At 42.5% G+C, this 288,358-nt stretch overlaps 1 protein-coding gene across 1 annotated transcript; it reads right to left on the reverse strand.

Moving 5' to 3' along the window:
* Positions 1-16,359: 16,359 nt before the first annotated feature.
* Positions 16,360-161,755, reverse strand: LOC124620035 (proline-rich protein HaeIII subfamily 1-like). The gene is made up of 3 exons (XM_047146701.1): positions 161,551-161,755; positions 61,908-62,307; positions 16,360-16,459 (listed from the first exon to the last, which is right to left on the reverse strand). Exons 1-3 carry the CDS (start codon positions 161,753-161,755, stop codon positions 16,360-16,362), a joined length of 705 nt encoding a protein of 234 aa, XP_047002657.1.
* Between the last annotated feature and the right edge of the window lie 126,603 nt (positions 161,756-288,358).

The following is a 288,358-nucleotide window of genomic DNA, read 5'->3' on the forward strand; positions in this document are numbered from 1 at the left end:
TACGGCTGGCGTAGAAAGCCTGTAGCGTTACTGAGTGCTCTGTACAAGCGCTAACGGCTTTGTAAGTACACAAAAATAGAAAGCAACTGTCATTTACTTTTACGCTTTGTAACAGATCTGAAAATGGACGACACTTCCCGAAACCGTTAATTTTGAGATAATCGATCGGCAGACAAAAATAACTGTATTTTCTAGAAATAAGATTTGTAAATCATCCACTGCTGACAAGTATGTCTTGTTTTAATTCGCTACATTCTTTCAATGTCGTGCGTATTAATGCGCGAGCACGCCTGTGAGGGTGTGAGTGTGTGTGTGTGTGTGTGTGTGTGTGTGTGTGTGTGTGTGTGTAATACACTTACAGTCGCTGTTATCCCAGAATGAATCCTTTACACCGCTTGAGAGCTTCTGTGAAGCGTGGAATCTATGAGAGAGGTACTGACTTGGGGGTGAAGCTGTAAGGGCGGGCCGTGAGTTGTGGTGGGTGGAGTATTGCCCTCGAAAGGCAAATGTCCCAGGTTCGACACACAGTTTTAATTTGCCAGTCAGGTACTTATGGGAGATGGTACTGTCCAATCTTTTGCCTGAAATCAAGAAACACGGTGAGACAGAGGCATTCTGTCGTATGCTAACGTATCTGTCATCTGATCATGTAAAGATTAGTTTCTATCTTTTGTTGCTTACACGTCATTCGTCCTTCTGTCTCAATGACTCTCAAGCTCCTGGTTGTCATCGGTATGACAATTTGCAGGATTAAAGCGTTCTTGTAGTGTGTGCCCTTTGTCAATTGGTGTGGGATATTCCCAGAGAGGAAAAAGAGAAAAATACTGAGGAATAGAGTAAGAATAATTCAGGGTAAACGCTCCGAGTCTTCGCCTGCCAATTCATTGCTCGTTAAATACCTGGGTTGGACGCTGTTGTATGAGGCGTAACAGAGCCACGTTCGTTCTGCTAGTGTAGCGTTTTTTCAATGGCGCTGTCCATTTATAGCGCAGACACGGTTGATAAAGTAAATCTGATTATGTGTGCAGCCATACGTTTCCGTCATCCATAACTCCTGCCCACAAACTGATATCAAAGCAAATTTTTACTGTAATTTTCGAGGATTTGCACTTGAATACGCGATACCACTTTCTCCCGGTCTCACTTCATCCGTAAGCAAGTGAAGGCAGTGAGCCGCAGCTACGCAGCTACACTATGTGATCAAAAGTATCCGGACATCTCCAAAAACATACGTTTCTCGTATTAAGTGCATTGTGCTGCTACCTACTGCCAGGTACTCATATCAGCGACCTCAGTAGTCATTAGACATCGTGAGAGAGCAGAATAGGGCGCTCCGCGGAACTCAAGGTCTTCGAACGTGGTCAGGTCGTCACTTGTGTCACACCTCTGTAGGTGAGATTTCCACACTCCTAAACATCCCTGGGTCCACTGTTTCCGATGTGATAGTGAAGTGGAAAAGTGAAGGGACACGTATAGCACAAAAACTTACAGGCTGACCTCGTCTGTTGACTGACAGAGACCGCCGACAATTGAAGAGGGTCGTAATGTGTAATAGGCAGACATCTATCCAGACCATAACACAGGAATTTCGAACTGCATCAGGATCCACTGCAAGTACTATGACAGGCGGGAGGTGAAAAAACTTGGATTTCATGGTCGAGCGGCTGCTCATAAGCCACACATCATGCCGGTAAATGCCAAACGACGCCTCGCTTGGTGTAATGAGCGTAAAGATTGGACGATTGAACACTGGAAAAACATTGTGTGGAGTGATGAATCAAGTTACACAATGTGGCGATCCGATGGCAGGTGTGGGTATGGCGAATGCCCCGTGAACGTCATCAGCCAGCGTGTGTAGTGCCAACAGTAAAATTCGGAGGCGGTGGTGTTATGGTGTGGTCGTGTTTTACATGGAAGGGGCTTGCACCCCTTGTTATTTTGCGTGGCACTATCACAGCACAGGTCTACACCGATGTTTTAAGCACCTTCTTGCTTCCCACTCTTGAAGAGCAATTTGGGGATGGCGATTGAATCTTTCAACATGATTCAGGACCTGTTCATAATGCACGGCCTGTGGCGAAGTGGTTACACGACAATAACATCCCTGTAATGGACTGGCCTGCACAGAGTCCTGACTTGAAACACCTTTGGGATGTTTTCGGAGGCCGACTTCCTGCCAGGCCTCACCGACCGACATCGATACCTCTCGACAGTGCATCACTCCGTGAAGAATGGCTGCCATTCCCCAGGAAAGATTCCCGCACCTGACTGAACGTATGCCTGTGAGAGTGGAAGCTGTCATCAAGGCTAAGGGTGGGCCAACACCATATTGAATTTAGGATTACCGATGGAGGGCGCCACGAACTTGTAAGTCATTTTCAGCCAGGTGCCAGGATACTTTTGATCACATAGTGAATATGTCTTCGAATACAATAGCAGGACAGTAATTCTGGGACTGGGAGGACACTGCAGTCTCATTAGAACGTCGGGCCAAACCCCCACCTGACCGTAACCTCGAATTCTGCGATTTCCCCATTGAGCTTGAAATGACGGGCAATTTTTCGCACTTACCCTACGTGAATCCAAGCTAGTGTTCCGTCCCTAAACATCTCGTCGGCGAAGTGACCTTAAACGGTAAGCTTCCTTTATGTTGCAAGAGATGTATATAAAATGACTAATAATGCTGAAATGGGTAAATAAGAGCACGGGTGATGCATTGAGAAACTGTAACTCCTCGCACATATATTTCAAAATCAAAATTCTGCCTGTTGCTACAAATGCCCTTCATCGTACATGTACAATGTGTTGTCTATGGGTTGCACATTCACTTTTGATGGTATGATGACCAGAATTCGCAGCGGGGTCCTCATAGTACTGGATGCACAGCACTCAGTCATAGGTAGTAAGGAATGACAAGAGAACATGCAAAGGAATATTGTGCTCCAAATTGAAGGTAAATAAAGACAAATCTGTGGGTGAAACAAGAGGTAGCAGACAAGAACATACGCATACTCCTCTAAATTTGCAAGTCATAATCGGTAACAACTTTTACAATCAGAATCATTTTATCCCGCGCCGACAGTTTAATTTGTTCGAGCAAATTGTTTATTCCCAGATTTATTTGGCATGACTAGCTTGTTTAGTTCCGTGGCCTTTTTCAAAGACAGATAAAACATACAACGCTAATAAGCGAATAAAATTTCAGGAAGTTACATTGTTATAACATGTAAGTGCTTACACGTAAAACGATGATGTATGTGCAGCGATACAATAATCAGTTCCTTTAACGTAGGATAGAATTTTGTTCCTACAGACCAGATTTTTACTTTTTTTTTATTCATTATTAACATTCCTCCAGCATTCATGTGGGCTCGTAATAACACACATCACACATCATCGATGAATCTGTCAGTAGTTATGACAGACATTGGCGTTCTCTGAAGTTTTATTAGCTTTTTGACGCTGGATGTTTTGGCTGCATTTGAAAATTTTCACTGGCGGAAAAAGCCTCTGTTTTTAATAACTTTTAAAGATTTTTGGCCACAGAATTGTTTTGCAATTTAGAAAACGCCTTGAAGCTGCGGGAACCGAATTCGAGGTGAGCGGTCTACGAAAATATTGGAGCTAGCAACGAGTTACTTGCGTACGGACAGCGAAGAGGAGATTTCACTAATTACAATGCGCACTTTAAGGACTCGTTCGTTAAGCACTGGAATGGGAAGAAGCTACAATGCACTGTTTGATCAAAAGTATCCAGACATCCCTATGCAGTGCGAAATTGACCACTAGATGTCATGAGAGGCATGATAAAAAGAGACGAGGGTTATCCTGTTGTCAGTAGAGAATTAGTAACAGCACAATGGCGGAATCAGGAGAGCTCAGTGACTTGGAACGAAATCACTGGGTGTGACACGAGTAGGAAATCCGTCAGGGACATTTCAACTTTCAAAAGCCGCTCACAGCAGTAAAGGAAACAGAAGAAAAATTTGGAGTAGTCATTAAAATCCACGGAGAATAAATACAAACTTTGAGGTTTGTCGATGACATTGTAATTCTGTCAGAGACAACAAAAGACCTGGAAAAGCAGTTGAACGGAATGGACAGTGTCTGGAAAGGAGGACAAAAAATGAACAACAACAAAAGCTAAACGAGGATAATTGAATCTAGTTGAATTTAATTGGGTGATGCTGAGGAAATTAGATTAGGAGATGAGACACTTAAAGAAGTAGATGAGTTTTGTCATTTGAGGAGCAAAATAACTGATGGTGGTCGAAGTAGAGACGATATAATATGTAGATTGCCAATGGCAAGGAAAGCGTTTCTGAAGAAGAGAAATTTGTTAACGTCTAATATAGATTTAAGTGTTAGGAAGTCTTTTCTGAAAGTATTTGTATAGAGTGTAGCCATGTATGGAAGTGAAACATGGACCATAAATGGTTTAGACAAGAGGAGAATAGAAGCTTTCGGAATGTGGTGCTACAGATTAATCTGAAGTTTACATGGGTTGTGACGGCACGTCACATAAATATTGACATTTTTAGCGGTTGTAAATCGTAGTTTACATATTTTATGAATATAATTAGTGTAAAAGATATAGTTAATGTTCTTGAAACAACTGATATGCAGCGATAGCATCTTTATTTAGTGTCTATGAAAATAAAAAAGGATCGAAAGAGACGCGATTGTACGGCCGAGGAGGAAGGACGTATTTTGTGGTACACACATTGTTTTGTTTCGCTATACGGAAGGCAGCCATTGAGCGGCTACACATATTTTATGTAAGTTATTCGTATTTCTGATTAAATAAACTTGTTATTATTGTTACAAAGTGAATTTCTTTGTAATAGTTGTCACCTCAAATGCTCGCAGTGGCTAATTATTTTTAATAAGCATTTTTTCAGTAATTTGCGCTGCGAGAAGCTCATCTTCCGATGCAGCCTCTGGTCGGCCATTACGCGCCGAAGTATTAATTTATTTTTCAGTGTTTAACAGTAACTGTAAATGCGAGAGATTTCGTTATAAGAACCTTTTTAAATTGCAACAGATAATTAATTTACGTTAAAGTTCATGTTTTTAAACTATAGAGATTCCATGAGTTCAGTAAGCTTTATCTTGGCCGCTCCACGGCAACAATCGAAATTCTCTCAAGCCTTGCTTTGCAGTCAATAAATAGAAATTAACAAAATTCCATTCAATTCAGTTAACGGCAACTATATTTTAGTCATCACGTTCAAAATCTAAAGTTGGTATATGAATAACTGAGGCCCTTCAAGAACCCGTTTCATATTTACTTATGCACGTAAGTAAAAGTGATAAGAAAAGACAATATCCCTGAGAGAAAGAAGCATGCTGATAAAATAAAAATATAAAATATATATGTAATATTTTTTTTGTATGTGACGTAACGAATCCCAACCGACGTCACAGGGTATATCACAAAACTAATGAGGAGACACTGAAAAGAATTGGGGTGAAGAGGAATTTGTAGCACAGCTTTACTACAAGAAGGTATCGGTTGGTAGGAAACGTTCTGACGCATCAAGGGATCACCAAGTTAGTATTGGAGGGAAGCGTAGAAGGTAAAAATCGTAGAGGGAGACCAAGGCATGAATACACTAAACAGATTCTGAAGGATGTAGGTTGCAGTAGTTAGTCGGAGATTAAGAGTCTTGCACAGGATAGAGTAGCATGGAGAGATGTGTCAAGCCAGTCTCTGGACTGAATATCACAACAACAACAACAAAAAAGCCGCTCAAGTCGACTGTTGGTGATGTGACTGTGAAGGAACAATCAAAGGTAAACCATGAGTAGGTAGACCTTATATACTGATGTATCGCTACCGTGGAGCAATGCTCAGGTGATTGTGAAAAATAGCATGAAATCAGCGGACGGAATTAAAAAATGGTTCAAATGACTCTGAGCACTATGGGACTTAACATCTGTGGTCATCAGTCCCCTAGAACTTAGAACTACTTAAACCTAACTAACCTAAGGACATCACACACATCCATGCCCAAGGCAGGATTCGAACCTGCGACCGTAGCGGTCACGCGGTTCCAGACTGAAGCGCCTAGAACCGCACGGCCACACCACGGACGGAATTACTGGTAAGTTTCAAAAGTGGTACCAATAGTCCAGCTAGCACAACCACTGTGCGTAAGGTGTTAAAATAAATCGGCTACAGTGGTTGAGCAGTTCCTCAAAGGCCACACATTTCTGTAGTCACTGCTAAGCGACGCTCGAGGTGGTGTAAAGGAACGACGCCACTGGTCAGTGGACAAATCGAAACAAATGATTTGGAGTGATCAGTCAAGCTATACACTGTGTCAGTCCGATGGTAGGCTTTGGGTATGGTGAACACTACATGCCATCAACTTGTACTGCCAACAGTGAAGAGCTCGTACAGAGTAGATGGTCTCATATGTAGAGGGGTGTTTTCGTGGTTAGGGTGGGGTCCCGTGGTTTCACTTTAAAAAGAAAAGAAAAAAAGATAAATGTGGAAAGATATGAACACGTGTTACAGGGTTGTGTACTGTGTGCAGCACAGCAACACTTCAGAAATTGTGACGTGTCACCATGACAATGCACCCTGCCACAACCGAGCATCTGTGAGGCAATGGTTTACGGTCAATAGCATTCGCGAAATAGACTGGGCTGCCCAAAGTCCCAACCTGAACCCAATGGAACACATTTGGGACGCGTTAGTATGTGGAGTTCGCTCCAGACTCCAGTGCCAGCCGGAGTGGCCGAGCGGTTCTAGGCGGTACAGTCTGGAACCTCACGACCGCTACGGTCGCAAGTTCGAATCTTGCCTAGGGCATGGATGTGTGTGACGTCCTTAAGTTAGTTAGGTTTAAGTAGTTCTAAGTTCTAGGGGCTGATGACCTCAGAAGTTAAGTCCCATAGTGCTCAGAGCCATTTGAACCAGACGCCAGTGGTCAACATCACAACTTTCTCCAGTTTTGGCTCTTGAGGGAGAATGGGGGCTGCCACTCCTCCACAGACATTCAGTCCCCAGAAGAGTGTTAGACGAAGGCTGGGCACACCCCACATTAATGTTCACTTATTGGATACTTTTGATCAGATAGTGTAAGTGGTATAATATGAAGCACCATCTGTCATCCATTTCACAGCCATTTGCAAGATGAACCTGTAAATGACGATGAATAAATGAGTCCATCTGGATAGTCACATTCAATTGCACATGCTGGTGGTGTGCTCCATGAGTGGATGAGAACTTCATGCAAGAAAATACGCCGTAGTGCAATTCTGGAAGTTTCTGCGAATGAACAAAAGAACACAAGCGAATCTCTGCACAGTTCTGCACTCCTCGAACTCCCAGAATCACAACCCATCTATGTGGGACAGGCAAATGAAAACGGAACAACCACCGCAACAAGAGTCCGTAATGGTGACATTTAAAAGTAATCACCGCAAGTGTTAAGCCATTTATCCCACTATGAGGCGACACAATCAGTTCCTGTTTCATACAGTGCGGTTGATCGCTGACGGATCCACAACTACACCCACCCTTGCGCTTCCTCGCTCGTCCAACCAAAACCGACGTCCATGCAAGTCTTTCTTCAGGTAACCAAGCATGTGAAAATCACACTGTTGAAGATCTGGGCTATATGGAAGTTGCTGTGTTTCCCAACCAAATCGCTGAAGTGTAGCCTCCGTCCGATTGGCAGTGTGACGTTCTAAGTTATCGTCCAACAGCATTCCTGGGCGTTTTGACTTCATGGTGCATGATAGTTTCTGCAAGGTTTCTTCATAGCTCTGTGCACTGATGTGGTTCCTTGCTCGAAGAACTCAACGAGCAGAGGGCCCTGCAGTCGAACAGAAAAGCATCGTGACCTTGCTAAAACTTGTCTGAAGAGCTATGGATTTCTTAAGAGGGGGCGATGTAGGATGGTTCTACTGTAGGCTTCACCGTTTCCCCTTCAGCTGTCGGAATTGTGTCGGACTGTCTCATACTGTTGCACAAGAACGCCCACCCCTACACTGTCAATCAGACAAAAGCGATGCTTCAGTGAGAAACACTGCAGCAACCTCTGTACTGGTTGGATTTTTCAGAGTGTGATTTTCACATCGTTGGCGACCTGAAGAAAGACATGCACGGACGTCAGATTCAGTCCCACGAGGAAGTGCAAGAGTGGGTACCGTTGTAGGTCCGCTGGTTGGTTGGTTGCTTGCTTGCTTGGTTTGTGGGACTGAAGGGTCCAGACTGCTAGGGCCATCGGCCCCTTTCTCCAAAAACTTCGTACACCCACAAAGAATAAAAACGAACAATGGAGATGACAAGAGACGACACAGGACAAGAAAGACTCAGAGACCAGACAAAAGGAAGTAAAAACACACAGAGCATGACAGTGGTTGGCCTACCATAGAGACAAAAACAGAAAAGCCAACCATCTAGAAACACACTAAAAAACCCAGTCTACAATCGTAAGCCAAAGGCCAGACTCAACACAAAAAAAACGACAAACACTTAGATCAAGTGATAAAAGCCCCCTGGCCGAATAAAACGCAAAGCTAAGTCTGCCATGGCAGTGTCATCTGTTAAAAGGGCAGGGAGCATATCAGGTAGCGCAAACGTCTGCCTGAGCACAGTTAAAAGGGGACAGGCCAATAAAATGTGGACCACCGTCAAAGCCGACCCGCAGCGACATAGAGGCGGGTCGTCACGGGGCAGTAAATAGCTGTGTGTCATTCGGGTGTGGCCAGTGCGGAGCCGACAAAGGACAACTGACTCCCTGTGAGTGGCTCGCATGGATGACCGCCACACGTTCGTCGTCTCCTTGATAGCACTGAGATTGTTAGGTGTGGTCAGGTTGCGCCATTCAGTGTTCTAAATCGTGAAGACTTTGCGGCTGAAGACTGCTCGCAAATCGGTCTCGGGGAGGCCAATGTCCAGAGAAGGTTTACTGGTGGCCTGTTTGGCCAGGCGGTCAACATGTTCATTGCCCGGTATCCCAACATGGCCTGGGGTCCAAATGAAGGTCACTGAGCGTCCACTCCTGTAGAGGGCATAAAGAGACTGCTGGATTAACAATACCAAAGGATGCCTTGGGAAGCACTGGTCGAGGGCTTGTAGGCTGCTTAAGAAGTCACTACAAAGGATGTAGGACTCACCAGAGCAGGAGCGGATATGGTCAAGAGCGCGATAAATGGCAACCAGCTCTGCAGTGAAGACGCTGCAGCCAGCCATTAATGAGCGTTGTTCTGTATGGGCTACGTGAGCGTAAGCAAAGCCAACAAGACCGTCGACCAGCGAGCCATCAATGTAGATGATGTCTGAGCCCCCAAACTCGCCAAGACCAGAGAGAAAGTTCCGACGGAGGACCTCAGGTGGGACTGAGCCTTTGGGGTGTAGGTCCGTCAGGGGCCGACCGCTTTCTACGAATCAGGAACTGATCGTCTCGTCCTCTGGTGGATTCAACGTCTTAATGCGTGTTGTCATTACTTTTCAATGGAACTATTCCATGGTCATGTTGTGGAAGGTCTCCAGTTTTCATTTGACTGTTCCTCATAAAACCACCGTTTTTGGTGTGGCAAATGGTGGTGTGTCTGTATACTAAAGACTAGCAACAAAATGGTCGACGGAGCGCTACAGAGCGCAGCCTACGCGATCTGACTTTCAAAAATCCCTACAAAAGAATGGCCCTGAATAACATTAACCTATACGTTTCACAAATCACTTACCTCACAAAAATCTTGGTTACTCGAGCTACTGCAATAAAACTAGCGCCACTACTGCCAGCTAAATAAAAGATTCAAACTACAAAAGGCACTAACTACTGATAGGCATAGTTAGCAAATGAAAGAATTTAATACAGAACAAACACTGTATTTACCTTTATAGTCATAATACACTCCTGGAAATGGAAAAAAGAACACATTGACACCGGTGTGTCAGACCCACCATACTTGCTCCGGACACTGCGAGAGGGCTGTACAAGCAACGATCACACGCACGGCACAGCGGACACACCAGGAACCGCGGTGTTGGCCGTCGAATGGCGCTAGCTGCGCAGCATTTGTGCACCGCCGCCGTCAGTGTCAGCCAGTTTGCCGTGGCATACGGAGCTCCATCGCAGTCTTTAACACTGGTAGCATGCCGCGACAGCGTGGACGTGAATCGTATGTGCAGTTGACGGACTTTGAGCGAGGGCGTATAATGGGCATGCGGGAGGCCGGGTGGACGTACCGCCGAATTGCTCAACACGAGGGGCGTCAGGTCTCCACAGTACATCGATGTTGTCGCCAGTGGTCGGCGGAAGGTGCACGTGCCCGTCGACCTGGGACCGGACCGCAGCGACGCACGGATGCACGCCAAGACCGTAGGATCCTACGCAGTGCCGTAGGGGACCGCACCGCCACTTCCCAGCAAATTAGGGACACTGTTGTTCCTGGGGTATCGGCGAGGACCATTCGCAACCGTCTCCATGAAGCTGGGCTACGGTCCCGCACACCGTTAGGCCGTCTTCCGCTCACGCCTCAACATCGTGCAGCCCGCCTCCAGTGGTGTCGCGACAGGTGTGAATGGAGGGACGAATGGAGACGTGTCGTCTTCAGCGATGAGAGTCGCTTCTGCCTTGGTGCCAATGATGGTCGTATGCGTGTTTGGCGCCGTGCAGGTGAGCGCCACAATCAGGACTGCATACGACCGAGGCACACAGGGCCAACACCCGGCATCATGGTGTGGGGAGCGATCTCCTACACTGGCTGTACACCACTGGTGATCGTCGAGGGGACACTGAATAGTGCACGGTACATCCAAACCGTCATCGAACCCATCGTTCTACCATTCCTAGACCGGCAAGGGAACTTGCTGTTCCAACAGGACAATGCACGTTCGCATGTATCCCGTGCCACCCAACGTGCTCTAGAAGGTGTAAGTCAACTACCCTGGCCAGCAAGATCTCCGGATCTGTCCCCCATTGAGCATGTTTGGGACTGGATGAAGCGTCGTCTCACGCGGTCTGCACGTCCAGCACGAACGCTGGTCCAACTGAGGCGCCAGGTGGAAATGGCATGGCAAGCCGTTCCACAGGACTACATACAGCATCTCTACGATCGTCTCCATGGGAGAATAGCGGCCTGCATTGCTGCGAAAGGTGGATATACACTGTACTAGTGCCGACATTGTGCATGCTCTGTTGCCTGTGTGTATGTGCCTGTGGTTCTGTCAGTGTGATCATGTGATGTATCTGACCCCAGGAATGTGTCAATAAAGTTTCCCCTTCCTGGGACAATGAATTCACGGTGTTCTTATTTCAATTTCCAGGAGTGTATATATAGCAGTTCATGACAGTCTTACAAATTTCAAAACTCCGCCATCTCTCTCCCCACATCCATCACTGCTGGCGGCTCACCTCCAACTGCGCAACGCTACGCGCTGTTAACATCCAGCTGCCGCTGCCCAACACTGCAATGGCAGACAACAATGCAAACTAGCCACAGACTGCACACAGCACAGCCAGTGATTTTCATACAGAGCGCTACGTAACGTTTCCAATAAGAAAACATAAACAGCCTACTTACATAGATTTTTAAAGTACGTTTGAGGTAGATGACACTATTGAAGTGGCAGAGACTTTTTTTAGGTTTTGAAATTATTGGAGGAAGCTACGACGATTTCAAGATTTGACTGAGGTGTTATGATGTTATTATTATGACGATGATGTGTATTATGCTATTGAGGTATGTTTATGATCAATAAGATGATGCTACCATATATGAGTTATTTGATTATGCTACGTATCTGTTATGATGAAATATTGAAGAAGTGTCGACGAATAAGGTAAGGAATAATGAGTAGTGGCTAGGGACTCTGGTTTGTGAAAAAGGTTGTTGGAAACCAAGAATCGTACTTTAAGAGTTATGCAATGTATTTAAATGCGTGAATGTATTACAATGCCGACGAAAATTTTTTTGGACACTGTTATATCAATAGGATTTTGTTTCTACAGATTTGTAACGCAAATTCTTGACCTGTGAAATATTTTTATATGAGACTGTCACTGTAGCGGAAACTTCTGTCGTAAATATTTCAGTAAGAAAGGTAAGTGACCTCGACGTAATGAGTTTTGGGCGCCCAGCTAAGAGGTTGTCGCCTGACAAAAGAAAGCCATTAGGTGGAGAAAAAAATAAGGAGGCCATTATCCTCGCTATTGACATTCCTTTGTAGAAAGCATCGCAAATACGACACGCTCAAACTTGAAAAGATATGATTACACTGTGGAGCTCGTAATTTATGATGTTTACTAAAATGCCTAATGAAATGATGAGAAACATTTCACATCTATTGCCTTGCTAGTTGAAAGACTGTTTACTGCATTATGAAATGCCATATGGCTAATGAATGATGTTTCATGCCTTCCGGTGTACATATTTGCTCATTTTGTTTAATATTTATTTTCTAGCTGCACTGCAGCATTGGTTAAAACAAAATTTTATAGATGTACTAATATAAATATTTTATGCCTAAGGATCCAGTAAATAATAAAATTTATGATCTACTTAAAAAAAACCGAAGGAGCACAAAAAGACATTTCCCGTCACAGGACTTGCATATATAATTTTCTTTTCAAGTACTTGGTAATTTATTTTGTAGCATAAGTTGTGGTGCACCACTTTAATGACATAGATATTAAGATGTGAATAGACATTTCCCTTTTTCTGCATTGTTGTCTTTAGTGTAATATTTTTTTTGCTTGAACTTTGCCATGCTTAGGTATTAGTTATAGCATTTGCTGCTGCTGTTTGCCAGGCATAGTGCTACTGAATTTGACTTTGTATTACTCTGTTAAGCCAGTTTTACTACTGATTTATTTTTATTGTTTGCTGTACATTGCCTTATATTAGTTGTAATATTGCAATTGCTCTGACAATTTATGCTGCTTGCTTTGGCATTTGTATTTTTTATCATTACTGTTTGTGTTAATTTGTTATGTGCTGCTGCATTGCCTCGTACCTTGGTATATATATCTGAGCTCAGTAGATTTAAGTTAGCTTAAGAGGGGGTAGACTATATAAGAAACTAACTATGATGAATGGGAAGAAATGCATTGAGAAGCTATAAGAAAATGGTTTGGCCAAAAAAGTAGTGTACAGTGGAGAAAAACTATTTTTGAAAGAGGATGTGAACAGAATACAGAAAGTATGCTTGGATAGGATTTTTTTTTGGCTGGAGCAAATGTTGAAATAAGAGGGACAATCTATGGAATGAAGTTTTGGGTTGGACTGCAGTACCAAATGTTACACTGAAAACAAACCCTGTCCTTTCCTTTTGTGTTATCCCACTATGTGTTTGTGTACTCTTGTATATTTGTGTTTTTCCTGTCTTTATGTGTTTAGCTAATAAGAGTTATGTTGTAGAATTTTTCTAATAATTTGTTATTTACTTTGTAAAGATGTTTAGACATTATTTATCTGTTCTGTTCTGTTGCTCATATGTGAAGTTGATGTTTCTAAAGTTATTCTGATCTTTTATGTATGTACTTATGTCATAATTCTTGTAACACTGATGTACATGTTTATTTCTATTCTTATGTAAAGCCTGCATTACCACAAATGTTATCTGTATTGTTATATTCTTTAATGATGTATTTTGTACCTTTGTTATTGTATTCTTATGTTATAAAATTGTAATTGAAACCAGTTCATCAAATTAAGTAACTTGTAAGTTACGTTTCACTGCACACGTTTCTGTTGGTCATAGTATATGGACAATATGTGAGAAGTAGGGACTGTTAGTGTTTGCACGTGTGTTGATAATTCAGCAAGGGACTGGATAACAGCATTGCTGGTTCTAAGGACATTCCAAAAAGTTTTGTGAGTACACAAGTGGTGGTTTATGGACTTGCTATATTGTCCACAAGACTCTTTGATGGTGATTGTGCACCTGCACAGTCGCAACAGATGGCTGCTGGCCGTCTCTACATGGACTACAGTGGGTCTGCATCTTTGATGGCCCACCAATACCATTATCTCTACAAGAGCTATAGTAGGTCTGCATCTTTGGTGGCCCACCAATACCATAATCTCTACCAGGACTGCTGTGGGTCTACTCTGTGATGACCTACCTACCAATATTCTTCAAAACTTCGACTGACTGTGCTGTGGGTTTGCTCTGTTGTGGACCATTACCTGTCTGCATATCAAGAGTCAGCACTGTCTTTCTGTTGGATGGAAAACACTACTTCTTCAAGACTGCATGGAAATCCACTACTTCCGTGTGCATTTTCTTGTCATTGCTCAGACTTTGAGAAAAACACTGCTATTTTACTGGGATGAACGATCAGGACTGCCTTTATGGAGTGGGAGAAAATTTTAGCTTTGGCCAACATTGTATCAATAAGTGTGTGCATTTGATTTCTTTGTTACTGTAATTATGAAAAATTTTATCAAATCATTATTGGCCACTGCCCAAAACAATTTGTAAAATTTTTTGTGGGGAGCATGGGGGCTATGTAAGTAGGCTGTTTATGTTTTCTTATTGGAAACGTTACGTAGCGCTCTGTATGAAAATCACTGGCTGTGCTGTGTGCAGTCTGTGGCTAGTTTGCATTGTTGTCTGCCATTGTAGTGTTGGGCAGCGGCAGCTGGATGTTAACAGCGCGTAGCGTTGCGCAGTTGGAGGTGAGCCGCCAGCAGTGATGGATGTGGGGAGAGAGATGGCGGAGTTTTGAAATTTGTAAGACTGTCATGAACTGCTACATATATTATGACTATAAAGGTAAATACAGTGTTTGTTCTGTATTAAATTCTTTCATTTGCTAACTGTGCCTATCAGTAGTTAGTGCCTTCTGTAGTTTGAATCTTGTATTTAGCTGGCAGTAGAGGCGCTCGTTTTATTGCAGTAGCTCGAGTAACCAAGATTTTTGTGAGGTAAGTGATTTGTGAAACGTATAGGTTAATGTTAGTCAGGGCCATTCTTTTGTAGGGATTTTTGAAAGTTAGATTGCGTTGCGCTAAAAATATTGTGTGTCAGTTTAAGCACAGTCATGTATAATTCTTCAAAAAGGGGACGTTTCAGAGCCGCCAGTATGCAGTATGTCGCTACCATCGACTCTCACAAGGGAACCTCCCCATCGCACCCCCCTCAGATTTAGTTATAAGTTGGCCTTGAAAAACTGAACACAGATCAATCGAGAAAACAGGAAGAAGGTGTGTGGAACTACGAAAAAAATAAGCAAAATATACAAACTGAGAAGTCCATGCGCAAGATAAGCAACATCAAGGAGAGTGTCAGCTCAGGAGCGCCGTGGTCCCGTGGATAGCGTGAGCAGCTGCGGAATGAGAGGTCCTTGGTTTATGTCTTCCTCGAGTGAAAAGTTTAATTTTTTTTATTTTCAGACAATTATCAAAGTTCAGGCACTCACACATAATCAACTTCGCTCTCCAACATTCCAGGTCATGTTCAGATTTGCTTGGACATATGCAGGATTTGACGGTCTACACACTGACAAATTTGAAAACTTTAAAAACATATGTTTTGACAGAGTTTTTGGGAGTGATTATCACATCCACAAGAAACCCTAAATCGGGCCAGGTAGAAGGATCTTTTAACCCATTCGCCAAGTGTACAAGTTAGGTGGGTCGACAACATATTTCTGTCATGTGAAACACATGGCGTCAGCAGTGTCGTATAGAATATATCAGACGTGTTTCCCTGTGGAAGAATCGGTTGGTAGGCCGCGGTGGCCGAGCGGCTCTAGGCGCTTCAGTCCGGAGCCGCGCGACTGCTACGGTCGCAGGTTCGAATCGTGCCTCGGGCATGGATGTGTGTGATGTCCTTGGGTTGGTTAGGTTTAAGTAGTTCTAGGTTCTATGGGACTGATGACCTCCGATGTTAAGTCCCACAGTGCCCAGAGCCATTTGAACCATTTGAAGAATCGGTTGACCTATGACCTTGCGATCAAATGTTTTCGGTTCCCATTGGAGAGGCACGTCCTCTCGTCCACTAATCTCAGGTTTTGCGGTGCGGTCACAAAACACAGACACTAAACATATTACAGTGAACAGAGACGTCAATGAACGAGACAGATCATAATTTTGCGAAAATAAAGAAAGTAAAAATTTTCACTCGACGGAAGACTTGAACCTAGGAGCTCTCAGTCTACAGCTGCCCACGCTAACCACAGGACCACGGCGCTCGTGAGCTGAAAGTATTCTTCATGTTGCCTATCTTGCGCATGGACTACTCAGTTTGTATATTTTGCTTATTTTTTTCATAGTTCCACATAACTTTTTCCGTTTTTCTCGATTGATCTGTGTTCAGTTTTTCAAGGCCTGTCCACTGTGCCAGCTTACAACTAAATCTGAGGGGGGTGCGATGGGGAGGTTCCCCCGTCAGTTGAACGCGGCCACAGCCATGTCTGCGGATGCACCCAGCGTCCCGCCGGCCACGCTCGCTCGCTCGCGGTGTGGGACAAGCAGCGGCGGCTGCAGGCTGCGTCACGAGCGGAAACCCCCGCGGGGCCGCTTGACTAACGACAAAGTAATTGCGCGCCGGCCGGCCGGCGGCCTCATCTGCATACAAAGAACGCGTCTTAATTGCCTGCCGAGCTTTTCAATTAAAAGCTCCCGGTGCGCGCCTTGGGTGGTCGAGGCGCTCCCCACAAAACGCGTTCCGCATAGCGACCTCTATTCGGGATGGTGTAAATGTCCAAACAACTGCTACCAGCATTGCTACAAAATCGTTTCTTAGTAGCACCCTCTCCTGTGTAACTGATCTGATTGGATCACATTACCTAATTTTTCAATATGTTCATCCGTTTTTGATGTTGAACGGCATCCCGGGTATGAGTCATCTTCAGCGTTTTCTCGGCCATCTTGGAAACACTTGAATCACTGAAGAACTCGCGAAGGTGATGAACGGTCTTTGCCATACACTTCTTTCATTAACAGATAGGTTTCAGTATGCATGTATGGAAGTGAAACATAGGCGATAAATAGTTTAGACAAGAAGAGAATTGAAGCTTTCGAAATGTGGTGCTACAGAAGAATGCTGATGATTAGATGGGTAGATCACATAACTAATGAAGAGGTATTGAATAATATTGGGGTGAAGAGGTGTTTGTGGCACAACTTGACTAGAAGAAGGGATCGGTTGGTAGGACATGTTCTGAGGCATCAAGGGATCACCAATTTAGTATTGGAGGGCAGCGTGGAGGGTAAAAATCGTAGAGGGAGACCAAGAGATGAATACACAAAGCAGATTCAGAAGGATGTAGGTTGCAGTAGGTACTGGGAGATGAAGAAGGTTGCACAGGATAGAGTAGCATGGCGAGCTGCATAAAACCAGTCTCAGGACTGAAGACCACAACATCAACAACAACAACAACAGTTTTTTAAAGTTACATGTGAAACTCCACGACATTTAGTTGGTGCATTACTACATTTTCATTTATCCAACAAAACAATGTAACAGGTTTTACTCAAACGAATGTCATGGCTGAAATAATTGTCTCTAGACACCAGAGATCCCACATTAGATTGAGAAAGTTTAACACTTTACAGGATATGGTCGTTCATTTTAGGCGTGTGTGTACTTATTCTGTGATGGCATCAGTCCCATTATTTTATCACCACATGTACTTAACACAATATTAAATTCATAATTGTACGTTAACTAGCCTTTTCCCCTTGGTTTTGCACATCTGTGTGTTCATCACATATACTCGTATTTAACCACCTCCTCCTCCCCCTCCTTTGTGTTCACCGCTCCCCCTTCTGTCTATCCACCTCATCATCCATCCCCATCTGTTTCCTTCTCCCTATTCTTCATATCCTCCTCTCCTTTTTGTCCATTTCATGAACCCCCTCTCTCTGACCAAATCTTCCTCCTCCAGCCCTTTAACCATATCATCCTCCCCTCTTTCATTCCACCTCTGCCTCCTCCTCTTCCTTTCCCACTTCACTATTACCCTTCTACACCTTTTACCTGCCTTTCACATCAGGGGCTTGAAAATTATTTATTGGCCACTGACGAACAGGCCACCATGCAAACCAGGTCGATAAAGCTGGACAATACTGCTCCAAAACACCTGCCAAGCAGGACAGCGTACATCTCAAGGCCTAGAAAAGGGTGTCTTGATGCTGACATGTAGGCTTTCCTGCAAAGCAGGTTGATTTAAAGGCCAATAATATTGTCACACAACATGTCTGTCAGCAGGACAGCCTGTACGGTAGGGGCTGGGAAGAAACGCATTTTTGCCCATCTTTCCTTTTCTATTGGAGCTAGGAAGTTATATACCCCACAGTGCTCATATTCGTGAGGCCTCTTGTTTCTATGCCCTGTATAAATATACATGGATGTACAAAACACATTAAATTTACAATATTTACAAAGCACAAAAGATTGAAAACATGTATCCAGCTGCTGAGTAGATTCAATCGACGTCTTTGTTGCTATAAGGAACCCCTCCAGACCGCCAGGAAACGATCATTTTGGGCATGCACATAAGATTAGCTGAACAATTTGTCGTTCTGCTCCACAATCACGACTGCACAATGTTGTTGATCCCCATTTATACATTGAGTCAGCACATTTCCCACGATTTGTCCTAATCCTCTTGAGTGCAGATCTGATCTCGTGATTTTGATCCTGTGGTGGTCTAGACGAGGCAGAGCGTCTTAAGCTGTTCTGTGGTACCACTGTTCTCTTGTATTTATGCCTATCGCTAAGAGTTGGGTGATGGGAATGAAGATTACTTTTAATGAGTATGAGAATGTCCTCCTGTACAGGAATATAAGGGTTACTAGCTATTTTTGTAAACTAAGGCCCTCTGCAAAAATGGGGAATCTATATGGCCGAGAACAGGCAAAAAGGAAGTTGGAGAGTTAATAACTGTTCCCGAATTGATGCACATAGTCTGAGTCTGGCGTATCAGCTGTTGATCCAGACTGCAGCGCAATATTGTGCCAAAGAGTACACCACTCCAAGACCTACGACGCTTTTATGAACCGTCTGCTCAGAAAATTTGGTCTCAATGTTAAAACGTGGCAACCGAACTTTGAAGGTCACAGTGAAGTGACATACCAAATTCTACACAAGATCGTAGATGAGAACAAAATCAATTTGGTAGCCATATAGGAAATTGAAGTAACCGGAATCAACGTATGACATCTAAATACCTCGATAATATTCAGCTGTCGAAATGATATAGTAGAAATTATATCATGTAACACCTTAAGCTGTTCTTCAAAATATTTTGTATTGTGGACCTGTTTTGGTCAAAGACCATTATCCAGCGCCTCTTGCACACAGATCACGGAAACTGAAATATTTCAGCTGAAAGGGATGACTCTAGTAAAAATACAAGTAATACAGGCACTTACAGATTTTTGTGACCTGTTGCCAACGTCTGACATTTACAAATCATTTCCACAATAAACAATAACATACTTTTCACACATATGTACTTTAAAATTAGTAAATAATTCAGATTTATAAATAATATCTAGAATTAAGGTTAAAAGAGGTACCTTGCAGATTCCAAATCGCCATCAGAATGTCACTGTCATATCCCTCCTACTTCTGCTACTTACTTTTCTGTCTGTAGCCAGCACGTAATTGGCGAATTTTCAGCAAACGTTTTTTCTTACCTTCATCACCGATGCCATTTTCATAATCATGCTCCAACAACTTAACCATTTTATTCGCTGGGGATGAAAAATACTGCTTATCTTATGATTCAAAATTGGCTCTGAGCACTATGGGACTTAACATCTGAGGTCATCAGTCCCCTAGAACTTAGAACTACTCAAACCTAACCAACCTAAGGACATCACATACATCCATGCCCGAGGCAGGATTCGAACCTGCGACCGTAGCGGTCGCGCGGTTCCAGACTGAAGCGCCTACAACCGCTCGGCCACAGCGGCCGGCCTCTTATGTTTCATTCTGACTCCGATAGTTTTTATTCGAATTCCGCACTTCTTCTTAACCTCTTCAGCACTAAATCCAGAACTGAACAAACGACATTACATCAACACAGGATGACAAAAGTAGTGCCTTCTAGGAAAGTATTTTAAAACATGACCGCGTAAGACTTTTATTTTATTCCGTGGCTCTTAACATTCACATGTAGGACGAATTCAATAATAATATACAGGTCGACATGGCAGTCTCGTTTCGAATAGGCTGTGAGATTGGTTGCCATGAAACCTAAAAGGAACAGCAACATACCATCTACAAAAGCGCAAGATACAGACGAAATCTTATATCATTACCTGCTTTTGGCAGTAATGTCACTAATGAATGATTTTTCTATCTTTTAATACAAATAAAACGCAGCTTTTTTCCTCTCTGAGTATTCAGAAAGTTAAATGTGGCCCACCACCAAGTGTACCCCCAGAAATTCAGCAATGAATTTAGACCTAGAAAAACAGAATATCAGAAATATAGTATTTATCAATTAAGTTAAGTCAAGCAGAGGTAGACTCTTTTTTTTTTTTTTTTTTTTTTTTTTTTTTTTTTTTTTTTTTTTTTTTTTTTTTTTTGGCCATCAGTCTACTGACTGGTTTGATGGGGCCCGCCACGAATTCCTTTCCTGTGCTAACCTCTTCATCTCAGAGTAGCACTTGCTACCTATGTCCTCAATTATTTGCTTGATGTATTCCAATCTCTGTCTACACTTTGTGCCCTCTACCGCTCCCTACAGTACCATGGAAGTCATTCCCTCATGTCTTAGCAGATGTCCTATCATCCTGTCCCGTCTCCTTACCAGTGTTTTCCAAATATTCCTTTCCTCTCCGATTCTGCGTAGAACCTCCTCATTCCTTACCTTATCAGTCCACCTAATTTTCAACATTCGTCTGTAGCACCACATCTCAAATGCTTCGATTCTCTTCTGTTCCGGTTTTCCCACAGTCCATGTTCCACTACCATACAATGCTGTACTCCAGACGTACATCCTCAGAAATTTCTTCCTCAAATTAAGGCCGGTATTTGATATTAGTAGACTTCTCTTGGCCAGAAATGCCTTTTTTTGCCATAGCGAGTCTGCTCTTGATATCCTCCTTGCTCCGTCCTTCATTGGTTATTTTACTGCCTAGGTAGCAGAATTCCTTAACTTCATTGACTTCGTGACCATCAATCCTGATGTTAAGTTTCTCGCTGTTCTCATTTCTACTACTTCTCATTACCTTCGTCTTTCTCCAATTTACGCTCAAACCATACTGTGTACTCATTAGACTGTTCATTCCTTTCAGCAGATCATTTAATTCTTCTTCACTTTCGCTCAGGATAGCAATGTCATCAGCGAATCGTATCATTGATATTCTTTCACCTTGTATTTTAATTTCGCTCCTGAACCTTTCTTTTATTTCCATCATTGCTTCCTCGATGTACAGATTGAAGAGTAGGGGCAAAAGGCTACAGCCTTGTCTTACACCCTTCTTAATACGAGCACTTCATTCTTGATCGTCCACTCTTATTATTCCCTCTTGGTTGTTGTACATATTGTATATGACCCGTCTCTCCCTATAGCTTACCCCTACTTTTTTCAGAATCTCGAACAGCTTGCACCATTTGTAAGTAGGCTGTTTAGGTTTTTTTATTGGTAACGCCACCTCTGTATAAAAATCACTGGCTGTGCTGTGTGCAGTCTGTGGCTGCTTTGCATTGTTGTAATACTCGCCATTGTAGTGTTGGGCAGCTGGGCTGTTAACAGCGCGTAGCGTTGCCCAGTTGGAGGTGAGCCGCCAGCAGTGGTGGATGTGGGGAGAGAGATGGCGGAGTTTTGTAATTTGTCATGAACTGCTATATATATTATGACTATTAAGGTAAATACATTGTTTGTTCTCTATTAATATCTTTCATTTGCTAACTATCCCTATCAGTAGTTAGTGCCTTCAGTAGTTTGAATCTTTTATTTAGCTGGCAGTAGTGGCGCTCGCTGTATTGCAGTAGTTCGAGTAACCAAGATTTTTGTGAGGTAAACGATTTGTGAAAGGTATAGTTTAATGTTACTCAGGGCCATTCTTTTGCAGGGATTTTTGAAAGTCAGATTGCGTTGCGCTAAAAATATTGTATGTCAGTTTAAGCACAGTCATATATAAATTGTTCTAAGGGGACGTTTCACATTTTATATTGTCGAACGCTTTTTCCAGGTCGACAGATCCTATGAAAGTGTCTTGATTTTTCTTTAGCCTTGCTTCCATTATTAGCCGTAATGTCAGAATTGCCTCTCTCGTCCCTTTACTTTTCCTAAAGCCAAACTGATCGTCACCTAGCGCATTCTCAATTTTCTTTTCTATTCTTCTGTATATTATTTTTGTAAGCAGCTTCGATGCATAGCTGTTAAGCTGATTGTGCGATAATTCTCGCACTTGTCAGTTCTTGCCGTCTTCGGAATTGTGTGGATGATGCTTTTCCGAAAGTCAGATGGTATATCGTCAGACTCATATATTCTACACACCAACGTGAATAGTCGTTTTGTTGCCACTTCCCCCAACGATTTTAGAAATTCTGATGGAATGTTATCTATCCCTTCTGCCTTATTTGACCGTAAGTCCTCCAAAGCTCTTTTAAATTCCGATTCTAATACTGGATCCCCTATCTCTTCTAAATCGACTCCTGTTTCTTCTTCTATCACATCAGACAAATCTTTACCCTCATAGAGGCTTTCAACGTATTCTTTCCACCTATCTGCTCTCTCCTCTGCATTTAACAGTGGAATTCCCGTTGCACTCTTAAGGTTACCACCGTTGCTTTTAATGTCACCAAAGGTTGTTTTCACTTTCCTGTATGCTAAGTCTGTCCTTCCGAGAATCATATCTTTTTCGATGTCTTCACATATTTCCTGCAGCCATTTCGTCTTAGCTTCCCTGCACTTCCTATTTACTTCATTCCTCAGCGACTTGTATTTCCGTATTCCTGATTTTCCCGGAACGTGTTTGTACTTCTTCCATTCATCAATCAACTGAAGTATTTCTTCTGTTACCCATGGTTTCTTCGCAGCTACCTTCTTTGTACCTATGTTTTCCTTCCCAACTTCTGTGACGGCTCTTTTTAGAGCTGTCCATTCCTCTTCAACTGTACTGCCTACTGCGCTATTCCTTATTGCTGTATCTATAGCGTTAGAGAACTTCAAACGTATCTCGTCATTCCTTAGTACTTCCGTATCCCACTTCTTTGCGTGTTGATTCTCCCTGACCAATGTCTTGAACTTCAGCCTACTCTTCATCACTACTATATTGTAATCTGAGTCAATATCTGCTCCTGGGTACGCCTTACAATCCAGTATCTAATTTCGGAATCTCTTTCTGACCATGATGTAATCTAATTGAAATCTTCCCGTATCTCCCGGCCTTTTCCAAGTATACCTCCTCCTCTTGTGATTCTTGAACAGGGTATTCGCTATTACCAGCTGAAACTTGTTACAGAACTCAATTAGTCTTTCTCCTCTTTCATTCCTTGTCCCAAGCCCATATTCTCCTGTAACCTTTTCTTCTACTCCTTCCCCTACAACTGCATTCCAGTCGCCCATGACTATTAGATTTTCGTCCCCCTTTACATACTGCATTACCTTTTCAATATCCTCATACACTTTCTCTATCTGTTCATCTTCAGCTTCCGACGTCAGCATGTATACCTGAACTATTGTTGTCGGCGTTGGTCTGCTGTCGATTCTGATTAGAACAACCCGGTCACTGAACTGTTCACAGTAACACACCCTCTGCCCTACCTTCCTATTCATAACGAATCCTACACCTGTTATACCATTTTCTGCTGCTGTTGATATTACCCGATACTCATCTGACCAGAAATCCTTGTTCTTCCTTCCACTTCACTTCACTGACCCCAACTATATCTATATTGAGCCTTTGCATTTCCCTTTTCAGATTTTCTAGTTTCCGTACCACGTTCAAGCTTCTGACATTCCACGCCCCGACTCGTAGAACGTTATCCTTTCGTTGATTATTCAATCTTTTTCTCATGGTAACCTCCCCCTTGACAGTCCCCTCCCGGAGATCCGAATGGGGGACTATTACGGAATCTTTTGCCAATGAAGAGATCATCATGACACTTCTTCAATTACAGGCCACATGTCCTGTGGATACACGTTACGTGTCTTTAATGCGGTGGTTTCCATTGGCTTCTGCGTCCTCATGTCGTTGATCATTGCCGATTCTTCAGCCTTTAGGGGCAATTTGCCACCCCTAGGACAAGAGAGTGCCCTGATCCTCTATCCGCTCCTCCGCCCTCTTTGACACGGCCGTTGGCAGAATGAGGCTGATTTCTTACGCCGGAAGTCTTCGGCCGCCAATGCTGATTATTTATCAAAAATTAGGCAGTGGCGGGGATCGAACCCAGGACGGAAGACGTTTTGAGTGTGAATCAAAGACGCTACCCCCTTTTTTTTTTTTTTTTTAAATCTCGTTGTGTTCACTTTTGCTCGTTGCATCTGCTCCGGGCGGACGTCGTAAGACGTCCGTACAAGTTCATTGTTGACCCATTAAGTCAGTTTTTTTATTACTGAGGGCTGCTAACCCTCTGACCGAGCACGCGGAGCTACCGTGCCGGCGCCCCCTAGACCACGGGTAGACTCAAGGAATGTCAATTACAGACCACTATCCAAAGGAAGACACAAGGTAAAACGGCAAAGAATCATGACCAGCCGTTTGCATACAACGTTGCTAGCCTGTAAATGTCTTAGATTTATTTCTAATTAGCTAGCCTGCATGACTAGCATTACTTTTGTAAGAAGATATCACGAAAATTTTCAAAATATTTTCTTGTTTTTAAGTTTGATTAGCTCATTTAAAATGGAAGTTGCTTCTTTAACAAAATGTGAAAAAGCTTATAATTCCTCCATCAGATCTATGAGACCCTTTCCCTACTTTATGTAAAATAATAAAACTAATTTTAATTTTATGTTCTGTATGCTTTTCATGTCCGGAATGTTTAACAATGGCTCGAAGCACTACGGGACTTGACATCTGAGGTCATCAGTCCCGTAGACTTAGAACTACGTAAACCTAATTAACCTAAGGACGTTACACACACCATGCCCGAGGCAGGATTCGAACCTGGGACCGTAGCAGCCCCGAGGTTCCGGACTGAAGCGCCTAGAACCGCTCGGTCACAGCGGCCGGCATGTTACCAAATGTCGATGCATTACCTTAGTCGGTGATACGTTTTCTTGTATCGTGTGTACATATAATGACGAAAAAACCACAACAGCAAGAAGAAGTTATGCGACATAAACGAAAGTTGGTAAGCGTGTTTCTACATCTGAAATATGATGTACACTCCTGGAAATGGAAAAAAGAACACATTGACACCGGTGTGTCAGACCCACCATACTTGCTCCTGACACTGCGAGAGGGCTGTACAAGCAATGATCACACGCACGGCACAGCGGACACACCAGGAACCGCGCTGTTGGCCGTCGAATGGCGCTAGCTGCGCAGCATTTGTGCACCGCCGCCGTCAGTGTCAGCCAGTTTGCTGTGGCATACGGAGCTCCATCGCAGTCTTTAACACTGGTAGCATGCCGCGACAGCGTGGACGTGAACCGTATGTGCAGTTGACGGACTTTGAGCGAGGGCGTATAGTGGGCATGCGGGAGGCCGGGTGGACGTACCGCCGAATTGCTCAACACGTGGGGCGTCAGGTCTCCACAGTACATCGATGTTGTCGCCAGTGGTCGGCTGAAGGTGCACGTGCCCGTCGACCTGGGACAGGACCGCAGCGACGCACGGATGCACGCCAAGACCGTAGGATCCTACGCAGTGCCGTAGGGGACCGCACCGCCACTTCCCAGCAAATTAGGGACACTGTTGCTCCTGGGGTATCGGCGAGGACCATTCGCAACCGTCTCCATGAAGCTGGGCTACGGTCCCGCACACCGTTAGGCCGTCTTCCGCTCACGCCCCAACATCGTGCAGCCCGCCTCCAGTGGTGTCGCGACAGGCGTGAATGGAGGGACGAATGGAGACGTGTCGTCTTCAGCGATTAGAGTCGCTTCTGCCTTGGTGCCAATGATGGTCGTATGCGTGTTTGGCGCCGTGCAGGTGAGCGCCACAATCAGGGCTGCATACGACCGAGGCACACAGGGCCAACACCCGGCATCATGGTGTGGGGAGCGATCTCCTACACTGGCCGTACACCACTGGTGATCGTCGAGGGGACACTGAATAGTGCACGGTACATCCAAACCGTCATCGAACCCATCGTTCTACCATTCCTAGACCGGCAAGGGAACTTGCTGTTCCAACAGGACAATGCACGTTCGCATGTATCCCGTGCCACCCAACGTGCTCTAGAAGGTGTACGTCAACTACCCTGGCCAGCAAGATCTGCAGATCTGTCCCCCATTGAGCATGTTTGGGACTGGATGAAGCGTCGTCTCACGCGGTCTGCACGTCCAGCACGAACGCTGGTCCAACTGAGGCGCCAGGTGGAAATGGCATGGCAAGCCGTTCCACAGGACTACATCCAGCATCTCTACGATCGTCTCCATGGGAGAATAGTAGCCTGCATTGCCGCGAAAGGTGGATATACACTGTACTAGTGCCGACATTGTGCATGCTCTGTTGCCTGTGTCTATGTGCCTGTGGTTCTGTCAGTGTGATCATGTGATGTATCTGACCCCAGGAATGTGTCAATAAAGTTTCCCCTTCCTGGGACAATGAATTCACGGTGTTCTTATTTCAGTTTCCAGGAGTGTATATTAAAATTTCGCGACATGCTCATAAGAACATGAGGCTGCAAATCAGGTTTCCTTCAAATGCCGGCCGAGGTGGCCGAGCGGTTCTTGGCGCTACAGTCTGGAACCGCGTGACCTCTACGGTCGCAGGTTCGAATCCTGCCCGGGCATGGGTGTGTGTGATGTCCTTAGGTTAGATAGGTTTAAGTAGTTCTACGTTTTAGGGGACTGATGGCCTCAGATATTAAGTCACATAGTGCTCGGAGGCATTTGAACCATTCCTTCAAATATACGCGAAAAGTGTTGTGAGCGTTAGTTACCTCTGAGGCCGGACGCGGTGAGTTGATGTTAATCAAGAATCCCTTTAAGCGACAAAGACGCCATTACCAATATCTCACTGCTTTCGAACGAGGTTGTGTAATAGACCATGAGAAGTCGGATGTTCCTTCTGCGATTTTGAAGGAAGATTTGGCAGTACTGTACATGACTGCTGGACGCGGTGATCACGAGGATGTACGGCCTCAAGAAGGCCGGATTCTGGACGGCCACATGGCACGACGGAGAGGGAAGACCATTGTGCTCGACGTATGGCTCTGGCCCAACGTACAACATATGCAGCAGCAATCTGAGCAGCAGCTGGCACCATAGTCATACAACAAACTGTCAGAAATGAGTTACTTCAAGGATAGCAGCTGTCCCGTAGCACACATTCCATTGACCCCAAACATCAGCCATTTACGACTTCAGACCTCACTTACGAGCAAGATGGAGATCTGTTGTGCTTTCTGATGAAACCTCATTCTGCCTCCGTGATGGCTGTGATGGCCGTGTGCTGGTTAGGAGGCCAGTTTAGGGCCTGCAGCTAACCCATCTGCGTTCTAGACACACTGGACCTATGCCTGGAGTTACGGTTTGGGGTGCGATTTTTTATGACAACAGGAGCACTCTCGTGGTTATAGCACGCGTCCTGACTGCAAATTCGTACGTCAGTCCGGTAATTCGACCTGCTGTGCTGCCTTTCGTGAACAGCATTCCAGGGGGTGTTTTTCAGCATAATAACTCTCGTCCACACAGCGCTGTTGTAACATAATGTGCTCTACAGAGTGTCGACATGTTGTCCGATCACCAAATATGACTCGAATCGAACACTTGTGATACATCATCGGACGATAGCTCCATCGTCATCCGTGAAAAGCATTAACCATCCATGTATCGACAGATCGAGTGCAACAGGCATGAAACTCCATCCCACAAACTGAGCTCTGGCACCTGCACAACATCATGCATGCACATTTGCATGCTTGCAGTCAACATTCTGCCGGTTACATCAGTTATTAGTACGCAAGCATTTCACGTTTGCTATGGCTTATCTCACACTTACATTAACCTGTGATATTGCGATGTTAATCGTGTAAGTATGTTAGCTATATCGTTGACGTCGGTTTGCGGTAGGGTTTTGGAGAATATACTGTATTCAAACATTATGAATCACCTCGAAGGGAACGATCTATTGATACGTAATCAGCACGGTTTCAGAAAACGTCCCTCTTGTGTAACGCAGCTAGCTCTTTATTCGCACCAAGTAATGGCCGCTATTGACAGGGGATCTCAAGTTGATTCCGTATTTCTAGATTTCCGGAAAGCTTTTGACACCGTTCCTCACAAGCGACTTCTAATCAAGCTGCGGGACTGTGGGGTATCGTCTCAGTTTTGCGACTGGATTCGTGATTTCCTACATCATGTAGATGTAGACAAATGTATTGTCGAAATTTCGTCACTCCACATTAATTATATTTTTATTGTTGCGACTTTTTCATCACTGTATTTATCTGTCGGTTGATCAATTTTAATGTTTATCAGAATCTTAATGCTTCATTTTACGCGATTTATATAGATTGGTGGTAGTGGGGTTATGCCTCATACTGAAATGAATTGTATTTTCAATGTTAAATAATGGTGTATGAGCGAAACTAGTCGCAAATTGAAGAGCAAAAAATACGTTAAATGGCAAAGTGAGGTGTTGCGTGATGACTTTACATCGTAGTCAACGGTGGGAACACAACTGTGTGATCACTGTCAGTTGTAAATACAAAAAAATGGTTCATATGGCTCTGAGCACTATGGGACTTAACATCTGTGGTCATCAGTCCCCTAGAACTTAGAACTACTTAAACCCAACCAACCTAAGGACACCACACACATCCATGCCCGAGGCAGGATTCGAACCTGCGACCGTAGCAGTCGCGCGGTTCCGGACTGAGCGCCTTAACCGCTAGACCACCGCGGCCGGGTGTAAATACACACATGCTCATAAATTAAGGGTAATGCTGATACGTGGTGTAACAACACTCTGGTGGGCGGTATCTGGGTTTAAATCACCTCGGGGTATGACCATGCAGTGCATTTGACCTGCGGTCGTCGCACTGTGGTGCTGGCAGCAGTCCACATACACAGAGGTGTGTTGGTCTATGTCTGAGTACGGTGCAGCGAGTAAGTGTGCAGACGTTTTCGGACGTGCTAATCGTGACTGTGTGTTGAAAATGGCTCAAAGAACACATATTGATGACGTTATGAGGGGTAGAATATTAGGGCGACTGGAGGCTGGTCAAACACAGCAGATCGTAGCATGGGCCCTCCGTGTCCCACAAAGTATGATCTCAAGATTATGGAAACGATTCCAGCAGACAGGAAACGTGTCCAGGAGCTACAGCACGGGACGTCCACAGTGTACAACACAACAAGAAGACCGATATCTCACCATCAGTGCCCACAGAAGGCCACGGAGTACGGCAGGTAGCCTTGCTCGGGAGATTACCGCAGACACTAGAACAGTTGTCTCCAGACACACAGTCTACAGACGACTGAACAGACTTGGTTTATTTGCCCACAGACCTGCAAGGTGCATTCCACTGACCCCTGGTCAAGGAGAGCCCGTAAAGCCTGCTGTCAAGAACACAGTACATGGTCATTGGAACAGTGGTCCCAGGTTATGTTCACGGACGAGTCCAGGTATAGTCTGAACAGTGATTCTCGCCGGGTTTTCATCTGGCGTGAACCAGAAACCAGATACCAACCCCTTAATGTCCTTGAAAGGGGCCTATATGGAGGTCATGGTTTGATGGTGTGGAGTGGGATTATGATTGGTGCACGTACATCCCTGCATATCTTTCACAGAGGAACTGTAAGAGGTCAGGTGTACCGGGACGTCATTTTGCACCAGTATGTCCGCCTTTTCAGGGGTGCAGTGGGTCCCACCTTTCTCCTGATGCACGATAACGCACGACCCCACCGAGCTGCCATCGTGGAGGAGTACCTTGAAACAGAAGATATCAGGCGAATGGAGTGGTCTGCCTGTTCTCCAGACCTAAACCCTATCGAGTACATCTGGGATGCTCTCGGTCGACCAATCGCTGCACGTCTTCAAACCCCTACGACACTTCAGGAGCTCTGACAGGCACTGGTGCAAGAATGGGAGGCTATACCCCAGCAGCTGCTCGACCACGTGATCCAGAGTATGCCAACCCATAGTACGGCCTGTGTACGTGTGCATGGTGATCATATCCCATACTGATGTAGGGGTACATGCGCAGGAAACAGTGGCGTTTTGTAGCACATGTGTTTGTGGACGTTTTTCTCAACTTATCACCGATACCGTGGACTTACAGATCTGTGGCGTGTGTGTTCCCTATGTGCCTATGCTATTTGCGCAAGTTTTGAGTAGTGTCACGTTGTATGGCACCACATTCTGAAATTATCCTTAATTTATAAGCATGACTGTAAATTTGCCTCGAGTTGAAAGATGGCTTTTAATTCCTTTAATGCGAAATCAATTTCGGGACTGCTGGCGCCATCTCCATATGCACCTATAAATATTCATCTAATCTATGTGTGTTTTTTTTTCTTTTTTGGATGGCAGCTGACTGACATCACTGATCAGCAAACGCACAAGACTCGAGTCCACGACAGTACACAAAACGACACCTCAGCAGTCGACTGCCGACACGAGCGACTTTAACAAAGGGCACATTGTTTATGGCTCGATACTTTAAGGAACCATTTGCACTCGAGCACAGACGATATTTAATTTACTTAACTTAGATTATATGTATCGATTTTTTAAGACAAGAGAAAGCAAAATAAAACAATTAACACCGCTCTCTTGTCACAGCCCGTAGGCATCAGCACACTCTTATGTCATTCGTTGTCCTAGAAGGATGTAATATTTTGTGTGGCTCCACAGTTAGCCATATTGATACTTATGTGAAGATAAGAGGCGCAGAATTGATAAGTCACTCTCATTTGTGAATTATTTGCAGTTATTTACCTATAATTTTACGTACGTGTCATTCATAGTGTAATGTATATGTTGTAATGAATATATGTTTTATTTAATCGTATGCTTTTCTCTGTTTTAGTAGTTTTAGTCACCCCATTGTCATATTGAAGCTGAGGTCAGATATCAGACTTCGCCTACAAAAAATATATAATGAGTCCTGGCTACGTTCTGTACATCTTCGGGCGTACGAAGCTCGATAAATTCACGGCGTGAATTTTAATCTCTCAATTACTTATCCAAACAACAATAATTATTATTATTACAAATTATTATTATTATATTTTTTATTTTTATTTGTTAAAGTACCTGAGTACGAGCGTCTGGCAAACGGCGGAGCTAGTCCGCTCCGCTGTTGGCGTGCTGTTGCGGAAAGCAGTCGAAGAACAGCGTAGGCGACGCGAGTAGACGACGAGGTGTCTGTCCTGCCCTCAGGTGTCATTCCAGAAGCTGCAGGTCGGGAACTTTGCCCCCTCTGTGAAGCAGGATAGGCGGCGATCTGTGGCAGGTCGACGACAGAGTACAGTGCTTGCGCAGACAGAAGTATTTTGCAGCACGTCGTTCAGCGTATATTGTTGTAAATGGGTACAGCTATGGAGTACGTGAACATCATTGCGGACCACCCCATTATCCCATCATAGCTGATGTCTTTCCCCACGGCGGTGGCACCTCCAGCACAATAACGACATGCCAGAATCTCACAACAGTGGTTTGAGGAGCATGATAACGAATCGTAGTTGATACCTTTCATCACAATATTCGCCTGATCTGAACCTGATGAAACAATCTGGTACGCTACCGGACGCTAGCACCGCGCACACAAACAAACGGTAGGTAATTTACAGGAATTTCGTGACCAGTGCGTAGACATCTCGTTCTACATACCTCTATCAAGGACTTTTCTAGTCCATGACACATACAATCGTTACTGCAATTCGTAACCGTGTGTGTGTTGGGGTTTACGGGCGCTCAACATCGAGGTCATCAGCGCCCTAAAATTCGTAACCAAAAGGATTTCCAGTAGCTTGTCTTAATGTTTTTTTTCGTTCATCAGCAAAGCAATTGTAAACATTCCCGTCTGACTGGTGCACTTCAAAAGTAAGACGAAGCTGGTGAACATGGCTGTAACGTCCACCTACTGATGTTAATACGTTGAATCTAGTTGCTTAATAAACAAAATCATAATGCGGCTTTTAGGCCGTGGACCACCACCTGCATAAACATGTTTAGTCATCCATGTGCTGCTCCTGCAGGAAGCCTAAGGAGAAAATTAGACCAATAGGATCGATAATACCATGCAAGCACTCACTATGCCCACAAAGCGCCCATCCATAGAATTGAATAGCACCTCAGTCCATGTTGCAGTTTGTCTGCATCAGTCACTTTCTACTCATTTGCAGGGTGATGATTTAGATGTTGAATTTTAGATTGCGTAGTTGTTTTTTTTTCTCTTATTTTCAATGCCTTTTATATCGTAACGCTATTTAGCTATTGTGGTCAGTCGAACGTACAAATAACAATACCAAGAAATGTACGGAATTGTAAGTAACTTGTGTAAAGAGCTCTATCTTCGAATGATGCCCTAATTCGGGACAGATGGATAGTTACTCCACGGTGCGGAAACTAGCTGAATTGCTAGCGCTTCCTTGCGGTCTTGCTAAGCGCCCATTGCTCGCAGCTGATTATTCCTTAACATCTTGCATTCTAATGCAATATTTTGTAGACACAACATAAGCACCACAGCTGCGTGGTAAGTGGTTTAGTACTTTAGTGTTATTTATTAACGATATATCTTGTTTAAAGGAACTTGTGAATCGATTTTAAACACTGTAATTCATTACATGCCTCTATAGTTCAGCCATGTTTGCCAAGTGGTACAGGCACCTAATTTCAGAGACTAATGTTTTTGTTGTGGTCTTCAGTCCAGAGACCGGTTTGATGCAGCTCCACATCCTTCCCAATCTGCTTAGTGTATTCATCTCTTGGTGTCCCTCTACGACTTTTACCCTCCACGATACCCTCCAATACTAAATCGGCGATCCCTTGATGCCTCAGAACATGTCCTACCAACCCAACCCTTCTTCTAGTCAAGTTGTGCCACAAGCTCCTCTTCTCCCCAATTCTGTTCAGTACCTCTTCATTGGGTTTGTGATTTACCCATATAATCTTCAGCATTATTCTGTAGCACCACATTTCAAAGGCTTCTATTCTCTTCTTGTCTAAACTGTTTATGATTCATGTTTCACTTAAATACATGGCTACACTCCACACAAGTACTTTCAGAAAATACTTCCTGACAAATCCATACTCGATGTTAACAAATTTCTCTTCTTCAGAAAAGCTTTTCTTGCCATTGCCAGTCTACATTTTATACCCTCTCTATTTCGATCGTCATCAGCTATTTTGCTTCCCAAACAGAAAAACTCATTTACCACTTTAAGTGTCTCATTTCCTAGTCTAACTCCCTCAGCAACACCTGATTTAATCTGACTACACCCCATTATCCTCGTTTTGTTTTTGTTGATGTTCGTCTTATACCCTCCTTTCAAGTCACTGCCCATTCCGTTCAACTGCTCTTCTACGTTCTTTGCTGTCTCCGACAGATTTACAATGTCGTCGGCAAACCTCGAAATTTTTATTTCTTCTCCATGGATTTTAATTCCTACTCCATTTTTTTCTTTTGTTTCCATTACTGCTTGCTCAATATAAAGATTGAATAACGTGTGGGATAGGCTGCTAACCTGTCTCACTCTCTTCCCAATCACTGCTTCTCTTTCATGTCCCTCGACTCTTATAACTGCCATCTGGTTTCTGCACAAATTGTAAATAGCCTTTCGTTCCCTGTGTTTTACCCCTGCCACCTTAAGAATTTGAATAAGAGTATTCCAGTCAACATGGTCAGAAGCTTTCTCTAAGTCTATAAATCCTACAAACATAGGCTTGCCTTTACTTAATCTATCTTCTAAGATAATTCGTAGGATCAGTCTGGATGTTGTTCTTCACAGTTAGCACAACTACGATACGTAATTTCGACCATACGAAAAGTGGTCCCCGTTAAAGATGACGCTTTTTATTTCCTTTTAGGATATGCCTTGAACAAAAGGAAGTGTTGGGCAGAGGAAAATACGAAGAAGGCAGTGGAAGCCGTTAGAAACATCGTTGGCACAAGTGGCTTGTAAATGTGAATACTGCAAACAATGGCTTCAGTGTAGTTGCAAATATGTATCATTATTACAACCAGATTTGGATTTTCCCACCGTTATTTTTCGTAATAAAACAATGTTGTCATAGGTACGCCATCTTGTATTTTCCTTAGAAATAATCCTATCCATAATCAGGAACCACAGTAATCGAAACTGCGAACCCTTATAGTACACTCTCCAAAATACATTAGCTTCTTTGACATAAATCACGAAATATAATCTATTGACTTTCTCTGATGAAGGTTATTTATCACCAAAGTGGGTTATCTGTTACCTACATCAGTCGTCACTTGCTCATTTTCAACCAACCGTACCGTTATTTTTCCCTTAACAATCCTAAAATGGGGCACCTTACGCTACCTTGTCTTTTTGTTCTATTTATTTACAAAATATTGTAATTTTCTCTTCAAAGTAGAAAAATTATCATTGGGACTATAGCACTCGTACAGTTATTTGCGACTGTAACAAACAAAGTGTCATTCGGGACTATAGCACCCACACAAATGGAGTTAGAGCGTCCCGCAAACACTCCTGTAGCTGCAGAGCCATTGACATGAAGCGGAAAGACACAGGGCCTGATTCGCGCCGCTCCTCTTAGTCCAATAATTATCTTAGTCCAAGTGTGGCGTGAAATTGGCTCCGGAGCACACAATGTGGAGAACCTCTGGGCGCCTTTTGAAGCGGGGCTCTGCACTTCTGGAAGCGGCCTGAGGTGGGAATCGGCTGAAAGGCGTGCCAGTCAGATGAGAGAACATCGTCACAGAGCGCAGTCAGCGACTGGAAGCGGATCACCGGAGGTAATTAAACGGGAAGGGCGGCGCGCGGCGGGTGGCGATAGGTGGAAGCTGCGCCCGAGGGATAAGACCTTGACGCGCCACGCCGAGCAGAGGCGGGGGGTTCCCCGCCACGCAGAGAGTATCAGCGGCCGCAGTCAAGGGTGCCGCCGAGCCCTGTTGTTGACGTCATCGCCTGAACCCGCAAGCTCCGCTGCAGAGTGAGGGGTGCGCCACCATGCTGATAGCCCCTCACACTGCTCCAAGATACGTGAATTATATGCACTAAAGCAAGATACATGAATTTTCTGTGGCACCTGGTCTACAGTTGCTGCGATTTTTCGCATGATTACGTGATGCCTGTAGCTGTTCATTTACTATTACAGTTATTACACTACTGGGCATTAAAATGGCTACACCACGAAGATGACGTGCGACAGACGCGAGACTTAACCGACAGGAAGAAGATGCTGTGATATGCAAATGATTAGCATTTCAGAGCATTCACACAAGGTTGGCGCCGGTGGCGACACCTACAACGTGGTGACATGAGGAAAGTTTCCAACCAATTTCTCATACACAAACAGCAGTTGACCGGCGTTGCCTGGTGAGACGTTGTTGTGATGCCTCGTGTAGAGAGGCTTACCATCACGTTTCTGACTTTGATAAAGGTCGGATTGTAGCCTATCGCGATTGCAGTTTATCGTATCGCGGCATTGCAGCTCGCGTTGGTCGAGATCCAATGACTGTTAGCAGAATATGTAATCGGTGAGTTCCGGAGGGTAATACAGAACGCCGTGCTAGATCCCAACGGCCTCGAGTCACTAGCAGTCGAGATGACAGGCATCTTATCCGCATGGCTGTAACGGATTCTGCAGCCACGCCTCGATCCCTGAGTCAACAGATGGGGACGTTTGCAAGACAACGACCATCTGCACGAATAGTTTGACGATGTTTCCAGCAGCACGGACTGTCAGCTCGGAGACCATGGCTACGATAATCCTTGATGCTGCATCACAGACAGGAGTGCCTGCGATGGTGTACTCAACAACGAACCTGGGTGCACGAATGACAAAACTTCATTTTTCGGATGAATCCAGTTTCTGTTTACAGCATCATCATGGTCGCATCCGTGTTTGGCGACATCGCGGTGAACGCACATTGGAAGCGTGTATTCGTCATCGCCATATTTGCGTATCACCCAGCGTGATGGTATGGGGTGCCATTGGTTACACGACTCGGTCACCTCTTGTTTGCACTGACGGCACTGTTAACAGTGGACGTTACATTTCAGATGTGTTACGACCTGTGGCTCTACCCTTCATTCGATCCCTGCGAAAACCTACATTTCAGCAGGATACTGCACGACCGCATGTTGCAGGTCCTGTACGGGTCTTTCTGGATACAGAAAATGTTCGACTGCTACCCTGGCCAGCACATTCTCCGGGTCTCTCTGCAATTGAAAACGTCTGGTCAATGGTGGCTGAGTAACTGGCTCGTCACTACTCTTGATGAACTGTGGTATCGTGTTAAAGCTGCATGGGCAGCTGTACCTGTACACGCCATCCAAGCTCTGTTTGACTCAAGTTCTAGTATAATATATTTGTCCAATGAATACCCGTTTATCATCTGCATTTCTTCTTAATAGCCAGTAGTGTACTTGGTCCACAGTTGCTGCGATTTTTCGCATGTTTGCGTGATGCATGTAGCTGTTCAATTACTATTATATTTATTATTGTTATTATTATTTTCACCATCATTACACATTTTTGCACTGAAAAAGGATTTAAACATGAGCCTTATGTGATGATGCAACTCTTTTCTTGATTCCTCCTCCTGTTTCTCTTACCAACATTTCTGCGTCCTTCGACTGTGTTGGGGTTGCTTTTGTTCTGTTGTGCCACAACCTAGCCTGGAGCACTGAACTGCCTGCTGCAAATGCAGCAACATGGCGTCACAGGGAACGAGGTGCTGTCATTATGGCGACCATACACTATGAAGTAAGAAGACATACTGGGAGTACACTGACACTGGTAAATACACCCACCAATGCTTCTGAAAAGCGAAGTTTATACACCATTTAGCTAAAAAAGGGCGTTCAGAAAAGGGGACCAAAGAAACAAAGCAGGCCAAGCGAGGTCACTATTGTTTCAAGGTGGCCAGCGAGCATGCTAACTTCTTCTGGGTCTGGGATAAGGCAAACTAACCAGCGTGGTTCTCATAAATAGCACTTGACTCAAACTCTTCCTTTCATTGTGCTCAGATGTTCTCAGACCGTATCCAAGTGTATACGGGATGCCGAACTATGCCACCACTGCCAGCCTCTAACTTCGAGACGAAGACCGTTCAAAGTACGCAATGATGCAGCAGGTCACCTACCCTCGACCTAGGCTCCAGTAGCTGTAGGCACCAGCGGACTGTGAGCTGATGACTCCATGCAGACTACCTGGTGTCTTCACACCACCCAGCCGCTTACGCTTGACTATCTCATTTGAGCGGCCACCTCCCTGGTGGAATGTATGCTCGTAGCTGGACTGGCTACTCTCTCGCTGCTCAAATGGCTCTGAGCACTATGGGACTTAACATCTTAGGTCATCAGTCCCCTAGAACTTAGAATTACTTAAACCTAACTAACCTAAGGACATCACACACATCCATGCCCGAGGCAGGATTCGAACCTGCGACCGTAGCAGTCCCGCGGTTCCGGACTGCAGAGCCTAGAACCACACGATTACCGCGACCGGCTTCTCTCGCTGCCCTCAGTACCTTGTGGACCATCTTGTCACTGACCATTGCCCAGGCCAGGCACCTACATTCGACATCAACCGCACAGGGAGCTGCACTTTGAGTACCATCCTTCCTTGTGCTGTATCCCATGGCCCAAGGTTGTCAAGCAATCTGGACATGGCTCTGATTCATTGACCATGATGTCCTGCTGACCTTAGCGGATGACGCAACCTATACACGCCCCTGTAGTCACACATGCGGATGGCGTCTTGTTGAGCTTTGGCAGCTCACTGTGTCATCCCGGGACCGAATGACTCCACTCCAAAGGGGTCCATACCTCTGTACGTCACATGAATAAAAGCGTAATTCATTCGGGGATGCCTTACTAGTGGTGCTCCATCGTGACCTTTTACAGCCATTTCCTCCATTACTGTTGGGTTCACTGAGGTGTCACCGCCAGACACCACACTTGCTAGGTGGTAGCCTTTAAATCGGCCGCGGTCCGTTAGTATACGTCGGACCCGCGTGTCGCCACAATCAGTGATTGCAGACCGAGCTCCGCCACACGGCGGGTCTAGTCTAGAGAGACTCCCTAGCACTCGCCCCAGTTGTATAGCCGACTTTGCTAGCGATGGTTCACTGTCTACATACGTTCTCATTTGCAGAGACGACAGTTTAGCATAGCCTACAGCTACGTCATTTGCTACGACCTAGCAAGGAGCCATATTCTTCAAGAATGTATTCTGAACGGATAATATTGTGAATCATGTACCGTTAAGAGCGACGTTCATCATTAATGGATTAAAGTTAAGTATCAAACTAATTACGTCCGCTTTCTGAATTTTAATTCCTTGTCATGTTCCAGACCTCACGTCAGTATAGCTCTTCCCTCCTCACGCCAGCCTGCGTGAGCTAAAACGCGTGAATTTCGGCCTCCTCTAGTAACACGGTGTTGGCTCTTCTGGAAACACAACATTCACCTCCTAGCCTCAACATTTCTCTCCACATTTTCCATGTTTTCTTCAATTCTTTTACTTGAGATTTTGCTGTCATAATTTTGTTTTTCAGTTTGCCTCTTTCACTCATTACACTTATTACTTCCCAATTGATTCCTGCTTGCTTCGGTCTTCTTCTGTTTCTTGGAGGCAAGTAGTTTTTCTTTCATTGAGTAGCTTACTGCAACAGAAATCCTTTTTGTTAGTCTGTTGTTGTTAATTCTATGTATGTGCACATAATATGTTTGTCGATGTTTCATGGTCATGTCTCCACGTGTGTCTGTGTGTCTGCACAATTCTTTGGTTGGTCTCTATATCATCTCTGAGTAGTTCTCCAAAAAATTTTCTGGTAATCTTACTTTTTTTCTTGTCTCTGTGGTGCCCGATGCTCCGATCATAGTCGTTCCTACTGCGGAGAGTACTTCTGGTAGTACAACTCTCTTGTAGTGCAAAACTTTGGCCTGTCTCATATTCCTTTTATTACAGTCTGTCCATCTTAGTTTGTGAGATTCCTGAAGTCTTTCTCTTCTTTCTATGTTGTCTACCTTATTTGATCCTCCAGTTTGTATATATTGCCCAAAAAACATGAGTTTTTCACTCTTCTAGCCCTTCCGCATTTTATGTGTAGGGCTTGGGTCTTGTCCTTTCTGTCCATGTTTTGCGTTTTCTCATTGACATACCTGAAGACCTGTTTTCATGTAAGCGTTCTGATGTTGCTTGTGCTTCTTCTCTGTTGTTTCTGAGTACTGCCAGTTCACCTGTACATAACAGGCATTTTATGATTTTTTTGTTTCCACTTGTTCTTCCTAACCGTATTCCTTTTGCGTAGTCTTACAATTATTCTATAATTTTATTCTTGCCTAAAAGCGGTGAGAACCCATCTCCTTACTGACCCCTGTGTGTTTCTACAATTCATCTGAGATACCTTACACAAATTTTATTTTGAATATGGTGTCTATGAGTGTCTGCTGCACTAGTGCACTAGTTTTTATGTCTATTCCATACTCTACTAGTGCTCTCCAAGTCCATAAATGTGACTGCAGTCTAACTTTCGATAGTGTTCGCCAATTTCAAATCTGTTCAATATGTGATCTTCCTTTTCTGAAACCTGTCTGATATTCTCCTATCCTTGTATCACCTTGTGCTTCTAGTCTGTTGAATAATGCCTTGGATAGAGTTTTGCAAGTCACCAGTAATAATGAGATAGCCCTGCAGTTTTTAGGGTCTGTCCTGTCGACATTATTGCACTGTGGGAGGCTCGGCGTGCATTTATTTTAATTTTAGAACTGTTACAAAATTTCAGACTAGTAACGTTTAAAATACCCTGTTTAATGGTATATTATCGAAAATTATTAGAACCTCAGTACACCATTATCGTTTAAAATACCCTGTTTAACGGTATATTATCGAAAATTATTAGAACCTCAGTACACCATTATTTAGTTAAAGTTAAAGCAATGACCAAGCAGATGTAATTAATTGCTCAATATATTCGTTATCTATTTGATGATAAAATACCTGCAGTTACAAATGTTCCAATTTAGCGGAAGTGGTGTTAAGTAGAACGTATACCAACAATACACTCCATTTCTAGAATGATGATACACTCATGTGTCATAGTTTTTCTGTATCTAATAGCGTCCATACAGGGCTGGGAACAGCGAATAACCTTTCAGCTATTGTAATGTATGACGTGGGCCTATGGGAAACAATTTTTTGTGCCTAGGATTTTATAACTGATTTTAGCATTATTTGGGGCGCTGAAACTAAATATAAAATTAGTTTTCTTTCTGCCTGCCCTACTTTTTTAGAGCTGTTATTTTAATGTGCAGTTCTACATTAAACATCCAATCCGAATTCTGTTTTCAGCAGCTCTAAATGACGCACACAAGAATGGGTTCCTGCGTATTTGTCAGAGCGCGAGCCAGTTAGTTACAAGGAAATCCATCAGATAGAGTAGGCATCTGGTAACTTCATTAACCTTCAACGTCCTTTTTTGAGCTCTCACCCTACAGGGTAAAGGAAGTTGGCCTCGTACGATATTTGTGCTTAGGAAAAAGTCGTTCCAAAGTCAACCTAAAATGTACCGTGCTGTAGTTTGTTTTATTTGTGTTGTTGAACAGAAATAAAATGAGATCAAGTAGAAGAAGTTGCGTAAATGATTCTGATGTGTTTTGTTACATATGCGGAGATGACACGTTGAAATAAAACGGAGAAACTGTTACAAAGCTTATCTTGAATACTTTGGTGTTAGGTTTGGTGATCAGGATAAAATGTGGGCACCGCATCAGGTCTGTTAAACATGCACAGAACGTTTAAGACTGTGGACTACCGGGAAAAGCAAAAGCCTGAAATTCGGTGTGGTGAATTAAAATAAACACAATGGAAACAAAAGTATTGGCACTAGGAGGAAATAAAGAAATAAAAAAATATGGTGAATGGAGAAATATTAGAATAGGTCGAAAATTTTAAATATCTTGGAAGCAGGATAGACACCGACTGGAAGTGCACCACAGAAATTAAAACAAGGATAGCAATGGCAAAAGAGGCATTTTATAAGAAAAGGAGAATTTTCTGCAGCCGTCTGGACAGAGAACTCGGGAAGAGACTCATAAAATGCCTTGTATGGAGTGACCTTCTGTAAGGCGCAGAAACATGGACTTTGAGGAAGAAAGACAGAGAAAGGCTGGAGGCCTTTGAGATATGGACATGACGGAGGATGGAAAGAATAAGTTGGATGGCCAGAGTAAAAAATGAAGAGGCACCGAAAAGAGTGGGAGGGAAAAGACAGTTACTAGATGTAATAAAAAGAAGAAAAAGAAATTGGATTGGGCATATATTAAGAAAGAATGACGGACTGATATAAACAGTTTTAGAAGGTTGTGTAGAAGGGAAATGGAAGCGAGGAAGGAAGAGATTTCAAATACTGGCTGACATGATGGACGGTACAACATACAGAAGAAGGAAGCAATGGATCGCAGAAAATGGAGAGGAAAAGGACTTACTAATATAGCAGAGCAGAAAACTGATGATGATGATGGTGATGATGATGATGACTTGGATAGAATCCAAAAACCACTTCGATAAATGATATTTCTGCTCAGTAAATATTACGCTAATCAATCAAAACAATCGCAGCAATTTTCCTTAGTTTCTGCAACACGCACGGTCCCTCACTGAGTGAGAGGAAGGGCCGATCACAGCGTTTCATCTGCTGCCAGAGTTCCGTGGTGACTAGTATCATCTCTCTGATACCAGTGAAGGCGACATTGATTTTACCATCAGTCCCTGAGAGCTTCTACCAGGATAAGTTAAATAACCTCACCAGAGCTGTCGATCCATGAAAACAAGCTTCTGAATTAATGGCTATCAGACTGAACGATAAAAAGCTACTGATACAAGGGATCAAAATTACCTTCCACCATATAAGAGAAATGGGTCTGCTACCCTTCTTCTAACAAGAAGACAGTCTTGTGTGTTATCACTATATTAGAGACTCCTGGAAAAAATGCGTTTTCCAGAACATTTTCCAGGTGATTTACGCCTCTTTATTGACAGCTCCAAGCAAAGTTTGAAATGTGTCCTATACAGTGGGAAAAAATTGGTTAGTACCAGTTGCTCATTCAGTTGGTTTGATCTCTGAGAAGACGAAGGGTCACAAACATCAATGGTTGATTTGTGTGGACTTAAAAATGGTAAACTTTCTCTTTGTACAGCAAAGTGACCACTCCAAACATCCTTGCTTCTTGTGCCTCTGAGATAGCTGAGACAAAATACACCCATGGATTAGAACGCGGCAACCTAAGAGAGAAAACATGGATGTTGAGTAAAAGAATGTCATTAGTGACGCCCCAGCTGAACGCATATCAAGCTGGCCCTAATGAAACAGTTTGTAAAGTGCGCATCATGATTTGCATATACCAGGAGAAGACGCTTCAGCTGAGTGCAAAAAAAAAGAAAAAAGAAAAAAAAAGCACTAATATTTATATTTGACGGATCAGAAATGAGATAAAAAGAAAAAAGGGATCCTGCCTTCGTACATTCGATAGATGAAGCTGAGCAAGTAGTCTGGACTTATACTGTCGGAAGTTTTCTGGACAAACGCAAACCTAAAAATTATGTTGAACTGGTAAACTAGTTACTTAACAGTCGCACATCTCCTGGGTATAATATAAGTATTAAGGTGAACTACTTGACCTCCTTCTTGTAAATGTATGGTACAACATCGAGGAACGAGGTGAAAGATTTCATTACCATATTAAAACTGTAGAGAACAGCTACCGATGAAGATTGGATACACACATAACGGCAGACCATTGCTGGAGCTTAAAACATGACTTTTCCAAAACACATTCAAGAACGTCACGGAAAAGAAGTTTCCGAAATGTTCAGTGACTAGTTGGTTTCATCGATGGCTTTTAACATTATGATCGTATGTAAAAATATTTGTGTAGCATAGTATAATAAAAATTCCATATTTTTTGTTTCACCCTTAGCTTTAACTTTAAATAGTGTAATTTATATTTTACTAAAATGTTAAATCTAATAAATCGGAGCTCTCAGGCAAAACTGATGCCATGTTTGAATTCATGGTCTCGAATTCATCCCAAATATCGGAACCAAACGACGGTTGGCTTACGTAATCTACCATTTACAAGGAAATAACAGTGACTACAGGGCTTGGATAAGGAAACACCACGAGAAACACATGCTTGAACATAAACACAGATGCTAGCCAATCCTGCAGGCTATTCTGTGGTATTTGACCACGAAAGGCGCCTGGGCAACGGCCTCAATTCGTTGCAAGTGTTTGTCGTGTTCAGAACAATATTCTGTGTAGTTTTGAATGCATGATATCAGAGCGAAGTGAATTGGAATGTGGGGAAATTGTTGGTGCTTGTATGTGGGTGCATTTGCGGACAAGGTAGGTGACGTGTACCCCATAGCCGAGATTTATACGTCACACAAGGAAAAAGGAAAAACATCATCCGCTAAGTCACAATGCGAACGGAAGTGTGTGCTAAGTGCTCGAGATAGACGGTCACTTATGAGGATTGTGAGGCAAAATAAGACGGCGACAGCTACAAAAACCTCTGCCCAAATGGATGTCGCACTTGCTAATCCTGCCAGCACCAAAACAGCACGAAAGTAACTCCGCAAGTAGGAAGGAATCTACAGGGCGAGTGGGAATTTCAGAACCATTCTACAGTGATTCCAACACCCTTAATGGGACAACTTGGAGCAAAAGCCGTAAATCTTGGGCTACGGAAGAACGGGAGAAAGTCATTTGGGCCGATGAGTCTTGTTTCATACTATTTCCAAGTTTTGGCCTTGTTTACGTCCCAGGAGTAAAACGTGCCGGGTGCTCAGTGATGAATTGGGCATCCATATCGTGCTGTTCCATGGGCCCCATGGATACTTTGCGAGGTGGTATTACTGCCAGGGATTATGTGCCGATACTGGCTGATCAGGTCCATTCCATGGAACAATGTTTGTTCCCCGATGATGATGCTGTGTTCCAATACGACAGAACAGGTGTTCACACCTCTCTCTACGTCCAGGACTGGTTTTGTAAGCGCGAGGATGAACTGGCGCATTTTCCCTGGTCACCACAGAAGCCAGACATTAGTATTTTAGGGTTTTCAGCTCTCGTTTCCAAACGTTAAGTAAATCGTTCTTTTTGTATCCCGCCTGGATAGGCGGTGCCTAATACAGGCCGGGAGTGAAGGAAGCGAGTGGGAGCAGGACAGATGAAGCACTCCGGTACTGCATGTAACTTTAACACTTTTAATAGAGTCAAAAACACAAGTAAATATCAAATGCATACATAACTTTGGCTAGGATGAGCACGTAGGTGTGAAGCCGTAGTCCATATCTAATCCTGTGAAGTTAGGATGACTGATCTGTATAATCTCAAAACTAACAAATACTCGTTGCTGTCCAAACTTTAACTGAACGTAACTAATACAAAAAAATGGTTCAGATGGCTCTGAGCACTGTGGGACTTAACATCTGTGGTCATCAATCCCCTAGAACTTAGAACTACTTAAACCTAACTAACCTAAGGACATCACACACATCCATGATCGAGGCAGGATTCGAACCTGCGACCGTAGCGGTCACGCGGTTCCAAACTGGAGCGCCTAGGACCGCACGGCCACACCGGCCGGCTAACTAATACAAAGTCTCAATAGCAAGCTAGCCCACTTCGTAGTAAAAGCGATATTCCCAGGCCGTCCGCTCTTGATGAGAAAGGGCTGAAATCAAGACGGCACCCGCTGAGCTCCACAGCGTCGGCCAGAGGGCGCTGTGGTCGGCGTAGTAAGTCTTCTCTCGTAGTGCCAACTTACGAGAGCGTGCATCTACGTTGTGGCATACGCCACAGTTCTATTGCAACTGCTTAAGTTTTGCACAGCCTTATCAGTACACTTTTCATCACTTAAAATCGCTACGCGCACCCAATGTGTAATGGACGTAAAAGTAAACCAGCACCTACATCTACATAAATGCTCTGCAAGCCACCATACGGTCCATGGTGAAGGGTACCTTGTACTACTACTAGTCATTCCCTTTCCTGTCCCACTCGGGAATGAAGCGAAGGAGAAACCATTCTCTGAATGCCTCCGCATCAGCCTTGCTACCTCTTACTTCGTCTTCACGGTCCTCACATGATATCTTCGGTGGCGGCAGTAGAATCGTTCTGCAGTCACCTGTAAATGCCGGCAGTTTTCCGCGAGAAGAACGTCGCCTACCCTCCAGCGATTCCAATTACAGGTCATGGATCGTTTCGATAATACTCCTATGTTCTAGCACACTGCCTGTATCAAATCCAGCAGCACACATGTGAACTGCTTTGATGACTTCCTTTAATCCCATCTAGTCGGAGTCCCAACCCTTTTAGCGGCACCCAGCAATGGGTCACATCGGTGTTCTCAAATGTTCAAACGTGTGTGAATTCCTAAAGGACCAAACTGCTGAGGTCATCGGTCCCTAGACTTACACGCTACTTAAACTAACTCATTCTAAGAACAACACACACACACACACACACACACACACACACACACACAAACACACACACAGAAACACACACACACACACACACACACACACACACACACACACACACACATGACCGAGGGAAGACTCGAACCTCCGGCAGGAGAGGTCGCGCAATCAGTGACATACTCCGGTGTTCTATACGCGCTATTCTACACTACTGGCAATTAAAATTGCTACATCAGGAAGAAATGCAGATGATAAACGGGTATTCGTTGGACAAATATATTATACTAGAACTGACATGTGATCACATTTTCATGCAGTTTGGGTGCATAGATCCTGAGAAATCACTACCCAAAACAACCACCTCTGGCCGTAATAACGGCCTTGATACGCCTGTGCATTAAATCAAACAGAGCATGAATGGCGTGTACAGGTACAGCTACCTATGCAAATTCAACACGATACCACAGTTCATCAAGAATTTGGAAGGTAGGAGACGAGATACTGGCAGAAGTAAAGCTGTGAGGACCGGGCGTGAATCGTGCTTCGGTAGCTCAGATGGTAGAGCACTTGCCCGCGAAAGGCAAAGGTCCCGAGTTCGAGTCTCCTTCGGGCACACAGTTTTAATCTGCCAGGAAGTTTCATCAAGAATAGTGACTGGCGTATTGTGACGAGCCAGTTGCTCGGCCACCACTGACCAGACGTTTTCAAATGGTGAGAGATCTAGAGAATGTGCTGGCCAGGGCAGCAGTCGAACATTTTCTGCATCCACAAAGGCCCGTACAGGACCTGCAACATGCGGTCGTGCGTTATCCTGCTGAAATGTAGGGTTTCGCAGGGATCGAATGAAGGGTAGAGCAGCGGGTCGTAAGACATCTGAAATTTAACGTCCACAGTTCAAAGTGCCGTCAATGCGAACAAGAGGTATGAAATGAAATGTCGTGTGACTAGGGCCTCCCGTCGGGTAGACCGTTCGCCTGGTGCAAGTCTTTCAAGTTGACGCCACTTCGGCGATGAAATGATGATGATTAGGACAACACAACACCCAGTCCCTGAGCGGAGAAAATTTCCGGTTCTGCCGGGAATCGAACCCGGGACCTTAAGATTGACATTCTGTCACGCTGACCACTCAGCTACTGGAGCCGGACCGAACAAGAGGTGACGGAGACATGTAACCAATGGCACCCCATACCATCACGCCGGGTCATACGCCAGTATAGCAATGACGAATACACGCTTCCAATGTGCGTTCACCGCGATGTCGCCAAACACTGATGTGTCCATTATGATGCTGTAAACAGAACATGGATTCATCCGAAAAAATGACGTTTTGCAATTCGTGCACCCAGGTTCGTCGTTGAGTACACCATCGCAGGCGCTCCTGTCTGTGATGCTGCGCCAAGGGTAACCGCAGCCATGGTCTCCGAGCTGATAGTCCATGCTGCTGCAAACGTAGTCGAACTGTTCGTGCAGATGGTTGTTGTCTTGCAAACGTCCCCTTCTGTGGACTCAGGAATCGAGATGTGGCTGCACCATCCGTCACAGCCTTGCGGATAATATGCCTGTCATCTTTACTGCTAGTGATACGAGGCCGTTGGGATCGAGCACGGAGTTCCGTATTACCCTCCTGAACGCACAGATTCCATATTCTGCTAACAGTCATTGGATCTCGACAAACGCGAGCGGCAATGCCGCGATACGATAAACCGCAATCGCGATAGGCTACAATCCGACCTCTATCAAAGTCCCAAACGTGATGGTACGCATTTCTCCTCCTTACACGAGGCATTGCAACAACTTTTCACCAGGCAACGTTGGTAAACTGCTGTTTGTGTATGAGAAATCGGTTGGAAACTTTCTTAATGTCAGCACGGTGTAGGTGTCGCCATCGGCGCCAACCTTGCGTGAATGCTCTGAAAAGCTATTCATTTGCATATCACAGTATCTTCTTCCTGTCGGTTAAATTTAGCGTCTGTAGCACGTCATCTTCGTGGTGTAGCAAATTTAATGGCCAGTAGTGTATGTAGATGAGCTACATTTTAGCGCTGCTCAGTAAGGCGTTCCGTGACTCCAACCGTGAAGGGGATACTGCGGCATGTGAGAAGTGTTCGGTTTGTCGGCAAGCCTTGAAGGTCATTTGAAACTTAGACCGCTGTGCAATGTCGCTGTAGTTTTCGCAGTGAGCGGTGCAGGAGTCATTCAAGTGAAATAATAGTTTCGTGTATCTTACCGAAAACAAAGTGCGCACTCAGCGCTGTGTGTTTAAGAAGTACATTTCGCTTACGTAACACTTTAGTTCATGGAAAACGGCTTGTAGTTTGAAATACTAACTTTAATATTGCCATTACGATGAATGAACCAACATTTACATGGCTCGTATGTTGTGTTTGCTGGAAGAGATAATTAATACATCGTTGCAACTCATTATCAAAGGCAATGAATTAGGGTAATTAATTAGTTATGCAAGGAAAGTGAGTACCGTAATTTGAAAAGCACAGTGTTCATACTGTACGTCTGTTTCCAGGATTTATCAAGAAATTACTGAAATATATTCGTGGGAGTGTGGTGGATTGTGGAGTGAAGAGAGTGAAAGGACGACGGCTGACGGTCTCCCGAATAAACCCAACTGTCATCTGCTGGCAGGTGTCATGCCTCTTTGTTGTTACGTTTAAATACTCAGTATCAGCCAGGTCTACCACAGAACGTATATCGGCATATTCTTTCAGAACCCCAGCTTATAAACACACAAACACGAATGCGGACTAACTGCTACGTTAGAATTATTATTAGAGTTAGAATCTCTAATTTGTCAGTAATATGTAATTCGCTATTATGCGTATCTTGTAATCAGTGCTCTTCTATATACAATAAATACACAGGTCTGCAAAAACATATTTATTGAAAGTTGTTTCAAATCTGATAACTGACTTTTATGTACTTTACAGCGCTGATTTCAAAAATGCAATCCATTTTTTTCTATCACGTTTTCTCACAAAAAGGGAAGTATTTTTGGGTGTAATAACAAACTTTAAGCAATTTATCACATTTTTTCCAATGTTATAAAATTTTATTTTATTTATAAATCATGTTCTAAACTACATTTACAGTACACTTCCATTTCTCTTTAAGCTCGTAATTACTTATAATAACGCTTTTGCTTTCTGTCGAAGCTTCTTTTATTGCTTTTCCGGCTGTGGACTCGTTGAGGATCATCTCTTTTTATCTTCCAGCAGTAGTCCGCTATCATGTTGACGTTCCATCTTCCTTGATGCCGACCGAAGTGGCCGTGCGGTTAAAGGCGCTGCAGTCTGGAACCGCAAGACCGCTACGGTCGCAGGTTCGAATCCTGTCTCGGGCATGGATGTTTGTGGTGTCCTTAGGTTCGTTAGGTTTAACTAGTTCTAAGTTCTAGGGGACTAATGACCTCAGCAGTTGAGTCCCATAGTGCTCAGAGCCATTTCTTCCTTGATATCTTCTTCCACTACTTTCGCCCTACTCTTCACTTACATCAACAAGGTTTGCAGGGGAGAAGTCAAGATGTGAGTGGAGAAAATGAACTTTAATGCTCTTGTTACAGCCCAGCTTCTTAATGTTGTCGAGCATGTCTGCGGCGATTGTCTTGTGGTTTGGATCTCTTTTGTTTCCTAGGAAACCGGTAACAACTAATTTAAAAGATGTCCATGCTGCCTTTTCTTTTTTGTTTCCATTTTGTCCACAAAGTTGGGATCTGTCTGTCTGGTCCGACAAAAATTCTTTCCTTTAGCTTTGCCTCGGGTAAACCAGGAAACTCTCCAAAAAATATCTGAAACACTCCCCTTCTTTTGGCAATGCCTTCACAAATTGTTTCATCAGCACCAACTTAATGTGGAGTGGTGGAAGTAACACTTTTTGGGATCCACAAGGCTTTTGCCCTCATTATCTTTAACCCCTACCTGTAAGGTTTTTATCAGGGGCCAAGCTTTTTTTATGTAGTGTTGCTTTCTGTCTCTACTGTCCCATTCACAGAGATAGGAAGGGAACTTTGTATAGTCACTTGTTGACCAAGCAGCATTGAAATCACTTTTAAACCGGCACTTAGTGTCCGTTTGTGGCCTGAATAGCAGAGTTTGCTTAAAACCAGTTCACGGTTTCCGTAACATTCTTTTAAGTGAACAGAGTGTCTAACTGATATAGAAGCATACTTATTGCCATTGTGTAGACGTACTGCTTTAAGGCTTCTTTTTGAAGAATCAATAAAAAGTCTTCACTCATCGGGAGTATATTCTATTTTGAAATTTTCTATAAGTCCAGGAACATCACTGCAAAACACCAGGTCACCTTCCTGAGAGAAGAAAGAGACAAACTCCTTTTCCCTCGATCGATACCAAGAAAAGGATATACCCGGAGCCAACATATGTTTATCTTTCAATATAGATCCTAAAACCTCTGCCGATTCTTTAGAATGACCTAGGTCTCTAACTAAATCGTTCGGTTCTGATTGTGAGAATGGAATGGGACCGGTTGTGCCAGGATCATAGCAATCTCTGTCTTCTTCACTATCACCTTGCTGAGCCAATGGCTCGTGATCATCTATATCATCCAAAGAATCTGGAGGAGAGGCTATTGGTACTTCAGATCCATGAGGAACAGGGCGAATGACTGATTGAATGTTAGGGTAAGAAATACCCTTTCCGTTTTTCAAATTAAAACCTCGTACGTTGCAAGAACAAAAATAGCAGTCATCACCATGATTTTTGAGCTCCTCCAAACCATTGGTATTCCAAAACGTAAGGACTGCTTTTTACGTTGAAACCATTGCCTCAGTTCTTCAACATACACTGAACAAACATTGTGTGGGGCCCAAGGCTTATCTTGATTGCCTAACTTTATACCAAAATAGGCGAAAAATACTTTTTCAACAAAATCGGAAATGTTTGTTGCTTTTTAACGGTATGGTTACCACAAATGTAGCAGAAGCAATCTGGTGAGTTTATACATCCTCTGGTAGCCATTGTCCATTGTCCATAAAACAACTTCACAACACAAGAAAACAGTCATTACTTTAAAGCACTATACAACACGTGAACAGCATAGAGTGAAGAGGTACCGTGAACTGAAGGACAGTAGTAGAAGCGCACTGCTTCGTGATGGCGAGAGAAGGGGTAGCGCGACAGACAGGCACTGACATCAAAATACTGCTGGTTTCTCCTAATTACTTTTACGCATATCTAGTATAAAAACGGCTAAATAATAGTTTATGGAGATCCTAAAAACCAAAATGCAAACTCACTAGAGAGCTGAAATATCGATAAAAGCTAAAACTAGACAAGCAGTTTGTGAAATAACTGTACGTGATGGAATTTTTTCACTATTTTCCCGAAATCAGCGTTGAAAACACTATAAAAATCACTTAATAAATCTGAAATAATTTTTACGTCGCAGACCTGTGATATTACGACTGTGGCAGTACTCGTACGTGCAGTTCAGTATTAATATCGAAATTCAAGGCAACTACCAAATTCTTGGAGCTAACTCAAAAATAAATAGTGTCGGAAGTTCCATGCGGCTTTTCGCGGATGATACTGTAGTATACAGAGAAGTTGCAGCATTAGAAAATTGCAGCGAAATGCAGGAAGATCTGCAGCGGATAGGCACTTGGTGCAGGGAGTGGCAACTGACCCTTAACGTAGACAAATGTAATGTATTGCGAATACATAGAAAGAAGGATCCTTTATTGTATGATTATATATTAGCGGAACAAACACTGGTAACAGTTACTTCTGTAAAATATCTGCGAGTATGCGTACGGAACGATTTGAAGTGGAATGATCATATAAAGTTAATTGTTGGTAAGGGGGGTACCAGGTTGAGATTCATTGGGAGAGTCCTTAGAAAATGTAGTCCATCAACAAAGGAGGTGGCTTGCAAAACACTCGTTCGACCTATAGTTGAGTATTGCTCATCAATGTGGGATACGTACCAGGTTGGGATGACGGAGGAGATACAGAAGATCCAAAGAAGAGCGGTGCGTTTCATCACAGGGTTATTTGGTAAGCGTGATAGCGTTACGGAGATGTTTAGCAAACTCAAGTGGCAGACTCTGCAAGAGAGGCGCTGTGCATCGCGGTGTAGCTTGCTGTCCAGGTTTCGAGAGGGTGCGTTTCTGGATGAGGTATCGAATACATTGCTTCCCCCTACTTATACCTACCGAGGAGATCACGAATGTAAAATTAGACAGATTCGAGACTGTAACAGGAATAGGAGGTAATGACAGTGGCACGTAAAGTGCCCTCCGCCACAAACCGTTGGGTGGCTTGCGGAGTATAAATGTAGATGTAGATACAATAGAAGATAATATTTATCGCTTTACAACCTCAGTGAAATACTTAATAGGTGAAATTATAAAAAATAAAAAAACTTCACACCAGCCAACACCAGGTGGGTACACAATGGTAAGCATCGAAACCACGGAACACTGTGCCCTGCCCGATATGTAGTCCTGAAGACGCCTGCAAACGCTATGTCGCCGGCATGTGTGGCCGAGCGGTTTTAGGCGCTACAGTCTGGAACCACGCGGCCGCTACGGTCGCAGGTTCGAATCCTGCCTCGACCATGGACGTGTGTGATGTCCTTGGGTTAGTTAAGTTTAAGTAGTTCTAAGTTCTAGGGGACTGATGACCTCAGAAATTGAGTCCCATAGTGCTCAGAGCCATTTGAACCAAACGCTATGTCCGGCACAGCTCGGGAGCGAAGCGACCTTGCGATGTATGAGTTCCAGGGTGGCAATGTCTCTGCTATGTCAGGTGTGGGCACGACAGTCTGGCATGACTATACTGCTAGCAAGCCGACCTGGGAACCAACCCAGCCACCTCGAGTAACCTTGTCGTGGACGTGTGGGGTGCGAACCGCGGCCTCGACGCTTGGCTGGCAAGAGCTTTCGTCAGTGGACACCTCAAGGGAGTTAAGATTAACACTTCTCCAGCAGGTTGCACAGACTTTCTGTGATGTCTGGTTATACCTCTCATTGTTCTCTAGCAGTCATGCTAGTTAAATTAACAGGAAAGGTCGAATTAAACAAGTGATTTTTTAATTTTGGGCATACCTCAGGGGAATCAAGAAAAACACTTCTCCAGCAGGTCGCACAGAATTTCTGTGATGTCTGATTCTATCTCTCATTGTTCTCTACCAGTCATGAGAGTTAAATTATCAGGAAACGTAGAAATAAAGGAGTGGTTTTTTAATTTGGGGCATACCTCAGGGGAGTCAAGAACAACTCTATTGCAGCACGTCGCACAGAATTTATGTGATGTCCTGACTAAATGAATAGTTATTCATTTCTGAAGACATACTGATATGTTATTTGCTTTTGAATTATGAGTGAAAACAAATTCAGTGGACTTTGTGTTAGCCTTTATTTTATTTTCATGAGCTCTGAACTGCAACCCACCCATACCTACACACGTTCTCCTGATAGTACTTGATAAAACGGACTCATTCAACTGCCACAATCACTCAATGAACACTAAACGGAATATCAATCTGCAATTCGATATCACTTCTTTAGACATTTTACAATGTACACTAGTCATCAAGTCCCAACTTCAGTAGGCTTTCGAAGACAAAATTTTGACTGTCACAACCCTTAATTTTCAAAAATAAAATGAGTCTTCTTTTCTGCTCATTCTTTATATTATTTATAGGAATTCCTTAAAGTAGCTTAAGGCCTTACAGGTATTATTTATTGCATATACTACTCAAAATTTCTTTTATGTTCTTTTCTAAATTATTATAGCCTGCTTTTTGTTTTGTTATTTTAGTTTTCTCATCAACTTTCTGGAATTATATAATGAATCATTCCACCAACAAGCAGTCTTAGCTCACATAACCCCCACTGCACCTAATGAATTAAACTGAACTGTGCAGGCAGCGACAGAGGTAGCGTTGATGATATTAGTTAATGGGAACAGTGTCAGAGGCAAGCAGTCTCCAGCCGCTATTTCCGCCGTGCCTGCGGCGACCTTTTCACATTCATATTTAAAAATACATTCCTCTCTTCTACCGCATTATAACAAAGAGAAATTACCACTTATGCATAGTACAATAGGAATTAGTCTCTGTCCCTTCACAAACTGGCAAAAACGTGTGCGTGCTCTGTCAACGTGTGTATTATGGAAGCCACTGTAGAGTGAGTGCTGTGGGTACAATTAGCACGCGCTCGAGATGAGGTATTTGCTCTCTGTACAGCTTCGGTCCCAATGCCACATACACAGTGGCAGTAGCACAGTTTCTTTTATCTCAGAAGCAACTCCTCGTTGTCGTTATTTTGGTAGGTACTCAAAATATTAGTAACGAAACATAGCTTAATGTGGCAGGTTTAACATAAATTATAACTTTTCAGTGCTTTTAATATGTAACCAGCCTCACCATTTCTTTTTATGTCTGATTTAGTGCAGTGCCATGTGCCGTAATGGCGACAAGTACTGTGAAGAGGTTAGCACCTGTGTTCTGTACGAGGCATACACCCACAGTGTGTCGATTATGGCTGGTTAAACGACACTCGCGTCTGAAAAGGCCAGAGATTTCACGATAGGTGGTGGGGATCGGTACGGTATCAAACGCTGCTCCAACAATCATGTAACATTGAGTAGCGCTGCGAGAGTACGAGCGACTCGTGAGAAACTAGGAACTGTACAGCCACAACAACAATCTGTAGCTTGTGAAGAAAAAGGTTCCTGGAGATTTACTATGACAGTGAATCAGCAATCAGACAATGTTTAAAGGAAAACTGCATGAAGTAAATCAATATTGTGTAAGTCCCACGAACTCGTTTTACTTCCGGAAACTTCAAATGCACACGTATATATGAGAAGTTTCCCAATCCTGTTAAAATCCTGATAATAAAATCCTTTGATAGTGGAAAACAGTAAAACACTCTGAAACTAATATGATAAATAATGACGCAGTATACTCTAATCTTGCTTACCAGTAACAGTTAAACCCAGATAAATTTGCAAGCAAACATGAATGAATGGGAATATGACATTAAGTAGTATGTAAAAAAAGTTCGCGTACTTTGACATGTGTCAGATTCAAAGTTCCCTATAATTCTCTAAATTGAACCAATGGCGTATAAGCTACTTCTTTGTAATTGGTCGGTGTAAATACACTCCTGGAAATGGAAAAAAGAACACATTGACACCGGTGTGTCAGACCCACCATACTTGCTCCGGACACTGCGAGAGGGCTGTACAAGCAATGATCACACGCACGGCACAGCGGACACACCAGGAACCGCGGTGTTGGCCGTCGAATGGCGCTAGCTGCGCAGCATTTGTGCACCGCCGCCGTCAGTGTCAGCCAGTTTGCCGTGGCATACGGAGCTCCATCGCAGTCTTTAACACTGGTAGCATGCCGCGACAGCGTGGACGTGAACCGTATGTGCAGTTGACGGACTTCGAGCGAGGGCGTATAGTGGGCATGCGGGAGGCCGGGTGGACGTACCGCCGAATTGCTCAACACGTGGGACGTGAGGTCTCCACAGTACATCGATGTTGTCGCCAGTGGTCGGCGGAAGGTGCACGTGCCCGTCGACCTGGGACCGGACCGCAGCGACGCACGGATGCACGCCAAGACCGTAGGATCCTACGCAGTGCCGTAGGGGACCGCACCGTCACTTCCCAGAAAATTAGGGACACTGTTGCTCCTGGGGTATCGGCGAGGACCATTCGCAACCGTCTCCATGAATCTGGGCTACGGTCCCGCACACCGTTAGGCCGTCTTCCGCTCACGACCCAACATCGTGCAGCCCGCCTCCAGTGGTGTCGCGACAGGCGTGAATGGAGGGACGAATGGAGACGTGTCGTCTTCAGCGATGAGAGTCGCTTCTGCCTTGGTGCCAATGATGGTCGTATGCGTGTTTGGCGCCGTGCAGGTGAGCGCCACAATCAGGACTGCATACGACCGAGGCACACAGGGCCAACACCCGGCATCATGGTGTGGGGAGCGATCTCCTACACTGGCCGTACACCACTGGTGATCGTCGAGGGGACACTGAATAGTGCACGGTACATCCAAACCGTCATCGAACCCATCGTTCTACCATTCCTAGACCGGCAAGGGAACTTGCTGTTCCAACAGGACAATGCACGTCCGCATGTATCCCGTGCCACCCAACGTGCTCTAGAAGGTGTAAGTCAACTACCCTGGCCAGCAAGATCTCCGGATCTGTCCCCCATTGAGCATGTTTGGGACTGGATGAAGCGTCGTCTCACGCGGTCTGCACGTCCAGCACGAACGCTGGTCCAACTGAGGCGCCAGGTGGAAATGGCATGGCAAGCCGTTCCACAGGACTACATCCAGCATCTCTACGATCGTCTCCATGGGAGAATAGCAGCCTGCATTGCTGCGAAAGGTGGATATACACTGTACTAGTGCCGACATTGTGCATGCTCTGTTGCCTGTGTCTATGTGCCTGTGGTTCTGTCAGTGTGATCATGTGATGTATCTGACCCCAGGAATGTGTCAATAAAGTTTCCCCTTCCTGGGACAATGAATTCACGGTGTTCTTATTTCAATTTCCAGGAGTGTAACTTCAATGGCAGATGCCTCATCTTACACGTTTGGCCACATTTCGCAGTGCAACATAAATTCTCCCATCTAAATTACTGTATGTACAAATCGAACCACACCTATCCAAAAGACACATACAACCCATGCAACGACTAGTACAAATACACTGAAAAGCAAAATCAACAAATGGTGACAATAACTGCTGTTAGTGGTGGGATCAACAATCACTGAAGCTGAACAGTCTTTACAGTACACTACCTTTATTTACAGAGATAAACATTAAGAGATAGTCTATTATGGAGCAATAAGCAATTAAATTGGTCAGAATTTTGTTTCTCGAAAAGAGGATTGGTTTTGAGTCTTATCTGTTCTGGGTCGGCGTGATGTGGCGACGGCGGTAGAAGCAGTTTGAAGTTGCTGATATGAATCCTGTACGTTCATACAGTCATGTCCTTGGCATTAAGATATTCTCTTCCCTTTCATTCTGTTTCCGCTGATGATGGTAATAAATTGAGTAGCATCCATTTGTCGTAGGCCGGAACAAAATAACTGCTTATGCCGCACCTAAAGGTCGTATTAGTTCAACTGAAACTTTTACTTTGGCACTCTCCATAGATTGTGTTTACATTAACATTTCATTTGCTATACTTTGCCAATTGCGAAGCTGGACGGTCCATCTACAGTTCATGGTTCACAATAACACGGTTCCTGCGAAAACAGTCACTTACGTATCAACACAGTTCACAGCTTCCACATTGGCAGTTACTGTTCTAGCACACGTCATATATCGCACGCAAGAAATTGAGCAATATTAAAGTGACAGTTAATGTAATGCAGCTCAATTCTAAATAATATCTGTTCACGAGTGCATTGTCACTGCCACAAGCATCATTCTGGAAAAAACAACAGCGTCTGCGTAATACGACGTCCGTTTAGAATACTCATCATTACGTCAAATTTCTAACTGGTCTAACATAAGAAAGTCCGGTATTAATATCGCGTTAAACGCACACCATTACTATACACAGGACTTGCTTCTGTACCGCCATGCTTACGCGCCATCTGCGACTGTCTGCTCACTGTTCGACCCGACAACTATCGATACCTCTCTCGCTCCACAGTTCTTACAACACTTCTGCCTATTGCATTCCGTTTCACACAGTACATTTAATACAACTATCTGGAAGATAATCAGAAAAAAATCCAAGTCTTTACACAACGAACTCGTATAGTAATGTAATGGCTCTGAGCACTATGGGACTCAACTGCTGAGGTCATTAGTCCCCTAGAACTTAGAACTAGTTAAAACTAACTAACCTAAGGACATCACAAACATCCATGCCCGAGGCAGGATTCGAACCTGCGACCGTAGCGGTCTTGCGGTTCCAGACTGCAGCGCCTTTAACCGCACGGCCACTTCGGCCGGCAACTCGTATAGTAAATAGCACAGTAAACATAGTCACACACTTCGTGTTCTACACTATATAACCAAATGAAAAATATTGTATGTCATCAGAAATATATCTATGGAGTTGAAGGTAGTAAAAGAAAGGAAAAAAATTATATCTGTTATTAGCCATGGCATCACAAGCTCAGCTTAAAATTTGACAGTTTAGTGCTACACAGGAGGGAATACCATTAAATCCTATGGCCAAACACACTCGAGCCAGTTTACAACAGAAGTTCACATCGGTTGTTATTTCTGTGGTCTTCAGTCGGATATTGCCATATTGTTCTTGAACCATTTTTGTAGCCAAGTAGCAAAACTCATTTACAACTTTTAATGTCTCGTTTTGCAATCAAATTCCCTCGATATCGCGTTATTTAATTCCCCTACATACCGTTACCCTTGTTTTATTTTTGTTCATGGTTATCTGATAACCTGTTTGCAAGGTACTTCGCATTCATTTGCACAACTGTTTACTGTCTCCGACAGAATTGCAATATCATCTGCAGGCCTCTGAATTTTTAGTTCTTCTCTACGAACTACAATTCCCCCTCCATTGTTTCTTTGGTTTCTCTCACTTTGTGCTCAACGCACACTTTTAATAGCACCGGGCATAGCCTGACACCCTGTTTCACTCCATTCTGAACTATGTTTCCATTTTATGTCCTTAGGCTCCTTTAACTGTAGTCTCGTTTCTGTATAAGCTCTGTATAAGATTTAGCTGATGTACTTTATCCTTGCTACCCTCATACTTTCAAAAAAATATTTTCCAGTTGCCACTGCCAAAAGGTTTTTTTAACTCTAAAAATGCTCTCATGTGCTATTTGTGGTGGATATGTAAATATTTGTGGTGTTTTTAAGTTAAGATAAGAATGAAACGGAAATGTTTTGTACATCTGAAAATATATTTAACATTGAATACAGAGTAAGAAAAAGTAATGTTTCATGTAGTAATTAGAGAGTACACCGATTTACCAAGTGGACTGTAAATGATCATTTACGTCCCTGTTCATAAACAACATTAGAATAACAGGCAAATGTGTTACCATATTTTAATCAGCTTGAAAACAAGACTGTAACATTCAGATGAAACAAGGATGAAATTTAATTAGTAGTTACAGGCATAATAAACGATCAAACACTATTAAACTGACTGATTGTGGCGGCGAGAATAAATTACGACGGCGAGTCTTTTGGAGACTTGTAGTACGAAGAGACGCCACTGGATCGCGGGACGAGCGAATGTCTGAGAACAAGCCCGAATCGTGACTGACATCTGCTGTTCATTTATTAATTGCTCATTTTGTATGTGACCTGTACCCCGGAAGATACTGTGGTCCACGCTGCACAGTGATATTACCAAGACCCATCGCATATCAACAAAATTGTTTCCTTCTTTTATAAGTAGTTTACTGGACTATTAAAAAGTATAAAGAAGAGTTTGAGCAGAAAGAAACATGCTGAAAGTCATCAGAAAGAGAAAACGGAACTGGATTGGACACTGTTTGAGGAGAGATTGTTTATTGAAGGAAGGAATAGAAGGAATGGTGGAGGGAAAAAGGGGAAGAGGAAAAAGAAGATATCAAATGCTGGACAATATAAAAGGAGGCAAATATTCAGAAATGAAGAGACTGGCTATGGGCAGACTGAAGTGGAAGAGGCTTAACCCATGACAAGACCTGCCGTAAGGCAGAATACCGTACTACTACTACTGGACAGGACTGCGACCAACTGCAAAAGCGACTGTGTGTCACAGTGCTAAGAAACGTTGTGGGGGCAGTGTCAACAGAAGTCGCTAGATTGCGGGACGACCGCAAGCTAGAACAGAGGCTGAGTTTTACTGACAGGGGCACCTTACGAATTTCCCCTCACCACTTGGATACGTATTTACAAAATCCGCGGGCCACGACTTGGACTTCAACAAACGTAAACAGGAAAATGCAGTTCTCAACGTTTCCGAGAAAATCGAGTTTCAAACTTTTAGGCCTGTTTATATTCTTTGTTTGGTGTCTGACATTCAAGCAGCGAGAAAGCGGTTACTTTTCATAAGCGCTAGGGCCCTGCACCGAATCCATCCCACGTTATTCTGCCAACGTACGGTGTCAAAATAGTCCCTCCCAAATGTACTCCACTGTGCGTGCAGGCGAAGAATCTTATAAAACGACTACAAAATAGCGCGTACATCGCCGAAGAGAATAGAGATAGCTTCTAGAGAAGACTGTATAAAAGTGCAACCAATTGTACACCCTCAGTCGTCTGTACTATATGAATATGCGTGGCAGGCCACTAAATTCTGTGATGACCAAAGACTGTTTATGAATGTAAACGAAGCTTTTTTTGCAACTGACACTTTGAAGAATTATGTACATACAAATGTTTGGCTTTCATCACATATTGTTTTATATCGCAATAATCATTACAACAAACATTCTCACAGATTTATCGTTCGGCTATTTATTGAATCATACTTCGTTCTCTCGCATAGCGACGTGGCGTTATTCAGTCACGTTGCTCTTAATTGGCATTTTCCGAGGAAGTCTGTCTCAGAAGCAAGCACCAGTACGTTTTGAAATGAGCACGCCTGCAGTCTTTCGTAACGTTTTTCATCATTCAGTGAAGGACGCCGTGACACAGATTCAGAGATGCAGCTTGTAATGAGGTTCGCTACAGCCCATTTCTCAGTAATTTTTAAGTGATAGCTGTCACAAACTGCAAGCACTTTTGCCCATCACGAATCGAGCCTAAAAGGCAAGAAAGCACACTTTTTGGCATTTGATTACGCACCAAGAGTGCATAATATTCAATGGGTGCTTGCTGGAAATGCATTCCTAAAATCAAACCTTTTGTTTTTACGAAAGGTCTATCAGAGGGCCTATCACTTTTTGGTGATGCGTGTAAGATATGCGTAATACAGGTTTATATAGTTAAAACAGATAAATTGCCGGGTGAAACTCCTTCAAAATTTGTATGAAGTTACATTAAGCTTTTAGATAGAGATGGTAGGCTTTCATGTTTCTTTCTTTTATAAATTTCAAGATGGCGGACGATGCAGAGACGACAGAATTTGCACGCACGCTGCAGCTCTGTGCTCAGTGACCAGAGATCTACAACCAAGTACTACAGTAATTACCGGCCTTGATGTACATTGCTCGGTCATCGTTTGTCCACCAGATTTTTTTCGCGGACAAGTGAATTGACCCGCAGCAAAGATCTAAACACTTAGGAAGGTATCGCAGGCAGAGGTGGAAATCGGTGACGTTACATTGCTGCGCGACTGCGTAGAGAAAATTCCTTTCGGTAAGAGACGTGGAGTAAATACAAACTTTGACAGTTTGCGTCAAATGCATGTTCCCTATCGGTATCCATCTGGCTGTCGGGGCGACTGTCTTGACTTTTCACCAAAAGCCCCCATTTCAGTTCTCATTACACATCCGTTTGGGCTAAATCAACATTTGACAGTTCTTGTGGCCTATGAGTTTTGTGGCGGCGTTCGTAGCGACAAACAATTCGCTGTAGAAACGGCTTACGAAGTCACCGCCACACTTTTAATAGCGGGCCGACCGGTCCGCTGGAATAGTGAACAGAAAGATGAAAACCCAAACACTCTGATTAAATAAAAGTCGGTACTTATCTTTATTAACGAAGATACAGAAACACAGTAGTGAACTCCGTGTCTACAGAAATCTGTCTAGTTCGAGTCGGAGCGGCTAGGTCAACGTCGGCTGACGACAAACAACAACTCTGCTGCGATGAACACACAACTGACTAGCAAGTACACAATTCGGTGGCGAGTATACAACTGAGCGGCGAATACAGAACTGTCCTAGCGCTCGCGACTCCAGCGCTTAAGAAACCAGAAGCCAGCGATGGCGCGCGCAGACTTGCGGCGATTTCCTGTCTCGCTGGCGCTGCTTATGCGGACGGAGTCCGGACTTTGATGCTGCCAACCTTTTGGCAGCGGGCTCGGGTAGCATTACTGGCTAGGATATAACACTCCTCCCCCCCAAATCGCCGCACCGTCGTTGAATAATGACGTGGCGAGCGTCGACGGCGGGGGAGGGGTCTGGCTGCAGGCGTAGCAGAAGAGACCGGGGCGGAGACTGTTATCGGTGGCAGTCCCCGGTCCGCACCCCAGCATTGGCTGCGCGGGGCCTCGGGAAACAACGACTGAAAACCGAAGTCAGGGTGCACGCCTGTGACCACGGGCGCAGCTTCTGGTACTGGACGCGACGGGGAGTCGGGACCCACGAAGAGAGGCAGCGTCTCCTGACGCTGCGTCGACGGCTGCTGAGTGTGCGCTGGACAAGGCGCTGCGGTGTCAGACTCCTTGGGGGTGCCCAAGGAAAGCGGCTGCAGGACAGGCTGCACAGCCACCGCTTGGGAAGGCGGCCCGGCTGAGGGGTCGACGTCCATCAGCTCCGAAGGCGGTGGCGACTGAAGAGGGACCGCAGGCGCCGGAGCGACCACCTGGGGCGCTCCCGGATGAAGCTGCGCGGGAGGCATCAACGGGACGGGCTGTCGGCGTGGTAGCGGCGACGGCTGCTGCTGCTGCCCTGGGGGCGGCAGCGAAGTCGGAAGGCGCGGCTGGAACCCGCCGCGGACCAAATCTGTGGACAAAGAACGAGCGGCAGAATCCGGGCGGCCAGCGCGGCGCAACTGGTTCTGATGCCTCCTGTGCACCCCAGTAGCACCTTGAACAGTATAAAAACCGCGACCCTGGACTCTTATCACGGTACCACGTTCCCAACGACGGCGACCGTCATAAACTCTGGAAAAAAAACAGCGTCGTCGCGCTGAAAACGCGTGCGATGCTCAGAAGCGGCAGGTCGATCCGGGGGGTGCAACAACCGTAGTAGGGTGCGATGACGACGGCCGTGGAGAAGCTCCGCAGGCGAAGGGCCGTCGCGTGGCGTGGTCCGGTACGACGACAGGAACGTGATGAGGGCCTGCTGACGAGAGTGCGTAGCACGAAGGCGGTCCATATGATCCTTGAATGTGCGTACAAAACGTTCCGCTGCACCATTCGATTGAGGGTGGAACGGCGGAGTAAGAACATGGCGAATGCCATTGGCAGAACAAAAACTTTCAAATTCAGCAGAGGTAAATTGTGGACCATTGTCAGACACTAAAACTTCTGGAAGACCCTCATTACAAAAAATTGAAGTCAACGCCTGTATAGTCTGTGCAGACGTTGTAGACTGCATGGGCACAACAAACGGAAAATTACTAAATGCATCTATCACGATGAGCCAACGAGAATTCCAATATGGACCAGCAAAATCAATATGTACCCGCTGCCAGGGACCGGCAGGGCGTGCCCACTCAAAATAGCGTTGAGGCGGAGCAGCTTGGTGTTCGGCACACGTCGAACAATCTGTAGACATCTGCGTAATCTGCTTATCAATGCCGATCCATGTACAATGACGGCGGGCAAGCTGCTTGGTGCGGACCACTCCCCAATGAACTTGATGCAACAAGTCGAGGACCTTGGATTGGAGCACTTGGGGAACCACTACACTAAGCTGGTCATTCTCGGTGCGTAACAGCAAAACTCCGTGCGAAACAGACAACAGATGACGTTGCGGATAATAGCGACGAACCACAGGATCCGATATATCCTTTGCCTTGGACGGCCAACCACGTTGAACAAAACGTAATAGTAAACTCAGATGAGGATCCGTAGCTGTCTCACGTGCCACCTGACGATAATCAATGGAAAAATCCCGGAGGGATTGATGCTCATCGGCGTCAATCTGATGGCAAGAGTCGTCAGAGGAATCGAAGACATCATCCGCAGCAATCGGCAATCTAGAAAGCGCGTCAGCGTTTGCATGCTGAGCTGTAGGGCGATACAGTATCTCATACTGGTATTGTGATAACAAAAGAGCCCAACGTTGTAGTCTCTGAGCTGTCCGCTGAGGAACTGGTTTAGACGGATGAAACAGTGACGTCAGGGGCTTGTGATCTGTTACTAAATAGAATGGTCTACCATAGAGGTAGTGATGGAATTTTGTGACACCGAACACAATAGCCAACGCTTCCTTGTCAAATTGGCTATAATTACACTGAGCTTTGTTTAGCAATTTAGATGCGAACGCAATAGGACGTTCGGTGTTACCGACTCGGTGAGACAACACAGCACCGAGGCCGAAAGAAGAGGCATCACAAGCTAACACCAGAGGCTTGTTAGGGTCGTAATGGACCAGACAACGATCATTCAATAAAGCCTCTTTAAGCTGCTGAAAGGCTGATTGGCAATCAGCTGACCACACAAACGGAACATTCTTACGGCGGAGACGATGCAACGGTGCAGCAATCTGTGATGCATTAGGTATAAACCTAATATAATATGTCAATTTGCCAAGAACTGCTTGCAATTCCTGCAGATTGCGAGGGGCGGGCAAATCACGAATAGCTGCTAAATGTGACTGGGAGGGATGAATGCCTTGAGCATTAATAACATGTCCCAGATACTCCAGCTCCGTAAGGAAAAATGAACATTTATCGATGTTGCAACGTAGGCCTGCCTGAGACAACACTGTAAACAAACACTCCAAATTACGGAAATGTTCAGCAGGCGTCCGACCGGACACAACAATATCGTCTAAATAGTTGCAACACGATGGCACATTAGCCAGAAGTTGTGACAAAAAACGCTGAAAAACAGCTGAAGCTGACGCACAACCAAAAGGCAAACGCAGAAAACGGAACAACCCCAACGACGTGTTTATGACAAAATACTGTTGTGATTGCTCGTCGAGGGGCAATTGCAAATATGCTTCACGGAGATCAATTTTGGAAAAGAAACGAGCTTCCCCTAACTTATCCATCAGCTCGTCCGGTCTAGGCAAAGGAAAAGAATCAATGACAGTCTGAGGATTAACTGTCGACTTAAAATCAGCACACAAACGTAACTTGCCAGACGGTTTCTTTATAATAACTAAGGGAGAAGCCCACTGGCTCGCTGAAACGGGTTGAATAACACCGTTGTTTTGCCAACGACGAAGTTCATCTGCTACAGGTGCCCGGAGGGCGTGAGGCACTGGACGAGCACGAAAAAATCGAGGCTGAGCATTATCTTTTAACGTAATATGAGCGGCAAAGTTCGCAGCACAACCTAGTTCGTCTTTAAATATGTCACTGTATTGTTTACACAAATCGGTTATGCTGTCTTGAGGAACAACAACAGAATTAATTTGCAACACATTGTCTTGGATAGACAGGCCAAACAAGTCAAAACAGTCTAATCCAAAAATGTTTACACTGTCTGTAGCGCGGAGCACTGTGAATGAAACTGTTTTTGTATTGCCACGGAATGTGGCTGGCACGCTACATACACCTAACACAGGAATGTGTTCGCCACTATAAGTAGCCAAAGAATGTTTTGCCGCTGAAAGTTTAGGGCGGCCGATAGCCGCATACGTAGCACTATTTATGAGAGTCACAGACGCACCAGTGTCTAATTGAAAATTGAAGGTCTTATCCTGGGTGCGTAGCTTCACAAATAGTTTATTACACTGTCTCTGGATCGGTGCAGTGGAGGCGGAAGACACAAAATCAGCGCGTTTAGCGCGTGTTCGCTGCTTACGACAACTCGTGGGTTGGGCGGGTGGAACAACAACTCCCGCTTCACTTGCAGTCTGTACATTACTTTTTACAGCGTTTGAATTACGCTTGGGTCGCATAGCAGAGGGCTGGGTGGGTGGCTTATTGCGAACAAGTTTATTACCCACACGAACCGTGGAAGAGTCTTTAAACGCGACCTTCTGGGCGGGCTGGCTTTGAAGAACATGAATATCCATGGGCTGGGCAGCACTAGAATTGTTCTTGCGTTTACGCAAACAAACAGTCTGGATGTGTCCTTTCCTTTGACAAAAGTGACAAACCGCGTTTCTTAACGGGCAACGTTCGCGAGGATGAGCAAGAACACACTTAGGGCAAGACTTAACTCTATCATTTTGCACACGCGGCTGACGAATGTGTTTAACACGACGCGGCCGGCTAGTGTTTACAGTCTGACTCTGCCGGTGGGGCCGCGGGCGTGACATAACTTGCTTAGCACAGGCAATTTGAGAAATACATGGCTGATCTAACTCACACTCAGCATAGTCAAAAGTATCTTGGGCTTCAAAGATGTTCATCACAGTCTCTAATGACGGGTCAGGCAACTTTAAGATAGCAGCACGAATACGAGAATCTGCAATGTTTTGACTAATAGCGTCTCGTAACATGACATCACTGTAGGAAGCTCCACACACACAATTAAATCGGACTGACGGGTGAGGCCCCGTAAATCTGTTAACCACTGTTTATTAGATTGATGTGGCAGTTTCTTTAATATGAAGAACTTGAATCTGGCTGCTGCCACATGAACTCGCGACTCGAAATACTCAGCAAGCTTGTTAACAACAACGTCATAGTCTAAAGCTTCTGGCTTGGATTCCGGGAACAACTTACAAAGCAGTCGATAGACTTCAACGCCTGCAGTGGAAATTAAATAAAGCTGCCGCTCAGTACCCGTGATTTTGTAGACTGTCATGTGCGCCTGCAACTGCGCGAAATATTCTCTCCATTCTTCTCTTGATGCATCAAAAGCACGGAAAGGTGGTGCTGCCTGTGCTTGTTCCTTTTGCGTTGGAGGATTATCCGCTTGTTTGGCGATTGCTTCCACCAGACTTTGTATTTGCTGACTCTGTAACAAGATCAACTGTTGTAATTCGGCAGACATAGTGAACACAAATTAAACCAGCCCCCAAAATTTTATCGCTATAATTAGTATAACCAGAAACAAGTTGAACCAGCCCTGCACACGAGTTCGGAAGCCCTCGTCGCCAGTTTTGTGGCGGCGTTCGTAGCGACAAACAATTCGCAGTAGAAACGGCTTACGAAGTCACCGCCACACTTTTAATAGCGGGCCGACCGGTCTGCTGGAACAGTGAACAGAAAGATGAAAACCCAAACACTCTGATTAAATAAAAGTCGGTACTTATCTTTATTAACGAAGATACAGAAACACAGTAGTGAACTCCGTGTCTACAGAAATCTGTCTAGTTCGAGTCGGAGCGGCTAGGTCAACGTCGGCTGACGACAAACAACAACTCTGCTGCGATGAACACACAACTGACTAGCAAGTACACAATTCGGTGGCGAGTATACAACTGAGCGGCGAATACAGAACGGTCCTAGCGCTCGCGACTCCAGCGCTTAAGAAACCAGAAGCCAGCGGTGGCGCGCGCAGACTTGCGGCGATTTCCTGCCGCGCAGGATTAGCCGAGGGGTCTAAAGCGGTGCAGCCGTGGACTGCGAGGCTGGTCCCGGCGGAGGTTCGAGTCCTCCCTCGGGCATGGGTGTGTGTGTTTGTCCCTAGGATAATTTAGGTTAAGTAGTGTGTAAGCTTAGGGACTGATGACCTTAGCAGTTAAGTCCCATAAGATTTCCCACACATTTTGGACATTTTTTGGCGATTTACTGTCTCGCTGGCGCTGCTTATGCGGACGGCGTCCGGACTTTGATGCTGCCAACCTTTTGGCAGCGGGCTCGGGTGGCATTACTGGCTAGGATATAACAATGAGCATCTACGATTAAACTTGCTTGATAAAGATATTTAACAAATGTGTGTAACGCTACCGCCCCGCTCGGACGTACGTTAGCTCTATAAAGCCTGTACTGCAATAAGTTCACGGGCTTCACCTTATAAACAATGATTTTAGTACATTAGTTGACCGCGTGTACCTAATAGAAGCAAGATCGGACTTATACTCAGTCAATAACTACAGTGATGCATCAAGCAAATGTAAAGTATAATTACTCTTTCGCATGGACAAGAAGTACACACAGTAGATGCTACCTATAATTAATAATTCGGTCGCCAGCCTACTTAGGCAATGAGTGAGTTTTTCCTTGTACAAGTGGGTGCATGTACAAGCATAACTACACGTAGTAACGTTGCCTTATATGGCAAAGTTTGGAACCAAAAAAAATCCACTGAACTAAAGTTTTCTCCTTTTTGTATTAATTTGGACGAGCTAAAATTACACAACACCACACAGTAATGATTACTACGAACTGCATTTTGTATGTTGAGCAGACTGAAATCGGGCATAGATTGCCCTAGCATCGACAATCTTGAAAGTACACACACAATATCACTATTAATGATGGAAAAAACACTAATACACTTAGGATTAATATAGACTTAGCTTTACTTGTCAAATCTGATCAACACATTTCAAGGTTTGAAAGAATGGACAAGAGAAGGGGGGGGGGGGAGGGGGGACCCTGAAACTGTTATGGTCGTTAAACTGAAACTATTAAGTACTGAACGCAAATTAACACTCAAAATTATCAATCTATGGATAACTACTCTTTTGTCTTACTTCTGAATAATTTAACTGTCATTATTTCTGTCTCAAATTAATTAAATAACATCGCTAACTCAATTCAAAAAACTCTCTTCCAATTTAGTCATGCTATTTTTCTTTACCAACATTTGCAATAACACACAGAACTTTAGACTCCTTTATGGCATAGATTAATCTGCTGATAATTTTCATTGACACTAACATTAAACTTTCAGTTCAGGATACTCGGGTTGCACAATACGAGGTAAGGACCCTGTCTAGGTCAGTGATCAGGATAAGTCACGGCTAAGGCAATGCTGGTAAAAGTCACGTTATTATTGAACAGTCAGAAACATTTTCGACACTGGTCCACACAGATACACTTCTAAAGATGAAATAAATGTTTGACCTGTGCAAGTCGGTGCGGCGGATGGCGGGCAGCGAGATAGCGAGAAGCACAGCACACATGCAAGCACGGCTAAGGCTCTCACTGCAGCGGCACTTTCCTTCTTCTTAGCGTCGTTATCTTTCCAACTTTGTGCCTCAGAATATAGCCATGCTAAGTAGTCGTCGGAATCGGTTCATCCGAGGCTCAATGGAATCCACTTTTCCTGGGTAGCCTCCTCGGTACAGTACGTGTACTTCCGACTGTTGCTCGCCTCCGACTGTTATACTGAGCCCGTTGTGCCGAACCGCGCCAGTGTGCGTTTTCCCGCCTCGCCTGCCTCCACCTTTTCCCGCTCCCCTACAGGTAGGGTATTCACCACAGGTTTTCTACTACACATATCCTAATGCATTACCTACGTATGGACCAAGTGTATAAATTACAATTTTCACATCTTGCAATAGTTTTAGCATTAAATACACTTTCCTTTGATTACCACATTATTTGAAATATAACATAAATAATAATTTTCATTTCAAAAGTTGCTCACAGTCTCTTTAACATAACGATACGAACCGAAAAAAAAGTTCAAACCATTGCTTACATTAATTTATCTAAATTCATAAAGAACAAAATTATTATATGTACAGTTGTCGTTACACATGCCCCTGTTTCCAGAAAATTTTCTTAAGTCCAAATTTTATGGGAACACTAAATCTTACAATTATACAGTGGTTCCGAATCTTTACTTAATTGTCCAAAAAGATTTACACTACATATTTCCTTTTACTCACTGTATATAGGTTTACACTTTTTTAACACATCAAGAATAATTACTTGTCATTTACTCAAGTGCCTTTTGCACAGTCCAACTTCCCATCATAACATCACTAAATTAGCAATTTAATCATTTTTTTCTAAATTTCTCAAAGAAATAATTTAAAATTCTGGAATACAAACATTTAACTACAAAAACAATTGCATATTTTGTATACACTATAAGATAATTTGTCGCTGCTTGCTTTGAATAGCAGTCCATTTTCTTACTTACTAAACAAAACACACACACATATATTCAGAAAATTAACTACACATATTTGCTGCCTATTATGCGGATTTGGGCAGTCCTTTTCACTTCATATTGTCACACCCCCTGGATCACATTTACAATTTTCCATCGATTATTTATCTGCCCTCATTGGTATTTGGCAGTCCTTCATATTATGGTTCATACACTGCCCATTTTCATTTTTGACAGTCCCATCTTTTATCTGGCTGATAGCATTTATCCTTTCTTTTCAGTCCTTTTCTCCATACATTTTTACAGTTACAGAACAATTGGTAATCTGAAACTCACATAACTACATTAGCACACTTTCAAGGGTATACAGACATTTACAAAGATTAGATACATTTAGAATAACTTGGGTTCAGCATAAGATACAGCACATTTACTCGTTCCTAGGAACATACAGTTTCAGGTCCACAATATTTCTTACACCTAAAGGTCTTTTGGATTTTGGGTAGATCAGGTAGTAAGCATTGTCGTGTGGAATATTCTGTATTATATATAGTCCATTATAAATATATTTAAATTTTGAAATTTCATGGTTTAGTTCACTAGACTTTTCGTGGGTTTTTAAAAGAACATAATTTCCAATTTTAAATTTTGAAACTTTTAAATTTTTATTGTGTCTTTTAGATCTAGATTCAGCTTTTTGCTTTGCCCTTTTATCACCAATTCTTTCTTTTGATCCAATCCCAAACTTGTACAAGGTGGAAACTAGTTTTTCTTCAATTAAACTTTAACTACTGCTGCCTAACAAAATTTCTTCCGGTGGGAACCCAATAGATTCATGATGTAGGGTGTTCATGACAGTCTCAAAATCCGATATAAACCTGCCCCAGGCTCTAAATCATGCCCCTTCCTGTCTTTTTCCGCAACGCACCTTGGTCGACTGTGACATCGTCCCAAGATACGTTCCTGACCTGTGAACCATTTATATCTGGCGGCTTTTTCGGTTTCTGGAGTTCAAAGTCTTTGCTTACTTGAACTCTTTGCAAAATAAACACTGAGTCGTCCGGTGGCTCTTTCTTTCTTTGTTCTGTTTCAACGTCTGGATTTTGTTTTGATACGTCGTCATCGTTAGGTACAATATCGCAATTAACTGCATCCCCTTTATTTTCACTGGTTTTCTCATACCCTCTTTCAGTAAAAGTATATTCATTTTCCTTTACACCTGAAAATTCATCTTCACTAGAATCACCACTACTCTCTTCCTCAACATCAGATTCACTTAAGTACGCTACTTTTGCACAATAGGGAGATATAGTACATTCATTTTCGTCTGTATTTGTATATCTTTCATCATCCGAACTATCGTCGGAATCCGATCATTCCGGATCGCTTTCAGGTTCTAACATAAAAGCTTTTCTGAGACAGGCACTAAGTTCTTCCTCTGTATTGTCGTCAGGCTTGGATTTTAATTCAATCTCCTCTTTTGGCAAGACGGCCTCATCATCAGCTTTATTTACATCTACTGTGACTTCATATTTAGTGTAATCCTCGTGGACTTTAATTACTTTCAGGTAATCATCTACCCCTTCTCCACGGTGCCTCTCGGTAGCAGCTTGTACTATTGGCGGACTGTTAGCAGAAGTTATTTCTTCGTCAATGCTGAGGATTTCATCCTCCAAATCCTTCCTATCATTAACCTTCCTCCTATCGGCAGCACGCGTACTTTGCGCGGCGCTATTTATTCTCCCCTATTCAAATTTGGGCCACGTCACTTTATGGACGTCCCTACTATCTCTCTTTCCACCAACTAATTTCTTCGCCTCATACTCCCTTTTAAAATCCTCCCACTCACATTGCTTTAGGCCCTTGTACAGATCATCGATCTGCACACGCCAATCAGTTACTTCTGCTAATTCATCCTCGCCTTTTATCTCATTGCAAACACTGCTAACCGCACCTCTCTGTGTATTCACAGTTTCATTTATTGTTTCCTTTGCCACGGAATTATCACTCGTAAAATTTTCCTCAGCTCTTACGGCTACGTTCGTACCTACTGCTGCCGTATTGCTAGCGGCTTCTTTCCGAAAAGATGTTCTGCTAGGCTGGGCCGTTGCCCTCTGATACTCCACTCGCCTGTTAACATGTAGCGCTCTGTGCGGCAGAGATGACTCATTCTGGCTCGCACCTGACGCTTGTTTCGCCACAACACGTCGCGGCGTTCCATGACTGTCCCTATCCTGTCTCATTACATTACGGTCGGTCCGATATCTTTTCTTAAATCGGGGCCTGTATGTGTTGTCCGCTTCCGTTTGGCCCGCAACGTTCGCGGTAATTAGTTTCCCGCGTCGTTATTATTTTGCGCGGTATACTCTCGACCGCGACCTGGATAATTTCCTCTGCCTCTTCCTCTGCCTCTTCCTCTCTGTATTATATAGACGCGAAACCCTTCGCCGTCATTTCTCTCGTCATAGTGTCGGTTATTACGGTTACCAAAATTTTGATAATTGGCACGACTTTCACGCCAATGATCTTCGTCTTCGACTCTTTCGAGAAATGCTTGGAAGCTGCGATGATTGCTTCCTACATACCTCTTTGAATCTTCTGGAAGCTTTTTATATAACTCCCAGATAATTTCTGAATCTGATCTTCGGCCTCTTAAATGCGTCAATTTCCGGTACCAATGCACGCAGAAATCTTTCAAAGAATTCCTGCCCCTGTTATCATGCTGTTTGGCCATGATGAACTCCCGCCATAAATGGTCCTGCTTTCGTTCGGACCAATATTCTTCCGTAAATCTCTGCCTAAATTCTTCGAACGTCATTCGTTCGGTATTTAAATTTATCCCCCAGCGCTTAGCGTCACCTGCTAAGGCGCTAATTACTACATTTATCTTTTCCTGATCAGACAAGTGCTCAGGAAATACTCTCTCGCAATTTTTGATAAAATCTAACGGATGCCACCCGTTATGTTTCTTGGCTGGATCGAAGCGTTCCTCGCCTTCTAACAGCTTCGTAATTGGTGTGCCATTACAGACAACACCAGGCCTATCTTTAATTTTGCTCTCCAGATCGAAAATTCTGCCTTGAATTTTCGTAGTATTTTGTTCACAATTTTGAACACATCCGGATACTTTTTTACTTAAATCCCTTTCAGTGTCTAAAACTACCTTTTTCAATTGCGATATCCCGTGTTGACATTCGTTTACGATCTCAGTTTTAAGACCGAAAACTTTTTCGTCTACCTTAGTTTCAACCAGAGGTTCTACTTTCTCTTGGATGTTGAGAATTTCAACATCGAATCTACTATTAATGTTTCCAATTTCCTCCTGCATAGTATCCATATTTTTGTTAATGGTATCAATTTCAAGTTTCAGTGTATTTACCACAGATCTTAAATTACCCACTTTTTGTTCTACCTGTTCTATTTGTTTACTAATTTTAATTCCCTGTCCTTCGACCTGTGCTTTAATTTGATCCACCTGTGTTTTGAGCTGCTCGTCAACGAGCGTTTTAAGCTGCTCGTTCTGTATTTTGAGCTGCTCACTCTGTCCTGCAATTTGTTTGGTTAATTGTTCAAATAAATCGTTCATGTTTAAAATTTTCACACTGTTTTGTTCTACGGAATCGGTGTGTTCCGATCCTACTTCAAAAGTTTCTTTCGGTTCTTTCTTTATCTGTGGTGAATCAAATATGTCAGTGGATTCGTTCACGTACCCACTATCATCTACAAAGTCACCCTCTTCTTTCTGTTTTGTCCCTTGCTGTATTCGAGACGATCTCGACATTTCAATCTGTTCGTTGACGTGTTCGTGGTATTGTACGCACGCCAATTGTCTTCCGCTAACGCCATCTGTTATCTGGCCGCGTAAACTCCGGCTACTGCCAGCCGCATTCTCCATTTCACTTGGCGCATCTACCCTGCCTACGTTCCTGTCCATATTGAATGCCAACTATACCACACTATTATACTTGACTCACACTGCAGTTTATTTTACTGACTTTTATTGCAATTCGTGCCACTGAACATCCACTGTTCGGTATTTACATTAATTTGTAACCAACAAAAGCTGGATGTCCTGTCACCGGGAAGCCACTTGTAACGCTACCGCCCCGCTCGGACGTACGTTAGCTCTATAAAGCCTGTACTGCAATAAGTTCACGGGCTTCACCTTATAAACAATGATTTTAGTACATTAGTTGACCGCGTGTACCTAATAGAAGCAAGATCGGACTTATACTCAGCCAATAACTACAGTGATGCATCAAGCAAATGTAAAGTATAATTACTCTTTCGCATGGACAAGAAGTACACACAGTAGATGCTACCTATAATTAATAATTCGGTCGCCAGCCTACTTAGGCAATGAGTGAGTTTTTCCTTGTACAAGTGGGTGCATGTACAAGCATAACTACACGTAGTAACGTTGCCTTATATGGCAAAGTTTGGAACCAAAAAAAAATCCACTGTACTAAAGTTTTCTCCTTTTTGTATTAATTTGGACGAGCTACAATTACACAACACCACACAGTAATGATTACTACGAACTGCATTTTGTACGTTGAGCAGACTGAAATCGGGCATAGATTGCCCTAGCATCGACAATCTTGAAAGTACACACACAATATCACTATTAATGATGGAAAAAACACTAATACACTTAGGATTAATATAGACTTAGCTTTACTTGTCAAATCTGATCAACACATTTCAAGGTTTGAAAGAATGGACAAGAGAAGGGGGGGGGGGGGGGGGGGGGGGACCCTGAAACTGTTATGGTCGTTAAACTGAAACTATTAAGTACTGAAGGCAAATTAACACTCAAAATTATCGATCTATGGATAACTACTCTTTTGTCTTACTTCTGAATAATTTAACTGTCATTATTTCTGTCTCAAATTAATTAAATAACATCGCTAACTCAATTCAAAAAACTCTCTTCCAATTTAGTCATGCTTTTGTTCTTTACCAACATTTGCAATAACACACAGAACTTTAGACTCCTTTATGGCATAGATTAATCTGCTGATAATTTTCATTGACACTAACATTAAACTTTCAGTTCAGGATACTCGGGTTGCACAATACGAGGTAAGGACCCTGTCTAGGTCAGTGATCAGGATAAGTCACGGCTAAGGCAATGCTGGTAAAAGTCACGTTATTATTGAACAGTCAGAAACATTTTCGACACTGGTCCACACAGATACACTTCTAAAGATGAAATAAATGTTTGACCTGTGCAAGTCGGTGCGGCGGATGGCGGGCAGCGAGATAGCGAGAAGCACAGCACACATGCAAGCACGGCTAAGGCTCTCACTGCATCGGCACTTTCCTTCTTCTTAGCGTCGTTATCTTTCCAACTTTGTGCCTCAGAATATAGCCATGCTAAGTAGTCGTCGGAATCGGTTCATCCGAGGCTCAATGGAAACAATTTTTCCTGGGTAGCCCCCTCGGTACAGTACGTGTACTTCCGAACGATGCTCAACTCCGACTGTTGCTCGCCTCCGACTATAATACTGTGTCCGTTGTGCCGAACCGCGCCAGTGTGCGTTTTCCCGCCTCGCCTGCCTCCACCTTTTCCCGCTCCCCTACAGGTAGGGTATTCACCACAGGTTTTCTACTACACATATCCTAATGCATTACCTACGTATGGACCAAGTGTATAAATTACAATTTTCACATCTTGCAATAGTTTTAACATTAAATACACTTTACTTTAATTACCACATTATTTGAAATTTAACATAAATAATAATTTTCATTTCAAAAGTTGCTCACAGTCTCTTTAACATAACGATACGAACCGAAAAAAAAAGTTCAAACCATTGCTTACATTAATTTATCTAAATTCATAAAGAAAAAAATTATTATATGTACAGTTGTCGTTACATGTGCAGCACTGTATCAAAAGATAGAACAACAGAATGCTATTTTGTTTCCTTTACAGATGCAGCATATCTTCTCAGTAACCTCCAAACAAATTTGAGTCTACAATTAGAATTCCCCACAACTGATTTCATGCGTTTCTTCTACCGCATATCGTTTTTGTATTGTGACCCGAAATGATGAATCATTAGGATCCACATGTTTCCCGGTGATCTTTTGATCGGATGTCAGCTTCTCTCATGTCAAAAGTGAATTTTACTTATCAAGTTTCATATATATCGTAATCGTATACAACTAGAAAGAAAAATATTATCATTTCTGACTGAGAAATAATGTCTGATATCGGACTGACAGTTACACAGTGTGTCAGTCACAACAGTGCAGTGTTCTCTTATAATAGATCAGAGACACAAGGCTTTACTGGAACTGGTAACAGAGAAAAAGGCGCTTGCTTATATTACTATTAGGCTACTTTTCTAATCTGCTAATTTTGAAGCTGAAAGCGTTTTATGTAGTGAACGGTAATTGGTCTTACATAACAGCAGAATTGCCCACTGATTTTAAATGCTTCCATACACGTTTCACAAAACCCCATGATTGTGAAAACACCACCATTCAGAAAGAGAAAACGTACATGAAAGTTCTACCATTGGTTTGCCGTGACGTAGCGACTTGAAGAGATTATTACACTGGTCTGCAAAACTTGACGATATACAGGGTGAGTCACTAACTGTTGCCACCTAGAATAACTCCGAAAGTATGACAGTAGCTGAAACGTTTTTGCGACAAATTTTGCATGGGAAAACGAGGGCCGTAATATGACTTTTTTGTTGTTGTCAGCTGGGGTCATGTTAGATACATGAAGGTCAACTTTGATTCTTTATGAATGGGATGCTATAGTTTTCTACTTATTTTCTGATAGCGGCTACCGAGATAAATCTAATGATGTGTAACAGTAAGGTCTTTGAAGGTCAACGAAGGTCAAAAAGGTGGCATCAACGTCCATTTACAGGTGTTCGAAGTGATGACCATTGGTATCAAGGTAGTGCTGCAATCTTCTTATCATGGATTGAATCGTATTCCTTATCACTTCGGCACTTATCGAAGCACATGCTCTGACAATTCTCTCTCGTATATCGTGCAAATAGTAAATATTCGCCGAATACTGCGTAGCCATCTAACGTGCCATTCACATGTAAACACCATTCTATGGTTTCGCAATATACACTAATAGGAACGGTAAGACTAGTATCATCGAATCAATCTAATGTGAATGATGTATTCCTTCGAAGAACAAATCGATATGCTTTTCATTTACGGAGAATGGCAACGAAATTCAATGAGAGCTAGAGACTTATACGCAGAAAGATATCCTCAACGTACTCACCTTACATGTCGTACATTTAAATATGTGTATGATAAATTGAGAACAACTGAATCTTTAACGCATCGGAAACATATCCGGCAAAGGAAAGTTACTAAAGGGGGAAACGGAAATTGGTGCTCTTGCCACTTTGGTTCGAGGTCCTTGTGTTAGTTCACGTCAAATCGCAAGAGAATGTGGCATGAGCCAGAGTAGTGTTGTTCGTGTTCTGCATCGCCATAAATATCATCCTTACCACATCAGTCTCCACCAAGAATTAACTGGTACGGATTGTATGCTTCGCATTGAATTCTGCCGGTGGGCCTAGCTTCAGATTCGAAGGAATGACACATTTTTTAATTTGATTTTATTTACTGACAAGGCTACATTCACAAACCATGGAAATGTTAATTTGCGTAACATGCATTATTGGGCAACTGAAAATCCATGTTTGTTGCGGCAAGTTGCACACCAAAAACCGTGGTCGATGAAAGTATGGTGTGGAATTCTGGAGGACAGAATTATAGGCCCGTATTTCATCGAAGGAAATCTTAATGGAAGGAAGTACACCACATTCCTTCAGGAAACATAAGATATGTTATCGGAAGAAATGTCTTTAGGGACAAGGAACAGAGTGTGGTGTCAACACGATGGGTGTCCGACGCATTTTTCGCTGATGGCTAGAAATGAGTTGCAGAGACAATTCCCAAATCGTTGGATTCGACGCGGAGGAGATGTGACGTGGACGGCTCGTTCGCCAGACTTGACGCCTCTGGATTTTTTCTTGTGGGGATTCGTCAAATATATTGTTCATAAAGAAGTTCCAACTACACCTGAAGATATGCGAGAGAGAATTGTCAGAGCCGGTGGTTCGATAACTGCCAGAGTGATAAGGAATACCACTCAGTCCGTGAGTCCGTTATAAGAAGATTGCAACACTGTATTGATACCAATGGTCATCACTTCGAACACCTTCTGTAAATGGACATTCATGCCACCTTTGTGACCTTCGTTGACCTTCAAAGAATTAAGTGTTACACATCACTGGATTCGCCTTGATAGCCGCTATCAGAAATTATGTACCAAACTATAGCATCCCACTTAAAGAACAAAGCTGATCTCGAATGAGATTTTCACTCTGCAGCAGAGTGTGCGCTGATATGAAACTTCCTGGCAGATTAAAACTGTGTGCCCGACCGAGACTCGAACTCGGGACCTTTGCCTTTCGCGGGCAAGTGCTCTACCATCTGAGCTACCGAAGCACGACTCACGGCCGGTACTCACAGCTTTACTTCTGCCAGTACCTCGTCTCCTACCTTCCAAACTTTACAGAAGCTCTCCTGCGAACCTTGCAGAACTAGCACTCCTGAAAGAAAGGATATTGCGGAGACATGGCTTAGCCACAGCCTGGGGGATGTTTCCAGAATGAGATTTTCACTCTGCAGCGGAGAGAAATCATTCAACGGATGTCTTGTAGACATGTTGCAGTACCACACAGAATGTCGCCCTATACAGTTCCGTAAAAGACTTCGTCACACACACTACTGCACGAACAACTGACAAGTGTCAGCTGTTCCTCAGCAAGGGTTATGCGTTTGTAGTTGAGTAAGAGGTGCGACAGTCATTTTTCTCAGTAAATCTACATTTTCACTGCTTGTTCCGCTATAATCAGAAATCGATTGCCTGTCTTCCGAACTGTTAGGCTTTCGATTATATCATCTTCGTGATTTAACCGCTCGTGGTGTGCTGACGAGCCTGCTTAGCTATGTTCTGACTTTCTTTCTTTCTTTTTTTTTTTTTAATGATCTTGCTTTTGTCTTACTGTCGACAAGTGGCGGAAGTTTCTCATTCCAGATGTGCTCAGACTCCAGCATATGGCTGTCAGTACACCATCAGCTTACGGTTTGCTTTTCACGAGAATCTGTAATCTTGGCTTCCGTTCAATATTTTGTGTCTCTTTAGAATTGTTAAGGCTGGATGATGATTGACATGAATCAAACTTGAAAGTTACCTGTTTGTTACATAGTTGTATGCTGAATTTCTTGATAACAATCTGAAAACTGTTGGGCTTCTAAATTCCTATTACAGAATCAGATCCAAAGTCGGCCTAGTTACCCTGTTTGTGAACATCAACTAATTTATGCAAATTAATTTTCAGGAATATGATTCTAATTAATTTGAAATGCATCTGACCGTCTGTAAATTAGATTACATGAAAGAATGATTGTCAATAATACTCAGAATAACTAACTGTTACGTAACTTTCATGTGCCCATAACAAAAACTCATCTGTTGAATTTATATGAAATTTTACTAATTCGAAACTGTTCCTTAAATTCTATTAAAATCTTCCTTCAGATCCTGCACCCAATTCTTACCTTGCAGCGGATAAAATGACTCTACGCTGGCTGCACTGCAAATGACGATATGAGACAAATCACTGCCAGGCAGTTTGCCTTCGTATTGTTATTTGTTTCAAGTTGATACTTCAGAAAATTAGTTTCTGATTTTTTTCTCAAATCATTAAATAATGTTCACGCTAAAGTGCAGGACGTGACAAGGCAAATTTTACCGAGCACATTGGTTTGAACAGTGGGGTTATGCTTTGTGAAATAGCTATAGATGACGAAAAGAAATACATCTAAATTCTTTTAATGACACAAAAGTGAACTCCAACTAACACAAACAATCAGCATTCTCTCTCTCAGCATTGTCATACTCGATAATGTCTTTTTCTACAAAATATTTCTACTACAAAAGTTTGTTTTCTTGAACTCCAACATACAATATTATTTAGCTAATTTAAATAGGGAAGGGCTAATTAGAATACTGAACACCTAATAGATAGCTCTCTGTGATTACCAAAACGTAATATTCTAGGAGACAATGAAATCCTTGCTCAGCACTAATTACTGAATTCGTGCTTCTCATCATCATTTAACTGTTCCAGATTCCCAGGTACTGGTAGTGAGCCTCTCCCATTTCGTCCTGTCCAAATGCACCTGCCCATGGAGAACATCATCCACTGTCCATCCTCTGGTCAATAGATCAGCCTTAATCAAGTCCATCCATAGGGTTCGAGGTCTTCCTTGAGGTCTTTTCCAATCCACCTGTCTTTCCAAATTTATTTTGGCTGTTTCAGTTGGCCCCATTCTGATCACATGCCCGTACCATTGAAGTCTAGACGCGCCATTTCGATCTAATAGCGATGTCTTTATCCCAGCTTCTTTCCTCACCTCCTCGTTCCTTAACTTGTCCATCTTGGTCTTCTGGATGTTGGATCTAAGAAATCTCATCTCTGATGCTTGCAGCCTTGATGTTTCTCTTTTTGTGAAGGTACATGTTTCAATACCATAGGTCAATATTGGTATGAAATAGCTATTAAACATCATAAGTTTAGCCAGTTCTGGAATCAAGTCATCCCATAAAAGTGATCTTACTTGTTGGTAGAATTCAGATCTTTTTTGCACTCTGTTGGTGATATCATTTCTGACAAAATTATCACTGTAGATTACGCTTCCAAGGTAAGGGAAACCGTCCACACACTCTAGTTGGTGGTCTCCTAGTTTTACACTTGCTGGTTATCCATCTCTATTGACTGCCATCACCACTGTCTTGCTCTTGCTAATGTTGAGATTATATTTCTGGAACTGAGATTTTCATTCATCGAGTCAATTCTGTAGTTCCTCTTCAGTTTCACCCCATATCACGATGTCATCAGCAAAGACAAATGCATTCAGATCACCTGACTTCTCCTTGACGTTTTCATGACAGTATCCATTACAGTGATGAAAAGTAGTGGGGACAGTGCACTTCATTGCTCCACTCTTCGTCTCAAAACATGATGATCGTCCTTCCCAAATTTGTAAACAACTAGTACAGTCTTCGTACAACATCTGAATTTTTCTTCAAAATAGTTCAAATGGCCCTAAGGGCTATGGGACTTAACATCTGAGGTCATCAGTCCCCTAGACTTTGAACTACTTAAACCTAACTAACCTAAGGACATCACACACATCCATGCCTGAAGCAGGATTCGGACCTGCGACCATAGCAGCAGCGCGGTTCCGGACTGAAGTGCCTAGAACCGCTAGTCCACAGCGGCCGGCGAATTTTTCTTATTAATCCTTCAGGCACATTCTTTTTCCTCAGGCATTCGCAGATCTTATCTCTTATAACACTATCATAGGCTTTTCCTATATCTGGGAATACAATGACCAGGTTCTTGCCTTTGCTTTTCCAATGCTTTTCCAACAACATGTGGATGCTAAAAGTTAGGTCAATTGTTGATCTGTCACTTCTAAAGCCATTTTGTTCCTCCTCCAGCTGTGGTTCTATGACAGTTTCAGTCTCTTTTCTATGATTCTCTCAAGTATTTGCAGCCCATGAGACAATAGGGTTATTCCTCTATAGTTGGTGGGTTTCCGCCTGCTACCTCTCTTAAACGGGGGAATTATTACACCCTTGCTCCAGTTCTCAGGTATTTTGTTATCTGCCAATATGTCACTGAGTACTCGGCGCAGCCAGTGTATGGCTTGGATACGTGCTGCCTTTATCATGTCTGCATTCACTTCATCTGCACCTGAAGACTTTCTCTTAGGCATGGATTTTAAGGCTGCCTCTGTTTCTGTCCGGGTGATTGGAGTATCCTCATTGTAAGTGTTTATTTCCAGTTCTGTATTTGGTTCTTCAACTGATCTATTTAATAGGTGGTCAAAATGGTTTTTCAGGACTTCTATCATCTCACTTTTTGTCCTAACTAGATTACATTTTCATCTTCAAGCGCTTTTATGGTATTCGTTGGTTTCCTTTTACTTCTGATAACCCTATACAACAGTTTCATATTGCCTCTACTCTTCTCCACCAATTTCTGAGTGAATGTCTTCCACGCCTTGGGCTTTTCTTCTGCAACTCTTCTTTTAACTTCCAGTTTCTTGATGTGATACATTTGTTCCAGGTTTCTGTTCTTTACCTCATCTCTAATACGTTCCAGTGTATTTTTCTACTGATCCAGGAAAGATCTTGAAGAAATTTGTTTCCCTGATTACTGCTCTCACTCATTCCACTAAGGTGTTTCCTGCTCTCTTGTCATCATACTTGCCTTTCCACAATCTTTGGTAGCTTCCTTTACCAATGTATACCTTAGTCTAGCCCATTCTGCCTCTCAATTTTTCCTTTCGTCTATTGGTAACAGGGATTTTATCTGGTTCTGATATTCAGCTCTCTTCTCTGGTTTCTGGGATTCCCATACTTTGATTTTTGGCATTTTCCTGTTCTGTACTTTTCGCACACAGAAGTTCCTCAGGTCCGCTACTAATAGTCGATGATCACTGTCAAGGTTCTCACTAGGGATTACTCTGACATTAGTTCCCACTCTACTCCTCTCTTCATCTGTGATAACATAATCAATTACAGAGTTTTGTAATCAATCCCATCTCTATCGTGTCATCTTACGGCTCTGTCTCTTCTCAAACCAGCTGTTTTTCACCACCAACCCATTCCTCATTCAGAAGTCAAAGAGATGCTCACCTTCTATATTTCTTCTAACATATCCATGGGGTCCCATAACATTCTCATATCCTGTTCTATCTGTCCCAGTCTGTGCACTTAGGTCTCCTATAATGATCACTCTCCCTTTACTAATAAGATTTTCCAAATCCTCAAGAAACTGGTTCTTATCCTCTTGACAACATCCAGTGTGAGGTGCATGCACCTGTATTAAAGTTAGTTTTTCTTTCCCTAAATGTACAGTCATCTTTATTATTCTCTCATTAATGTACTGTCCAAATGTTCAAATGTGTGTGAAATCCTATTCGACTTAACTGCTAAGGTCATCAGTCCCCAAGCTTACACACTACTTAACCTAAATTATCCGAAGGACAAACACACACACCCATGCCCGAGGGAGGACTCGAACCTCCGCCAGGACCAGCCGAACAGTCCACGACTTCAGCGCCTAAGACCGCTCGGATTAATGAACTGAAAGTCAGTGACTCCTTCTAGAACTTTATTCATGATGAAACCGGCACCACTCTTCATCTCTTTGTTATTTCCATCCAACACAGTTTTACTGTTTCCTCAATTTCTTCATGCCTTTCCCTTTCCATTAGGTTTCACTCATCACCACTATCATTAATTTTCTCCTTTCTATAAGGTCCACAAGCTATTCACATTTTCCTGTGAGGCTGAGTAAGTTGATGGTCCCAATCCGTTCTCTGTCTATCATCAGGCCTTAAACCATCATCCCTGACATGAGTCTGCTCATGCTGGTGTCTTAATCGAGTTGATCGCGTTCCGAGGCTCTTATGTGTCTTGAATGCAACTACAAATAAGCTCTTTTATTGGCTTTCTAGGCCTAACGTAACTGAGAATTTTCTTACAGGGTTAACTGCCTCATCCTTTGCTAAGCCAATATCATACTACAAGGCAGCAGATGCTGGTTTTGGTTCACCCCAGGTATTTTATTTCCCCAGAACCCACCAAATATGGTGAGCATTCCCCTATCCGCCAGCTGGGGAGGCGCCCGATGGGAGACCAGCAAACTCGTGCTTGCAGATGACAAATCAAAATAAGTTCCTTTTTTCTGGAGTGCTCACTCTTTAAGCAATCACCTTAAAAATCACCCTTCATCCTCACGTTACACATCAAGGAACACCTCAAATAGAAACCTCCATAGGGAACATCCGCTATCCAAGTTGCTCACACCGCCATGATCCAATATGGTCTTTCCACGACTCCGCCACTACCTACCACCCCACAATGCTGCAACTGGACTCGACCATTACCCACTAGCTTGCCTGCACTTTTATTAATAATATAACCTTTGCGGACCAGAGACTGTGTATCGCTGAAGTGTTCAGCACGCAAAGGTATTTGAAGTGACAATATACTGAATAAACAGATGTTGTTGCTGTGGTCTTCAGTCCAGAGACTGGTTTGTTGCAGCTCTCCATGCTACTCTATCTTGCGCAAGCTTCTTCATTTCCAAGTAACTACTGCACCTTACATCATTCTGAATCGTTTTAGTGTGTTCATCTCTTGGTCTCCCTCTACGATTTTTACCCTCCACGCTGCCCTCCAATACTAAAGTGGTGATCCCTTGGGGCCTCAGAACACGTCCTACCAACCGATCCCTTCTTCTAATCAAGTTGTGCCACAAATTTCTCTTCTCCCTTATTCAGTACCTCCACGTTACTTACGCAATCTACCCATCTAATCTTCAGCATTCTCCTGTAGCACCAAATTTCAAAAGCTTCTATTCTCTTCTTGTATAAACTATTTATCGTCCACGTTTCACATCCATACATGGCGACCTTCCATACAAACACTTTGAGAAAAGACTTCTGACACTTATATCTATGCTCGATGATAACAAATTACTCTTCTTCACAAACGCTTTTCTTGCCATTGCGAGTCTACATTTTATATTCTCTCTACTTCGACCATCATCAGTTATTTTTCTCCCCAAATAGCAAAACACATTTACTACTTTAAGTGTGTCATTTCCTAATCTAAATCCCTCAGCATCACCTGTTTTAATTCGACTACGTTCCATTATCCTCGTTTTGATTTCTTGATATTCATCTTATAGCCTCCTTTCAAGACATTGTCCACTCCGCTGAACTGCTCTTCCACGTCCTTTGCTGTCTCTGACAGAATTACAATGTCATCAGCAAACATCAAGGATTTTAATTCCTACTCCAAATTTTTCTTTCGTTTACTGTAGGCCTACTGCTTGTCCATGGTACAGATTGAATAACATCGGGGATAGGTTACAACCTTGTCTCACTCCCTTCTCAACAATTGCTTCCCTTTCATGCCGCTCGACTCTTATAACTGCCATCTGGTTTCTGTAAAAATTGTAAACAGCGTTTCGCTCCCTGTATTTTACCCCTGCCAGCTTTAGACTAAGCCTAAGAATGCTAGAAATGTAGATTTGCCTTTCCTTAATCGATTTTCTAATATAAGTCGGAGGATCAGTTTTGCCTTGCGTGTTCCTACATTTCTACGGAATCCAAACTGATCTACCACTAGGTCGGCTTCTACCGGTTATTTCATTCTTCTGCAAAGAATTCCTGTCTGGATTTTTCAGCCGTGACTTATTAAACTGATAGTTCGGTAATTTTCACACCTGTCACCACCTGCTGTCTTTGGGATTGGAATTATTATATTATTCTTGAAATCTGAGGGTATTTCACCTGTCTCATATATGTTACTCACCAGTTGGTAAAGTTTCGTCAGCGCTGGCTCTCCCAAGGCTATCAGTAGTTCTAATGGAATGTTGTCTACTCCCAGGACCTTGTTTCGACTTAGGTCTTCCAGTGCTCTTTCAGATTCTTCACTCAGTATCATATCTCCCATTTCATCTTCACCTACGTCCTCTTCCTTTTCTATAATATTGCCCTCAAGTTCATCGCCCTTGTATAGACCCTCTATATACTCTTTCCACCTTTCTGCTTTAACTGCTTTGGAACTGGTTTTCCATCTGCACTCTTGATATTCATACAAGTGATTCTCTTTTCTCCAAAGGTCTCTTTAATTATCCTGTAGGCAGCAACTATCTTACCCCTAGTGATATATGCCTCTACATCCTTACATTTGTCCTCTATCCATCCTTGCTTAACCATTTTGCACTTCCTGTCGATCTCATTTTTGAGACGTTTGTATTCCTTTTTGCCTATTTCATTTACTGCATTTTTATATTTTCTCCTTTCGTCAGTTAAATTCAATATCTCTTCTGTTACCCTCGTCTTTTTACCTATTTTATCCTCTGCTGTCTTCACTACTGCATCTCTCAAAACCACCCATTCTTCTTCTGCTGAATTTCTTTCCCCCGTTCTTGTCAATCGTTCCCTAATGCTCTCTCTGAAACTCTCTGCAACCTCTGGTTCTTTCAGTTTATCCAGGTCCTATCTCCTTAAATTCCCACCTTTTTGCAGTTTCTTCAGTTTTAATCTACAGTTCATAACCAACAGATTGTGGTCAGAATCCACATCTGCCCCTGGAAATGTCTTACAATTTAAAACCCGGTTCCTAAACATCTGTCTTACCATTATATAACCTATCTGAAACCTTCCAGTGTCTCCAGGCCTATTCCACGTACACAACCTTCTTTCATGATTTTAAACCAGGTGTTGGCTATGATTAAGTTATGCAGAATAGTACCAGGCGGCTTCCTCTTTCATTCATTACTTCCATTCCATATTCAGTATTTTCCTTCTCTTCCTTTTCCTACCATCGAATTTCAGTCCCCCTTGACTATTAAATATTCGCCTCCCTTCACTATCTGCATAATTTCTTTTATCTCATCATACATTTCTTCAAACTCTTCTTCGTCTGCGGAGCTAGTTGGCATATAAACTTGTACTACTGTGGTAGGCGTGGGCTTTGTGTCTATTTTTGCTACAATTATGCGTTCACTATGCTGTTCGTAGCAGCTCACCAGCGCTCCTATTTTTTTTTATTCGTTATTAAACGTACTCCTGCATTACCCCTATTTGATTTGGTATTGATAACCCTCTATTCACCAAACCAAAGTCTTGTTCCTCCTGTCACCGCAATTCACGAATTCACACGATATCTAACTTCAACCTATTCATTTCCCTTTTCAAGTTTTCTAACCTACCCGCCCAATTAAGTGGCCTAACATTCCACGCTCCGATCCGTAGAACGCCAGTTTTGTTTCTCCTCATAACGGACGGCAGCTGTAGCCGAGCGGTTCTAGGCGCTTCAGTCCGGAACCGCGCTGCTGCTACGGTCGCAGGTTCGAATCCTGCCTCGGGCATGGATGTGTGTGATGTCCTTAGGTTAGTTGGATTTAAGTAGTTCTAAGTCTAGGGGCTGATGACCTCAGATGTTAAGTCCCACGGTGCTCAGAGCCATCTGAACCATCCTGATAACGACGTACTCCTGAGTAGTCCCTGCCCGGAGATCCTAATAGGTTACTATTTAACCTCCGAAATATTTTACCCAAGAGAACGCCATCATCATTTAACCATACAGTAAAGCTGCGTGCGCTTGGGAAAAATTATGGCTGTACTTTCCCTTGCCTTCAGCCGTTCGCAGCACTAGCACAACAAGGCCCTTTTGGTTAATGTTACAAGCCAAGATCAATCATCCAGACTGTTTCCCTGCAACTACTGAAAAGGCTGCTGCCCCTCTTCATGAACCACAAGCTTCTCTGGCCTCCACTGGCGTTGCATCTACGGTACGGCTACCTGTATTGCTGAAGCACGCAAGCATCCCCACCAACGACAAGGTGCACATAGTAGCAACATTATCCGAATCCTCATGATAGTCCAGAATATGACTTTATAACACCAATATTACGTAATTACGTAACATAGTAGAAATAAGTGAATAATAAAATTTACGTGCCTAAAACCAAAGATATCGTCTCAGAATTCTCATCAGAATGATATGAGATAATGCTTGGACCAAGAGACAATGGAAAGGTCCAGAATTCTGCCTGAGTCTGTTTCATACATCTAAAAAGTAGGTATTGACTGCTAGATGAAAAACGTCGACCATGTATGTGCAACACTCATCGTCACAAAGGCAGAACTGAGCTGTGACACTTCTTATGTTTATTCTATCTGTGACACTGTGAGATACAGTTATAACTGTTTAACATGCACGGCTTAAAAAGAAAAAAGAACGCACAGAAAAGTAGGCTATGGGCTACCTGTATGTAGATAACGTCTACTGAAATACTATTTAATAAATTTCTCGCCGGCCGAAGTGGCCGTGCGGTTAAAGGCGCTGCAGTCTGGAACCGCAAGACCGCTGCGGTCGCAGGTTCGAATCCTGCCTCGGGCATGGATGTTTGTGATGTCCTTAGGTTAGTTAGGTTTAACTAGTTCTAAGTTCTAGGGGACTAATGACCTCAGCAGTTGAGTCCCATAGTGCTCAGAGCCATTTGAACCATTTTTTTAATAAATTTCTCCATTGCAAAACAGGAGAAATTAGAGAAGTGGGCTCAGTGAGTAGTAAGCGAATCCAAATGACGTCAAAATGGATCATAATGTCTACTCCTTGATGGGAGAAAAATAGAAAAATGTAGGACGTAAAAGAATGGTCATGAAAGATTCAAAACTGCTGAACCGCAAAAGTGACCAATAGTTAGAAAGAACAAACACAAGTCGACTAAAATCAGAGTTTTCTGGAAGATAGATATGAACTCGTGGTTCTTAACCAGACAATATCGTCCGATACGAACCATTAGAAAATATCTCAAGGAGGCATTATCATGAAATTATTCGCGACTTACACTCTAAGCCGAAAAGAGGCTCACCACCAAGGAATTATCCGAATTTCAGAAAAATTGGGTGATTTATTCAAGAGACAGAGCTTCAGGAATTGAGCAAGTAAATAACGCGTTAGTCCGCGTCTGGCCCTCAAGCAAGTAGTTATTCGGCTTGGCATTGATTGATAGTGTAGTGGCACCACCGTTTAGGATAGGGAAAGTTAGTTTAGTGCAATATTCTGAGCACAAGTTACAACCATGTGTGGGCTGGACTGCAGTGAGTTACGCATACCAACAGTTACAAGGTAGAATAGAGGCCACAGGGTCATCAAATTGCTGAAAGAGTATACGTAGTGGTTTTGCATGTCTCAAATCAAAGACAGAAGGGGCCCACCTAGCGTGTTATGAGTACGCGACGCGAAGCGGCGCATAGGGCAAAACAGAGGCACACAACCACGTAAAATAGGTGTGGGTTTCTAACGAGATTCATTCAAGTGTGGCAGCTGTCCTGGACGGCGCGGTGTGACCCACCACCAGCTACACACAACAGCAGATGGGGCGCCAGCATCCCAGTCCACGGCAGGTCGTTGGTTCGACCCTCTGAGACCGACGCGGGGTCCGTAGGTAGCCAGCCAGAGGCAGGCCATTCTTCGGCTCACTACCATGGGCAGTGTTCTGGGCTCCAACACGCACCGGTGACATCTGTGGTGAGGGTCGCAGATTCGGCTGCGGATCGCGGGAGCTTGTCGTCACCGCGTCCTATGCCACACCGGCGAGGGAACGTGGTGAGGACCATCTTGCAGTTGTCAGCGGGCCGGCGGCTCCTTGGAGCATCCGTCACTGAGGCAACTAGAATGGGGACAGCTGAGTGGGCAGCCGGCTCATATTGACGCCATCAGAACCCCGCGGCTGGCCAAGGCCTGCTCGACACAGCATTGCATCGCATGGGCCGCTGGAGTACTTCCTCAACATTGGGGGACCCTGTGACACTGACCGAGGTGTACGAGGGCGCTGTGGTTGGAAACAATAAATCATTTGGTAAGCTTGGACGACGCTTAATACAGTGCCTTCTACCTCTTCCAGCTACATTTGGTCATCCTGATACATTCGGTGGTAGAAGTTGCCACTACAATAGCCTTCTTGAATGTCCTCCTGAGAGATATCGTGCCAGGCAACGTGCAACTGCCGGCCGGTGCGGTTGAAGAGTTCTAGGCGCTTCAGTCTGGAACCGCGCGACTGCTATGGTCGCAGGTTCGAATCCTGCCGCGGGCATGGATGTTTATGATGTCCTTAGGTTAGTTAGGTTTAAGTAGTTTCAAGTTCTAGGGGACTAATGACCTTAGACGTTAAGTCCCATAGTTGTCAGAGCCATTTGAACCATTTTTATGTATAACTGGCGCAAATTATATCGTCAAAATCCGCATAATGCTTCAAAAGTTCTCAGTTACAGAGAGGTCCGCCGACTTCGCTGGCCAAGGTAGGGTTTGGCAAGAATGAACACAAGCAGTAGAAACACTCGCCGTGTGCGGGCGGACATTATCTTGCTGAAATGTAAGCCCTGAATGGCTTACCATTGGGGTCACAAAGCGGGGTATAGGATATCGCCGACGTAACGATGTGCCTCAAGGGTGCCGCAGATGACAACTAAAGGACAAAAGATGTCCTGCTGTGAAATGAAATGGCACCCCGGACAACAATACGCGGCTGTCGGGCCGTCGGGTTGCCGCTGTCCAGGGCATCTCCAGACACGCCTTTGGCCTGAGATGTCACTGACTGTAGTAGAACTGTCTTCAGAGACGAGCACCGCTTCAAACTGAGCCCCCGTGACCAGGTAAGTATGCGAAGTTGCGTAAGGCTGTTCACTCATGGTGTTGTTGTACGAGGCATGTCCAACAACTAAAAGTAGTGACTTTTAAACAATTGAGTACTCTTAATTTCAGCGCATGCCTCGTATATTGGAAAATTGTAGTGCTGAAAAAGTGTAGTGAAACCCAGGCAGTCCTATAGAAGGATTTGGCAGTTCACCTTGTAGTGACAGATTTATCAGACATCGCGTTGTGAAGATAATTAATTTTAATCATATTCATCAATCAAAAAAAATTTCACTTTTACCCAAGTTTCATGGGTCTCTGTCTTTCTTTTGCACCATTTCTAGTTTGAAATGTCCCATGATGTCATCTAGTTGGATACTCTCAGTACCTTTGGCTTTAGTGACTTCTTCATATAACCATTCAGCCTCATCTTCATCAGAACTGCTGACTGGAGCGTAGATCTGAACGATTTGTGTAGAAAACCTGCTGGTCAGTTTGAGAACAATATTCATCACTCTATGAGAAACGCAAATCAACTTGTGTTTGAATTATTTGATACTCTGGTTGACTAGAATAGCATCTCCTTGTACGGAAGCATCTCTATTATTTCGAAAGATAGCGTGATGTTTTTACTCTTCCAGTTGAGTCTCACAGATATCCACGCTATTACATGTAATTCCTTGCAGTTCTTTTTCCAGTCTTCAGATTGTCTCATGCTCCTCGTGTTGTATGTGGCCACTCATTTCTTTAATTTTTTTCTCGAATTTTTCTTGCCTAGAATCCTTGAGGTAGACAGAAGAATCATCAATGACAGATTTTGAGCATTTCACTCTACGCGCTTGGGGTAGTTTCATTTGGAAATTAGAAGTCTTTATTTAAGTTTATGGAAGGTGATTGGCATTGAAAACGCAGTACTTCCAGGCATACTGGTGAGTTAATATTCAGTCGCCCCTAACATGGGCAACAGACTCAACAGACTCTGTTGATAACCGTCCCTGACGTGGAGAACAAACGCTACTTCCCCAAGTCCCTTTCATATCACCCCTAAAAGCAGGACTGTCTATTACGCAGTAGCGGAGATCTTCGTCTTCACTTCCGTCTAGGCCTTCACGTCACCTTCGTAAGGAGCCCTCACCAGCTGTTTTCATCCGGGTCAGGTGAACAAAGGCTTTCTTACAAAAGTGTTACTCCATCCCCTCCTCCTTTCTCATCAGGGCCTTGGACCGGCTATGTGGAGTTAATGCTTTGATTATCATACGTTAAAGAAGCTTATACGACTTTAACAGTCAGCCTAGTCATGTCCCGAAAATGAAAATCAAACTCGCGCCAGTCTGCACAATCGATACAGTGAAATATATGAAGTCTTCACACACAAATGATAAACATATGTCCTTGTGAATATCAGTACTATATAACCATAAGTGAGCATATGAACAATCACAGAATAAAAAAGTGTATTCGAATGAAATAAAATTTTCACAAAATGATTTGAAAATTGTAAGTGACTTAGAAATGGGTTACGTCTACTAAATATCATGTAATTTCCATTGGTTCACTCGCTACGCAGTAGAATGATTGTTCTTCGTTACTTTGTTTTCTAAGAACATCACTTTTGGACGAAGTAAATTTAACTACACGTCACTGAGAAGAAAGAAGTAGAATAATTCCGCATCGCCCTTAGTTGGACCACGGCTGACACAACGTTCGCAAATCGTGAATGCAATGTTGTGCTATAAAAGAGGGATTCCCTTACGAGCAGTTATATTTGGTCAAAACAAAACACAAATATTCCCGAAGTCCATCTCTGTACTTGTTGATTGTGGGCTGACTAATCAGTCAGAAGTGCGGAAGACCTTTAATATAAAACTTCAAGTAAATAGATGCTAAGTGTTGAATCGCTATCAAGATAATGAAAGTTTATTCTTCAATAGCTCAGTCACATAGAGACTGAAGCTAATTAGCTGAATAAAAATGCATTGATGCTCGCTGTCACGAAAGTTTATTGCTTTTCATTATTCATCGTTGCTCATTATTCATTTTTTTATCATGATGCATTATTGATCACCGTGCAGCTTATGGTACATTTTTGAAGTTATAAAATTGGCATAGTAGCTTACATTCGTAATCGTCTTCGCGCAAATATCCAGGTCACCTTTGTCCATTTTTCAATTAAAACTTCTAAACATTGTAACTTTTTTTTTTTGCTTGAGTCTTAGTTACTGATTGCTCAGTCGCACCATCACCTTCAGTAATTCCTTTTAGATAGCCGATACACACGTACACCGTGTTCCATTGCTCCGTAGTTTCCTACATCCCCAACAACAACAGCTGTCAATAATTAACCCAGACTTACACATCAGTACACAAATGTTATTTACATTTCCAGTGTTCTTGGGCTTCGTAAATAATACTCTGGTTAATTCCTTAACACTAACGCACAAAACATAATTACGAAATAGAAAATAATGTATCATTAACAACAATCAGTACTTATATAAGACACTTCGATATTCGTCAGTATCCATAATAAATCTTGCATATCGATGTTTTTGCTTGACTTCCTTCTTGATCAATCTCTAGCGTCTACGCAGTATGTCGATACGTCCTTCTATGCTACTCGTGCAAACCACTCTTATTAAGACGAACATACTAGCTTCTATTTCAAGTCACAGCATTGCGCTAACACCACAGCTGTTGATATGCCAATGGAAGACTGCAGGTTCAGGGCAAGTTAAACGCAATGAAAAATTATAATCCGGTTTTTTTTTTCATTTTTATTGTTGATGTTTCTTTATTATACACCAATCGTTGGCTTAGGATTTAGCTGCAAAGACGCTTGTGTATGAAATGACGAGAGATTGTTGATACATAGACAGCTTCCAATAGCTCCACAGGTATTTGTATTATTCTTTAAACACCCTAATGCGCTGATCATCATCAACATTTCATCGCTGTCTTACTCAAAACTATACTGCAAGATGCCTAGAACAAAGGCATTTCCAAACAGTACTCCGTTTGCAACAAGAACTAGTAGTCATGTACAACTTGCTAAATGTAGATTTAATACACCACAGATAGGGTCACGCGATAGTGTGTAAGAAACGAATTCAGTACTTTGTTAGAATTATTCACTCTGAATTGAGTCCGTGTTACCGTAGTTGATTACACAGGACTGACGGTGAGGGGTGAGGAGGGGGTACTTATTTCATGCACCAACCAAATCTGAATGGTTTCGAATTCTGCTGACGAGTTGTGTAAAGACTATTGTACGTGAAACAATCATATCGAGTTTAGTCTAATGTTGTCTGTTGTTATGGTATCGAAATTGTGTTTATAAATCGGGATCATATCAACGAAATTTCTATATCGGCGATGCACAATCAGAAACAAAAGTATTTTCTGCCTGCGAGCCAATGGAGGTCATTTCCTTCTTTTCCTGTAATCGCTGCTGCGAATTTTACAATATCCCGCGTGTGAAAAATGAACAGAGTTTTTTCATCTCCCTGTTATTCCCTTTCAGACCCATCCAGTGGCCACTGCATCGATTTCCCCCTCTGGGTATATATATTACAGACCGTTTTATTTTTTTCTGCAGTCTGTTGGCGTTCCTGACCGAATACACCAAAAATATGCTGAACGTCTTACGAACAAACTGTAGCTGCTGTTTGATGCACGTATAGTACAATACGCAGAATATTCAACATGTCTGATAAACACGGCGTCTCTTGGAATTCGCATGGCTACATATTACTGCTTTAATACTTCATAAAACTGCCTCAGAGTTTGTCTATTGGGAGCTTCGCCACAACTAGTATGCCATCATACATCTGTCCTACAGAGCATTAAAACATTTTCACGTCAATCCCAGGACTACGAATTATGTGGCTGCAAATTGGATTTGTTATACACCAAACATAACTACTTGTTACAGAGGATACCACATAACTGAAAACATTAGTCAACGAGAATACCGTCATAAAGAAATTTTATATCCTTTTGGAGTACTATAGCACAAAAATAGATAGACAGACTAAAGCATATAATAATGTTCACTTCAACATTGATTACCACCCGTAAGAATACGCAACACAGCTCAATCAACTCACTTCAAAAACAGAATGCGAAAGAAATAAATTCATTCACTCGAGCATTTCCGGTTGCGCAATGACGCAGTATTCATACAGACTCACAAATGCAAATCTCAGAATATGATAACAGCAACTGTTGCTACTATTAAACGGTGGTTGATCAGCTGATTTTGTGTAGTGAACCTGTTTCAAGTTCGTTATCACTTTTAAATAAGGTGCTTAGTGCAATGCAGAATGGAACAACAATCAAGTAGTTGCAAAGCATCAGCGCAAGAATAGTATTGGAACATATTCCAATATTAACGTTTACGTAATTCCATTTACTATAAATAGTATAGGTATCACAGTTACTCTCTACAAGGAAACTACTTTCCCGGAACGTAGAAAAACAATATGCACGAACATAGCCATTTACGTTGAATGTCCACATCAGATATATTCTCCTGGAAGTTCACCCAATGGCTAAATCCACAATCTGAGTGGGCTTTGGCTGGAACAATAGAACACTGACGATGCGTTGCCGTTTGTAGAAGTGATGTGGCAAATGTTGGAAGCTGCAGGTCCAGCAAATGAGGAGTCAATGCGCATTTCACTTTTACGCCAATACCTTTGTACATGTTCCGATATGCTTCACGTATCAATGAGTCGCTTCAGTACGTTCTCTAAACACTACAGCCTGTACCATTGTGCTGAAAGAAATATGTCTTTTGTTTCGTCCATAATTTATGAGTCGCACTAGATATCCAATCTCAGCAGGCGTAGCATTCCATCTTGGAGAAACAAGTGCGTTACGAAATGACGCGTAATTCGCAATACCGTCGGTAGGAGACTAGTGTTTATTAAAACACAGCAGCCATCGGAAGTTACATTACTTTACCACGAAACGGGAAGTCCTGTTGCGACTCAGAGGTGGCTTCGGCAATAGTTTAAGGCACGGTGGTCTCCTCGCAAGAGAACCATCCACAGGCAGTATGATCAATTTGTGTGGGAATAATCAATATCGGAAGCGGAGCGACCTCGATCGAAGCCCGTTCGTTCGTCGGAGGATACTGAAGCTGTACGAGTTGTTCTACAGAGAAGCCCCGGAAAATTGTGCAGAAAGGAAGTAGTGTAACTGGGCATGTCCAGACGCTCCGTTCAACTGATTCTGAAAATCGACCTCCGGGTGTACCCGCACAAGATGACTTTTGTTCAGAAGCTTACTGCAGAACAAAAGCGGCGAAGACTACTGTCTGATCGCTGGTCCGAGGGAACAACGTTTGGTTGTCAGACCCATTTTCATGTGGTGAACAAGTAAAATGTACGTATTTGCGATACTGAAAGTCAGCAAGAGCTTCATGAACGACAACGTCGTGGTCAGAGTATTACAGTGTGTGTCGCAGTTTCCAGTCAGGCACTTATTGGACCTTTTTTCCTTGAAGAAACTGTGAACAGTGAGCGTTATTTGATCATTCTTCATAATATATTTGTTTCACGGCTTCGTGCTACTGCGTTGCCCTTCAACACGCAGTAGCTCATGCAGGACGGAGCAAGTCCGCATATAGCAGACACTATGTGGGATTATTTACAAGAGCTTTCTTTCAACATTGAGGTCATTTGAGTCAGATTTCCAAGTCGTTTCAATGCCGGACAATTTTGGCCCTGCAATAGGTCAGACCTCAACCCATGTAACTTCTTTCTTCGGGCGCACCTAAAGGAAACTATTTTCCCGAAATGTTCACATGGTTTAATGGAACTCACACGCCTCCTTCTTCAAGCTCACAATGAAATCGTAGGAGACTTGTGCCATAGGGCTATAGGTAAAACCAGTGTTCGTGTGAAGTAAGTACTGAGTTAGAAAACCTCTCCACAGAGTTTGGTAGTATATGTCCCTTCGAGTTTGTCATGTCAGTAAAGTGTTTGTTTTAAAAACAAAATGGTGACGCATTTCGTGCGCCATCTAGTATATGTCGGTTTCGACGGAAAGTTGACCTGCGACTTTCTCTGTATTTCTCGCACCATTGCGCATCTCGGATACAAACACTTGGTAATTTCAACGACAAACGACAGTTCCTCGACTGCCCCTCATCGCCCCCCCCCCCCCCGCCCGACCATTTGTTAAGCAAACACCCTGTTCCAACACTCCATTAGAAAACTCAGTTAACTAAAATCTCAATGACGCATCAAGCTGCAAAATGATGACATTAGCTCTAAATTTAAATAACTATAGTTCTTCCGCTTGATAGTAGTGTGAATTTTTGGTACTATGCATCTTTATCCAGAAGTACATACATACATACATTAATACTTGTTCCATAGGTCATGAATACATTTCGTAATGATATGGAACGTGTCACTTTAACATAAGATTTCTTTACACAAATTAATTATTTAATTTTTTTCCATTTACTGCTTCACAGATAAGAATTCATCTCTTGAGTAGAAGGAGTTGTCATTTGGGAATTCTTTTAATTTTCTTTCGATTATTGATTGCCTGTCTGTCAGACTTTTAATGCTATTTCGCAGATGACCAAGATTTTTGTGGCAGCATATTTCACCCTTTTCCGTGCCAATGTCAGATTTAAACCAGAATAGTGAAGATCATCCTTTTTTCTAGTGTTGTAGCTGTGGAGTCAGCGCAAGGCACCACACTGGCTAGGTTATAGGCTTCAAATCTGCCGCGGTCCGTCAGTACACATCGGACCCGTGAGTCGCCACTGTCGACGCTAGTAGATCGAGCGCCGCCACTCGGCTGGCCTTACGAGACAAGCTAGCGCACTGGCCAGTTCTACAGCCGAATGTAATAGGAATGGTTCACTTGTTATAGCTTCAGAGATCTCATTTGCAGAGACGCTAGTTAGCATAGCCTTCAGATAAGTCAGTAGCTACGACCTAGCTAGGCGCCACATACAGTTTATGCATTGACAATTGATCTGTATGTGTGAAGCAATCAGAATTGTAAAGAAGTATTCGCAGTTTAGTCTATAATTGCACTTGTGAGTCAAGATCGGCGTTCGCCGCTGATGCTGAATTAAAGCTAACTTTCTAATCACCTAAGATGTTCCAGATACATCCCGGCAAGTATACTTCATTGACTCTCACTTAAACCTACGTACAATTAATGGCCACCTCTCGTGATCAGACTAAGAGTCAAATTGCGTGACTCAGCCGGGTCACCCTTTTTCCATGAGGCCCATAGTTCCGCCTCATTCATGACGTGGCGTGCGGACGTGTTTGGCGAGCTCTCCGTTTGTTTTCGCGTTTGTGGGGGGAAAAGTGGTCGGAGTGCAGTGCAAGTTTCTGCTTGGATAGCTAAAGGCGTAGGCTGTCACGTTAAGGGAGGTAGGACGTCAAACGGGCCGACTTGGAGCAGGAGAGGCACCACAGAACATTTTAGTTTCCACTGTCTATACTTTTACAAATAAATTCATAAAACTTTGTCAGTATGGCCAGGAAGGATTCAGAATTCACCCCCATAGCAGTCGAAGTTCGAAGACATAACGAAATAATTTGTTTTCCATGTGAAATTTCATCATTTTTTTTCACTTATTAGTGGCTGCATTTGTTGCTATAGGTACACTTTTCTTCATAAGTAAGAGAGATTCTTCGATAAATTTTGCACAGCATACAAGCCATACTTAAAGGTGTATGAAACACTAGAATTTTCCATATCTATTACAACCTGTGGTAAAAATTGAGGTAATTAACTAAAAAATTTGTGTTTTTTCTAAACATGAAGTTTAAAATATAACAGTTCATTAGTTTTTTCATAAATTTATTTAAATTCTAGAGTTTCATACACGATTGAGTATGGTATGTATGCTGTGAAAAATTCATCGAAGAATCTCTCTAACCTATGAAGAAAAGTGTACCTATAGCAACAAATGCAGCCATTAGTAAGTGAAAAAAATGATGAAATTTCGCACGTAAAAAAATTTATTCTGCTATGTTTTCGAACTTCCACTGCAATGAGTGTGAATCCTGATTCCTTCCTGAAGATGCTGACAAGGTTTTACGAATTTATTTGTAAAAGTATAGACACTGGAAATTAAAATGTCCTGTGATGCCTCACCTGCTCCAAGTCGACCCTTTTGGCGTCCTACCCCCCTTTAGCATTAAAGTCTGGTTCTGAGACGGTAGTTTGGCCCTGAAAGCTCTTTTTTCCGTGATAGTGAATGTATTTTTGCGTGGCGTGTGACAAGTTTCGTCGACGGACTGGCAGGCCATTGTCCTCTCTGTCGCCTGCGACGTGTTGCGCTTTCTGCTGACGGCGCGGAGTGCAGCGGGCTGAGGTGACGTCGGCCGCAGATTGCGGAGGGCTGTCTGAGCGAGCCACAGCTGTTAGTTGCGTCGGGCGTCCCAGGCAGCAGCGGTGGCTCAGCGGGCGCCGTCTATAGAAAGCTGACTGGAGGTATCGTCAACCGGCCTGTGGCTCTTACTTTCTGCCGCTACCGAGCAACAACATGGCAAACTGCGGAACAAATCACAGAGCGTGCTGCGCTTCACGGAACTGGTTGTACTCGGTTTAGAGACGAAATACCTGCGCAACGGATCCAGAATTTGGGAATCGGCCGCCGAACAGCAAATTTCGTCCGGTGCGCTCTCTCTTTGCCTTACTTTGTCAAGCGTTTGGGACGTGTGCACCGCCTTTTGACTAAGTTAAGCTCCACGTCCGCCAGTATACGCGGACACTGGAGCATACAACCTGATCCACGCTGGTGGCAGCCGCTGCTACTTTCCAAAATGGGGAACGTTCTCCCGGAATCAGTGTGAGCTACACATCAGTCTGAGGACGTCGGAACAGTGACGCAACTCCGACGGGCAGGAGTAAGGGGGGCAGTAGGACGAGTGGTATCCAGCGAAGAGTTAATTCCCAAAAGAAAGAAAATGGAAACCAAAATGATAAACGCTGGAGATGAGGTCTTAGGGGAGTTCCAGATTGAATCAAAACAAAAAAGCGCGTGAACCACAATTACTTCGCAGGTTAGAGACAAACTTTCGGCATTCACACTAGGTCAAGCAAGGCTTTACAGAGCTCAGAACTGAAAACGCCAGGCTCAGAAAAGAACTAGCGGTTGCAAAGGCACCAGATACCCAGGAACGCATTCAGCGCGTGGAACAACAAATAGCGGTACTCAAATCCGAAAATCAGCGACTAAAGTCAGAAAATAAACCCCTCTCACTTTCATTTGCAGTAGTTGCGGCTGTCAGTCAGGCCGCAAAACTTAAAAGCAAAGCACAAGAACGCCATCAACGAACAAAAGCTAAACATTTCAGCACATTTTTCTTTAAATCAAAAACCAACCAAGATGCGAGAACCATTAGAGAAACCGTCACTAAAACAATTAACCCCAAGCAAGACAAATTAAAAATAAAATCAATCAGGTCAACAGCAAACACTATAATATTTGAAACAGATTACAAGTAGACAAGAGAAATATGACAGAGAAAACAGCACAGCTTAAGGACATTAGGTGTGAAGAACCCAAAAAGTTCAGACCCTTGCTGGCAGTGCACCATGTCTCAACATATTTAACTGACCAGGAATTCTTAGAAAAACTCTACGAAATAAACCTGAGTGAACACAATACTAAAGACGAGTTAGATAGAGAGGATAAAATAAAATTTAAAGCAGGACGAAAGAGCAAAAGGACAGTAAACAATATTTTAGAAGTGTCGCCAAGACTACGGTTACTGCTGCTTCAAAAAGAAAGGGTTTTCATTCAGTTTGAATCTTTGTGTATCAATGTCTTTATTGCTGTACAAAAATGTTTTAACTGTTGGGGCTTCAGTCACCCATCGAAGCATTACGACTAGGACCCATTATGCGGTAGATGCGCAAAACCGGAACACAAAATGTCAGAATGGAGGCACGAGAATGCTACAGGCAGTATATCAGGGAAACACAGAAACAGAACATGCGATAAGGCAGACTGTCCCACATATAAACACCTCTACGAAAGACAAATATGGCGCACAAACACAATGTTCTGGACAACGTCCATTAGTAAGGAGTGCTATCATAACTGTCAGATACCCACCATCCTAACACACACACAGGCAGGGGCAGACGTAACTAATAACACAAACAGCCAAAGGTACAAATCGCCGTCGACAAGGATGAGAGGCTGGAGGCGATCCGTTGCCTGGCGGCAACACATGGGGATAAAAAAAAATGGCTCTGAGCACTATGGGACTTAACTTCTGAGGTCATCAGTCTCCTAGAACTTAGAACTACTTAAACCTAACTAACCTAAGGACATCACACACATCCATGCCCGAGGCAGGATTCGAACCTGCGATCGTAGCGGGCGCGCGGTTCCGGACTGAAGCGCCTACAGCCGCTCGGCCATACCGGCCGGCACATGGGGATATTACAACCCCCAAATGCAGATACTAATACTAATGCAGAGCCTCAATTCTGGGAGACAATACAATTTAGGTACTTCAGCATAGATGAAATTTGCATGCAGGGAGCAATTGAATATGAAGTGTCCAGGCACCTAAAACAACATATGTTTGATTGGGCCATCCTCCAGGCTGGTCTCCTTTTGCGAGTTGATGAACTGGAAGACGAAATACTACGAGATAATTCTCAGAAACGTAGCGACGCCCTTAAACATCATGAGAATGAAGATGTCACGGAGTTCACAAGAAAACCAACACCACAGGCAACACAGACAAAGACAACTGTACACTACCAGAACAACAAATAATAAATGATACAACCAAATGTAGACCCTACATTACACCAGTTTGTTTTGTCTACGGGGGTGGCACACACAGTAACTACGAAAAACAAAACAGTAAGGTAGCTGAACAGAAAGACACATCCTGCATCGGCACAACACCAGACACAACCACCCCAGAAACGGACATACAACAGTCACATTTCACAAACAAGTCCCCGGAAGACATTAAAAACAACAAATCACTATCAGGAGAAATGCTCAGCGAAAACACACTACCAGAAACAATAAAGCAGGAAAAACATGCTACACTGCAAAATTACTCGAAATCGGAGCAGCAAACAAACAGTCGACAACACCAACCAGACACAGCCAAGGACCCCCAGCTGAATACCGTTAATCACATAAACTATTGAAACTTAGAAGCTAACCTACAGCTTAACAGACTAGAAAACAAGGATATATTTCAAACAGCTCTTTGCTATGAAATACGAACTAAGCATGAAAACGGGGATAAAATCTGCTTCCCAACTGCAGAACAAACTGACAGGATGATCGTAAGAGTTGAAAATCGGCCAACGAACCCCAAAGAACTATACAAGCTTTTAGCGGAGGCATGTGCGCGAAGGGGAGAGGGTCTAAACCTAGGAGAAGTATACAAGGACTTCGTGAAAGCAGATGGACGCATGTTTCTGGATTTTAAAGAAACCACACCCAAGCGTTTTTCCTTCACTATATATCCCCTATGACGGTAATACAACTAAACTGCGAGGGCAGTACCCTAGTAAACATAAAAATAGGTAGGCTCTTAGAAGAAACAAAAGCAGACATCGCCTACGTTCATGAACCTTTTCTGCGAGACGGGAAAATTTCAGGACTCCCCTTACATTATATCACAATAGCAGGTTTACCAGACGCGAAAACCGCGATAGTAGTAGTTAATAAAATCCTCATAGTAACACAGATCAACCAGTTTTGTTCTGAACACAACGCGACAGCAGAAATAACATACGGACAGGATGTATGGCTCATGTCGTCTATTTACGCTCAGTACTCAGTACCTCATTAGTTGTGTGAGAGAGCTAATGAGGTAGGACATGTTCTGATCCATCAAGAGAGCCGGCCGTTGTGGCCGAGCGGTTCTAGGCGCTTTAGTCCGGAACCGCGCTGCTGCTACGGTCGCAGGTTCGAATCCTGCCTCGGGCATGGATGTGTGTGATGTTCTTTAGTTAGGTTTAAGTATTTCCAAGTCTAGGGGACTGATGACCTCAGACGTTAAGTCCCATAGTGCTTAGAGCCATTTGAACCTTTTTTTTTCTTTTTTTTTAGCACCAAGGGATCACCAGTTTAGTATTAGAGGGCAGCATGGAGGGTAAAAATCGTAGAGGGAGACCAAGAGATGACTACACTAAGAAGATTCAGAAGGATGTAGGCTGCAGTACGTACTGGCAGATGAAGAAGCTTGGACAGGATAGAGTAGCATGGAGAGCTGCATCAAACCAGTCTCAGGACTGAAGACCACAACAACTCAGTACCTTTCTTAGACAAAATAAAAGACATTCGACCAAACTCAGAAAGTAAAAGGCTTCTTATTCTAACCGATATCAAACAAAATCCCCCTTATGGAACTCAGATAGAACGGACGACACAGGACAACTAGTGGTTGACGTGGTAAATGAATATGGTTCAAATGGATCTGAGCACTAAGGGACTTCACTTCTAAGGTCATCAGTCCCCTAGAACTTAGAATTACGTAAACCTAACTAATCTAAGGACATCACACACATCCATGCCCGAGGCAGGATTCGAACCTGCGACCGTAGTGGTCGCGCGGTTCCAGACTGTAGCGCCTAGAGCTGCTAGCCCACTCCGGCCGGCGGTAAATGAATACAACCTCTTCATACTGAATAGGAAGGGTCAGCCACCTACCTACCGAGGAGACGTTGGTGGTGTAAGTAGCATAGACCTTTCGCTAGGGAACGCAAAATCTCTTCCACTAGTCAACACATGAAGGGTATAGGATAGAGCAACACACAGCGACCACAATGCAGTCGTCATAACCACAGACATATATGTCAATACACATAACATGGACCATGAGCAGCAGCATTTACTCACAGGAAGAGCCGATTGGCAAAAAGTTCGAGATACTGTTGAGGCGTCGTCACTACACATTGCTCAAGGCAGTATAGATTACAAAACTACTGACAGAGGTCCAACAAAGAGCACAGGAAGCAGCTATGCCACGGTCAAAAACTGGGTGGGGACAGAAATAACCGTGGTCGACAGAACTGGCAATATTAAGGAAGGATTGAAGGGACAGAAGGAAGAACTACCAACAAGCAAAGACAGATAAGACTTGACCTGTATCGTGACGCTAAACAGAAATACCAAAAACAACTAAAGACAACAAGGCAAGACTACTGGACCAATTTCGTCAAAACCCAGCTACAGAACGACACCTGGGGACAGCCTTTCAAAATAGAAACAGAACGAGTTAAGACACCGACAGTTCTGTCAGCACTAAATCAAGCTGACGCCACAGTGACCAGAGGATGGAGAAGCACAGCAGAATATTTCCTGCACACGCTCCTCCCAGATGACGAACGCACGCAAGACGAGCGACACCACGCTGACCTAAGAGAGAGCGTGAGGCAACCATACATCAGTGACTGTGTAACCAAACCATTCTCAGAAGAAGAAGTTGCGATGGCAATCAATAGGCTTAAAAACCGAAATGCACCCGGCTCAGACAAAATACTTTCAGAAACATAAAACAAATAGTAAGACAAATCACACCTTGAACAACATGTTGAACAAGGCACTACTAACAGGCAGAATTCCAAACCTCTGGAAAACTGCTAATGTAGTGAAACGTCCCCTTTGAAAAATTATACAGGACTGTGCTTAACCTGACACACAATATTTTGTTAGCGCAACGCAATCTGACTTTCAATAATCCCTACAAAAGAAGGGGCCCTGACTAACATTAAACTATACCTTTCACAAATCACTTACCTCACAAAAATCTTCGCTACTCAAGCTACTGCAATACAGCGAGCGCCACTACTGCCAGCTAAATAAAAGATTCAAAGTACTGAAGGCACTAACTACTGATAGGCATAGTTAGCAAATGAAAGATATTAATAGAGAACAAACAATTTATTTACCTTAATATCATATATATATATATATATATATATATGTATATATATAGCAGTTCATGACAAATTTCAAAACTCCGCCATCTCTCTCCCCACATCCACCACTGCTGGTGGCTCACCTCCAACTGCGCAACGCTACGCGCTGTTCACATCCAGCTGCCGCTGCCCAACACTACAATGGCAGACAACAATGCAAACTAGCCACAGACTGCACACAGCACAGCCAGTGATTCTCACACAGATCGCTACGTAACGTTGCCAATAAGAAAACATAAACAGCCTACTTACAGTAGTAATAATCAGGAAACCACAAGACAAAGAGCCAACAGACCACAAAACGTACCGACCGATCTGCCTCTTAAACGCCCTCGCCAAGATACAGGAAAGGCTCCTGTGTGACCACTTACAATCGCACAGAAGCCTCCTCGGGCTAACACCCCATCAATTCGGCTTCAGAGAAGCCAAGCACTGACAGTTACAAATAGCATCAGCGACAAATACGCGGCCGCCATTGCAATCGACATAGTCGGGGCTTTTGACAACATGTGGTGGCCGTCCCTCTTCGCCAGGTTAATGGAAATGAGGCTATCAGCTTCCCTCTACAATAGCCTCCTTGACTACTGCAGAGGCAGAGTGGCAGAGTGGAGGGCTGGTACATGGAAGGTTGTCAAGAGAATAACAAAGGGATGTACATAGGGCTCGATCTGCGGACCAATTTTCTGGGATATCGCAATCGAGCCGTTGCTGAACACACTGGACGGTGACAATAGGGTAAGAGGTGTGGTGGCTTACGCAGATGACCTGCGGGTAGTGGTGTCAGCTAACTCGAGAGCAGCACTGGAGACAAAAGACACGCAACTGCTTCAGAAAATTAACAATTGGTGCAAAGAAAATAAATTAAAAATCGCTCACAAGAAAACTGTATATTTACTACTTGGAGGGACACTACAGAGGAATACAATTCTAAAATTAGACAATATAAGCATACAGAGGAAGTTACCTAGGACTGTATGTTGACGAAAGACAGACTTTAATCTATCATATCAAATTGACAATTGACAAAGCCTCCAAAATTATGCACAAACTAGCAAGACTCAACACAACTCAGTACAAATTACCTATTAAGACGATAAGGACCTACCACATTGCGATATTTGAATCCATCGCATGCTTCGCCGAAGTGCGTGGGCTCACAGACTGAACATACAGACTAACAAGACAATTGCAAGACGAGGTCAACGTATTGTACTCCTGAGAATGAGCGGAACTTTCAACACCACATCACTAGTTGCACTTTGCGTTCTGATGGGAACTTGTCCTATAAATATAACAATATGGTATAGAGCTGCACTTTACTGGCTTAAAAGGGACCGGCTTGATAAGGTCACTGAAATTACAGGAACCAACATTATGAACAAAACAGAAGTAAAACAATGGCGGATTCAAACAAGGCAGAGAGGGTAGGACGCATCCGACAAAGGTCGCCAAGTACACTCTTTCTTTCCTGACGTACGCGAAGGATTACAACTGAAATATGTCAACCCAAGCTGGGGCATGGTCTATTACCTGACAGGCCATGGGCCGTATACGGTACATTTAAACCGCGTGGGACTAACGATGAAATATGCGTTCGCGGAAAAACTGGGACACCAGAACATGTCACACTAGTATGCAACATGCTTGCACAAGTGAGACCTATACAGAACGACAATCACCAAAATAATACGTAATCCCGATGATTGGAACAAAATAAATATAGTAGCCGATATTGTATCGAACACACTGCATGAAGAATACAAGACCCAAAACCTATATGGAAAGAGGCGTAGACAAGCACAAACAACACAACAAACCACATGGGAGGACACTAGCACGACGACAGATTACGAAACCGACGAAGGAACCAACACACGAAGAGAACATCACTCAGAAGGGATCAACACATAAGGGAACGTAAGGGACCCAAACCAACAATGCAGGACACTGCATGCCACAACGCAGTCACAAACAACACAACAGGCAGCGACAATCAAAAAACAAACAAACACCGATACCACATATAAGACTCTAGTAATAACGTAACGTCGCTTGGTAAGAGAAGGCTTGAAGAACTTTTATTCCGAGGCTCGTACTCCCCAACAACATATTGCATAGTGTTTAAAGTATACTGCACACAAGCAGTAAAGTATTGTTAGTCTTATTATGTGTAGACAGACGTATATTCTCTTCTGTATTTAAAGCTACAATGAATTAATCTTCTACATCAAATGTATTTTCTATATAAAGTAAGATAAGCCTAAAAATGTAATGTATTAAATTATCTAGGGAATAATGCACTTTCCTAGCAATGAACTACATTCTTTTTCTACTAACAAATTTACAAACGTAAGTGTATTTCTGATGTAAAGCTAAAATTCATGTATTCCATGTATCAAATGCCCAGTCAGTATTTAATCTGTATAATAGCAGGTATATGTATCTAAGGTATCACGTAGAATATACCTCAACTACCAACAATAGGACAAAGAAACAGCTTCTGAATATCATGTAGTGTCCTGACTTGCAACACTCCCAGTTTTATACCAATACACGCAAACACACAAACATACATAAGCACAAACCATTTAAGATGAGAATAGTTCGAAGTTCTACCGAGACCTTCTCACCTGAAATAGGTAGAAATAGGCCATTACCAACCAACATGCTACATAGGCTATATTACACATCCAGATACAGTATATCACTTCCCTATACATACGGCAAATTATTTCCATCACACTCATTATATTGCATTTTTCTTTTTCTTTTTCCTTGACATTTGCAAGTATAAATTATATTCTCACCAGCTAGGCGGAAACAAATTGTACAGAACCATTTTAACAACTATTAAGCACTAAATTCGCTTTAACCTTAGAGAAATTTTTATAATATGTTCTTTATATTATTAAAAAAAGCATGCCAATAACATTGTAATACTGGAAGTGTTTGCTGTTGGATTCAGAAGCATCTGACCTACCTCACATTTCAAGGGGGTGGGTTACTCTGTACTGTTAATGAAATAAATAAATAAATAAATAAAATACTTCGGTGTTATTTTTGAATTATGATGGGTTATTAGCAACAAATTTCATAAGTGAATATATGTATTGTGAAGGTACTGTGAATATCCATAGTTCCTTAAATAAACGTCTGCAAGGTGATCTTGGGTGGGCTCCAGCTGTTATTCCGGTTACATGCTTTTGTGCAATGAATACTTTCTCTCTTAATGACAAATTGCCCCAAAATGTGAGGCCCTATGAAACCAGTGAATGAAGACAGTCATAGCAGGCTAATTTACTGATACGTTTATCACCAAAATTTGCAATAACCCTAATAGCATAAGTAGCTGAACCTAACCGTTTCAGCAGATCATCGATACGTTTATTACAAACTGGGTTGTTTTGGAAATCATGCTTATGCAAACAATTAGTTTACTTTTACATTTCCTCAGACATGTTTCGACACCAATGTGTCATTTTCTGTGGGTTAAATTTTTATTTTCTGTAAAGTGCAACATCACATTTGTAATAATTTGACTACTGTAGGCCTAAGAAATAAAATATTTGCAATTTGCTTCTTTTGTTTGGACACTCACCCTAAAATTACATCGTTAACAGAACTACATTATTATACATCGAATTTAGTGCTCGTTTTCGTTTTTTTTTCTTTTTTTCCACATGTCATCTGCAAACTAGCCATGAAGGAACCTCGAAACATCTCTGCACAAATACGCGATAATTTTCTTCGTGGCTAGTTTGTAGATGACATGCTGTCAAAAAAGAAAGACGAAAACGAGCACTAAAATCGATGTATAATAATACAGTTCAATTAAGGATATAATTTTAAGGTGAAACGAAGCAAATTGCAAATATTGTATTTCTTAGGCCTACAGTAGTTAAATTATTATAAATGTGATATTGTACTTTACAGAAAATAAAAATTTAACAAACAGAAGATGACACGTTTGTGTCGAAACATGTCTGAGGAAATATAATAATAAACTAATTGTGTTTGCATAAGGCTGATTTCCAAAACAACCCAGTTTTTAAATTGTAAACATGGAAGAACGAAAAGAGGAGCTTCAAACCTTAGTAAAATGAGTGTGTTTCTTCCAATTCAATTTCTCATCAATGCACAAACCCAGAAATTTTAAATATTATGCCTTTGTTACAGACTTCTGTTCATAGTCTACATTTATCAATGGTGTTATGCCATTTACTGTACAGAATTGTATAAACTGTGTTTTCTCCAAATTTAGTGGGAGTCCATTTACAGAGATTCACTTAATAATTTTCTGAAAGACATTATTTATAGTTTCCTTAGGTGATTCCCGTTTGTTGGGTGTGATTATTGTACTTGTATCACCGGAAAAAAGAACTAGCTTTGCATCTTCATGGATGTAGAGTGACACTTCATTAACATATATTAAGAACAATAATGGACCCAAGACTGAACTCTGTGGGACACCATTCTTGATACCTCCCCAGTTAGAGGACTCAGCTGATTTTTGCAGACTATCTGTACTGTTAATTTCGACCTTCTGCATTCTTCCAGTTATATATGAATTAAACAATTTGTTAAATGTCCCACTCATACCACTATATGTAAGCTTATCTAAGAGAATTTCATGATTCACACATTCAAAAGCCTTTGAGAGATCACAGAATATCCCAGTAGGTTATGTTTGTTTATTCAGTGCATTTAATATTTGATCAGTGAAAGTATGTATAGCATTTTCTGTTGAAATGTCTTCCTGAAAAGCGAACTGACGTTGTGTTAGTACTTCATTTTTACAAATATGTGATGCTGCTCTTGAATACATTACTTTTTCAAGAATTTTGGATAAAGCTCTCAGAAGTGAGATTGGGCGGTAGTTGTTAGCATCAGGCCAATCCCCTTTTTTATGCAATGGTGTAACAATAGCGCATTTCAGTCCATCCAGAACAATGATCTGTTTCATTGAGCTACTACGTTTGTGGTGTGAGAAGCCAACTTATTTATTGGGAACAAGCTTTCAGTACTCTGTTGGAAATGCAATCATTTCCATCGGAGGTTTCAATAGACGGCTGCGTGAAAACCCGAGATTTGCAGAAAACAGACAAACATAGCCTTGGCTAAAGCGTCTCTCCAAAGCTTCTAATTGTCATTACAGGCGCTCATTGTTGAGACCCTTTGTGACGCGCACAAGGTCAACACGGTAGTCAGACTCTTGCCAAATAACTCTTACAACGACATTGTCCGTGCCAGCGTCCTTATAGTTATCCTACCTTGCAACTAGTCCAATTTAAGTAAAGTGGAGGCAGTAATACATGATCTTTGGCATAACAACATAAGAAGAAATCACATAGTGTCATGCCAGATAAATGTGGGGGCCACTGAAGAGAAAAGTCACGAGGGGAGCCACAGACAGTCCAAAGCTGAGCCGATTCAGCACTGAGGTAGTCAAGAAGATCTGAAAGCAAGTGTGATGGAGCACGGTCTTGTCACAAAACGAAGTCTCCACTGTCCTGGTGTAATCACGGCAGAAGCCATTTTGACGTATGGCCAGGTACACGAATCCAGTCACACTTTCCCCCTCAAACAAACTTAGTTCATAAACTTTTGAAGAGGACATGGCACAAAAGACTTTAAGTTCAAGTAAGTCAGGAACGTTTTTTACAGTCTCGTGTGGATGTTCCATGTCCCACACCTACACGTTATGAAAATTCACCTTTGCAGACTCATGAGACGTGGCTTCGTCACTGAAAACCAGCTTGTGTGAAAAACTGTCTTCCATTAGTATCTGCTACAAGTAATTTCAAAAGTCGGAACAAAACTTATTGCTCTGAATAGTTATTGTAAGTAACCAATTCAGCTGGTATGGTTTTACACACCGATGGTTGTGCAGAATCTCCCAGATAGTTACTGTCGCATCTATAGCTCTCTTCTCATTCTGTTACACGACGTTTGATTCCGGAAACAGACGTATAGCGTACACAAATCCACTATGAAAGTCCCATTTTATCGAAATACTTTCAATTGGCGCCATGGAATATGAGAAACAGCAGTACCAGTGCTTCTCGGTAACTAACTAATGCCACCTTACTCCTCTTGAACCCTTGATTCGAATTTGCATTCTGAGTGGTGGAAAACCCACATGGATCGGCAGGGGCAGTGGAGTTGGCCGCCACCCCTACAGCCAATTTACAGACGACCTGCCAACGGAGAGGTGAGCGTCAATAGCTCACAGGCCATCGACCATGCTTTTGTAGTACCACGCCCGAACGTCCAGTTTTGCTCTGAATGAACATAGATAGGACTTCCCATGTCGCAGACTACAGCCGAAAGTGTTTTACAACCTGGGAGTGGGATGAGGACGTTCGTTTTTTTATCAGAGGGCACTATTGTCCCCACATGCAGAAAGCACCAGATGCCAAAGATAAATATCTCGAAGACGGATTGGGGTCCCGAAGTTTTTTGCTTTTGAACACACGAGACACCGTTGGACATATTGACTCTGCAAATAATAAATTTTTACACGTTGCAAGAACAACCACCACCGACTAAAGTAAATAAACTACATGTTAGAGACAGAAATGGGATGGTGATTACTAAGACCGCTTCACTGATCACAGAGAGAGACAGAGAGAGAGACTGAAGCGACTGTTTTCTGTGCATGATGGTAGGACGAACATTTTTGGTTAACCAGATAGAGGAATGGGACTACTGTTTTCTAAGGAGCATTTTTATCATATAGCGCTCGGAAGATCGGGAGCGTAGGCAATCGGAATTTAGTAAGAGACGCAGAATGAGGCAATTCAAGGTTTCCTTTCTATCAACATTCGATCAGAAATCACTCAGTCTTTGGGAGCCTTCATCACATAGTAGTTTTGGAGATTAGCGTGTTCAAACAGACATGCAGACAGACACGATGGTTTTAGATCAAACTTTACGTTTGTAACCTCCCAACAGAAAAAATAATAATAATATTCACATTTAGTGTAACCTCCCAACAGAAAAATCTCATTTAAGTTCCATATAGAAAAATTTCTTTCCAATAATAAAATTTCATGTTTTAATGTGACCTTCCACATTAAAGACTGACTGCATATCGAGATTGATAAGTTTTGACGTCAGCAGCGCTGCGTCATGGACCTGTCAAATCATCCTGAATAAAATTAAAAATTCTTACCTCACAATAATGTCGCCGGATAACGCTGTCTATATATCTGTTCCTATAAGAAATTTTTGGCACGGCCCAGTGCAATGCTGGCCACTAGATTTTCATTTGTAGGAAAACAACTGATTTTCTTTTGCTTAAACAACATGAGTATGGACAAGAAAAATTCGTAAAATCTTTAAACTCAGATAAATGACTGGCAAAAGTTTTCTTCAGAACATAAGTTATTATTGAAACATTTCTGCAAGGACTTACATGGGACTTTAACATTATAAATGTGGTTAAATCAGTTGTGGCAATTAACATATGCGCGTTGTAACAAACAACAATAATTTTTTTTTTTACGTTATACTACATCGCTCAGGCACTGCCATCGTTCTATACGACCGGCTCAACACAAGTCAACCGCTGGACTGCCCTGTCCGAACTCCAGAACTCAAGTGCTCTGTGCGAGCTAGAAAACACGACTGCTCTCTGCGAGCTACTAAACTCTACTTTACTGCTAACGCTGCTCTGACCTACGCAGGCAGCGCGTGAGCAATCCATCGAAATTACATCTGCTCAAGTGCTCCAGCGAATAGTAATGAACCCCTAATGAACCACTTACAAGTTATCTTCCTTTTTTTATGTGATCCGATTTTGATGAAACAGAGCCTATACTTTGCCCCAAGCTACGCCCGAGTCACGTGTGATCACTCCATGAACACCATTCAACTAGTTTTGTAGAGTGGTGTGTTCAAACAGACGACGGTTTTACAGTTTTATTGCTAGTATAGATGTTGATTAATTTCGGATTGTTGTCAGTCTACACCAATACAAGTAAATAATACATGACGAGATGGGCACAATACGATAGCAAGCGTCTGGATTACTCATAGTGTCATTCTCACTGGTGCGAGAGTACAAAACAAAGTTGCGAGCTTGAAGTGATGAATGTCGGGATCTATGATATAGGGATGTAGGCAGTATGACTTGTGGAGGTTTGGAACAGTCCAAGAGGGATGCATGGAAAGCTGTAGTGGCTGAGGTGACCATACAGATAAGTGATATATGTGGTGTGGTAGAAATTTTCGTATGTCACTACTAGGTATGACACCTACGCCCACCACAGCTGATGCCAAGGTATTTGCATTCAACAAATTTATTTCAAAATAATTTCATACAGGTGAAAATAGTAATTAATGTTAATTTATCGAGACACGAAAGTAAACAGATCATTTTAGGTTCTGATAAGTGAGCTTGCGAGTACCAAAATGTGTCACATAAGTAAGTGTATCTTATGACTGCACTCACCTAGAAGCTTAAATTTTTTACACCGCCAAGGTGTAAAAAAATTTAGCTTGATGCCTACACCCGTTTCTGAGACGAAGATGTGTGAAAAGGACGCTACCCTCGACTGATCTCTTAGAAAACAAGTAACACTCCCTAGTTCATTGGAATGCCCTGCATCTAACAGAATAATAGTTCGTTTTGCTTCCATTGCATTGCTGTCACAGAAGTGTGCTGTTTGTACAGCAAAAGCATTGGGCACAAATAAATTATCTGATCGTAAGTATCGGGACACCTATTAACAGACATTAGTATGGGGTGTGTCCACCATCCAACTTGAGGACGTCTTGAACTATGCTGCGGAGGTGTCTGAAAGGCCGTCGAGGAATGGCAGCCCGTCTGCCTCGAGGGCTGAAACCAGAGAAGGTAATGGTGACAGAAGCTGGTGTCTGAAGAGAACTCGACGTTCTGACTCATCCAAATGGTGTTCCACTGGTTGCGGGTCAGGACTCTAGGAAGGCCAGTACATTTGGCGAATGCTACTGTCCACAACCACCGCCAAGCAAATGCTGTTTTATGAGAGGGTACATTGTAATACTGAGACAAACAATCATCATGTCCGAAATCTTCCACTACTGTCAGGACAACACAATGTTGTAGTATGTTCCCACATCCTCTATTATTTAGCGTTTTCTTCTACGTATTGAGAGGATCATACCCTAACCACGAAAGACACCCGCATACCGTTTGCACTTCAGTGCTGCCAATAAACATGACAGCAGGCAACTTTCTCCAGGCATTCGAGGAACCGAAACCTTGTCTTCAGATTGGCGCAGGGTACAGCGTGATTCATCGTTCCAAATCACTTCTTTCGGTCCATGGTCTGTGCAGTGGTCTCGCTCTTTACGCCACCTCAAGTTTCCTATGAGGAGATGCTGCACAACTGTACCCTATTCTTTTTAACTCCTTCATTCTGCTATTTGGGTTACTCGTAGCACTTTGGAACTCTCAAGTGATTCTTTCCGATGATTACACGCGATTATTTATACCAGCCTCTGAAATGCCTTACGGTTCTTGCCTGTCGGTACATGTGCTCTGTCTGTGGTTGTTCCTTCCCGATTCTACTTGAAAATCGCATCGTAAACAGTTGACTTTTGAAGCTTTAGAAAGGTTGAAACGTCCCTCAGGGATTTGTTACTCAGGTAGCATTTAGTGATTAGATCACATCTGAGGTCACTCAGTTCTCCCTGCCGACCCATTCTGCTGTCACTGCTTCTCCGCTGACAACACAATGGAATCCGCCACTTGTATATAATCGGGTGTGGCACTCGTGACATCTAGTGCTCAGTTCCTCATTAATATGGGTATCCGATACCTTTCATCAGACTGTGTAAATGCTTGGTCAAAATTCTCAAAAAACGCGTCCTCCCTCCGTCAGTTCCCAAAACGGAATAGATAACTGCATGAACGACGATTATCGCCATTACAGTGTTGTTGTAACCGCTGTGAGTCATCGTTCTTGACTTCAAGAAGAAACTCTCGTTTATCTTCCGCGAATGCATTGGCTCATGTGTACTAATACGTCTTCAGCCTGGAATCTCATTGACTGGCGTAGAATAAATCGTCTTCAGTGATAACACCCGCTTCGAATGGAGCCCAGATGACCAGCGAAGAGGTGTCTAGAGACGCGCCGGACAACGGCGGAATACCAACCCGACTGTTGCCTGACATACGTCCTGACAACCGTGAGTGATGGTCTGAAGCGCCATTTCATTTCACAGTTGGATTCCTTTGGTTGTCATGCACTGCACTCTTGCAACACAGCGGTACGTCTAGGACATCATGGGCTCACACCCTAAGAAGATACTGCCCTCTAATACACGGTGAGAGTTTCTACGGCTTGTCGTTGTGCTTGCCAAACCCTACCTTGGCCCGCATTGTCGCCAGATCTCTCACCAATTAAGGACATTTGGATTGTTATGAACAGGGATCTCCCACCACCTCGGGATTTTGACGATCTAACGCGCAAATTGGACAGAATCTGGCACGATAGCCCTCAGCAGGACATCCAAGAATTCTATCAATCAGTGCTAACTCAAATAACTGTTTTCATAAGGGCCGGAGGCGGACCATCGCGTTAGTGACTTGCTCAGTTTCTGAAGATTTTTCTCTTGAGTAAATCATCGAATGTTTCTGAAATTGTAATCATTTTTTGTCTGTACTAGAGTATCGCATATGTCGATTTCTGTTCCATTGGGATTACTCCCTAGCAGTGCGTCGTTTTATCCGTCGTAGAGTGTAAACTCCGAAGTTTATATCAGTGGTCGAATTAGGCGCTGCAGTCTTAGTACAAATACAAACCAACACTGTACTGAATGCACGGATTTACTAATTTTTCGCTTTGTGTATTAAAAGTGTAACGACACTGCTTTGCTTTTTTCGTTAGGTCTTATTTACATTATTTGGTAGAAAAAAAACGAATTTATTATGTTTTCTTTGTGATTTCGGTCCTTAGCCATTCCGTCTTGATTTCTTTTTCTTTTTCTTTTTTTTTCTTGACGAATAAAGACGCCTGGAAAACGGTCGAGTCTTTCTGAATATACCAGAAAAGCTAGAAGATTGTGGACCATCTGGTACAGAGCGCCGCGGGTTTCGAATCAGCGCCAGACGGCATGAACCTCGATTACCACTAGAGGTCTCTGCAGCCGTCGCGCCGTGAGTCATGGCTGCGCGCGCTCGTGGCCCGCGTATATTGTTAAGGCGCCACCGTGGTGCACGTCGTCCCAGCGGCCAATAGCGACGTACCGTATCATGTATTTAAGCGTCTGCCTCTCACTCAATGAGGCCTTCACACCTACAAATCCATGATCCGCCCCATCCTTTGTTATGCCAGCATCACTTGGATTTCCGCCCCTCCCCGGTTCTATAAAGCCCTCCAAATCCTCGAACACCATGCACTCCGCCTCGCCTTCCGCATCCGCCTTCCGTCCCCCACGCGCATCCTCTATGACCTCATCCCCTTCCCCCACCTTCTCCTTTTCCTTGAACACATCCGCACACTATATATTGTCCGCCGCCTTGATCCCCCTCACCCCCAGGTGTCTCCCTTCCTCTCCACTCCCAACCAGTTGCCGCGCCTTTACCGTTGTGTCCCTCCCTCTCTCCATCTCCACACCCTCCATCTCCTTTTCCAACACAACTTCCACCGTCTCCCTCTCCCGGATGATGAGCTTCGCCCTGACATCTACCCTTCCTACCAACTCTAACCCCCTCTTCCTGCCTCCTCCTCCGGGCTCCCTCTCCTCCCCCTCCCTCCTTCTGAGCGGATTTCCCCTCCTACTCCCCGTCCATCTCTTGTGCCTTCTTTCAGTGTCTCTGCGCTCCCTCCTGCCCTGTCTTCCCTTTTCCTCTCTCGCCCCATGTGTCTCCTGCCTCTTCATGAACCCACGGTTGCTACTCCTCTCTTCATCCCGCCGCTTCCCCAGCTGCCCCATGCTCTCCCCTCCTTTTCCATCCTCTCTGACCTTTCCCTCGGCAGGTCCCGCCTGGTAGTTTTATTCTTCGTCGTGTGTACTCCAAGTGGGTTTTACGTGTGTTGTTTCGGAGTGTTCGTAATACTGTGGCCAACTTTTAACCTGTGCATGCGCATCCAGTGTCTTCTCTGTGTTTTAAGAATCGCCAACTGTTTTTTTTTTTAACTTTCTGGTGACTTTTTTTAACTGTCCCCAATGAACGTCTCCATGTCAGTGTATTTTTACCTCCATTTTCTCCCCTTACTCTGTTTTATGTTCACCTTTTTACCTCCTTATGTATGTATTATTTTATTCTTGTTTTAGTTGTCATGAAGTGCGGCGGATTGTGCTGTTGACACCCCTCCCCTGCCCATATGGGGCTGGGGCATGAAATCACAATAAAGAAAAAAAAAAAAAAACTCAACGAGGCAGTCTGATATTCGCGTGAGTCTCTCGATATCTCGCTTACAGACATCCTGTTTACTTTGCTTATTTCCGTGTACTAGTGGACGTTGTTGATTTCGTGAGTTTTTCGCTTGTGACCCCGTTGCTTCTTGCATGTTGTTGTTCTTGATGTCTTGCTCGGTCGTCTGTCGTCGTGCATGTCCATCCTTTCCCGCTCGTCCGTCTTTGTTCGTGGGCCGCTCCCGTTCAGTCCCGCCGCGCCTTCGTTCACGGCCACCCCGTGACCGTTCTGGTCGCAGTTACGACAGACTATATGGGCTACGAATCCAATGAAGATCGTGATCCGAGACTTGCTGCAGCTAGAAAACATCAGGATTTAAGTTGCACTTTGGAGTTTCCATCCGAAAGGGAGGCAGGACATAACTGTGATCTAGAGTGTCATGCATTATCTCGCTCCTCCGAAACCATCACTCACAGATGCTTAGAGTTACTTCTCTCCAACATAACATGATTGAAGCGGTAATTTTGGTGGAAAGTGGTACGGGTGAGCGGCTTTCTGTACGCCAAACTCCGTTTATTCCCAACAGTTTATAATTTCGGTTTGAATGTGTGTGGTTCCCGGTGAGTTTATCTTGCGCTATGACCACAAACAGAGCTCAGGGCTGGAGGGTGCATGTTGTAGGTGTGGACATTAGTGTCAGTATCTTTTTGCGTGGCCAGATGTTAGCGGTTCCCGACCGTGCGAGTGAAGCAAAAATGCTTTTCGTTCATATCACCAGTCATACTACTTGAAACTGTTAGGTGACCAGTTTTCTCTGAAACTGTCACCCAACATACTTCAGTAAATGTTTATGCTCATTTCCCTTGATCGAGATGTAGTTGACTGATGCTGTATAATTCATATGCAAGACCTCAAGTGATTGTTCCTTTTTATTACTTTCTGTTGGCTTCGCCTTCAAGTACGGTGAAGGGACTGCACAGATGGGAACCAACGAGCTGCTTTAAAGAGGAGTTGGCTGCCATAAAAATGTTCAGAGCTGGAGGCAAACTCACAGCCTCAGGTAGACAGACCGGCATTCACTTCCTTCATTCCACTCTCTCATGGCAGGACACATGGTGTCTCTTTCTGCCGTAAAACCGCAGCACTGTTCGCAGCAGCCTGTTGGAAAGCTAAGTAATCTCTAGCTAGATCTCGCTCTCCAGAGGCTAGCTTGTGGATTGTCGTTACCTGAGGAACAATGCCACAAAATAAAGTTCCGTTTAAATTTTCAGAACCCGTGGTTTTGGTTGGTTCTTACTATTATTTTAATCGGGAACACAGTCTCTCGGCCGTGTCTATTTGTCAGCTGTCTCATAGGTCTGTTTTCAAAATGTGTCATATAGTGGGAGAGATTTTCTGCCTACCTCGCCAACCCAGATCACTATTGGTTCGAAATCTAAAATAGTAGAATTTTGTCAAACATCTTTACTTGAGTTTTAGTGGACGGAACTTGCAATGTCTGCTACCACTGGCCGGCGAGGTACTGCTCTGGAGAAACAGAATGAAGCTACAGAGCATCCAGAAAGGGGACACTTCACGTTAGGACTTTGAAGAGTAACGACAGAGGCTGTTGGACGACTGATGAAGGTGGCCTTGTAGTCATACACGAGGGCGTCCTACTCGAGTACTGGGGATAGAAAGAGAGCTGAACTCAGACTATCCAGCTATTGCTGCTACTGCCATCCGCATTACGCTACAGTTATGTAATTTACTAACCATGGCCGTATTTGTGTATTATTAGCATAACTTTGCATTTATCGCGCTCACCCACCTGTTCCAAGATTACAGTTCCCATTAGAACCTTCTTGTTCAAGTATTTAATGTTCAGTTGCTTATCTCCGTGGGTAACGGAGGTATTTCACTTCTCGATAATAAACCTAATTATGTTTCAACAAAATTCAGTCGTCAGTTGCAATTATATTTTTATTATGCTTTATCGGTTTCGACAAATTAATGTGTTATGCTCAAGCGCCAAAAACATAAGGATAATAAATCATCAGACGTTGGTTGTACATTTATGTCAAGTATAAAAATAGACCTGACGGACGGCAAATCACTTAGTTTGTCACTGACTGTTTCCATCTTAAATTGATATTTGCATATGAATTACAAAATCAACATAACGAACTGAGTTTTTTGGACCTGAAACTATGTTTAGTAGATGGCGAAATTAACTTTGATATTTAAAGGAAACCTACGACGAAAAGATAACATAGTTCATGCCTCTGTGATCGACAGTATCATTGCGGTACCCCTAACCCCTTTTGCTATTGCTACACAACTTATAACTTAACGTATATAGCGGTCAGAAACGCTTATCATACAAATCTTGTACAAAAACTTTATAGTAATAAAACAGGGAAGAATACAAATTCCTGTAAATTTAATAGAAATGGCCTTAGTATTGACAAATACACTACAATACCATTTCTAGGTGAAATTTAATATCTTATAGCTGATTAATTTAAAAAATATGATATTAGTGTGTCTTTTACCACCAATACTGCCAGCAAGTTTCTCTTTATACGTAATCAGAAACACCTCAACCGTCATACAAAAATTTGTGCCGGTTTGAGATTCAACCACAGATTCCTCATTTATTGTTAGTAGTCGCCTGAACCACTTCTCCGTCCACGCCTATTGAACCTACTAAAATCTCCGTAAGTCACACTGTCTACATCCCTATATAATAGTCCCCTACATTCCATCACTTAATGTTCGCAATAACCGAGAAATCTGAGCTCGTGTACCAAATCGGAAAAAATTTTCGGATACTGATAGGTACTGCATCTACGCTAATGAGCTTACATTGTGACCACTTCCTTAATAGCTTATTTGTCCGTCTATGGAACGAAATACATAACTGATTCTGCGTATCAGGGATACGAAAGTTTGTTGGTAGACTTATCTACGCACAGGTCATCTAATTCGGCTAAACAAAGAGCCGCTGATTTGCGTACGAGGTGATGGAGCAAGATAGCGACCCAAAAGTGTGCTATAGGATTTACATCAGACGAATTTGGTCTCCGAGTCCTCAACGTGAGTTCACTGTAATGCTCCTCAAACCACTGTAACACGGTTATGGCTCCGAGACACGAACGATTATACTGCTGAAAGATGACATCGCTATCGAGGAAGACATCAAGAATGAAGGGATGCAGGTGGTTCGTAGCTGTCAGTGTCTCTTCGATCATTACCACAGTACCCATGCAAGAGCAGGGGAATGTCTACCACAGCATAATACTGCTCCCATCAGGCTGCGTCCATGGCGCGCTGCACGTATCTACTAGCCGTTCATCTCGATGTCGAGGTTTATGGAGACGACTTTTTTTTTTTGGTCATCAGTCTACTGACTGGTTTGATGCGGCCCGCCACGAATTCGTTTCCTGTGCTAACCTCTTCATCTCAGAGTAGCTCTTACAACCTACGTCCTCAATTATTTTCTTGACGTATTCCAATCTCTGTCTTCCTCTACAGTTTTTGCCCTCTACAGCTCCCTCTAGTACCATGGAAGTCATTCCCTCATGTCTTAGCAGATGTCCTATCATCCTGTCCCTTCTCCTTATCAGTGTTTTCCACATATTCCTTTCCTCTCCGATTCTGCGTAGAACCTCCTCATTCCTTACCTTATCAGTCCACCTAATTTTCAACATTCGTCTATAGCACCACATCTCAAATGCTTCGATTTTCTTCTGTTCCGGTTTTCCCACAGTCCATGTTTCACTACCATACAATGCTGTACTCCAGACGTACATCCTCAGAAATTTCTTCCTCAAATTAAGGCCGGTATTTGATATTAGTAGACTTCTCTTGGCCACAAATGCCTTTTTTCCGATAGCGAGTCTGCTTTTGATGTCCTCCTTGCTCCGTCCGCCATTGGTTATTTTACTGCCTAGGTAGCAGAATTCCTGAACTTCATTGACTTCGTGACCATCAATGCAGATATTAAGTTTCTCGCTGTTCTCATTTCTACTACTTCTCATTACCTTCGTCTTTCTCCGATTTACTCTCAGACCATACTGTGTACTCATTAGACTGTTCATTCCATTCAGCATATCATTTAATTCTTCTTCACTTTCACTCAGGATAGCAATGTCATCAGCGAATCGTATCATTGATATCCTTTCACCTTTTATTTTAATTCCACTCCTGAACCTTTCTTTTGTTTCCATCATTGCTTCCTCGATGTACAGATTGAAGAGTAGGGGCGAAAGGCTACAGCCTTGTCTTACACCCTTCTTAATACGAGCACTTCGTTCTTGATCGTCCACTCTTATTATTTCCTCTTGGTTGTTGTACATATTGTATATGACCCGTCTCTCCCTATAGCTTACCCCTACTTTTTTCAGAATATCGAACAGCTTGCACCATTTTATATTGTCGAACGCTTTTTCCAGGTCGACAAATCCTATGAACGTGTCTTGATTTTTCTTTAGCCTTGCTTCCATTATTAGCCGTAACGTCAGAATTGCCTCTCTCGTCCCTTTACTTTTCCTAAAGCCAAACTGGTCGTCACCTAGCGCATTCTCAATTTTCTTTTCCATTCTTCTGTATATTATTCTTGTAAGCAGCTTCGATTCATGAGCTGTTAAGCTGATTGTGCGATAATTCTCGCACTTGTCAGCTCTTGCCGTCTTCGGAATTGTGTGGATGATGCTTTTCCGAAAGTCTGATGGTATGTCGCCAGACTCATATATTCTACACACCAACGTGAATAGTCGTTTTGTTGCCACTTCCTCCAATGATTTTAGAAATTCTGATGGAATGTTATCTATCCCTTCTGCCTTATTTGACCGTAAGTCCTCCAAAGCTCTTTTAAATTCCGATTCTAATACTGGATCCTCTATCTCTTCTAAATCGACTCCTGTTTCTTCTTCTATCGCATCAGAAAAATCTTCACCCTCACAGAGGCTTTCAATGTATTCTTTCCACCTATCTGCTCTCTCCTCTGCATTTAACAGTGGAATTCCCGTTGCAATCTTAATGTTACCACCGTTGCTTTTAATGTCACCAAAGGTTGTTTTGACTTTCCTGTATGCTGAGTCTGTCCTTCCGACAATCATATCTTTTTTTATGTCTTCACATTTTTCCTGCAGCCATTTCGTCTTAGCTTCCCTGCTCTTCCTATTTATTTCATTCCTCAGCGACTTGTATTTCTGTATTCCTGATTTTCCCAGAACATGTTTGTACTTCCTCCTTTCATCAATCAACTGAAGTATTTCTTCTGTTACCCATGGTTTCTTCGCAGCTACCTTCTTTGTATCTATGTTTTCCTTCCCAACTTCTGTGATGGCCCTTTTAAGAGATATCCTTTCCTCTTCAACTGTACTGCCTACTGCGCTATTCCTTATTGCTGTATCTATAGCGTTAGAGAACTTCAAACGTATCTCGTCATTCCTTAATACTTCCGTATCCCACTTCTTTGCGTAATGATTCTTCCTGACTAATGTCTTGAACTTCAGCCTACTCTTCATCACTACTATATTGTGATCTGAGTCTATATCTGCTCCTGGGTACGCCTTACAATCAAGTATCTGATTTCGGAATCTTTGTCTGACCATGATGTAATCTAAGTGAAATCTTCCCGTATCTCCCGGCCTTTTCCATGTATACCTCCTCCTCTTCTGATTCTTGGACAGGGTATTCGCTATTACTAGCTCAAACTTGTTACAGAACTCAATTAGTCTTTCTCCTCTTTCATTCCTTGTCCCAAGCCCATATTCTCTTGTAAACTTTTCTTTTACTCCTTCCCCTACAACTGCATTCCAGTCGCCCATGACTATTAGATTTTCGTTCCCCTTTACATACTGCATTACCCTTTCATTATCCTCATACACTTTCTCCATCTGTTCATCTTCAGCTTGCGACGTCGGCATGTATACCTGAACTATCGTTGACGGTGTTGGTCTGCTGCCGATTCTGATTAGAACAACCCGGTCACTGAACTGTTCACAGTAACACACCCTCTGCCCTACCTTCCTATTCATAACGAATCCTACATCTGTTATACCATTTTCTGCTGCTGTTGATATTACCCGATACTCATCTGACCAGAAATCCTTGTCTTCCCTCCACTTCACTTCACTGACCCCTACTATATCTAGATTGAGCCATTTCATTTCCCTTTTCAGATTTTCTAGTTTCCCTACCATGTTCAAGCTTCTGACATTCCACGCCCCGACTCGTAGAACGTCATCCTTTCGTTGATTATTCAATCTTTTTCTCATGGTAACCTCCCCCTTGGCAGTCCCCTCCCGGAGATCCGAATGGGGGACTATTCCAGAATCTTTTGCCAATTGAGAGATCATCATGACACTTCTTCAATTACAGGCCACATGTCCTGTGGATACACGTTACGTGTCTTTAATGCAGTCGTTTCCATTGCCTTCCACATCCTCATGGAGACGACTAGCGACCTAATGTAGCAAATATGTGATTCACCCAAAGATCCGACACGTTTCTACTGATCGACGGTCGAATCCTGATGGTGCCGTACCAACTGCAATCCTAATTGACGATGTCGTTGGGAAAATAAATGAACAAGCATAGGTAATATGCTGCGGAGCTCCATGTTCAACAATGTACGATGAAAGGTGTGCTCCGAAACACCAGCATTGTGTTCTTTCGGCAGAGATGCCACACATCACCATCTATCCTACTTTACAGGTCAGACAGGCCTCCGAACCTCACTTTACATGAAAAGTCGTGGACGCCCAACCATTTAGAGCCTAGTGGTAGTTTCACTGTTCTTCTCCATCTTTCCGTAGATGCTCACAACAGTTGCACGTGAATAATTCGACCACCTTCGCCATTTTCGAGATACTCGTTCACAGGCTCTGCGTAATACTAATCTACCATTTGTCGAAGTCGATTATGTCCATGGATTTCACCATCTGCAACCAACACTGCAGTGGGTAATGGTCATAGCGTTTTGCCTAACCGGTGTACATCCAACACAGCTGACGCCAAGGTTTTCGCATTAACCGAAACTACTTCGTGTGGCTGTAAATCGCTGTCGGTCGTCATTAATGTCTGTTCATCCAGACATACAAGTAGATAAAACATGCCGAAGTGGGCGCAAGGCAATAAGTTCATGCGTCTCGATCCCTCGTTCTCACTGGTGTGGGAATACGGAATAAATCTGCAAGCATTGTGAGGAATTTAGGGGACTATGGTATAGGGATGTAGGCTGTGTGACTTATGGAGATTTGGGACTGCCCGGGAGGCGTCTACGGATAGGCGAAATTATAGGCGACCGCTCGCTATAAGTGGGAAATACAGTTTCGAGTCGAGGTTCGCCAAAAATTTTCGTAAGTCATTAACACGTAGTACATATATACCTTACACCGCTATTGCCTAGATATTCGAATTCAGCGAATTTATATCGAATTATACATGAATTACCTATATGCTTATCGGGTCTGGTATCAACTTTTGCACAACATTGTAATACATGCTATGTTACTTGAATAAAAGATTTAGTAAAAAAGATCCTGACTTCAGAGAAAGTCGCGGATTCGAATCTCATTATATGCTTCGAAATTTTTTATATCTAAATATTATCGAAATTACTTCGCTTATTAATTTTATTCAGTGCTGTTGTTGTTGTTGTGGTCTTCAGTCCAGAGACTGGTTTGAAGCAGCTCTCCGTGCTACTCTATCCTGTGAAAGCCTCTTGATCTCCGAGTATCTACTGCAACCTACATCCTTTTGAATCTGCTTAGTGTATTCATCTCTTGGTCTCGATCTATGATTTCTACCCTCCACGCTTCCCTCCAGTACTAAATGGGTGATCCCTTTATGTCTCAGAACGTGTCCTACCAACCCATCCCTTCTTCTAGTCAAGCTGTGGCACAAATTTCTGTTCTCCCCAATTCTATTCAGTACCTCCTCATTAGTTACGTGATCTACCCACCTATCTTCAACATTCTCCTGTAGCGTCACATTTCAAAAGCTTCTATTCTCTTCCTGTCCAAACTGTTTACCATCCATGTTTCACATTCATACATGGCTCCACTCCATATAAATATCTTCAGGAAAGACTTCCTCACACTTAAATCTATACTCGATCTTAACAAATTTCTCTTCTTCAGGAACGCTTTCTTTGCCATCACCAGTTTACGTTTTATATCCTTTGTACTTCGACCATCCTCAGTTATGTTATTGCCCAAATAGCAAAACTCATCTACTACTTTAAGTGTCTCATTTCCTAATTTAATTCCCTCAGCATCACCTGATTTAAGTCGACTACATTCCATTATCCTCTTTCTGCTTTTGTTTATGTTCATCTGATATCCAACTTTGAAGACACTGTCCATTCCGTGCAACTGTCCTCTTAGGTCCTTTGCTGTCTCTGACAGAATTACTATGTCATCGGCAAAGCTCAAGATTCATACTGCTTCTCCTTGGATTTTAATTCCTACTCCAAATTTTTCTTTCATTTCCTTTACTCCTTCTTCATTGTACAGATTGAATAACATCGGGGATAGGCTACAACCCTGTCTCGACCCCCCCCCCCCCCCCCCCTTCTCAACAATTTTCGTGCCCCTAGATTCGTATAACTGTCATCTGGTCTCTGTACAAATTGTATATAGCCTTTCGCTCCTTTGTTTTATCCCTGCCACGCTCAGAATTAGGAAGAGAGTGTTCCAGTCAACATAGTGAAAAGCTTTCTCTAAATCTACAAATGCTATAAACGTAGGTTTGCCTTTCCTTAACCTAACTTCCAAGACAAGTCGCAGGGTCAGTATTGCCTCGCGTGTTCCTGCGTTTCTACGAAATCCAAACTAATCTTATCCGAGGCCGGCTTCTGCCAGTTTTTCCATTCTTCTGTAAGGAATATTTTGCAACAGTGACAAACTGATATTCGGTAATTTTCAAACCTGTCAGCATCTGTTTTCTCTGTAATTGGAATTATTACTAATATATTCTTCTTGAAGTTTGTGGTTATTTGGGCTATCTTGTATATCTTGCCCACCAGATGGAAGAGTTCGGTCATGGCTGGCTCTTCCAAGGCTATCAGTAATTCTAACGGAATGTTGTCTACTACCGGGGCCTTGTTTATACTTAGATTTTTCAGTGCTCTGTCAAATTCTTCACGCAGTATCATATCTTCCATATATCTTAATCTATGTTCTCTTCCATTTCCATAAAATTGTCCTCAAGTACATTGCCCTTGTATAGACCCTGTCTGTATTTCTTCCACCTTTTGGCTTTCCCTTCTTTGCTTAGGACTGGTTTATCATCTGAGCTCTTGATCTTCATACATGTGGTTCTCTTGTCTGCAAAGTTCTTTTTCATTTTTTTATAGGCGGCATCTACCTTACCCCTAGTGATGTATGCTTCTAAATCCTTACATTTGTCCTGTAGCATTCCCGCTTAGCGGTTTTGCACTACCTGTCGATCTCATTTTTGAGACGTTTGTATTAGTTTTCGACTGCTTCATTTACTGTATTTTTGCATTTTCTCCTTTCACCAATTAAATTCGGTAGCTCTTGTGTTATCCAAGAATTTTTACTAGCACTCGTATTTTTACCTACTTTATCCTCTGCTGCCGTCACTATTTCATCTCTCAAAGCTATCCATTGTTCTTCTACTGTATTACTTTCCCCTATTCTTGTCAATCGTTCCCTAATGCTCCCTATGAAACTCTCTACAACTTCTAGTTCTTTCAGTTTATCCAGGTCCCATCTCCTTAAATTCCTACCCTTCTGCAGTTTCTTCATTTTTAATTTACAGTTCATAATCAATTAATTGCGTTCTGAGTCCACACTGGCACCTGGAAATGTCTTACAATTGAAAAGCTGGTTCCTAAATCTCCGTCTTACCCTTATACAGGGTTATTCTAAATTCTTATGTATTCAAGAACAAATCCAAAATTAACAAGCTTAATATCAATGAAAAGAGGAAGTTTCAAAGTTTTTGGCGGGTAGTGGCGGGCGGGTGGTGATGGTTTCAGAAGCGACCGCTAGAATTCTTAAGGCAGTAGGACCGTCATTCCGTTTCGCTGTCAGTTCTAAGTAAGATGGAGACTGTGGAGCGCAGGGTTTTCTGTGTTCTTGAGTTCGCGAAAAGTGAGTCGCAGATTGCAATGCAGTGGGCATTTCGTACCAAATTCGATATTCAACCACCAACTCGCAAAACCATTAGCCGTTGGTTTAAGCAATTTAAATAGACTGGGAATGTGTGCAAAGGAAAAAGAATAGGCCGACCGCGTGTTTATTACAAATATTAAATTTATTAAATTGATACCAAACATTACGAAAAAAACTTTGAAACTTCTTCTTTTCATTGATATAAATCTTGTTCATTTTGGATTTGTACTTGAATAAATACGAAGTTTTGAAAATTTGTCCATTGTTTAGAATAACCCAGTACAATCAATCTGAAACTTTCCGGTGTCTCCAGGTCTGTTCCACGTACACAATGTTCTTTCGTGATTCTTAAGCCAAGTGTTAGCAATGGTTAAGTTATGGTCTGTGCAAAACTGTACAAGCGGTTTCTTCTTTTATTCAATAAATTGGCTTAAATGTTTAAAAAAGCAGTCTAGCGGTAAAGTATGTGCCTGGACACCAAGAGGTCACGGGATCGGATTTCGATCGGGTTGCTGATTTTTCAGCCTTCTGTTTAAATCTATCCTTCACGTCTCAACGATGCGAGAAGTCGCCAGAAACTACACAGTATTCGGATTCTACGTTAAAAAACTGGGGTACAGTAGTGACTCGCAAGACGCTGAAGAGGCCTTCAGTTAAAAGATTTGCACACGTCCATTGAGCCACAAGAAGTTATTATCATTATCATTATCTTCTTTCCTTTCTCAGACGTTATGTCTGTTTAAGAATGGAAAGTGACGCGGACCTTGATCAAGCGTGACTTCCTTTTAACTGTGCGGTATATGTTACATTGCATTTAGGAACTTTCGGGCAATTGAACATGTATCAATAATTACAGATTTCTGTAGTTGTATATATACGTTTGGATGTAGCTGTATTGTGTTGATGTACTGGTGGATATTGTGTGGTATGACTCCTGTAGTTGATAGTATAATTGGTTTAATGTCAACTTTATCCTGATGCCACATGTCCTTGACTTCCTCAGCCAGTTGGATGTATTTTTCTATTTTTTCTCCTGTTTTCTTCTGTATATTTGTTGTATTGGGTATGGATATTTTGATTAGTTGTGTTAATTTCTTCTTTTTATTGGTGAGTATGATGTCAGGTTTGTTATGTGGTGTTGTTTTATCTGTTGTAATGGTTCTGTTCCAGTATAATTTGTATTCATCATTCTGCAGTACATTTTGTGGTGCATACTTGTATGTTGGAACGTGTTGCTTTATTAGTGTATGTTGTATGGCAAGTTGTTGATGTATTATTTTTGCTACATTGTCATGTCTTCTGGTGTATTCTGTATTTGCTAGTATTGTACATCCGCTTGTGATGTGATCTACTGTTTCTATTTGTTGTCTGCAAAGTCTGCATTTATCTGTTGTTGTATTGGGATCTTTATTAGTATGCTTGCTGTAATATCTGGTGTTTATTGTTTGATCCTGTATTTCAATCATTAATCCTTCCATCGCACTGTATATATTGCCTTTTCTTAGCCATGTGTTGGATGCGTCTTGATCGATGTGTGGCTGTGTTAGATGATATGGTTGCTTGCCATGTAGTGTTTTCTTTTTCCAATTTACCTTCTTCGTATCTGTTGATGTTATGTGATGTAAAGGGTTGTAGAAGTGGTTGTGAAATTGCAATGGTGTAGCCGATGTATTTATGTGAGTGATTGCTTTGTGTATTTTGGTAATTTCTGCTCGTTCTATAAAGAATTTTTTTTAAATTGTCTACCTGTCCATAATGTAAGTTTTTTATGTCGATAGATCCCCTTCCTCCTTCCTTTCTGCTTAATGTGAATCTTTCTGTTGCTGAATGTATGTGATGTACTCTATATTTGTGGCATTGTGATCGTGTAAGTGTATTGAGTGCTTCTAGGTCTGTGTTACTCCATTTCACTACTCCAAATGAGTAGGTCAATATTGGTATAGCATATGTATTTATAGCTTTTGTCTTGTTTCTTGATGTCAATTCTGTTTTCAGTATTTTTGTTAGTCTTTGTCTGTATGTTTCTTTTAGTTCTTCTTTAATATTCGTATTATCTATTCCTATTTTTTGTCTGTATCCTAGATATTTGTAGGCATCTGTTTTTTCCATCGCTTCTATGCAGTCGCTGTGGTTATGTAATCCTCTTGTTTAGTGTGTTTTTCCTTGACTATGCTATTTTTCTTACATTTGTCTGTTTCAAAAGCCATATTTATATCATTACTGAATACTTCTGTTATCTTGAGTAATTGGTTGAGTTGTTGATTTGTTGCTGCCAGTAGTTTTAGATCATCCATGTATAGCAAATGTGTGATTTTGTGTTGGTATGTTCCTGTTATATTATGCCCATAATTTGTATTATTTAGCACGTTGGATAGTGGGTTCAGAGCAAGACAGAACCATAAAGGACTTAACCTGCATTGGCTGTGATGTGATCTGATATTATTTGAATTTGTTTGGATATTAAGTGTGGTTTTCCAATTTTTCATTACTATGTTTAGGAACTGTATCAATTTAGGATCTATTTTGTATATTTCCAATATTTGTAGTAACCATGAGTGGGGTACACTATCAAAAGCTTTTTGGTAATCAATGTATGCGTAGTGTAGCGACCTTTTTTCTAGTTTTAGCTTGATATGCCACCTCTGCATCTATTATAAGTTTCTCTTTACATATTATTATTATTATTATTTATGTACATAATTAAGTTTGTACAGAATCCTCAGAGCGTGAGCCCTACTCACAATTGTCTGGTTTCTTATTCTTTTCAGACTTAAATTCAGGGTAGGGAAATTCCAGTTAAGTACGTAGGTAGGCATCTCATGTGATTACGTGATTACTCAGTTGTAACAAGTAGCGGAAGAAATGACCGCAGATACATGAAACAGAATTTACAACTCGTGTCATTTAGTAGTATAGGTTCCTAATGTTTTCTAACTCAACGCTGAATTTGTAAATTTGTTGAGTAGGATATTGCACTGAACTCTCAGCTCCTAGTATGTTAATTACTTATGGCAAAGTAAAAAAATGAAGACAGTACTTACTTGACGATGAAATAATAAGCTGTTAAATTATATAGGGTACGGCACGCATCAGGAATTTATTCTGTGATTTTTCAGCCTTTCCTGGCGCACTTCATTTCGAAACAGATCACGTGTGAACTACCACGAGTCATTGTGCAACGGGCACAATATTTCGGCAAACGACAACGCTCCTGTCATCAGGTGCGCTATTGAACTGATTGATTTGAGGGGGATGGGGGGGGGGGGCAGTCAGAAGAATGAAGAAATGTGCAAGTCCAGCCACTGTACGGAGAGCGCCCGGTTTACTCGCAGGTGCCTGGACGCGTCTAACAAATAACTTTTCAAATTACATCCACAGCTGGCCAACCAGTGAGTTCTTGAAGTGGGACTGGAATGATGGTGTCACATGGGCTACAGCGGACTCCGCACAAAGAAAGACCATCGGACGTCAAACATCGAAATAGGAGCGTATATCAGGGAGGAAACCTTATGATGCTCCCTACAAGGCTTTCATCAATATCATGGCCAAACAACTGCATGAGGATGCGATGTCAGTTCCTAAGTTCCGGACATTACCAGGTCAGCGGAACACCTAGCTGCCCGACTTCCCCCTGAAGCAGCTGAAGAAGTACGTCGCGAAACCTGTCGTGCTCTGATACAAACAAAATCTATGAAACCAAACATCTGTAGCAGAGAAGTGGCAGCCACAGGAAACTAAGAGAAGATCCCGATAACGTGGTCTTACCAGCCGACGAGAGCAACGCAACTGAGTTCCTACCTTACCAGGATTGCATAGAGAAAATGCAGGGGCTGCTAGAAGCAGGGGCTGCTAGTGCAAACCATAAGATCAACACCTAATCCTATTAAGAGGGTGGGGAGAAAGCCCATGGCGCATCTCTAAATATTTTGCTTAGCAGATGAGAATGTTAAGATTTAAGACAGAGCATTAGTTTCACCAAGTCTTTGTGGACCGCCGAAGGTTGAAAATGATAGGGTTCGTTTGCGTCCTGTCATCAGCAACACTGGCGCTTCAACGCACTCACTCGCTAAGTACCTAAGGGATTCGCTTACCCCTTACGTTTGGATGTGTTCACATCAGATTCTCAACTATGCGGATTATGTGAGACGCCTTAACAACTTTAAACTTCGACGTTGTCCCTCTTTTTACCAGAGTGATTTTACAAGAATGATTAGACCTCATCTCCCAGAAACTTGACGTAGAGACGACCAACCTTTTTAGGCGCGTCCTGACGTCGATACACTTTCTTTTTGACAATGGTTACTACGAGCAGACGGAAGGATAGCCATGTCGCATCCTGTTGTCGCCTCTGACGACTGCTGTCATAAACTGAGTGTCCCAAAACGCTTCATAGAAGAGAAGAAGAGATCCATTTTGCTACTAGACATCATTTTTTTTTTCAGTTGACGCCAGGATAATTCTTTGAGTCAGACACCACCAACACCAAACCCAGAGGAACAGGACAATCTGCACTTATCTGCACAAACTCCTAAACAGATCGGACCAAAAAAAGGTCCGTCACACATGGCAGCGGCAACGGCAACCCCATCAGTCAATTCATCGGCGCAGCTGATAATGGCAACCTGGTCGTTTGCCGAAACATTGTGCCCGGTGGACAGTTACATCTGACAGTTTCACCGGTGAACTACTTCGAGAATAATTTATTCTTTCCCACACATTTAATACTACCTTTACTAAAATAGATTTTCTGTTAGAGATCAGCGATATAGATGCACTGCATTTTACCGACTTCTCTGTATACTAATACACAAGTAAATGCGTCTGAATAAAATTTCAAAACAATGGTTCCTATCTCTCGAATGGCACCAAGGTTTCCGGGAGGATTTAATTAGTTCGTGCTGGAACTCCGCACCTAAATATTTCCATCTGGGACTCACTTCTCCCCACTGACATCCAGTCTGGTATTTGATTGAAAAGTCCCTCACTCTGCAACAGGTCAGTGCCCGAACTACTCGCTCTACCTACGGAACAAAAAAGCACAAGTTATAAAACTAGTACAGCAGTCAAATATGTTAACATACACTGAAAATCAAAAGAAACTGATACACCTGCCCAATATCGTGTAGGACTCCCGTGAGCTCACTGAAGTGCTGCTATACAACGTGACAAGGACTCGACTAATGTCTGAAGTAGTGCTGGAGAGAACTGACACCATGAATCCTGGAGGACTGTCCATAAATCCGTAAGAGTACGCTGGGTTGGAGATCTCTTCTGAACAGCACGTTGCAAGGCATCCCAGATATGCTCAATAATGTTCATGTCTGGGGAGTTTGGTGGCCAGCGGAAGTGTTTAAACTCACAAGAGTGTTCTTGGAGCCACTCTGTAGCAGTTATGGAGGTATGGCGAGTCGCATTGTCCCGCTGGAATTGCCCACGTCCGTCGGAATGCACAGTGGACATGAATGGATGCAGGAGGTGAGACACGATGTTTACGTACGTGTCACCTGTCAGAGTCGTTTCCAGACGTATCAGGGGTCCATATCAGTCCAACTGCACACGCCCCACACCATTACAGAGCATCCACCAACTTGAACAGTTCTCTGCTGACATGCAGGGTCAACGGATTCATGAGTTTGTCTCCACACCCGTACACGTCCATCCGCTCAACATAATTTGAAACGAGGCTCCTCCGACGAGGCAACGTGTTTCCAGCAATCAGAAGTCGGATGTCGACTGTGACGGGCACAGGTGAGACGTCAAGCTTTGTGTCGTGCGGTCATCAAGGGTATACGAATGGGCCTTCGGCTCCGAAAGCCCACATAAATGATGTTTCGTTGAATGGTTCGCACGCTGACACCTGTTGATGGCGCAGCACTGAAATTTGCAGCAATTTGCGGAAGGGTTGCACTTCTGCCACGTTGAACGATTCGCTTCAGTCGTCGTTGGCCCCGTTCTTGCAGGCTCTTTCTCCGGCCGTAGCGATGTTGGCGATTCGATGTTTTACTATATTCTTGATATTCACGGTATACTCGTGAAATGGTCATACTGGAAAATCCCCACTTCATTGATACCTCTGAGATACTGTGTCCCATCACCTGTGCGCCGACTGTAACACCACGTCAAAACTCACTTAAATTATGTAACGTCCCCTTAAATTTATGAATGATTGTGCTGATAAACATCTTAAGTTATTTGCTTTTCAAACAGCTGAGCAAAACTGAACGTACTCAGACATTACTCTCTTTACTTATTCTGATCAACACTACACTGACACACAATATTTTTAGTGCAACGCAAATTGACTTTTAATAATCCCTACAAAAGAATGGCCCTGACTAACAATAACCTATACCTTTCATAAATCACTTACCTCACAAAAATCTTCTTTACTCAAACTACTGCAATAAAGCGAGCGCCAATACTGCCAGCTAAATAAAAGATTCTAACTACTGAAGTCACTATCTACTGATAGGCATAGTTAGCAAATGAAAGATTTTGATAAAGAACAAACAATGTATTTACCTTAATAGTGTTCAAAAGTCATTATATACACATATATATGTATCAGTTCATGACATCCAGTCTTACAAATTTACTCTCTCTGATGGACACACGTCCAGATCGTCTGCTCTCAAAACTCCATCTCACCCCCCACATCCACTACTGCTGGTGGCTCACCTCCAACTGCGCAACGCTACACGCTGTTAACAGCCAACTGCCCAACGCTACAATAGCAGATTACAACAATTCCAACCAGCCACGGACTTTTCACAGCACAGCCAGTGATTTTCATACAGAGCGCTACGTGGCGTTACCAATATAAAAACCTAAACAGCCTACTTACAATTATGATAACATGCCATTGTGGCAACAGTAACCGATATAACAATTGCGCTAGACACTTGCCTCATATAGGGCCTTGCCGATCGGAACGCCGTATTCTGCCTGTTTACATATCTCTGTATCCGAATACGCTTGCCTATACCAATTGACGCATCAGTGATGTTTCAATAACAGTGCATTTCTGTAGTCCGCATTGCTCCCAACAGACTAAAGTGCATACACGCACTCTTGGTTGAACACGACAAAACTAATTTCTGTGACACGAAAACAACACGAAGAAAACCACACGAAATCAACGTTTGCAGGAAATATGGATTTAAAGGACTATTAGATAACGCCACGTAAACGAAACTAGGGTACCGTATTCAGGAAATAAATGCAGCAAATAATTATGTACCACTGAGACGAAGTTTATATCTCTGCAGGCAGGCTAGTTGGCTGTTACGTAGATCATTAAGCGTGACTTTCGTCTGCACATTTTGTGTTACTATTGGAGTAATTGCTACTGCAGGCTTTTAGAGCAACAAGCATACGTTTAAGCTCGCTACCTTTGGTTGCTCAGTAGCGCGCCGATTAAGCAGCAGTACAAACTGCAATTACGAGGGCGTACTGAAAAGTAATGCCTCCTAATTTTTATGTGAAAACTCTTAAAGTTTATTTTTTTAAAATATAACAAACAATTACATATTTATTCATCATTAGCACCCCTCTGTCGGTAGAGGAGTCCGAAATGTAACGTTTAAGGTTTCGGTGCATGAGAAACGGCGTTATTAACATAGTTTCAGATTCGAAGAGATTTTCCACACTTTCCATACATGCACCACTCTCTCCTTAAACGTGATAATGCCAGACCCCACACAAGCGCTGCGGTATCTGCAAGAATCCGACGCCTTGGTTTGCTGTCATTGATCGTCTCTGCACAGTCCCGACCTTGCTCCATTTGATTTTCATCTGTTACCAAAACTTGAAGAAGACCTTCGAGGTCTCCACTTTCATAGTGACGAATCGGTGTAAGCAGAAGTGAGGTTGTGCCTCCATCTACAAAATCAAGCATTCTATGGTCAGCTATCAGTAAACCGGTCTCTCGTTGGGAAAAATGTATGCATAGCCAGGGTGACTATGTTGAGAAATAAGGACATAATGAATAAAGGTGTGGAATGTTAATAACCATTGTTGTGTTCAACAGGGTTTAAGAGTTTTCACATAAAAAATCTGAGGCAAAACATTTCAGCACGCCCTTTTATGTAACGCATATGACATAGCTACCGACGTATCTCAGCAGGGACTGTTAAAGAACATAGCTGGAGAGTAAAAATATAAGTAAGGGATTTTTCGTACATAATCTCTTATTAAATCATGAACACAATTTCAACTTTCAAACGGAAGACAGAATGGAGTTGCAAACACAGCCATAAAATATCATTATACACTGAGCAAAGATTAATCAGACATATGATCAATCGATTTTACAGTCCAGAAAAAAATATTTATCCATAAAGATATAGTCTTGCAAGATGACTAATTTCTCTCCATTTCTAAGTTTGTTCTTCTTTTCTTGTAGAATATGTTCACATCAAGAAACATATATAGGAAACCACAGTTACGTTCGTATAACTTGAGGCTACTTTCTCTAGAAGGCGGATGAAACTAGCGGGCGAGAGATTAATTATAATAAAACACTGTAATGAATTTTTTGAACTTCATTTCAAATAATCACTTAAACGTTCATATTGTACGTTTCTTTGTAGTACGTGAAACCGCTCCGGAATTTCCATTAAGCGTGGACCGAATAGGTTTCTCTCCTGATTCTTATGCATTTGAGTTATTACATTTCTATACCGTATATACCGGAAGGTTACGTATTTACGCTTAGGTACTGTTGTCTCCGGTGGAAATCTTTGAGGAGAAGGGATGGCAGAAAATTTAATTTAATAGCTACTTTTTTCCTCGATGTAAGGCTTTTCTACAAGGTCCTCCTACGGGACTGACGCCTTGGAGAAGCAGTGATGGTTATCTGGCAGCACGATTTGTGTACTTTTACAACAAACGCATCGATTCCCGAAGTTTGCTACCAACGATTTCCTGCCTATGTCCACAACGAAGGAATTTCCACAAAACCAAATGTTTACATTAACGAAGGGAAAGTTTCCTAAAGCAACAAAATGCAAGTAACGTAAACGAAATCTAGCAAAGTAGTCAGCTCTACAATACGATCAGTTTGAGGGCAGATAGAGAGTAAGATACAGCACGCACTTCATGCGCTTGTGACCCAACACATCATCACCGTGTGCTTAATAGGTGTTGGTCAACATTTACAACGCGTGCAGCAGCGGTTCTGCGAGCCGTCCTTGGTAGGTATCCAGAGGTGGGCGGTACCAGAAATGTAACCACAGGTCACGCGATTACCCTAAAATGTAGTCAGGTGCTTTGTGGGCGCCGGTCTAACAGCTGATGGATCTAGATGCATTCCATAGGGTTCAGATCAGGGCGAATCGGGTGACAAGACCGCTGCGCGAGTTTACTGTCATTCTCCTCAGACCGCCGTAACACGATTCTGCCTTGTGCCACGATTACTTATCTTGCTGGGAGTACCATCACCGTTTGGGAAAATACCAAGCTTCAAGGGATGCAAACTGTCTGCAGTCACGTTCTTATAGTCCGCAGTTGTCACGTCGCCTTTGATTACTATCATAGCTCCAAAGGAACGAAATGTGAATGTACTGCGTAGCACAATACTGTCCCCATCGACCTGTGTCAATGGCGCAGTCCACGTTTTGAGCAGCCGTTCTCCAGGACGACGACTTGTCGAGCACGACGATCGACCTGCTAGAACAAGAAACGTGATTAATCTGACGGGGCGACACGTTTACGTCGATTCCCAGTCGAATTTCGATGATTCCGTTCCCACCGCAGTCATAAGTGACGATGTCTTTGGGTCAAAATGGGGCATCTGCTTTAAAGCTATGCGGGACGCTCAATAACTAATGGAACTCACTTCGTTTTTCGGCCAGTTCCGGTTTAATATATGTGAAATTTGTTGTTAAAGGTTGAGGAATATTCCCGCTTTAGCTTCTATAGTTCCATGAAGTTCCGATAGGTGGCCGCACTATACGTAGCCTTCAAAATGGCGTCTGTAAGGACGTGTATTCCGAGCAGAGAGCTGTCATTGAGTTTCTTTTGGCAGAAAACCAGAGCATCCCAGGTATTCATAGGCGCTTGCAGAATGTGTACGGAGAAATGACTGTGAACAAAAGCACGGTGAGTCGTTGGGCGTAGCATCAGGCGTTATCGCTACAAGGTCAAGCGAATATATCCGATCTCCTGTGTTCCGGCCAGCCGCACATAGCTATGACTGTTGCAATGTTGGGAGGTGCGGACACTCTCATTCGAGGTGATGGACGGATCACAGTCAAACACCCAGCTGCTCAATTTTAAGTTTCTGTTGGTAGCGCTGACACACTCGTCCACCAGCTGGGATACTCATAGGTGTGTGCGTGTTACGTTCCCAGCTGCCTAACAGAAGGACTATCTATGTGGAACTGCTTGCGCGTTAAGAGAGAGAGCGTGTCAGTTTACGTCCAACATCGTCACAGGTGATGCAACACGGTTTCATTACTTAGAACCGGAAACAAAACGGTAATCGGTGGAGTGGCGAAAGACCGCCTCTTCTCCAAAGAAAAAGTTCAGTGCCACATCCTCAGCCGATAAAGTCATGGCGGCGGTCTTCTGGGACTCTAAAGGGGTTATTCTGTTTGCTATTCTGGTACCGCGCGCCGCGGAATTTGAATCCCCGCCAGACGTCATGGACGTCGAAGACCCTTACAGGTCTCTGCACCATCGCGCCGTAAGCTGTGGAGGCGTGCGCCTCTTGGCCTGCATTTACTGTAAGGGCGCCACAGTGGAACACGTGGTTCCAGCGGCCAATAGCGGCGCCCTCGATAAAATGTTTAAGCGCCTGCCTCTTACTCAGCCAGTCCCTCCTACCCCACCTTTTCCCCTTTTGGCTGGTCCCCGGACTCGCACACGTCAAGTGTACATTCGCGCGCCGGAGGTCATCGCCATCTGTTCTGTGTTTGTGCCGTCGTGTTAGTGCTTCAGTGTTTTCACCGTACCACGCTCAATCGTTCATGTGTGTTATCTCAGCCATCAGTGTTCGTGTACAGTGCTGACCATTTTTTTATTTTTTTACTACACCTGCGAACGGCTCCATGTTTTTTACTTATGTGTCTACTGTTCTTTGTCCACCGTTGTGTTATGGTTTTCAGTGTCGTCATTGTTTCTGTTTGTAACGACTGTGGCCGAAGAGCGGCGTAATATTGCCGCTGCCGGCCCACGTTTTGTATAAGGTGTTAAAATAACAATAAAGAAAAAAAAACATCTCAGCCAGCAAGTATAATCTTGCGTACGTCTTTGTACACGTCGCCTGGCGTTAGACAGCTTACTTTCTTTCTTGTTCAGTGTACTAGTGGACGTGGTTGTTAGGTTTCCTTGTGGCTCCGTTGTTTCGATCTTCTTGTTGTTCGTTCTGTCCTTGGTTGGTCGTGTCCGTCCTCTCCCGTCGTGTTGTTGTTCGCGGGCCGCTCCGCGGGTCCCGCCGCGCTTTCCCTAACTTCAACCCCGCGACCGTTCCGGTCGCAGTTACAACAGCTATCCTCCCCCATGGTGCAACGGCCAACTCAGAAGTGTACTGTGCTACCCTCAGGAAACTGAAGAAACGATTTCGGTGTGTTCGACGCCATGAAAACGCAAACGAAGTTCTCCTTCTCCATGACAACAAACGACCTCTCACAAGTCTGCATACCCGAGAGAAGCTCACAGAAGTTTATTCGAGTGCTCTTCCGCATCCATACAGTCCGGATCTCGCACCTGTAAACTTCCATCTGTTTGGCCCAATAAAGGACGCATTCCGCAGGATTATAAGGAGGGGTTACAGCGTTTACGGTTATGACTCGTGCTTGCGGCTCCTCAGTTTTCTCGTGATACCACGATCGTGCTGACTGATGGCTGTGGTATCACGAGACGATAGGGGTAAACGCTGTAACCCTTTTCTATTTGTTTAAAGCCATATACAATAGTACTGTTTGTAATTTTTACTATGCTTGTCTGTATCTTATTTTAAAGCCAAATGTAATAACTCTGTTTGTTACTTTGCTGTTCCTACCATTGTAGGGCCAAAAATTCTGAAGATGGCTTTTACATAAGCCGAAACCGGTAAATAATCAAATATAACTGCGATCTTGACTGTTCATTCTAACGTCAAAACAGCAAACATAAATTTATACAAGGGCACATTCGAGGCATTGTTGTTGTGGTCTTCAGTCCTGAGACTAGTTTGATGCAGCTCTCCATGCTACTCTATCCTGTGCAAGCTTCTTCATCTCCCAGTACCTACTGCAGCCTACATCCTTCTCAATCTCCTTAGTGTATTCATCTCTTGGTCTCCCTCTACAATTTTTACCCTCCACGCTGCCCTCCAATGCGAAATTTGTGATCCCTTGATGCCTCAGAACATGTCCTACCAACTAGTCCCTTCTTTTTGTCAAGTTCTGCCACAAACTACTCTTCTTCCCAATCCTATTCAATACCTCCTCATTAGTTATGTGATCTACCCATATAATCTTCAGCATTCTTCTGTAGCACCACGTTTCGAAGCTTCTATTCTCTTCTTGTCTAAACCATTTATCGTTCATGTTTCACTTCCATACATGGCTACACTCCAAACGAATACTATCAGAAACGACTTCCTGACACTTAAATCAATACTCGATGTTAACAAATTTCTATTCTTCAGAAACGCTTTCCTTGCCATTGCCAGTCTACATTTTATAACCTCCCTACTTGGATCATCATCAGTTATTTTGCTCCCCAAAAAGCAAAACTCCTTTACAGCTTTAGGTGTCTCATTTCATAATCTAATTCCCTCAGCATCACCCGACTGAATTCGACTACATTCCATTATCCTCGTTTTGCTTTTGTTGATCTTCGTCTTATACCCTTCTTTCAAGAGACTGTCCATTCCGTTCAACTGCTGTTCCAAGTCCGTTGCTGTCTCTGACAGAATTACAATGTCATCGGCGAAACTCAAAGTTTTTATATTTTCTCCATGGATTTTAATACCTACTCCGAACTTTTCTTTTGTTTCCTTTACTGCTTGCTCAATATACAGATTGAATAGCATCGGGGAGAGGCTACAACCCTGTCTCAATCCCTTCCCAACCACTGCTTCCCTTTAATGTCTCTCGACTCTTATAACTGCCATCTGCTTTCTGTACAAATTGTAAATAGCCTTTCGCTTCCTGTATTTTACCCCTGCCACCTTCAGAATTAGAAAGAGAGTATTCCAATCAACATTGTCAAAAGCTTTCCTAAGTCTACAAATGCTAGAAACGTAGGTTTGCCTTTCCTTAATCTTTCTTCTAAGATAAGGCGTAGGGGCAGTATTGCTTCACGTGTTCCAACATTTCTACGGAATTCAAATTGATCCTCCCCGAGGTCGGCTTCTACCAGTTTTTCCATTCGTCTGTAAAGAATTTTTTGCAGCCGTTACTTATTAAACTGATAGTTCGGTAATTTTCACATCTGTCAACACCTGCTTTCTTTGGGATTGGAATTATTATATTCTTCTTGAGGTCTGAGGGTATTTCGCCTGTCTCATACATCTTCCTCACCAGATGGTAGAGTGTTGTCAGGACTGGCTCTCCCAAGGCTATCAGTAGTTCTAATGGAAACTGGACTCACATTCGGGAGGACGATGGTTCAATCCCGCGTCCGGCCATCCTGATTTAGGTTTTCCGTGATTTCTCTAAACCGCTCCAGGCAAATGCCGGGATCATTCCTTTGAAAGGGCACGGCCGACTTCCTTCCCCGTTGTAGCGTAACGACGTATAGTTTTGTATAAATGAATTTCTTTTGACATATGACCATGTGTCGACTTCGTCACTTACGTCAGTTACAACACACTTCAAAATTATTTAAATTCTTTTTAAATTGTCTCTGAATGGTTCTTGAACGAAACAAAACTGTAATTAAAACATCATCATTTGAGTCGTAAGCGCAGAGTTACGTCACTCAGGCCAATTGGTTTGCGTAAACTTTTTTCAATTTAGATGTCGTTTGTTTCTCCTCAGAAGTTATATTAATGCAAGTGATCTGCTTCAATAAATATTAGAACCACATTGAATAAACTTTCAAGAATCACACTCGCGATGAACGTTGACAAAAATTAATAATCTTGTCAAATAAATTACGTAACATGATTCTCCATAAATAAATTCTCGGAACACGTATTTAAACTTTAGTAGAATCCACTAGTTTATTATCTTCCTACATATAGACGTGAACCTGAGCCTTGACAAGATAGGACTGAACATTTACAACATGATTAACTTTCTATGACGTCATTGTTGTAGTAACATTACAAATTATTATTTTTTTCCATTTTTAGAAGCACGACGCAACAACTCGGTTTCAGGATCTTCTGTTGCTCTTTGGCTGTCGACCCGCGACGTATAGTGGCCAGCAATTTTCTCTCTGGTCCCGGCAGCGAAGATGCTGTCTCCGTTCGTTGCGCCGCCCTCTCCGTACATGAAACATAAAAAATAAATACAAAACTTTAGATAATTTACAACAATTACAAATATTACAAAAATACATAAACAAAACACTAAATTAAACTTATATTCGCCTGCAAACTGGGCTGGCACTGGTGGATGGGTGACGCTTTCATTTCACGTCCCACTACACCGTCCTTCCCTAATCCGATGAGACCGATGACCTCGCTGTCTGGTCTCCTCCCCGAAAAACCCAATCCCAACCCTGTACACATGGGACTTGACGTAACTCCACGCGGAAAGGTCTTTTGACACATACGCGGTCAACCGCTACCGATCCGTTGTACAGCGAACCTATGGTTGGATAATGTCGAACAGTGAGACTAAAATGGGGCGAAGCCCCGTCGCGCCGGTACAGAACGGAATTCAGAATTCCAGCAGATTCCAATTAGGATTCTAGGAAAAGCTGATGCATGTCAACGTACCTGGTACCAATCATATTTTGCTCTGCAAAAAAGGATGGGCCATAAAGTTTTGTCTTGGTGACCTCTTGCCATACCTTCACTTTCGGGGTGTTTGTCCCCAATTCTTGCACTTCATAAGCATTATCGTCGCCCCATATCCAACATTTGTGACGGTTCGCAAAAGCACCTGTGTGAAATGGGGCCTCGCCTGAGCACTTGTAAGAGGTCCGAGCAGATGTAATTTCGATGTATTGCTCATGCGCTGCCTGCGATATGCAAGGTCTCTGACCAGAGAGCGGTGTTGACTGCAGTAGGAACTGTGTAGCTGTAGCAGTAAGTTGTTGCTAGTCTGGAGTCTGCTCTGGTCTGGTATGGTGTATCGTGTTGGCTGGCCCGGTCGAGGTGCAGCAATGCCGGAGCCTGAGTATTATTGTATAAGGTAAAAAGCAGCCTCGCGCATATGTAGTCATGTTATCTCAAGTCGCATGTAAATGTTTTAAAACTCTCGTAATAATAATCTTCCTCATAAAAAGTAACTCTTAACAACCATTCATTTCAATTTAAAGAATCTACTAATTTCTCCCATCCATGATCATCCCGATTATTGCAATAGAAAAATCAGTTGCTTCTTTTCATAAATGACAGATAGGTCGGCCAGCATTGCACAGAGCCGTGCCGAAAAAATTTATTGTAAGAGCAGATATATCCGGCGACTTCAGTGAGATAAGAATTTTTCCTTTTTTCATTCAGAATGATCTTTCAGGGCCATGACGCAGCACTGCTGTTGTCCAAAATTTACCAGGTCAAATTCACAGTGAATTATTGAAAAATCATAAGTGAGCGACAATTTAATTGAGAGGTTAGTTACATTGTTTAATTACTAGGTTACTGAATTTATTTTTTATTGGGACGTTACACTGAATGTGAACGACATAATTATAATTTTTACTGTTGAGAGGTTTAGGAATTTTTCTGTTTTGAGGTTACGCTAAATGTGAATGAATTTTGAGCTTAGATTAAATCAGAAAGAATTTTGTGGGTAGATTAAATGGGAACGAATTTTGGTGGGAAATATTATTCATATTATTTACTTTAATATATTTTGTGGGGAGGTTACACTTGGCGACAACCGGCCAGGATCGTATTTCTTTGTGAATCTCTGAGAAGTAATCATATATCTGCTCTTATTTACTTAAATGTAGTTTGCATCTGGCGCAACGCATTTACTAATTTGTCACTCTTTCACAGATCATCGGCAACTTATTGTTCTTTGTTGTAATTGTGTTTGTTCCATTTTTGCTTTGTCTTTGTTTCATTTTGTGCTTGATTTTGATTAGTGAAAATGCCGCGAAAAACTTAACAGTACATCGCGATGTACAATGAGTGAAATAGCCGACTCGAATAATTTGACCGATAATACTTGCGACACTCAGTGTAATAGTGATAATCCTCTAATTACAGATAATCAGTGTGTGCCAATCACTAGTAATGTTATTGATCCTAATGATAAGCAAACAAGTTCAATTATGTCCACCGTAAACGTAACAATTGATGACGCGTCACGTTCCGTTACAATGAACGCTGCCCAGTTTGACACACATAATTTGCAAAATTTACGTAGCGAACAGATAATTTTTTCTAACGAAGGTGAACAATGTACTCAAAATACGTCAGATTTATTTGATTCCGATGTAGTGACCAACAGTGCACGTCCGAGTGGCAAACCTTTTCGCGAGTCAGATAATGACCAAATGGTTACACAAAACGTGACACATTCGGGTACACCATCACACAGCACAGAAAATAGAGTCGCTAATTTTTGCTGGGATCGAGTTATGGCATTATTGCTACAACTTAATGAAAAAATAGACAATTAGCACAAACAATTTAATGAAAAACAAGACAACTATTTCAAACAACTGAGTGAAAAACTAGACAACAATTACAAACAACTTAATGAATCGAACAAACAACTTTATGAGAGTTTCAAACTGTCGAATGAAAAACACGACAACCTTAACGAACAGAACAAACAACTTAGTGAACAGATTACAGCCGTTACCGTACAACGTCATGATACTAAAGAACAATTATGTGAGGATACTAAGACTTGTGCTAGGAACAGTAGTGAAGAAATTAGATCTGTTGCACAAGAATTAAGTAGTACACGTGTAGCCACAACGAAATTACTTAGAGATGAAATTAGTGCAGTCACTGAACAATGTTCAGAAAACGCAACACAGATACGCGACGAGTTTAAATTAATGTCAGCAGAAGTTTCACGCACTCTGGATATGGAAGTCGATAAGAAATTTGAACAACAGATCAGCCAAATTGGCGAACCTTTTAAAGTGACAAAGACGAAAAATGTTGCAGCCTCTAACACGGCACAGCATACGCCACGTTCCGAACATTTCTCACATCACACAGCCTGTATAATTTAGGTAATTTACAGAGAGTACTTGACTTGGATTCCGGGCAGACACAGACAAACGGATTATCATACAATCCTGAACCAGTTCAGACATTCAGAGAAGACAATTTTGATTATATGCAGTTTCTAACCGTGAGAAAATTTAAGGTACTTAATAATGACAAAACACAGAGCCACGCTTTGGACTGGATACGACAATTTGCTTTCGTATTTTCACCAGCTTGGCCTGTAATGCAGAAACTAGAATTGGATTGGATATAACAATTTGTTTTTGAATTTTCACCGGAGTTACCTGTAATGCAGAAACTAAATTTTATTTGCAGCGCGTAAGTGACCTCAGGGTATTCATTATGCTTCGACGAATATGTGCCGTAGCATGCACAGGGCCCCGAGCCGTAGTAATGCTGTTTCATCTTTAGTTTTCTGCACTGCTGCCTTCTCTTTTACTATCCTTTATATCTATCAAAACAGCTCTTTAACTATCGATCTATCTAGGATTAAGGATGTGTAAGAAAACCTGATACGACAAGTTTTACCTGAAAGTGACATTTATAATACGCTCCAGAAATGGCAACCACGAGAACTTTGATACCAGACAAAAGTTTAATTATCAGTATCGTCAAAATTATCAGTAATAGGAAACAAATTTTGGTAACAATAGAGGTTTTTCCCAACAACAGAAACAAAACCAGCCGGTTAGCATATCTAACCAACAATGTAATGTGCAAGGTCAACCAAGCTTTAATGTTTCGCCGCCTACACGCATAGCGTCGGCTCCGCCAAATAGTAACGCACAGCAACAAGGAAATCAGTACGTACAGAAAACACATCATTTCAATTCCTATCGCAATGCGCCGTATAGCAATGACTATCATGACAGACGTAAAGGTAATGAGAACAATTTTCAGCATACGTTTAATAACAGTCGGTCTTACCAGCAGCAGAATCATCCGCAACAACAAATTATCATGAATGAACCAGACAGTCGGTATCATCCCGAGCATAATGCGTCAGGAAGAAATAACAGAACAGTATAAATAGTTGAAATGCCACAGCATCCTCCCGCGAATAACAGCACGTCAGAAAGAATTTGACTAGATACAGTACAGACTGAATCTTTCAGCAACGTAAGCAATACTTTTGACACAGAGAGTCTTGTTCACTAAAATGTTATTACTTTTGACGACATCCGAGACACACTTTTGCATGAAAAACCAGTTATTCAAAAAACCATTTCCCACCCTGTCATTGAAGTAAAGATCGGATCATCCACATTTTCAGCAGTAATCGATTCTGGATCACCTATGTCAGTTATAAATGAAGAAACCTTCAACGAATGTAACAAAGAGAATATTTATCCTACGTTACCATTAGGCAAAACTAAAGTAAAAGGAGCAGTATCTGGTAAAGGAGTAGACGTAAAATTTAAGTAAAAGGAGCAGTATCTGGTAAAGGAGTAGACGTAAAATTACAGACACACTTATCAATTTGTATTGCAGGTCATACGTTTCACTCAAATTTTTGGATTGTTCCGTTATTGACAACAGACATTATTTTAGGTACGCATTTTCTGGTACAACACGACGCAATCATTGACTTTCAAAATTCCTATTTAATGTTAAAGGATGAAAATGTACAACTAGCATTAGAATTTCAGCACTCTTTATCTGCAGAAGAACAAACAATTAATCGGACAGAGGTCATTTCTGCATCACGTAACACAGACTATCATTCCACATTGTTCACAGATACGTACGTACACAACTATAATACTCCAGACGAAGCCGACTATGACGTTATGCAAATGATTTCTGATAAAGTTAAACAGAGCAGTGCAAATACGGATGACGAACGCACGCAACTACGCAAAATTCTTTTACAGCAAGCTCCAGTTTTTGACAACATCCCTGGTACTATGTCCGGTTTTATGTATGAATTTCAAGTTAAGCAGCACGACACATTTAAAGCCAAACATTATCCCATTCCTTATATTCACAGAGAACAAGTTAAGAATGAATTGCAAGCTATGCTTGACCAAGGAATTATTGAACAGGCAGTTAGTCCGTACATAAACCCGCCCCATATTGTTAAGAAAAAGGATGGTTCACTTCACCTCGTACTTGATTCGCGTCACATCAATGACATTATTATTAATGAAACAGATCGCCCACAGACACTAGAAGAACTTCTACAGAAATTTCATGGTACTGCGATTTATTCCACATTAGATTTGAAATCAGGATTTTGTGCAAATTCAGCTCCATCCGAACTGCAGAAAGTACACGGCTCTTCTCTGTTTTGGTGACTGTTATCAATTTTGTAAATTACCGTTCGGTTTAACTATTTCTTCAGCAGAATTTATTCGCGGTTTGAATTCTATACTTCCGACAGAATTAAAAGACAGAATCACAACGTATGTAGATGACATTGTTATTGCAGAAGCTAACTGGTCTGAAAACAATTTGATTCTTGAACAACTGTTACGAACTTTACGTGCACAAGGACTCACAGTTAATCTCAGTAAATCGCACTTTGGCAAAACTTCTATAAAATTTCTTGGACATGTAATTTCAGCAGAAGGCATTGCGCCTGACCCGGAAAAACTTCAGGCTTTACGTGACATTACTGTTCCTACGACGAAGAAACAACTACGCAGCTTTTTGGGTTTAATTAACTTTTTTCGTAAATTTATTCATCACTCTGCTTTAGACACCCCTATATTATGTCAATTGACGGGTAAAAACACTATTTGGTCCTGGGATAGCCAAGCGCAGTCTGAATTTGTCAATCTGAAACAAGCTTTGTTGAATGCACCACTTTTATCACATCCAGATCTTACTAGAAATTTTTCCATTGCCACCGACAGTTCTAACATCGCTTTAGGCGTACACATTTTTCAGGAAATTGAAGAAGGTGGTACTACAGTAATTAAATACATCGCCTTTGCGAGTCGCATTCTGTCACCTGCTGAACGCAATTATTATGTTACAGAACTTTAAACATTTTGTATTGTATGGGCATTTACGAGATTTCGGCATTTTCTTTATGGAAGACATACGACCGTTTACACAGACCATAGAGTTATCCAGTTTTTACTTTCAGCAAAATTTACACATGACAGGTTAACCAGATGGAAATTTAATTTACAGGAATTTAATTTTACAATTGTTCACATTCCCGGTACACAAAATGTTGTAGCAGACGCACTATCCCGTTCTCTCAGCAACAATCAGCAAGACATCGGAACCAACTTCTGCCAAGCAAATTTCAGCGTCATGTATATTCAACAAGTTACATTTGAAAATTTTATTTCGTCATCATTACGAGACATAGCACAAGAGCAGAGCAAAGACAACGTATGGAAAGAAATTAAACACCTTTGGCAAGATAGGAATAATGTTACCATTAGAAACCATTGCACTGTACGCAATAATATTCTGTTTCGCTGCTCTCACCCTGACGGTAACAATTGGTTACTATGCATTCCTGACGAGCTTGTTAACAAATTAATTTGGTATACTCATTTAAGTTACGCACATTATGGAGCCAGAAAATGTTTTCTTATACTGAGACAGAACTGTTATTTTGCCAACATGGAGAAACGTATTCGACGAGTTTTAGCGTCATGTAAAATCTTCCAGAAAGCTAAGTCAGACACGACTTCACATATTCCTCCATTACATCCCATTGTACCTGTTAAATTGAGACACATTGCCGCTGTAGACATTTTTGGTCCGATTGCCAGATCTAATAGAGGTTTTTGCTACATGTTTGTCGCTGTTGAACTCACTTCAAAATTTGTTACCTTCACTCCGTTACGAAAAGCTACTGCTAAATCTGTTTCGAAAGCATTTGTAAAACATTTTCTGTTTCATTTAGGGCATGTACTGAAAGTAATTTCCGACAACGGACCACAGTTTCGATCTGCGTTATGGACACGTATATTACGAGCTAGAAACATTTCTCCGATCTGTATATCCGAACCCTTGTGAACGACTAATGAAAGAAATTGGTAAACTATGTAGAATATACTGCCATAAAAAACATATTGATTGGGATACACACATACTGTCATTCCAGGATGCAATTAACTCAATACCAAATGAATCTACTATGCTATCTCCGACTGTTATACTGAAAAATATTGAACCACCTAATAAAATTTAAGAATTAGTATCCTTTCCTACATCTCGTCGACTGCGACACCATGTAATAATTGATATTGCGCTGAGCAGCATCAAACGTGCCGCAGAGCGCCGGAGAAGACAGCAGGTTTGTACACGCCGTGACTTTCACATTGGACAGAAGATATTAGCACGCACACATTTTTTATCCAACAGTGGAAAGAGTAGATGCAATACATTTGAGCTTCTATATGCAGGTCCATAACGAATTCGCAGCATTCCTCACCCCAATGCAGTACACGTCGAAACTCTGAGAACCAGAAAAAGTAAAGGCAATCACCATGTCTCCAATATTAAACCCTTTATTAAATGAACATGCTTTATGATTTATCACACTGTAATGCCATTTCCTGAATTTTATATGAACAATTATGCAATTCTATCTATGTAACTACTTACTGATGATTGTCGTATTTTTTCCCGGCAAGTGCCCGGCAAGGTAAGGTTAGCAGGTCGCTTTTCTTGTCGTTATATATCAGACCGTGCACATCTTCCATTTTTCGTGTATGTATGATTATTTTCCTGTTTTGTTTGTATACACTACGAAACCTTTAAGATATAACAAACACCAGTTGAATTTGTCATTTTGCCTTATAATATCTCAACAGCTTGACTATTTTACATTTTTTGCTACTAAATTATGATACTCTGTGTACATTTTTTTTTTTCACCCGAACACACTCTATGTTTTTGACATAATACGTTTTCTGTCATGCTATGCTGTATGCTTAATTGTATCACTAGAAACCAGTTTTTATTTAATGGGTATACGATTTAAATGCAAGATATTAATCCTTATTCATCATTTTCAGAAAGCAAAAACGTGTAAAAGAAACAAATTAAACAAACCACAGTGGATTACTATGAAATGGGAATTTCACCTTCGGAATGAACGAAAGAAAATGGAATACCTTGTGATGAAGAGTAAATGGATCAGAATTAACAAGCATTAACAAGAATATACTATACACATCGTATGATAGCAGTCTTAAGTAATTATTTTTCTTTCAGAATACGAGGCGATTGATGCAGGCTGTCAGACAGAACTACACATCTTAGTTTTAGTGATGAAATATGCTAGAAATAAGAAACTCTATACTATGAATAGTTGTATGAAGTAAATAGTAATATGAATAATGAATAATGAAGTGTCTGTTTTGCAGATGATAATGAATGATGATGAATTGTTATATGAAGAATATGCTAACATAAATAATGAAGTTTTTCTTTGCAGGTGATGATAGTAATGAAGTTATGGTAATATGAATAATGAAGTATTTCTTTGCAGCTGATGATAGTGATGAAGTTATGGTAATATGAATATTGAAGCTTTTCTTTGCAGATGAGGATAATGATGAATTTTTTATATTTACTGTTAGTTAAGAAATGCTATGTAGTTATTTAAGTATTTGTTGCAGTTCGTTTTGACAGTATGTCTTATATCGCATGGTATAATGACTGAATGTTTTGGAACGGACAGCTAGAGTACATACATATTGAGTACACGTTTCATTACCTGTTAATTCGAAGTTCACTACTTTTCAGCATAATATGCGTTTCTTCTTTCAGCTTAATAATCCATTTTGTATTTTTTCCAGGAGAAGCTATTCATGAAATTAATGTGCTATAAGCAGTTAGTTATTAAACCTGTTCTAGTACTTGCATTTTTATTACCCATTTGTGTGTGTCATTCATGAATGTGATCACATATACTCTACTTGTTTCGTAACCTTGCTACAGCTGACTCATGACGAATGACGTTACTAATCCTTATTTGCAGCAATAAGTCAAAAGCAAATATTTTCATGCCCCAGCAATTAATTATCGATCCCAACGCGATGCATTGCTGGCACAAAAAAAATGTACACTCCTGGAAATGGAAAAAAGAACACATTGACACCGGTGTGTCAGACCCACCATACTTGCTCCGGATACTGCGAGAGGGCTGTACAAGCAATGATCACACGCACGGCACAGCGGACACACCAGGAACCGCGGTGTTGGCCGTCGAATGGCGCTAGCTGCGCAGCATTTGTGCACCGCCGCCGTCAGTGTCAGCCAGTTTGCCGTGGCATACGGAGCTCCATCGCAGTCTTTAACACTGGTAGCATGCCGCGACAGCGTGGACGTGAACCGTATGTGCAGTTGACGGACTTTGAGCGAGGGCGTATAGTGGGCATGCGGGAGGCCGGGTGGACGTACCGCCGAATTGCTCAACACGTGGGGCGTGAGGTCTCCACAGTGCATCGATGTTGTCGCCAGTGGTCGGCGGAAGGTGCACGTGCCCGTCGACCTGGGACCGGACCGCAGCGACGCACGGATGCACGCCAAGACCGTAGGATCCTACGCAGTGCCGTAGGGGACCGCACCGCCACTTCCCAGCAAATTAGGGACACTGTTGCTCCTGGGATATCGGCGAGGACCATTCGCAACCGTCTCCATGAAGCTGGGATACGGTCCCGCACACCGTTAGGCCGTCTTCCGCTCACGCCCCAACATCGTGCAGCCCGCCTCCAGTGGTGTCGCGACAGGCGTGATTGGAGGGACGAATGGAGACGTGTAGTCTTCAGCGATGAGAGTCGCTTCTGCCTTGGTGCCAATGATGGTCGTATGCGTGTTTGGCGCCGTGCAGGTGAGCGCCACAATCAGGACTGCATACGACCGAGGCACACAGGGCCAACACCCGGCATCGTGGTGTGGGGAGCGATCTTTTACCCTGGCCGTACACCACTGGTGATCGTCGAGGGGACACTGAATAGTGCACGGTACATCCAAACCGTCATCGAACCCATCGTTCTACCATTCCTAGACCGGCAAGGGAACTTGCTGTTCCAACAGGACAATGCACGTCCGCATGTATCCCGTGCCACCCAACGTGCTCTAGAAGGTGTAAGTCAACTACCCTGGCCAGCAAGATCTCCGGATCTGTCCCCCATTGAGCATGTTTGGGACTGGATGAAGCGTCGTCTCACGCGGTCTGCACGTCCAGCACGAACGCTGGTCCAACTGAGGCGCCAGGTGGAAATGGCATGGCAAGCCGTTCCACAGGACTACATCCAGCATCTCTACGATCGTCTCCATGGGAGAATAGCAGCCTGCATTGCTGCGAAAGGTGGATATACACTGTACTAGTGCCGACATTGTGCATGCTCTGTTGCCTGTGTCTATGTGCCTGTGGTTCTGTCAGTGTGATCATGTGATGTATCTGACCCCAGGAATGTGTCAATAAAGTTTCCCCTTCCTGGGACAATGAATTCACGGTGTTCTTATTTCAATTTCCAGGAGTGTATTACCAGTCCCAAACAATGCTACTAGTTTAAAAGATATTTATAGTACTAAAAATAATGCAGATTTGTCAGATGTATTGAATCCATTATATCTATGTATTATTGGGACACAGATCTTGAGTAATAGTTATAGTGTGTTACATTTTAAATATTCCCTATGTCACTAGAATGATGAGTTCTGAGTAATACTGAATGATGTTTTGTAATAATGCATAAATGCTATGCCAATAATTTCTGTAAATAATATTTTTGTTATACCCTATAAATGCTATGCCAATAATTAACTCTCATTTTGAATGACGACTTCTGAATAATACTGAATAATGTTTTATAAAACTATATGAATACTTTGTAACTGGCCAATGAATGCCACTGTTTCTTATATTTTAAATTTGTCTTATGTCACTTACATGCTATTATATATGAATACCAGTAGCTTGATGCTACACTCATTAACTATTGTTTTGAATGATCACTTCTGAATAATGCATAAAAATGGTTTGTAACTGGCCAACGAGTGCCAATGATTACTATAACTAGATGAATTATGTTAATGCTATGCCACTAATTAACTCTTGTTTTGAATGATGTCTTCTGAACAATGCATAAAAATGGTTTGTAACTGGCCAATGAGTGCCAATGATTACTATAATTAGATGAATTATGTAAATGGTATGCCACTAATTAACTCTTGCTTTGAATGATCACTTCTGAATAATGCATACAAATGGTTTGTAACTGGCCAATGAGTGCCAATATTTAGTGTAATCAGATGATTTATGAATAATGTTCTGTAATACTCCATACATAGTACAGAAACGTTTAGTTAATAGGGAATGAGTGCCAACAATTACTCAAATCGGTTGATAGACTAGTGTAGTTCTCACTGATAGGTAGCGTAAGACTTAATGTCGTTCACCTTCTGACCTAATTACCAGAAATTACTGCAATATCCGTTTGTCCTGTCTATCCTCATGATCATGGAGCACTATATTTAGTTTTGCACTAATTCTACGTTGGTGTACCTTACAAGAATGTGGTGTTGACACATCATGCTGTCCACCACCTTGAACGATGGAGATGTTATTATGGTCCTACTGTTTGGTGTACCTAATGTACTACCAAAATGATAACATTGAATATTAAAACGACATTTCAGTGTCTTGGCTACACTGATTAATACTTCAGGGAAGAGAACTTCAGATTGTCTCACTTGGTGTTGTGCTTCTGTAGAAAGATATGGACTTTCAGTGCAGCTACAACCATGATGCAATCCTTCCCTTTCCTTTCCTAGTTCTTGTAAAATGGTAGTGACATATACAGTGCGTGTGCACTTTATGTCATTTATTAATATGTTTTGTACTCATTGAGTATTCTAGTACTTGTAAAATGGTAGCGTTATATACAGTGCGTGTGCACTTTATGCCATTTGTTAATGTGTTTTGTACTCATTGCGTATACATTTTGTCATTGCTTGATATGTTCTGTACTCAGTGCATGTGCACTCTATTTCATTTCATGTTCTCCACTTATCTACATCTACATCTACATCCATACTCCGCAAGCCACCTGACGGTGTGTGGCGGAGGGTACCTTGAGTACCTCTATCGGTTCTCCTTTCTATTCCAGTCTCGTATTGTTCGTGGAAAGAAGGATTGTCGGTATGCCTCTGTGTGGGCTCTAATCTCTCCGATTTTATCCTCATGGCCTCTTCGCGAGATATACGTAGGAGGGAGCAATATACTGCTTGACTCTTCGGTGAAGGTATGTTCTCGAAACTTTAACAAAAGCCCGTACCGAGCTACTGAGCGTCTCTCCTGCAGAGTCTTCCACTGGAGTTTATCTATCATCTCCGTAACGCTTTCGCGATTACTAAATGATCCTGTAACGAAGCGCGCTGCTCTCCGTTGGATCTTCTCTGTCTCTTCTATCAACCCTATCTGGTACGGATCCCACACTGTTGAGCACTATTCAAGCAGTGGGCGAACAAGCGTACTGTAACCTACTTCGTTTGTTTTCGGATTGCATTTCCTTAGGATTCTTCCAGTGAATCTCAGTCTGGCACCTGCTTTACCGACGATCAACTTTATATGATCATTCCATTTTAAATCACTCCTAATGCGTACTCCCAGATAATTTGTGGAATTAACTGCTTCCAGTTGCTGACCTGCTATTTTGTAGCTAAATGATAAGGGATCTATCTTTCTATGTATTCGCAGCACATTACACTTGCCAACATTGAGATTCAATTGCCATTCCCTGCACCATGCGTCAATTCGCTGCAGATCCTCCTGCATTTCAGTACAATTTTCCGTTGTTACAACCTCTCGATACACCACAGCATCATCTGCAAAAAGCCTCAGTGAACTTCCGATGTCATCCACCAGGTCATTTATGTATATTGTGAATAGCAGCGGTCCTATGACACTCCCCTGCGACACACCTGAAATCACTCTTGCTTCGGAAGACTTCTCTCCATTGAGAATGACATGCTGCGTTCTGTTATCTAGGAACTCTTCAATCCAATCACACAATTGGTCTGATAGTCCATATGCTCTTACTTTGTTCATTAAACGACTGTGGGGAACTGTATCGAACGCCTTGCGGAAGTCAAGAAACACGGCATCTACCTGTGAACCCGTGTCTATGGCCCTCTGAGTCACGAGGACGAATAGCGCGAGCTGGGTTTCACATGACCGTCTTTTTCGAAACCCACGCTGATTCCTACAGAGTAGATTTCTATTCTCCAGAAAAGTCATTATACTCGAACATAATACGTGTTCCAAAATTCTAGAACTGATCGATGTTAGGGATATAGGTCTACAGTTCTGCACATCTGTTCGACGTCCCTTCTTGAAAACGGGGATGACCTGTGCCCTTTTCCAACCCTTTGGAACGCTATGCTCTTCTAGAGACCTACGGTAGACCACTGCAAGAAGGGGGGCAAGTTCCTTCGCGTACTCTGAGTAAAATCGAACTGGTATCCCATCAGGTCCAGAGGCCGTTCTTCTTTTGAGCGATTTTAATTGTTTCTCTATCCCTCTGTCGTCTATTTCGATGTCTACCATTGTGTCACCTGTGCGACAATCTAGAGAAGGAACTGCAGTGCAGTCTTTCTCTGTGAAACAACTTTGGAAAAAGACATTTAGTATTTCGGCCTTTAGTCTGTCATCCTCTGCTTCAGTACCATTTTGGTCACAGAGTGTCTGGACATTTTGTTTTGATCCACCTACCGCTTTGACATAAGACCAAAATTTCTTAGGATTTTCTGTCAAGTCAGCACATAGAACTATACTTTCGAATTCATTGAACGCCTCTCGCATAATTTTTGTTTGTCTGCAAGGTTTTGGCTATGTTTATGTTTGCTGTGACGTTCCCTTTGCTTCCGCAGCAGTTTTCTAACTCGGTTGTTGTACCACGGTGGCTCTTTTCCATCTATTACGATCTTGCTTGGCACATACTCATCTAACGCATAATGTACGATGGTTTTGAACTTTGTCCACTGATCCTCAACACTATCTGTACTTGAGACAAAACTTTTGTGTTGAGCCGTCAGGTACTCTGAAATCTGCTTTTTGTCACTTATATATATATATATATATATATACTCTGTGGCTGTAAACTTAGTTAATTAAGTAGATTTTAGAAAAATTTGTTGCTCATGGCAAGTCCAATTGACTCACCATCGCTGCCAAATTTTTGCCCCCCCCCCCCCCCCCGCGCCACCAGTGGAGGGTTATGTAAGAGGTCTGAGCAGATGTAATTTCGATGTATTGCTCATGCGCTGCCTGCGATATGCAGAGAGCGGTGTTGACTGCAGTAGGAACTGTGTAGCTGTAGCGGTAAGTTGTTGCTAGTCTGGAGTCTGCTCTGGTCTGGTATGGTGTATCGTGTTGGCTGGCCCGGTCGCGGTGCAGCGATGCCGGAGCCTGAGTATTATTGTATAAGGTAAAAAGCAGCCTCGCGCATATGCAGTAATGTTATCTCAAGTCGCATATAAATGTTTTAAAACTCTCGTAAAAATAATCTTCCTCATAAAAAGTAACTCTTAACAATCATTCATTTCAAGCAGATATATCCGGCGACTTCATTGAGGTAAGAATTTTTCCTTTTTTCATTCAGAATGATCTTTCAGGTCCATGACGCAGCACTGCTGTCGTCCAAAATTTACCAGGTTAAATTCACAGTGAATTATTGAAAAATCATAAGTGAGCGACAATTTAATTGAGAGGTTAGTTACATTGTTTTATTACCAGGTTACTGAATTTATTTTTTATTGGGACGTTACACTGAATGTGAACGACATAATTATAATTTTTACTGTTGAGAGGTTTAGGAATTATTCTGTTTTGAGGTTACGCTAAATGTGAATGAATTTTGAGCTTAGATTAAATCTGAAAGAATTTTGTGGGTAGATTAAATGGGAACGACTTTTGGTGGGGAATATTATTCGTATTATTTACTTTAATATATTTTGTGCGGAGGTTACACTAAATTAGAATCATATTCTTATTATTTATTTTAAATTTTGTGGGGAGCTTACACACTGAGGTGACAGTAGTCATGGGATAGCGATACTTAGATATGCAGAGGACGGTGTTACCGCCTACACAAGGTATAAAACTTCAATGCATTGGCGGTGCTATCATTTGTACTCAGGTGATTCATTTGGAAAGATTCCCGACGTTATTATTGCCGTACGACAGGGGCTAACAGACTTTGGCAGCGGAATGGTGGCTGGATCTAGACGCATGGGAAACCCACTTCGGAAATCGTCTCAAAATTCAATATCCTGAGATTCACAGTATCAAGAGCGTGCCGAGAATACCAAAGATCAGGCATTACCTCTCACCACGTACAGCGATAAGGCCGACGGCCTTCACATAACAGCCGTGAGCAGCGTCGTTTGTATAGAGATGTCGGTGCTCACAGACAAGCAACACTGCGTGAAATAGCCGCATAAATCTTTGTGGGACATACGACGAACGTATCTGTTAGGACAGTGCGGCGAAATCCGATGTTAATGAGCTATGGCAACAGAAGACCGACGCGAGTGCCATTGCTAACAGCACGACATAGCCTGCAGTGCCTCTCTTGGGCTTGGGACTAATCGGTTGGATCCTAGACGAAAAGAAAACCGTGGCCTGGTCAGATGAGTCCCGATTCAATAATTATGGTAAGAGCTGATGGTGGGGCTCGAGTGTGGCGCAGACCCCACGAAGCCATGCACCCAAGTTCTCATCAAGGCAATGTGCGAATGGCTGTGGCTCTATAATGGTGTGGACCGTGTTTGTATGGAATCGACTGGGTCCTCTGGTCCAGTTGAACACATCATTGTCTGGAAATGGTTATGTTTCGCTACTTGGAGAATGCTTGCGTCGTGGACTTCACGTTCTCGAACAACGATGTCACAAAGCTAGAACTGATCGCTATGTTTGAAGAACGTTCTGGACAATTCGAGTGAATGATTTGACCACCCAGATCGCCCGACAAGAATCCCATCTACCATTTATGTGACATAATCGATAGCTCGGTTCTTACACAAAATCCTGCGTCAGGTACGCTTTCGCAATTATAGAGGACTTCCAACGACTGTTTGGGTACATGCCACGCCGAGTTGCTGCACTACGTCGGGCAAAAGGATATCCGACAGGATACTAAGAGATATCCCGTGACTTTTGCCACAGGTTTCCATTTTTCACGGCCTCCAAAAGGTCAGCAGACATTTTTACATGGGCGGCATGATCTTCCTCCCGCACGTGCTGCATTACTTGGATGCGATAAGCCGTCTCCTTCAGCGTGAAGCGAAGAGTACGCCAGACAGTGGATAATGGAATGTTCAGCTTACGGCTTGGCCTCCTCATAAGGCCCTCCTAAATGCGACATGTTAATGTTCATCTAGGGCGTTCCTCTTTACATACACTTCCTCTTCGTCTGAATCTGTTGCCTGGAGCACTGATATCTAACTTTGGTGGTGTTTTCTTTTCCATATCTTTGGCTGTACTGCTCAGGTATCTTCTCGAATATTTTACCGCAAGTTCCCTTGAAACAATGTCTATTCTTTCTTCTACAGAGAGCATCTCAAAGACCTGTGGAAGAAGAGCTGACTACGTTAATGTTTTCAAGAAAAGGAATCGTTACTTTGGCGACACATTATAAAGGGGTGACCGAAACGTTTCCGTTAGAAGGCCGTACAGTTCGAAATCGTTATGCCTATCAGGCGAAATCGTCGTGAACATCGAGGCAATCATCTGACAGACTCAACAGAGTGAAGACACCCGTGTCGTACGACACCGTGTCCTGCTGCGTGAAGAAGTCCGTAATTACCTGCTGCACATCCTCGTCCGACAGAAATCTTCCATCCTTCGAGGCCTTCTTTAACAAACGGAAGGCGTGATAATCGCATGGGGAGAGATCAGGATTACATGGCAGGTGTTCGAGTGCCTCCCACTTGAGATTTGCGATGTGGGTGCGTGCGTTATCGTGAAGCAGCTGCCTCCTCTGGCGCACCATTCCAAAACGGTGGTTTTCGACAAATATGCTGCCCCATACACATTCTCATTCTCCGATGTATGTCTAATGGTATTTATCTTTCGGCAGGGTGGTTCTCTTTGGATGCATTTGGTAATTCACGTTTCAGTATTTACCGCACGCACTTCGGAAGACGCGAATGACACAATGATCCCTGGCCTGCACGTCGATGCTTGTATACCAGCATCGGGGTCGTGCTATTTTGCATATGCGCTGCGGCAACCCCCTGAAACGGAAGATTCTTGGTCGGCCCTTACACAATACTTTTGAATGTAATTCGTTTATATCCCTTTCTCAATGCCCACAAATGTCTAATGTTGACTCCTCGGATATTCTGCAATCTGTTTCCTTTGACGCTTGCTATCGAAAAGTTAATATTCGTTTCCGAACAAGCAGTCATCGATGTTATTACAGCTTTATGGACACTAATGCGTTTTTCCTAGAGTAAAGAAACCGAAAAGTTCAGTTACTAGCGTGTTAAAGATATTGTTCTCAGGAATTATTTCTCCGGTTAGCTGGCGACGTAATTTTGAAAAAAAAAAACAAAAACAAAAGAAAGAAAGAAAAGTTCAGAACAACCTCACGCGAACCCTGTTCGAAGGATATACAGGGTGGGCACAAAGTCTTGCCCTGATTATAACAATTTATTACAGAATAACCGTTTGACGTAATAATTTACATCTGATGCCGTAACAGGTTAGTGCTGCTAGTCTTTTTTTTTTTTTTTTAAGACCACTTACGTTAGTGAACCTCAACGTGTGCCCTCTTGGTATCTCGGAGAATGTCGAAGCGGTAAAGCGGTATTCCAGTTCCCGCCAGGTGTTTCGTAACATGTGTGCTGTCACAGTACCCACAGCAGCTTGTATCCTACCTAGCCTTCAGTTTGTCACCGTCAGCAACTGGTGTGACGAAGACTCTGCCCTTGATATAGATCCAGAAAAAAAAGCCAATGGGCGTAATATCTGGAGAGCGGGATGGTCAGGGTGTTGGACCGTTCTTTCCAATCCACCGATCGGGAAATGTTTCATCCAGGAAATCACGCACTGTCAAGGCCCAGTTGGGGGGGGGGGGGGGGTTTCTCCATCGTGCTGGAAAATTAAAATGGTTCAAATGGCTCTGAGCACTATGGACCATCTTCTCAGTATTGGTCTCAGTGTTTAAACGTGACAACCGAACTTTGAAGGTCACAGTGAAGTGACATGCCATATTCTGCACAAGATCGTAGATGAGAACCAAATCGATTTGGTAGCCGTCTAGGAAATTGAAGTAACCGGAATCAACGTATGACGTCTAAATACCTCGATACAGGAAATTTATTTTGTCCAACGACAACGTTGTTGTAATATTCTGCTGTCGAAATGATATAGTAGAAAATATATCATGTAACACCTTAAGCTGTTCTTCAAAATATTTTGTATTGTGGACCTGTTTTGGTCAAAGACCATTATCCAGCGCCTCTTGCACACAGATCACGGAAACTGAAATATTTCAGCGGAAAGGGATGACCCTAGTAAAAATACAAGTAATACAGGCACTTACAGACTTTTGTGACCTGTTGCCAACGTCTGACATTTACAAATCATTTCCACAGTAAACAATAACATACTTTTCACACATATGTACTTTAAAATAAGCAAATAATTCAGATTTATAAATAATATCTAGAATTAAGGTTAAAAGAGGTACCTTGCAGATTCCATATCGCCAAGAGAACATCACTATCATATCCCTCCTACTTCTGCTACTTACTTTTCTGTCTGTAGCCAGCACGTAACTGGCGAATTTTCAGCAAACGCTTTTTCTTACCTTCGTCACCAATGCCATTTTCATAATCATCCTCCGACAACTTAACCATTTTATTCGCTGGGGATGAAAACTACTGCTTATATTATGATTCAAAAATGGCTCTGAGCACTATGGGACTTAACATCTGAGGTCATCAGTCCCCTAGAACGTAGAACTACTTATACCTAACTAACCTAATGACATCACACACATCCATGCCCGAGGTAGGATTCGAACCTGCGACCGTAGCGGTCGCGCGGTTCCAGACTGAAGCGCCTAGAACCTCTCGGCCACACCGGCCGGCGGAAAATTAAAATTATCTATGCTCGATATTCTTCTAATTGTGGGGCAATGAACTGTTGCAAAAAGTCTAGGTAAATGCTAGCAGTAATAGATTTTTCCATGAAGAAAAACGGTCCAAAAAGTTATTCATGAGGCCGCACCAAACATTCACTTGTTCGCTGTCTCGCTGTAACTGTACAGTAGCATATGGAGACTCTGAACCCCATTTACGGACATTATGCCTATTCACCATTCCACTGACATGAAAGGTGGGTTCATCGGTAAAGCATAAACGATTTAAGTAATCGTTAGCGCCGTCAACCCTGTTGAGAACCTCAGTAGCAGGTTCAGCACGTGTCAGCAAATCATTCGGTTGCAAGGCGTGCACGATTTGCACTTTGTAAGCATGCAACTTAAGCCTTTCATGAAGAATCTTCACCGCACTTGCTTGCGGTATTTGAAGTTCACGTGACGCTTGACGAGTTGATTTAGACGGACTCCGTTGAAACGACTGGCGAACACGATCAACCGCTGCATCACTCACACGAGGCCTGGCACTTCGAGGACGATCTTCAACGCTGCCTTTTTCGTTAAACTTCGCATATCATTGCTTTATTGATTTAACGTCAGGAGGTCTGCGTCCATAAGCCCGAAATTTACGCTGAACACTGATGGGCGATTTCGTTTCGTGAAACCAAAGCACACGTTGCGCTTTCTCCTGCTGCGACGCCATTTCGCCAGCAACTAACGTGGCCTAACAGATCGCATCGGTGTTGTGGAGCCCTAGCGCAATTTATGAGTTAGATAATTGTAGGTATGTCACAATTGTTGAACATGGAAGCAGAAGTCGTCACGCAAATAAGGTGAACATGTTCAATAATTATGATTTCAGTTTTTACCAGCGCGTTAGTATAGATGAGTTGGCTGATAATTTGTAACTGTTGAGTAACCCCAGAATGTACGTAAATGGTTTTTGTAAGAAGTCTAGTTAGATATTTCATTTTTGTAATGCCTTTAAGAGTTGTTAACAGAGCTCTGTGTAATTTGATGATTTGCATTTCTGATGGATTAATGAAGTTAGATAATACTTGCTGTTTAATCTCATTGTTTGTGAATCAATTGTGAGTATTGTAGTTTCAATTGTCAGATGTTTTCGAAAAGACAAACTTAACTTACAACATAATTTTGCTAAAAAAAACTGAGTGTTAGTAATTCACCATAATCAGTACCGCCTGCAAGTCCAGGTCATATATTTTTCAAAGAATATGGATTTTCTTAAACGTTCTCGTTCATCAGCCAAATGAATATTATGTGCATTTCAAGTGTTATGGACAGCACTGCACACTGCTGAGCCTGTAGTCAGCATATTTATATTCCTTTTATGACAGACCAGAATATATCGCGTTCCACCGTTGCTACTCTAAAGGTAAGACAATTTAATTTATTTGTTATGTGCACAGGGCCCAAAGTTATTAGTTTTGAACAGGCACAACTAACCTATGTAACGGCATCAAATGTAACTTATTATGTCAAACGATTATTCTGTTATGAATTTTTATAATCAGGGCAAGAATTTGTGTTCACCGTGTATTTTAATCGTGTGGATCGGGATCTTAAGATTCAAAGAAGCGAATTATGCTGTTCATATATAATACAGTGTTCCCTTAATTCACAGTCTTCCGATTTCAGAGCGGTTGTAGGTGGAGCGGAGATCGGCGCTGTTTTGCAAGGCGGGGCATTATCGCGGCATTAGAGTTTCGACCTCTGCGGCCACAGGTGATTCATGCCGCCGCCTGCAGCACGTGGGAGCCACACAGACACGGCCTGCCACCGGCTGTTGGGCCCGCGTGGCTGTCTGCTCTCTCTCTCTCTCTGGCCGGCTGGCTCGTTATACTGTACAGGCCGTCGCACTGGGCATGAATATGCATGTGGCGTCGGCGCGGATCGGCTGCCGAAGAGCAAAAGCGGGCACAGGCCGTGCTGGGGAGGGGCAGAAAATCCACCCACCGCCAGCCTCACATACACCAACCGCCGCTCTCTGTACGAACAGGTGGAGCGCACTCACTTGCTGCCCCCGTTTCTGTTTGCCAGATGTGTGCAGTACAAAGTCACCATTCCTGCCACCACCACCACCACTACTACCACCACCGTCATGATGATTGTCATCATCATCAGGCACTTGACTGCTCGATATAATAAATTTCCCGTACATTACTGTCGTAAACTGTACACTGGAGAGAAATGCCGCATTTTGCAAGACACCGTTTTGTGGTTTTGTTTTCACCCAGACATACTTCGGCACTTTTTGTGATACCTTCAGAGCATTTATTTCTTTACTTTCTTTCTTTTTGACACGGTACCACACAAGCGGCTCGTAGTGAAATTGTGTGCTTATGGAATATTGTCTCAGTCATGTGACTGGATTTGTGATTTCCTATCAAAGAGATCGCAGTTCGTAGTGATTGACAGAAAGTCATCGAGTAAAACAGAAGTGATTTCTGGCGTTCCCCAAGGTAGTGTTATAGGCCCTTTGCTGTTCATTATCTATATAAACGATTTGGGAGACAATCTGAGGAGCCGTCTTCGGTTGTTTGCAGATGACGCTGTCGTTTATCGACTAATAAAGTCATCAGAAGATCAAAACAAACTGCAAAACGATTTAGAAAAGATATCTGAATGGTGCGAAAGTGGCAGTAACGAAAAGTGTTAGGTCATCCACATGAGCGCTAAAAGGAACTCAAACTTCTGTTCCACGATAGATCAGTCTAATCTAAAAGCCGTAAATTCAACTAGATACCTAGGTATTACAATCAGGAACAACTTAAATTGGAAGGAACACATAGAAAATGTTGTGGAGAAGGCTAACCAAAGACTGCTTTTTATTGGCAGGACACTCAGAAAATGTAACAGACCTACTAAGGAGACTGCCTACACTACGCTTGTCCGTCCTCTTTTAGAATTCTGCTGCGCACTGTGGGATCCTTACCAGATACCAGTACATCAAAAAAGTTCAAAGAAAGGCAGCACGTTTTGTATTATCGCGAAATATGGGGGAGAGTGTCACAGAAATGATACAGGATTTGGGCTGAACATCATTGAAACAAAGGCATTTTTCGTTGCGACGGAATCTTCTCATGAAATTCCAATCAGCAACTTTCTCCTTCGAATGCGAAAATATTTCGTTGACACCCACCTACATAGGGAGAAACGATCACCACGATAAAATAAGGGAAATCAGAACTCTTACGGAAAGATAGAGGTGTTCGTTTTTCTGCGCGCTATACGAGATTGGAGTAATAGAGAATTGTGTAGTTGGTTCGATGATCCCTCTGCCAGGCACTTAAATGTGATTTGCAGAGTGTCCATGTAGATGTAGATGTTGATGCAAGGCTTTTGGTGCACGTTAACCTCATGTGTGGGTTGTATCAACTTTCGGTACAAAATAGGAGTATTTACATTTGTAAAAGGAGCGATTACTGTTAGATATACTGAGGTGACAACTGCCATGGAATGCCTCTTAATATCGTGAAGGACCTCCTTTTGCCTGGATTCGGGCACCACTTCGACGTGGCATGAACTCAACAAGTCACTGGAAGTCCACTGCAGGAACATTCAGGCGTACTGCCTCTATAGCCGACCATAATTGCGAAAGTGTTGTCGGTGTAGCATTTTGTGCACCATCTGAGGTCTCGATAATGTCCCATAAACGGTAGATGGGATTCAACTCGGGCGATCTGAGTGATCCATACCATTCCATGTAAACACAACCCACACCATTATGGAGCCATCACCAGCTTGTACAGTGCCTTTTTTACAACATGGATTCATGGCGTCTTAGTTGTGAGTTGCGTTTCGGGGCTGGATGATGTCTTCCCATCCAATAACCCCACGTGCTTCCATACAATTAACTAGATACGTAACACGTTTTACAATTATGGACATATGGTATACACCATTTTAAACTTTAAACTTAACCAAATGATAACCTAAATTGTCGAAAGTAGTTGCAACATTCCGTTCAATTACTGTTCAGATGTAATAATTAAAAAAGTTTCCTCTTTTTAGGGTTCCGTACCGTAATCGATAAAAAAGAAACCCTTACAGGATCCGTCTGCCCCACTGTTAAAACAGTTTTCCTCGGAAAATCGTAGACGTATGAAGTTGAAATTTATGCCACACATTATGGTCTACTATAGGCCCTTGGCGGTATAGAACACTGAAACATCTAAGTCAATACAATCAAAATATGTGGCCATTTATGTCACATATTTCGAAACTCGCAAACTCATTAAAATCGGTAGGGTATCTCCCGTCGATCAAGCATCACGAAATTTGGCGAGAAGCAACGTTTGATAGTAAGAGTTGTAATCTCCCCCTTCCTTCCTTCTTCCACCTTTTGTCCGCATTAAACAATGCCCCCTCAAAGTAATTATTAAGCCATGTCTTTTATGAAGATTTAACAGCAGCAAAGATTACAATAACCTTTGAAGTTTACTTAGCTTGTCATGTTGAGATGGCTCCACTTCTTGTTGTCTAGGGGTCTGATTCTTGCAGCTAAAAATCTAACATGAGGTCCTCACGGTTGGTTTGAACTAAATAATCTGGAATATTGCTGTCGCAGAATTCCTTACGTAAATATATTTTGCACTAATTTTCTCACATTTTAGTATATCATACAGTATTTTGATTTTTCACATTAACAAAGCCGAAATTACCTAGTTCGCACATATTATACAAAAATGCGTCCGGTCCCTTCAGAGGTAAGCTTAGACCCACACACATTCTGCGGAAATAACGATATTCCAAAGGAATTACACTTTTTCTTAACAAATGAATTTCTACTAGTTTTCGTTACATTATTAATTTCTATTATTATTTCATAAACTAATCCAGAAATAAACGTAGTAAACAGTAAAGAATTGGATAATTCATATTTTAAGTGTAGAAATAATTCGTAATTTCAAATGTTTCTGAAAAAAAATAATTTTAACTGTATATTCAGAACTAGTACTTATCGATTATAACGTAATTCCTTTTCATAAATTTAAGCTTGAAACATAACATATGGTGTATAAAATTATGTGAAAGTTTTCGGAAAAGCAACTGAAATAATAGTGATCTGTCCAAAATTCGAAAAATAATACTGGTATCGACAATTAGAGTTGAGGAAAAGTAATGCTACAAGAGGATGTCCCGTTACAGAGTACAGATAATTACCAGGAATTTGTTAATTTGTAATTATATCTCAGAAAAATATTTCTTTTGTTATTTGTTACCCGACTTCAAACTAAAAATTAAAACAGTCTCGAAAGTCATGGAATTCCTGGGATCAATATCTCGTAAACATATATGTCGATAAAAGGCAATATCGCTGAGTTCTCGATTCCCAGAATGGATGTACTGTCTGCACACATAATCAAATTTGTACAGAACCCTCAGATCACTAGTCCTATTCAGATCTGACCAATCTTTTTATTAGTAAACTAGAAATCTATAGGCAACATTGTTTCCTGAGCAGTCCTTCTTAGATAAGGGAGTAACAGATTCTTTCTCTTACGATGCAAAGGCTGAATTCAGGATACCAGTCTTCCGTCAGAGACGCCCCAGGCTCCGACAAGAAAGCCTGTGTGGAGCTGGAAAGGGGCGACGGAGACCGCAGAGGTCGGAAGTCTTCTCGACAGCCCGGAAGGCGCGCGCCGTCATATTCCCAGAGCACCGCCCGCGGTGGCAGAGGGAATGACCTCGAATCTCGCTTCGGCACACAGCTTCATTGCCTCACAGAAATTCATACGCGTTTACTGTTCTCGCTCAGTCGAAGATTTCGTGTAAGGAATTCAGCTACAAATACGGGGTCACCCGAAACCCATTGAGAAACTGAATATGTAAGCGTAGACCACATGCTTCAGTTCGAACTAATAGTACAGACGGCAGTTGAAAGCTGCATATAAAATAAATTAATAAAAGACTGAACAGATTCCGCACGGTAACCAAAACACGTGAGTACTCTGTTTCAGAAGAAACGAAAAACGCATGCCGGATTTAAAAGAACGCAAAATATTCAAGATTGGCGATGTTTTACAGAAGCCCGAAGTTTAGCCAGAATTTCAATGCGAGATGCTTTTAGTAGTGCTTATAATGAAACTCTGTCTCGAAATCAGGCAGAAAAACGAGAGAGATTCTGGTCGTATGTAAAGTGTACCATTGGCAAGTGCAATCAAGAACTTCGCTGTGCGATAGCCAGTGACAGTGGTACTCATAACAGTGCCACTAAAGCGAAGTTAGTATAGTTTTCCGAAAATCATTTTCCAAAGAACATGCAGTAAAATTTTCTCAATTCCAGTGAAGAACAGCTGCCCAACATAGATAATTTAGGAGTTATCGTCGCTTTAACGAAGCAGCTGAGTTATCGTCGGTGTAACGAAGTAGCTTCAGTCACTTAATAAAGGCAAGACTTGCGATCACCACTATGTACCAGTTAGGTTCCTTTCAGAGTACCCTGATTCACTGAAGAGCCAAAGAAACTGCTACGCCTGCCTAATATCGTGTAGGGCGCCCGTGAGCAAGCAGAAGTGCCGCAGCATACGTCTGAAGTAGTGCTGGAGAGAAGTGACACCATTAATCCTGCCGGGCTGTCCATAAAACCCTAAGAATACGACGGTGTGGAGATTTCTTCTGAACAGCACGTTGCAAGGCATCCTAGATATGCTCAATAATGCTCATATCTGGGGAGTTTGGTGGCCAGCGGAAGTTTTTAAACTCAGAAGAGTGTTCATGGAGTCACTCTATGGCTCTATGGAAATTCTGGACGTGTGGTATGTCGAATTGTCCTGTTGGAATCGCCCAAGTCACTCGGAATGCCCAATGGATATGAATAGATGAAGGTGATCAGACAGGATGCTTACGTACGTGTCACCTGCCACAGTCGTATCTAGACGTATCAGGGGTCCCATATAAGTCCAACCGCACAGGCCCCACACCGTTATAGAGCCTCCACCAGCTTGAACAGTCCCCTACTGACGTGCAACGTCCATGGATTAATGCGGTTGTCTCCATATCCGTACACATCCATCCACTCGATATGATTTGAAACGAGACTCGCCCGGCCAGGCAACGTGTTTCCAGTCATCAACAGTCCAATTACGGTGTTGATGCCGGCCGGTGTGGTCGAGCGGTTATAGGCGCTACAGTCTGGAACCGTGCGACCACTATGGTCGCAGGTTCGAATCCTGCCTCGGGCATGGATGTGTGTGATGTCCTTAGGTTAGTTAGGTTTAAGTAGTTCTAAGTTCTAGGGGACTGATGACCTCAGAAGTTAAGTCCCATAGTGCTCACAGCCATTTGAACCTTTTTGTGAACGGTGCTGATGGAACTAGGTGGGGCATAAAGCTATTTGTAGTGGAGTCATCGAGGGTACATGAGTGGGCCTTTTGTTCCGAAAGCCCTTATCGATAATGTTTCGTTGAATGGTTCCCACACTGACACTTGTCGATAGGCCAGAATTGAAATCTGCAGCAATTTGCGGAAGGGTTGCACTTCTACTTTCAACGTTTCTCTTCAGTTCTTGCAGGATTTTTTTGGGGCAGCAGCCATGTCTGACAGCTGACGTTTTACCAGATTCCTAAGTTTCACGGCGCACTCGTGAAATGGTCGTACAGGAAAATCCCACTTCATCGCTACCCCTGAGATCCTCTGTCCCATCTCTCGTACGCCGACTATAACGCCACGGTGAAACTCACTTAAATCTTGATCACCTGCCACTGTAGCAGCAGTAACCGATCTAATAACTGCGCCAGACACTTTTTGTCTTATATACCCACATCACTGTCATAGGCTTGTAGTAAGGTTTTCGAACATATACTGTGTTCGAACATGATGAAATACCTCGAGAAAACGATCGATTGACACACACACACACACACACATACACACACAGCATGTATTCAGAAAATAGCGTTCTTTTGAAACGCAACTGGATCTTTATTCAAACGATGTAACGAGTGTTATCGGGAGGGAATCTCAAGTTGATTCCATGTTTCTAGATTTCCAGAAGGCATTTGACACTGTTCCTGACATGCGGCTTCTTATCAGATTGCGTGCCTATGGGATATCGTCACAACTGTACGACTGTATTCGTGATTTCCTATCAGAAGGGAAGTCACTGAGTAAAATAGAAGTGATGTCTGGCGTTATCCAAGGAAATGTTGCAGGTCGTCCAGTATTCCTAACGCACGGGGTGTCCCAGAAGGAATGAGCAGTATTCAAAGACATGACAGGAACGCTCATTCGAAGTAAAAACGTCTGGTTAACATGGGCTCTAAAACCCATACCTTAAGAGCTGTCAGCCCTTGCTCATTTCCGATACTGTGAAATAAATCTCTGCTTCTGCAAGTTCTTTGCTTGCCGTATTTTGAGTGGTGGTAGTATGGACCATAACATAAAAGAAAGTGCCGTCAACATGGACCCTAAGATGCATACCTTAAGAGCTATGGGCACTTGTTTATCGCACGTCCTGTGAAACACATCAATTCTACCGAACAAGTGCGCATAGCTCTTAAGCTATGCATTTTACAGCCACATTCATTAGGCAATTTTTTCTTGTTTTGATCCATACTTGTTCTTCCCATGAAATGGCTCGCTGTAGAAGAGACATGTTTCACGGTAGCGAAAATAAATAAGTGATCGTAGCTCTTAAGGTATGCAATTTAGGGCCCCTGCTTAGCAGAGTTTTACGTTTCGATTGATCATTGTTGTCATGTATTGCTCATTCCTCCTGGGACGCCGGCCGCGGAGGACGAGCGGTTCTAGGCGCTTCAGTCCGGAACCGCGCGACTGCTACGGTCGCAGGTTCGAAACCTGCCTCGGGCATGGATGTGTGTGATGTCCTTAGGTTAGTTAGGTTTAAGTAGTTCTAAGTTCTAGGGAACTGATGACCTCATATGCCGAGTCCCATAGTGCTCAGAGCCATTTGAACCATTTTGAACCTCCTGGGACACCCTGCTTGTAAACGATTTTGGAGACAATGTGTTTGCCAATCATGCTGTCATCTACTGCCTAGTGAAGTACTCAGAAGATCAAAACTAAGTGGAAAATGAATTAGACAAGGCGCCTGTACGGTGTGAAAAGTGGAAAGTTCTAAAAGGAATGGTTTAAATTTCGGTTACACGATAAATCACACAAATTTAAAGACTCTGAATACAACGAAATACCTAAATATTACAGTTACGAAGAACTTAAAGAGGTGCCAACACACAAAAAAGTTGTGTTTATTGGCAGTACACATAGAGGACGCCACAAATCTACTTAACAGACTGCCTACACTACCCCTGTACGTTCTTCGATAGAATATTTCTGCAAGGTATGGAATCCTTTCCAGGATAGATTAACGAAGGACACTGAAAAAGTTCGAGGACGTGCGGATATTTCAACATTACCGCTAAATGGGGGAGATAGTGTCACTGATACGATACGTGAGATGGGGAGGCAGTCGCTGAAACAAAGCCTTTCTTCTTTGCGGAGATACTTTTCATAAAATTTCAATCACTACGGCTCCCCTGCGAAAGAAATATTTATGTGTTCACTTATTTTCAACAGTAATCGGTGCTTATGAAACTCAGTCACATCGATTTTCTGAGAGCAAACAGCAAAGCTCAGCGTGGAAATTTCCTTCATCGTCAACCGCAAAAAGCAAAAGTTGTTGGTTCTGCTGGGAAAGTTATCGTCATTTCATGTTTTGATATTTATCGAATAATTTATAAGCATATTGTACTTGGACGCACACCAAAAGTTGGACAATACTACAGGGATGTTCTGAAAACTTTGGAAGTCCCTACCTGGCGTAAAATACCACATATCGATGAAACAGGCTGAATGCCGCGCCACTGTTATGCACAATCATATGTCGCAAATGTTGTTACCGAATGTCTTGAGAAAATCAGAGTGAAGTGCCTCTCCCCCACTTCGCTGTAGTCTAGATTTAGGCCCGTGTGAACTTTTTCTACTCCCTAATGTGAAGAAACGCCTTCGTGGAGACAGATTCCATCATCTGATGCAGTACTAGAGGCTGCGGAAGCCGTTCTGAGGGACCCTTAAAAAATGGTTTCCGGCATGTCTTCACAGACTAGCAGAAATATTGGGACAAGTGCAATGCTTCGAAGGGAGATTGTCTTGACAGATGTTATCAAAATTATGAGAATGAGTAAACGTGTGTTTTCAAAAAAAAAAAAAAAGTTATCTTTCTTAATCGAACAGCTCTTACTCATGTTTGCCATCTAGTACTCTTTGGTGGCTTTCGGCGCTCGGAACGTTGGAACACTACTGATAGCAGTCAGATGCGTATTCTAGGGCCCCAGTTATCAATATTATACTGATAACTTAAATGTTGCAATGTATTTTTATTTTAGGCCCCTTATAGTGGTCATTTCCCTCGAGATACACTATAATATGTTAAAATTTTGCTGAACTTTTGGGCTCGGGGTACAGTCCTCAGCTGTTGTTATAAACGGAGTTGTCACAAAGTTTACTGCATTACTCTGTGTTTTGCATTGTATGGTTTGCCGACTAAACATTACAAACATACATTTTCACTGTTTTGAAGCTATTTACATTGAAACAAAGATAATCTGAGAACAAATCAAATGCACTCCGATCGTATCATTCACCTGTAATGAGCCACTGAAGAGCAGTGTCTCTTAAATCAAAATACTCAGCAAATATGCTCTAAAATTTTGTTCGTGGAGTTCTTGTTCTCCCTGTGCACGCTGCAGAACACACTGATAGAAGATCACGTGGCAGGAATATTTGAGATTTTATGTGCTATTCCAGTCGCCTGTCGAGTGAGGGCGAAACGTCCATATGCCTCTGTGTGAGTACAAATTTCTCTTGCCCAAATCTCATGATTCACGATGGTGGCATCAGAACGATCCCACAGCAATGTATAGTTTCTCTCAACTCACCCATCTGGGCTACGCGAGATCAACGTTAGCTTCCTTCTAAAGATTCCCCATTTATGTTCCCGTCACGCATTCGTATAGGGTAGGATAGAATGAATTCCCTGTTAATATCCTAGGGTAGCATATCTGCTGTCATGCCTACTTGATCCGGACTCTTAACACTGAAGTAGCGTAATAGAAGTGCTCGCGCTGGCCTCTTGTGTTTCATTTCTTTTAAAAGGCGCTGTACTTTCTCAGAAGCCATTAAAGAAACACACCCACCCACTCACCCATCCACACGCACACAGAGTCCCACCACCCAGCCCTACAACTTCTGAGGAACACCATGTGCAGTGTGTTACAGTCTGACACATGTTCAGTGATACTTGCAAATTCCACCTATTAATTGGGAACCTGAGTTATGTCCATCCAGCACATACAGAAGAAGACATGGATACAGGAATGTAACACCTCTTCTGCTATGTGGGTTGAATGAGTGTGTGTGTGTGTGTGTGTGTGTGTGTGTGTGTGTGTCTGTGTGTTATACACGTCTTAACTCTTGGAGTATTCAGACAAACAAACCAAGGGTACCCACAAGTGTGTAAAGTTGCGTAACGTATTTTACTAACGCAATATGAAGAGTGGCCCGGAAGGTGAAGATTAGATACAATACCTTTTTGATAACAACAAATAGTTACATCACAATGAATATCCTGCTACTAGAGCGTATCCCATGGATTGGTCAGTGATTTTCTAGGTTATTCAGACTATTTTCTTTCCCCTGTATCATCCAAATAAATTATTGCATCTGACCATTAGTCTGAAAAAACAAGAGGAAACAATAAAAAATCAGTGATCAAGGGAAACTAACCTCTACTGAAGGCATAAATGCAATTCTGCACTATGCAAATTTATTTCAAGTCAGAACCCATTTAAACCAAGATGAAAAAATGACATAATCGTCCAACAGACACGTTGTCGTGATCTACAGTCCGGAGACCGATTTGGTGTAGCTCTCCATGCTACTTTATCGTGTGCCAGCCTCTTCATCTCCAAATAAATACTGCAACCTACATCCGTCTGAATCTGGTTACTATATTCATATTTTATTCTCCCTCTACGATTTTTACCCCCCCCCCTCCCCACAATTCCCTTAGATACTACATTGGTGATCCCTTGATGTCTCAAATTTCCCCTATCAACTAATCCCTTCTTTTGGTCAAGTTCTGCCACAAATTTCTTGTACCCCCAATTCTATTCAGTACCATCTCATTAATCACGTAGTTGACCCATCTTCTCTAGCACCACCTTTCAGAGCTTCTAGTCTCTATTTGCCTAATCTGTTTATCGTCCATGTTTCACTGCCATACATGGCTACATTCCAGACAAATACCTTCAAAGAAAACTTCCTAACTCTTACATCTATATTCAATGTTGATAAATTTCTCTTCTTCAAAAACACTTTTCTTGTCATTGCCAGTCTGCGTTTTATCTCCTCTCTACTTCGGCCACCATCAGTTATTGTGCTGCCCTTATAGCAACTACTTTAAGTGCATCTACTACTTTAAATGACTCGTGTCCTAACTAATTCCCTTATCATCAACAGATTTAATTCGACTACGTTCTATTATCCTTGTTTTGCTTTCGTTACTGTTCCCGTTGTATCATTCTTTCAAGACACTCTCCATTCCGTTCAGCTGCTGTTCCAAGTTCTTTGCTGCCTCTGGCAGAATTACAATCTCACCGGTAAACCTTTTATTTTTTGTCCCTGAACTTTAATTCCTACTCTACATTTTTCGTTAATTTCCTTTACTGCTTGTGCAATGTACACACTGAATTACATCGGGGATAGGATACATCCCTGTCTCACTCCCTTCTTAAGCACTGCTTCTCGTTCATGCCCCTCGACCTCATAACTTCCAAATAAAAGTCACTCTAAACTGATACCACCAATCAACTACCTAGTTCTGATCTGACTGTGAAATAAAATGCGAAAAGATTGACGTTACCTCAATGCGAAACTCTAGAAGAAAGTGATCCCAAACAGTTGGTGTGAAGCCTCAATGGAGTAAAAAGAAGTGTTAATACTGATCACAGCAATTTACTTTTTCAGCCCTACAGTGCCGGATCGAATCTCAATACCACCGTTAATATAGCGTGGTGACGAAACGCAGTGACGAATCTCGAAGAAATGCTACAACACAAGACCTTGGACAGCAGGCTTCAGTCGATAAACTACTAAATCTGAATACTGTCTTGTAGCTTCTCTGCACACAACAGACGAGAGATGTGAACTGACAGCCAGGATGGAGAAATTCAGAAAATCTCAACTTGGGAGTTTAGCAAGAGAAGTGATTACCGTATAGTGTGTAACAGAACACAGCTCCCAGCAGAAAGGCAAAGCTCAGAATCGTCCAAGTTTACAGCAAGTACAGTGATCTTGCTGCTCACTAAAACAGAAGTTCTCCTGAGAGCAAAAGACAGTAAGTGTAGCCGTCATCAGCCAGAACTGACAATGAAGACGTACATTCCCCACTGGCGTCCAGACGGAAGACCATCTCTGAGACCTTCTGGCTCTCCAGCAAACCTCTTTTCCTCCCTCCCCCTGTCCCCGTTGGTGTGGACGGCGAATCACAATCATAGAAATCCCTGCACATACTCCGTCTCTCCTCATTCTTCCAGCTGCCGACCGACAACCAAATTAAGTTTGGGATTTGGCGTCAAAACTACTGGAGTTTATCCCTACTTTGCTGTCCAAACACAATTCCAGCAATCGGAGACCACTCAGTGAAGAATTTACGGGAAGCACTCCGGAGTTCATGACCGCGGAACCAACGACTGCTGGCGCCGCCGTGGGGCTTAGACATTCTGGACTTGCTCTGTATAGTTCAACAAGATTTCCAGGCGCAACTGCAGGGCACCGACGGAGCTCAGGTGAACACTGTGTCTGCACTGTCGAGATCCAGTCTGTGAGGTCACCAACCGTTCTAACTAGAGAGGTCCCTGAGCCACCCTCTGCGTCCCTATGGGACCTCCTGCGGTAAGCTGTACTGGGAAACCGCTTTTGAAACCTGTGCCACCAAGTTCCGGCACAACTCGCTACTTCCAGGCTGGCGATGGCTGCACACACGCACATCGTGAGATCTGAATTCTGTTTCTGTCTCTTATTCCACTGAGGTCACAGTCTTTGATAATAAAAACCAATCACACTTCAAGTAATCAACATTAAGAATTAGCGGAAAAATGTACCCGACGTTGGCGGTCGGATTCAAATGCCCTCATAAACGATACAGAACCGTTGAAATATTTCATAATTTCAGATTAATCATGTGGCAAGGCTGGAAATTGAATCATTGTAAGATGCAAAATACTGCCGTCTTACAAGAAAAGAACAAAAAAATGAATTGCAAGTGTAAAAACAGACAACAATTTATAAATCACTAGGTAATTTGAATAAACTGCTAAGAATCACTATGAGTATCTAATCAATATATATAATTTTCCTTACCTTACAAACTACCTACGATGCCTAGCATGAATAGTTGAAACATGTTTGATACATACAAATAGAACATTTAGCTCCAAACGATGGAATTTCTTCTTGTCTATACGATACAAGACATTGACATGACTGGTATCATTTTGTCAGTGATCTAAAGATGACAAGCAGGTACTTCACTAACTTATTTCCTCGCAGAAACGTCGCAATAACTTAAGCTACGCCTAGAAACCTGTAACAAACAGACATCAGCTACGTGGGACTATGAATCTTTACACTCGTTCTTTTACCCTATTTTTTGAGAACAGGAGTAACCCGCGTTCTTTCTCAGTCGTGTGGGGCTATTCATTGCACAGAATTTTCTCGATATCTTGGAACTAATTGAAAAAGAGTACAAATTCTTAATAATTAACTAATTTATGCATACAATAACATTACCTCACGTACGTCTATAATAACATGTCCGGTTGTTAATTTTGATATGTTGTGTACAATGTTTTGCTATTAATCTACAAAATCTAACATTTTTTACTCATTTGTTCCACTTTATTGGTACTGTCAACAATACGCACGAATACACGTTACACAACACTGTATTGCACTGAACTGTACTTCTCACATATCCACACACACAGAACATACCCACCCGCACACACACACACACACACACACACACACACACACACACTCATGCACACACTTTCGGCTGAGATCAAGACCTTGACGATACTATTGGATTCTTTGTATTGTCCCCTTGTGTCGTCTGAAAAAGCACACTCAGTGCTGTACCTTACCACAATGATGAGATGTTGACATCAAGAAAATGGATAGATGTCAGAGTTATCGTTCACAGGTCTTGGACATGTAATTTTACAGTGAAATTCATAAACTACAAAAGTTTCCTGTAAAATGATAATTCTTCATTATTAAAGGAAATTAATTTCTTATTACTCACTACTCTGTGTTATCCAAGTAATCCTTGACTTTCTAGCATTAATTATTTAAGAGGTCTGCTTTGCTTGAGTTTTTAAATATTTGGATTTCAGTTGAATCTCTAACCTCCTTGGCTATACATTGAGCAATTTCAGTCCGATGCAAAAAATTCTGCTTCAAGTTTTATGTACATTTCCTCTGGGTAAATGGAAGTTTAGTCTGTGCTTGTTCCATGATCATGAGCGTTGCTGTTTATGACATTATTGCTAATGTTCTGCTTCATGTGCATAACAGTTTAGTAGATTTAATGAAACGGTACAGTTGGAATCTTCAACTGTTCAAACAGGACTTTACAGGGAGCTCGGTTACAGTTTGTAGTTGTTATTTGCTAGCTGCTATTGTAATGGTGTTTTTAAGTAATTAGAAGACAGTGTCTATTATTTGGTGTAGGAACCTGCCAAACGAAATATTTATGGTTAGAGAGGGACTGCAAGTAGGGAAAGAATTTAGGTATAACTCATTGTAGTTTCTATCAAGGAATCAGGACGGATTAGGATAAACAACTGGTACAGAACACTACTTGCTTCCCTGGTCACTTTTACACGATATCTTGCTAACTCGGTGTCACAACGAGTCTCTCCAGAGACACACGGCTTGCTCAGAGAATATTTGACTAATAGAAACCAGTACATTACACAGGTCGACGACTGTACGGATAGCTGTGCTCGTTAAGGTACCAGTTCCTGCACGGGAAGGTGCACCGCCCCGGATCGAACACGCTTGGCGGATTAACGACAGGGATAGGTGTGCCGGCCAGCTTGAATGTGGTTTTTATGACGTTTTCCGCATTCCACTAGCCAAATACGCAGCTAGTACCCAAGCTCCATCTCAGTTACACGATTCCCAAACACTGCGAAAACTTTCGCCCACTTTCAGATGGATGACACTACACGCAGACAGTTGGAGTGCACGTATTCCTCACCAGGGAGTAACGAGGTGGGGACAGGTAGGACAACTGGCCACCCCTTAAACTAACCCTGCCAAATCCGTTAATGATCATACCTACCCTGGGCCGATGTAGGACAAAGGCACAAGAGAATTATGATCATGACGTTATATCGAACGGCGAATATTCACCAGGAAGTGATCTCAGTAAAGCAGGACTTCTGAAAATACAGTACATAAAGGATTTGTCAGATAGTGTCAGCACCACTGTCAGGTTTTCCGGTGATGATGCTGTTGTCTGGAGGAAAATGTCATCCTTACATGTTCGGATGGAATACCAAAAAGACTGCACAAACACATAACAAAGAGGAAGAATTTGTTCTTGCCCATTTGGACGTTACATAGGTCGCGTCGTTTCCACATTACGACAATGATTTCACTGCCTCCGTATGCTCCCCCCCTTGAGAGTCTTTACGTCCCTCCACTGCTAGTGTTGTCACCTGCGTCTGTGAGTGGTCACAACACACTGATGTCGAACACAGATGGTGGCCACATTAATGTGACTGGACCATGTGTTTAAATTTCATAATGGCTTCCAAAAATCAATTTCAGGCAAATAATTAAATGTTTATCATAATTTTCATGACAATCTGTGTAGAATATTATAACAAAAATAACAACTGGCAAGTGAACAAGGATTGTGTATGGTATATCAACAAAATATTTTCTGTTAGACATGAAAATGGTTGAAATGGAGGGCGTAATTGCAAACTCATGGCAAATATAGTTGATTTCCTCCCTAAATGGAGAGATTTTGAAATAATTTTCCTTTTTAAATTAATTGGGAACAGCGGACCAGAGTAATTCAATAACAAAAATCTTCTAACGAAACTTATTTAATTTAAATCAGTAACACCAGAATGACATACTAGTAAAAGAACATATGGCAAAACGGTACAAGTACATTTTTGTTTCTGGGTACATGTTGCAAATGAAACAGAGAATAAAAATATATGTGTGTTAATATAAAAACATGTAGCAAAATGATGCAACAACTTAGCATTTGACCACCTTAAACGAAGAAATACATATTTTGTGCATTCAATAACTTGTATAGTAACTTCAGGACGACATTAATCAAAATGAAATAATGTCTAGTAAATGATTTTATAAGCAAGAAGTGGGAGTAAATTCTCTACTTATCATAATTAGCAAATGATGACAAATTTGACTAATTTGATAGAAGAGACACTAAGTCTCCTGTAATAAACAAAATTTGCAAAAAAAAAAAAAGAATGGAGTCATTAACTTCTTAGATTTAACCATTAGAAGGGAAAATGGAAAACATACATTTGACATTTACCGAAAGTCAACATTAACCGATATCATCTTGGATTACGGTTCACAAGACCCAGATCAGCACAGAAAGGCTAAAAACCATGAGAAAGAGTTAAATGTAGACAAACACATTGCAAAAAACAATAATTACCCGTTAACATATGTATTGGACATTTATGATATGGTCTCCAAAATATATAGTAATGACAGTTTAGGTCAGAATGTTGCATACAGTCTAGGCGGGCTTTTAATGAATAACATTCATAAACGCAATTACTTGCAAGAATCAGGTGTTTACAAGTTTACGTGTGCCATGTGTAACGCAGGTTACATAGGGCAAACCGGAAGAAAATTAGAAACAAGGTTCCGTGAACACGTAGCACTTGAGGGGAAAGATATTGCGGAAAAATTGAATTATGCGGCCCATCTGATAGCTACTGGACATACAACCCCAGATTTGATAACTCAATGGAAATTGTTGCAAAAGGTCGAAAATGGACACTTTCTCGACCTTATGGAAGAGATGGAGATTTTTTGCCATCAGAAATCTCCAGATGTCGCGTTACTTAACGAACAAATGATTTCGAGAAGCACGCACTTTTGGAAATGCTTCTTTGCTTTCCTCTGTAAAAATGTTGTCAACTAATGACCAGTCATCACAACTTGCTATCCGAAATCAATCTTTTTTCTCTTTATTGTTATTATCATACCTGTACAGGTAGGCTGGTAGCGACAAAACTACGCCGCTCTTCGGCACAGATATTACAATTAGTACAGAAAGGAGACACAGACAAACAAAACAATATGGTGGATAAAAAACAGTAGACAAAGTTAAAAAACATGGAGCCGTTCACAGATGCAATGAAATAAAAAAAAAACATTCAGCACTAGCACACGAACATAGACGACAGAAATGACACATGTAAACGATGGAGCACAAACAACGAAACACTGATCACTATCACGAAGGCACACATAAACACTGACGACGATCTCTGACGCACGAATGTTCACTGATGCATGTATGAGTCCAGGGACCTGCCAGAGGGGAAAAGGTAGGGGAGGAGGGAGAGTGGGAGGGTGCAGATTCCAGTGGCAAAGGAGAGGGGAGGAGGTAAAGATGGTAGGAGGCTAGGGAAAGCCCAGGGGAGAGGAGGGAGGGAGGAAGGGAGGAGAGAGAGAAGGGAGAGAGGATGCCCTTGGGAAAAACACAGGGGTGGACGGAGAGGATCAAAATTGGTAGGAGGGGTAGATGGAGATGGAGGAGTGCATCATCGGGGAGGGGGAGTTGGCGGAAGCCACCTTGGGCGAGGGTATAGAGAGTGGAGAGATGGAGAGGAGGTGGGATGTGGAAATACAGACGCAGCAGTGGACAGGGGTGGGAGAGGATGGGAGAGATAAGTGGGTGAGGAAGTTTGCAGGTGGTTTAGAGGATCCGTATCCATTTGAGGAAAAGGAGGAGAGGCGGGAACAGAATGAGGTCATACAGGATCTGCGTGGGGGAGGGGAGGCGGATGCAATAGGTGAGGCGGAGCGCATGGCGTTCTAGGATTTGAAGGGATTTGTAAAATGTAGGAGGGGCAGAGATCCAGGCGGGATGGGCATAGCAGAGGACAGGGCGGATGAGGGATTTATAGGTGTGGAGGATGGTGGAGGGGTCCAGACCCCTTGTGCAGCCAGAAAGGAGCTTGAGGAGACAGAGTCGGGAGTGTGCCCTGGCTTGGATACTCCGGAGAAGGGGAGTCCAGGAGAGGCCACGGTCAAGGGTGACGCCAAGGTACTTGAGGGTGGGGGTGAGGGTGATAGCTCGGCCATAAATGGTGATATAGAAGTCGAGGAGACAGAAGGAATGGGTGTTTTACCTACAATGATCGCTTGGGTCTTTTAAGGATTGACCTTGAGCAACCACTTGTTACACCAAGTGGTGAACCGATCAAAATGAGATTGTCGAAATCAATCGCTTGTAAAGCCCTTATATACAATGCTTCAGTCACAGCCATTACGAGAACACATACGTTAGTGTCTATTTTAGCCATCCAATGCCTAGACACATATGTTCTGGCTTCTACTAATAAAGTTTACTAATTTTAGTTGTTTAAAAAGTATTCTCCCTTTTGTTCTTCCAGTTTTGTAAGTTTAGGAAACCTATTGGAACATAGTTTTCACTGTAGTCGACATCTCTTAGGCCCTGACACGAAGTGAACAGGAACTATTTTCAGTTATTAGAAATTATTTTTCGTGTAACTTAGCAATTCCTCTGCTGTTTGAATGGTTTTCATTAACGTTTTGTAATAATGGTTCTGACACAGCCCATGCATACGTATCCCATAATTGCATTACAATATTTTTATTATGTTAACATTCTTCTCACCTACTAGGTAATATGTGTGAATCAGATGGCTGAACAGCATTACCCACACTTTTTCAGTAGCCAATATATTTTAATGTACTGCAGTTTTTTGAGATTTGTCAGTTCGTTTGTGCTTTTAGTACCGGCTTTGTAATATTCTCTGTCAACTGGTAGTCAGATTACATAACTGACAATCATAATAGGCCTTTAATAAAACCCGTGCACTCTACACATTAAGTGTTTGGTTATGTAAATTTATATGTTTTCCCAACAGACAAGAAATTTAAATCCTCATCACTTTCATGTGATTATTTCATGTTGCTAGTTAGTCACTACATTTTAATTGCTTTAGTAAATAATTGCGGAAACATGTGTATAATCTGGCTATATTTTGTCTACAATACGATGCATATTTTGGGAATAATTTGTACTGTTACCTTTCCTAAGTTATGACTTTTTTTTCTGGATGTACGATGTATAGTACTATTTACGCGCACCTTGCATTTTAGATTAATTTTTATGGCCTGATTTGGATATATCGGTATTTAAAAATCAGCTTTTATGTTATAAGGGGTCCCACTGCTGCTGTAAAACATGTAATAATATTATCTTCTTCATATGAGTATTCATAACCGTTTGCTTGACAGTTTTCATTCCTGTTCCGTCAACTGTAGATGTATGTATGATGGGTTCTGACCCAGTGCTTGTGAAAAAGTGTATAACCAGAGTGCGATGTATTTTTTGAAACAAACCTTTTATACTTTAAAGAGAACACTCTTTCCTTATACCAAAGTTCTGCTTTTATCATATGAGGAAAACTTTTTTCTATATAATAAATGTGGTAGGGGATGTTTCTACTTGGCCAACGCATTTCGTACACTTGTGTCTGTAGCTTTGTAATTTGTAACAGTAGTTCTTACTGATAAGTGCACTAAATGATCTCTGCATCCACAATGTGCTTTTATATCATTCTGCTTTTCACAATTACAATGATTTTTTGTAATTAGCCTCACAAACACTTATGTGTTAACATGTCCAAAAGGGACGAATGAGATGTATCATGATGTCGTTAAATACTATAAATAATTGTTAGTTTGCATCCTAAAAACTTTTTTATAAAAAAAATTATAAAGGATATAGTGTTTCATGACAGTTTGACCTGTTAATCGTGCCATATGTTGTACAATCACGACTATTTTTGTATTTGACTCCTTGGTTTTAACGTAATATTTTACATAAATTAAGAACTTTGCACCTCTGACTTCTCACGCCAGATGGTGGTTACTGTGCTATAACAAACTCTGTTACATTTGATGTGTATTTTTCTTTTTTTACTACTCCTATAATCTGACACCTTGTAATAATTTACCTGTTGATTTTTATTCTTGCATGTTTTTTTTAAGTTGTTTTGAAAATAACACGCCGATGTATGTTAGCAAGATGTGCATTTCCCCTTCCTTTTTGCTATGCATTTTTAATGTACAATTTTAAATTTGAAATATTCAGTTAATGATTTGCAAGTGCACATTTAGTATTTTGTGGTTATCTCTTGCCAAATAAAGTAATGTTAAGTCTTCACGTGACACATGTCACATAGAGGGCGTTCCAAGCCCCTGTCACACCGAGGTTTGCTGTACAGGTGAACGAAAACAGCGGCTTCAGTCATTGTGCTCGTTTCGTAGCCTCTGTTACTGCTAATAACTGAACACCAGTGGCTGCCAGCTTTAATGTGTACGCTAAAGGTATGTTCTTACCAACAGTTGGTTTCTACAATGGTGTATTTGTGTCGTTTGTTTCTTATTCACTGATCGCTATGTGAAATGTTTAACTTCCAGCACTGAAGATGATCATTATGTGATCGAAAATCGATTTTGCTGTTAATAAATCATCAGAATTACGCCCGATGCAGACCTTCCTTCTAATTTTACGCTATCGACTTCTCGACGGGTTTCTTGTTCATATGGATCCCGCGACGTGGTGCATACCAGCTACCCAAGTTACTGCCTCCGACGACCGCCCGTCTTTCTTTCTTTCTTTCTCCGAATTGGGCGCCCACCACAAAAGACGAGGAGGGATCGTGGGCAGCGCTTGAGCGGAGGAATCGCTGCGTACCCGGGAGCTCTGCGAATACGAGGGGTGGTATTTCTTTTCAATTTCGGCGGCGTGTCGCGCTAAGACCCGGCATTACGCGGCTCCGGCATTCTTTAATTAAGTGCCGTGTCTGGTGTGGCGTGGGCGTGGGGCGGCGCCCCGAGTCAACCCACCCCACACCCGTAGCGGGAAGGGGGGGAGCGAGGCGGTCTGGTGCAGCGCAGAGGCTCCGGCACAATACCGCTGCGGGTCCACCCTGTCTGGCTCCCGTAGGAAACCACTGTCTCACGCACCTGCGGCGAGCCAAACGGGCACACCAACGAAAAATTTTGTGAGTCGCTTTTTGAAACAATTGTCACGTATACTGCTTAACAAAAAAGTGAAGCAATCAGGATAGGAGCAGAAAAGAAAATGACACGTCAAGGAATGACAGGGTATGTGATGTTTTATTCATTTCTTATTTTATTTGCTGCCCTTTACGAATGACCTGCCACATAGCTGCTACGCGAGGCCATATTTTCACAATATTAAATTTCACATATACAGAGTATGAAGAGCATTCGACTTCTTCTTCCGTTCCTCTCCTTCTGAACAGAATTCAGAATGCCGAACGGCACCGACCAACAGCCGCGTCATCCTCAGACGATAGGCAACACTGGTTGCTGATATGGAGGGGCACGAGGTCACCACACCACTCTCCAGGCCACTGTCAGTTGCCGTGGCCAGAACCGCTACTTCTCAGTCAAGTAGCTCCTCAATTGACCTCACAGGGGCTGAGTTCACCCCACTTGTCAACAGCACTCAGCAGCCCGAATGGTCACCAATCCTAGTACTAGCCAAGCCCAAGTCCGTTTAACTTTAGTGATCTGGTGGGAACCAGTGTTACCACTGTGGCAAGGCGGTTGGCTTTTGATTTTATCTTATTTTAATAAACGTTTACAATGCTGCGGCTTTAAATATTTGTAAACTTAAAACCAACCACGAAATGGAAAGACTTCGTAGTAACTATTTATGTATTCAGAAGATAAAATAGTAAGATAGAAAAGAATGTAGGTTGAAACATGTACATGACTGAAATTACGCAACTACCAGTAATTTGAAACACAACTGTTGAAATGGGAATGAGATGTGAACGTGTATTTTATTTCGCCACTTATGTGCTTTTCCCTGTACTGAACTTTTCTGACAGTGAGGATGTAAATTTAATTTAGCTACAAGAATTTAAACTGTGAAACCAAAACTGCATGTATTTACAAAACACAAAAACTGCATCTGATGTAACACTATTGACTTGAAATTGGCCCTGGTAATAAAACAAAACTTGATCAATTTGAAGACAATGGTCCCTGTGTTTAATAAATTTTATCCCTGAAATAATAAAATTTCTTACCTTTATCTGCCCAGTGGTAACGCTTGTCACACTACTCTCTGTTAATACCCTGAATTGTGTCGTTAGCAAACGGCTACTGTGCACGGTTGTTGCTTAGCATTGGGAAAAACAGCTAACCAAAATGACCACTGATCTGGGAACTAGTATTGACTTGGGTTAAGGAATAATATGACACTAACTTTAAAACTTGTATTTTGACTCATTGAAAATCAATAATGCTCACAATTGACACACTCAATAAACTGCTTATACATCAACAATTACCTTTACAAAATCATTGGATTTGCGTGCTATACATTGTCTCAATCATCACTTATGAATATGCACATTGCATCAGTAACAAAACAACTTTCTTTACCTTAACTACTTCCAAATTCTGTTGAGAGTCCTTTTACAGTTAACAACCATCATAGTATCTTGGAAACAAAAAAATCATTTCTGCCCATGTCGCTTAAGTATATATCCGGCACACATCAGATAAAACACGTCTTTACACTTGGGAATCCTCCTTAACTCACTCCATCTAAAGTTACTCAAACACAGTACCTGTAACACCTTGATTCAGTGATCATTGTTGAGCAGTGGTGCTGCTATACAGTCGATACTACGTTTGTCCATTTCTGGTTCAATATAACATTTTCTTACAGAGCTTGGGTTATTTTACCCTGTGTGTATACCTTTCATAAGCCACCTGTCTCCTTCTGAAGTATTTGGCGAGGTTGTTATGGCAATTGGCCATAATAACATAACAAATTCTTGACATAACATAAATCTGAGATGATAAGAGTTTGGCAATGTAGCAAAAAAGAGGTAATTAATAAATAAATAGCATCTGGCATTTTGAATATTATAAATGTATCATGTTTAATTTGTGAAGGATCTTCTTAAACCATCTAACATCTTTGTATAGGAATCATGAACGTACAAATCATCTGGTATTATAGCTCTCATAGACTAGTTTCTAAGAAAAACACAATAGTATGAGCAACTCGCACTTTGCAACGTACTTGGGAATTAAAACCCCTGAGTTATACAGTACAAAGTTACAGAAAAACGTTACAAAGTATTTTCAAACTTGTTAAGAAATGTAGTGCTTATGTGGACTAGTATGCGAGATCAAGTGTCCATTTATAACCCTCATTTCCATAATTATGACTAATCATAGGCATTGTTACACAAGGGGTAGTGTAGCTACATCATGAGTATAAAACATGAAGTTAAGAGTAAAAAAGGCAAGGATTAAATAATGGTTGAGGTAAAGTTACGGTCTGAATGGCCTGTAAATCGAGGATTCATAAACTTTGGTTCATATCTCTTCATCAGAGGATTGTATTTTTAAGTCATGTTATCCTGAATATATTTTTTAAAAATCACTAATTACGTCAAAGTAGTGAGGTTTGGCATTGAACAGACTCAGTGGTGGTAGCAGTAGATATGTTAGCCAAAGATAACTCGGCTAATTATGTGTTAAGTACTGCCCAGTACAGTTGTGAGCGCATGAGTGGTGTCATTACAGCTCTCTCATTTGTAGTGTATCGACATCAGTAAGCTTACATATATTATATTGTTGCAGACAAGCAAACAACTGTGTGTTTATGACCATTTCAGTAGATAAGGTAGAGAGGCACAACAGTATAAAGAGAAACTGGGTCTTAAAGAGGCATCAAATGCTTTAAAGATTGCAAAGTATGAAAGTAGTGGATATTAATACAAAATCCTAAGCTTATGCAGGTAACAACTGCATTATTTATGGAAGGGCCATGAATATATAAGTGAGAAATTGTGTTCATAGTTAATTATTTAAAAATATGGCTTGTAGAGTATGTTTTAGACTCACAGTTGAGCTATTATAGTAGTACACTAGTGATAAATACATTTACTACCAGTCACCATCCACAGAACAGTGGTGGTTGCATACAGAATAATAGTAGCTCTGCCAGTAAGTAGATTTTAAAACTTAATGTATACAGGCAATAATTCTAGAAAATAGTACATGAAGATTGACAATAATAAATGACAAACTACATAGTTCATAATTAATCATTCTATGTGCTATCTGATCTCATAATCTTGATAAGTGTAGTAGAATATCTCTATAGTACATCAGACCCAAAAATTGTATTTGTTACCAATATTTACCATACATAAGTAATATATCTCATACATAGAAGTGAGACTAAAATAATAATAGTAGTTGTAAGGAATGTGCACAATTACCGAGGAAAAAATGGTTAAAATGGCTCTGAGCACTATGGGACTCAACTGCTGAGGTCATTAGTCCCCTAGAACTTAGAACTAGTTAAACCTAACTAACCTAAGGACATCACAAGCATCCATGCCCAAGGCAGGATTCGAACCTGCGACCGTAGCGGTCTTGCGGTTCCAGACTGCAGTGCCTTTAACCGCATGGCCACTTTGACCAGCCTTACTGAGGAAAGGGGGAATAAGGCAGAGGAAAGTGCACTTCTTCTGCAAAAGAAAATCATGATCCGCCATGGTTGTCGAATTGGTCAGTCGAAATAAAGCAAATTAAAAATGTGTGATCACAAGACTGTCCTAAACATAGATATGAAAATCTTAAAGAAATCAGAATGACTTAACAACTAGAAGCATATAGTATAAGCATAGGTTCCAAAGTATACAAAAGAAAAATAATGAGTGATGAAAAATGGATCATTGTACCTGTAAAGCACAAGGAAATAATTATGCTGAAATTTTTAATGGTGTAGTTAATGCAATCAAAAGTAATATCAGCAGGTGCTAAATGTGAGTGTACATATCACGTAAAATCAGCATTAGTTCAGAAAAATACAGTGTATGAAGCAGAACATGTTGACTACTCTATCATTCAGAAGCAAATTTTTTCCTTGCAATACAAGGAGTAATATATGTGTGTACAAAGTAAGGTTATGTTCTTCTACAATAGTTTAAAAATGGTATCTGTACCTCCATTAATCCATTAAGTTCAAAATATCATAAAACATTTTGAAATTAACTCTTTAATTATCTTTCTTATTAAACACTGACCTATAGAATTTTCCCTCACAGAGACAACTCAATTAAACCTATGCATTTATTACCAACAATATATAATCCCAACGCATTCTGACTGCTATACATTGACAACATGACTTCCAATACTTAACAGAAAAGAAAGACTTTTAATTGCAAGATATCCTAACAATTATACAAATCAAAAATATGAAATTAAAGAAATATGAAACTATCTCCAACTCTGTCAATTGCCTAAACTCATTTCAATTACGAATCCCCACAGTAGAAATCCCATTCTTTTTCATAAGTCACTTACCTCACAGCAGATCTTCATAACACAAACTACAGCAATTACAGCAAGTACCAACAACAGTAAGCTAAATAAAAAGATTCTAACTACTACAGACACTAACTATTAGGAGGCATGTAGTTACCAAAAAGAAAGATTTTGCTGAAGAGCAAAAAATATATTTAGAAAATTTACCTTATTCATGTGACATCCAGTTCCAAAAATTATATAGTTGCTATTAATTCCACTGCCCAAACATTGCCAATCAAACATACATATTTTCTTATAAACACATAATTTCATCTCACTTTACAATGCATGTCCTAACAACACAAAGTCTCCACTAAGAATATCATGTCCATACACTTCCCTATCCACTCATAACTGCTAGTCCGTCCAACCACACAATCTCTTGCTGGGGGCACAGAATGCTATCAGCGATATTAACTGTCTATACTGCTATCAACATACAAACAGGCTACTTACATAGCCCCCCAGCTCCCCTCAAAAAATTTTACAAAGTGTTTTGGGCAGTGGTCAAGACTAAGTTGTTAAAATTTTTAAATTAACAATTTCAAATAGAGCAGATGCCTAAGTAATACACTGTTGGTGAATAAAGTAAAAGTAAAAATTCTCCTCACAGTCCCTAAAGACAGTCCTAATAATTCATCAGAAGAGACGTTTACGCCAGTTTTATTCACAAAGGCTGATCAGTATATCAAAATGCACGAGTAAGTGTGCACAACCATGCAGTCTTCAAGAAATAGTGTTTTCCTCCCCACAGAAACATAGTGTTGACACTTGACATGAAGTTGTGAAATGGTGTCGTATGATTGGTAATGGGCAACAATAGAGCAGACACAGCAGTAGCAGTGAGAGTCTTGAAGTTACTAGTAGAATTGGTGGGTCACCACAGAGCAGACCCACTGCAGTATCAATTGAAGTTTTGAAGGATATTGGTAGTATTGGTTTATCCCCACAAAGCAGGCCCACTGTAGTCCTTTTAGAGATGGCCAGCAGCCATCTGTCGCAACTGTGCAGGTGCACAATCACAATTGTAGAGTCTTGAGGATAATGTCGCAAGTCAATGAGCCACTACTTGTGCACTCACATTTTTTTTTTTTTTGCAATGTTCTTACAACCAGTGAAGCTTTTAACCAGTTCCTTGCTGAATTATCAACACATATGCAAGCACTAACATAGTCATATGATCTCTGAGATTTTATACTATGACCCAATAACAAATGTGTGCAGTAAAAAGAATCCCTACTATTTAACTAACTTGGAGAACTGGTGTCTATACAATTACAATTTTACGGCGTAAGAATACAATTACAGATGTAAAGAAAACATCATTACAGTCAAGAATATGGTAAGACAAATAACACTTATAGTAACACAGGCTTTACAAAAAGAAGATAAATAAGCATCTACATGAACATTACAGGAATTATGACATAAGTAAACAAATTAAAAAGGAGAATATCAGTAGAAACATTAACTTGAAACATGAATATCAAAAAGAAACATATTAGAATAAATAATGTTTGAACATCTTCCTAAAGTAAAGAACATGGTACAAAACAGAGATTATGTTTGAGGATAACAGTATTCTTCACCATGGTGAATGCAGCCTAGTATTAGAAGAAAAAAATCTACCAAATTTACTTTATCAGGTAAACACACGAGGGTACACATAAACATATCAGAATACCACAGATGGAAAGGACAGGATATATTTTCAAGTGTAAATGTGTGAAAATGTAAGAGTAAGTTTAACATTTGATACTGCAATACTTGTAGGTTGCATTTCATGCCTCTGTCTCTCTTTTTTCATTTCAGTAATATCTTTCATGCATATACCTTCTTTAGTTTCAGTCAAAAGTACTTCATTTCTAACCAAAACTTCATTTAATTTTTGCAGACCTCTCTTACTTTAACATTTGTTTCCGAAAGAAATTCTATCTAAGCATGCTATCTATATTTATACTTTCAACCAGTGCTTATTCATCCATATTTTTCTTATCTCATCATTCATTTCCAAGAAAACCCTACCTAAATCTGCTGTCCCTATACCCTATTTGTATCTGTTCATTCCCTCTTCCAAAATAATTGTTCCTCATTGTACAACACTCTTTGGCCAGACCTTTCCTTACAGCTTCTCAATGCATTGCTTCCCAGCTCATTACAATTCATTTTCTTACATAGCATACCCCCTCTTAAGCTAACTTAAATCTACTGAGCTCAGACACATAAACTAGAGAACGAGGCAATGCAGCAGGGCAAAAAAAATTAACACAAACAACAATGGCAAAAATTTAAATTGGCAAAGCAAGCAGCAGCATATCTAAATTAGCAAAGTAGATTTTTTTTTTATTCGTGTCAGAAGCACCATGGATACAGGAATATAAAAAAAATGAATAGCACACAGAAAAAAATTAGTTTCAGGCATATGAAAATATATATAAATATATATACAAATATGTGTGCACAGAAACAAAATGTTATAGGCATTTGGCCCATAAGCGGGCTACGTCGACAGCATTTGGGGTTGCCAACATCAGATCCTCTAAAGTGCAGTGTGAAGGACATTCAGGGCAGTTATACATGTGCTGGGTCGTCTGCACCTCTCCACAGTCGCAAAGATTAGATGTAGTAGAATATCCCCACTTCAGAAGGTTATCTCTTGACCGTGCAGTGTTGGTGCGTAGCCTGTTTAATGATCTCCAGACCACCCAGTCCTCATCGTAACCTGGTGCCAATTCTTCCTTTGGTTCCATCCAGTGCCCTTCTCCCGACCGCTTCCATCTCTCCACCCTAGATCCAGGTTGGTCGCTAAAATCTTCGGTTGCTCTGAGAAAACTGCGTCTAGATTTCAAGCGTTTGGTGGCTGGCTGAGCTTTGTGGAGGGGGTGGCTCTCTGCCATCTCAGCCCTCGCTCTTTCACTATAGGCTGCCGCTTCTCTTCGCACTGCAGGAGGTGCAATCCCAGCAAGATGGTAGAGCTTGTCTGTTGGCGTCGGTTTCAGACATCCAGTGACGAGCCTGCAGGTCTCGTTCAGAGCAATGTCGACCTGTTTAGCGTGGGTAGAGTTGTACCAGACACTGCTTGCATATTCGCCTGCTGGGAAGCAAACTGCTAGTGCTGTGGTCCTCATTACTTCTGGCTTTGCGCTCCAGGTGGAGTTCGTTATTTTCTGAAGAATAATAGTTCTGCCGCTCACCTTCATTTTGGTGTTAATACAGTGCTGTTTATACGTCAAAGCCCTGTCTAGGGCTACTCCTAGGTATTTGGGGTTAACGCAGTGTTCGTGGAGTGTGTCCTTCCAGAAGACACGCAGCTTACGGGATGCCTGCTTGTTATGGAGATGGAAGGCGCAAACTTGTGTTTTGCTAGGGTTCGGCTTGAGTTGATTGTCGGCGTAGTACTGACAGAGCATGTCTAGCGCATCCATGAGCTTTGTCTCAACATCCTCAAAGGAGTCACCCTGTACGGCCATAGCCCGGTCATCGGCGTAGATATAGTTTTCTGTAACAGCTGGCAGTGGTTGATCGTTGGTGTATATGTTGAAAACTAAGGGTGCCAGTACGCTGCCCTGAGGGAGACCATTTTTCTGGGCCCGCCACCTGCTATGCATCCCCTGGAATTCCACAGAGAATGTGGATGTGAATTTAAAGTCTCTGGTAATGGCATACAGCTTCTTCATTAGCAGACGTAAGTTGACGGTGTCATATGCGGCTGTCAAGTCTAGAAAGGCGACACCGGTTATTTTCCGGTTCTCATAGCCATCTTCAATCAGCTGCGTGAGATTAATTACCTGAGATGTAGTGCTTTTCCCTGGGTGGAAACCTGCTTGTTGGGGGATTAGGTAGGGTTCTATGGCACTGGAGAGGCGATCCTGGAGTATTCTTTCAATGATTTTAAAGATATGGCAGAGAAGTGATACGGGTCGGAAATTTCTGGGGTCATCAGCATTTTTGCCTCGTTTTAAAATGGCAATAACTTAGCCTTCCTTCAGATTGTGGGAATCTGACCTGTTTCCAGGCAATTGTTAAACAGTTTCAGTAGCCATTGTTTAACGTTGGGACCAAAGTGTTTAATCTGTTCAACAAAAATCCCGTCCAGGCCCGGGGCCTTCCTTAGCTTGCATTTCGCTATGGCTTTGTCCAGATCTGCCATTGTGAGAGGGGTGGCCAGAGTTGAATTTTCTTGGTGTTCAATCCTGTCTATTTTAGTCTCCGACTTCCTGATTTTGGTGTCGGGTTTCCCATTCTTGAGAAGCTGGTGGGCTATTTGGTCGGCTGTGACGGGAGCATGTCCCGGAGTGAAAGTCGGGTAATTTTTGAGACGGTTAAGGAGTGTCCAGGCTTTCTGACTGCTCCTTTTCATGTCCAATTCCTCTATTGTCCTCAGCCATTTCTCTCCAGGTTTTAGCTAGTGACTCGGTTAGCTGCTCGCCCGCAGTGATAGTTTCCGCGGATAGAGGGTTTTCGTCAAACAGTGTCAGGTATTACTGCAACTGATCCTCTAATTCTGGCGTAAGGCCTTCAACATAATTGCTTCTGCATCCTCTAGGGATCGATTGGTTGGAACACCACTGCACAGTCTTCACGAAATTGTCATAGAATCTTGGTTCAGGTGGTAGGTTGTTTACAGAATCTTCCATGAGGTTTTGGAAGGTTGACCATTCTGCTTTCTTAAAATTGTACCTACGGCGAAAAGGTACGCTATAGGGTTTAACAACAGATGTGATATGGCACATTATTGGACGGTGCTGGGTGTTTGGTATTGGTGAGCAAACTCCTTTTGAACATTGGGACGCTACTTGATGGCTAACGAAGATGAGGTCCAGGTTATAACCTCTCCCCCATCTGCCACTGTTGTAGGAAGCAGGCAGTTTATTGTCATGTATCAGTTTTAGGTTGTTTAGCTCGGCCCAGCAGATCACAGCCGTGCCATTGTCGTCGTCTTCTTGGTAGCCCCACTGCGTACTGTGGCTGTTGAAGTCACCGATTACAGAATTAATTCTGTCTTTATTAAAATTGTTTACGTTGGAGCTGGAAAAGTCCACAGTTGGTGGTTTGTACACTGATGTAACAGTGCAGTCACTAAGTTCAATGGTTAGCACTTCAGTATCATTGATGTCGTTTATACTGCTTGAAAGGATCTGTATGTTTGGCCTGGTAAAGACTGCGCTGCCATACTGTCGGTGTGGCCTTTCAGCTACTAGTCGCATGCCGTTTATCTTGGGTCTTTTGATTGTGCTATCTCTGTGAGTTTCTTGTAGACACAGGACGTCACATTTCTCTTTCTGACAGAGGTCTTGTAGTTGACGTTCTTTTCATGCAGACAGGCCTTCAATATTTACAGAGATAATCGTCAGTGCTGGGCCTGATAAGGTCCTTTTGTGTAGGATTGTCATGTTGCTTCTGGAGTGAAAGGATCAGCCGGTATACAACCGCCCAGGGGACGCCCGAGTATGTGTATTGCATTCACATACTCTTCGTGGAGGCTCCTTTCTTGTCCCCCAGCAAAGTAGATGTAACATTACAACCAATATATCTCAGTATGCAGCAAACAGTGTTCTACTGAATTTTACATTGTATTCTGTGCTATGGCAGTTTTACCACTGATTTATTTTTCTTGTTTGCTGCATACTGACATGGGAAAAAAATAATAAAAGAAAAATAAATCAGTGGTAAAACTGCCTTAGCACAGAATACAAAGTAAAATTCAGTAGAACACTGCCTGACACATAGCAGTAGCAAATGCAATAACTTATATGTAAACATGACAAAGCACAAGCAGAAAGAATATTACAGTAAATACAGCAATGCAGATAAGGGAAATATATGTGTAAGCTTAAAATAGCATATGTGCATCTGTGATCATGAAAACTATGCGAAGTGCCACCACAAGGAACAAGGTCTATACTATCTCCCACGCGAATTGCTATGGTTCTATGTTACATCTTAACACTAAATTAATGCATCACAACAATTTATTCAACCAAAAAAAATTTCCAAGCTCTGGAAAAGAAAATTATACATGCAGTTCCTGTTACTAGTCCCTTCTCCTTCTTATTGTTCTTTCCTTTCCAAGTGCTCTTTTTTTAAGAATGTGAATCATAAAATTATTATTTAGTGAATCTGTTGACAGAAAGTGTTCACATTTGAATATGAACTAAATTTTATTTTATAAAACCAGTGCTGAAATGCGGCTAGAAACCAGGTATCAAATAAAATAAGTAAATATGTACAAAGCAAAGCTTAAAAACCTCATTCAATAGCCATGTGGCATATCATAAGTCAGTAGAAATTCTCTCAACACTCGTAGAGAAACACTTGTCATAATCAGGTGTGAAATGTAAGAATATTTCTCATCAATTCATAAGCATTTCAGCAAGTAGTACGAAGTTCAACTCCAAAGTGCAATCATATGTTTACAAGTAGAAGAGCATGTTGTGTTTGTTGAATGTTCTGCAAAGAAATGTCAATAGCGAGGTCAATGGCCTCTCATTTCTACAGCTATGCGAGCACATGTGGGAGTGCGGCGAGCTTCAAAGTGGCTGAAGCAGCACCAGTCAAGTTGGAAGGCAATACAACACTGGATATATTTCAAGGTAGTTAGGCGCAAACTAGTACAGCAGAGTATTACGTCAAGGTCGTATATACTCTTTATCAAAATATTTATGATAGCAGTTTCAGCTACAATGACAGTTTCATAAAATAAAAAAAATTCACAGGTTAAAAAATTAAGCGAGAAGTGTGTAGAAACGAAGCCTCATCAATAACAGTGTAAAAAAACTTCCGTCGCCATTCTGGTACTCATCTTCTCATATAAACTCACTTTTCATAGCTCTTAAAGTACAATTCTTGGTTTCCAACATTCATTTTCACAAACCAGATTTCCTAACCCCTTCTCATCATTTCTTTCCTCGTTACACACATACATATTCGTCTATACTTCTTCAATATTTCATCATAATAAATACATAGCATAATCATATCCCTTAAACAGCATCTCAGCATTATAATACACATCGTCATCATAGAAAATATCGTCATAATGCATGAATCAAATTTCAAAACCGTCGTAGCTTCTTCCAATAACCTCAAAACCTCTAAAAACGCTCTGCTCATTTCGACAGTGTCATTTACCTCAAATTTACTTCAAAACTCATGATCCCATACAATATACATCACTCAAAGGTCTCACAGTATCACAATGGTTCCAAAAACATATGTGAACAGTTCACAAAATGCAGACAAAGTACAATTTCATAATGGAAAGTAATTCAACTGTGTAATTATGTAGATATGTGTCAGTGACATAGTAAAAATGTTCATTTTCCCTCTTTTAAATGACCCAATAGCTATGTAACTCTGTGTTAGAAAAATATGAGACCAAAGAGTAGCCGGCCGAAGTGGCTGTGCGGTTAAAGGCGCTGCAGTCTGGAACCGCAAGACCGCTACGGTCGCAGGTTCGAATCCTGCCTTGGGCATGGATGTTTGTGATGTCCTTAGGTTAGTTAGGTTTAACTAGTTCTATGTTCTAGGGGACTAATGACCTCAGCAGTTGAGTCCCATAGTGCTCAGAGCCATTTGAACCATTTGAACCAAAGTGTAAAATTGTATAAGCAAATACTGTATTAGTTAGGGCTCCATGCGCTTGCCATATGCATGGTACACCCTTGAGAGATAATGTAATTACACCTCAGATATTACATATTAAATCTGTGGAATTAAATGTACGACTGTAAACCTTCTCTGTATCACTGTAGTTCAAAAATATTTCTAATAATGTTTGGATTAGAAAAAGTAATCACTCAATTGCGTGCCATGTAGCGCTTAACTGTTCTTCTTGCTGTAAGAAAATTTCTGTCATCGCGTAACAGTAAATACACTCCTGGAAATGGAAAAAAGAACACATTGACACCGGTGTGTCAGACCCACCATACTTGCTCCGGACACTGCGAGAGGGCTGTACAAGCAATGATCACACGCACGGCACAGCGGACACACCAGGAACCGCGGTGTTGGCCGTCGAATGGCGCTAGCTGCGCAGCATTTGTGCACCGTCGCCGTCAGTGTCAGCCAGTTTGCCGTGGCATACGGAGCTCCATCGCAGTCTTTAACACTGGTAGCATGCCGCGACAGCGTGGACGTGAACCGTATGTGCAGTTGACGGACTTTGAGCGAGGGCGTATAGTGGGCATGCGGGAGGCCGGGTGGACGTACCGCCGAATTGCTCAACACGTGGGGCGTGAGGTCTCCACAGTACATCGATGTTGTCACCAGTGGTCGGCGGAAGGTGCACGTGCCCGTCGACCTGGGACCGGACCGCAGCGACGCACGGATGCACGCCAAGACCGTAGGATCCTACGCAGTGCCGTAGGGGACCGCACCGCCACTTCCCAGCAAATTAGGGACACTGTTGCTCCTGGGGTATCGGCGAGGACCATTCGCAACCGTCTCCATGAAGCTGGGCTGCGGTCCCGCACACCGTTAGGCCATCTTCCGCTCACGCCCCAACATCGTGCAGCCCGCCTCCAGTGGTGTCGCGACAGGCGTGAATGGAGGAAAGAATGGAGACGTGTCGTCTTCAGCGATGAGAGTCGCTTCTGCCTTGGTGGCAATGATGGTCGTATGCGTGTTTGGCGCCGTGCAGGTGAGCGCCACAATCAGGACTGCGTGCGACCGAGGCACACAGGGCCAACACCCGGCATCATGGTGTGGGGAGCGATCTCCTACACTGGCCGTACACCACTGGTGATCGTCGAGGGGACACTGAATAGTGCACGGTACATCCAAACCATCATCGAACCCATCGTTCTACCATTCCTAGACCGACAAGGGAACTTGCTGTTCCAACAGGACAATGCACGTCCGCATGTATCCCGTCCCACCCAATGTGCTCTAGAAGGTGTAAGTCAACTACCCTGGCCAGCAAGATCTCCGGATCTGTCCCCCATTGAGCATGTTTGGGACTGGATGAAGCGTCGTCTCACGCGGTCAGCACGTCCAGCACGAACGCTGGTCCAACTGAGGCGCCAGGTGGAAATGGCATGGCAAGCCGTTCCACAGGACTACATCCAGCATCTCTACGATCGTCTCCATGGGAGAATAGCAGCCTGCATTGCTGCGAAAGGTGGATATAAACTGTACTAGTGCCGACATTGTGCATGCTCTGTTGCCTGTGTCTATGTGCCTGTGGTTCTGTCAGTGTGATCATGTGATGTATCTGACCCCAGGAATGTGTCAATAAAGTTTCCCCTTCCTGGGACAATGAATTCACGGTGTTCTTATTTCAATTTCCAGGAGTGTATGTAACAAGTGTCGTAGTTATCGTCGTTCATAAGCAAAGTTCTCCAGAGATTAATGTACTTACCGTGTCATATACAAAATTAAAGAGCTATGCGTGTAAATGTCGTAGTTATTACGTTCACTGCCGTGACCTTGAAAGTACTGTACTGTAACTTATTTTTGTGTTACGAAAATGACTGTCTCATTGTACTCATGCCACAAAAGTCATTACTAAAACGTGCTTTACTTTCCAGAAGAACCCATAAAAATTGTGCAGACATAAAACAGATACAGCGTAAAAGTAATAATGAAAATGGTGGCACTAATTAGTAGCGTTTTAATATAATCGTGTAGCTGTCGAACAAACCACATACTGTGTCATCTGTGTCCTCACAGAGGGTACTTTGATTAGAAATGTCTTTTCAAGTAAGCAAAAATGTTGCAGTAAAACCTTATTAGCAGTATATGTTCCAAGAATGTGAGCATTATAGTCATGACGTAATCGTGCAACTGACAAGCGAAAATTTACTCACAATAAGACTGTGCCGTCAGTTCCCTATCAAAGTGTACTCGTAAAATTACTCTCTTCATATGTTCCATAGGTTCTTGACTGCATAGTTGTCTTCAAAACATCGCTGCGTGTTAACAGTTTCTAAATGTGACAAAGCGTAATAGTAGCTTGAAGTCAAAAATTTTATAGCAAAGACTGAGTCAGAAGGCAAATTATTTCTCAATAAAAGGTTTTACGAGAGAAATGTGGTGTAATCCTTTCATTTTCTTAGTATGCAGGGTTACAACTTCAACGCAGTTATCATGCGGTAGACGTCGGATCCTGTAAGGTCCATTGTAAATCAGAATTTGTGACTCAAACGTTTCTTGTTATGTGGCAATGAATGAGCATTAATAAGAACTTTTGACCAATGTGTAGTTTCTTTGCATTTGTCTTCCCGTGTAGTTTTCTCCTTTTGTCTGCAGCAGAATTTATATTTTTAATACCATATCAATTATGTCTTTATGTCGAAGTTTACATGTAGTCGTAAAAGGTACAAGCTGTCTAATTCTGTTTAGTGTTTTCACATTCTTCAGTACAAGAGTAGATGGTAAAGCAATGGAGTCATGAAGCAATTCATTCAAGGCATTCTGAAATAAGTGTAAGTATATGTCCAAATACTTATGCTTCCTGTGACATTAAAATCTGCAAAGCTTATTAATTTCTTTCATAATGCTTTCAGATGGGTTACAATGTGGAGAGTACAATGACATAAAAACAGGCTTTATTTTACGATTCCGAAGCATGTGTGACCAAATAGCAGATCTGAATTGTGGTGCGTTATCTGAAATGACCTTGTCAACGTGTCCAACTTCACTTAAGAAATTTTTAACAAAGACGTTGGATGCAGAACTTCCAGTGGCTTTACATAATGGTGTGAAAGAAACAAATTTTGAAGTGAGTTCAACAGCTAAGAAAACGTAGGAAAATCCATTCAATTTTTTAACAAGGGGTCCCAGATGATCAACTGCAGCTACTTCTTTTAATCTAGTAAGGATGATAGGAAACAATGGAGCATGATGTGAGATGGTAGACCCTTTAGCTTTTAGATAAAGTTTGCAAATAGACAGAACTCTCCTAATTCTCTTTTCCATGTTGTTAAAATAACAAGTCGTCCAAAGTATATGATAACATTTTCGTGGACCAAAATGTGCGTAGCTGAAATAAATATACCAGATCAGCTTATTAAAAAAAATCGTCAGGAATACGTAGTACCCATAGCTTGTCAACAACAGTGCAACGTTTGAAGAGTATGTTATTTATAACCAGATAATAATGACGATTCTGCGTGTGTCTTTCCACACCATTTGCTTCTGATATCTTTCCAAATCGGATCCTTGTCTAATGCATGAGCAATGTTCTTTAAATATGCAGTGACGAAGTTTTCAAAAGAATGTAAAGAATACTGAAATTTTTCTCAAGGTTAGGTTCCGTATTGCATTTCTCAGGGCCAGACAGTGCACGTGAAATTGCGTCAGCAACAATGTTTTTAGTGCTAGGAATGTAGACTATTGTGAAGCGAAATTCTTGCAGAAATAATGTCCAACGTTTCAACCTGGCATGATTTAATTTTGAAGACATAAGAAATTGCAATGCTCGATGATCACTATAAACCTTTACATGTTTGCCAGAAAGAAAGAAATTTGTCACATACCCAAACGATAGCTAAAGCTTCCAATTCAGTGACGGAATATAAATATATATATTTTTCAGATTTTGTCAGCACACATCTAGAAAAAGCCATTTTCTTCTGAACAGTAATGTCATTTTCTGTAACTTGTTGAAATAAATGAGCACCAAGACCAACTTTAGAAGAGTCCGTGCTAAGACAGAAATCCTGTGACAGATGTGGGCGAGCTAAGATTGGCGCATTAAGCGGCGCTTCTTTCAAAGACTTAATTTCCAGCTGTGTCTGTTCGTCCCACTTCCAAATAGTGTTTTTGTCAGTGAGAGAACAAAGTTGTGGAGTTACTAGAATTTGCATATTCAGGAAACAACTGTAGAAAATCACGAGACCTAGTAAACTGCGATTTTGTCTATTTCTGGATGGAACAGGAATAGCTCTGATTGCTTCCTACTTTTTTGGACCCCGCTGAATGCCGTCAGAAGAAATAATGTGACCGAAGTCTTCACCTTTCTCCTACCGAATTCAGATTTCTCCAAGATAATTGTACTTCCAGATTCAGCAAAAATACGTCAGAAACTGTTGAGGAAACAATTACGCTGTTCCTAAAAGACTCCTGTTATTAAAATATCGTCCACGTATGAGGTGATGTGTCGTTTTAAAAACTCAAATAATGTGTAATCCCACGAATGAATGCTGCAGAAGAAATGTTCAAACCAAAAGGAAGTTTCCGAAATTGATAACAAACGTCAAAACAGAGGAAAGCCATATATTTTCTACATTCTGGATGAAGTACAATTAGCCAAAAGCTGAATCTGAGATCAATAGAAGACAACACTGAAGTTTTGAAGAAGTTCTTCGACCTTTTTCGCCCAGTCTGTTTCAGGAATGATTATGGTATTTATTTGTCTGGAATCTAAGACAAGCTGGAGCGATTCGTTTTTCTTCTCAACAATATTAATGGATTATTGTATGAGCTTACCACTGGTTCACAAATGCCCTCATCAATCATAGATTGTATTTCCGTTCTAACACGGTCCCTATAATATACCGGAATTATGTATTGTCTGACACTAAATTTCGTGCACAAAATTTGCACTTAAATCCTTTAATTGTTCCTGTTTTGTAAGTAAAAACTGTGGAATGTAAGATATCAAAAAGGCCCTGCTTGCCAGTGTCATTACAGTTTGGATTATTTCCTGAATTAAGACATTAGTATCCAACATGTCATGAGTATCATCCTTGTCAGTTCTTGCAAAATAATCATTAGTATGAATTTCCGTCGAAAATTCCAAAATGTGATTTGAAAAAAGGTAAAGCCGATTGATTTCCTCGTCATGGTTTGAAAGCCAATCTTCAAATTTCGAAGCTATTCACTTACCTTCTCTTTCTAAACTTACTTCAGCATTGTAAAAGTTTAAAATTGCTTTATACTCGTTGAAAAATCTACACCTAGTATAATCTCCATCAACAATAATGGAACAATAAGAAAATTCGTAATAAATATGTGGCTTTGACAAATGAATTCTAAGTTAGTTTGTTTGTGTACATCTACACTTTTTCCAAAACTTGCATCTTGTAATTTAATTTTATGTAAAGGAATTGTGGATCAATCATTTGATTTATTGCATTTACTGAAAGCTGTTTTACTAATTACAGAAACAGGTCTGTAGGAGTCAAGTACTGCCATAAATTTTGCATCATTTGTTGTGATATGAATTACAGGATATGCAATATTGTTCTGTTTCATGTCATGTTCCTGGAATAAAATGTCCCATATGTCTTCCATTTTCACATAATTGATAGTCATGTTAGCTACGTCGTCAGCCTCATAAGTACGTTTTGTTGCTGCCTGCAGTGCGAGTCATTGTCTATTATCTATTTGTTGTCGCGCCTCGTTACTGGGATTTGGAGGTCTAATTTCTACAATTTCAACTTGTCGAGAGGGCCCCATTCTATTTGAACTACGTCAGTTCTGATTAAATTCAGGTCTATTGTCGTGACTGTAGCGTCTGTTGTCTTGTCGGTAATTTCTGTAGTTTCTTTCTTGTCGATTAAGTGGTGGAGAATTTCTTCCAGACTGGGTGCACTGTTGCATCTGAAGTCATTTTCTCTCCCTCGATAATAATTATTCTGGCTCCCATGTTGTCTATTTCTACGTTTGTCTCTATCGTAGTCATTACAAGGGAAATGTGATCTGTCTCCACAATTATTGTTATTCTGCCCATGGTTGTCATACGGGCGGTGTCTGTTTTGGTCACGATTTGCGTTATAATGGTAGACTGCCGTCCCGAAATTGTGATGAATACGACCTTTAATTGTTGTTTTCTTGTTTTCGCATCACGTGATTGTCTGTGTCGATTTCCAGTTCTTCCAAAAGTCTTTGAAAAGCATCGATATCATCTTTACAACATCCAGCCAAATAATATATCTTAAGTGTTCAGGCAATTTAATTAAGCAAATGTGAATAAGTTCCGTGAGGCTCCACGGGTTTGACAACTACTGCTTCTTGTGTAACATACCTTCAAAATATTTTACAGGGCTGGAAAATTCAGACTGTTATAAATGCTTCATAATTATAATACTTGGTTTTATTCGATCTTGTGTAGTCTGAGACTAATAAACAGAAAGGAAGGCATGATAATAATCTCCTTCACTGAGACAGTCGCGAATAATCGATCACATTCTTACAGCTGGTTCATTTTCTAAATAGCCATACATAAATTCTGAGCTATGCTCTGATGACCAATTAGGTCGAAAACAACGAGAAAATTGATGAAGCCAAACTTGTGGATGTATGTCATTACCAGAATTCTTGAATGTTTTAAACTTACCCATTGTGATAAAGAGCTTATAGCCAATGTCATCGTGTCGGCTAGTCGTAAATCGGTCATTCCTACATCGTGTTGGTGGTTCCATGTCAAGGCTCGGTGCACTCTGCAGACTCCATTCAAGATCTCCAAAGTAACATATATTATAACAGCGTGACTTTTTCATATTTCTAAATCCTGCTTCCCATGCCGCAGAGCGAGTATCCTATAAAATAAGTAATTCTTGTATTTCCTGTGCCAACTGATCTTGTACTTCCCGTATTTCTCTGTTCTGTTACTTATTAATTTGTTTCTGACTCTTTAAATTTCCTAATTTCCTATGTGCCAATAAACGCCAGCGGTCTGGTATCATTCAAATTATCATCTACCTTCGTAGATAAATTTGTTAACTGATCCGAAAGTTCGCCTATTATTTCCGATAAGGTGCTGATTTCCTCGGTGTGTTTTTCTGAGCCAAGTTTTAGAATGTCCATTTGTGTCGTTATCGTATCTACTGTGTCCTCTAATTTTTCCTGATTTTTTCCAATTTGCGCAACCGTATCGGTTGATGCAACAATGTCAATTGTAGCCTGCAAGGTGTTGTGATTTCGTGTACAATAGTCTGCAGTTCTTTTATTGCTGCTTCATGATTCTGTAATGCGTCTTCATGTCGCGAAATATAGGATGAAAATGCTCACAAATTTGTGTTTTTAAGTATTCGGAAATGTTGTTATGTTTCGCTTCGATTTTGTGTATCTCGGCGGTTAAATCTTCACGTGTTTGTTTAATTTCGTCAGTTGTGCCTAACTTTTGAAGCTTTTGGTCTGTTTGATCAAATATTTGAATTAATTGCAATTACAATGCATAAGTGACCGAAACATGTTCCTTTGTGTTTCTCGTCAGTGCGTTTGCACCGGCAATATTGGTATTTTGAAAAGCAGAGAGTGGGTCTTGAAATAATTGAGAAAAGTATGTTGATGCAAAACCTGAATCTACGGTATTTATAAGATTTTGTTCTTTTTATTTCGCATTCCTGAGGCGAACTGTTACCGATCGATCGATTCAGCAATTTCTCTTCACCGATTGTTTCAATTTCTACCACGTTATTTACTGCCTGATCCACGTCCCTATGCACTATTACCAAATTATCGTCTTGAATATTTTTAATTCGTTACTAGGTGGTGCTAACAAGCTACGCCCGTCGTCGCTGTCATTTCGCAATTTGCTTTGCAGCCTAGGGTTACTCTTCTCACACGCCATGATTATCACACTGTTTTACACAATAACACACAAAAAAACAATTTGAAAAGCAAAAATAAGAAGAAACACTAAAATATCATTGAAAATGATAAGTATCTAATTAGTTGCAAAAGCGACTGACTGCGACATTCTTAGTGAAAACCCACATGCATGCCACAGCTGCTTTGCTCATGACAATACAGTACAAAAATAAGAAACTACAACTACAAAGGAAACTCCATACATACAATTACTCGCTAGCAGTAAACAGTGACTGTAATTTCTAATCACGCACTAATTATTCAAACTACAAGGAAATCAGAAGATTACGGTGAAGTACCCTCAACTAAGGATCGAGAGGTGAAACTAACTCTGTAATTCTTTTTTTTTATTAGACACTGACCTACAGAATTTTCCCTGACAAAGACAACTCAACCTTAACCAACTCATTTATTACCCACAATATACAAACCCAACGCGATATGACTGCTATACATTGACAACATGACTTCCAAAACTTAACCCAAAAGAATGGTCCTGAATTGCAAGATATCCTACCAATAATACAAATCCAAAAATATGAAAGTAAAGAAATATGAAACTATCTCCAGTTCTGTTAATTGCCTAAACTCATTTCAATCACGAATCCCCATAGTAGAAACTCCATTCTTTTTCATAAGTCACTTACCTCACAGACAATCTTCATAACATGAACTACAGCAACTACAGCAAGTAGCAACAACGGTCAGCGAAATAAAAAGTTTCTAACTACTACTCTAATTAAGGAGGCAAGTGGTTATCAAAAAGGAAGATTTTGTTGAAGAGCAAACATTGTATTTAGAAAATGTTACCTAATTCATGTGACATCCAGTTCCAAAAATTATGTTATTGTCAAAAATTCCACTACCAAAACAGCAATGAAACAAACGTCATCATACATATCCTTGCGTATTTTCTTATAAACACATAATTTCATCCCACTCCACTATGCATATCCTACCAACACAGGGTCTCCACTAAGAATATCATGTCCACACACTTCCCTATCCACTCGCTGACTGCTAGTCCATCCAACCACAGAATCTCTTGCTGAGGGCGCAGAGTGCTGTCGGAGATATTACCGCAGTCTATACCGCTGGCAACATACAGACAGGCTACTTACAGTTACTCCTTATAGCAGTGTGACCTCTGTGTCAACACTTTTCTTTACTTTATTATTCATACATAATCATTACAATCATTTGTGGAATATTATTGTGTCTTTTTTATTATAGTTTCATAAACTATTACCATAATCAAATTGAAACTTAAATCCAGCTCACATAGAAAAATCGTTATCACATGTCAATGTTGGTATTTCTGTAATACTCATGTAGCACACTGAAAACTAATTAATTAGTGACAGCATATAAATGAGTTTGTAGTATATAGATGTTACCCTTAAGTTTATACTTCGTTATTCCCTGTAAAACATGCAAGAAAAATATTAGTTGGTATATGACAAAAGACGAACTTTGTTGCACTTGATTCGTTCATTTTCCGTTCATGTGTAGCATATCCTCAGTGCCTCAAAATGTATATATGTTTACTTCATTTTATTTTAGTTTATATGGTAACAATTTGTTCTGTAACTGTGAATGAGCATGATTAGTAAATAATAATGACCATGTACAGTAAACATGTGAATCTTGTCTCTACCTAAAAGGTGGCTATTTTTAAAAACATAGTAGTGCCTAAATTTGTACTAAGTTACAAGAGAAATGACAAATACATAGCACATTGAGGAAATACAGGCGCTATAACCGGAGAAAACTGCAAAATGTATATTTTGTCATGCTGTGACAGTATAGTATCAAATATTGTTTCAATAAAAAAATGGTTTGTTTCAAAAAATGTTTTACATTACTTATACGATGATTCTCTCGTGTCTTTTTCGTCTGAAAAGTCTCTACATAAACAAGATTTGGATGTGAGATATGCCTCATTCTGTACAGACTTCTCCACAGCAAGTCGAACTTGTTGCGCCTATTTTAGGTTTTGTTGGAAAATTGATGAGTACGTACTAACACTTTTTGACCGGTTTTAAATTCGTAGAGGCGAATCACCTGTTTCTGTTATTTCTTTCTTCATTAGGCTGCACGCTTAATATTCTTGATTGCAATGTTGATGGCTTCAAGGTGAAGTAGTCGTCGTGAAGCAGGAAATGCCACTAATTCCTTAACTTTGTTCGGCAGTTCAACATTATTTAATACCGTGTATAGAGACAACACTGTAGAATCAGTTGGAATGGAGTTAATAGTTTCTTCAAATGTGTAGGTATATTTATCCCAAATAGTATGTCTCTTATGACAGTATAGACGACAAATCTTACCAATTTCATTCATAATGCGTTCAGATGGGTTTCATCAAGCATGGTAACTGGATATGTATATAGGTGTAAGCTTCCTAGCTTTCAGAGTATTTGTCCATGCAGCTGATCTGAACTGTGGACTATTATCAAAAATAACTTTTTTTGTATGACCAACAATCAGTAAGAAATGTATTGTAAAAGCTGCTGAAACAGTTTCGGCTCTGGCTTTACTTAACTACACTCCTGGAAATTGAAACAAGAACACCTTGAATTCATTGTCCCAGGAAGGGGAAACTTTATTGACACATTCCTGGGGTCAGATACATCACATGATCACACTGACAGAACCACAGGCACATAGACACAGGCAACAGAGCATGCACAATGTCGGCACTAGTACAGTGTATATCCACCTTTCGCAGCAATGCAGGCTGCTATTTTCCCATGGAGACGATCGTAGAGATGCTGGATGTAGTCCTGTGGAACGGCTTGCCATGCCATTTCCACCTGGCGCCTCAGTTGGACCAGCGTTCGTGCTGGACGTGCAGACCGCGTGAGACGACGCTTCATCCAGTCCCAAACATGCTCAATGGGGGACAGATCCGAAGATCTTGCTGGCCAGGGTAGTTGACTTACACCTACTAGAGCACGTTGGGTGGCACGGGATACATGCGGACGTGCATTGTCCTGTTGGAACAGCAAGTTCCCTTGCTGGTCTAGGAATGGTAGAACGATGGGTTCGATGACGGTTTGGATGTACCGTCCACTATTCAGTGTCCCCTCGACGATCACCAGTGGTGTACGGCCAGTGTAGGAGATCGCTCCCCACACCATGATGCCGGGTGTTGGCCCTGTGTGCCTCGGTCGTATGCAGTCCTGATTGTGACGCTCACCTGCACGGCGCCAAACACGCATACGACCATCATTGGCACCAAGGCAGAAGCGACTCTCATCGCTGAAGACGACACGTCTCCATTCGTCCCTCCATTCACGCCTGTCGTGACACCACTGGAGGCGGGCTGCACGATGTTGAGGCGTGAGCGGAAGACGGCCTAACGGTGTGCGGGGCCGTAGCCCAGCTTCATGGAGACGGTTGCGAATGGTCCTCGCCGATACCCCAGGAGCAACAGTGTCCCTAATTTGCTGGGAAGTGGCGGTGCGGTCCCCTACGGCACTGCGTAGGATCCTACGGTCTTGGCGTGCATCCGTGCGTCGCTGCGGTCCGGTCCCAGGTCGACGGGCACCTGCACCTTCCGCCGACCACTGGCGACAACATCGATGTACTGTGGAGACCTCACGCCCCACGTGTTGAGCAATTCGGCGGTACGTCCACCAGGCCTCCCGCATGCCCACTATACGCCCTCGCTCAAAGTCCGTCAACTGCACATACGGTTCACGTCCACGCTGTCGCGGCATGCTACCAGTGTTAAAGACTGCGATGGAGCTCCGTATGCCACGGCAAACTGGCTGACACTGACGGCGGCGGTGCACAAATGCTGCGCAGCTAGCGCCATTCGACGGCCAACACCGCGGTTCCTGGTGTGTCCGCTGTGCCGTGCGTGTGATCATTGCTTGTACAGCCCTCTCGCAGTGTCCGGAGCAAGTATGGTGGGTCTGACACACTGGTGTCAATGTGTTCTTTTTTCCATTTCCAGGAGTGTATATGAATGTTACAGTTTCAGAAGTTAGTTCTACTGCTACGAAAATGTAAGAAAATCCTGTTTTGATTCTGGGAATTGGTCCATAGATACCCACGGCGGCCATGTGACGTAATTTAATTAGTATTCACAAATGGGGGAAAGAAATACAGTAGAAGAAGAATGGGTAGCTCTGAGGGATGAAGTAGTGAGGGCGGCAGAGGATCAAGTAGATAAAAAGACGAGGGCTAGTAGAAATCATTCGGTAACAGAAGAAATATTGAATTTAATTGATGAAAGGAGAAAATATAAAAATTCAGTAAATGAAGCAGGCAAAAAGGAATACAAAGGTCTCAAAAATGAGATCGACAGGAAGTGCAAAATGGCTAAGCAGGGATGCCTAGAGGACAAATGTAAGGATGTAGAGGCTTATCTCACTAGGGGAAGATAGATACTGCCTACAGCAAAATTAAAGAGAAAAGAGAACCACTTGTATGAATATCAAGAGCTCAGATGGAAACCCAGTTCTAAGCAAAGAATGGAAACCAGAAAGGTGGAAGGAGTATACAGAGGGTCTATACAAGGATGACGTACTTGAGGACAATATTCTGGAAATGGAAGAGAATGTAGATGAAGACGAAATGGGAGATACAATACTGCGTGAAGAGTTTGACAGAGCACTGGAAGATCTGAGTCGAAACAAGGCCCCGGGAGTAGACAACATTCCATTAGAATTATTGACGGCCTTGGGAGAGCCAGTCCTGACAAAACTCTACCATCTGGTGAGCAAGCTGTATGAGACAGGCGAAATACCCTCAGACTTCAAAAAGAATATAATAATTCCAATTCCAAAGAAAGCAGGTGTTTACAGATGTGAAAATTACCGAACAATCAGTTTAATAAGCCACAGCTGCAAAATACTAACGCGAATTCTTTACAGACGAATGGAAAAACTAGTAGAAGCCAACCTTGGGGAAGATCAGTTTGGATTCCGTAGAAATATTGGAACACGTGAGGCAATACTGACCTTACGACTTATCTTATAAGAAAGGTTTAGGAAAGGCAAACCTACGTTTCTAGCATTTGTAGACTTAGAGAAAGTTTTTTACAATGTTGACTGGAATACTCTCTTTCAAATTCTAAAGCTGGCAGGGGTAAAATACACTGAGCGAAAGGCTATTTACAACTCGTACAGAAACCAGATGGCAGTTATAAGAGTCGAGGGACATGAAAGGGCAGCAGTGGTTGGGAAGGGAGTGAGACAGGGTTGTAGCCTCTCCCCGATGTTATTCAATCTGTATATTGAGCAAGCAGTAAAGGAAACAAAAGATAAATTCTGCGTAGGTATTAAAAACCCTGGAGAAGAAATAAAAACTTTGAGGTTCGCCGATGACATTGTAATTCTGTCAGAGACATCAAAGGACTTGGAAGAGCTGTTGAATGGAATGGACAGTGTCTTGAAAGGAGGATATAAGATGAACATCAACAAAAGCAAAACGAGGATAATGGAATGTAGTCGAATTAAGTCGGGTGATGCCGAGGGAATGAGATTAGGAAATGAGACACTTAAAATAGTAAAGGAATTTTGCTATTTGGGGAGCAAAATAACTGATGATGATCGAAGTAGAGAGGATATAACATGTAGACTGACAATGGCAAGAAAAGCGCTTCTGAAGAAGAGAAATTTGTTAACATCAAGTATAGATTTAAGTGTCAGGAAGTCGATTCTGAATGCTACAGAAGAATGCTGAAGATTAGATGGGTAGATCACATAACTAATGAGGAGGTATTGAATAGAATTGGAGAGAAGAGGAGTTTGTGGCACAACTTGACAAGAAGAAGGGACCGGTTGGTAGGACATGTTCTGAGGCATCAAGGGATCACAAGTTTAGCATTGGAGGGCAGTGTGGAGGGTAAAAATCATAGAGGGAGACCAAGAGATGAATACACTAAGCAGATTCAGAAGGACGTAGGTTGCAGTAAGTACTGGGAGATGAAGAAGCTTGCACAGGATAGAGTAGCATGGAGAGCGGCATCAAACCAGTCTCAGGACTGAAGACTACAACAACAACAACAACAATGGGATATAATGGAGCGAGTCAAGAAGTCCTTGATGATTTCTCTTGCTGACAAAGCTTGCTGTTGCTAGTAAATGTCGTATACGAATCTGTCTGAGAATGAGGAAACACTTTCGTGAACCATAATGTGCATAACTTAAGTGTGTGTACCAAACTAAGTTGCTGACTAAATCCTTAGGTATATATAAGACCCAGTTGTCGCTATATGGATGTACACATCGAAATAGAATATTGTTATGTACTAAGTGGTGACGTCTGATTGTTCAGTTGGTCTTTCCATGCCAAAACTGTTTAATATTTTTCCACATACTGTCCGGATCCAGTTTTTTGGAAATGTTTATAAGAAATGAAGAAATAAGGTTTTCAAATGCTGCTTGCTGTATGTACAAAATACTGTAATTAATTTGGCAAAAGTTTGTTGCCATGTGCGGTAGTAAGAGAACGGGATAAAGTATCAGCTACCACATTTGAGAATCGGGAATATGGATTACAGTAGAGTAAAATTCTTGTAATTAAAACTTCCATCGTCCAAGGCAGTCGTGAGAAAATTTTGCGGAAAGCAGAAATTGAATAGCACGGTGGTCAGTATAAACAGTAGTACGTCTTCCATACAAAAACTGTCTAAATTTTGTAAAGCCCCAACCGACAGATATGTTGCGTTCTGCAGTAGACAAAATTCTGGTCGCAAATGCAATGCCTTTAATAACAATGATGTCATCTTCTTCTATCTCTAGAAAACTGTATATATCCAGGGTTGTTTTAGAACTGTCGATGGTGATCGAAAAGTTCTTAGTGGGATAACTGTGTGATAGTAATAGTGCATTCAAGAATGCATGCTTACGGTTCACGAATTCGGAAAGAGCTTGTTCATCCCATGTCCAGATAGTATTTTCGCCTGTTAAGTGGCATAATCTCGTGGTATCCAGTGCAGAACAATGAATGAGGTGACGAAAAAAGTTGATCAGTCCTAGGAAGCTACGAAGTTGCTTTTTTGAGATAGGAATCGTAATAAGTGGGAATTGCTTGAAGTTTTTCTGGATCGGGCACTATGCTGTTGGCAGAAATGACAGGACCTACAATTTAATAGAAGCTTTACCAAAGTGGGATTTGCTCAGATTAACTGTGAGGCCTTGCTGAAGAAATGTCTGAAGTAAAGATTGAAGAGTATTGTTATGGTCAGAACAAGTGGGCTTCGCAGTTACAGTGTCTTCAATATACGTGGTTAATCTGTCTTTCAATTCAGCGGGTATTACTGTGTTCATACCTCGTATCAATGCAGCAGAAGATATTGTCAGACCAAATGGTAGTTTATAAAACTGATAGCAACTTTTTTAACTGGTCCTTGACATCCTGCATACAAGAGCTGGGCTAGAGGTGTCGGTCAATCGTGAAAATAACCAGGCGGTACATAGTCTCTTTATGTCCATCTTTTCAGAGATGGTTGCGGGGCTCGGCTATTCGATACAGGATGTCAAATTAAACACCTTTCAGCCGTCTAGTTTCCCAACTTGTTTTATTTGGCTACCAGTTTCGGCGGTTTACTACACCATCTTCAGGCCCCTAACCGACGTGTAGGAAGATTCCACCTCGGTTCTGATCAAAACAGGGGCCAGCAGTACTGGTATTAGTAGATTTCCGCTTGATCTAACGATCAGTTCAACCATCTGCTAATACAGTATTGCTGGTCCTAGTTTTGATCAGAACCGAGGTGGTATCTTCCTACACGTCGGTCAGGGGCCTGAAGATGCCGTAGTAAATCGCCGAAATCGGTAGCCAAATAAAATAAGTTTGGAAACTAGACGGCGGAAAGGTGTTTATTTTGACATCCAGGTGGCACATAAGTCTATGAAATTTCCAAGAAGATTGATTGTATTCTGCAGAATCACGGCTTGAAGTGTGTTTTTCGACCAACTCTAAGATTAGTGTCCGTTTAGGATATGTAAAGGAAGATCTCGGTTCCATAAGGCGACAGTCTGCAGTAACCCTTGCATCTGTGGCATGTCGCACGAAGCACATTCAAAACGTAAGTTTATTGTGACCATAACGGGCTGTCGATCTTTATTTTTCGAGGGGATCATCTGACAGCAGCGAGCATCGCAGGAACACGATACTATAAATGTCACGATTTAGTGGCCGGCTGTGTGAAAGATGCCGGTAAGAAATCCCGACAAGTACGAGCCATGCGTGCTATGATGCACCAATCGAAATCTTTCCCGTCAATCAAAACGGTTTACGGCGAAGGTGTTACGAAGGAAACGAGTGTGTTTAAATTATGTAGAGAGTTTAGCGGGGTGGGGGGGGGGGGGGGGGGGGGGAGCAGAACAAACGTTGCTGATGAGAAAAGGAGTGGAAGAACTTCCATTTTGACTAATGCGTTGGTGTACAAAATCCAGAAAACTGTTCGTATAGACCGCCGACTGACAGTGGGTGGAATTTCTGCTATATTTCCACAACTCTCCGTAATTATCTCATAGAAACAGTGGGATACCCGAAACTGTACTCAAGATGGGTCTCAAAACAACTGAAAGAACAGCACAAGCAAACTTGGGTCAATAGCGCCTGAGAGTTTCTCAAGCGACTAGAATTGGATGGTGAAGATTTTCTGATAACTGTTGTGACCAGAGATGAAAGGTGGGTTGCTCATTACACTCTTGAGACAAAAGGACAGTCGTCACAGTGGCGTCACACAAAATCTCCTCTGCCAAACAATTCGGAACTACAACTTCTGGCAAAAAATTCACTGCTTCAGTGTTTTGAGACGCAAATGGCTTCATTTTTTTCCACCTCCCTGATGGCACACATGAGTGGAACTAAATTTTCAGCCGACAAGCACGTTCAAAAAGGGGTTCGAAGAGGGCATAAAGAACCTTGTTCCACGTCTCACCACACGCACTGAACTGGATGGCGGTTATGTGGAAAAATGCTCAATGAATGTGTCAACAATATCCTGTTTCTTTTTTAAATACACTTTTCTAAAAAAATATATAAAAATCTAGTACACTTACTTTCTGAACATGACTCGCACATTGATCAGATTGAAACTTTCCTCCTCGCCCACCATCTCAGAGTTTCTGTAGAATATGATGAAGACCGCTCACGACCGTACCCAGAGTGTAAGAACTCATCCGTGCGGTGCGCGAGACAAATCATGCATAGTCTTGCTCCCTAAACTTCCTGCTAAACCTTTGTTGGTGGAACTGGATGATTCCTACGCGACTACTCCACATATGCTAGCAAGCCTTTGAGCCGAGAACGGCCTGGAACGAAGTATGGTCGGCAAGTGAATTTAAGAACAAAAATTTAGTACACGATCCGAACAAGAAGATTGATGGCTTCAACCTACCAAGAAGAGTGTGGACTGTTCTAAACCGGGTCAGAACGAGTGTTGGGAGATGTAAACACCTGATGAACAAGTGGGGCCTGGCAGGCAGCGCTGTATGTGAGTGTGGTGAAATACAGACAATGGACCATCTACTCGTGTGCAAAGTGTATGGCTATGGTGGTGAACTCATGGACATACATGGACTCAGTGACTCAGCCATAGAGTGGCTCAAAAACATATCTAATATAGTGTAGAATTATATTGTTTTCTTTTTTAGTATATAGTGATAAGAATATTGTAAATTATGCCTCTGTGATGCCGAACGAGTAAGTAAGTAAGTAAGCTAGCAAGCTAAATCATGGTCACTAGCTCGCTTTGACCTGCGAGACAAGGTTAACTGTGTGACTTCCTCTACACCACTAGTCCATGCCCTGTATTCATCTGACTACTCTCGTAAGATTCACAGATCAGATCACCGGATTGGACAACGAACACTACAATCACTCTCTGCACCGTCACCAACCGGTTTCTGTCATCTCCTCTGTAAAGCGCAGAGGGTCAGTGCCTAAACCTAAAGCGCACGAAGTACTTGAACAAGAGTCCCACTATTCAAATTTCCAGTGAATCAAAACTCGGTTCATCGTCTTCTAATATCCCTTCCAAATCGCTTCATTCGTTAGATACACTATGTGATCAAAACTATCCAGTCCCCCACAAAAACATACGTTTTTTCATATTAGATGCATTGTGCTGCCACCTACTCCCAGGTACTCCATATCAGAAACCTCAGTAGTCTTTATACATCGTGAGAGAGCAGAATGGGACACTTCGTGGAACTCACGGACTTCGAACGTGGTCAGGTGATTGGGTGTCACTTGTGTAGTACGTCTTTAAGCGAAATTTCCACAATCCGAAACATACCTGGGTCCACTGTTTCCGATGTGATAGTGAATCGGAAATGGGAAGGGACGCGTACAGCACAAAAGCGTACAGGCCGATCTCGTCTGCTGACTGACAGAGACTGCCGACTTTTGAAGATGGTCGTAATGTGTACTAGGAAGGCATCTAACCAGACCATCACACAGGAATTTCAAGCTGCATTTGGATGCACTACAAGTACTATGACAGTTAGGTGGGAAGTGAGAAAACTTGGGTTTCATGGTCGAGCGGCTGCTCATAAGCCACACATCGCGACGGTAAATGCCAAATGACGCCTCGCTTGTTGTAAGGAGAGTAAACATTGGACGCTTGGACAGTGGAAAAACGTTGTATGGAGTGCCGAATCACGGTACATTATGTGGCGACCCGATGACAGGGCATGGATATGGCGAATGCCCGGTGAACGTCATCTGCCAGCGTGTGAAGTGCCAACAGTAAAATTCGGAGACTGGTGTGGTCGTGTTTTTCATGTAGGGGCTTGCACCCCTTGTTGTTTGCATGGTACTATCACAGCACAGGCCCACATTGATGTTTTGAACACCTTCTTGCGTCCCACTGTTGAAGAGCAATTCGGGGATGGCGAAGGCGTGTGCGGAGTGGTTACACGACAATAACATCCCTGTAATTGACTGGTCTGCACATAGTCCTCACCAGGATCCTATAGAACACCTTTGGGATGTTTTGGAACGTCGATTTCGTGTCAGGTCACACCGACCGACGTCGATACCTCTCCTTAGTGCAGTACTCCATGAAGAAAGGGCTGCCATTCCCCAAGAAACCTTCCAACACCTGACTGAACGTATGGCTGTGGGAGTGGAAGCTCTCACCAAGGCTAAGGGTGGGACAACACCATACTGAAATCCAGCAATATCGATGGCGGTTGCCACGAATTTGTAACTCATTTCCAGCCATGTGTCTGGATACTTTTGGTCACATAGTGTAATTCCTCCAGCTAGCCATTTGTTTCACACTTTGTTATTCGGTTTCTTCCTAAACAGTAGGTGTACGCTCGCTGAAGACCAATACACACACACTGCAGACAGACAAGATATGATAAACGGGAACGCAATTGTCCTGGGCGGAACTTGTGTAGAACGTATTTCTGCCGCTAGGCGTGTATAGTGCAACTCATTGCCAGTTCGGTGCAGCCTGTGTTGTTGATCTGGCTTGTTCTGTTCATCTGCAGTGATTGTTTTCGCCAGTACTGTTTTCTTCTTGGGTCATTTTTTGTGATGGCAAGAATAAATGAACAGCCTGCAGCTGTGAAAGTTTGTTTCCTGCTCAGTAAAAATGCTGCTGTAACTGTTTCAATGTTTAAAACAGCTTACTAAGACGACACTGAGGGAAAATCTCAAGTCTTCGAGTGGTTTGCTCGATTTAAAAATGGCGACATGTCAATTCATGACAAACCTCGTTCTGGACGTCTACCAACTGCCCGAGTCGACGAAAGTTCAGTCAGAGTTTGTTCTTACAGGTCAGACCATCAATCAGACCTTTTATTTGGAAGATTACACAACAGTTTTCGTCAAAAAAGACCCAATTTGTAGCAAGCGGGAGACTGATTCTTCCACCACGACAACGCACCTGTACATACAGTCGTCTCTGTTAGACACTTTTTGGCTACAAATGGCATGGTTCCTCTGTCCCACGCCCCTTACTCGCCGGACCTATCTCCGTGCGGCTTTTTCTTATTTCCATACATGAAAAGTGGCATGAAAGGACACAGATTTGACAACACTGTAGAAGTAAAGAAAAAAACGAGGGAGGAGCTGTCAGCCATTTCTAAAAATGACCACTAAAAATGTTTCGACGAGTGGAAGCACCGGTGGAGGAAATGTATTACTTGTCAAGGAGAGTATTTTGAGAGGAGATAAGGTTGTTTTGTAAGCATTTTGAAAATATGCAGAGTTTTTAAAAAATAATGCAGCGCTTTTTTGTACCCCTTCGTATGCGTCCATACCACCGTTCCAGAGCACTCAAACTCCCCTCTTTCATCTTTCCAGGGCCACCGAGTGACTACTCGACACCGCGAGTTGATCACAACTCCTCATATAGATGTTTTGGCTAATCAGGCTTCAGAACAGAAAGTGGGCACAACGATTGGCCACTTCCTGCTAACGCTCATATTACTACCAACAAGTGCTTCTGCGTGTCAACACTTTCAGTAGTTTGCCCCAAAGTTGCGCCAGCCATTCTTTGGGAAACACTCGCCTTTTAGAACATCCAGGGCGGGCCAGGCCACACCCAGTTAGGCGGATTAAGCAAAGTCAGTCCACTTCGCTACAGGTGTGAGAACAGTCACTGTCTCCCAGAGGCCAGGAAATAAATAGTGTCGTCCACAATAGAGACGAGCATTCACCGACGGTCACGTCCTCAAAGTAATCCGTTACAGGAATACGAGGACCGTGGAGGACTGGCGTACAGAACGTCAGTGTCACAGACGTCTGCAAACAGTGGAACAAATCTGCTATTGCAGAATAATGCCTTGGGTGTGGTCATCCTATGGAATATAATAACGCAGATTTTCTCGTGCGTGCTTCTTGTTATTGACATACTGTTATTGAGGAAGCAGTTAAGCTTAAATTAGCAAGGAACTTTAGAGTCGAAGGTATCGCAAACCTGCTGTCTCCTGTTTAAGCAAAAGAGGGTCACGCCTAATCCTATTTGCTCAACGACTGGTATAATTAATATTCACTATCGATAATTTCTGACTCTGGTCATCTTTCTGTGTGTGGTTGTGCTGCTATTTACAGACGGTGTGTGTGTGTGTGTGTGTGTGTGTGTGTGTGTGTGTGTGTGTGAGTGTGTGTGTGTGTGTGTGTGTGTGTTGCCTTTCTACATAACCAGGTTTTAAATTTCCATATTCAGTGCTCGCCGTTGTATTTTTACCACGAAAATGACAAGACGTGCCGCTGTCAAAACAACTTATGAAAGTTTCCTTTAAAATTATTTTCGTTTAATTTTGAACTCGCATTGCTTGATTGGTTGGTTGTAATTTTGCTGTTGTTTAGTTTTGGGTGACTTCGTGCATTTCCAACAGTGAGAGAAACCAAATATTTCTGCGTCCAAGAATACAACATGAATTTGGCCCTATTTTGTAATCTTTCTACAAAAATGCGCAAAGCCATTAAATCTAGAACTTTACTACTAATCTCTGTAACGAAACAGAATGGTCTCTGTACGTTAATGATGTGTCTAATAATGCTGATAATGTAATGGTCCCTGTGGGTTGATAAACTCTGTGGTAAGAAATGAAAATATCTTACTTCATAATGTTATTGGCTGGAAACGCAATGCTTGCTTCTCTTTGTGCTCCAGCTGCAAATTTCTAACTATAGTAGCTAAGAGCTCAGTGCTCCAAATAACAAGTAAACTATTGTTCACACATCACTGAGTGAAACACTCTTTAAATAAAAATGACCTGGGTCAAGGATGTGAACAATACTCTTTGGCGAAATACACTCCTGGAAATGGAAAAAAGAACACATTGACACCGGTGTGTCAGACCCACCATACTTGCTCCGGACACTGCGAGAGGGCTGTACAAGCAATGATCACACGCACGGCACAGCGGACACATCAGGAACCGCGGTGTTGGCCGTCGAATGGCGCTAGCTGCGCAGCATTTGTGCACCGCCGCCGTCAGTGTCCGCCAGTTTGCCGTGGCATACGGAGCTCCATCGCAGTCTTTAACACTGGTAGCATGCCGCGACAACGTGGACGTGAACCGTATGTGCAGTTGACGGACTTTGAGCGAGGGCGTATAGTGGACATGCGGGAGGCCGGGTGGACGTACCGCCGAATTGCTCAACACGTGGGGCGTGAGGTCTCCACAGTACATCGATGTTGTCGCCAGTGGTCGGCGGAAGGTGCACGTGCCCGTCGACCTGGGACCGGACCGCAGCGACGCACGGATGCACGCCAAGACCGTAGGATCCTACGCAGTGCCGTAGGGGACCGCACCGCCACTTCCCAGCAAATTAGGGACACTGTTGCTCCTGAGGTATCGGCGAGGACCATTCGCAACCGTCTCCATGAAGCTGGGCTACGGTCCCGCACACCGTTAGGCCGTCTTCCGCTCACGCCCTAACATCGTGCAGCCCGCCTCCAGTGGTGTCGCGACAGGCGTGAATGGAGGGACGAATGGAGACGTGTCGTCTTCAGCGATGAGAGTCGCTTCTGCCTTGGTGCCAATGATGGTCGTATGCGTGTTTGGCGCCGTGCAGGTGAGCGCCACAATCAGGACTGCATACGACCGAGGCACACAGGGCCAACACCCGGCATCATGGTGTGGGGAGCGATCTCCTACACTGGCCGTACACCACTGGTGATCGTCGAGGGGACACTGAATAGTGCACGGTACATCCAAACCGTCATCGAACCCATCGTTCTACCATTCCTAGACCGGCAAGGGAACTTGCTGTTCCAACAGGACAATGCACGTCCGCATGTATCCCGTGCCACCCAACGTGCTCTAGAAGGTGTACGTCAACTACCCTGGCCAGCAAGATCTCCGGATCTGTCCCCCATTGAGCATGTTTGGGACTGGATGAAGCGTCGTCTCACGCGGTCTGCACGTCCAGCACGAACGCTGGTCCAACTGAGGCGCCAGGTGGAAATGGCATGGCAAGCCGTTCCACAGGACTACATCCAGCATCTCTACGATCGTCTCCATGGGAGAATAGCAGCCTGCATTGCTGCGAAAGGTGGATATACACTGTACTAGTGCCGACATTGTGCATGCTCTGTTGCCTGTGTCTATGTGCCTGTGGTTCTGTCAGTGTGATCATGTGATGTATCTGACCCCAGGAATGTGTCAATAAAGTTTCCCCTTCCTGGGACAATGAATTCACGGTGTTCTTATTTCAATTTCCAGGAGTGTATTTCTTTAACAAACTGTTTTTAAATTATCTGATATATTATTACTTGTATGAAATTCATGTTAGCACACTCATTAACATTGACAAAGGGAGACATTGATATCAAACTCCTGCTCTCTCAAATAATAGACAAATAATTAATAAACATGAAAAATAACTTATGCTGAAAAATTCTCAATCTTTAGAGCAAAATCTAAAGTTCCTTGATATGGAAATCTCATTCAACAATGAATGTACAAATTCCAGAAATGCAGATAACAAATTCCCAGTAGACCTATTTCACTATCTACGGCCACTCCGGCCAGAACTTTGCGGGATGATTTTTGCATACGGCAAATTCGTCTGTACATTACGACACTAAAGTAAGTAGTAAGCTAGGAAGTAGTACAACATATCATAGAAAAACATAAAAAGATTACAGAATATACAATATACACATGTGACGTGTATGCATGCACCTAAAGTAGTCATGAAAAACTTCTTTGCGCTATAAGCAGTGGTGCTCAGTAGCACATATATTAACTCGCAAAACGCACTGTACATTTCATGGACAGGTGCATTCCAAGTAAATTTACAAATGTTGCTTACATATCCTCAGAATATATTACATTTAGTAAGTGTGGACAAGTTGCATAAAATTGTCCACTGTGTTTGTGTGCACTAGTTACAAAGTCATCAATTGTGGGAAAAGTGACATTCTTGGCCTCAATGTTTTTGTAGGTATTCCCCACACTTAGCGGTTTTTTAGTATTTAAACCGTTGTAATAACACATCAAGAGACAGCATTGAATCATGATTGTTTGTGAGTCGGCTAAGAACAGATGAAGTGGATGCTGTACTTGTCCATAACAAATCCAGTGAGAACTCAGAGTCAGACCTCTCACAAAAGCTACTGCCATGTCATTTTCGCCAAATGTCTGAGGAGTCATCTATCACTATGATAACTGATGTGGCATGTTGTGGTAGAGAAAACGTTTATAATACGTCGAACTTTCTCACACTGAAGAGAGTAACTCTAAGTGAGTCCATGAATTTGTTGCTTTTACAAAGTACACATATTTTATTACAATACAGTGAAAGAAAATAAAGCTAACACATTTACCTAAAACCACACATGGTGAGCTCTCAAATAACGTGATAAAGAATAACAAACATTTCTTACGAGCATCGAAATTACATTTTATACAGATGCGTCGGTAGTGACATCTCAAAGAAAATAATCGTAGTCTAAATGTCTTTTATGCTGTAGGAAGAAAGGAACATTAAAATATTGTGATCAATACATGTACAAAACATTGTGAAAATATCAGTAGGTAAACATTGTTAGCAGTATTCTTAATTTCCGCATGAGTATGTGTGGACTATTCGTGTTGTTATGCGAGAGTCAACCGAAATTTCTGTAGAAAGTACTTTTTTCTGTGCTCGAGTAAACGCGTATAAGGATATAGGGTAAAGGGATGGAAATGCAAGGAATGTGCTCAGCATTTTGCTGCTGCTATAGAAAAAAGAAATAATTACATTTGTCTGACGTCTGAAGGTCACAAAACATACGGCAAATGAAAATGTGATCACAAAACCTTAATCTATGCAGGTGCCATTTACTTATAATTAACCCACATGTGAAATATAAGTGGATCAAGAAGAGTACTTTATATCTACGACCAAGCAAATTAGACATACAGAACGAAAATAATTAAGAAATTTTGTCTTTCCGATGAAATTGGGTAATTATAGCCAAAAGAATAAGAAATTGTAGTATCCTGCGAATGTGAAAAAAGTCCATCAGCATAAGCAAAGTCGCATATTCATCAAAGCAAGTACATGGAAATAAGCGCCTTTAATCCTTCACGTTGCTATTCACAGTAAAAAACGCATATTGTTGAAACAAGATGTTTATCTTCCTGTAAATTCATAGACTTGTATTATCGTTTTATAACAGCTTACCGCAGATCATTCGAGTTGTTACTCATCAGAGAAATATACCAAAACACAATACAAAGAATACGCCAAGGATAAAATCATCGCGTAATACCCAAAAATCCCTAACACACTTCGTATCATAAATCGTAAATGTCTGCATAATAATCAGAAACCGTTTGCGATCCTCACGTTCATATCCTCATTATAAAAACCCATAAATCATCGCTTCACATACCTCGTTTATAACATATCCTTAACTCTTCACTTCACATACGAGACCTATCGTAAAATTCTTACACTCAATGAAGAAACCCTGGTTGTAGCTCAGTGTTAGCGTATCTCAGTGCAAGACGCTGAAATTTAATATCTCCTTCGATTATTGACAGTACACGTAATACGTTGTAAATATAAATATGCGACCTATTTTGTCATTAGTATCTGGAAACCATTATTGCATTCTTCTGTAGGTTAGCCTGTAAGATAAAATGCTTTATGACGCACAAAATTCGATGTTATTGCTTCTCGAGTTGCTTTGATCTTGTGTGATGCCTTTCGTTTAGCAAAAATATGATTGCTGTCTTCTTTAACGCAACCTTTGCATGTAAAATGATGGATTGTAAAGATCTCAGTTACCTTTGAACACGACGTGGTATATGCTCCGTAGCAGTCACTTTATCTGTCACATTGAAGTCATGACACAATGAAAATAAACAAAATGACTTGTACGTGTATTATTGTATGAGGCAAAGAATTGTTGTTGTTCTGCTCACATACATGTGAATGAAAGGAAACCTATAGTAAAAGCTTAACTACTAACTATGTACAAACTACTGATGTCAAAAAAAATGAAATACGTGTCGTCACAACGTGGCTGTTATATATCGGTGTGTTGTTGTCATCATTTGAAGAAAAGAAAGTCAAATAATTATTCAATGAACAGCTTTATATTGGTTATGTGATGAAGACCTCTCGAAGTTTACGTTCTGACAGTTTCAAGATGTACTACGTTCGCATGTGGAATTCGTCGAATCCGAAAATGTCCGTTATAAAGTAGTGCAACTTTCTGACACTTTTTCGTTGCTTTACAAGAGAACGGCTGTTCTCGAACTAATACGTTTAGTCCAGTTTCGAATTTCCTAGTGTGACTTACCTTCTTTTATAACATTTTCCTCTTTTCAGCTGCCTTTTTAATACCAGTGATTGCAATGTCAACCACTTAACGTTGACGTAAACACTGTGAGGTGGGAAAAGAAACAAGTTTTTTTTATTTTGTCTCGAGGGTTTTTATTCTTCCAAACTAAATGTAGAGAGAGAAAATTTGAATAGTTAGGAATGGAATTAATGGCCTCCTGAAAAATTTGATTATATCTGTCCCATTCCGTGTGTTGTTTGTGGCAATGAAGTCTACATAGTCTTGCTATATCTTTCATTATTCTTTCACAAGGCTTGGAGGAAGCATGGTACCTGGAAATAAAAATGGGTTTACTCTTTCTGCTGTGAAATGTACATGTCCAAGTTGCGGAACGAAATTGTGGTCCATTGACAGACATAACTTTTTCTTCATTTCCTACGTACGGTAAAAAATCCTTAGTGAATGCAACTAAAACATTATCGTCTGCAGCTCTGCGAAGTGGCGTACGGGAAACAAATTTAGATGTTCGCCCAAATAAACAAATATGTACGAAAAACCCCTTTGCACTTTGGAATAGGCCTGTAGAAGTCGGCCCCCGCTAAATGACGTAATTTAATGACGATATTGGGAAAACTGAAGCCAAATGTGATGAAGTGGATGAGTTTGCTTGCTGGCAGAGTTTGCATTTCGCCAGAACGCGCCAAATTCTTTTCTCCATGTTCCAGTGTGAGAGAACACTTTCTTAGTCCGTAATGAGCATAGCTCAGATGTATATACAATAAAAGTTTGTTGACTAGATCATTAGGAATAGAGAGAAGCCAAGTATTATTGTCGGGTTTCTAACGTTTGATTTCGTAGCAAGAAATGATGTCCATAGCAGCATTTTGTTTGATAAACTATAATTGCTTGCTATGATAACTGCACTAAATGACATCAGATCAAGAGAAGTGGCCGGACCTGATGGAATCCTGCAGGAGTTTCTAAAGAACCTAGATCCAAGACCAAGCACATGGCTTTGCAAATTTTTCTCTGCCATACTTGAGACTGGAAACATCCCAGACAAATGGAAAGAGTCGAAGATAATAGCTATTTTGAAGCCTGGAAAGGACGACAGAGATCCCAAGAGCTACTGACTTATCTCCCTGCTATGTGTGATGTACAAACGTCTCGAGAAAATTCTCCTAAAGAGAATGACCTACCTAATAGATGCAGTAATTCCCCTTGGAGCAAGCTGGTTTCAGGTCAAAGAGGAGCTGCTGCGATCAAGTTTTGGCACTAACCCCGCACACTGAATGTGGTTTTCGGGACAAGCAAAGACCGGTGTAGTATTTATAGATCTCTCAGCTGCATACGACACAGTATGGATTAAACGATTACTGTATAAGGTTGCTACAGTGGTAGTAAGAAGTCATTAAAGCTCTTTTATAATATGCTATCCACAAGGCAGTACAGAGTACTTCTTCACGGAAAAACAAGCAAAACCCGAATCCTCAATAATGGACTGCCACAAGGCTCTGTACTAACTCCTTTACTGTTCAATTTGTACTTCCCTGATATGCCGGAACGCAAATCACGGAGGTTCGCATATGCCGATGATCTGGATATTGCTTTGCATGGCGAGTCATTCGAACAATTGGAATCAGGCCTAAATTCTGACTTGATACAGCTTCATAACTATTACAGTATCTGGCATCTGAACCTTAATGCATCAAAAACAGTATGCACAGTGCGGCACCTGAATAACAAACAAGCAAACAATAAGCTGTGCTTGAATATAGCAGACCAGAATATAAGACATGAAAAAGGACCAAAACGTGGGTGTTAAACTGGACCACAGCCTAACATTCAAAGATTACCGGCAGGATGTCAGTCAAAAACTCAAAGGCAGAATCAATATCCACGAGAAACTCGCAGGCTGTACCTGGGGAATTAATGCTACGACACTTCACACTTTCTCATTAGCTCTAATCTACAGCATTGCAGCATACTGTGAGCCTGTCAATAAAGTAGATGTTCACCTAAATGACACCTTGCGAACGATAACTGGAACAGTGAGACCTACCCCAACACCATAGCTCTTTGTGCTGGCAAACACTGAACCTCCCTCACTCCGCAGACAACACGCAATCCAAAGAGAAATACAAAAAATTGCTGCTGACACCACACTCCCAATACACGCATGGCCCGACACGATTGACGTCAAGAAATCCCTTCTGATACTACTCCTCGAACAATCGGGACACAATAAGCAGAACGTATATACCTATGGCAACTAGCAAATGTTAACAATGGACACCTCATTAAGAACCCGTCTGAAAGTGTTCGTGGCCTCAACATCCCTCGAAGAACATGGGTGGCACTAAACAGAATGAGAACTGGTTTGGACGGTGCAACGAGCTGATGGCCAATCCTCACTGTGACTGCGGCGAAATGCAGACGATGCAGCACATAATCGAGTGCGAAATTCATGGTTTTCGGGACGGTTCACTACAGAATCTACATAGACTCACAGACTGCCATTTCTTAGCTTTGTAATTTAAAATTTTTCTGTTTAATTGTTATTTTTTTCACAGATTACAATATGTATGCACCATGGGTTTATAAGTACTGTAATATGTATAACTAAATTTATAATGAATAATGTCTTGTTACATTTGGATGTTAATTAAGTTTCCCCTGCTGAATGTGTATAGTACTGTAAGGCATCTGATGTATCTAACGCTAAATAAATAAAATTCTTGCTATTCTTCGACACTGGATACCTATCCTGTTCTTTCTAATGTCTTTTAACGCAGAAGACACATAATTTTCAAACGCGACTTTTTTTTCTTTTTAAGACTGAAGTTTGACAGACAGAATTGTGTGAAAGCAGTCGTTTTAGAAGTAGTAAGAGATCCTGATAAAGCGTCAGCGACTACATTTTGTGTACCTGGAATACAGATGATTGTGAAGTTGAATTCTTGTAGATAACGTTTCTATCGTCCCAGATGATCGTGTGAAAATTCAGCGGACATGAGGAACTGAATGGGACGGTGGTCTGAAGACACTTTCGCATATTTGCTATATAAGAAATAACGAAAGTCCAGACGACTGATAATGTTTTGAGTCCTGTAATAGAATAATTTCGTTCTGTTGGGGAAAGTACAGGACTGGCAAAGGCAATACTTTTCGTGACGATCACTCCGTTTTCTTCTATTTCCTGGAAGAGATGAATACCGAGAGCCGATTTGGCTGTTGCAATACAAAAATCTTTGGAAATATCTGGGTTTGATGATAGAGGTGCATTCAATAAAGCATGTTTCATATTCAGAAATTCAGTTAGCGCCTGGTCATCCCAGAAACAATTTGAGTTTTTGCCATGTAGCTGACAAAGTCTTGGCATATCCAAAGCCGTGTAGTGAATAAAATGCCTAAAGAATTGAGGAGGCCAAGAAAACTTCGTAGTTGTTTTTTAGCTGCGGGAACAGTGATGTCTCAGATGGCTTGAACTTTATCTGGTCAGGTGCAGTTCCGTCAACAGAGATGATGTGGCCTAAAATCTTAATAAATGATTTTCCAAACTCTGATTTACGTAGATTGACAGAAATATCATGGCGTGAAAATGTATCCAGTAGTGCTTTCAAAGTACTGTTTTGTTTATACCAAGCTCCTTCCGCAATAAGTACTGTATGTCTTCAACATTCGTTGTGACCGTTTCTTTTAAATCAGGCGAAAGAATTGTATTCATGCCGCAAATGAAAGCTGCTGATGGTGTGGTAAGCCCAAAAGGTAATTTTCAGAACTGACAACAATTAATCAAGCATAAGAAGGCAGTGTATTAACGGCAACTCTGGTGAAGTTCTATTTGTCAAAATCCAGACTTTAAATTTAACATCGAAAATACCGTTGCTCCATGAAACTTTTGTAGGAATTCATCAACTGTCTGGTCTATCTGTTTCTATAACTACAGTGTTATTGGTATGTCGTGAATCTAACACAAGCCTCGGTGACCTTCTTTTTATTCTTTTAGAACCACATAATGGGCTAGTATATTGTCTTCCCACCGTTTCAACAATTCAACAATGCCTTGTGCGAGCGTGGATTTTAATTCTTGTTTCACTTTGTTTCTATGTTAAGGTACTGAGTAATGTTTTGAATCAAACATCTTATGAGATTTTACTTGGAAAAAAACATGTGAATGGGATTGTAAAACTTTTTGTAAGTGTTGTCTGTCTTCGTTTGTTGCTGCTTCACAATTGTGTACCTTGGCTTGGATTGTCTGCGGAACGTCGAAATTAGACTCTTCATCTGCATTGCCGGTAGCAAAAGTTGTATCCGTGAAAAATGATCTATACCATTTTGTATTGTTTGTATCTGAAAATAGCTGTAATGTGTTAATCTCCAGTTCCTCCATTGAAAAGCTCTGCTTAAACTGTAATGTAACTTGTTCGGATTGTTACGTAGTAGAATACAGGAATCTTTAAAGTCCAAAATCGCTTTACGTTCTGTCAGTATATCCGTATCTAGCATAATTTCAGCTGTTAAAAGTGGGTCGATCCAAAAATTTGCATAAAATGTATGGTCACGAATGTTAAATCTTAAGTGTGTCTTTAGTTTTGCATCTGCGTCTTTTCCAGAAACTGCTCCTCTAACTTTAGTCTTTTGTAATGGGAATGTAGGGCAAGATTTATTCGTAGTGCATTTATTAAATGCTGCATCACTTATCCCTGTAACTGGAGATCCAGAGTCAATTTCTGTGGTGAAACACGTGAGTCAGTTTCTATGTTGATAATCGGATGGTACACATTCTTTTGTGGCTGTTGTTTTTCCTGCAGTAAAGTGTCTCTTATGTCTTTGAACGTGATAATGCGTTCTGTTAATGCGTTCACATTGTCTGTAGATGACGTTTTGCTGCAGTATGCTGAGCATCTAATTCTTGTCTGTCATTATTGTTTCTACTCTGATAATACCGTTCCGTGTATTTCAATTATCTGTACAGTTCGCGTGCTTGTTCATTTCCAGACTGTAAAAGATGGAAACGACTATCTGGTTCATCTAATACGCAGTGTTGTTGCTGTACGTAACTATCATTTTGTCTCTTGTCATTGCGGTTGCTGTGTCTGTGATTATGACTGTGGTTCTGTTCTCTGTTGTCGTATTTCCTTTTGTATGGTATGTGGTGATTGGAATGTAATTCATTATTTCGATGAACATAGTTGTTTTCCTTATTATAATTACTGTAATTGCGTTGTAATCCGTAATTTTATTGAGGCGAATTATGACTGCTATTATCTTGCTGCTGAAACTGTTGGTTGTTGCCACCAAAATTTTGGTTTTGTTGCTGAGTGTATTGAGGCTATCCGTTAAAATAGTTTCGCCTGTTGTAATTATTCTGATACCGCTGACTATTGCCGTATCATCCGTTGTATATGTCACTAAATGATCTGTCATAACCTTGATTCCTATTGACATTGTAACCTCCGTTGTTTTGAGAAAAATTGTTGCTAACGAAAGAATAGCCAGACTGCTGAATTTCAAGTAATTGAAGCATGTCACGGAATATATTAATACATTCTTTTTGTTGGCCTGTGAGTAAAGAAACTCGTAGTGAGCGAGGAATTTTTGAGGTGCAAAGTGGAATGAGAGCTGACTCTGAGGCTGTATTATATGCTGGTTCTGTTGCACCGTGTGATCAAAAAATTTGCGTGCTTGTCGCGAATTGCAAATTCTCAAAATTGGGTCAAAATTGGGTAGGCTGATTAACTGGTCTTTGACGCCTCGCTGTGTCGTTTGCGACCAATACCCCGCTAAAAATGCCTTGTGGAATTCTTCACCCTCTAAAAAATTACAAATGGACGCTACTTTGTGAGTTACAGGCCAAGCTCGACGTAAAGAAAAAGCGAATTGTTGGACTGAATCTAATGGATGTAATTCAGACATCCATTTTTAAAAAGATTAAATTCTCGTACAGAAAGAAAACGTTTGCAATCGAATCCGTCGTATTTTGGAAAATTTTGTAGATCGCTTCTATTGTAAAATGTTTGCGATTGTCGCTGTCCTGTTTCAAAGTCCCTGATTCTTCTCATTCTGCTTACGTTTTGCTCATATGTAAATCCATCTGACCGTCCATGAAAAGTATTTGAAAAATCTCAAGGGTTTTGTTCATATGACGACAAAGGGAAACGTTAATAGCAAATTCCTATGATAGACAAATAATTAATAAACATGGAAAATACCTTACAGTGAAAATTACTCAATCTCTAATGAGAAATCTAAAGTTCCGCGATACAGACGTCTCGTTCAACAATGCTTCCAAATCATACACGACTGCAATGCTACCAAATAAAAAATATTACTCTTCAGATACTTTCCTAATCTGATTACATCTCATTTCATTCTGAATCACTAATCGAATATTTCTCCTCTGTTTCAAAACCTTCAAACACAGCTTTAGTTAAGTTTACTTCTACGTTGCCACGAGTCTCCTGCTCGGCGTCTGTCTCACTACTCCTCTAACGACAGAACTCCCGCATTCCTCGCAGCCAAGCAGCGATGACCAAACAACCACGTCTTTCAGCGAGGCAGCTAATCTGATCAACTGCGCGCGAGTAATAAGCAATTCAAAATTGTCGCTTAGCGTTTGAGACCTCCAAAGTATGTACAAATTTCAGAAAAGCAGATAACAAACTCCTAAAAGATCTGGTTGCACTTAGAAGTTTATGTATAATGTATAATGAACCGTTCGATACCATAGTACTTTGACGCTATTTCTTTGCAAACTACATATATTACGTTCATTATGGGAGCTTTCGGGACTATTATGTTGTTTAGCAACTATTATTTGAAATTTTGAACTTTTGCTATTGTATTATGAAACTCAATTTTTTCAGTTTCGCTTTACTAATTGAAACGTTAATTATCCTGTCAAACTGTATTTGTTTCTTGCGTCAATAATCTGCGGATAATTACATAGTTAACGTAAACTGTATCACGAAACTTCAATACTAAGAATTATGTTTTAGAATATGTAACTGTTCATTTCATATTAATCATGTTTTTGCTTTTGATTATTACTTTTTTGTTGATATTAACTCAGTTTTGCTATAATATTACTCTACAAATGGATGCGACTTCGTTCCATGATAGATAATGTGAAATTTGTCTTGGGGGCTGATGATAATCAAATACGACTTTATCAAGGATATTAGTATTTGTAGGGCATCAGCATGAGAAGAAATACAAAACCAGTCAGTCTAAAACGAAGTGTTTCATTCTAAAGTGGTCATTTTTAGTGAGTGCCATTTATTAAGTAAATGAAGAAAAGCACATTATTGGTAGAGTTGAGTCCAAGAAAATACGCCGAATATCGAACTTTAACAAGTTAATGTTTCGTTTTTTTATATACATAAACCTCATAACACCAGGGCGTCTGAAGAGTCATACTGCGAAGTTTACTGGGCGATCAGCCGGAGCTAACTGTATCTATGAAAAATAGGGAAGAGTATATTTATTTACCATTAACTACTACTACAATCAAATTAGAAACAACCTACCTACAATTCTGTTTTCATATTTAAAACATTATGCACCTGTATGCTAGTTTATGCTGACAGAAATGTCATAAATCTCAGTTAACTATGCTTTACTATCTTCGTGATTACTTAATAGAGGACTCAGGTGTATTAGAAGAGAATGAACATGGGCAACAGCCACCGGCATTAATACGTCAGAAACGTGAGCGCCTGTTGTCTAAATTACAGGTCATGAGCATTGTAATCGCATTGTATTTTCATTTCCGCCCCATTACATCACATCAAGTGCTGAGCCGACATGAGAATTACGAATTCAATCTGGCAAATGTTAATGGTAGGAAGTTGGCTGCGTCAGGACACTTTTGATATCAAACTGATATGCAAATTAATTATATTGATCAATTAATCACCCCCACCCCCGCACATCCCTGCCCCTGACCACCCCCACCCCCGCCGATAGATGATTTCACGTGTTTTCTCAGCTGCGCATGTGTCCTAGCCCCCTCCTCCCCCTCTCCCCCTCCCACCAACCTACCCTATTGGCGGGAATTTCGAATTTTGGTGGGTATTTCGAATTTTGGCGGGAATTTCTTTGTCTCTGGGCAGTGCTGACATTCCACCAATACCCACACCCCACCCGGGAATCGACAGGAAATTAAAACAGGGAATACCGTTTCTGGGACTCGAATCCTTGTCGTACTGGGCGGAAAGCCCAAATGTACCACCTAACACAATTAAACCAGCAGAGGCGCTTGGAATTGACAGGAAATTGAAAATGGCGTTGCCTTTTCAAGAGCTCAAACCCTAGACCTCCTGGGCAGGAAGCTCTAGTGCACTCCCCTAACACAATGAAACCACCAGAGGTGCTTGAAATTAATGGGAAATTAAAAACGGCTGTGCCCTTTCTGGGACTCAAACCCTGGTGCTCCTGGATGGAAAGCCCAATTGCACCCCCTAACGCATGGAAACTGTCCAGATGCGGGAGAGGAAGGTCCAGTTAGTGTACTTTATTTAATTTGGTCAGGAAACTGACACAAAGATTAATTCTAATTATGTAATTAATCTCAAAGATTCGATCCAAATTACACGACTGAATTCATAGCACTACACTAAGGAAGGCTTAAAAGCGCAATAGAGCGCAAAAACTGAGGATACCATAGAATTGATGTTACCCTGCAGGAAAAAAAAAATTTGCAATACCACTCGAAACTGACGCAAATATCGATCCCAATTACTTAATTAATCACAAACATCGGGTCTAACTACACAACTATATGCATAGCGCTACACAAGGACGGCATAAAAGAGCAATGCAGCGCAAAAGCTAACGATACCATACAGCTGGTGTTATCCCGCTGCGAAAAAATTTCGTAATACCACTCGAAACTAGCGACAGACACAGTCAAACACTACCCTACACCTACAAGCTGACGGAAAAAGGCTGGGGTATAAGATACTATCTTTATTGTTTTTGGTGGGAAACGCATTTAACTGACGAGATGCTAGTGTTGGACAGAGAGGAGTTTTAAAAGTGTATTACCTGTAAGCATACAGTATCTACCGCTGTCTGACGTCAGAGTTTGCTTAAGATGCCTGCTGACAAACCATCCTGCAGCTCAGGGAACTGAAGCCAATAGATACTACCACAACTGATCTGAAAAAAAAAAAAAAACCGCATCCCAACTCTTATTACTCTTAGAAACTGTCGTGAAAAATTCAGCACTCTTAATGAATGGGTCATAATGCAGCACATGTACTGGGGAAAACGTCGTCCTAAAAGACTGCAGAGGAGGCGGTAGTTGAATGTTCGCTCTCCTCGATAGGGATCCAAAAACTGACAAAAATAGAGGCCCCATCCTCCCTGCCTGCACCCCTCCCTCCCTCCATCCAACTACAGGTGGGACACATTCTCCTTCAAATGGCCAACTGCTCAGCCAACTGCCTCGCAGCCCAGACAGACCACTGTCTCCCCTTTCTTGCCACCCTTTGTGGTCGCTGGCCGAACTCGGCTTTCCAACATCTGGCAACTGCCTTGAGGCGACGCTCCTATGCCAACACAGTAGCATGTATAGCGACAGAGCCCCCCCCCCCCCCCCGGGATAAAGAGCGTCTCTGCCCAGCGATCATCACAGAAGACAAGTCTCCCACCCCCTCACCCGCAGCAGCCCACCGTTCGGTGATGGACAACACTTGTATTTGACGTCCTTGCATTTACAATTAAGCATCCCTCCCACGGACACCTTGCACACAAAATAGCGCAGTTCAGCTAGGAGTTTACAGTTGGATTGCATGTCAAACAAATTTAGAATGGATGACTGGGAGATCAAATGACCGGAAGTGCCGCCATCGTGGGTATTTAGAGTACAAAAGATGCATGACAGCCTCAGCCGATCAGTCTTCTGTGGTAGTTGAAAGTGTCAACATGGTATCGTCCAAAGAGCTTAACATGTCTCAATTATTAGGGAGGAGGACGAGACCTACTGACAAACGCTTTGGTTTATAGTTACTACTGAAGAACCTGGACAGTCTTGTTTCTGACAATGGCAACGTAAATTACACGGACAATGGTACATTCTTAGCAAGAAGAATTTAAATGTGCTTACTCCTATAACAGAACCGTTTTGCGATATAATTACGGAAGTTAAAATCTGTGTTTAATGGGGACTGTCTGGAGCAGTCACTGAAGGGACGATCTGTAATGTTCAAGAAGGAGATGTATGACTCAATTAACTATTATCTACGTAGTAAATTCTCAAGTTCGTCACTGCAGGACATGGTGTCAAGACGAAGCTACCATTTCTCCTACATGGGAGCGACAGTACGACAGCTAGAGGAATATTGGATAAAATCGGAAAGGAAGCACTGGAAACCATTTCGAAGACATATAAAGATCCTGTGGCTATACCATTAAAGTGGACTTATCCGACGTTACATTGGATGTTCTAGAAGAGTTGCCTGGAATTTTGAAGCAGCTGCTTGTAGACGATTATTACCTTTCGGATCTAGACATAACGCAAGACTTTGCTGGAATTTTTAATAAAATGGAGATGTGCAACTGCCTAGTATCAACCCACGACTTCAGCGTGGAAGGAGACGATCAGGAAAGCAGCAATGTGATTGTGGACAACCATAAGACAGCTGGAATATTCTGTATAAAGTGGGTGAACTCCAATTGCAAAGGTATATAACAATTTTATTTGTCAAATCACAAGTACATGAAGAAACAAAGTTATTGGTAACCATCTTATAGATTTTATAGTGTCCAGACACACGACGGGAAACGTTTACGTCTCCTTTGGCTAAGGGGCGTGGCATTACCAGGCTGGAGACTACACTATACATCTATAGAATGGTTCGTGTGTTCGACCCAGTTCAAAGCTGTTCAAGTGTATTAAACACCACCAAGCAATATTTACAATCTGCTCCACTTTACTCTGTGCCAATTGAATCCAGGCAGTGTCAGCTAACTAATAATTTACAGAACAGTTGCTGTGTGGTGTTTAACAACGTTCTGCAATTTCTCTACTGTGGTAATAAGAACACCCAAAAATTGACTGGTGTGCAAATAAGTCTGTCGGACTCTCAAGCGAGAAAAGCTTATACGTTATGCTCTGTCTGCATACAGTTTTAATTATATACGTGTAAACTACGTGGAGGTTCTTAAATCTGACTCCAACAAAGACCAATAAAATTATTACGCAGAAGTGTTATGTTAAAGTTGGAGAAACCTACTTTTCTAAGTCTAGAACACTCTTCTCCACAATACAGTCCTATATTGATATCGCCGAATTGGGACTGGTACCTACAAATAATGTTGTACCTCAAGTCTTAAGAAAAAGGACCAATGTATCAAACAGACTTAAACCGTTCCCCATTAAAGAAATTACTCCTTTAAGTGCAGTTAATATATCAAGCGTACGGAAAAGAAAATTGGAAATGGAGGACTTTGAAGTAAAGAAAGGGAAAATGGAGTATATATGACACCTGCCATAAAGGAAGAATATAAGCCGCAATTGGGAAAGGAAGAAGCTATTGGCGATGTGCAGGCCAGGTGTACACACGGATTTAAACACACTGTATGGAAAAATCTGACCACGAAGAGGGAATACAAAATATTGGCATTTACTGTAAACAGCAACAGAAATTAGTCACGTGTTGGAGTACTGGCCGAAATCAATGGAATCGAGGACGTTTACTATATTAAGGGATAAATGTGTTTATTAAGCTCTATTCCCATTTGGGTCGGCTTTAGAAGGATGCTTATATTCTATCTAAGTGTGGCGAGCTGGATGTTGTCCGCCTAGCAACAGAACAGACATTTGTCGACTTTAAAACTGGTGGAATAACTACCTTCAATGAACACTCGTTTGCAAAAGTTGTAAGCTTAAAGTTCTGTACAGATATCCCGCAAGAATATGGAGCAGAAGAGTTGCAGGCATACATACAGGAAGACATGTAACGCTTTAACAGTAGCGTGTCATGGGTAGTATCCGAGGAAAAATTAAAATCCCCGAATGCTCTCGTCTAGAAGAACCGCACTAAGGAACTGAACTAATAGTTAAAGCGATAAAACAAGTACTTTACAGGAAAAAAATTAGATGCCTATTAGAATTCAAGAATATACCTTCTCTGTATTTGTCAAATTACTGGTTGGAGAAAGAACGAGATGAGTCAGATGTGAATTTAAGTTATAAGTTAAAAATTAAACTGGACGTTAATAAAACTACACCTAACAAAAATAAGGAAAGAGTTTTTTATATATATGTGTATACAAAAGTTAATAAATATTTTGTACGAGAATATTTACCTGTCTTATTCGCTAACCTACCAAAATCCTAAGACATTTCCTATATACTACGATCTACGTGTCTGTATATCGGATGTGGAAGAGGATGGTTGGGTGACCTTTAAAAGCAGTTGAAACACCTGTACGAATGTGTTTATTTATTTTTTTTTCCCGACATATGTGCCAATGGCATGAAAGATTGTCTGAAATGTTTGTTATACATACGTTCATGACAGTTTATTTACAGACACTGAACGCGAGAGATGCTTTCAGGACGTGTAATTTGTTCAACAAGCTGGAATAATTTGCTTTATATAGATTTCTTTCTTTGGAGTTAATGTTCTCGCTTTTTCTTTACTCCGATGACGGTTTGAAATTAACGAGGGCATTCTGCGGTGATCGGTAGTTCTCGCATCAAAATAGTCGAAGTTTTTTTCTCCTGATTTTACACGGGATGGGCATGTCTCTGCTGATCATTTGTGATCGGTGGCAGTACACTTTGCTGGATGACACAAAATAATGAGATACGACTACAGTCGAACGTAAATACTATACCGATTTTGCTTATAAAACTAAAAGCAAATGGACTTTACCTATTTTCGTGGAAAGAGGACATTTATTATGGCCACAAATGTGTTTTGCCTTTTTTAATAGATGCTTGATTATAGGTGTGTTAACGTCAAATACAATTGTTCTCCATCACTGAACAGCGGGCTGCTGTGGACGGGGGGTTGGGAATGTGTGTCTGCTGTGGTGGTTGCCGGATACAACCGCTCTCTGTCTGAGAAGGCGGCGTGTGGGGGCTCAGTCGCTATATTTTAAACAAACAAGTTGTACTTGATGCGGCCTTCCTTTTACCTCCTGTTGTTTAGTTGACTATACATGCTACTGTGCTGGCAAAGGAGCACAGCCTTGGCGGCAGCCAGATGGTGGAAAGCCAAGTGCTGATCTGTTTTCTGGGTGGCCAGGCTTGCGCCTGTAAATTTCCCTTTCGTGCTAAGGGGTGCCACATCAAAGGCGTGTCACATATAGCGAGGGCCTGTTGGTGTCTGCAACCGTATGCAGGTTGGCAGAAAAACAGTAAAGGGCACGACTTTTGAAATAGCCATCTGGAGCGTCCTCTGGATGATCTGGGTTATGCTACGTAATTTCCCTAATGTGTTGCTTAGGACCGCCGCCTTAAAGTGGCAGCCAGATGGTGAAAAGCCGAGTGTGGCCAGTGACCGCAAAGGGTGGAGATCGGGCTCATCATGCCGCGGAGTGGTCGGCAGAGCAGATGACTGTTTGAAGGAGCTTGTGTCCCCCGTAGATGGATGGAGGGAGGGAGGGATGCAGGAAGGGAGGAACGGGGCTAGATTTTCTGTAGTTCGTGGACGCCTACGAAGGAGAACGCACATTCAACTACCGCCTCCTCTGCAGTCTATTAGGACGACGCTTTTCCCCAGTACGTGTGCTGAATTATGACACGTTCATAACGAGTGCTGCTTTTTTCACAACAGTTCCGAAGTGTAATTAGAACTGTGACGCATTTTTTTCGTGAATTGTGGTAGCAGGAATAGTAGGGTAGTGGGGTTTGTGGAGGAATTTTGATGTCAAGTTGATATGGAAATTAATTAAATTGATCAATTAATCACCCCCACCCCCACATACACCCGCCCCCAACCACTCCTACCCCCACCCCTGGATGATGTCACATGTTTTTCTCAGCTCCATGTGTGCCCCTGCACTCCTCCCCCTCTCCCCCCCCCCCCCCCCAACCCAGGAATTTCTAATTTTGACGGGAATTTCGAATTTTGGTGGGAAATTCGAATTGTGCGGGAATTTCTTTGTCCTAGGGCTATGCTGACATCCCACCCCACCCCCACATGGGAATTGATGGGAAATTAAAATTGGCAGTAGCCTTTCCAGGACTCGAACCCTGGTCCTCCTGGGTGGAAAACCCAAGTGTAACCCCCTAACTCAATTAAACCAACAGAGGTGCTTGAAACTGACAGGAAATTAAAAATGGTTGTGCCCTTTCTGGGGCTCGAATCATAGACCTCCTGGGTAGAAATCCCAAGTGCACTCCCATAACACAATTAAACCACCAGAGGTGCTTGGAATTGACAGGAAATTAAAAATGGCTGTGCCCTTTCTGAGATTCAAACCCTGGTGCTCCTGGATGGAAAGCCCAAGTGCACGCCCTAACACAAGGAAACTGTCCAGATGCAGAAGAGGAAGGTTAGGTTGGTGTACTTTATTTTGGTGGGAAACTGACACAAAAATCGATCCTAATTACATAATTAATCACAAAGATCAATCCTAATTACACAGCCATATACATGGTGCTACACAAGGTTTTCACAAAATCGCAATACAACTCAAAAACTGATGTTACCATACGACTGCTGTTATCCTCTGGGAAAAAATTTCGCAATACAACTCGAAACTAGCGATAGGGACACTCGTATAGGTAAGAAAAGGGGGTCGCTACACTTTCAACTACCTAGTTTCAACAACTTTTCAAGGGCATCCAGGCACCCACATCCCAATCCAAAATACAGATGACCTTGTAAAGTAGTTGAAACTAGGTAGTTGAAAGCGTACCGACCACTTTTCTTACCTATATGAACAAATTACACGAACTGAGAGCATCTCTCGCCTTCATACAGGTAAAAAGGGGGGTCGCTATGCATTCAACTACCTAGTTTCAACTACTTTTCAAAGTTATCTGTATTTCTGTAGGTGAAAGTGGGTGAATGGATTACCTTCAAAGTAGTTGAAACTAGGTAGCTGAAAGCGTAGCGACCCACTTTTCTTACCTATATGAATGCACCCTGAGAGACACCGATCTCCTTCCGACTACCTGTATGTAGTTTGGCGATGTGTCACAAAATCTTTGTCCTTCCTCCATGCTATGTATGAAGTGTAGTCTTCCTAATTTTCCCAATAAGAGACACTACTGTAACTGCTCATACTATCTCTTCTACTACCTAGTGTTGCATGGGAAAGCTTCGTTTGGCACTGGCCTTACACACTGTACACAGTTGGCGGAGCTATGACACGATGTTCCCTTTTACACTGAATGATCAAAACGCGCTCCTGTTGCATTAACTCAGCTCGTCTTGTTATCCCACAGGAAGCAGAAGGTCTTAGATATAGCGCTCTCTGACTATTGCGCTGGTCAGACTTAAATTGGGACGATCAAATGGACTAAACTGCAGGGAGGGTGGGGCAGAGACTTAGGAGCAGTTACAAGATGAAGAGGGACAGTCTGACAACAGTGCTGGAGTTCTTGGTGTGTGGGATCATTAGCAGATAGGTTTCAAAAGAAAGGTGACTCGTTTCGAGATATGAGAGTGGCACGAATATGGTTAACCAGTGGCTGTAACCATTGAAAGACGTCTCTACAATATACAACTTGCGTACGTGGTAGAATAGATAGACTTGATTCCAAATCGCTGACAGCATTTCTACCTGAAAGTATGACAATATCAGTGGCTTGTGTGTGTGCTTGTTGAGTCAGGGCCACTTTTTATGCAGGTTGACGGTAACATAGGACTTGTGATCGTGCTTTAATACCGAGCGAGGTGGCGCAGTGCTTAGCACACCTGACTCGCATTCGGGAGGACGACGGTTCAATCTCGCGTCTGGCCATCCTGATTTAGGTTTTCCGTGTTTTTCCTAAATCGCCTCAGGCAAATGCTGGGACGGTTCCTTTGAAAGGTTACACCGACTTCCTTCCCCATCCTTCTCTACCCAATGAGACCGATGACATCGCAGTTTGGTCTCCTCCCCCCAAATCAACCCAACCCAACCCGTGTTTTAATAGCGCAGTTCTTATGCGAAATGTATGTTGTGGGCCGTAGAATCTCTCTGTGGTCAGCTTCAAATGTCATTTCTCAATAGTGATCCTTGAAAGGAACTTCGTCTTCCCTGCGTGGATTCCCAGTTGTCCTAGCTGGCGAGGGTAATCCAATTGCTGAAAAAAAAATTATTCGCCATGCAAAGTGCCTCTCATAATCAATTTAATTAATTAGCCTACCAGCCTGATATCAATGACATGCCACCCGACGGGTGGAAGAGATGGCTATAGCACCGCAGAACGATTCTTGATAAGCGTTTCTTTCTTTTTCCCGTTTTGGCGATATCTTTTAACGAAATTTCAATCTCCCACATGCACAGGGCGAACAGGCTCTCACGATTTGTTTCGTAAACGCTAGTATGATATAGCATCGCACTGGTAAAGGGGGCCCTGTCATAGTATACAGAAGAGCTAAGTTCTCTTGAATTACACCTTTTTGTTGTCAAACGTAAAATGAGCGTGTTTTTTTTCGACATGTGTGCCAATGGCGTGAAAAATTGTCTGAAATGTTTGTAATACACGTGTGCATGAGAGTTTATTTGCAGACACTGAATGAGAGAGACTCTCTCAAGTTGTGTCATTTGTTCAACAAGCTGGAAGAATTTTCTTAATATAAAATTTATTTCTTTGTAGTTTAAATTCCTGTTTTTTCTTTATTCTGATGACGGTTTCGAACTAATGAGGACATTCTGCAGTGATCGGTAGTTCTTGCATCAAAATAGCCGAATTTTTTTTCCTGATTTTACGCAGGGTGGGCATGTCTCTACTGGTCATTGTGATCTGTGGCAGTACACTTCGCTGAGCCTCACAAAATAAACGTAAATACTATACCAATCTTTTTCATAAAACTAAAAGAAAATGGACTTAACCTATTTTCGTGGAAAGAGGACATTTATTATGGTCGAAAATGTGTTTTGCTTTTTTTAATCGGTATTTGACTATAGGTGCGTTGACGTCAAATACAATTGTTCTCCATCACCAAACAACGGGCTGCTGCGTGCAGTGGGGTGGGGGAAGTGCCCGCATCTCGTGGTCGTGCGGTAGCGTTCTCGCTTCCCACGCCCGGGTTCCCGGGTTCGATTCCCGGCGGCGTCAGGGATTTTCTCTGCCTCGTGATGGCTGGGTGTTGTGTGCTGTCCTTAGGTTAGTTAGGTTTGAGTAGTTCTAAGTTCTAGGGGACTGATGACCTGAGAAGTTAAGTCCCATAGTGCTCAGAGCCATTTTCATTGGTGGGGGAAGCGTGTCTGCTGTGGTGGTCGCCGGACACAGCCGCTCTCTGTCCCGGGGGGTGGTGTGTGGTGGCTCTGTCGCTATATTTTAGACGAACAAGTTGCTCCTTTTATCTCCTATTGTTTAGTTGACTATACGCACAACTGTGTTGGCATAGGACCGCCGCCTTAAGGTGGCAGCCAGATGATGGAAAGCCAAGTGCTGATCTGGACTGTTCTCCAGATTGGCGGGGTTATGCCTGTGAATCTCCCTTTTGTGCTAAGGGGCGCCACTACAAAGGCATGCCACATATCGCGAGGGCCTGTTGGGGTCTGCGGCCATTCTTGGGTTGGCAGAAAAAACAGTTAAAAGGTGCGATTTTTGAAATAGACATCTGGAGCGTCCTCCAGATGGGCTAGGTTATGTTACTTAATTTCCCTTTTGTATTGTCTAGGACCACGCCTTAACCCTTTGACTGCTGGGGACGTGTTAAGTCGTCATGCCTCGCCGTTCCCCTGGCGCGCCTGACGTGTATATAGCGCGCCCCTTGGGTCTTCCCTACAGCGCCAAGGACATGTCGACGCGTACCGCGCCACCGGCCTTTCCACCGCTAGGGACAAGTTTAGGAGCGCTGAGTCACAGGTACCTGAGCGCTTCGAACGTGTAAACACGCAGAGCTGTCTTTCCGCCCTGCTCTTCCAGTAGCTGTCCAGTGGTCTGACTATATAGTTCGAGAGTGCATATAAGTTTGCTGCTGTGTTCCCTCTATGCAGAATTCGACTTCGATCCCTGTGTTTTCGTCAGATTTCGTGTTCTCTACGTGAGAAATGTCACGTCGCCTTCGTTACACACATAAAGAAATCCTGGATATGCTCACTAAGAAAAACAGTGAGTGTGAACTAATCTGAGGTTGCTAGCAGCGATGAGTCTTCAACAGAATCACAGGAGAGAGCAAGAATTACAGTCAGCAGTTCCTCTGAATCCGAGGAGTCAGAAAGTGACAGTGAAACGGTTCGTAAAAGAGCGTGCTTAAGTGACACATTTGACTGTAAAGAAACCGATTTCCAGCCGATAAACCATTACTTCGATAAAAATGTAAATGTCGTGTGACTAGGGCCTCCCGTCGAGTAGACCGTTCGCCGGGTGCAAGTCTTTCGATTTGACACCACTTCGGTGACTTGCGCGTCGATGGGGATGAAATGATGATGATTAGGACAACACAACACCCATTCTATCGCACTGACCACACAGCTACCGGGGGGGGGGGGAGGGGGGGGGGAGGGGGGGAGGGGGGTGGAGGACATTGCATCGATGACTCGAGTCAGGAACAAATGTCAGATAGATACTGACCCAAACATTACTTCATTTTTAGTGATATTTATGTCTCAAGAACTGTTGCAATTTATTGCAGACGAAACAAATCGTTTCTACGTTTACACCAGAGAAAATACTACAGAAACTGTGAATTCTCGACTGTCAAAGTGGAAAGACACTGGAGTTGAGGAAATGTATTGTTTTGTTGCTATTTACCTTCTAATGGCGCAAGTTCAGAAGTTAAAATTAAGTGATTATGGGTTCAGATATACACTTTTGAACACACCAGTTTTCAGCGAAATTATGTCACGAAACCGTTTTTATCTACTTCTGAGAATGTTACACTTCAGTGATAACTCTGCGAGTACTGGAGGACGACTGCTGACAAAGTTCGTAAGACGTTTCGTAATTCATTTCGCCCACATCAAAAGCTTTGTATGGATGGAAGTCTCTTGCTGTTCAAAGAACGATTATCATTTAAGCAATTTATTCCAACCAAGCGTAGTGATTCGGAATAAAGACGTTTGTACTGTTTGACTGTCAGAGTGGGTATATTTTGGATTTTATTATATATACAGGCGCAACAACAGTAAATTCGGTTCCACAATTTGGAGAAAGTGGCGACGTAGTGGTAACTCTTAAGGGACCATATTTGGAACAGGGCCATATTCTATAAGTCGATAATTGGCACCCCAGCCCCTACCTGTTCCTCTGGCTTCACAACCATGGAACAGTCGCATGTGGCACTGTTCGTAAGAATAGGGCAACATGTCAAAAGTACAGAAGAAATTAAAACAAGGAGAAACTGAGTTTAAGTCCACTGACAAGGTCCTTGGTATCAAGTGGTGCGTTAAGAGATAGTGTGCATGTTGACCACAAGTCACACAACACAAATGGTTGAGACAGAGAGGACTGACAGAAATACTGGCGAAAAAATATAGAAACAGCAATGTATTGTAGATTGCAATTCGAGTATGGGTGCAACTGACCGTTGTGATACGTTACTGAGCTCAGTGAGATCAGTGCGTAAGACTTTGAAATGGTACAAGAAATATTTTTTTCACATTCTGGATTTGTGCATTCTAAATGCACTTGCTCTCCACCTGTCGGTAAGAGGGCGAAATATGGCACTCGCAGAGTTTCACCTTTCTCTTGTAAGGGAGATTTTAGATAAATATGCTACAGAACGGAAAAAATATGGCAGGGGAAAGCGCTACGATGACAAGAATCCTCTGCGAGTCGCAGGGAGGCATTTTCTGGCTGTTATCGTGAGTGAACAGTGGCAGAAAAGTACGCCAATGCCTGGTTTGCACGAAACAGAAAGTGCACCGGGCAACTAGATACCAATGCAAAACTGCAACGATCCATTATGTGTTTTACCCTGCTTTGAGACTTATCATACAAAGAAGCATTACACACCGTTGGATACTAAATCTGAGAAAATTTATTGACACTTCTGAATGAATTACTAAAAGACAAAAATTAAAAAAATTATGAATCTATTTTTAACTTCTCCACTGCCGGTCCAAAGCTCGGATCGAAAAGGATGGGAAATAAGTGCAGCAAATGTAAAATTATTCAAGCGAAGCCTGATTTCTTCATATGTAGCAGTTTACTGGCAAATGAACGGACTTGGTAATTGAGATGGCGCACTGTCTGTTGGTTGGTTGGTTTTTTGGGGGAAGAGACAAACAACGAGGTCATCGGTCTCATCGAATTAGGGAAGGACAGGGAAGGAAGTCGGTCGTGCCCTTTCAGAGGAACCATCCCAGCATTTGCCTGGAGCGATTTAGGGAAATCACAGAAAACCTAAATCAGGATGGCCGGACGCGGGATTGAACCGTCGTCCTCCCGAATGCGAGTCCAGTGTGCGAACCACTGCGCCACCTCGCTCGGTTGCACTATCTGTACTGTGGCAAATGTAATTACGTCGAATACACTGCGCCAGTGTAACAAAACCAATATATTAATCCACGTACAATACATTTAAACTGTTAACATCTGACACGGGCAGTTATATTCTTTTATCCTCAGTAGTACAAATATAGAGCACATTCGGTCTAGTTGTACAAAACCTCTTTTCCATAAGTGATTTAAACGCCTTTGATCAACGAGAAACAAGATGGCAAAGTTGAAACTCTGCTCTCAGTGCGATTTTTCTTGCTACTTTGCCTCTGTTGTTAGCCAATATTGCAAACTAAACTCATCGTTCGGGGGAAGGTGGGGGAGGCTTAAAATTTATTGTTCGAATGAGACTGGCTTTGAAGCATTATTAGAGAAAGGTATTAGTAAAAGAAGTATCGAATGTACCCTGCTTTCATCTTTTCATAGAAATCAGCATCTTTTCCACTAATTTGTAGATTATTGTAAAATAGTTGGCGAATAAAATTTTTATTCCTTATCGTTGTGCTGTCAATCTATCCTCATCATGCGTTCGCTTTACTAGACATGCGAATCCGAAGTTTACATGTTTTTCGGGCCTGATTTTCGCGCCCGACTTTCATTTCAGTTATACAGAGCATAGTTATTTTTAGCAAAATCAGAACGAAAATACCGTATATTTGAAGTTTTTTACAAAATCTTCAATGTTGCACTTAATTCATTCAGTACTGGAAAGTGCTATGGAAATGAAACTTTATATTTGAGAACCTTGTGTTGTTACATTACTACATGCCAAGTTTCACGTTCATCATAGCATTAGTTCAGGAGATGCAAGAAACCAAACTTCGAAATTTCTCCGGCGCCTATTTTTTGGGCGGATTTTACTACAATTTTCTCGCTCAATATGGCTAGTGAAATTCTTTTCATTATTATTCTTAACAGAACGCATAAAGTTGTACAAGATAGTCTAATTTGATTTCTTTACAAAAACTATTGCCCGAGATATTACAGCTCAAAGACGCCAAAAATTCGCTCTGGCTCTGCGCGAATCGTAATCAGCCGAGAAGTATTCAGCACAGGGCGACTGGGCAGCGCAGGCCGACCCGGTCCAGCGGCGGCTCGGAGGGACGGGCACGCAGCGCAAGTAGTCGGATTACGCTGCAGACCGCGACGCCTCAGCGCACCTAGCAGATTGTGCGCCTCCTGAAGTCAAAAGGGTTACGGCGGCAGCCAGATGGCGGAAAGCCGAGTGCGGCCAGCGACCACAGAGGGTGGCAGCAAAGGGCTGACAGCAGCCTGCCCGTGCCGCGACGCGGTCGCCAGAGCAGCTGGCCAATTAAAGGAGCATGTGTCCCACCCGTAGGTGGATGGAGGGAGGGAGGGGTGGAGGGAAGGAGGAAGGGGGCCTCGATTTTTGGCAGTTTGTGGACACCTATTGAGGAAAACGAACATTCGACTACGGCCTCCTCTACAGTCTTTTAGGACAACGATTTCCCCCAGTACATATGCTGCATTATGACCCATTCATTATGAGTGCTGGTTTTTTCACGAAAATTTCGAAGTATAATTAAAACTGTGACGCCTTTTTTTCCATCAGTTGTGGTAGCGTGTATTGGCTTCGATTACCTGCGCTGCAGAATTGTTTTTGAGCAGGCATCTTTAGCGAACTGTGACGTCAAACAGCGATAGATACTGTATGCTTACAGGTAATACACTTTTTTAACTCCTCGTTGTCCAACACCAGCACCTCGTCAGTTGAATGTACTTCCCATCAAAAAGAATAAAGATAGTGCCTTATTCCCCAGCCTTTTTCCTGCCAACTTGTAGGTGTAGGGTTGAGTTTGAGTGTGTCTGTCGCTAGTTTCGAGTGGTATTGCGAAATTTTTTCCCAGCAGGATAACACCAGTTGTATGGTCTCATCAGTTTTTGTCCTGTATTGCGCGTTTATGCCGTCCTTGTGGAGCGCTGTGCATATTGTTGTGTAATTAGGACCGATTTTTGTGATAAATTATGTAATTGGGGTCGATCTTTGCGTCAGATTCCCGACCAAAATTAATAAAGTACATTAACCTAACCTTCCTCTTCCGCATACGGACAGTTTCCATGTGTTGGGGGTGCACTTGGGCTTTCCATCCAGGAGCACCAGGGTTTGAGTCCCAGTGAGGGCACAGCCGTTTCTAATTTGCTGTCAGTTCCAATTGCCTCTGGTGGTTTGATTGTGTTAGGGGAGTACACTTGAGCTTTCCACCCAGGAGGACCAGAGTTCGAGTCCCGGAAAGGACACTAACAGTTTTAATTTCCCACCAAAATTCGAAATTCCCGCCAATAGTATAGGTTCGTGAGAGAGGGGTGGTCGAGAGGGGAGGGAGAGGAGTGGGCTGTGGCACATTGTATTTGAGAAAAATATGTGACATCATCTGGGGCCAGGGGTAGCCGACGTCGAGTGCGGTGGTGGACGGGTGTGGGCAGGGTGTGGTGGTGATTAATTGATCAATTTAATTAATTTGCATATCGATTTGATATCAAAATTGTACTACAAACCCCATCTCCCTATAACTAATGTTCCTTCTCCTCGCAACCTCCACACACCGGTCTTGATGCTGTCCGCAGACCGAGAATCACCTGCAAAGGTGAAGTGGTGCACTCCTGTGGTGTTGGGCATACAACCGTTCTCTCGTTGCGTTGTTTCGCTTTGCTACCACATCAAGCGAACCCACAACAACAGACTATTTGCTGACAGTCCATAGGGCTCTAAACCGTACCACACTGTGCATGTGGGTGCATGTCTTGCAGCAAAGAAGCCCATGTACTGACCCTAGATACATTGCATAGCTGTATGATACTGCACAGCCGAGTGGAAAATACTCTTTGCTCTTTTGGGCGTGCGGCTGCCCCCGTCAGAGGTTCGAGTCCTCCCTCGCGCATGGGTGTGTGTGTCGTCCTTAGCGTAAGTTAGATTAAGTAGTGTGTAAGCTTAGGGACCGATGACAACAGCAGTTTGGTCCCATAAGACCTTACCACAAATTACCAGTTTCCCTTTCAGGCACGACATACATGGGGCTATTACAATCTAGTATGATACTGAGTAAGGCCCTCCTGAACACATTGATTCCTTATTTACGTGATGGTCATGGTACCCTGACCAATGGGAGCACCAATATTGCAAAACGATGAAACGGAATCCTGACCTTGGCGTTGTCGAATTGTGACATGTGTTCTCTCCTTACACGAGGTAGAAGTCAATCATCCCACAGACAGTCACCATTCAGATGGAGTGTCTGAATGAGAAATGCACAGAACTAGCTACCAACCCTAGCTTTGCATTAGAGTGCGCACAGAACAACATGTCCAGTAGCTGTGCGATCGACAGGCATGCGTGAGGAAAGAGGTAGTGGTGGGGTTGCTTCCAGGCGCTGTAGGGAAACTGCTAAGTGCTGGAGGGGGACGTGTCCTTCTAAACTGATGTCTCCACTCACATTTGTTTTGAGCCTCTTCATGCCCACAGTTGCATGGTGGTCATTTAAAAATATCTGCCACCTCTGCTTTGATTAGTATCTAAAAAGAATTCTGCTGAAAATGCAACAAAAGCAGCGTTTTATTTTTAGCTGTCTTGACAAACATTTGTAACTTCGAATAAAACATGCATTTCTCTTGTTGGTATGTTAAAGTACGCGAAGTGGAGTTTACACAGCGTCACCTCAGTAACATGTTGTGCAGACGCAACTGCAGCATAATTGTAAAACTGTGGTTTATTAAGTTCATTAAAGGAGGAACTGAGGAAAAATTAGTCAATAGTTAGCGAAAGAGCGCAGTACAAAAATGAACGTGTAATGTTTTCAAGTCTGTTGTCACAAAACCCATAGTATTCCTCGTTACACCAGCTATCGACGGCTTTTAAAATTACATTCTTTCTTCGAAATACACTCCTGGAAATTGAAATAAGAACACCGTGAATTCATTGTCCCAGGAAGGGGAAACTTTATTGACACATTCCTGGGGTCAGATACATCACATGATCACACTGACAGAACCACAGGCACATAGACACAGGCAACAGAGCACGCACAATGTCGGCACTAGTACCGTGTATATCCACCTTTCGCAGCAATGCAGGCTGCTATTCTCCCATGGAGACGATCGTAGAGATGCTGGATGTAGTCCTGAGGAACGGCTTGCCATGCCATTTCCACCTGGCGCCTCAGTTGGACCAGCGTTTGTGCTGGACGTGCAGACCGCGTGAGACGACGCTTCATCCAGTCCCAAACATGCTCAATGGGGGACAGATCCGGAGATCTTGCTGGCCAGGGTAATTGACTTACACCTTCTAGAGCACGTTGGGTGGCACGGGATACATGCGGACGTGCATTGTCCTGTTGGAACAGCAAGTTCCCTTGCCGGTCTAGGAATGGTAGAACGATGGGTTCGATGACGGTTTGGATGTACCGTGCACTATTCAGTGTCCCCTCGACGGTCACCAGTGGTGTACGGCCAGTGTAGGAGATCGCTCCCCACACCATGATGCCGGGTGTTGGCCCTGTGTGCCTCGGTCGTATGCAGTCCTGATTGTGGCGCTCACCTGCACGGCGCCAAACACGCATACGACCATCATTGGCACCAAGGCAGAAGCGACTCTCATCGCTGAAGACGACACGTCTCCATTCGTCCCTCCATTCACGCCTGTCGCGACACCACTGGAGGCGAGCTGCACGATGTTGGGGCGTGGGCGGAAGACGGCCTAACGGCGTGCGGGACCGTAGCCCAGCTTCATGGAGACGGTTGCGAATGGTCCTCGCCGATACCCCAGGAGCAACAGTGTCCCTAATTTGCTGGGAAGTGGCGGTGCGGTCCCCTACGGCACTGCGTAGGATCCTACGGTCTTGGCGTGCATCCATGCGTCGCTGCGGTCCGGTCCCAGGTCGACGGGCACGTGCACCTTCCGCCGACCACTGGCGACAACATCGATGTACTGTGGAGACCTCACGCCCCACGTGTTGAGCAATTCGGCGGTACGTCCACCCGGCCTCCCGCATGCCCACTATACGCCCTCGCTCAAAGTCCATCAACTGCACATACGGTTCACGTCCACGCTGTCGCGGCATGCTACCAGTGTTAAAGAATGCGATGGAGCTCCGTATGCCACGGCAAACTGGCTGACACTGACGGCGGCGGTGCACAAATGCTGCGCAGCTAGCGCCATTCGACGGCCAACACCGCGGTTCCTGGTGTGTCCGCTGTGCCGTGCGTGTGATCATTGCTTGTACAGCCCTCTCGCAGTGTCCGGAGCAAGTATGGTGGGTCTGACACACCGGTGTCAATGTGTTCTTTTTTCCATTTCCAGGAGTGTATTTGTAGTTGGTAAAATAACATGGTAGACAATGGAGTTTTACATAATAATCATATAACAAAATATTCTCGTCTTTGAGAGCTATCATTTGAGAAAATCTCATTTAGATATCTCAGACCGTTTATGAAACGTGAGGACTGGTGTTGATATTTCACTCTGCCTTTACCGTTGGCGCGCACGATCGCAAGTGAGTGTGCTACGTCACAACAATTTTTTCGTCATTGGTACACAACAGAGACTTCCAGCCAAGTCTAAAGAAAAATTCTGTATGTTAGCTAAATTTCATACGCAGCCAAATTTTATGGAATATACACCAAACGCAAAATCAAAACGACCCTTCTTTTTCAATGCAAGTTTTTTCGAATTTCGTGCAGTGTCTTACATATAAATATCATGACAATTAACGAAATAATGGGCACATCATTATCAAGCTGGCATCTCAGTCCATGAATGAAGCAAGAATGAATAATTTTTTTTTACTGAATAGTTTCTGTAAAATCGTCTGCCCACAGGGGGCAAACACTGTCGGGGTCCCCTTCCGAACTAACGAATGAACTCGCCCAGCGCTTTGGACGAAAATTCTTCACTGCGCATCGGCCACGTATTACTGCGCTGACTGTACCTACGGACGGAGGAATTTTCCAGCCTAGCGCTAATTTTGTTTAAAGGTCTCTGCGTAGAGTTATGATTAGAAGTCAGATAATAGCGTTACGTAACTGAATATCATCACTTTCACATAAACGAAACTATTTTACAAGTACACGCCACTTGTTTGGCGTACAGTAGTGCCAAAAGGCGCGAGCGGACAGAACGACAATGCGAACCTCGCATCAAAGGCGGGGCGGCCGCACATTTGTCGTCGGGGCGGTCGCGACAGAACGCTTTGAAACGGTTCCTGAGAGTCGGATGGGTTGCTATACGCATAAGTTCGAAATCTTTGTGTCTCAGTCCCATGGATTTGCTCGTTAGATTTGATGTTGTCACCTTTTACCAGGCTTCCTCTTGAAGATTCTTCACATTCAATTGGTGAAAAATTGGACGAAGAAACAACTAAGCTTTATCGGCATGTGTTGACGTCGACACATTTTTTATTTAATGATAAATACTTTGAACAAAATGGCTGAGTTGGTATGGGGAGTCCATTACCCCTCCCCCCCCCCCCCCCCCCCATAGTCGCCAATTTCTTTGGAAGAGTTTGAGGACGCGGCACTGAAGATGACGTTCTTAAAACCAACTTGTTTTTGAATCTACGTCGACAATACATTTATGGTATGGCCACATGGGCGGTGGGGGGGGGGGGGGGGGGGGGGGGAAATCATATCCTAGATCATTTTAACTGTCTGCATCCCAATATTAAATTCACGATGGAACTTGAAAAAGATGGGAAACTTCCGTTTTTAGATATTTTGGTCTACAGGACGGATGATGGGGCACTAAGACACAGTGTTTATCGTCACACGTAATACCAACTGATATCTTCATGCATGAAGTTGTCATCCATCGTAATAACACGAAGGGGTTCTGCGTACGTTGGTGAAAAGAGTTTATGCCACCTCAGAAGCAGACAGTTTAATAGAACAACTGGATTATCAAAAAGCAGTGCTCAAGCAGAATGGTTATACCAACAATCAGATCCATCGTGCTCAACAGATTGGACCTTCACGGTAACGAACAGAAGATAAATCAAGTCGGTAGAGTTCCTGCCTTTCACGGGAAGCATCTCTTCAAATATAGGAAGAATTTAAAACAGATTTGATATTAAAAGTGTATTCCGTCCTGGTGAGACTAGAGCGCTGCTTGACTCAGTGAAGGATCATTTGTGTTTGAGGAAGACCCGTGTCTACAAAGTTCTCTGCTACTGCGGGAAAGCATATATTGGACAGACGATTCGTACGGTCCAGGATCGTTGTGTGGAGCATCACCGCTACAAGCGTTTATTTCAGCCAGAAAAATCTGCAGTGGCAGAACGTTGTCTTACTGAAGGACATAAAACGTTGCATGATGAGACACATGTGGTTACTCATGAGTCGCGTTGTTGAGAATGTGTGGTGCAAAAAGGTATTGAAATCCGGGTATCTAACAATATTATACACATAGATAAAGGGTCCAGAATGAGATTTTCTCTCTGCAGCGGAGTGTGCGCTCATATGAAACTTTCTAGCAGATTAAAACTGTGTGCCAGACCGAGACTCTAACTCGGAACCTTTGCCTGTTGAGGGCAAGTGCTCTACCAGCTGAGCTACCCAAGCACGACTGACGCCCCGTTCTCACAGCTGAGTTGTGCTTGGGTAGCTCAGATGGTGGAGCACTTACCCGCGGAAGGCAAAGGTCCCTAGTTAGACTCTCGGTCCGGCAAACAGTTCTAATCTGCCAGGAAGTTTCATATCAGCGCACACTCCGCTGCAGAGTGAAAATATCATTCTCGAAACATCCCCCAGGGCTGTGGCGAAGCCATGTCTCCGCAATATCCTTTCTTCCAGGTGTGCTAGTTCTGAAAGGTTCGCAGGAGAGCTTCTGTGAAGTTTGGAAAGTAGGAGACGAGGTACTGGCGGAAGTAAAGCTGTGAGGACGGGGCGTGAGTCGTGCTTGGGTAGCTCAGATGGTAGAGCACTTGCCCTCGAAAAGCAAAGGTCCCGAGTTCAAGTCTCGGTCCGGCACACAGTCTTAATCTTCCACGAAGTTTCATAGGAAAAGGGTATCCATTAAGTAACAATTGTAACCCTGTTCTGTTTGACACTGAAAAGCAACGGTCATTGTTTCAGTAATCAAAAGGTGTCAACAATGTTTGATATCGATTTATCGTTTCCGCGCGTTTCCAGCACCGGCGCGCTGTGTCGTGCTTTGCGCTAGAGGTGAGTTACGTTCCCGCACGCGCGGTGGACCTACAGTCGGTATATAACCGAACTGCCGCTGCCTGTTTTATTTCAGTTCCGACGAGATAGTGGAACGGCCTACGCACCTGAAGATGACAGCCCAGTACGAATATCATCTAGATGAAATCCTCGAACCTACTCGAGGAGAAAAGATCTCACAGAAAACTACAAAAAATGAAGAGAGCTTACGTCAGAAAACAACACGCACGTCGAGTCAAACAAAGATCTGACGCTACAGTACAGTAACCAATCCGGAAATACTGTATACAAGTGAAACGTAAGGATCCATTCGAAAAGCAACAAGGAAAGAGTACTGAAGGAAGGTCGCAAAATCATGAGAAAAATTCTCGAACTATACGCTACAGAATCTACAGAAAGATGTCAAACCTCGTAGTGGATGTGAAACCAAACAGCAGGTTAAGATCTATGGGCACATCTGCAGGCTACCACCAAGACTCACTAACAGAATTCTGACGTACGTACCATGGGTCAAGTCAACAATATCATGGACCATGCAACTAAAATTTGACCTCGAAAAAGTGCAAATCGATCGAAAAGAAGTTCAAGACAGAAACATATACAAAGACAAGATATACAATTGGAGTGTTAAGTGAAGGAATGAAGCCCCAAAGAAACCATAGACATAGTGTATTGACGATCGAAAGAGACTCCACGGAGAAAAGAAACAGCGAATCGTGGAAGATTATTCTTTACTACTTAAAGTTTGTAAACAGACAGAGAAGGGACAGAAGGAAAGAAATACAAAATAAGAACAGATTTTGCTCGGTTACTGTGAGGACAATAATTTTGTAACCACCACGTTTACAACAGATGGTATTTACAGAAGGTGTTTGAAATTTACAGTTTCCTTGAATGCCATTATTGCATCGCTCGATCATCCCTTCACGCACGCATTCGAAAACATCCTCCGTATTTTGGATTTCTGCAGCGGCAACGGTTACGAGGGCTGTGAGGTCCATTTCGGAATCTACGAAATCGCTGTAAACTATCTCCTTCATATGACCCCAAAAGAAAGAAAAACTAGTTGGTTTAAATCTGGGGATCTTGATGGCCAGCAGACTGTGAAACTTCCCCTTTGAACAATTTATACATGACTGTGCTTAAACTGACACACAATATTTTGTTAGCGCAACGCAAGCTGACTTTCAAAATTCCCTACAAAAGAATGGCCCTGACTAACATTAAACTATACCTTTCACAAATCACTTACCTCACAAAAATCTTCGCTGCTCAAGCTACTGCAATACAGCGAGCGCCACTACTGCCAGCTAAATAAAAGATTCAAACTATGGAAGGCACTAACTACTGATAGGGATGGTTAGCAAATGAAAGATATTAATAGAGAACAAACAATGTATTTACCTTGATATCATCATATATAAATATAGCAGTTCATGACAAATTTCAAAACTCCGCCATCTCTCTCCCCACATCCACCACTGCTGGTGGCTCACCTCCAACTGCGCAACGCTACGCGCTGTTCACATCCAGCTGCCTAACGCTACAATGGCGAGTATTACAACAATGCAAAGCAGACACAGACTGCACACAGCACAGCCAGTGATTTTCATACAGAGGTGGCGTTACCAATAAAAAACCAAAACAGCCTACTTACAACTGGTCCGTCTCGTTTGAAAGTAAACCGATTCATTGTAGTCTTGCACGATTAGACGAGTATTACGACTACCGAGAGCACCAACCTGTCACATCGGATGATGCAATCACGGAAACAAGAGTAGCCTAGCGGAGCGGTGTGTAGCACTGCCCCAACGAGGGACGGTAGGACCGACAAGTCCACTGTTGCAAGTGCCGTGAGGTACGTCATGTGGTGACGTCACATGTTCAACAGTTGTCAACCACTTTTGGGGTACTGAAAGGGTCCTGCAGTCCCCTTTCATTATCATTTTATTTACTTCCCAATGATACAGAACTCTCTAGCATGCGTGAGTGAATGAATGTGGGTGTGTTTCATTTTGCTATACAGTGGTTTAGTCTGCTGCAGAGAATCAGCGGTAGTCGTACAGAATGGCCAAGCCTTGTAGTTTTCAGGCAGGCAAAGAGGTTTGCTCCCCTTGTGTGAAAGTTACCGGTGTTAGGTCGGTGTCGGAAACCTCATCTGTGGGTTTTCCTGTCCGCGGGGTTCCGTGGGAGACGTTGGACTGTGTGAGACAGTCAGTCTGCTTCCAGCTCGCCGAGGGTGTGCAGCCGAAGTCTCTTCGAAGAAGGGTGAGTTGACTTACCCGCGAGCCGCGTTGTCTCATAGCAAGAGGGGAGCTTTTAGCTTTTGGTCTCTCGTTTCATCTAACAAAGATTGATTTGCTGGGTCGTAGCAGGGAATGCAAAGCTTTTGCAGACTTTCAGTTTGATTCCTAATGCAGACTTGACTTTGATCCGTAAGAAGAACGCAGCACAAAGGTGTTGCATACGCTGAAGTGCCCTCGGTTCAGTGTGAATGTTTGTGTGCCTGTAACTGCGTGTGTATGCATTCTAATCTTTTCCGAACCCTGGTAATTTTTGCTTCTTTATTTTTTCTTTGTCTCACTACTTTATTTCCGGTGGTAACCATCCACATGGGTTAATATTAGAGTTTGTTGGCCCTGTGCGATTATCCTTTGTCTATTCAAATGTGTCCTGTGTAAAATGTTAATTGTTCGCGACTGCATGGTTTTATGTTGCTAAAATTTGTCCACGGTACGTAGAAATTGAGTCTCTGCGAACCATGTGGTCGCACGAGCCTGTTGTGAAACGTATAGTGTTTCACAAGCAGTTGTACTTAGTTACCAGTTAACAGCAGTGTATAGATGCATTACATCAATGTTTTAAGGAATAAATAATTTTGTCTCCAATCTTATCCAGTATACCGATGTTGCGTTTCCGTTACCTACGCCATTTACCTTGTAGTTTTCCTTGTTAGCCCATCCATAGCGTTTCCATGTGTACAGGTCCAATAATTAGGTCCTTTTTTTATTTAAAACTAATGCTCTGGAATAGATCTTGTTTTCAGGAATGTTGCTGCAAGCTGCACTTATGCACAGCGTTCGCGAACTCTTTATTTTATTAAATATTTGATTCACGGAAAGAATGCCTGGATCATATTAATAATTACAGCCCATTCTTTATCAGCGACTTCACAATGAATGTTCTTTTGTGAGTTTTTCGTGTGATTAAATTAAGTAATTTTACGACTCAGTGCAACCTCTTATTTGTCGTGTGGCTAGAGTTGATGGCGACCCAATCTCTTACGTTGATTGCACTGTCAGATAGTATTTTCTTATTCAAAGTGCGCGTGGCTCTATTAGCCATCAGGATATATTCAAACTGCTCTTAACGCTACTTACAGTATTTCCCGGCATTCGCTGCCCCGTGTGTCCTACATCAAAGTACTTGTCTCAGTGTCATCTACATCGTTTCAGTGGTTTTTAAACGTTAATAAAAATCACTCTACATATATGACTTTCTGCTGCCAAGTTAATGCGATCACGCTGTGATGCTAATCACCTGCATATTCAAGCAAGAATTCCAGTTCGGTGTTCGCTGCACGCCCCCTTCATAGTTTTGCAGTTTTAATGGCTGGAAGCGTACATTAAGTTCGCGGTGAAACGCTATACTATAGAGCAGTCTCGAGCTGAAATAGGCTCACAGCACACCATGTAAGGGGTGGGGGGATCCACCTACGCCTACACTAGCCCTGCGTAATTATGTGATACACATCAGTGTGTAGCAGTATTTAATTCCTTTCAGGTGCCGGACCTGACACTTTCAACCATACAATCGCGGTCCACATCCCCACCCCCATCTCTCCAAGCCATAAAAATCACAAGTCCTGACTTTTGAAAACTAGTAATAAAACATACAATGAGAAATCGTATATTACAAAATACTGTTCTAAAATTCAAGCGCGGGCGACATTTACTGATCACAACTTCGGAACGAATCTCAACTTATCTCGACTATTCTGTACACACACACATACACACACACCAGTGGTGCTGTTGCAGCGGCAAATTGCCAGAGTTACATTGCGATTTAATACACATGTACTATTTTAAATTTCCAGTACCGACTGGATCCAGTGAGAAAACAGCGTTCCGGCGCGTTCCGGCCGAAATTAAGTCGTAATGAATATATGGAACTCTACACTTGAGGGTGGATATTTTATGCCCTAAATAAGTCAGTGTTCATGTTACATACATTATGAGAAACAATGTTTGCATTGAGTATTACTCTGACGATTATTTATACAATTACTTGGATATTTTGGCATATTTGATCGTAGACTGTAGCATATTTTGCGTGAATGAGACCCACTTGTACGGCGGCTAGCTGAAGCGTATCTCTTACATTAACCATTCAGATACTGGGAGTCAAGCACTCCACACGAAACGACCAATATTTTTGTTACTGAATTAAAAGGCAGTTTTTGCTCCAGTGACTGAATCACAACGCGCCAGACCGTTTCGACGCTAAGCGTAGCGAGCGCTGATGTTTGCGCGGAATTGTAAGGTTGGCAGCAGTTCCATCTCGTGCAAAACGCGTGACAGCGGCTCATCCGGCGCAATTGTCGCGGACAAGAGAAAAGAAAAACACCGTCTGCCCTCTCTCATACAATTGCCCCCTAACGACGGACGTAAATTACAATTAATTTTGCCCCGCGGTATTTGCATCACGGCGGCAACGGCGCTGTCAGACAGATGGCCGGAAACGGGACGCCGCGCAGTCTGCGGTTTTGTCGCAGGCCCGCCACCATCGCCGGACAAATGGAAAAGAAGAAAGCCGGTTGCCACGGCACGATGCGCGCGCGCGCGCTTGCGCATTTCGAACACCTCGCCCAGGCCGGCATTGTCCGCGCTCGTTAAATCCATCACGGCGGCAACGCGACAGCGGCGCGTTTCCTTCCTGCCCGCGACGGCGCGGAGCGGAGCGCGACACGCCGGTCATTGTTGGCAGCCCTGCGGCCAGGCCCAACCCACCGCCACACGCGCATGCCCGCGCGCTCTCGCGGTGACAACAGATTGTCATTGCGCGCGCCGCGAGTCAGTAATGGATATATGCAAATGCGCGCGCCGCCGCCCCGTATTATGAATATTTCAAGCGGCACACGCCAGAGCGAGAGAGAGCGGGGGCCCGCGCGGCTTTGTTTCAGCAGGGAGAGAAGGGGACGCGACTGTGACGGGGGGAAATCGGACCGCTGATTGATTGGCGGCTGGCAAGTGGCGTGGATACAATTAATTTCAAACACTGGCCGCACCCTCGCGCTGCGCGTGTGCACACGAGATTTTGAGCGCCGCTCCCCCTCCCACGACGCCGGACGAACAAAAATACGATTACGCCGAGTGTAAAGCCATTGAGGACCAGCATCCGTGGCGGATCATTCCTTGCTTATTTTTCCGTTCATCTAGTGACGTGTGCTACGAGATTTTTCGTTACCATTGTTCATTTATTTCTCCGTACAGCGGCTGGGATTTCATTGAGGGAGACGTGGTGCGTATTTTAATTACGATAATGGTTTCCATATTTTGTTACGTTAAGCAAGGATAGGCTTATTTCTATGAATTAACCACTCTTATGATTGAAAGACCGGAAGCATGCACTCGATCGATATGAGACATACTGTTTGCGACTAAAAGCAGTTTTGTTCCCTAACCTAAGTTCTCGTACGAGGGTGAGTCAAATCAAAGCCTTAAATTTTTTTGTAAAATATTGTTTATTGTGCAGAAGTGGTACAAAGCTGTATCACTTTTCAACATAATCTCCCACATGCTCAATGCAAGTCCTCCAGCGCTTGCAAAGTGCATAAATTCCTTTAGAAAAAAAATCTTTTTGCAGTCCGCGCAACAACTCACGCACCGCGTGGCGTACCTCATCATCAGAACGGAACTTCTTTCCTCCCGTTGGTCTTTGAGTGGTCCAAACATATGAACATCTCTTGGGGCAAGGTCTGGTGAGTATGGTGGATGAGAAAGACACTCAAAATGAAGGTGTGTGACTGTTGCAACTGTTGTACTGGCAGTGTGGGGCCTTGCATTGTCATGTTACAAAAGGACACCTGCTGACAGCAATCCACGTCGCTTTGGTTTGATTTCAGGCCGCAGATGATTTTTTAGGAGATCTATGTATGATGCACTGGTGACAGTGGTCCCTCTAGGCATGTAATGCTCCAAAATGACGCCTTTTTCGTCCCAAAAGAGAGTCGGCATAACCTTCCCTGCTGATGGTTCTGTTCGAATCTTCTTTGGTTTTGGTGACGAGGAATGGCGCCATTCCTTGCTCGCTCTCTTCGTTTCCGGTTGGTGGAAGTGAACCCAGGTTTCGTCCCCAGTAACGATTCTTGCAAGGAAGCCATCTCCTTCTCGTTCAAAGCGCCAAAGAAGTTCTTCACAAGCTTCAACACGTCGTTCTCTCATTTCAGCAGTCAGCTGCCGTGGCACCCATCTTGCAGACACTTTGTGAAACTGGAGCACATCATGCACAGTATGGTGCGCTGACCCATGACTAATCTGCAAACATGCTGCAATGTCATTCAGTGTCACTCGGTGGTTTTCCTTCACTATGGCTTCAACTGCTGCAATGTTCTGTGGAGTCACAACTCGTTGTGCCTGATCTGGACGAGGAGCATCTTCCACTAAAGTTGAACCCTTCCCGTCTCCTCTATACCTCTTTTGTTAATGATAACCTTCCCTTTTACAATAACCTATGTAACCTTCCCTTAGGATTTCTGTCTCTTGCTTAATAATAACAAATGAAATCTTCCCTTTGAAATTTATTCTCTTTCTCAATCTTCGCATACAAATTTAATTGTTGCTTTTTAAAAGTGATTTTCGGATTATTTCGACGAAACATAGAATGCATCGTCGTCGTGGCCCTCAGTCGTTATCTGCAATAACCCAAAACCGTTCCTTACCTTTTCTACTGTTACTGCTAAATTGAACTGCGACATGAATATACTTACTCTGTTTTACTATACTCTATTAACTGCTGGTGGGCTTTCATAATAAGTGGCTGTATTTATTACCAAAGCTGACGTTATTCTTTACTAGCAAAGCTGACATTATTCTTTTATTAATTTGACTGAAGTTACGTAATTCATAGTTACACTTTTTCGTGACAACTATAAAATTTTGAAAAGTTTTACGTTGATGGTTTTTGGGATGGATTAGAATTAGAAATGCAATATTTCTGGCAAAAGTTAATTATATTCTGAATGAAATGATTTTACAAACGTTCAAATGGGACTTACTTTTTGCAATAATCTTACAACTAGCATTGCGCAAACATACCTTCAGTAGTCTTAAGTTTCTCAAAAAATTAATTCAATAATATTAGTTCTTCTTATTTTAATAGTTAGCTGATGTCTTTGTACATCCGTTTATAATCTCTTGTAAATCATAGCTAGTGGATGGCAGGCACACTACTCCTCTCAACCTCTCGCTTCAGACGTGCTACCAACTCACTTCACATCTCCCTTACTACTGACTCCTACGAACGCTAAAGTGCGGTCTCTCCTGCCGACACTGCTTTCTGGTGCAGACAATTTCTGCTACCATTACAAAATGTATCAATGCGCGATCTTTGGCGATCTTTTCTTAAAATGTATCCATACGCGGTCTCTCCGGCCCTTTTTAAAATTATATCAATTTGCGGTCTCTCTTGCCAACAATACTTTGGTGCAGACATTCCCCGCTACCACAATTATTTCCAACATGACAAATATTAATTATTTCTACTTAATCCTATTAATAAAATATAAACATCTTTCATAAATTGTGATTTGACAATAGGCAATAGAAATATACACGTCTTACAGAGTCACACCATTTGCGAACTTCCTACTCCATCCGTAGACTTGCTGCTGTGACAAACATGCATCACCGTACTGAACCTTCATTCGTCGATGAATTTCAATAGGTTTCACACCTTCACTACGCAAAAACCGAATAACAGAACTCTGTTCTTCCCTGGTGCAAGTCGCAAGTAGGGCGGCCATCTTTATACTGATACTGCGACGGTATGTGTGCATCTGCACTATGCTGCCATCTACAGGCCATTCTGCACGCTGTTTGTAGCACGCTTACCAACTTACAGGATAACGGCGCGAAAATTCGATTTGTTATTACAAATGTAATGTTTTCATTTGACTCACCCTCGTATATTAAAAGTTGGTTCTTCGAAACACACGCTTTCGACTACAACAAAAGATTGTCTAAAAGTTCCTATTTGTTTTTATAACATTTATTTCACGTAAATTGCGTTTCAAAAAATGTATGCACCCTTATTATGAATGTAACATTAATATTTATTAAAATACGAAGAAACAATGTGAACAAATGTAGCAACCTGGCATTTATCGAAAGTATTCGAATTGGTGGCCACTGTGCCCCAGAGACAGCTGATAAAGCTCACTGATCGTTACAAGTGGTAATACCCCAATAGAAAAATAATCCATAGGACTCAAATCTGGGGAGCATGAAGGGTACTCAGTACTGCCACTTCGTCCTATCCATCTGTCATGTGGGTGTTCGTCAAGGTAGTCCCTCACGTGGCGTTAGTAGTTAGGGAAATGCCATTCATCACCACAAAGCACCTCTTCGATGTGTGGCGCCATGTATTCCTGAAATATATTCTGTTAATTTTCGCCAGCCACTATATACTCAAAAAAGACCAAACGCTGATTGACCACACCGTGTTATAACTCCTTCTGATTCCCATGAGCCGGCCGATGTAACCGAGCGGTTCTAGGCGCTTCAGTCCGGAATCGCGAGGCCGCTACGGTCGCAGGTTCAAATTCTGCCTCGGGCATGGATGTGTGTGATGTCCTTAGGTTAGTTAGGTTTAAGTAGTTCTAAGTCTAGGGGACTGATGACGTCAGATGTTACGTCCCATAGTGCTCAGAGTCATTTGAACCATTCTTCTGAGCAGCAATTTTAGAATTGCATAAACCTTAGATGATGGTTCAAATGGCTCTGAGCACTATGCGACTTAACTTCTGAAAACCTTAGAGGAAACACATGCTAAAATGATTACTTGTGTGTGTTCAAGATGGCTATTAGATGTGTGTTGCACTACTGGAGCTTTTATTAGTAAATTAGTCTTGTAATGATATAACAAGAAGACTGATTCATCAAGATTACCCCGTGAGGATTCTCAGCTGCCCAGTGGGTACAACTGTGACGATTAACTGCACCATTTAACTTAAAAGAGCCCTCATAACCCCTAACAACCTTGTATGGGAACTGTTCGTCCTATGTACATCATCGTTGATACCATTCACAAAATTCAGTTCTCCGGTCATGATCATCCTCACTCAGACCATGTGGTAATCTACGAATAAATCTTTTCCAATGAACACTGAAACACGTATGTAACATAGCAGCGATGGCGAGGCATTGTAGCATCTGTGACCAGAGAGTATGCGCATGACCGCGCGAGTGTTGCGAGCGGGTCTCAGTCTGTCGGTCAGCCGTTGCGAGTCTGTAGCTCTGTCTAGTTGAGGGCAGTAGTCTGTCAGTAGTCGTCGCGAGCAGTAGCTCTGTTCAGTGGCGTGCAGTACGCTAGTAGTCGTCATGCAGAGCGGTCGGTCAGTGGTAGCAGTCCAGTGGGATTGCGTGATGTGGTCTGGCGACAACACTGGTCAAGATGCTGAATGAGGTATACTGTTAATTAAGATAATCAACGGATAATGTAAAGTTTAATTATTGTTACTAATTTTCAACAAGTGCCCCCAATAATAACTTTGATTTCAAAAGCAATTTTACATAAAATTTTCATTTAATTGAAGTAACTATTTCGTTCCACTTCCCCTAAACAAAAGTTTCAGTTTTCAATTAGATTATAAAAAAAAAAAAGGAATATTATTATTTGCAATGCAGTTCCTCCAAGCGGTGCGCAACAACAAGAGCAGAAATTTGACTAGGTGTTGCAATGAGGTAAGAAATTAATTTTGATTTTTTCACAGGGCCAAAGACCGATATTTCGGTTTAATTGAATCACTATTATCACTGAGATTTTCTTATCACTGAATGGACTTTAATTTTTTATGAAGAACTTATACTTGAGTCAGATCGCGATTCTCACTTTTATTGTCATTAAATTTAATTGCAGGGAGGTTACGTTTGGACGTTTGGCTCCTATTCATTTATTATTTCTGTCTTTAAAATTTCAGTGGAGAGGTTACACTTAGCGCAATGTCCATTGGCATTTCTAAATAATATTGTCATTACTTTTAAATTTTTGTGGGGAGGTTACACTTGGCGACACCCAGTCCAGGATCGAATTTCGTTGAGAATCTTTTGAACAACAGTCAGATATCTGCTCTTATTTGCTTAGATATAATTAGGATTTGGCGCAACGCTTTTACTAATCTTGTGACTTTCTTTCTACAGGTCAACGGCAATTCGTTGCTCTGTTGTATTTGTGTGTTGTTTTTGCATTGTGCTTCTTTGTTTTGTGAATATTTGTGACTATTGTAAAAATGCCGCGAAAGACTGTGAATAGTGTATCGCGAGGTATTATGAACGAAATAAGCGAATTAAATAACTTCACCAATAGTACTAGTGACACGCAGTGTAATCATGACAATCCTGCGTCCACTAACAATCAGTGCATTCCAACCACTAGTGATGACTTTTACCCTGATAATGAACAAACGAACTCAATTGTCTCGTCTGTTAATTTGACGACAATTGATGACGCAGAACGCTCTATTGTAATGAGCGCTGCCCAGCTTAACACACCCGATTTGGAAAACTCAAGTAACGCACAGATAAATTTGTCTAATGAAAATGAACAGGATACTCAAAGTACGACGGATCTATTTAATTCCGAAATAATGAGTGACAGTGTACATCCGACTGATAATCCTTTTTGTAAGTTGCAAAATGACCAAATGGTCACACAAAGCGCGACAACTGCAGGTACACCATTAAACAGTACTGAGAATAGAAATACTAATTTTGGTTCGGATCAAATTATGACACTATTGCTGCAACGAATTAACCAAATGATGGAAAAACAAGACAACAGTAGTAAAGATTTCAAACAACAATTTAGTGAACAGGATTAAAAATTTAATAAAATTGATGAAAATTTCAAACAACTTAGGGAAGATAACAAACAAGATAACGAAAATCTCAAACAACAACTTAATGAACAGGTCAAACAACTTAGGGAAGATAACAAACACTTAAATGAGAAACTTGACAATAATGACGAAAATCTCAAACAACTTAGTGAACAGGTCAGACAACAGAATGAAAAATTAGACGACAATTCCAGACAGCTTAGTGAACAAATTAGAGCCGTTGCCGCGCAGTGCCATGACACTAAGGAACAGTTGCGCGGCGAAATTGAGGCTTGTTCACAAAAAAATAACGAAGAAATTAAGTCTGTTGCGCAAGAATTAAAGGAAATGCAAACAGCCGCAACAGAAACACTCAGAGACGAAATTAGCGGAGTCGCTAAACAATGCTCTGAAAAAGCTACACAATTACGGGACGAGTTTAAAGCAATGACGGTAGAACTTTCGCGCACAATGGACGCTAAGATCGACGCGAAATTCGACCAACAGAACACTCAGATTGACGAACGCTTTAATCTTCACATACAAAACAGTGATACGTGTTTCCGTAAATTTATTCAAGATCAAAACAAAGTAAAACGACAAGTCATGGAAACAATCATTGCACAAAGACAGGAAGACAAACGTAAAATGTTTGCGAAGGCAAAAACGTATGTAGACAATAATATTACTACAGTGTCCGACAAAATTAATACCATAGAACAGTGGAACGCGGAATTACGGGATGAAATTTCTGATCTTAAATCAAAAACAGATACACACACAGTAAATATTCAAACAGTGACAGACAGATTCGAACAATTAGATCTAACACAGGATTGCGATGTCATCAAAGCTGATGTTAAAAAACTGAGCGAAACTACGCGTAAGTCGCAAAAACAGATTAATGCGTCTGATTCTAAAACCGATGATCAGGTTAAAATACTGACTGAAAAATGTGATGAATTGGCCAGTCGTATTGATGTTATCGAAAATACTAATGACAATAAATCAGACGATACTGCACCGGTTTCATTTATCCAAACACCTGAATTTCAAAATTTACAGCAGACAATTGATAAGATCGATTCATCTAACAACACGTTACGTAGGAAGTTATCGAGTTTACAACAAGACGTAACAGAGATGAAAAGCATCTCAGTTAATAACACATCACAGCAGACGCCACTTAGCGAACATTTGTCAGACTTACGCAGCGCGTATAATGTGAGCAATTTACAGAGACTACGAGACGTAAAATCCGAAAAGCCACGCGACTTAAAATATGAAAAGCTACGCAACTTGAAGTACGAAACGACACAGACGAACAGATTCACACACAAACCTGAACGTGTTCTCAAATTCAGTGACGAGAGCGTTGATAATAAGCAATTTGTATTTGTAAGAAAATGTAAAGAATTTAATAATGACAGAACACAGGTACACGCTTTGAGCTATATACGACAATTTGTTTTTGTACTTTCACCGCTATTATCTGTAATGGAGAAACTAGCTTTGAATCTGAGGCGACAATTTGCTATTGTATTTTCATCAGCATTATCTATTATGCAGAAATTTGAATTAACATGGTTACAACAATTTGGTTTTGGAATTTTACCGCCATTGCCTGCAACGCTAAAGCTAAAATTTATTTGCAGTGCGTAATTGACCTCAGGGGATTCATTACGCTTTAATGAATATGTGCCGTAGCGAGCATAGGGCCCCGAGCTGTAGTAGTGCTGTTTCATCTTTAGTTTTCTGCACTGCTGCCTTTTCTTCTACTATCCTTTATATCTATCCAAACTGCTCTTTAACTATTGCTCTACCTAGTATTAAGAAACAAGTAATGAAAACCGGATATGACAAATATTTTACCGAATGTGACAATTTTCAGTAGGCACTCCCGTGATGACAACTACCGCCGTAATTTTAATTACAGATAAAATCGTAATCATCAGTATGTATAAAATTTTGAGCAATCGGAACCACGTTTTTGTAACAATAGATGTTTTTCACCACAATAGCATGAAAGTCAACCGCTTAGCATACCTAACCAACAATGCAGTCTACAAGGTCAACCAAACTTTAATGTTTCGCCGCGTGCACGTATAGTCCCAGCCCCAACAAATAGTAACGCATGGTAGCAAAGAAATAACTACGTACAGACAACACACTATTTCAACTCGTATCGCAATGCGCCGTATAGAAATTACTATCATGACAGACGTAAAAATAACGAGCACAATTTTCAGCGTACATTTAATAACAGTCGATCTTTTCAGCAGCAAGAACATCAGCAACAACGAATAATCATGAATGATCCAAACAATAGGTGTCATCTATAGCGTAATACGTCAGTAAGAAATAACAGAGCAGTTCATATAATGGATATGCCACAGCATCCTCCCGTAAATAATAACACGTACGATAGATTTTAACCAGATACAGCACAGATTGCATATTACAGTAACGTAAGCAATAATTTTGACACGCAGAATCTTCTTCACGAAAATGTTATTAATTTTGACGACATCCGACACACGTTTGCATTAAGGACAGAATTACGACGTATGTAGACGACATTCTTATCGCAGAAGCTAACTGGTCTGAACACAATCTGATTCTTGAACAACTGTTACAAACTTTTCATGCACAAGGACTCACAGTTAACCTCAGTAAATCGCACTTTGGCAAAACTTCCATAAAATTTCTTGGACACGTAATTTCAGCAGAAGGCATTGCACCTGATCCGGAAAAACTTCAGGCTCTACGTGACATTAGTGTTCCTACGACGAAGAAACAACTACGCAGTTTTTTGGGCTTAATTAACTTTTTTCGTAAATTTATTCATCACTCTGCTTTAGACGCACCCAGATTATGCCAATTAACAGGTAAAAACAGTATTTGGTCTTGGGATAAGCAAGCACACTCTGAATTCATGAACCTGAAACATGCTCTGTTGAATGCACCACTTTTATCGCACCCAAATCTTACCAGAAATTTCTCCATTGCCACCGACAGTTCCAATACCGCTTTAGGCGTACATATTTTCCAGGAAATTGAAGAAGATAGTTCAATAGTAATTAAAAACATCGCATTTGCAAGTCGCATTCTGTCACCTGCTGAACGAAATTATTCTGTTACAGAACTTGAAACATTATGTGTTGTATGGGCTTTTACGAGATTTCGGCACTTTCTTTATGGCAGACATACCACCGTTTACACAGACCATAGAGCTATACAATTTTTGCTTTCAGCTAAATTTACTCACGACAGATTAAGTAGATGGAAACTATATTTACAAGAATTTAATTTTACGATTGTCCACATTCCCGGCACACAAAATGTTATAGCATACGCACTATCGCGTTCTCTCGGCAACAATCAGCAAGACGTAGCAACCAACTTCTGCAAAACAAATTTCAGTCTCATGTACATTCAACAAGTTGCATTTGAAAATTTTATTTCATCGTCATTACAGGACATAGCAAAGGAACAAAATAAAGACAATGTGTGGAAAGAAATTAAACACCTTTGGCAAGATAGGAAAAATGTTACGATTAGGAACCACTACACTGTACGCAATGACATTCTGTTTCGCCGCTCTCATCCTGACAGCAACAATTGGTTATTATGCATTCCTGACGAACTGGTTAACAAACTAATCTGGTACACTCATTTAAGTTACGCACATTACGGAGCACGAAAATGTTTTCTTATACTGAGACAGAACTGTTATTTTGCCAACATGGAGAAACGTATACGACGAGTTTTAGCGTCTTGTAAAATTTGCCAGAAAGCTAAATCAGACACCACTTCACATATTCCTCCTTTATATCCCATTGTACCTGTTAAATTAAGACACATGGCCGCTGTAGATATTTTTGGTCCGATTCCGAGAACTAACAGAGGTTTTTGCTACATCTTTGTCGCTGTTGAGCTCACTTCAAAATTTGTTTCTTTCACTCCATTACGCAAAGCTACTGCTAAAACTGTTTCGAAAGCATTTGTAAAACATTTTCTATTTCATGTAGGGCATGTGATGAGAGTAATTTCTGACAATGGATCTCAATTTCGTAGTAGCGTATGGACACGCATGTTACGAGCCAGAAACATTTTCACTGGACTCGCATTCGGAAGGACGACGGTTCAATCCCGCGTCCGGCCATCCTGATTTAGGTTTTCCGTGATTTCCCTAAATCACTCCAGGCAAATGCCGGGATGGTTCCTCTGAAAGGGCACGGCCGACTTCCTTCCCCATCCTTCCCTAATCCGATGAGACCGATGACCACGCTGTCTGGTCTCCTTCCCCAAACCAACCAACCAACCAGAAACATTTCTCCGATTTATATATCCAAGTACCATGCTTCTTCGAACCCTTGTGAACGGTTAATGAAAGAAATTGGTAAGCTGTGCCGAATATACTGCCACAAAAGACATATTGATAGGGATACACACATACTCTCATTCCAAGATGTAATTAATTCCATTCCAAATGAATCCACTATGTTATCTCCGTCTGTTATACTGAAAAACGTTGAACCACCAAACAAAATTAAAGAATTAGTAAACTTCCCTAAATGTCGTCGACTAAGACACCACGAAATAATTGACATTGCGCTGAACAACATCAAACGTGCCGCAGAGCGCCGGAGAAGACAGCAATAACAGGTTTGTAGACGCCGAGACTTTCACGTTGGACAGAAGATATTAGTACGTACACACTATTTATCCAGTAAATTAAAAGGTAAGTGCAGCAAATTTGAACTTCTATACGCAGGTCCATATCGGATTCGCAGCATCCCTCACCCCAATGTTGTACACGTCGAAACTTTGAGAACCAGAAAATCGAAAGGCAACCACCATATCTCAAACATTAAACCGTTTATTGAGTGAAGACACTTTATGATTCAACACACTATGATGTCATTTACTAATGCAATTATTTCACCTGACTAATTACTGATGATTATCGTATTTTTTCTTGGCAAGGTAAGGTTAGCAGGTCGCTTTTCTTGTCGTTACACATCAGACCGTGCACATTTTCCATTTTTTTTGTGTATATGATTGTACTCCAGTTTTGTTTGTATGCACTATGATATAGTTAAGATATAACACACCAGTCGACTTTGACATTCTTTTTGCCCTATCACTATTATCACTATTATCACTGAGATTTTCTTATCACTGAATGGACTTTAATTTTTTATGAAGAACTTATACTTGAGTCAGATCGCGATTCTCACTTTTATTGTCATTAAATTTAATTGCAGGGAGGTTACGTTTGGACGTTTGGCTCCTATTCATTTATTATTTCTGTCTTTAAAATTTCAGTGGAGAGGTTACACTTAGCGCAATGTCCATTGGCATTTCTAAATAATATTGTCATTACTTTTAAATTTTTGTGGGGAGGTTACAACACATTTCGAATAGCGATGGAAGCTCGTTTTTTGAACTACTATCTCAAGAGACACTTGCCACACAGACTTTCAAGGAGGTTTGTGAAACCTTTCGACGACTTCTCTTTTTCTTCTGGGACCTTCAGATGACAGTGGTCTCCTGCAATGGTTTTTCTGGACATTCTGGACAGTTCCTTCTTCCTCAAATGTGTCTCGCTGACGGTTGATTGTGGGCCACGTTGGTGTACCTCCTGAAACTTCATTCTGAACTGCGACTCACTAACGTTCTAAGGCTTCCAGAAGCAGTTTAGAAATGGTTCAAATAGCTCTGAGCACTATCGTACTTAACATCTGTGGTAATCAGTCCCCTAGGACTTAGAACTACTTAAACCTAACTAACCTAAGGACATCACACACATCCATGCCCGAGGCAGGATTCGAATCAGCGACCATAGCAGTTGCGCGGTTCCGGACTGAGCGCCTAGAACCGATAGACCTACGGAGCCGGCAAGCAGCTTAGATTGGACTTCCTTTCCTCAAGATTCAAGTTGCCTTCAGCAATTTTTTAAGTCATTGCCCACGAGAAAGGGGGAAAACGTATTGTACGAGGGTAACCCCAAAAGCATGGTCTCCTATTTTTTTACAAGTACATAGACCTGTTTATTTCTACAGCGGTTTACATCAGTTTACAGCTTGAACATTTAGCTATTTTTCGACATAATCACCATATATGTCGATGCATTTTTGTAAACGCTGCTGCAGTTTTTGTATGCCCATGTCATACCAGCTAGCTGCCATGCTGTTCAGAAAGCTATGAACCTCTTCTTTCACCTCGTCGTCGGAGCTGAATCGCTTTACGGCCAAATGTTCTTTTAACTTAGGGAACAGGTGATGTCACTCGCCAAGTCAGGACTATAGGGTGGGTGGGTGATTCTGTTCCACTGAAACTGTTGCAGGGAACAACGGTTGCCAAGCGATGTGTGGGCAAGCGTTGTCATGGAGAATGTGTACGCCCTTGCTCAACATTCCTCTTCTCCGGTTCTGAATAGCCCGTTTGAGTTTTTTCAGAGTCTCACAGTATCTGTCAGCGTCAATTGTGATCCCAGTAGGCATAAAGTCGACCAACAATACCCGTTTCCGACACTAAAAAAAAACGGTTTTCATGACTTTACCGGCAGACTGTGTTTGTTTGAATTCCGCAGCTTTGGCGAAGAAGGATACCGCCACTGACGTGACTGTTGCTTGGTGTCAGGTGTAAAGTGGTATGCCCAGGTTTCGTCACCCGTGACAATTGAGTCCATAAAGTTGTCCTGTTCGGCTGCAAGGCGGTGAAGAAATGCGCGGGAAGCATCAACTCGTTGCCGCATGTGGTCCTCAGTCAGCATGCGTGGCACCCATCTTGCGCACAGCTTCCGGTAGTTCAATTATTCCGTTAAAATTCTGTGAGCGGTGCTTCGGGAAACCTCAGGAACCAACGTGCAGAGATCATCCAGGTTGATTCGCCGATCTTCATGCATGCTTTGCTCAACCTTCAAAACTGTATCCTCAGAAATTGACGTTCTCCCGCTCCTTTGTTCGTCGTGAATTTCGGTCCGACTAGCTGCAAACTCTCTACAACACTTATGAACATTTTTGACATCCATGCACGACTCACCATACACCTCCGTCAGTTGGCGGTGGATTTCAATCGGCGCAGTGCCCTTTGCGTTCAAGAACCGAATAACTGCGTACAATTCGCACTTGGCGGTAACATCTAACGGGAGCTCCATTCTCAACGGTTGCCAAGCCAAGACTGAGCGCCTCAGCGCATCGTGCGTATGTTTACACACAGCGCGTGAAGCACTGTTCATAACAGTGTGACCAACAGCCACACAAACAGAGTTCTGTATTATAAAAAAGTAAGATACCTTACTTTTGGGATTACCCTCGTATTTACAAGCTGTAAGAGCGTGTATACTTTTTGGGGGCACCCTGCATATCCTCTTTGGGCAACAGCCTTGTCGCAGTGGATACACCGGTTCCTGTCAGATCATCGACGTCAGGCGCTGTCGGGCGTGACCGGCGCTTGGATGGGTGACCGTCCTGGCCGCCAGGCGCTGTTGCCATTTGTCGGGGTGCACTCAGCCTCGTGATTCCAATTGAGGAGCTACTCGACCGAATAGTAGCGGCTCCGGTCACAGAAAACCGTTATAACGAATGGGAGAGTGGTGTGCTGAGCACACGCTCCTCCTATCCGCATCCACTCTGAGGATGACGCGGCGGTCGGATAGTCCTGTAGGCCACTTATGGGCTGCTGACGGGGTGCTGCATATCCTCTTGCAGTTGTCATCCTAAGATTCACGTTTTCGCTTTAAATGCCCCATTTAGAATTCTGGCATGATATTGCTAACACTTATGGACACTCAGAACAACCATTTATTCGCAGTGAACTAGTACGTTCGGGATTGCTTCAACGAGCCGTGTATGACACGGTGCCTCCCACAGACTCTTAATTAATGTACGAGCGTACAGAATACGTTCCGGAATATGTGAATGGCTCGAAGACTTCCTAAGCAAAAGAAGCCAGTCCGTTGTCCTCGACGGCAAGTGATCATCAAATACAAGTGTATCGTCAGGGGGCCCCAGGGAAGTGTGATAGGACCGCTCTTGTACTCTGCATACGTAAATGATTTGTCGGACAGGGTGGACAGCAATCTGCGGTTCTCTGCTGATGATGCTATGGTGTACGGGAAACCATTGTCAGTGAGGGACTGTGGGAGAGTACGAGGTGACTTAGACGTAATTTATAGTTGGTGTGATGATTGGCAGGAGCTCTAAATGAGGAGAAATGTAAGCCAATCCGTATAATTGGGGAAAAAATCCCATACACAACGACGTCGATTAAATATCTAGGCATAACGTTGCAAAGCGATATGAAATGGAACGAAATTGAGCATTGTCTCAGGGAAGGAAAATGGCCGACTTTGGTTTATTGGCAGAATTTAAGACAAGTATGGTCCATCTGTAAAGGAGGCCGCTAGCAGAACACCAGTGTGAGTCATTCTTGAGTACTGCTCGATTGTTTGAGCCCCTCTCCCGCTCCCCAGATCGTATTAAAGGAAGACATCAAAGTAATTCAAAAGCGGGCTGCTGGAATTGGTTGATGTAGGTTCGATCAACACGCTAGTGTCATGGAGACGCTTCGTGAACTCAAGTGGAAATTCCTGGAGCAGAGTGTGAAGCGATGTCCCGTACTCCTCTACAGAGCGTAGGGGAATGATGCGGGAGACCCGCACCGCCGTACTAGGCAAGGTCCTAGTGGAGGTGGCTTCCTATTGCCTTCCTCCGACCGTAATGGGGATGAATGATGATGATGATGATGATGAGACAACTACACTCAGTCATCTCGAGGCAGGTGAAAGTCCCTGACCCCTCCGGGAATCGAACCAGGGACCCTGTGCTCGGGAACCGAAGACGCTACCGCGAGACCACGAGCTGCGGACTCCTGGAGTAAAGGCGATGTTTAGAGAACCGGCGTTTGAAACTGACTGCAGGAAGAAGATTCTACCCCTGTCATCGTACATTTCGCGTAAGGACCACAAAGATAAGAAAAATTAGGGCTCGCGGAGGCATATAGAGGTCGTTTTTCCCTCACACTGTTTGCGGGTGGAACAGGATAGGAAATGACTAGTAGTGGTACAAGGTACCCACCGCTACGCACCGTACGGTGGCTTCTGGAATATGTGTGTGGATGTATATGTAATTTCGCCAAACCGTCGATATGCGAGCACAGTGCTACTTGCCTTTCACATGTAATGAAGAGATCCTTTCAAAGAAAAGAGCTGTCTCAATCAAACCAGGAGGTCAGAATACTGTGAGCGGACATGTAGTTCCCCGCAAAAGATCATATTTCAATTTATATGTGTAACGTAAGACACTGACACAAAAAGATGGATTCCTTGTCGTATACGAAGCATTTTTCAAATCTGACTCCAAATTAATATTCGTTAGATCAAATTCCGTCTTTCGATGCGGAACAACCTAACATATCATTAAATTTCTATTCGGATAATGGCATGGTAAGTGTTGTTCACTTAGGTTTCTGCTAGTAACATTCTCATGCTAATTAGGTTCAATTACTGTCTCATAAACATGACTTATATGGATACAGAAACCGCACTCTGTGAGTGATCCCCATTTTCATTACGTAACACTGAGCGGAAAAGTAAGCGTAACAGTAAATTAGTTAATAAATGAGTTGCACGCTTGCGACATAAATGACAACAAAAGAATGAGGCTAAATCTGTGGCTCTCTTGTTGACTCATCTAAATACTATTCAATAAACTTAAAGCTTGTGGGCCTCCAACATGCATCTGAATTAATAATGAATTGTAAATTAGAAAGTCATTGGTTATAGGGACTCGAAACGCACAATTCGATTTCTAAAAGTTGATGCGCTACAGTCAAGGGTCAAACCAGTGCATTTCTTGCATTAACCCAAAAAAACCAGTCAGGAAGTTCATATAAATGCAGACAAAAACTTGTGGAGAAAATAATATTCACTACTCACAGCATTGTAGATTTTAACAAACCTGGGTTTATTTGAGTATTCTGGACCCCTTGCCACAAGTTAGTAGTGGTTTAACATCGAATTAACTAATATCTGGGCAAGGGCTTAAGCGAAACGGAACAGTATCTCATGTCCATGTAAACTTGCGTAAAATTACGGGAAATAATCAAAGTTCCTATAGTACAATTTTAAAGTTCCACAGTTGGAAACTAATTAAATCTTGACTGCACATCAGTCACAAAGTAAGTGTAGTAAAGTTTTTAGAGGCCAGACTAGTTTGCCTGACGCGAAATATTTTAAGCCCTCAAGTACAAAATATTTTAAAGTATTGGCTAGCAACACGTGTGAATATCGTAAGTACACGACTCTGAACTTGGAATAATTTAGAGACGCACAAATGGGAGACCGGCTGCCACTTATACGCAGTTCATGTTCTCCAGGTCACAAACCCGACTGCTGAACGAACGCAGGTGAAGTTTGCTTCTCGTTTGGAGGGTAGCACAGGATGACCAACTTAAGATCCCAGTACCTGGACAGAAAGGTTTACCCCTTTTAGTCTGAGGCTGGTTTGTCTGTCAGGTTGGTGGCGGAAGCCTACCCCTCTGGTAGCTTCCGTTGCACTGGTAGTTAGGCGAAGGTCGGCGGAGAAAGGACACACTGCAGCTAGCAGTTAGTGAGTATAGTTCGTAGTTCCTAGAGAGGGTTTCTGCCTGGCCGAGTTAATTTTATTTAGTGACGGCAAAATCATTCTTCTATTGCACCATTAAAATTTAATACATTTGCTCCTGGTTTAATGTATACTTTGTGAATAGTTAACTCGTAATCAAGTTTACCACGTGCTGAAGTTCGGCCGTTCGTAAGCGGCAGGCGCAGATTCCATGTCGTATACCTACTATACAAACCTTGAGAATCGGTTAAACCTCTTTCCAAGCTAGTGCATGAGCATAATGGTGATAGTTATCTCTCTGAACTATTGCTGTCGTGGGTATGTAGATGCAATGATTGAATTATTGTGTTCCACTTCCATTTTGTGTGTTTTTCCTTTTTTTAATTGCGCTATTCTACCATTTTTGGCGAATTATTTAGTTAAATTTTTCATTCAGGCACCAGTCTTCTGTATTCATAGGGCGTGCATCAAATTCAGTAATGAAATAAATGTGGTACGTAAAAGATAAACTCTGCGTCCTTTGTCTTTCTCATTGATGCCAGTTTTCAAATTAAATTTCTATTCCCTGATTTTTTAAAGTTAATCTGCTTGCTTGTGATGAACAAAAATTGGAGGAAAAATCAAATCAATTAAACAAGCTCATTGATATACGACATACAATGCTGTTCATCTTGTTAGTTTCTTTAAAAAAATTGCATTCTTATAATTAAATTATTAATTTAATTGAACTGATAATTTCCAGTTCGGTATTTCTTAATTGTTAGGAAGGGCTTGGGCTGGTGGCGGCCCTATAATTTTTAAATTTGTAATTGTCCTTTTGAAGTGGCTTAACCATAAATTGCGCACAAGGGCTACACCTACATTATTCTTGGTATGTACTGCATATCCAGCTTTGGCTAGGATCCGTTTACAGTCCTACATACATACTTCACATTATAAAAGTTTATTTGTGCAATCTGGGAGAAATCTCTTTTACAATAAGAAGAATAACTACGCTCTGAAATATTGTCGGTGCAGTTTGAGTTCACCCTGTACAACATAAGCTGCTGAACAAGTAAAGATAGAAGAGTAACCTAACAGTCGAACGTTTGCTGATTTAAAAAAAATCGGTATAAGACAATAATACCACAATATCAGTAAATGAAATGATATACAATATTGTTTTTGTTGTTGTTGTTTATTGTTGCATATATGAGGGGCACAGTATATACTTTTTTAAATACGGAATAGTTCAGAAGGAACAGTAAATGTCTTTGGAGGTGACAGTATATATTAATCAGAATAATAGAAATCACTGGAACATGTGACTCTTTTTATTTCTCACAGAGATACATCTGTTAGACTGTAACCCAAAGAAGTACTCACAGAAGGTATTAAGCAAGAACAAATGATTAAGTTGAAAGCAAATTTTTATAAGTTCCATCCCTCACTTCAGTGCACTTTGGAATTCTCTTGAAAACACAAAGTGTAGCTGTTCTGAGATCGTGTTGACGTTCTCTTATAAGGGCAGCACTAGCCATAATCCGATGGGTCAGTACTTCTATTTTGTTTATTTTTCTTCGTAGACTTGTTCTTTCAACCATTCCAACAGGAAAAGAGCTAAATAAAGTAGAACTTTTTCCAATTCATGGCGGTGTGATACAGCAACCAGTAGCGACAGTATGAAGGAACAAACAGTCTTGGTTGTAAAACAGAATTTTTTTTATTTTGTTTATCCTCCGGCGCGCGTAGTAGCCATAAAGTCTAAGGCATCTTGTCACGGCCCGCGCGGCTCCCTCCGTCGGAGGTTCGAATCCTCTCTTGGGCATGCGTGTGTGTGTTGTCCATAGCTTAAGTTAGATTCAGTAGTGTGTAATCTTAGGGACCGATGACCTCAGCAGTTTGGTCCCATAAGATCTTACCACAAATTTACAAACTTACTTTACCCTCCAAGGACGCGTTTAGCCTTCTACGAGACATCTTCAGATTGGCCTACGAGAAAAAAAAATACAACCTTTCATGTAAATGGCATGGCCCAGATTCAGAAAAATTGGACTAGCAAGGAAAAAATAAAACAAGTTTCTGGCAAGTTAAGCACATAAACTGAAGCGCCAAAGAAACTGGTATAGGTAAGCGTATTAAAATATAGAGCTATGTAAACAGGCAGAATGCGACACTGCGTTCGGCAACGCCTATATAAGACGACAAGTGTCTGGCGCAGTCGTTAGATCGGTTACTGCTGCTGTAATGACAGGTTATCAAGATTTAAGTCAGTTTCTATGTGATGTTATAGTTGGCGCACGAGCGATGGGACACAGCGTCTCCGAGCTAGCGATGAAGTGGGGACTTCCCCGTAAGGCCAATTCACGAGTGTACCGTTTACATCAGGAATCCGGTAAAACATCAAATCTCCGACATCGCTGCGGCCAGAAAAAGATCCTGCAAGAACGGGACCAACGATGACGCAAGAGAACCGTTCAACGCAACAGAAGTGCAACCCTTTCGCAAATGGATGCAGGTTTCAATGCTGGGCCATCAACAAGTGTCAGCGTACGAACCATTCAACGGAACATCATCGGTATGGGCTTTCGGAGTCAAAGTCCCATTCGTGTACCCTTGATGGCTGCACGACACAAAGCTTTACGCCTCGACTGGGCCCGTTAACACCGACATTGGACTGTTGATGACTGGAAGCACGAGTCTCGTTTCAGGTTGCAAAACCATGGTCTTTGAGTGACACTTTTGAGTTAGTGAACGCCAGTTAGTTTTGCCTTTATGTAAATGTGTGCACTGAGGCATGCAGTAGTTATTTCAGTTCAACGTCTTTATAACAGAGGACAGTAAATTCAATTTTGGGTAAAGAGCAGGCAAACATTGTAATGTTAATGAACGAACGTTGATCGAGTAATAGCAAATAACTTCCACTAGTACACTCAGCCCATAGCAGACCGCGCATGTAGGCGATATGCTGTTAGGTTTCTAAATATAAAACCACGAAGAGAAACATGACAAACAGTAACGGAGTATAAAAGATCCTGCATAAAATTGCAAGAAAAATTTCTATACAAATGGGTCATAATAAAGAAGAGCAAATAAATTTTAAAAATTAAAAAGTATAGAAGTACACTCCTGGAAATTGAAATAAGAACACCGTGAATTCATTGTCCCAGGAAGGGGAAACTTTATTGACACATTCCTGGGGTCAGATACCTCACATGATCACACTGACAGAACCACAGGCACATAGACACAGGCAACAGAGCATGCACAATGTCGGCACTAGTACAGTGTATATCCACCTTTCGCAGTAATGCAGGCTGCTATTCTCCCATGGAGTCGATCGTAGAGATGCTGGATGTAGTCCTGTGGAACGGCTTGCCATGCCATTTCCACCTGGCTCCTCAGTTGGACCAGCGTTCGTGCTGGACGTGCAGACCGCGTGAGACGACGCTTCATCCAGTCCCAAACATGCTCAATGGGGGACAGATCCGGAGATCTTGCTGGCCAGGGTAGTTGACTTACACCTTCTAGAACACGTTGGGTGGCACGGGATACATGCGGACGTGCATTGTCCTGTTGGAACAGCAAGTTCCCTTGCCGGTCTAGGAATGGTAGAACGATGGGTTCGATGACGGTTTGGATGTACCGTGCACTATTCAGTGTCCCCTCGACGATCACCAGTGGTGTACGGCCAGTGTAGGAGATCGCTCCCCACGCCTGTCGCGACACCACTGGAGGCGGGCTGCACGATGTTGGGGCGTGAGCGGAAGACGGCCTAACGGTGTGCGGGACCGTAGCCCAGCTTCATGGAGACGGTTGCGAATGATCCTCGCCGATACCCCAGGAGCAACAGTGTCACTAATTTGCTGGGAAGTGGCGGTGCGGCCCCCTACGGCACTGCGTAGGATCCTACGGTCTTGGCGTGCATCCGTGCGTCGCTGCGGTCTGGTCCCTGGTCGACGGGCACGTGCACCTTCCGCCGACCACTGGCGACAACATCGATGTACTGTGGAGACCTCACGCCCCACGTGTTGAGCAATTCGGCGGTACGTCCACCCGGCCTCCCGCATGCCCACTATACGCCCTCGCTCAAAGTCCGTCAACTGCACATACGGTTCACGTCCACGCTGTCGCGGCATGCTACCAGTGTTAAAGACTGCGATGGAGCTCCGTATGCCACGGCAAACTGGCTGACACTGACGGCGGCGGTGCACAAGTGCTGCGCAGCTAGCGCCATTCGACGGCCAACACCGCGGTTCCTGGTGTGTCCGCTGTGCCGTGCGTGTGATCATTGCTTGTACAGCCCTCTCGCAGTGTCCGGAGCAAGTATGGTGGGTCTGACACACCGGTGGCAATGTGTTGTTTTTTCCATTTCCAGGAGTGTATATACTGCTGTGCCTCAGATAACTAAAACCTGCACGACCGAACCAAGAGAACTAATGTCTCACTGGGCCAGGCAATACATTGTGGTTACGAATCATTATTACTATTATGTGCGTGACCTTATCGGATCACGCATTACATTTATGATTCGCCTTTCTAATAGCCCATATAGCTTTCATTCTTTCGCTATGTGCTTTCTTCGTTTCTTCTGACCACTTGGTCTCTGATCTTTTAGGGACTTCATTCTCTGGCTTTACTACACATCTATTTATCTTCCGACGGTAAGGTTTCCTGGCTAATATGTCCGATGTTAGTATCTGTGACTTTTCCAAGTTATATTTGACTTCTATCCGTGGAATGTTCTTCAGTTTTGAAGTGTATGTCAAAATGTTGTGAGTTAGCCTGGAAGATGGGAGTCTATGAATGTGTCCATAGAATGTCAGACTTCGTTTCCTGATATCTGCGGCAAGGTTGGACAGTTCTTCTGTTGCTTTGCGCGATTTGAGCCTATACCCCTCTTCTGCTTTATCTGGTCCCAGCATTTTCCTCATGATCTCTCTTTCCTCCTTCAAGATGTTCTCCAGATCACCTTTCCTTTTAAGTACCAAGGTTCCGCTCGCTTACAGCACTTCAGGTTAAATCACTGTATTATAATATTTGATCTTTGTGTGGATGGACATACATTTCTTGTTGTAGATTTCAAGCGTTCTTCGACATTCTCGTTTGAGCCTTTGTAACCGAACTTTCTGTGCTTGCATTTCCAACCCTGTTGGCTCTAAGATCTCGCCGAGACATTTGAAGCTTGGAACTCGTTTGATCTGCCCGTATTTTGTGTTTAGTTCCTGAATGTCGAATTTAGTGCAAATGAACTTGGTCTTCTCGAATGAAATTTGTGGTCCAGTTTTCTCAGCGCATTCCTTGAGGGCTTCGATCTGTTTGATCGCTGTATTTTCGCAGGCCTCTAGTATCGCTAGGTCGTCTGCGAAAGCTAAACGACTGACCTTGATGCCATCATTCTTTCGTCGGAGTTGAATGGGCTTCCAGTGATCCTGGGTTTTCAATTATTTCTCCCATTCTCGGATGACTTTATACAGAACAAGGTTGAAGAGCAGTGGTGACAAACGATCCGGTCTTTACCTGAAAGGGCTCTGACAATTCGCCTAAGCCGGCCGCGGTGGCCGAGCGGTTCTAGGCCCTCCAGTCCCGAACCGCGCTGCTGCTACGGTCGCAGTTTCGAATCCCGCCTCGGGCATGGATATGTGTGATGTCCTTAGGTTTAAGTAGTTCTAAGTCTAAGGAACTGATGAGCTCAGATGTTGAGTCCCGTAGTGCTCAGAACCATTTGAAAAATTCGCCAATGAATTTCACTTTTGACTTCGTGTCCGTGAGTGTTTCCTTGTCTTTCGATCAAGTACTTGTTCTTCTAAAATGTTAAAGAGGGACTGTCGATCGACCGAATCACATGCTTTCTTGAAGTCGAAGAACATACAAATGATCGGACAGCTTACGGTTGCTCTGTATTTCAATAGCATCTTTAAATAGAAAATTTGTACAACACAAGAACGCCCAGGTCAGAAGCCCGCTTGATGGTCACCAATTTGGTTTTCGAACTGTTCTTGTGTTCTTTGAAGAAGGCACGCGGATATAATTTTGTAGGTGACTTCAAGGAGAGATATCCCTCTGTAGTTATTGACATCTGTTCTGTCACCTTTCCTGTGTAACGGATGGATGAGTGCACATTTCCATTCTTCATGTACCTTTTCCATTTTCCAGATGTCTATGATGATTTGTGTGAGCTCCTCAAGTGTATTTATACCTTTGTTCTTCAATAGTTCTGCAGCTATTCCATCTTCTCCAGAAGTCCTGTTATTCTTGAGTCTGAAGATGTGTCTATGGATTCCTTATTTGGTAGGTGGTGGAGATTCTGGGTTTACCTGAGCGGGAGTCTCTTTGGGCCATCTTGATGTGGGTTCCTGGCAACAGAGTAGCTCTGAGAAATATCGAGCCAATTCTCTACAGTTATCTCGGTTGGTCAGCGGGAGTTTGCCGTCTGGTTTTCGGAAACATAAGTTCTGAGTGGTGTATCCTCGAATCCTCCCTGCGAACGTCCTGTAAAAGTCTCGAGTGTTTTGACCTCGGAAGTCTTTTTCTACCGAGTCCAGGTGTCCTTCATGTGCCTCCTCTTTGTTTGTCTGAGGCTTCCTTTCTGGTCCGAAGATAATGTAGTGAGTCTCTAGTGACTTCTTAGAGTTATATTTCAGGAAAGCTCTCTTTGGTTCTTCCAGTCCTTCATCACATGCGGAGTCCCACCAAGGGTGTTTCGTGTTCCTCCTCTGTGGTATTGCCTCTTTGGCTCTCTTGATTATCTTGTCACGGAATTGATGGCAGGTGCCTGCCTTTTCCTTTTCCCATTCTTCTTTTATGTTGCTTTCTTTGATCTTTTCGGTGTCAAATTTCTGAAGATGACTTTTCTTGTGGTGGATTCTTTTCGGAGTAAATTTCACTTTGATCCGCACTAGATAGTGGTCAGAGACAATGTTGGCTCCTATTCAGACTTGCACGTCATGAATTTCCTTCCGTGAATGTGGTCGACCTGATATTCTCCGAGTGAGTGTGTAGGAGATCTCCAAGTCTTCTGTTTTCGAGGATTCTTGCTAGTAGATTTATGGGCCGGGCATTTGCCTACGGTCTTTTGGTATTCCTTTTCTCTGCCAATCTGGGCACTGAAGACGCCTAGTAATATCTTTGTGACTTCTTTGGGGACTAGTGCCATAGTCTTCTCGAGTTTAGACCAGAACTGCTCTACCTTCTGCAGATCTCTCTTATTTTCAATGTTCGTGGGTGCATGTACATAAATTAGTGTATATTTTTTTGTTTGCACGTTGTATGAACACTGTCATAAGTCTGTTACTTATGGGGGTGACTTCCTTAATCGAATCAACTATGCTCTTGTGAACGGCAAATGTCATACCCAGGAGTGGGGTGCCACATCTTCCTATTCGTTTATCTGTTTTACTTTTGAAGATATGGTAATTACCATAGTCTAGTGAGTTTTCATCGGTAAAGTGTGTTTCCTGAAGAACTAGTATCTGTACCTTTTGTCGATTTAATTCTGATGTTAAGATGTGTAGTTTACCTGGTTGTCGTAAGGTGTTGATGTTGAAGGTCCCGACGTAAGTGGGTCTATTTGATGACAGTTTGCCAGAGAACTCCGACGTTCTCTGTGGTCATGGTAGCTCAGGTACCCCAGAATCCGAAGACCTGGTTGCCGTCAGTTGACGGGTGGATTGGTTACCACCTGGGGTAATTCTGTTGTTACTCTCACGAATTATAATTGATTGTAATCAAAGATTTGTCCAGTGTTCCCTCTAGCAGTTTAGGACCAGGGATTGTTAGTTCCTGGGACGTAAGGTGTGCAGCCGACCTACTAGGTAAACAGACGGTGACCATTTTGCCACTCAATCCAACTAAGAGGCAAAGTGGATTTGAAATTCCGCTCTTCCGCCCTCTCTGCCATTGAGGCATATGTCCTCTTCTGCCATTGAAGCTGTTGACCATTTTCTATTCACCTCAGTTAATCTGCGGGTGCTTATTTGGCGAGGTCTTATTCACATCTGCAGCACTCGCACATCGTATACAGGAGGACCTAGCGCAGTTCCATCAGGGAGCTTCAACCGGAGAGTAATCAACCCTGAAAGTAAACGCGCTCTTGCCCTCGAGAAGTGAGTGATGAGCGGCGCGTCGCTTATGCAGATGGCGCCCGTTTCCAGCACGCAGTATGCAAGAGATTTCCCTATCAGCCATTGCGACGCACCGTGTCGGGGTTGTGGGTCCCCATCCCAGTGTCTCAGGTAGGGTTAATTCTAGCTCTTACTCAGTTCGGAGCTAAACCCCCACGCAAGTTAACCAGGCATTGGGTTAAGAATCATTTCGTACACTTACATCATCTTTAGTCGAGATTAGACTACGCATGCACTAAACAGCGGCATATTACAGTCAGTAGTTTGAGAAAGTAAGACAGAATCATTAACACCCTACCTCCGTCCGAACAGGCCTTGGAAGGCACAACGGTACCGACCGGTGGCCGTGTCATCCTCAGCCCATAGGCGTCACTGGGTGTGGATGTGGTGTGGTCAGCACAACGCTCTCCCGGCCTTATGTCAGTTTACGAGACCGGAGCCGCTACTTCTCAGTCAAGTAGCTCCTCAGCTTGCCTCACAAGGGCTGAGTGCACCCCGCTTGCCAACAGCACTCGGACGGTCACCCATCCAAGTGCCAGCCCAGCCCGACAGCGCTTAACTTCGGTTATCTGACGTGAGCCGGTGTTACCACTGTGACAAGGCCTTTGGCCATATCTGGATGCTATCTGGATGCTAACGACTGAGCCATAATACATTCCATTACAACAATGACGATATAAATCTAGAGTAGAAAAATAATATAAAATTACATTAGTGTTAAGGCTCGAGTGTGGCGTATACCATACTGCATAAAACAGTAGCTCACCCATGAAGTGCAAGAAATAAAAATAAACACCAATGATGTTAAAAATTGGAAATTAGAAAAAAATGAGTAAGGTCTTGCGACCTCTGTGGCCAAGAAACATTAATCATTATAGCCAATGAGGTTTCCCGCGAATATTAGGCTTCGATGATAAAGCAACTGACGAATGCAGGGGCCCTTCTCATGCTGAAAGCAAATTCAAATCCCGGTAGGAAAAAAAAAAACTTACAGTGTGTTGGAAGCCCGTTTTTGAGTACTTCTGGGTTTCGGTGCTCTGTTAAGACGATACGGTAACACAAGAGGCCCAGTTATCTATCACACCACACCATACATTTACAGAAAAGCAGTGGTCTCGACAAAGGCATGAGGTTTTCTGTAGGTCCACTGATGTCAGTTGCGAGTGATATTGATGCCGTCACGTGTGAACGTGGTTTCATCAGCGAGCAGCATTAATGGGACTACCCGGTGATTTGCAATTAACCAACGACGAAATTCCATTGTCTCTCTCTTTCTGCTCCTCGAAAGTGTTGAATCCTCTGCAAAGTACAGAGGTCGTACACACGTTATGTCTGACATATTTTTCTTTTCGAACACTGGTAAGTGTAGAAACACAGCGTGTGTTTCTAGAAAGACTACGTTCTCTCATCTAAGTATAGAATGCTACTTCATCCTCACACAGTTAATTTCCATGTTCAGATGACATATGGCTGTTGGCTACTGTGCCAGTATCACGCAGTTCGGTGATAACACGGGCACACACTCCTTGTCTGGCATTCCGGGCTTAGAAAATCAACTGCCGTATTCTCTAGAAGCAGCATCAGCGCTTGCATTACAAAACCTCTGCGTAAACGCCATATCGGTATATTAGTATTACCTGTATGGTGTCTGTTCTTTCGGACATGTCGGTTGGTTGGTTGATTCGGGGGAAACCTAAATCAGAATGGAATGACGCGGGTTTGAAGCGCCGTCCCCCCGAATGCATGTCCAGTGTGCTAACCACTGCGCCGCCTCGCTCGGTCGGACATGTCCGCAAGAATAGATTGAGAAATCTATTGGCTTTGACAGAATTTCATGATTTATATTCAGTGTAGATGCAACCGAGGTATGACCTCTTGCAGGATCATGCTACATGCTACGAGCAATGAGGATGATGCGCAGGGACGCTATGGAAGTGGCGTGCATCGAGCTGCGAATTAGGGTTGTACGTGAAGCGTGCTTGCATAGCCACTGAGAAATTAATTCTCTCATTTGTCGAAACACAACAATACATACTTTTATACTTTTTTTATTTTTAAAATTTATTCTCCTCAGTCAACCCATAAAATAATCGACTTTCACTACTTTTTTGGAAAAATTAATGAACTAATCAACGTAAATCTTTTTGCACACTATTTATTGATTCTTGGACAACACTTTGCTATTTTTTAGAAAATTCAGTCATCATGAAGCCCCCCATCTAAGAAGTTAAAGTTGCCCTGTCCAAAATGAGGTGTGGTCATGACGGGAGTCCTGAGTTCTCCAAATTTTATCTTAAATCAAAGAAATGTTATTAATATACAGGGTATTGCGCACGTAGCAACAGCACAGTTTTTTTTAATTTGGAAAAAAACGATAAAATGGCGGCCGCTTGAAACAAAGATGTACACTCCTGGAAATGGAAAAAAGAACACATTGACACCGGTGTGTCAGACCCACCATCCTTGCTCCGGACACTGCGAGAGGGCTGTACAAGCAATGATCACACGCACGGCACAGCGGACACACCAGGAACCGCGGTGTTGGCCGTCGAATGGCGCTAGCTGCGCAGCACTTGTGCACCGCCGCCGTCAGTGTCAGCCAGTTTGCCGTGGCATACGGAGCTCCATCGCAGTCTTTAACACTGGTAGCATGCCGCGACAGCGTGGACGTGAACCGTATGTGCAGTTGACGGACTTTGAGCGAGGGCGTATAGTGGGCATGCGGGAGGCCGGGTGGACGTACCGCCGAATTGCTCAACACGTGGGGCGTGAGGTCTCCACAGTACATCGATGTTGTCGCCAGTGGTCGGCGGAAGGTGCACGTGCCCGTCGACCTGGGACCGGACCGCAGCGACGCACGGATGCACGCCAAGACCGTAGGATCCTACGCAGTGCCGTAGGGGACCGCACCGCCACTTCCCAGCAAATTAGGGACACTGTTGCTCCTGGGGTATCGGCGAGGACCATTCGCAACCGTCTCCATGAAGCTGGGCTACGGTCCCGCACACCGTTAAGCCGTCTTCCGCTCACGCCCCAACATCGTGCAGCCCGCCTCCAGTGGTGTCGCGACAGGCGTGAATGGAGGGACGAATGGAGACGTGTCGTCTTCAGCGATGAGAGTCGCTTCTGCCTTGGTGCCAATGATGGTCGTATGCGTGTTTGGCGCCGTGCAGGTGAGCGCCACAATCAGGACTGCATACGACCGAGGCACACAGGGCCAACACCCGGAATCGTGGTGTGGGGAGCGATCTCCTACACTGGCCGTACACCACTGGTGATCGTCGAGGGGACACTGAATAGTGCACGGTACATCCAAACCGTCATCGAACCCATCGTTCTACCATTCCTAGACCGGCAAGGGAACTTGCTGTTCCAACAGGACAATGCACGTCCGCATGTATCCCGTGCCACCCAACGTGCTCTAGAAGGTGTAGGTCAACTACCCTGGCCAGCAAGATCTCCGGATCTGTCCCCCATTGAGCATGTTTGGGACTGGATGAAGCGTCGTCTCACGAGGTCTGCACGTCCAGCACGAACGCTGGTCCAACTGAGGCGCCAGGTGGAAATGGCATGGCAAGCCGTTCCACAGGACTACATCCAGCATCTCTACGATCGTCTCCATGGGAGAATAGCAGCCTGCATTACTGCGAAAGGTGGATATACACTGTACTAGTGCCGACATTGTGCATGCTCTGTTGCCTGTGTCTATGTGCCTGTGGTTCTGTCAGTGTGATCATGTGATGTATCTGACCCCAGGAATGTGTCAATAAAGTTTCCCCTTCCTGGGACAATGAATTGACGGTGTTCTTATTTCAATTTCCAGGAGTGTAGTTTCGTAATGTGTTTTGCTGCCTTCTTTTTGCGACAAGCAATGAATAAATTAAAATAAAAAATTAGCCTATTACTCCTTGCAGTGATGCCCGAGGGGTAATTCAGTCAAACTGCAGAAAGATACTTGCCCGCTATTCAATCCATACACTGCATCTCAAGGTAACAGAATGGATGGTGGGTACACTAACAAAGATAACTTTCCGAAATTTGACTGAATTACTACTCGGGAATGTCTAAATGGCCTAACACAATAAATTTTAAATTTCAATTTATTTATTATGACGGACTGCCGTCCTAAGGGGCCCGGGTTCGATTCCCGGCTGTGTCGGGGATTTTCTCCAGTCAGGGACTGGATGTTGTGTTGTCTTCATCGTCATTTCATCCCCATCCGGGGCGCAGGTCACCCAATGTGGCGTCGAATGTAGTAAGACCTGCACCAAGGCGGCCGGACCTGCCTCGTAAGGGGCCTCCCGGCCAATGACGCCAAAGGCTCATTTCCATTTTTTTTTGCATTAGTTATTGCAGAAAACGTGCCTGAGAAAACATGACGAAACTACATCCTTGCTTCCAACTTTATTATTTTTCATATTCCAGAAAACTGTGCTATTACCCTGTGCGCAATATCGTACAGGTTAAGAAAATTGTTTGTTTCTTGATTCCGGATAAGATTTGCAGACTGCCTACACAGCTCATTTTAAATAGAGCAACTTTTTACACCTGGGATTGGGGAGGGGGGAGGCTTAAGATGACTTAAAAGACCAGAACACGCTGTCCAAGAATCAATAAGTAATGTCAAAAAGGTTTACTTTCATTGGTTCGTTAGTTTTTCCAACAAAACCATAAAAGTCGTTTACTTTGTAGGCTGACTCAGGAGAAAGAACACTGAAGGCGACCTCTCGCATAAAGCATGATATCCGGGTTCGATTCCCTGCCCGGCACAAATTTTCACTTGTCACCATCGAATAATTTCAATGCCCTAATGTGGCTAATGTCGATAATTCTGTTTCGTAATATCGGCATAATCAGTGTTTGTAAATACGTGCAGCATGCTTAAGCCAATACTGTAGAATAGTCCAACAAATCAGTACCGTTGAGAAATCTAGTTATGTTAATTCCAGTACGACTGCGCAACTCGCTCTTCAAAATAAAAATAACTATCGATAAATATACCCATAGCAACTGGTATACCAACATGCAAAATTAAAACTTCTCTCTGTAACCACCTGTATCCCTGTAACCAATAACGGGACGTATGTTATACTGAAATGTTTTATTCACATTAGCCTGTATCACTGTCTCCTAAAATATTTACTGTTCCTCATGGAATTCACTGCATATAAAATATACTGAATGGTACCCTATGCCTGTAGAAGAACATTCAAGTTTTCACGGTGAACGTAAGCGCTAACTTCGTACTTCCAGCAAATGAACAGGGAGTTGCTCCAATAATTGTCTTCCAGATGTTTTAGCCCTCAATATTTCACGCTTCCTCCTCTGACCTTTTCGGAGACAATACGGCCAGTGTCCTGAAACAAACGAAGTCGATGTTATTGCTTTCACTTTCAGCCGGTAACGTCAAATTCTTTTCAGTTCCCATCCATTTATACAAAGGATGAATACACATACGCCCGTGATACAATCGTTGCTCGTTTCTCTTTTAAAATATTGTACTTTTTAGTATTTCATTGAGCGTAAATGTTGAGTGAAATATCACTTTCGGTCACTAATGTTATCTGTGTTATGACAGCTGCTTCTGGCGGAAGGTTATGATTACTGCCGTTGCTATAATCACATCTCGTGCAAGCATTTCTGTTGGATTTGACGTATTTCAGTCCAAGTTCCCCGTATGACAAAGTAATTCCATACTGATTGCTCCAGTGAATTTACAACTGTATGATGCAACAAGTAATATCATATTATGTTGCATTAGCATAGGAGTGATTTAGATGTGTGCACATGCACTGAAGCAATGTTAGTACTGTTATGTTCCCAAGAAAAAAGCATTTCGACAGCATTTCACGATTTTCTGAATTAGAATTAATACCTTGTTAATTAACGTTAACCCAGAAGCTGTGTAGCAGTAAAATAAACTGGCTGATAATCATCAAACTGGATAGGGCAAACGGTGAGGACAAGAAAAGAAGAAACTTTCTAAAACCGTCCCTTTTGCGCTTACATGCGATCTACGAGACAACTGGATTGCAGGCAGCCTCATTCCCAAACTCGGACGATTATTGGGCAAGGTTCATTTCGATTACGATATCTACTATTGACTTAGGAAAGATTATACCACGTAATTACTTACTTCGCATTTTCTATCTTAGATTTTTTCATTCGTTGTCACACCACTTCACTTATTGCAACAAAAAAAGGAAATGTGATAATTATCGGAAACGACGATCGCGTCCTGTGACGTGCACCCGCTACGGCGTGTTAGAATCATATGAAATGGAAATAACGTAATGACGTATATTGCCACATACGGTGACGGAAATGCAAAACTTACACTATGAAGCACCAGTTTGGTACTATCCGAACTTCGCGGAGATGTTCATCACATAATGGGTACTATATGCTGAAACTTCCATTCCATTCGGTACCGATGGCTACCATCAACGTCAAGAAGACATAGACACTCATTGGCATAGGCACGTTGTGGGGTGGAAGTAAACAAACTACGAGCGCCATCTTAACGAATTTCTTGCCATGGCTGACACACAGGCTGTGTCAGTTCACGAATGTTGCTGGCTGGAGGTTGATATGAAACTATACTTCACATTGCTTCCCAGGCAAATTTGGGAACCGACGGTCCATACACTGCTCAAGGGTTCTGTAGCATAAACGGCAGTGAGGGTGTTGCAGTATCTTGCTGGAACATGTCACTTCATATCCTGGTCATGAATTGTAAGACAACAGGATTTACCATTCTTGTGTCATACTGGCGAGCATTTATCCGCGATTCAGAGATTCACAAATCAAATCAGTCCTGTTGTCGTGTCGAACAGTTCCAGCCACTGTCGTTCCTAAAGTTGGAGAAGTACACGTCTTGAGATTCGCTCTTCTCCGCAACATTTCAGCTCGTCTACGAACATATTTGTATCGATCTGATTGCCACAAACAGAAACGAGACTCTACGCTGAATATTACAAAATGCCACTCAGTTGTTCCAGCTGGTTCTGGCTCTATTGCATACCAGTCTGTGTTGTCAGTGTTACGGTATCAATGGTAAATTACGGATGCGCAGCAGATACGCAGTCCACCTTTCAGTAACGTTTCCTCAATGGTATTTATTCATGTATTTGTTTTTTTATTTATTTCATCCAAGAACGAACTCATAAAGGCAATAGCTCAACTCACACACTTCGGTATGCTTTATAAACCTGGGACAAGTGGTAGGCTGTAGCCTTGATGAAGAAAAATCCCCGCATGTCTTGAAACAATCTAGGAAAATCCAAATCAGGGTGGCCAGACAGAGCGAACCTCATCCTCCCGAATATAGCGTCAGTGTCTTATCAGCTGCACCGTCTCATTTGGCTGGTACCCATTATACAATGTTCTCTGACTTACATATAAATATGTTCTGATAACTAATAATATGGAAACATGGTTTTGGTCTTCATCACTGCTCACACTACGTACACCCTGATCCAACAAAAGTAAATGAAAAACATAAGGACAATAACACATGTAAGTTAAATAACGAAAAATTACCAAAACAACTAAAGAAATTATCAAATTAAGAACAGGAGAAAAATAATAAAGCAAATACTTTGATATAACAAGTTCTGGATCATGAAGATGCTACTATGCCAGCCTGTTTAAAGAACCAGTTCCTGGGCCACTGAAACTGAAGTACGCTCTCTTTCCCTCCTATCGCCCCCTCCGTCCACAATAAATAAACAGCCACAGCAAGACATTAGTACCGTGCTTTTTAGATCCTGACACATGACTGTCTCGCAAAAGCAGTAAACTGTGATCGTGTACTGGAATGTGACACTGTGTTTTAGTTAACCTCATTCACTATTATCCACTACTCCGCGTCCGCCATGTAATTTTTAATTGTATAACTTGCACTGGTTGTGAAGAAAGTTTCAGCCACCTTACTGAACAGACTACTTTAGTAATGTCTTTGGTTTCCTTAAGCAATGTTTACACTATTTTACGCCCTGACAGAAAATACACTCCTGGAAATGGAAAAAAGAACACATTGACACCGGTGTGTCAGACCCACCATACTTGCTCCGGACACTGCGAGAGGGCTGTACAAGCAATGATCACACGCACGGCACAGCGGACACACCAGGAACCGCGGTGTTGGCCGTCGAATGGCGCTAGCTGCGCAGCATTTGTGCACCGCAGCCGTCAGTGTCAGCCAGTTTGCCGTGGCATACGGAGCTCCATCGCAGTCTTTAACACTGGTAGCATGCCGCGACAGCGTGGACGTGAACCGTATGTGCAGTTGACGGACTTTGAGCGAGGGCGTATAGTGGGCATGCGGGAGGCCGGGTGGACGTACCGCCGAATTGCTCGACACGTGGGGCGTGAGGTCTCCACAGTACATCGATGTTGTCGCCAGTGGTCGGCGGAAGGTGCACGTGCCCGTCGACCTGGGACCGGACCGTAGCGACGCACGGATGCACGCCAAGACCGTAGGATCCTACGCAGTGCCGTAGGGGACCGCACCGCCACTTCCCAGCAAATTAGGGACACTGTTGCTCCTGGGGTATCGGCGAGGACCATTCGCAACCGTCTCCATGATGCTGGGCTACGGTCCCGCACACCGTTAGGCCGTCTTCCGCTCACACCCCAACATCGTGCAGCCCGCCTCCAGTGGTGTCGCGACAGGCGTGAATGGAGGGACGAATGGAGACGTGTCGTCTTCAGCGATGAGAGTCGCTTCTGCCTTGGTGCCAATGATGGTCGTATGCGTGTTTGGCGCCGTGCAGGTGAGCGCCACAATCAGGACTGCATACGACCGAGGCACACAGGGCCAACACCCGGAATCATGGTGTGGGGAGCGATCTCCTACACGGGCCGTACACCACTGGTGATCGTCGAGGGGACACTGAATAGTGCACGGTACATCCAAACCGTCATCGAACCCATCGTTCTACCATTCCTAGACCGGCAAGGGAACTTGCTGTTCCAACAGGACAATGCACGTCCGCATGTATCAGGTGCCACACAACGTGCTCTAGAATGTGTAAGTCAACTACCCTGGCCAGCAAGATCTCCCGATCTGTCCCCCATTGAGCAAGTTTGGGACTGGATGCAGCGTCGTCTCACGCGGTCTGCACGTCCAGCACGAACGTTGGTCCAACTGAGGCGCCAGGTGGAAATGGCATGGCAAGCCGTTCCACAGGACTACACCCAGCATCTCTACGATCGTCTCCATGGGAGAATAGCAGCCTGCATTGCTGCGAAAGGTGGATATACGCTGTACTAGTGCCGACATTGTGCATGCTCTGTTGCCTGTGTCTATGTGCCTGTGGTTCTGTCAGTGTGATCATGTGATGTATCTGACCCCAGGAATGTGTCAATAAAGTTTCCCCTTCCTGGGACAATGAATTCACGGTGTTCTTATTTCAATTTCCAGGAGTGTACAATTTTGAAATTTTTCTTCGTTTCTTCTTGGTAAACGCAGGTCCAAACAGACTCTTGTTCCATGATCATGTATAGAACTATCACTAGAATACTTAGCACTGTTATCAAAAAATGGTTTAAATGGCTTGAGCACTATGGGACTCAACATCATAAGTCCCCTAGATCTTAAAACTACTTAAACCTAACTAACCTAAGGACATCACACACACCCTTGCCCGAGGCAGGATTCGAACCTGCGACCGTAGCAGTCCCGCGGTTCCGGACTGCAGCGCCAGAACCGCA

This window comes from Schistocerca americana, chromosome 6 (assembly GCF_021461395.2).
Source record: "Schistocerca americana isolate TAMUIC-IGC-003095 chromosome 6, iqSchAmer2.1, whole genome shotgun sequence".
NCBI classification, from domain to species: Eukaryota; Metazoa; Arthropoda; class Insecta; order Orthoptera; family Acrididae; genus Schistocerca; species Schistocerca americana.

What these genes read in the sequence shown, in the direction of transcription:
- LOC124620035 (XM_047146701.1), bottom strand. Translation starts at nt 161,755, where the DNA reads ATGTACGGGAAATTTATTATATCGAGCAGTCAAGTGCCTGATGATGAT. An exon ending in TGGTGTATGTGAGGCTGGCG is followed by an intron (nt 62,308 to 161,550) that starts GTGGGTGGATTT and finishes CTTTGTCCACAG; the next exon opens with ATTTGGTCCGCGGCGGGTTC. An exon ending in CGTCCAGTACCAGAAGCTGC is followed by an intron (nt 16,460 to 61,907) that starts GCCCGTGGTCAC and finishes CTCGTGACGCAG; the next exon opens with CCTGCAGCCGCCGCTGCTTG.